The 271,618-nt window shown below is 35.0% G+C and overlaps 6 protein-coding genes across 8 annotated transcripts; 4 read left to right on the top strand and 2 right to left on the bottom strand.

Moving 5' to 3' along the window:
• Positions 1-1,624: 1,624 nt before the first annotated feature.
• LOC132551124 (E3 ubiquitin-protein ligase TRIM56-like) lies at positions 1,625-3,740 on the top strand. Its single transcript, XM_060215232.1, has 3 exons — positions 1,625-3,053; positions 3,325-3,473; positions 3,723-3,740. Exons 1-3 carry the CDS (start codon positions 1,625-1,627, stop codon positions 3,738-3,740), a joined length of 1,596 nt encoding a protein of 531 aa, XP_060071215.1.
• Positions 3,741-7,278: 3,538 nt separating this feature from the next.
• On the top strand, positions 7,279-8,187 carry LOC132551126 (L-xylulose reductase-like). The gene has a single exon (XM_060215234.1). It carries the CDS (start codon positions 7,279-7,281, stop codon positions 8,011-8,013), a length of 735 nt encoding a protein of 244 aa, XP_060071217.1. The 3' UTR covers positions 8,014-8,187.
• A 5,004-nt stretch (positions 8,188-13,191) lies between these two features.
• On the top strand, positions 13,192-30,850 carry LOC132551125 (solute carrier family 12 member 3-like). Its single transcript, XM_060215233.1, has 23 exons — positions 13,192-13,734; positions 16,715-16,864; positions 17,308-17,479; positions 18,482-18,621; positions 18,920-19,033; positions 19,770-19,881; positions 20,172-20,299; positions 20,479-20,736; positions 21,501-21,608; positions 21,703-21,826; positions 22,206-22,307; positions 22,522-22,677; positions 23,301-23,400; positions 24,302-24,413; positions 24,644-24,778; positions 24,951-25,057; positions 25,338-25,471; positions 26,732-27,094; positions 27,795-27,909; positions 28,222-28,308; positions 29,629-29,740; positions 30,399-30,466; positions 30,715-30,850. The coding sequence occupies exons 1-23, from the start codon at positions 13,192-13,194 to the stop codon at positions 30,848-30,850; spliced, it is 3,576 nt and encodes a 1,191-aa protein (XP_060071216.1).
• Positions 30,851-36,811: 5,961 nt separating this feature from the next.
• Positions 36,812-46,542, top strand: LOC132551122 (aquaporin-9-like). Its single transcript, XM_060215231.1, has 7 exons — positions 36,812-36,898; positions 42,973-43,099; positions 43,420-43,557; positions 44,065-44,183; positions 44,805-45,022; positions 45,898-46,103; positions 46,511-46,542. The coding sequence occupies exons 1-7, from the start codon at positions 36,812-36,814 to the stop codon at positions 46,540-46,542; spliced, it is 927 nt and encodes a 308-aa protein (XP_060071214.1).
• A 3,664-nt stretch (positions 46,543-50,206) lies between these two features.
• On the bottom strand, positions 50,207-162,608 carry LOC132551127 (limbic system-associated membrane protein-like). Of its 3 annotated transcripts, none has more exons than XM_060215236.1 (9): positions 161,782-162,608; positions 76,886-76,995; positions 73,944-74,148; positions 70,865-71,017; positions 65,347-65,400; positions 59,758-59,886; positions 57,209-57,496; positions 54,816-55,052; positions 50,207-53,946 (listed from the first exon to the last, which is right to left on the bottom strand). In XM_060215236.1, the coding sequence occupies exons 1-9, from the start codon at positions 161,861-161,863 to the stop codon at positions 53,825-53,827; spliced, it is 1,380 nt and encodes a 459-aa protein (XP_060071219.1). In that variant the 5' UTR covers positions 161,864-162,608; the 3' UTR covers positions 50,207-53,824. The 3 variants fall into 3 exon arrangements, with proteins under 3 accessions (XP_060071219.1, XP_060071221.1, XP_060071220.1); XM_060215238.1 differs by having other exon boundaries at positions 54,894-55,052; positions 161,782-162,606; XM_060215237.1 differs by lacking the exon at positions 65,347-65,400.
• Positions 162,609-252,246: 89,638 nt separating this feature from the next.
• LOC132551121 (uncharacterized) lies at positions 252,247-255,187 on the bottom strand. Its single transcript, XM_060215230.1, has 6 exons — positions 255,134-255,187; positions 254,279-254,439; positions 253,560-253,649; positions 252,893-253,002; positions 252,620-252,626; positions 252,247-252,556 (listed from the first exon to the last, which is right to left on the bottom strand). The coding sequence occupies exons 1-6, from the start codon at positions 255,185-255,187 to the stop codon at positions 252,247-252,249; spliced, it is 732 nt and encodes a 243-aa protein (XP_060071213.1).
• Between the last annotated feature and the right edge of the window lie 16,431 nt (positions 255,188-271,618).

Genomic DNA, 271,618 nt, shown 5'->3' with positions numbered 1-271,618 from the left:
TTAGATGAATCATTGCGAACTTTGGCGGACAAAAATTGAGACTTCAAGACGAGTTTCGACAACTTATAAATGAAACAAAACAAAATCCAAGGGACAATATTGATCACATAACTCAAATTAACATTTTGACAGGTCTTAAATCGAAAATACTGAAGACCGAATCAAACGGAGGCAGGTGTTTAGTCGTGCGATTTTCTAATCATGACGTAACATCATAGACTTGGCTAAGTAGCCGAGTTGGTAAGCGTTGATATGGAACACTTAGATATGATTTTACCATTACAACCCCTCCCCTCCTACGTCAAGTTAAAATGAAGAATACTATGCTAGCTAACAATATAATACAATCATATCTATTATTTGACAAATGAATTAAACCAGTTTAATTTTGATTTGTTTTTTTTTTAATTTAATTTTTAAATTTGATCTTAACAACTGACAACTAATAACTATTAAAGCGATAGCATGCCAACTCTGCTTTACACTATCACAGAGAGTTTCTTCATCGGGTCGAGAGTTGTTTCCCTGTTTGAGCTTTTTTGTCTTTATACTTTTCAAAATATCAAAATGTATACTCCTGAAAACTAATTGAAATGTCTATATAATCAGAATGAGATGTTGGCAACGTCACATTTTGCTGTATTACTGATATTCTGACGTTTTGTTGAATAATTAAACGTTTTTGTATTGTACACATATGTCAGTGGCGTTCGGCTAGCGAATATTGGCAAATATAAAACCAACATCTTCGTCATCGATATCTGATGATAGTATATAGTCAGGCTCTTTGAAACACCAGTTCAAAACCATAAGGAATAAAGTCAGATCTGAAATCATTGTTTTGTATTTGTAAAATGCCGTATCATTCCATAATATGATAAATGTACTATTCTTTGCACAAATCAGTTTAAATACACTTAGTAGTATGAACTTACACCACGCATGCAGAAAAAGGCCTTTCATGTGTTCAATGGCTCATTTAAAGTATCACATATACCGGTATACGCACTCACCCATTATATGCAGATTTTTTATTTATTTATTTATTTATTTATTTATTTATTTATTTATTTATTTTCGTTTTTTCTCTTGCGCATTAAAAGTAGTGTATTATCCATACATTGTATATGTATATACACTACCTCAGGCATGGAGAACGAATTTTCATGTTTTCTCTGGCACATCAAAATTAAGATAATATACATAAGATTTTTTCGTGTCTCCCCTGGCGCGTAAGCATGGGAACTGTTTATCTCAGCGACACCTGAAGTTCTGTGAAATCGTGGTCAATATCATATGGTACACCTACTATTACTTTTTTTCATTTCAGCAAATCCGGCCACATGTAGAAAGAAAATCCAGTCTTAATGATTTACCTCTGAAAGTAGAAGAGTTGCCTCCCCTCAACCATGTCAATAACTACTGAAGGTAAGTAGTTAAATATATGTAACTCACTGCCTTTCGAATTTATTTTTATTTTTTTTTAAATAGACTTGGGTTATGATTCATAATCTTATCAGCAATTTGTCTTAAATACGACGCATGGACCGGCATTTACAAGGTATAAATCTACACGTTACACCGGTTTCAATAATCAAACTTGTTCCTGGTCCAACGATAACAAATGGCCGCGTCAAGGACAAGTACACGTAAAAGTATTGAACCGTCCAGAGAAATACTGGACTGTTCGATTTGTCTGGAGCAATTCAGGACACCGCGATCGCTGCCGTGTTTACATACGTTTTGTGAGGAATGTCTCGGTCTATACATTTCGTCCCAAGAGAGCAAGACCGACTTCCCATGCCCTGTATGTCGATCGACTGTGCTACCCCCGAATCCCAAATCGTCGAAGAAATCTTGGGCTGGATCATTTCCGTTAAATCATCTGATTGTTACACTGATGGATGAAGGAAGTAAAGGCAAAGACTTTGTTAAATGTACAATGTGTTACGTTAGGGATGATTCATCTGTTACAGCAATATACTGGTGTAACGATTGTCGTGAGGGGCTTTGTGAAAAATGTTACTCGTATCATCAGAAGACTAAAGTTCGATCAAGACACAGCTCTAGTCTTATAGAAGAAACGGGAGTCCCGATCAATCCAGATGTAGAAATTGATGAAGATTGTCCACGTCATCGTGGCAAAGTTCTAGAGGTGTACTGTTCGGATCATTTGGAACTCTGCTGCGTTATCTGCTTTGCTACCAAACACAGGGAATGTAAACATATTACCTCCATCGATGACGTTTCTGAAGAGTTTGATGTGAAGGAGGTATGCTCGGCATTCTTCTCTGAGATGGCGGAAATCACACGTGAAACGAAGTCTATTGTTGCACTCAAAGAAAAAGACATCGAAAATGTTGGCACGAAAGTCAAAACCATCGCCATGGAAATCACGCAAATAGTTGACGTGAGTAAGGATAGATTGGATTATCTCCGAAAATCCTTGATTGATAACATGAAACACAAATATGAGACAGAAAAACAGAAAGTAGAGGAAAAGCATAAATATGTCCATGCCTTTGAAAATGATGTGAAAAATTGCTGCAAGGTCATAACGTCAGTAAGTTCCGGGACGCGTCGACAAGCTTTTGTCATGTTCGAGAAGATTAAGTCCGAACTTAGCAGTCACTTCCAACAACTCAGGTTGGAAATGGCCGGGGATGTTGATTTGAACTTAAAGTTCAACATGAATTCTTCACTGGTATCACTGGTCACTCTGGAATCCTTGGGGGAAGTGGATATGCAGAAGGCGCCATCTAGAAGAATACAAAAGATCCTGACACAGATGGCTAGACACCTTAGTCGATTCAAACATCCCTCATATTTGGTAGATCCCATGCACTCCAACATAAAGCTCGTTAAATCTGTCACTAAGGAAGACGTTGGCCTCGGGCAAGTTAATCTCGCTGGTGGAACGTTTTTACAGGATGGCAGGTTACTTATCGCAGACTTTTCCTCTAAAAGACTAATCGTATTTGGTGAAGAGTTTGATGATGTCACCACACTTTCCGTATCAGGACAACCGACTGATGTTGCTTTACATATTAATGGTTCAAATACACATGTTTACGTATGTGTAGATGGAAATAAAATTTTCCGATATGACCTACTTGAAGAAACTACATTTGTTAAGATGAAAACGATCGAAATATCCAAAAATGTTTGGTCTGTTACAGCTTTAGACGACGTTTTGATAACAGGGGGGGGAGTTTTGCATTGATACGATATGCATTGACGGAAATGTGATGGATAAATCTGTCTGCAGTGGTTTCCCTCATCTTGTTGGCAAGCATGAGTTGAATGGGACATATTATCACACAGACGGAACCGAGATAGTGTGTAAGAAACTTAGCGGAGATGAGGTGTTCCGGCACAACGTTGGGAAGCCTGTAGATGGCATAGCCGTGGATCAAGACGGAAATGCCTATGTCGTGTATGAAAACAAGGACAGAACCGGAAGTGTGTACCAGGTATCACAAAATGGTGAGCGATCCAGATATCTGATTTCAGCTCTTAACAGTATAAGAAAGCCATATGGGGTTATATATAACAGAACAAAATGTATGTTTGTAGTGGTGTCAAACGCCGAGGATACATTGATGGAGATTTACCAGTTTATTCCATAAATACGACATTCTTTGGCTATGTTCGTATGAAGATGATGTGAGATACATAATGTACTGTTAAATACTTTTATCAATTACTTTGTTCACTCGCAGACACCCTACGTCCCGTAGGGACTCTAATCAACTATTTTACTTCAAAGTGGTAATTAACACTGTTTATCAAACTAGACACCAAGAAATAACTTCCTACATCACATAACTTTTATTTTTTTTATTACACTACTTCAGCTCTAAACTGTATATCGTGATAAGAGTGAGGCATTTTTATACATGTAGTTAAAAATGAAAAAATAACTACAAAAATAAAACGCACGATCTGTAATACAATGTTTGATTAGTTGCGTCACAAGAAATCCCTACCCATTTTTTTTTTTTTTTTTTTTTTTACAAATTTAGAAGTTAGGTGTCTGAAAATTAATTCAACGCTGTTCTAGTTTTTAACTGTAGTTTGTCAACTGTGGAAGTTTGATAATATATTACATCATATTTGTGTAATATTCACATTTGCACGGCAATGCTGTTATAGAAATCAATTTGGAACATACATAGATTAAACTTTCGTACAATTTCGATGGGGAATTCAAATCTGAAACCTGCGGATCATCATACATTACTGTATGTGATACATTTTATTAATTAATTGATATCTGAACATGGAAACACAAGTGATGAAGGGAGACATTTTTGACATTTTCGAATTCACGATCTACAGCCCAAAACGACTTGCCAAGACATTCTGCCTAATCAACTACACCACTCCGATATACCCAAAAAAGGGTGTTTGGAAGTCTTCGACAGGTGGACATTCTTAACATGATCATTATGACAAGTTGTCTATATATATTGTGCCTAGAGTGCAAAACATGCATAGATTTGTGCAACACATTTTTGATATTTTAATCACCATCTGACATACAACAACTTGGGATTATTTTTTGTCCGCTATAGAGGGGCTTCGAAGGGATCATCGATCGAGACACCTAAATTTACACCACCGCTCTTGAGTTAGATTTAGAACTTTGTATTTGTTTTATGTTTAATGTGTGTGATGTAATTTATGTAATATTTGTGTCTTAATAAAGGGACAGGTTGCCTCGAAAAAAAGACAATTCGTTTGATTGATTTTATTCATATATATATATATATATAGTGATATAAATATATGGACTGGAGGCATTTCTAACGGGAAGGTATATCAGCTGTTGGTAAAGGATTGTATTTTATTTGTCAAGAGCTTATGTGTTGTATATACGTTGAGAGTATTTGCACAGATTTGAAGTTTTCTTGGTAAAAGTATTTGAGTTTTGAGTGGAAAGCGGATAGAAGTCCTTGACCGGTACATTGTGGGTTTCAACGATGTCGGCACGATGTGGGCGTGCTATCGTCCATCTGTGTGCATGTTGTGCTTTTCGATCGAGATTTAATATAACTTTAGGAAAGACTTCCAGAAGCGTGTGACAGAGTTTATTTATTTTGTAAATATATAGGAGCAGAACTAGATATATATAATCCATACATATGTTGGTCTGACACGTGTCAATCCATCAGATACAGACTAAATTGTTGTATACACTTGAAATATTAAATGTATTGTTTACAAAGTGACACACGTGACAAGCCTTAGTGTACGAACACTCATTACATGCAAACATTCAACGCACGTCTCTTTTTGTCTCGACAATAAATCAAGTCTACTGAAAGGAAATTTTATTTTCATTACTTCTGTATTACTCTCATATTTTCATCATTGAGTAAACAATGAATAACTTATCAGGTAAACCTGAAGTACTGTGTTTGTAACACGGCAAACCTAACCGACATGGATACGGACATGTCATATACATAAATAAATGTACACATACAGGTATTATTTGTTGCCTGAGGTACACCGCACGCCACTCTCTAATGTGTGAAACTATACAACAGAAAGACTAATTAATGCAGGTATTATTTCGAAAACTGTCGAATTAAAAATGACTTTTTTAATTGCCGATCAATTTTGTGATCGCTATTTCGTCATATCCACGCGAGTTGTGCGCGCGATATTGTTTATTGCATGTGTGCGCACGATGTGTGTTTTGAGTTACCTCATCTGTATTGCAGCTATTTTCGGAACATACTAACATGAGTGGGAGTGGTAAACATGAGCGGATTTCCGCACTTGTTCATGTACATGTACAATACATGTAGTCTGTGTCTACACGAATTTACTTCTAAATGTTAAGCTGCATTTGAGATAATGTACTAAAAAGAAATTCGTAATATCACGGGTTTGCAAGTTCGATCCCAAGTATTGTCATATTTCCCCGTTATTTTTTAATAGCCTACATGTAATTGTAGCAGAGAGTGTAGTTTAATTTAATTATTCAAGCCTCGCACCGGTTACTGGCCAAATCGCGACCTGTAATCTCAAGTGATAATGAAAGACAGTCGATTAGTCACGTGATAATATTAGTAACAAAGATTCCGACTTGAAAATGGATGTATGGTAAATGTCATCTCAATGCTAAATATCTATTTGTGATTAGTAAAAACCATATCCTAAATAGTTATTACGTAATTGAAATCATCTTTTGTTTAACCCATCCTTAAACATTTCCTTCATGGTGACGCTGAGCGCACTTTTTTTATATAGATGACGGCTTTGAACTGAAATAGGTTCCACGACGGTAAAGCACATTACCTCTAGGAACTATCGTACTAGTGAATACTGTTAAGGCATAATGAGACACAATATGTTACATAAATTCAGGATTATCATAACCTGATCACAATTGATACATTTTTTGATACAGTAATAATTCAACATATTATTGAACTGTTTAATCAAGACAGAAATTGGAGCAGGAGTCAGGACGGTCTCTATATTCTGTAGGTTTGCTGATGTTGTTTAAAATGCAAGAAAGACTCAAACACAAACATTCACGACACTGGTATAGACTACATGTGTTTGACCTCAAAATAAAGTGATTTTGTCATTACAAGGATAATTTGGCGTGTTGTAAGTACGAAAAACACGCGTTTACGTACTGTGTCACTAATACTTACGCTGCCATTTTGTGCACGTGATTGCATATTAAATGCCTTATCAAAAATGTCACATGCAATATTTGAGAGGAGGCGGGTTTTTAATTAAAAGGAGTGTCCCGAATAAACTGAGTGATCAAGCTGGACATTACAAATCGGTTGTGAATAAGGGATTAGCATAGCGTATAATCCACGTACAATCATTTAAAATGTTTTTATCGTGATGTCAATTTAGCTAATATGAGATTTTCAGCCAAAGCTAGGTTTAATCGGGTTTGAAGGATCACCCACCTGCTGACAAAAGACAAAAAAAAAAAAAAAAAAGATAAAAAAAAATGTACGACTTTTAGAATCAAAGGTTTTTACACTGGAATTCAAATTTGTGATGCATATTTTAGAAAGAGAATAGTTCGATATACCGATTTATATTTGTTTAGGTCAGGGAGATAACTCGACTCATGTCTATATCCAGACAAAGTTAGCCTTATCTTTTGTACAGTCATATAGTTTATCTCTAATTTTAAGGTCATCCTTCAACTGATAGCTGATGATATTGTAAACCCGACACATTAATACACTGAAAGGAGGCATATCGCCCCGTCGTCTCCATAACCATACAGAGATGGAGATCCGCCTTGACAATAAAAAGGCTCTGGTGACAGGAGCGGGCCGTGGAATAGGACGTGGAATCGTTAAGGGTCTTGTCGAGTGTGGGGCTGAAGTGTATGCCCTTAGTATCACGCAGGCTAACCTTGACGACCTTAAGTTGGAGTTTCCGTCCATCAACACAATTCAGGTCGACCTAAAGGACTGGGAGGCGACACGAGCCGCCGTGGAAGGCGTTGGGCCTCTGGATTTACTCGTCAACAACGCAGGCGTGTCGCCGCCACCGGTGCCTTTCGTAGACACGGATAAGAAAACATATGAAGATGTATTTAGTGTTAATCTTATGGCCGCCATTAATGTTAGCCAGGTAGCTGCACGAGGCATGCTGGCGAGTGGGAAGGGTGGAGCCATTGTCAACATCTCAAGTGTGAACTCTTGTATTGCCATCAACCAGACCTCGCCCTACAACATCGCCAAAGCCGGACTGGACATGATGACGAAGTGTATGGCCATGGAGTTGAGTCCAGCCATCAGGGTCAACTCTGTTAACCCCACTGTATGTATGACGGCCATGGGAAAACATCATTGGTCTGACCCCAAAAAAGCGGATCCATGGAAGGCAAGACATCCAATGGCCAGGTTTGGAGAGGTAGAGGAAGTTGTCAATACAGTGTTGTTTCTTCTCAGCGACAAAGCGTCCTACACCACTGGAACATGCATTCCTGTGGACGGGGGACTGCTTTGTAACTAGGACTATAGCTTCCGTAATAGGCGTCCCGCTGATAGGCTATTGCCCTGTAAGTAGGTCACAAACTTCCGAAATATTTTCCTGTAGCAGGGTACTGCTCCTCTACTGGGATGTAAACTTACGGAATATGCTCGTGCTTGTTGACACTGTACTGCTCTGTTACAGGGACACTCGTTTCCAATATATGTCTGTCTGTTCACGGACTGAGGTCTGCTATGTACTATGGTTCATGGTATACAGCACATTTGCTTCCATGGAAACGAAACCACTTTGCGACTATGCTATAGATTGTACTTTCGTGAAGTCGTACCTATCTTCCAATAAATGTTATGTAATGGTGACATCCTCTTACGTTATATATGTGACCAATAGAGGGAAAATGATTTCTATTTTTGGACATATTCTGATTCCCGATTTTCCTGTTGATGAAGGACATACCTCTAACTGTATGTTGCCTTTGATTATTAGGTACAAATGTGTTCTTGTTCAACTTGTACAGGAATTACATGTACTTCAGTTGAATATGAAACCGCGGCATACCGTTCAGATACATTGTAAATGTCAGGTTTCCATGCGCCAATATATACCACATTTACTCTTTAAAAAATCTTAATGGTATAATGAAATACAAATGTAAATATGTACTAGGCCATATTTTCATTTTCTTATTGCGTCCATACAACTGTTGACGCAATAAGATCTGTTTTGCTTATCATTAATCAACTTCCAAAATAATATCCATCTCTATAACTAAAATTAAATATCTCGATATATACATTTTTAGTTGCTAGCTGTACCAATATATATCCTTGAATACTTAACAGTGGTGCTCGTCTAAGTTTAATAGGACCGCTATTTCACGGGGAACATTGCTAGCATAGTCATTATATTGTGATGTCTGTTGTGGGCTACCTGTGGCTGTACAGTATTGGACAGGTCTACCACTAAGTTAGTAGATTTTAGGTTAAACCATATATAAACTATTTGAAGCCTAAATCATCATTAAATTAATCTTAACTACAAGTAGACAGAAGAAGAAAATCTAAATATCCAAGAATGCCATTTTATAAATATGTTTATAATATTCTCGTTGACTTACAAAATGTACACAATTTGTGGTGTCCTCAAGATCAGTTCACAGGGACATGAGAAATAGTTGTAGTCTGGAGATGTCATTGTGTTTATGTTACTGTTATCCTCACAAACCATAACATCCTACTCAAGTTCTACTGTGATCATGTGTATAGACATAAACACGTAGAACCCAACCCGAAAGTGAAATAAAATTTACGTAATTATAATATATTAACGATGTGGCTGATAACAAATGCTTGAAGTTCTGACAAACAACATAACTTGGCATATGATAAATGCCTCTAGCGGCAGCAATGATATGGCTAACCCTTTGTCAATAAACATGCATGTACATGCACCCATTATAAATCGATTCACAAATCCATCATTTAATCAATATATTCTATCAATATCTATCCCCAATAAAAAATATTCCTTCAGGTATACAGATATAGAACACGAGGGACCAGGTAAGGAGTACTATTATCTATACTCTTAATCACTTCTTACTTTGTCCGCGTGTTCTATATTTGTACATTCGTTTGATGTTTAAAAAAATTAACAACCAAGCAAAGACTAAAATAAAAACTGAAGCCATGTACTGAGATATTTGCTAAAGCAGTTTTGATGATGATAACACAGGTAAATATTGAACAATTTTAAAACTTCTCGCAAAACTTGACACCGCCACCGGATGTTATGGATCAGAATGTTAATTTACACTAATTTAAGTCTCGCTCTTTGACCCAAGGCAAACATAAACTTCTCAAACACTTTGTGTTACTCTTTGTCAAGACTGCAAACATATAAACACAACGGAGATGAATTATTGATCTAGTCGTCAAGTTAATTAGAAGACACAACATAATTTCTGCACGTGCTGACATTCCTTTCATGTTATATACCTGGGTGATATCCGGGACACCTGCGTTGTGTATCCTATGTATTCTGATCCCCTCTAAAAATCATCGCACAGTTCAATCCGTGCCAGCAAGTGTGATTAGGTACAATTTGTATAACTTGTTTCGCAACTTCGCAAATAAATAAAGTCTATTTTGAAAAGAAAATAGTTTCGTTTGCAATATTTCAAACTACCGTTGGAAATGAACTGCATTCCCATTATGTATGGAGAGATTATTTATGATCTATAACCTCAAATGACACATATATTTGTAACGTTATTTGATGGCTCATCTCAACGAAAAGTGAATACTTAGCCGAAATTCTTCAATATATATATATGTATGCGTCAATCACTCATATTTCGCGTGGTATTAATTTTCGCGTTAATTCGCGAGGGGAGACAATCACTATTTAAAATCTCTCGCGATCATTTGAACCTAAATAACCCCATGTTGATTTGGTACCCAACATCGCAGTCTTGAAAAGTTCAGCTCTCTTATAAGTAATCATTCGCGAGTTTAAAGACATTTTTAGATCAGCATTCGCTATTTCATATATTCGTGAAATATGTCTGAAAATACAAGTTCGCGAAATTAAATATAACGCCGATTTTCAACTGATACAGATGTTGTACTGCTCTTTATTCAATGTATGAATGTGAGTTGTACTATTGTATGTGTGATGTATGAGTGTGAGTTGTACTATTGTATTAACAATGTATGAGTGCGAGTTGTACTATTGTATGTGTGATGTATGAGTTTGAGTTGTACTATTGTATGTGTGATGTATGAGTGTTAGTTGTACTATTGTATGTGTGATGTATGAGTGTGAGTTGTACTATTGTATGTGTGATGTATGAGTGGGATTTGTACTATTGTATGTGTGATGTATGAGTGTGAGTTGTACTATTGTATGTGTGATGTATGAGTGTGATTTGTACTATTGTATGTGTGATGTATGAGTGTGAGTTGTACTATTGTATGTGTGATGTTTGAGAGTTGTACTATTGTATGTGTGATGTATGAGTGTGAGTTGTACTATTGTATGTGTGATGTTTGAGAGTTGTACTATTGTATGTGTGATGTTTGAGTGTGAGTTGTACTATTGTATGTTCAATGTATGAGTGTTAGTTGTGCTATTGTATGTGTGATGTATGAGTGTGAGTTGTACTATTGCATGTGTGATGTATGAGTGTGAGTTGTACTATTGCATGTGTGATGTAGGAGTGAGAGTTGTACTATTGTATGTGTGATGTATGAGTGTGAGTTGTACTATTGTATGTGTGATGTATGAGTGTGAGTTGTACTATTGTATGTGTGATGTATGAGTGTGAGTTGTTCTATTGTATGTGTGATGTATGAGTGTGAGTCGTACTATTGTATGTGTGATGTATGAGTGTGAGTTGTACTATTGTATGTGTGATGTATGAGTGTGAGTTGTACTATTGTATGTGTGATGTATGAGTGTGAGTTGTACTATTGTATGTGTGATGTATGTGAGTGTGTGATGTATGTGTGAGTTGTTCTATTGTATGTGTGATGTATGAGTGTGATGTATGAGTGTGAGTTGTACTATTGTATGTGTGATGTATGAGTGTGATTTGTACTATTGTATGTGTGATGTATGAGTGTGAGTTGTACTATTGTATGTGTGATGTATGAGTGTGAGTCGTACTATTGTATGTGTGATGTATGAGTATGAGTCGTACTATTGTATGTGTGATGTATGAGTGTGAGTTGTACTATTGTATGTGTGATGTATGAGTGTGATTTGTACTATTGTATGTGTGATGTATGAGTTTGAGTTGTACTATTGTATGTGTGATGTATGAGTGTGAGTTGTACTATTGTATGTGTGATGTATGAGTGTGAGTTGTTCTATTGTATGTGTGATGTATGAGTGTGAGTTGTACTATTGTATGTGTGATGTTTGAGTGTGAGTTGTACTATTGTATGTGTGATGTTTGTGTGCGCTTTTATTTAACTGCATTACCGTTTTCTGTCCTCACCTTACGAAGATATATATTTCACATTATCTATCATAATTTGCCCGTATACTTTGTATGACCCCTTATTTCCTAACTTACTCGGTTGTCACCTGATTAATCAAGGAATCAAAAAGAAAATAAATTCAAACATTTTCATTTTTCAATTTCAAGATTAATATTATTTCAAATGTAACATTTCAATACATATATTCACAACAATATGAATCAAAAGATAGTTATAATCAAAAAGGTAGAACATTTTGATATATATTTAATATATTCATGTTTTTACACAGGGAGGTATTCTCAATATCAACAGCGACCAAGACAAAAATGAAATCATCGAGAAAATGTCAGGACACACATGGTGCACATTTATCCTTTTATTGAATATAAAAAATAGCAAAAAAAAAAAAAAAAAAAATGAAAAAGGACAAAATCGTTACACGCCGGAATTTACTAACCTTTACATGAAGGTATGTTTTAACGGATATGTTCTTGTGATAATCAATGTTCTGAATCTTTGCAAGTATCAAACTGCAAGGATGGAAAAAAATACTGTAAAAAAACAGAACATTTTGATGCATTGACACGGACTATAAGAAAGACTGTTGTGTGTGACTGTGTGAAAATGACACATATTGATTTTTCCCCTTTCGGATCATGATTGAACACCTTTCTCACAATTCAAGAAGCCCATGAGCATTTTGAACTGCCTGTACGTGACGTCATTACTTTTACCTGAACATACTTGGAATTCATAATTACCTGTTTAAGTTGCAGCTTACATCTGAATCAATTAACCAATTATTTCACGGAGTATTTAATGGTCGTATTTTCACGCAATAACATTAATATTTAATATAATTGTTGTTTTAGTATGGCAGTGACGTCATAAAGCACGTGCTGTTTTGATTGATGGCGGAGAAATGTGTAGAACTTGACAGGTTGAGTTCAGGGATAGCCAGTGCTACAGTACTGGTGGTGATGTCCGCTACATATACCGCTTTGGGAGCTTACAAACGACAGGTACCAACACAAACCTCGTACCTGTGAACCACTGATGAGAGTAAAGAGCAGTAATATAATGTAACACTGCTGTCTGTCAGTACGGATAGGGAGCCAGGTAATCACATAACATTCTTTGTGGTTTGTTACAAACTTGAGAGATTCGTAGTTTACACGTTGCTATCTAAAGGATCAAAGACTTAATCGTCATGTTGTCTTTAAAAGATACAGACAAAAAAGAACCTCCGTTAACGCCGAAAGTGGACGTTCCAGAAATAAAGATAGAAAGTGAGGACATGGAAAATAAAGATGGATCAGAAGCGGATAGATTCAATGTGTCTCAAGTTAAAGACCGCAAAATTTCCGGAAAAGAACCCAGTTTAACAGGCATATCAGAGGATGGTTCCGAACGTGCTTTATCGGAGGATACTGGCAGGACACGGAAAGTATCCATCATGGTCGGGCCCGAGGGTATGCCGATTCGGCATTATATTCCTGCCCGTAAGATATCCTCCACGGAACATCATTTCCTTACCCCTTATTCCCGGGCCGTCCCGCCCTGCCGAAAGTCTTCCATGGATGCCTTCTTTGTTCAGCAGCACCAGCGTATGTCTGTGGTGTCCGTTATGAGTTCGAACCAGGACACATTCGAAGCACTTCCGCATGTTGATCATTACCGTGACCTTTTCTCAGTATTTCCGAATGACGAGGTGCGCCAAAGACCCACCCTTGACGAACTCAGGGACGAGGAGGTAGGTGCTCTCTGGTATTTTTCGCAGAATTTCGTAAATTGCTATTGAATGTTTTGCATCATTTTGACCGAGGTTCGAGTTTCCAAAATGACTGCCCTTATGGGCGTTATACAGGCACAGCTGTTTCCTTCTATGCATGTAGTTAAATCCAGCCTAACGATATTGAGTTATATTTCAAATGATATATGTATTAGATATAATCTATGAAGAAGAATACGCTGACTTTTCCGGAACACCTGGTCTTATTCTCCTATTTTCTCCAAGTCAATCTTCCTTTTATTCATAGTTCGCCATTGTTTCATCGAATTTGAATTCGAATCAAGATTATGTTATCTGTCAGAATTGCTTTGTCTTTTTCGTAGGTATCGCGTATCTATTTATAATGATATCCTATGATAATGAGGGTTGAAGATAAAATTTTAGGTACTTGTCATTAGAATGTTTAACCACACATTGTATAAACTCAGGTGACAACTGACTTTATCATAGCGAACATTTATTATTGTTTCCCTTTAGAATACAGACAGAGATTTAGGATGTCACTTAGATTCTTTATGATCTGCTGTCAAAAAAACACAATGTACTATATACAATATTCTGAGATTTTATATTAGTGACAGTGACTTACATAGGACGTCAGTACACATTGAAGGACAACTGACCAGTGTGACACTTACTACCATCACCCTCCCCTCAGGTGTAAAGGCGTACTGACCAATCTTAATGGTACCTGTGTACCTTACAGAATACTGTAATCAGAGGCTGCAATGAGCAAGCTGCTATTTTTTCTTATGTACAAGAATATAGACCTGTTTACGGCATGTCGTTATTCATCATCGCATCAGCGTATGTTTCTTAATGAAATACAACGCACGTGTTTCGTATCTCCTTCAAGTTACAGATGTGATTGGAAATGCGTTTGAAAACAGGCGAAAAAAATCGTTAATGTCCTATTTAAGAATAAACAGCATCTGTTTGCGGTTAAATATCGATGCTATACAATTTAGTAATTGCACATGGTAATGTTATTAGTGTAAGCATAGAAAGTTTTCAGTACAGACAAAATGTTCACTGGGAATTTTTCACTCTTAATACATTCACATCAAAATCATATAGCCTAATACTTAACTGCCAAATGAATATATGTTCATACACTGTATACTGTAAACATTTGATGTTTTTCTATATCATCATTTTAGCGACTTTTCAGGCAGTTTGTATTACAATTTCCTCATTACATTCTACTTTTTAAGTACTTCTGCAGTTTATATTTCATTTTTATTTTCCTTTCAAGACAAACATGATCAAAAGAAAAAAGGTTTATACCACAAGATGTACACGTGACTGTCACATTCATTGTACATGTATATATAAATAAGGACACATATCAAAACGTCTAGATATGATTTCTTAAAAAACAAACAAACAAAGTAGAAAACATTTAACAAAGTAATGATACATGTGATGTTTGACTTGTAGAGAGTTATTTCACTAGTACTGTACATATCACATATAAAAAAGAGACCTAAAAAGAGATATTTGCCGTACTAGCCTGTCATGAATTAGATTAATGTCTGAACCTATATAATATATATTGTTTATTGTTTGTTCACAGAATAATATGCTGTATTACGCAAGGAAATTATACCTGCGTCACCACGATTTTTATCACACATTTGGAGAAAAAAATGGTTATTCGGGCTGCATGAATTAATTAATAAATTATGATAATTTATACATAGAAGCCGCAACCCTTGTACAGTATGGAGATAAATTTCGCATATTATGCATGCATTAATCTTCATATAGACGGTCTACAATGGGTTTTCAGCTTACAAGATCCTACATATCTGGTTATGTTTTAAAGGTCGTGTTGGTATTCCCTTAAATAAATAAAAAAGGACATGTTGTATAGCTGCTCTGACAGATACTTAATAAATGGCATTCCTATCCACAACGCAGATGTGAGTTTAACACAAAATCGTTATATAACATTAATTGCGCATTTCCTTTCGATGCATTACAATTTCACATATGCCTTTGGCCATTCAGCGGACAAACATTGTTGAAACAGAACACCGACTCAAAGAGGAACCTTTATCAGCGGTAAAAAACGTAAAAAGACATTTCGAATTGTATTTTTTCTTATAAAAACATTTTTTTTGATGAACTAGACATACAGCATTCCAACGCACGTATTTTTTTTATTTCGTGAAATGTGCAGTGAGGTCAACTATCTTATTCTAGATAAAGCTGATGCAGTAAAAACGGGATTTAAAAGGAAGATGAGTTCATATAACGATATAATTAAATGAAATTTATTCATTTTCGTATTTCAATGTAGCAAAGTTATGCAACGTGTCACGCTGGGCGGAATTATCATTAAGGTCGGCGAGAAATGCCGGTCGAGAGAAGAAATCAACAATATACACATGACAGGTTTACGACATAAATATGTATTCAGTAGCCGACGAAGACTAAACAACGCTAAATTAGCGTTATAAATAGCACACACCACCTACGGGCCTTCCCGGGCCATGCATCATCCTAGGGCATCTAGAGCCCACAATAATTATATGACGCCATGGCCGTTCGTGGTGATACCTTTTGTACCAGAGCTAGGGGGCCCTGGGGCAGATCATTGCTTTAATCCAGAGTTTACAAATGTCTGCGTACGTGTACATTTTCTTTCTGTGAATAATGCTATGTATATAGCATACAAAAATTGGAATTAAAACCACTGTCTTACCCTTAAATGTTCAGTAATTAGTTTCGAAAATGTTTTAAGTTTGGTTGTTAGAAAAAATTATGTCAAGTCGTGTTTTAAATTTTCATATTCAATCTTAATGTCCCAGCTCACGTTTATCACTCAGAAGGCATTTGAAATAGACATGCAGTCACTTATTGACTTAGCATAAAGAGTTAATAACGCCTCCCACGATCCATTTTAAAACGGAAATGTCGCCTCTGGTTTCTGCAGCCATCCAGCCCTCGGTCTCCCGCCACCCCATCGATCAAGGAAGGGCTGTTTGCTGAGGAACTGAAGGATGAGGAGGAGGGTCCAAAACCCACATCTCGAGCGTCTGTGACGTCACAAGCGCTAAAGTTTGGCTGGATACAGGGTGTACTGGTAAGCTTTAGCAACACAACTGTCAGAGGCTTGGCACTGCAAATTTTCAAATGATACCGATGTTAACATTATCATTCCTTTGCCGAAAAAAAAAACCGTTTAATCAAAACGATATTCTTTATTTTGATGATTAGATTACTGTACAATACACAGGTGTTTGTATCAATGTAATTTGCAATAAAACTTTATCTTAATAATTTGTACACTAATGATGCCCTGTTGGTCCATGACGTGTCAAAATAGAATACTAGTAACAGTAAATCAAGTTGTAATGATGCCAAAGATAGCTGGATGGCTTTGTTGGAAATTTCAACGGAGAACGTCATGTATTTCAGATACCCGTGTGCCATTTATGCAATAAATAAAAAAAATTAAAGTATCTTAAGTTATTAAATCAAATTTAAACCAACCCTGAAATGATTATCTTAACTTTGTGATAACAGGTACGATGTCTGTTAAATATCTTTGGTGTGATGTTGTTTCTGAGGCTGACCTGGGTGACAGGTCAGGCAGGAATAGGACTGGCTTCTGTCGTGGTTCTACTGTCGGCGTTCGTCACAATCATCACCACAACGTCGATGTCCGCTATCTGCACAAACGGCGAAGTCAAGGGAGGTAAGTCAATAGTTTAATTAGAAAGATAACAAATTAGTAAGTCAGGGGTGTACATTTCATGATGTTTTATCTACAGCTATAAATAGAAACACCTACCTTTGAATTTAGTAGTTGCGCAGTCTATTGGATGGCCGATAATTACTCAAATCTCGTATTTAAATTTGCTATGAATTTGATTTAATAACTTAAGATACTTTAATTTTTTTTTATTTATTGCAAATTTTTGTTTTGCTTGAAATTATAGGTTATGACTTGTACTTGTTCTCGCTAGACAGCAGAAAAATGCCAAATGTATTTATCATTCTGAAATAACGGAATGTCAAGGGTCAATTGATTGCCGTGAGGAATCAAACCCTTTCATGACTTAGTTGCATCATTGTGTTTGAGGCTGTTATGCGATTTCAAACTGAAGATATGTAAAAAATTAAAACAAAGATTTTGTTTCCTCTGGAATAAAGCAAAGCGAAAGTAATTTTTCATTGTTGTATTATCTTAATAGCAAAGAAGTTTTATATTGAAAAAAAATCATATGACGTTTCTTCTTTTATGATATTGCGAACTTCCCTTGATGAAATTAAACACTTATTTGGAACTTACTGTCGCTATATTAATATGGTGTCTTGGTTTCGCATCGCCCTTATAAAGAAAAAAATAATTGTTTATATTCACATTTGTTTCAATGTTTCCACTGGTGGTTAGGTGGCAATATACTGCCTTTCACAAAGGCGTCCGGGATTCGATTCCCGGAACAGACGTGAAAAGGTATGAGGGTCCTTTGCCAAACCACCCGGGTTTTCCTCGGGTACTCCGCTTTCCTTCCACAGTCAGTCCTATCGCGCGCCTCCATCCGGAACGAGCGATTAGTATAAGTTGAAAAAAAAAAAACTTGTTTCAAAATTGTTGTAAAATGAAGAAAGTTTCATAAATCAATTGCCTATTGAATACCTATTCCTATTAAATACCTATTCCTATTAAATACCTATTCCATGTTATTCTTTACAGGCGGGGCGTACTATATGATATCCCGGAGTCTCGGTCCGGAGTTTGGGGGATCCATCGGAATCGTTTTCTCTCTTGCCAATGCCATTGCGGCCGCCATGTACATCGTGGGATTTGCGGAAACTGTCCAGGCACTCATGATGGTCGGTAATAGATACTAGCTGATAATAAAGGCACTCATGATGGTCGGTAATAGATACTAGCTGATAATAAAGTAACCAGGGAGAGAAATAACAGCAGAGAGTATGATATCTAAATGCGAAGAAGCCAACCTTTCCTTAACCAATTACATTTGTAGCCATTTTGATATAAGATATAAACATCCATACCAAATATAATTGTATATGTTTATGAAATCATTTTTAACGAGGCTTCATACATCGAAGTCTATATTCTGTAGAGAGTACAAAGCACAGTTTTGATACAATCGGTTGTCTACAGGAGTTCGATACGACAATAACTGGCGACCGGATGAATGATGTCAGAATTATTGGATGTGCTACGTCAGTTCTACTGGTGGCAATCGTGATCATCGGGATGGAGTGGGAGGCCAAGGTATAGGCATCACATTTCTACCATGTTTATGTAGAAGTCAATGATCGCTTAAACGAAATTTATTTGTCTTTTCTTCATTTCTAGAATTTCGAGAACATGTTTTGAAGATTGTACGCCGTTCAGTATAGACTTAAATGCTATGTGGCCAAATGATTATTCAAACTACATTATAAAGCTGTTGAAAGGGTAGGAGGCGACCGAGGAAACTCAAAATTAGTCAACATGAATGACAAGACGTTAGTTAGGAAATGCACAGCTCAAAAGTTTTATACAATTTTCTTATATGCGCATACGTATATACTGGACCTTATCACTATTCGAAAATATGAGATTTAGGAATTCAGGTTACGGCATACTTCGGAGATTACAGTCCACCGCCTGCAATCTTGTACAAAAGACACATTAATGAAATCAGTTATGAATTTTCCTGTACAGATGACTTTTCGTGTAGTAAAAATTGAAATCAGTTTGACAAAAAAGATAAACCACTGAATGATTTGATGAACGTTGGTTCTCGGTTGTAGCATACATATCTTATCAAATAACGTACCATATGATTCTGGAGACATTGATGCCACCCATCGTTATCAAAGTGTCGCGCTACTTCATTGATATTGTTAGAAAATACGTGAACCACATTCCCGTAAGGATATTTTCACAAATCAAGTTTAAGATACTTTTCTCATGATAAATATGAAACATGCACTTGTATTGCTATATATATTTACCTGTTTAGGCACAATTGGGCCTCCTAGTCATTCTGACCATTGCCATTGTCAACTTCATTGTGGGCACTTTCATCCCCCCGACTGAGGAGAAACAGTGGAAGGGTGTTACAGGCTACAGCGGTAATGTTAAACGCCTGTCTTTTGAATATAGCTTCCATATATCCAATGCTCCAAGTTCTTTTCTGGTGTTAGCCTGTATCATTGGATGATCGTTTATGAACAGATCACGGAAATTCCAATGCATACAACACGAGATTGATTAACTGTAATGATACATGATTAATGATCATCCAGGTCTACATCAATCACATCATTTGTGTGTTGTGTATATTATGTGGTGATGTTTTTTGACGCGCTTAAATGATCGCTTTGTAAAATGTTGTTATATATACCTTTTTTGGTTTGAACAGTTGATGTTTTTACCGAGAACTTTGGCCCCGCCTTCCGGGACGGCAATAGTTTCTTCACGGTCTTTTCCATTTTCTTCCCAGCTGCCACTGGTATATTGGCAGGTGCTAACATCTCCGGTGACCTAAAGGTGTGTTTTTTCTCTCACAAAGGTGACGTAAAATATTGACAATACCTCATGCACATTATATGATTCTTAGATATTACCAAAATGTGAATTTCTAAACATTGAAATATAAATTCATTAGTGGCAGGACTTCTGATGTCCTGATTTAGCCACAGAACTAATGCCTACATATTCGCTTACAGAATCCTCAAAGTGCTATACCAAAAGGCACATTCTTAGCTATTTTCCTGACCAGTCTAGTGTACCTTGCGATGCTGTGGTGTGCCGGGTCATGTATACTTCGGGACGCTGTTGGACCAATCGCAATGGAGATGATCGCTAATGTCACTAACAACGTCAGTGTCGTCACCAGTCCTATTTCCACACCTACCATCGAGGTCGTCCAACAGTGTGACATGTTCAACCAAACTTGCGAGTATGGACTGATGAATGACAACGGGGTAAATCATTACATTGTACATTACAAAAAGTACATTAACATTGGTGATATGTTTACGATTCATTGTAACAGTAGTAAATATACTAATCAAATTCCTAATTAGGTACAATGACATTTTAGCGTAATATGTTCATTATTATTATTGTTGAAATTAGTGCAATGATCATTAAGTGCATCGACCGGTTTTTGCCATACATTTGTAAATAAAATACAGAAACACAAGTTAGCTTTATTTGTTTATCACTGAAATCCGTACATTTACTGAATATATTGATTTATTAACAATATCAATGTTGTAACATTTTTGCTGATTCGTAGTCAGTACTAGTATTCGGTAAGGATACAATTCTACATGATGACGTCATTGACGAATCTTGTATTATGTCATCGATTTCTGATTGGCCCATACAATGAAAAACGCTGTAGGCTATATTACATAATTGTTATATTACAGTGCAATAAATTGGCTAATTATCTCCATAATAATATGATTATTCAATGACAATTTCACTTGTCCAACACTTATCTAGTACATTGTTAATTTTCATTGTCTTCATTTTATTAATGATATCGTATAGAGGACTGTTTTATTAATCTCGAAATGACAAAAAGACACGTTATGTTTACGTTATCTGATATTAGAATGTGGCATTGTACTGTAGTTGCTGCTTGGTACAATACCTTTGTCAGTTGTCATTCATTTCTTCATGGCTGAAATCTTACAGTGATGACCAGTTCTTGTTTAATTCGTATTTTCTTGGACAGGCTGTTGGCGTTGCCTCTGCATTTCGGCCTCTCATTCTCGCTGGTATATTTTCTGCCACGCTGTCGTCTGCTCTTGCAAGTTTAGTCGGTGCTCCCAAAGTATTTCAGGTAAGTGCCTTCATTTATAAGCTGTGCATTGTATTTCGAACAGAAAAACATGGGTACCTTGCCATTCATTCGTGAATCTTTACATATGTCTCAGGCCCTCGGAAAAGACAAGTTGTTTCCCTACATTGAATTCTTTGCCAAAGGGTACGGCCAGAGTGGTGAGCCAAGAAGGGGCTATCTACTTGCCTTTTTTATTTGTGTGGCAATGACCTGCATAGGTGAGTGGAAAAACGCTCAGTTTCAGAATTAAAAATAAAAAAATAAATCCTTGTTTGCGACCTGAGATAATCACAGGTGAAACTCTTTACGATTCAATTGCTAAGAACAAAAAACTCACTTCTTAAAATCATAGGTCAGTGATGAAATTACATTAAATCATAATTAAATATGCATGGGGTAAAATTAATATAATAAGAGGGAGGGGTATTTGATATAAGAACCTAACTTTTTTGAGCTTAAATATTAAGATACAAAACTATCGATAACAACAATATCTTATATACATTGATGTAAACCCCGCATATGTTGGTTATATTAAAGGGAATAGGGTTCATTTTTGTTTACTTTCAATTGGACATTTCACCGGTCTTGTTGCAGGTGCTCTGGATCTTATTGCGCCCATCATATCCAACTTCTTCCTGATGGCCTATGCTTTAATCAACTATTCTTGTTTTGATGCCTCCATCGCTGGCTCACCAGGTAATGACGTGGTGCTTACGTGAAATGAAAAGTTAATACCTAATCACAAAACACGCTACATAATGTAATTAGATAATTTTTCATCTCAAATGATGTTGTCGCTGTGTGGTTTCCATTTTCTGATGTTTTAAACAGGATATATGTTAGATTAAAGCTAGTTCAAAAATGATCATTACATCTTGATGGTAAACATCTGTAAATATCTGTTTTTCAGGATTTCGACCCGCATTTAGGTTCTATAATAAGTGGACAAGTCTACTAGGAGCGCTGATCTGTCTAGCCGTGATGTTCCTCATCAACTGGTGGTCAGCTCTGATAACATTTGTTTTTGTGTGTGCTCTGTACATGTACGTCAAGGTCACCAAACCAGGTAGGAGACATCCGCCATATCAACATGTTTACTTTATCAGGACTTGCTATGTCAAATGAAGTTTTTCTTCTTTATTTTTTTGTTTAAGTAACCAAATGTCTTATTTTCAAAAATGACATCCCTTGCAATAAATATATATTTTTGGCTTACTTTTTATGACCGATTTACTTGCGAAATGTAAGGGTCCGTTAGAAGCTTTTAACATTCACTATTCCATCGTTTTACGATAAGGTTTTAAATAAGTACAATTATTGATCCCCCTTCTTTCTTACCGATGAACTAACAGTATATGTTTATATGTTTGATGACGTACATAGTATACATGAATAAATTGTTTTATCACAATAAGCTGATCAATGTTAAATGATTCTATATCCTTTTAGGAAATTCAAATAGATTTACTATGCCATTTGGTATAACATTTTGTTTCATTGTCAAAATCCCGGGACACACTTTGAGGATGTTACATCAATGCGTTTGTCTAGATTTAATTGTCAAATTAACGATCAGTTACTTTTTATTTTGAATTACTTGTCACCTTTGTAAAAAATATAATCTGTTTTGCTTATCAAATTATTTTACCGTCACACTTATTATCCTGTTATTATTATGATTTCTTCCAGACGTTAACTGGGGATCCTCCACACAAGCTCACGTTTACAGAGAAGCACTAAAATCCAGTATGAAACTCATCAAAATTGACGAACATGTTAAAAACTTCAGGTAAGTTTAGTTATAAAAAGAAGAAAACCGACATGTCAATTGAATCTTAATTCAAATTCGAACCCTTGAAAAAGTATGTGGATAATAAAACCCGTTGTTCCTGAATAGTTAGCGTCTTCTGCTTTATCGAGAACAACCGCTGATAACATTTTAGTCTAATGTAAGAACAAGGTAAACACAAACAGAATAACTAGATATACTGGAAAACATCAAGTACGCCCTTCTTCAATATCACATCAGAAAATACGATTCCCCAGTATGATTATAATAATGACCGTAAACTTCCCTATAATCTTAATCAAACTGCATTTCTCGAAACCATGTGTTGTATTTTGTCCGCCAATTGCCGACTTCTTTCACGGAAATCGTGATATTGTATACAAGACTTGTGTACAAAATCGAATCAAATGCGACAGGTAACACCATACGTAGGGGATGCAGAGACCTAGAGAAATGTAGCGCCTAAAATTTAAAGTTATTTTCAATTATTTTTATTTCAAAGTTCAGGAAATAAAATATTTGTAAGTTTAATACATATTGCGTTAACGTACGATCGTGTGGAGTTTATCGACCTCGATATTAGTCAAATAAAACATCACTTTAATATTAAAAATCGTTAACAGATACAACGGTTTGAAGGAACTCAATTTTCTCTTGAAAAAGTATTCAAATGAGCATTTTGTTGATAATTATGATAATAATGAATAAAAAATCAACAAATGAAAACATCACGATACATTTGAATAAACATATTATTTTTAGCAAAAGTTTCTTTATTAGTTTATTTCTTGAATGATGTCATATAGAGCAGTGTTTCGTGGCAAAGTTGACATGCCAAATTGATAAAAGATATTTATTTTAATGAGTCATTGTTTTCGATTACATTTGTTTTTCATTACAGACCTCAAGTTTTAGTACTGTCGGGGTATCCTCGTAACCGACCTCAGTTGATTGACTTTGTAGCCTGTCTAACCAAGCGTCAGAGTCTCCTTATGTGCGGTCACATATTTAGAGTATGTAAAACTACATAAATGTATATACCTTTTTGTAACCGTCTAATTTTTTCGGACATCTGTCAGTGACTCGAATTTGTGTTTATTGTTTTCATAGTATTGAATTGTTCCTTCCATCAAACAAAATGTATGAATGATTTTTACAAGAAACTTGGGCGATGTTTTAAAAATCTGTCACTGTAGATTGGATTGTAGCTATACCTTACTCAATCTTATTTTGGTCTTTGCAGGGAGAGATGTCAGATCACGTGAAGAATCTAAGGTCCAATGGGGCCTACAAGTGGTTTGAGGGACGAGGCATTAAAGCTTTCTACAATAGTGTGGTAACGCCTACACTAAGGATAGGAGCACAGGTGCTAATGCAGGTAGGATTTATTCACATTGAAGTGTTAAAGAAATACTGGACGCCACGACGTCAACAGATCAAATAATAATTCAGAATTGATAACGTTTAATATTTCAAACATATTATTTCCTAGATATGAAATAGATATTTAGGACATTTCGTAATTAATTCTGTGCTTTTGATTTTGACAGGCTGTAGGAATAGGTAAACTTCGGCCCAACACTATCATCATGGGATATAAATCTGACTGGCAGAAGGCGGATGGATACGAAGTTGACGACTACTACAACATCATTCAGTGAGAACTCAATTTTAATACTGACCTTTTATAGGAAATCAAACAAAACCCATTTTTCGATTGTAAATAAAAGTAACAGTTGGTTAATTCTATGAGGTAAGGATGATAGCATCATTGCTCGGTATATCTGTTGGAGATGTAGGCATTCTTGTTTTCAATATGGTCACAATCTGTTTAAATATCATATCTCAGAAAAACTAGAGAGACCGAGACATATCAGTTGTACAGTACATGTATAACATATACATATATAATCAATATGGGGAATTGCTACCTTTAGGGATGCTTTTGATCTGAATTATGGCGTGGGGATCCTACGTGTGCCGGAAGGACTAGACATGAACAGGGTTCCGGACGAGTGTGTTGGATTAGATGACGACATCGAATCTGACCACGAACACGAAACTGAACAAGGTATTGACTACAAACGTGAAATATAAAATAAGTAGATAAATAAATAATTTAAAAAAAAAATGTTGCTGTATCAGCAACCATTTTGTTTATGCAAAGTTTCAACATGACTTTCACCTTTATCAGAGAAATTACACGTGTGTAGCGTATTAATACTGAGGTACACCGTGTACGAGATGGTAATTAATTTACAAGACATTTCGGTTGTAGTAAACGCTTATATACACAAAGGTGGAAAGTAATGTGAGATGATTACAGCATGACTGGTGATATATCATACGTGCGTTAGGTGGTCCTTTGCATATACGCTTCATACTGTCCTTTATCAGATGAAGGATCGGTGGCTTTCATCGAGACATCACGTATGATTTTCTAACCGGTTGTTATATAAGAACGTACATTCAAACAAAGCTACCAACCTGAAGTTAAACAACACCGTTGTTTTTAATTATCAAATAAAAGAACCCATAGACATGTTCTTTCAAGTGAATTCTAGGTTTTGGCCTTCACATCACTAAATGGTTCGAGAAAAGTGCATGCAGTTTATCCTCGTGTCAAATGTTTCCTACCGAACTGTAAACATATTTATACCTAATGCTCATACCTTAAACTGTTGAAGTATGCTTTGTTACTATGAAGTAAAGAAAGATAACTCTTACTGAACTCAGAGAGGAGGATGGTATATTGTGGATTTGGAAGAAAGTATATCCGTATATCATAGCAAATGTGGACACTTATTTTTAGCTTTATCGTCAACAGTGCATTATCCATTTTATCTTCATTGTTCAATATTTTTGTATCGTATAATTCTAACGGATATCCAGATAATTTATTTAACTAAATTTCTTGGGGTTTTCGTTGAAATTTCGGATTATGCTACAAACCTGTTGTGTAATGGTAGTTTACTCGGATAACATGTCATTATTTCTATATTTTTTGCATAAGAGAAAATGAAATCGGAAATTAAAAAAATGCAATTACGTCAATTCATACAAATGTTATTTCTGATAGTTTATACATATACAAAGATATTCCAGAAGGTTTGATAAAATATAAGAAGACATTAATGTGACATCACACCCAACATTATTAATCTAATTTCGTTCTCTGGCCATATCCATATTGTACTACACAACTCTTTCACAGAGAAAAGTATCACTTTCTTTTTGCATGATGTGGCATTTCTTCAAATTGTTCAGTGGTCCTTTCGATTTTAAGTGAACGATTAGAAGGTCAAATGCAATCTATCGGTTCCTATTGCAGATATTCAATATGAAGCTGATTCGCAGAAATCGCCTACCCTATCATCAGATAACAGTGACATTCCCGGGGAAAATAACAAAAATGAGAGTTCTTACAAGTTTTCAAATAGCAAGGCCAAGGTGACGCCGCCAACAAACCACGTAGTACTTCAGAGACTTAACACTGTTGATGAGGGCGCAGAAGATAATAAGGCGTATGAAAGGGACCAAGAGACACAATTAGGGGACGACGAGGAGGAGGAGGATGGGACAAGGCCTACCCATACCACCCTGTTATCTACCTTATCAAGTGACTCTAATGCAGGCCGATTCCGAGAGAAGCAGTACGGCACTATAGATGTATGGTGGTTGTATGATGATGGAGGTTAGTAAAAGTTCTAGATTTTATTCTAAAATCGAACGTTAATGATCACAGGAAGAACCGATCTACTTTTTTTCATATCCTACTTTGTTAATATATTTTTACTACTACTATAATGCGTTGCTTTAACATCTTCGAAAGAGTTTGACAAAGGGTCCACTTTGGATTAGTCCTACTTAATGCGAAGACGATAATACCAAGTTATAAGTTTTTGACATTCAAAAACAGGAGGATCGAATAATGATTACAAGAATCATTGAGAACATATATCAATATCGATAAATGATGTACATCGGTGAGAGCGAGGATAAGATATATAGGATATCGAAGGATAGAGGAGTTAGATAAACAATTCGATACTTTTAATCCATTTATGTATCAATAACACTTTCTCTCCTGCATGCTTGTATAGTGAATGTAGGACCTTTTCTATACTTAAACGTCCACTCAGAACTTGAGGACTTTTTCATGGTCAACTTTGTTGTGTTTGTTGTAATTTTCCAAAATCGCTTATTTGATCAACAATTCATGTTTCTAAACGTAATATTTAAGTAAATTCATAGAGCATTTCTGTCGAATTACCGCCCATAACAAAATAAAGCTGTTTTCCGTCACTGCCGAATACAGCAAACATATATATGGCTGGCGTATTCCGATTTTCAATATATAAGACCTTTAACAGGTGTCTATATCTATCTTTTAGGTTTAACATTATTGATACCATACATTCTTTCTACACGGAGAAAATGGAAAGACTGCAAGCTGAGAGTGTTTTGTGCTGGAAGTAAACGTTCCAATCCAAACGAGGACCAAATGAGGTACAGTAAGGCAGAACTATAATTGCTTTGAATCAATAATAGTACTACGTTCTGTATCTAATTACAGCAGTTGTGTATACTAATAATTAATATGAATAAAATGATAACATTCAAGGGCTTACTTTCAATATTTTCTACTATATACATATGATGTCTGCATGGTTCAGCAACTTGTTAAACGGTTACAAAATTAAATTAAAATAATTACGTTTAAAAAACATATCTTGAATTGACACAAGAGTAAGTCATGAAGAAGTTTCTCCAGGAATAGAGTGTAATGTATAATATAGTATTCTGTGATATCATTTTCAGAATGGCTTCTCTCCTTGCAAAGTTCCGGATAGAGTATTCCCAACTGACAGTCATTCCAGATTTGTGGAAGAAGCCGTCTCTCAACATGTATGTTTCTATATATTTGTGTTTGTGCTTTATGGTTTTGTTTATAACACTTTAGTGCCAAAATGGTAATTAGGCAGACTTTCAACAGCGCTAGCGTTTTGATCACACAAATACAATGTAGTTAGAAATTTCGCATATCGTGCGTTATCGTCCATTTACACGCTCACACGCATTATATACTATGTCTAAAGCACAACAGTGCGAAAAGGTAACAAATGTTGAGCGTAATGGTAAAAATGGTTGATTTATATTACGGATCGGAAATGAAGCGGACGCCATGTGCAGGTATTAATAAATAGTAACCAAAGTCATAAAAGTAGTTATCAGAGATAATTAATGTCAATTTCATTTTGATTAAGACCTTAATAGAAATGGATCCATCATTAATTAATATTGTGTTTTGAATGTACATCTCATCGAGTGGTAAGTAATGTGCACGGGCAGCGACAGCTACTTGTATATAAGTATAATATACGTTAAAGGTTTTGTACCTCGTAGTTCTCCGATAAAACACAACAAATAAACTTTATTTAAGTATATAATTTACACGGTAAATGATACAGAAGGAATGTAAAGAAAATTTACTTTCTGGTGGTATATAAGTCTAGATTTATAGCTTCTGTAGTCTTAGTCCTTACCCGGTCACCCGTATTTTATTTCTGTATACTTCTTACCTGGTCCAACGTGTTCTGTATCTATAATCTTACCTGGGTCACGTGTTCTGTATCTATAATCTTACCTGGGTCACGTGTTCTGTATCTATAATCTTACCTGGTCCCACGTGTTCTGTATTTATAATCTTACCTGGTCCCACGTGTTCTGTTTCTATAATCTTACCTGGGTCACGTGTTCTGTATCTATAATCTTACCTGGTCCCACGTGTTCTGTATCTGTAATCTTACCTGGTCCCACGTGTTCTGTGTATCTGTATACTTACTCCTGACATGATCCCAGGTGTTCTGTATCTGTAATCTTGCCTGGTAATCTTACTCCCAACCTGTTCCCCCGTGTTTTGTGTCTGTGTTCTTCTTACGTGATCCTAGATGTGCTGTATCTGTATACTTACTCCTGACATGATCCCAAATGTTCTGTATCTGTTATCTTACTCCTAACCTGTTCCCCCGTGTCTTGTGTCTGTGTTCTTCTTACGTGATCCTAGATGTTCTGTATCTGTTTACTTTCTTCTTACCTGTTCCCTCTTTTGCTGTGTATCTGTATACTAGCACGACCCCTCGTCTTCGATATATATATATATATATATATATATTGTGTGTGTCTTTTCATAATCGTACGAGAACCTTATGTTGTGTTTTCTTTCAGGTATAAAGAATTTGAGAGTGTTATCCGTCAATGGAGATTACGTGGTGGAGAATATCCGGATGAATTCCCTTGGAAAATCAGTGACAGTGATCTTATTTCCAACAAAGCCAAGGTATATTTTTCATGAAATGAAAATTAAATAAACGATATCAATTACAACATTTTAACAAATAGTGTATATCGAAAAATTATTTTTTTTGTCCACTTGAAAACTCCTGGAAACATTGAAATCGCTTCCTCCTCTTTCTATCTTACTGTTAAAACAAATCATTTCGATCTCTTAAGTGGCAGGAAAAGAAAAATTATTAGTATTAGACCAGGTGACAAAGAGAGGTTAGCGTCTTCTAGTTCATTGACGACATTAAGCATGAAAATTTAAATCGAATCTGGCGTATAAACGCTTTGTCTATGCTGCAATGGCTGATTTTGAGTAAAGTCAATCATTAATATTCGGATCTGTACGATGTAATTTTTGGTCATTTTACGTCATAATCAGTAATTGAATGACTTTGATAGATCCTTATTACATTTTTATATACGCTCTTTAATAAAACCTAAAATAAGGCAATATAAGAGAGAGTCACAGGTCATTCCAATGGCCATGCGACAGGTTGTTGGGAACGTCACCCAAACTCAACAAATTTAATTTCTACCAGAAATACTACAAAGAAGTAATCTTTGCTTTAGATGTGTGTGTTACAATACATATAGTCAAAAACCATATATTCCTATTCATTCTCATGAATTCATTTTGCTGTCACTATTTACAGATATACCGGAACATCCGCTTGAGAGAACAGCTACTCATTCATTCAACAGAGGCATCACTGATTGTCATGTACGTATCCCCCTCGTTGTTTTTGGTCATAATTTTTCAATATCGGTATACAAAAGGTTTTTTAACACCTTCTTAACAAATCATTTCACCGAAAGTATATATCATTTGTAAATATTTTTCCTTCATACAGAATACTCGTTTCATTATTATTAAATCATGTTTACCCTACGTATAGGAACATAGTCTTATCATTATATATCATTGGTAGGTTACAAATTAATAGTTAAGATATTTTTATCGATTTTCAGGACGTTACCGGTGCCTAGGAAAACTTACTGTCCTGCGGGACTTTACATGGGTTGGTTAGAAACACTAACACGTGACATGCCACCAATGTTGTTACTCCGCGGAAACCAACAAAGTGTGCTGACGTATTATTCGTGAAAACCTTTCCAGGTGGAGATGACGTTATACACAATATATGTTAAAGGGCTACCAAAGAAATTCTATGTAGAAACAATGAATCTGCTCAATGGATAGAAACAACACCCTACAGATGCTGACGGGGCACAACGCCGATAATACTAGCAACACTGTACGGATTAATATAAAACGAGCTTTGTCAGTGTTAACTGATGATGTACTATATATATTTTCTAATTCTTGATATATTTGATGCACCAAGCTTTAATGAATTACCAGCTGAATTGATGCAAAGATGATCACGTCAGTTATTACAAAGATGTCACTTAAGAACAAAGCTTTCCTAACGACTTTTGTAGAATGGATGAATCAGTCGTGAAAATAACAGTCATTTCTGATTGTTTCGATAGTATCTGGGCGGTATCCAACCTCCCCGTGTTGATATGTATATAGTGTATATTGTATATAAATGTATGAAGAACCATTGAGTATAGAAGACTGCTGACTTGATTGCATTTCTGTTCAAATGTTTTATAGTCTTAGATTTCTGTGAATTTATTTCACCATTTACTGCGACGGCTGTGTTAGACAATGAGTATTGTCGTGGATTCTGTGTTCCAGCATCCTTCGGTTTTAGAGTGCTGACCGAAGGTCCCGCGCCATGTTGTCGGAATATATTGTTCCGCGATATGCGCAAGCTACGATACAACACAAACACGGAAATGTCAGTCATGCTTTAACTATCATAATAACTTCATACCTCTGGACCTCTGTTAAACATGATGACTTATACAATGCAAATGTGTGCAATTGTTTTATACATTTGTGTTTCATATATACAAATCCTTAAGTTAATTAAACTTTTTCGAACCCATTAATTGTCAGCTTTAATATTTTCACATGAATTTTACTGCTTGTATGTGATGCATTGTTTATGCTTCCACACATTAAGGAATGTCCTACACGTAATCCTTACCTTTCGCCATTAAGTTAAACAACATACCCGAACCATCATGAAGTGAAACAACAGGTCACAATTTATGAATTGAAATCGAAACGTAATAACTTCAATTTCCATTAAATAAGAAGACAGTTCAATTTTGCTATCAAAATGTATTCTGTTTAAGTAGCATCACGTTACACAAATAAAGTGAAAACAAACCAATTGCCTTAAAAATGATACATATTTACATATTTGGACTCATTTATGAATACTTTTTGTCGTTGAAATATTTCAATCGCTCACATTAGACAATTGGTAAATAGGATTTCGAGGGAAAATATTTTTTTTTTGTGCAAATTTCCTGACGCTCGAAAGAAGTTATAATTACTTACTGAGATAAAAGGTCTTCGAACAAGCATTTGTGAAATTTGTTACATATTCTCTTATATTGTGAAAAAGATATTTTAAAGACTGTTTCGATGATAGCCTTTAGATGAAAACAGTAAAATATGTCTTCACACACAGCAATTTATTATCAATACAAATAGATTTTGATCCACCTCTCTCTCCTCCCCTCCTCACCTTCTGTCTTTCCATCTCGCTCTCTTTCTACTCTCTCCTTTCATCTCAGCAGAACTCATTTTCTATAATATATTTTAAAAAGCCACCTTGAATATGTATATTTTGTAAATATGTTGTTGGGAAAGGGCTTAATAAGTTGGATAACTTGTGCCCAATCCCTTGTATATAACTGATACAATAAAATATGTTTAAATCAAAATAGTCTTTATTAAAATTGCATAAACATGTATATACTAATAGAAATAATTATGACTTAAGTTATCTATTATTTGCATTAAAAAGGGAAAAAAATTTTGATTTTTTATGACTTGAGTAAAATGAGAATAAGATAAAAATTAAACATCTCTTTTTTTTTTGGTATTGTATCTGTTTATGATAAACGTCTATAATTTACATTATATATGTATTCTGTATAACTAGCAATGCATTAGAAAAATGTAAATAATTCACGAATTTGGTTAAATTTGTGAAACTAATCGACAGCCCTATAACAACAAAATTCAAAAGTACCCGAAAAATAGGTCAGAGTCATCTAACAAGAATCTCCATTGGATTTTATTTCCGTTTATAATCAATGGGGGACAAATACAGCAGATAGTGACAAAGCAGTGAAATCTTGGTGTATCCCCGAAGGTCGTCTATGTGGGGGTTTACCTGTTCATATCTAATACTATTTCCGTGATAACGGTATCAGTTTTAATCTCATTTATGTCCGGCATTGAACTACGCAATTTCCTTGGAAATTTCATAATTCAATTTAGACTAACAGCACTTGTGCGTTTTGCTTGAAGATTTTATGTTATTTATGACAAAAATGACTTCGAGACGCATTGTATCATATATTGTTACCACAGAACGCTTTTAATGATACCCGAACACTTTTAAACTTTCACAAAAAAAATGATATTCCATTTTTCTTTCATAGTCAGCAGAGCAAAACGTTTTCTTATATATGTAATATTACGTAACAATGTAAAACCAGCACCTTCATATACTTACATATATATAATCGTGGAGGAATTAAAATACTTCCATACCGGTGTCGCAAACCATGTACACATAACATACAGACATTGTATACCAGGACACGTGTACCAAGGCACAGTTATGTTATGAATTATAATATATTAGATATCGGTATTGTAGGACGTATGAACAAAAATTCAGTCAATGTCACACCAATGCTTATGTGTGTAACTCGGACCATCAGTACTCTACTACATGAAGACGAGAAAAATGAAATCTATACAAACAGATCTCACATTACAGAACATTTACATCAAATTATCCACTCATGAAATGTACACCATCAGACTCGCATTGCTTCACACAGTAAAATGCAAGGTAAATATTTACGAAATATCGGATGAAAATTGTTCGCTGCATACACGTTACGCTGACCTTCAGTAGATTCCGGTCTAAAATTCAAACCTTTTCGATAGAGTCACGTAAACAACATTTATCTGTTGATTCTCATCAAAGTTACTCTTTTATCATCACTTTTGGGGGGCCTTCCTAGATACCGAACTGACTGGGTAAAACTATTGTCTATACAATCTACCTATGAGTACTAAAAACGTTTTATCATGAAACCTCTGTTCTTTACACATGGTAACCCGTTACCTGGTATTATCTTGTAGTCATGTATTGTATTTGCGACTTGTATCAATCAGAATGACTAGTTTGATTGTAAATCTATGTATACGTGGATCTAGACAAATTTGCTTCTGTGTCGACATTTTGTTATCATTTTGTAAGAATCTGCGATGTACATTGTTTGTATGTATAAATCATACCCGGCATTATTTCTATTTCTTTAATAAGGGAAATCTCATTGAAACAACATGATTATCAAAGTTAATTATTTTTATTAAAACAAACTTTCTGAAAAAGTATAAGCTGTTTGATCGAATCAATTGTTTATTATCTTTTGTCATAATGGCTAAATTACAACAATGTAAATTACTACTTAAGCCTTTGTGACGGATTTATTAAAGATTAAAAGAGGTGTATCAATTTGTAAAACAATAAGAAATGTTTCTCCTGATCGTTGTTTATCTAACCTACATATGAACAAGTTATCCTTCATATTTACTCAACAATCAAATCAGTGGTGAGTGAATGCTTGATGAGGTAACTTCTGATATTAATATTGACATGAATTGCACTTTCCACGGTTAATCCACCATTTTATCTAGCACATTTCCAGATAACATACACTTCAGCATTATTGAGCAAATGTTGAACAGCGTTTACTTTACCTGAACTTGTCAGGTCAAAATATAGTCCCCTGCTGTTTACAGATCGTATCTTATGTGGCAAACTGTCTGATATAAATAAGATATCGAGTGACGAATGGAAGTAGAAATATATCAATTGCGGTGGTTGTAGCAATATTTCATTATGATTTATCGAGTGGTTGTACACAAGGATTATAGTTAAACCCGTTTTGAAAGCTACCTTTATGCAAAGGTCACCTGTCGGAAAACGCCCTTTTTTGGTTCCTTATGTTAAACAATTCAAAGTAACTGAACCTCTTTATAAAGGTCACCAGTGTGTAAAGACAATGTTTTCTCTGCTCCCGTTGGTGGCCTCTATAGATAGGTTTGGCAGTGCCCATAAATCGGCATATTGCACACTTGTTTACGCTTGTTCCACGTTTTTTGTTTAATAATTAACTTTCACACGGTTGCTAATTAGCTATGTATTTATTTCATCTGTATACATCAGATTAAATAAATTAAATCATATGTGTATTCTAGAGTGTGAAGTAAAACATGTATGTTTGTAACACATACACGTACCATAAATCAGTTGTTTTTTTTTTCTTCGATCTGATTATTATAATGATTCTGCAACAAGATAAGGAACTATTGTGTGATTAAATCTAACTAATTTGAGAACTTTCTTCTCCATTTCCAAATCTATAAGCACATTCCTTGACCGCGTTTCCACAAATATCATAAAGAATACTAAAATCGTATGTGTTCATGTCTGGGAAGTCAGCTCAAAAAGGAAGGTAGTGATATCACAATAAATCATTGCTTAAAGAAATCGGACGATTGAAAGGTTCATCATTATGGAGTATCCTGCAGTCACCACAATAAAATTGCCCTTTTGATAAGAAAAAGGTTCTTTTTCCTTAGTTGTCCTATAGGTGTTTACGTTTGTGCTAGAAATAATGTAAAGAAATCAAAGCGTCGACTTAGTAAAATAAAAATATCCAGATTTGATTTTAACAGAATCACGGCGGTCATGAACCTCATAATTGCGCAGCCTGCAACATTTGATAAGATTCAAGAAAAATTAACTTCATGTGCATATTTTGAACTATAGCAATATTCTTACTCAATATAAGGTGTTAAGTAAAGTCTCTAAATAAAGTACACGTACATGGACGTTTTACAAGTGCGTTAATTTAAATATAATAGGAAAAGTATGCATATAGTTAAATACATTAAAGCCATATAACGAACCAAACTTCGTCACACAACTGTTTCGTCGTTCTAGGACTCGTCAATGATGACAAGGGCCTAACCTTTGAGACCTAGGAGGCGAATGAGAAAAGTCTAAACTGATCGACAAAAGTCAAAATCGAGAGGGGAAGGTGTATCAGCCAGTAGATTTCGTATTGATCATATGTCTGATAATTTTTGAAGACCTTCAAATACAGGTCTTCTTTACTCCTAAACAAGATATAAAAACTACTCAGTTATTTATACAAAAGGTTAAATATGTATAATAATGTTGTTATGCTTCTGACGAGCAGCAAACCCTGCGGTTGTCCATCACTGTCCAGATTGCTTACGTACATGTCTAAAAATTACTTATTTGCCACATTTACTGTCAACTAAGCACCAGTGGACATTGTAACTGACAGAGCTTAACACAAACATGTTGTATCATCTTAGTTCAACAATAAATCTTGTAGGAAGACTGCATTGTCCAAGGGCACATCATCTTGTTACGCTGCCACTCAAACGCACAAGTGGCTGTACACCAGGTAAGTATAACAGGTAATTTGGTCTTGCGATACAAAGTCAGTTATAATATAATTCTAACGTTGCAAACTGGCAAATGAATGAGGAAATCCTATATACAAATTTTGAGGAAAATCTAAATAACACAATATCTGATTAACTGAAAACAGTATATCTAATAAGTAATCACATACTTATAATTATCTTTAATAAAGTAGTGTTATTTGATTGTACCACTTTACTTTGTAATCAAATAAGTATACCTCATAATTGACATCAACATTGACAGTTTTTTTTCTTGGCCTAGTTGGGTCACCCAAATTCTTATAAGAAGCGAGCAATACTCCCGTTTATCAGTCGAACTGATAGGGAATGATATACACCAACGGAAATAGAGCTTACTAGAAGTGTAGTAAGATTGATGTATACAGGCTGGACGAGTGACCTGGCGTGGAAGTACTTCAGTGAAATATAAACATGTCTTCTATAAAGAAATTCTTGAGACTGCAAAATCCGTTAGCCCGTGAGATAGTAGCTGAATATATTGGGACTTTCATACTTGTTGTGAGTATATTTTGATTTCTTTTTTCGTATTGCTTGACTTTCAATTTTCTTAACATGTAAATATACTTCTAATGCGTTCTTACATTGAAAATTTGAAGAAGAATGGAAGGTATGTCGTTATGCATTCTATCAAAAGTATTATGTTAAAACATGAATTTGAAATGATACATATCTAATTATTCCTTACATTGTTATATTAAAGAACATCTTTGTTAATGAATATTTAGACAATCCCTGTTTTAACTTTTGAATAATTTGGCCCTCAGTTATGTTAACATGTGATGATACTGAATCACTAATTCCACATGACACAACCTGAAGCATGGATAGAAGAGCCAATGGCCAAATCTGAAGCCCTCGCAGATATGTATAGGGCTACTGGATGAACCTTTTCTCCTTAAAAAAGAAATGTTTTCCATAATAAACCTTATCTATAGGCATGGATGCGTCAATTATAGACATTTATTTTAGATCATTGTTCTATAGGATTCCCAAGTTACACATTAGAAATACATATGTGTAAATGGCATTCATTAATAAAATCGAAGTCACAGGCTATTAAAAGCATAATAAAGCTTCTCATCAAAATAACTATTCATAACAATACCTGGATATGATATTGCCGAATTGGGACATTAATGTATGTAGTTACCAATTAAATATCCGTCAGCGCCAATTCATGGAAAGATGTTTTAGTGTATCATTATGACACCGCTTTAAAATTTTCATTTGTGAAAATGACACTTCAGCAGAATAAACTCAAAATCAAATGGAAATGGGATGAAAATCACCTGTCGAGATTATTTAATGAGACTGTACAAACGTATACATGTATTACACAAAACCAGTACTTAAATAAAAAACTACATAGTGTACTAAGGGGCAATGGATTCTATTATGCACATATGCATATTATTTTCACTTACATGGTCAGTTTCCATTTTCTTGACACTCGAGCAAACATTCTAACCCAAAATCGTTCGAAGCAGAAGGATTTCATACAAAATCACTTTTCACACATATCTTACATGTATGTCACAACTTCTTGTTCTACAGAAAACCGATACATTTTATTGTAATCCTTCCTCATATTTGCCATTGGAACTTCAAGATCTGAAAATTGTAACCCTGACTTATTTGTTTGTTTGTTATCGGTTTTATAGTGATTTATAAGAACTTACATAATTAATAACATAATTATGTTGTTTTGCATTTACTATCTATCCACAATATCTATTCACGAATTAGCACTTTTCGCTATTTGTAGGATTGTTTTTTTGCGATTCAGTTTTCTAAGCTTCATCAGCAAATATGGAGCGTAACTGCATATAGGTAATTATCATTAATTTCATAGACATTAATGTTGTCTCATTAAGTATAATATAATAGTCTAATTTATTTCACAAGTGCAGACAATATATGTTTCACATTTCGAGATATCAAAGTATCCAAACTTCTTGCAGACCTGAGAGGTACCACAGCATTAGCGACACCTTTAGCACACTAATTATGCAACGCTATTTGATATCGTATTTTGCTATATTTAGTCATTAAGTCATTATGTTCTTCATCATTTTCATTCATTTATAACATGTTGTTGTGTGGTTGGTTTTTGCAAAAATGAATGCGTGTATAAAAGGATCTGAAATGAGATTCAGACGAAATTTTGAAAACAAAATTATAACCTTGCCGATCAAAATCTAAATCTTCCAGACTAGTTATATAGCATCTTGTATGTAATAAAATCAAAGTTAAGCTACTTTTTATCATATAACTATAAAATGTACATTTTGACACTCCCTAATGTCAAACATTCGAATGACCAAATAAAAAGGTATGTGCCATTTGTTGTGCCTTTTTCAATTCACGAGGTAATGTTATTATCCTTATTATGACATCCTTGTCGATCTCAAACTGGCACAGCTAGTGAAAAGTTATTCAGGGTATATTACATTGGTGACATAGAATTCACTAGATAACAGGTGAGTTATGTAATTATATGCTGTACTTTGTGCGTCATCATCTGATGGAGCTATAAATTAAATAATAAATATATTTATCAAGGTATTGTATCCAATAAGCTACCTATTGCTGAACAGACATTTTATCAAATAAAATGACATTATCTAATGGTAAAATCAAGTATAGAAACATATTTTGAAATATGTTTAAACTACCAATCGAACCAGCCTCCAATATCCTGATATGCAAATACGATAGAAATGAAATCCAATTATTCCTCTTGGAAGCCTTTCTGATAACGTTTCGCTATTTCCAGTCTCGTTTAGGATTAAGATTCCTGTTCTTTATGACCAGCGTACTTGTGAGTTTTGGATAGCTGTCCTGACCTCTTTGTCACCGCTTTGTTAGATCGCCTCATATATTATCAAATTGGATTGAGCTGTCGTTTGTGATATCTGGCTTTTATTAGTCCAAGACACATATGACATTTACTTCCGTCGACAAGATAAATTTAAATACGGAAGATACAACAATCAAATGATTTGTAAGTCTTCAGGATTTACTGCTATGATCTTTGATAAGTTTGGCTGATAAATTACTACAGAATATCCTAATACAGATTGACAAACATGACGACCGTAAGATAATATTGCACATTAGGAACTCCATGAAGAAAAATTATTAAGTCGAAAAGATATTCATAAACAGAGAAATGATGTGCGTATATGTCGTCACTCTCGCTTAACTCCATATCTAGCTTTTTCATTCACCAAAACTCTATAATGCAACATCTCAGTCAGTTAACAAATTTGTTACATCCACACCATTTCAATATTCTCCGTATATATCTCTTTTTATTAAAAGTTTCAAGTAAAAGATAATAATTAATTGTCAAATTGATATTTGAACTTTCGTTAAATCACAGCATGCAAAATGGAGGGTTTCCAATAGTATCGTATGTTTCCTTTTAATTTTCGCTTTCGTTTAGTTATATTGTCTCCTCAGGTGTTCCAAATGCTTTCTTTCCAATTTTGTTTTGTTTTAATTTGTTTAGTTTCTTTGTTTGTTAGTTAGTTTGTTTTTGTTTATGTATTTTTTTTTGTTTTTGTTTTTGTTTTTTTTTTGTTTTGTTTTGTTATTGTTTTGTTTTGCTTTTTTTGTTATTCTGATTTTTTTTTATAACCTTCTTTTTTTCAATCTTGAAACACAAATTCATACAAAATCTAGTTAATATTATAGAACGAAAGATTTTGAAACCTCGTTATATGACATACATGCTGTAAACTTTAAGTCAATAACGACGACCTTGCAGCACATAAGCCATAAATGGCGAATGCGTGGTCATCGTTCTTCACTGACATTATAACCAGATGTCTCCATTGCTATTTCAGAACTTGACGTCAAGTCTTATCATAAATACTTCCACTTTGAGATAACTTCCAAGAGGAAAAAGCAAAGTTCCGGACGCCATAATAAAACTGCCTTAAAGATACCCACAATAACATATTGATGGGGATTTATTTACCCAATTTATTGTATATTAGTAAGTAATGTCAAGCGGAAATTTATTGTCCCATATAAGTATTTATAATATTAGATAATGGAATTTATATAAGGTGAAGTAGAATATCATTAAAATTTATGATATCAAAAATACGACATAATCTTATGACATATAAGTTAAAAATTAATTATATGTTTTAATATCATATTGAACAGAAACTAACTAGAAAAAATATAACTCTATGTGATATTTGTATGTCATCTTTGAAACGAAAACTCCATATCAACACGTTTTGACCTGGGGTTACCGTTTATGGTTTTAAAGCGTTATAAACAATCGATCTAAACTGCAGTCGGAGATCAGTTATCCCTCTGTATTACATGTATTCGTGGTAAGGACGAAAGGACACATCAATCGAGGGTTTCAAAATAGTATGGTTGTCAAGCACAGAAGCAGGTCATGGTAATCTGATAATGTAATCGGTAAAACGTAAAAGTAAGGACTATAATATGATACATATATCGTGTTAAGTGCTTTAAAATTTTGTTATTTAATCTATTAGATCGTGTGTAATGGCTCTTAAAAGGTAAAAAACTTTCACTGAAATAGTTATCATTTTGTCTTCAAGGATGTATGTGTCGATAAAGCAAAACATATAATTTCAGCTGACTGTGCGCCATGATGAACAATTCCTTATTAGATTCTGAAGGCATATACTTTCAACATTAAATCGTGATCTCAATTTTCCATGACAACTTATATGTGACACAAAGACCACAAAACTCAATGTACATAGTTGGGCACCTTTCCCTTATTTCACTTCTCGGCATTACATAAAAATGCACTTTTCCAATTGTAAAATATTTAATCTAAACGAATAATAAATATTTCTCGAAATGTAACAAGATAACGACAGTATATTGCAAACATAAAAAGAATTAAAAGACTTCCTTTATACCATTCCACCCCGAACCTTCCTTGTCACCACTTCCTTAATATTCTTCCTTGATTTCTACTATCTGGGTATTCTGTCAGGATGTTTAAAGGTTTATACTATTGGATTGTGAAATTTTTTATGTATTTTTGTCATCGAGTCAGCGTAGATTTCACAGGTGAAAACAGGAATGCGACAGGAACTTTTCGACAGGTGTTTGGAACAGCCTTATCGACTGAACAGGAAATGCTTATCCTTCTTTAATGCATCTATTTTCTGAATTTCAAATATGTAAAGTGAAGTCAAGACAAGTCAATTAACAACGTATAAACACTTTTAAAGGCGTCACGGAGTATTGCAATAGTCAAAGGCATGTTATCTAGATCTTGTGTTATTCAAATGAACGCATAAAACGTTCCACATTCATGGTACGCGTTCTCTAGATGCTAGCTAACTACTGAAAAAATATGTAGCATATATCGCTTTATCGATGTAAAAGATAAAAATTAATTTATATACAAATCCTGTAAATCATTTGTTTTTTAATATTCTAGTAACTTCGTCATTGAAAACATATAAGATAATTTTCTGAATGAAGAACGAAACAGCTACATGATGCAATTTAATTCATTGTTGGTCCGTAATCTATTTCACCAAATTTGTATTAAAGGTGTTATTCATTTGTGTGGATTATGTACAATCTAAGGACTGCAAATGATAGAAATATACACGTGTACTTGATGTTATTCTAAACTTGTCAGATATACGAAAATTACAACATGTATTGAACTATATGGCTAGTACACCTACCATCTAGATTTTGACTTTTCTTTCGATCACTTTGGATTTTCCACAGTCGCCTCCTAAGCTTCAATATCCATGCCCTTAGCATCACTGACGAATACCAGAGTGACGAAATAGTTGTATGATGCATTTTAATCAATGATTTTGCCCTTCTTTATCTAACTAAATTTTGTAAAAAAAAAAAAAGTCCTATTTACTGTTATGAAACTCCTATGTAAATTTGATTTGCGAGTTTCGGTATTGCGATATTTTCTTTGCATTATTTGTCGCCTCTGGATGTTTGTCATTTATCCATGTTCATCTTTGTTTTTGGCGAAGGCTGCTGGTAATGTGGTATGATTTATAATGAAGCCGAAAGGAAAGTCAAATAATGTTTACGATGTCAATAAGGATTAAGTTATATCTTACAGAAGTATTAAACTATATGCATGATACGTTCCTCTGCTTAATGAGATGTTTGACCTATCAAGAAACAAAATGGAAAAAGAAAAATATTGACGTAAGCTGAAATACGGTAAAAGTAAAAAGAAAACACAATAACAGATTGAATAAAATGTATCAATGTTACAGCAAAAACTGTTATCTTTGTAACGGTCAACCAACTTCTTCATATTACGAGATTGTTATTTAAAATATATATCGTGGTTTTAAGATCAACTCTCGTAGGTAGAGGAATTATTTTTTGTATCAACAAAACAAGAATTCATTATTTCGAAATAGAAATCATATTATTATACATAACAAGGTTCACACAGCTGACTGGTAAGTTAAGGCAAGTAACCATCGGAAATACCGTGTTTGGAGCATAGGGATAAACAATGCTTTAAAATACATAGATTGTCTTATTGATTCCTTTATATGTTTTCCCAGACGTTTGCTATCGGTTCTGGTGCCCAATATGTTCTTAGTCGTCAAGAGTTCAGCAGTTTTCTCACTGTTAATTTCGCCGGTGGGATGGGATTAACGCTAGGAATTTACTTCTCCGGGGGCGTTTCAGGTAAGGCGCATTGTCAGGTAAGATGACAAAGCACATCAAATCATGTATATCAACCATTAATCACTTTGACGATATATTTATCAACCTTGTGACGTAATGAAAACTTCATGAAACAAATCCATACTCCATTATACTTATTCATTTACTCAATTTTCTTTTTGTTTTTGTTTGGATGAAAAAAAGCAAATAAAAGTTTTCCTTTTTGGTAACACATAAATAATTATACATCTGAAATAGATGACGTGAAATGTATTGTTTGTTTACGTTTGATGTAAGTATCAAACTGATTTATTTCCATGACATTACGTTTCTTCGGGCAGGAGGGTCACTAAACCCCGCCGTGACGTTAGCTCTTTGCCTGCGTGGGATCGTGCCTTGGTTTAAATGGCCGTTCTATACCATAGCGGAACTAGCCGGGGCCTTTACAGCCGCCGCCGTCCAGTTTGGTATATATTACGGTCAGTATTGTCCTTTATCGTCAAACAATACAGGTATGACGTGTTTACAACAAAAATAACTATTATATTGCACATCGCAGTGATATTTTATATCACCGTCATAAACATTAGACAGATTTATAGGTCGTCCTGACCTGAACTCTGTTTAAGAAGTTGTGCTACTGCAATCTGAAAAATAAGAAATAATTAAATGGAACACAAAGATCAAACAGACAATGGGATGTACAATACGGTTTAAACACATCAATGTACATATGGATAGACGGGAACACAGCACAAACAAAACTTGATAAAATATATGTTTTATGTTGGTCCAATATTCCCTGTTTAGCTATTTGGTTGTTAGAATAACTAAGAAAAAAGTAAGTGAAGAAATAAAGAGTACCCAAAGTACATTAGTAGCTAAGTAATACGGAGTTTAGTCCTTGACAATAGAAAGACTAAGTTGAATAAGACATACATAGAAACATTTTGATAAATATCTATCCCTTTGTTAATGTATACTAGATGCCATCAACCATTACGATTCTGGATATAGACAAACCACAGGAGTGAACGCTACTGCCGGGATATTCGCCACGTATCCACAGGAATTTGTGTCTACTACCAGCACTTTCTTTGACCAGGTATCATAAAATTTTAGTTTTTTTGTTTTGTTTTTGTTTGTTTGTTTGTTTGTTTTTTTAATTGTATGTGTCTGTGTATTACTCACCTAAAAATATCCAGTTATTGTTGATTCATTGACGGGTTTGTACTCTTCAAATTTAGCTTATAACGGAGTACATTGTTCTGTATGAACATATGTGCTTTACTTATCCTCCTCGAATTGCGGTGATCGTCTTGACCATCGCGTCTCATGTGTTTTGATTGCCGTCCTCTTTTGTCTGTGTCTGTATCTCCATCGCTACCGCTTGATTCGTTTCATTCTGATGTTTAAAAAATATCCTTTTAGTATAATTTTCTGAACGGCAATAAAGATATCAGTGTTTTTCCCATTGTTTCATTTTTCATAAAAAGTGCTTATTTACTACTTTTTAAACAACTTTGTTTCTTCCAAACATCTCCCTTGGAATGCCTTTCGTTTTTGTTAGAGCATTCGCCCCAGTGAAGAAGGTCTCTTGGTTCCGTCCATTTGCCATGAAGTATCAAAATTTCCACTTTGTTGCCTTTTTTTATCTAGGTGATTAGTACATTTCTATCTTATTTTAAATTTCCTTGCCACTTTTCCTTGGTCTCCTTTTATTTAGGTGTTCGGAACGTTCCTGCTGATCAGTTGTATACTGGCTATAACAGATAAACGTAACATGCTGCCAAGTATAGGACTTCAACCAATTGCTCTAGGATCCATTGTCTTTGCCATTGGCACATCATTTGGTTTTAATTGTGGTTATGCTATCAATCCTGCGCGGGATCTCGGACCAAGGATTTTCACAGCCATGGCAGGGTGGGGTAAAGAACCATTCAGGTATGTGTATGTTTGCATTTAAAATATCGCTATGATTTAAGTCAATCAAAATTAACAATAAAAACTCAGAAAAGTCCAATTCACGTATATAGTGGTACAGTATGGAGATGCTCTGTTTGAATATCGATATTGCATATTGAAAAGTACAACCTTTTCGAATCCGATAATACATTCCTTGTTGATGTTTCTAGATTGGCTTCCAATTGTGTCCACGGCCAATATTTAAAGATTGTTATATGACTCTTTTTGTAGCACACTCCTTTTCAGTCCTCGAGTCCTGATAACAGCTTTCGGCCCTCTGACTGATTTCAGGACGTTCTTGCTAGTAAGGGGTGTGATATCAAAATTGTCTCTTTATCATATTTTTTTTTTCTTTAACTCATCCAACTCGACAATTCTTGCAACAAGTTTTTCTAACATTGCCTCACCATTCGCAGACTAAAAGCTGTAGTTGTATCATTAATAAGGGAAACCAATCCGGAATCGGCACCATACGGACATTTGAGCGGGGTTTTCAAATTCTTTTTCGAAGGAAAAACCGCATTTCTTCCAGGCCAACAATATTTATGTTCAAATCAGACAACGATAAGAAGAAGAGGCTTTTTTCAAATTAAGAGGGAATGTGACAACACTTTCTATGGTTTCAAGGGGTTGTGGTATCGCTTTCAAGGGGTTGTCATATCACTTCCGGGGATGTGATATCACTCGAGATCATATCAATTTGTGGAATATTCAGACTTATCACACATACAAAAAAACCGATGTTATCAGTAGTGAAAATATGTTAATAGGTTTTATATTACAGGTCTTGTTTGCCTTGGAAATGTTTTATATCTTTACTGACAGTGTTAACACTTTACGTGTTTACGTTTTAGCTATCGGGACTATAACTGGTTCTGGGTGCCAATTGTGGGCCCGATGGTGGGGTCGCTCTTAGGATGGCTTGTGTATGTCATCACAATAGAAAACCACTGGCCTTCAGAAGATGAAAATCTAAAGGAAGACGAAGTCATAAGCGACCTTGATAGGGCTGTTAGCGAGAAACACGTGGATGGATTCATCAACCATGGATACCAAAAAGGTTCGTTATAACAACGTTCCTTTTTTTGTTACAAGATGCAATTTGGTTAATAATCTGTCATTCAGTTTTGATTTTATTCATTCTTATCCAAACAAAGTCTTTTGCTTGATGAAGGTGACCGTGTAGTCATCGAAACGTCACACTGTAACCTTCTACTGGTTGTGTTATAAGAACGTCTATTCTACCGACATTATCTAAATGTCCCAAAATATTCGACACCATTTTGATATAAAATTTCACAAAGGCTACTTAGTAAAGTTCATTTGGATATAAGCATCAGAATTTAATATAATAATTTTACGATAAGAAATTCCTCTTAAGAAGTCTCTTTTGTCAAACCACTAAATCTTCAAACTCAATTTAAATACTGTAAACATTATCGAGATAGAGTATGTATGAACTTTCAGAATTAAAGGAAACGCCATACAACATACAATGACGTGAGTGACCATTTGTGCTGTACACCTATAGCTAGCCTGAGATTGGAATATGATGAGATATAGTGGAATTATATTTGTATGTTCGATCAGCTTGTTGATTTGTAATGTTAAAGCTATTTACAGGTATCTTAGTGTGAACAAGTGTGTGTGTATCCGGAGTGGGCAATGATGACCTTGTGATGACCTCATTTATATACTGGGACACTTAAGTGTTAGTGTTGGTTTTATCTGTGGTCAAGCGATACAGTTGTGTGCTGTTTACTAGCCTTGCTGACACAATGGTGGCTTATCAAATCAATAACTTTTATGAATAGTAACCTATGGACAACCAACGTTAAAGTGAAGCTTTATGCATGTAACACACACACACACACTCACGCACACAAATACATACATACATACATACATACATACATACATACATATTTGTATACATCGTTATTTGTTTATTTTTTCACTTGCTCAATTGTTAAACAAAAATAACCAGAATTTAATGATCACATTCATGTACATGCGAATTTTCGAGCAATAGACTTGTCCTATGAGGTTACTGCTAATTAACGTCATCTAAGCTAGATAGAGTATTTGATTAGTAAATGTGGTAGAATGATAGTATGTTCCAGGTCATATTACCCATACGAGTTATTTCCCGTGCAGTACAATGTACCTATCGTCGATTGAGCTTTTACGTGATATCAGATATTCAGTGTGATTTATAGGAGTTTTCTGTTCGTTCGTAATTCATAAAATGTAAAAATGAGAAGAAAATGAGGAATATTTTCCCATATAATATCAAGATCTAAGTTAAAGTACACCATCATAACAAACTTTGTACACCTGTTGTAGTATATCTAAATACTGTAACAATGCAGAATTTATCCATACATCGACCGCATTTCTTTGTAAAAAAAACTGATATTCTGGAGACAAAAACAAAAAAAAAAAAAAAAACAAAAAAAAAAAAAAAAAAAAAAAAAAAAAAAAAGCAAAATACAAAACAAAAACAAAAATCAGACAAACAAACAGACGGATTTTAAATAGAAATATTTTTGTCGTTTCAGATGGAGTAGCAAATGGTATATTTACGACAGCAGCTTCGACAAAGATGTAGTGCCAATAACTTGTGTAATCTCCAATTTAAGTTTGTGCCATGTATGTGCTCAGTATATTTTACATGTATCTTAAAGGGAACATATACGTTCTGAACTTTACCATATATTATGCTTACATAGTAGCTTGTGTCTATTTGATCTGCTTTCCTTCATACTCATACTTTATACAGCTTCCTGATAACATTCTACCATTTGTTCTACCAACATAGTATGCCAGTGAATGTTCTAATGTTTGTCGATACTCATTACCTTTACATTAAATTGTATCGTTAATGGTTCGATTTTTATTTGTGAACAAAACAACACATTTTCTTGAACTTGATGGCAGCGACTCGAGAAAAATATTTTATTTCATGTACATTATACAAATAAAGCAAAATTTTCAAACAAATTGGTTTGGAAGAAAATTCACGAATCTCTTTCTTTTTGGTCACAAATTTGATATAACATATATATGAAGAAACCATTCCGTTATTGAATAAATATATCATTTTCAAAAATGCAATGTTTATCTTAAATAGCTAATAGCAGTTTAAATATATCGTACATTTGGCTTTGTTAATTAGTGTTGTAGAGTGTAATAATTTGGGGATAATATGCTTTATCAATTATTGTATGAACAGTCAGTAATACTCTATAAGATTATTTGAATGGTTCCCTGATCATAAAGACCTTGAAAAATAATTATCTACCTGTGGTATGAAATCGCTGTATTTAGAGACATAACATTAATTCTCTTTTTTCCTCTTATCATTTTTGATGTGAATATTCATAGTCAGGTTTTATGATATTAATCATGACTACCAATATTGAAATAATTTGGCTTAATGACAAATAAGAAATAATTGTTAAATACCTCGTACGGAAAGAAAACGAAGTTCAATATTTATTCATAATGTCATAATTTGCATTTGTAAATGCTGCAAGAAACAACACAAAGTCAGATGAAAACTATTAGATGTGTTCACTGAACAACACGATACTCAGTGTTGAAGCAAAACCGAGAAATGCAAATACAGATATTATGTACCTATCACAAGCGGTATAACAATATTGAAATATGAGTTCGCCTGTCTTCATTTTTGTCTGTTTCTTAATTCATCTCCTTATAGGCCATTATTCATGTTTAGATATGTAATTGTGAACTTGTCCATTCTAACGTCATAGATAATGTTGTTCAATCTTCAAATGTATTTTATTTTTAGTATCAACTTATTAATATGTATCAATGTCGTTAACATATAAAATACTTAACATATATCAATTAATATTGTCGTTTTCTTATTTGTTCACATACCAGTCAACCTGCGGTCTTAATACACAGTATACACTGTTTATCATGGATGTATTTTTTTCGATAAAAATTCCTACACTATTTTTGATATCCTACATTAGTATGTTATTTAATATATATACTATTTTTGATATCCTAATTTTTTATCATGAACAACTGTACCTCCTGTTAATTTTCTACTACGTATGTTATTTAATATAAAAAGCACGTTTGTTGTATCCGATGGTATTTCTATACTGTATTGATATTGTATTTGTAATTCTGTAATTAGGCTTAAAAATGCAAGTTTAGCAACAAGTACAATAATTATTGTGTCGCACAAAATATGATAAATTTGTGGACATAGGTATCAAAAAGTGTTCTTTTTGTCAATGACTTACCATGTACTGTAAGTAAAGTTGTTGTGTAAAACGTATTATACAGCTAAGTTTGTAATTTCAAAATAAATAAGGGAAGAATAAAAACAGATATTAATATTATCTATAAATAGATATTAACACGAAAACTCCCAAACAAATAAAATGAGAATAAGATTAGATGTCGCGACAATTCAAGTGTCTTCTGCTTCAGCGGTGACACCGGTCATTTGATTTAGCAGAATCAGATTTCGGAAAAACAAAATCAGTATTCTGGTAAAGTGATCTATATCCTGTGTTGAATTGCTGTAGATCAGCTGGGATATTTTGAACGCGCTGGATGTTGCGTTTGGTTTTGCGGGAAAACAGACTCCATATTATCATGAAATAATAGTTCTAACTTGTATGAGCATATATTTACATAATCTCCTGAGTTATAGACAGTGTATAGGGGTTATCTCCCCTTGGACAAATAATTATAATTATTGATGTGCCTTTTGAAAATCGGTATCTCGATCAAATATCAATGTCCAAGCCCCGAAATGTGTCTTGATTATAGTTTTTTTTTTTTTTTTTAAAGATGTTCTTTTATTGCACACAAAGGTATTGCTATAAATTTGTGTTGTTATATTGCATCAAACCAGATTTCCTAGATCGATGAAACTAGGAACTGCCCGTCGCTTATCTGTCATAAATATGAGTATTTTGAATTTGCTGTCCTTTGCTTTAAAATGTTAAAAGTGTGATTTTACACATAAAACGTACAATTAGTGTCTTGAACCGTAATAGGTTGAATAATCCTTCCACATTTCATTGGCAATTCACACCAAAAAATGATGATCAAATAATAACCATCCTTATGCAACTGTCCCGGCTTAGAAAAAATACTCCAACGATACAATGAAATCAACTAATTGTTATTTTTATTATGAAATAGTAAAGATGTCTCAGTCAATGCTACATGCAAAGGAATGTACATGTACATATATAATCTTCACTCAACACAGCAAATGATTGACCACAAAATACAGTGTACTTACTGTGTATGACGTCATGCTTTACGTCATATAATAATCTACAGTGATTCTTTGGTGTTCGCTAATCTTAAGAAACAAAATATAGAGAACCCATAATTACGATATAGGCTTTTGAAATGAAGCATAATAATCTCGTATACAGTATAGCAAAGTACTCTTTTACGTTAACCTAAAATATCACGTTTTTGTGAATCTTGAATGTAAACATATTGATGTTGATTTAGATGAAAAATAACAGTTATTGGTTTTGAGGGGGAAAAAGAAATAAATTGTATGTTTTACTGAAGAATATTTGATACTCTGGCATAAATACTTTCATATACTTTAGACTTTGATATCGATGTAAGTCACGTTTCATTTGTAACATGATCATGCTTCATATTCGGGCCATGAAATGGAAACAGTATAATAGAACATTAGATTACACAATTAGAGAGACGTTTGATTTGATTATTTTCATGGAAATAAATTTCGCCATGAAGTGTACTTATGAATGACGTCACGAGCAATACCCTCAATCACTTTGATTATTACTATTAGATTTGAACAAAAATACGACAGCAAACAACAGTTTTCAATTATCATACTCCGGCTATGAATGATGCCGCTACCAATTGCCTTTATTCGCTATTGAATATTGGTATCATAATGCACAATTATGCAAATATATTTTTTCTGGCTTCGTTTTAGGTCACCTGATAAGCATAATTTTGCGATAGTTGATGGATGTACAGGCATAATACAGCACATTTTAAACTAGTAGAGATAATTTCAGTAAATGAATGTTTTAGTTTTCTTGGCCTAACGTTTTAGCTTAAATTCACCAGATTTATTCGTTCCTTAAGTTCCTAACACAATACCTTGTTTTCACATAAACCTTTAGCATGATCAATGTTATATGTCTGTTTTGCATTCACATAATTTTACATAGGGTATGCCTATTTGTGATACCTATTATCTGGAGAACATTGCTATTATTCCTTTGAAAGACAATACTTTTACGTTATCAACTTTTTCCAGGTATATGACTCATTTTTAATACGTTCACATAAAACATAATACTATCTCTTGACAAAACTACAATTTTGGTTTTAACAATTGCACATTAAACAATTCATGTTCATTTTAACAACTATCAGTATCGTTATCAATTATATTAATGTACCACATCAGTCTCCGTTTGACCACATCGGCATTAATAATTATAAATGAACGGATATAATGTCACACTGACTCACTTCTTGCACTCAGTTATTCTTCACATTCAACACTTAAAACGTTCGCCAGTGTGTTACAACAAACACACCCATATAACACATGCAAAGTGATGAAGGTGCAATGAGCAAATGTACACTGTTAATGAATATGATTAATAATTATGTACATAATTAAATGGCGCAGAATAATTCTCGTAGTTTACAAGCGTCTCTGGTAAACTTTTTTTTTTCTGCGATAAATATGTTCAAATGTTTACATACATATATGCAAATGTCTTAAATACTGATTATCAGGTGATCACTTAAATGTATATGATAAAACACTTCTCAGTACATTCATTTAACATGTTTTATTTGGAAGCAATAAGCCGAGAAATTTTCAGTGCGTGACATGGATGTAAAACAAAAATAACTCAAATACAAGCTATAATCATACCTAATAAAACACACTATAAAATATCGAGTTGATGGTTATGTTACAGAATGATTACAGATATCTACTTTCGATACACTGGAAGCGGTTGGACATTACTGTCTACACTGATGATATAAGTAACATTCACACGATCTACCACACTTCGCTACACTCAAGCATGCATACAACACATGGAATAGCTATAACATTCATGATTTTTTTCCAATTTTCAAAGTAAGAATGATACTGTTTATTTTGTCATCAAAACGCATACCTACATAAATGTATGTATATAGTGCTGTTATTCATACAGACTGTTATCGCGTTACACTGTCATACTTAATTATACATGATCACATTGTTATTTCACATGACTAAAACCCAATATTGACTCTATAATATATTTTAATACATCAATGTGGTCGACATTAGCGCTTTTAATTACTACCTCGTTCATAATTTAATCGACATGACAGTCTTCTAGAAAATATGATTCCTTGTTTTATCACTATCAAATATAAGCATACATATTTTCACATTGCATGTCGCGCAGGCCATCAGATACATATACACTTTATTCTATATCATTAATAACTCCATCGATTAAAAGAGTATTTCTTTCCGAAGATCAACCACTCTTCTAAATCTAAGCCTATACAATATCACCTGTTCATGAATTTATCCAATGACAGCTAATTAGTATTTTGCCGTTTTTAACCTTTTCTTGGCGTCATTTCGTTTCAGTTGACGCCAACAAACTAATCGAAACATGTTTATGACGTTGTTACCGAATTTGAAAAATATGAATTGAATTATGCTTCGGTTTTCTAGATTTGAAGCTTTTGACGTCATACTACTAATCTATCTCATTTTTCCACCAAGTGTTGCAGAGAGGACGGACGATTCAAAGGAATGAATACTAAAGAAATGGATCTGAACATAAACTATACAGATTTTAAATGTATATAATGATCTTTGAGTGAAATATAAAATCGGAAATTAATTGCATAACAATCATTTTCAAATCAAATTTAAACTTTACTTTTGATATCAGTTTCCGTCATTTGTTTTATCTCGATCAGATTCCTGTCAATATTGGACACATACATCATATCATGAAACACTACATCTACATGAAGTTAACCCGTTTCTGGCTGATCTAACAACGTCAATTTGTGTTCGTCGTTATTTAAAGCGCGTAATATGTCGTCATTACGCGTAGAGTAGAACAACTTCTGATTTTAAAAGCGAAATCGCTTGATCTAAATCCTTCAGCTTGTTGAATCTTTTGAATCGCTACATGCCAGTGAACATACGAATAGCAGAAACCCAGTGGTAAAGTCAAATATGCTGACTCTTTTTCATATATTTGTATATGCCAATACTAATGCTTAATACATTAAGGTATAAATATTTTTGGCGTTACAATGAAAAACAAAACAGAACGTGAAGGCATTAATTTTACCAAATATCCATGAACCGGAAGTAAATGATTAATTTATCCTCTGGCAATGATATCCATTTTCTAACATTATATCCATCTTCCGTGACCTTTCGGCAGGTGCAGATCCCAACCATTATCACATTTTGTTCATTTTGGAAGATGTAGCTGTTTTACGTATATGACTGTTTTTTCCTATTACAGAGACAGCCTGATATATGAACATACACTATATTTGTAGAACTACCGTCTGCTTCTTTAAGCCAGTCAGTATCTAAAGCGCCCTCTGTTGAAGAAATCACATCTTGATCAGTTTCCACGGTACATGTTACCATAGGTTAATTGCAAGTGGTGAGTGTCCTCTGGTACAAGTATGGGGTTTTATTATTTTTATTTTTATATCATTCTGCTAAGACGTTCTCACAATTCTGTTCAATATTATAGCACAGCACAGGACCACAGGTAAGGAGGCATAGTCGATTGACCTTATAGCGCGATTTCCCATCGATCTACCTTGCACCGGTCCTTCGCCTGAAACCAGAATAAAACAACAGATTACATGGAAAACGGAAAATGTAACAATGCAGTCGGCTTTCATGAACACATCAATCTTAAATGCAACTGTTTATAAACCGAATCGTTAGTGAGATTTCGTTTAATGGTAAAAGCCATATAATTTATTTTCTAGACAAAAATATACAGCGTGTTTTGATTGATCGCAAACTTCATCGGTTAAATTTAAACACATTTTGATTGTCAATTGACCAATATTATATCAATATTTGTCAGATGAAGAGTCCACTATCGTAAAACACTGCTAAATACGTACTTTTGTTGTCAAACTTTTAACGTAATGTTATGAAATAGTCGCAACAGTTGAACACTTATGTAAACAGAAATCGTGCATCATAAATAACAGGAAATATTTTGTTATATTGCTTGTCATTTCAGTTTAATAAGCATGATTGGGCAGCTCTTCAATATTGGAGGTAAGAGAAGACTTACATGTAACATGCAATCTATAAGTGAAATTCTGGTCGCCTTTGCTTTAGACGACTGTGTTTACCGCCACCCGATAACCAAAACCAACGACCATACTTTGTTTTCAACATAACATCAATCCATATCATCAAACAGGTAATGAATATATGTTCAGTATACACAAACAATACTATCTATTAGCAAATATCGAAGTTGAAGTTGAAGATGAATCATGCTGCTTAATGTCACGAAATGCCGATACAGACCATGGTATGTTCACCATGACCTTTAGATAGACAGGTAAATGAGAAGTTGTTACTTTAGATTTAATCTTTAAACCTTCACCCAAAGTAATGCAAACGGCCATGCTTTATCAATGCATATCTGTTAAGTTATTTAACGTTGGTTGTTTCACGTACAAATAACTATTAGACTGCCTTTACATGTTATTCCACTACTCCATGGGCTGTCGGCAAGTATAGTGTCTTTATCATTACCAGCTGCTCGGGATGGGTTAGGTCCCTTTGTTTCTATAACAGTGCCGCCATTGTTGTTGTTGTTGTGGCCGGTGTCAAAGTTGTAGGATCCCCCTGTCGTGACCCTTCTTGGTGTTGTAATAGGATAACGTGTAGTTGTCCTTAGACTTTTTTTGTGATCTGGAATATTAAGAGAAAAGATGAAATTGTTTTATCCTCAGACCTGTTCAAATAACAAACCGTGTAACAATGCGAAAAGTCTGGGATTTTTTTTCTTTTTTTATAAATTCGCTTTACATCCAATGGGCTTTTCTTCCGTAGGCTGATAACAGATGTGATAAAGACCATTAACTATTGCTCGAATCTATCCTTTATATAAAATATAGTTGCCTTGATGCTATAAAGTTTCAATGTTATATAATGAATTTATATGGCTACTTAGTGTGATGATAGCATCGCTGATGGATTTTAAGTCCCCGAGGATTGCAACATTTTAATTCATTCGAAAAGTGGCACGGTTCCGAATGTACACGTGTTTTTGATGCTGTTCTATAATTATTTGATATATTAAAATTACGAAATATATTTTATCATGAGGCCGCTGTATTTTTACTTTTCTTTCGATCATAAGGGATTTTCCTTAGTCGCTTCTAAGGCTTTAAACTTTAGGCCCTTTGCATCACTGACGAGTCTTATAAGGACGGAAAAGCTGTGTGATATAGTTTATTTCATTGTTTGGATATACTGTATCTTACTCTAGATTTTGAAAAGGTGCTATTCACTTGTGAGTCTTTTATACAATCTTTGATTACCCGAAACCTATTCTCGATCTTCTATCACCTTTTTCAAATACAAAACGGGAACCAATCCACATACGGATTTCCGCAATGCATCCGCGGATTATGCTTTGAAGATCAGAGACCACAACACCTAAACCGACGACGGCCAATTGGACGCCATCGTTTTTTCACTTATCGTTAACATTGATTATGTGCATAGGTGTGCATGTTTCTGCAGCAGATTTCGGACAAGTTGATCTGTATTAGCAACAAAGGTGTCAACTACAGAGCCTCCTCCTTTGATCATTACAAATTTCATGGTTCAAACATCAATGAACAATGAATTTGGAAGATAGATCAGCAGTTGTTTCAGAGTATATAACGAAATTGATCAACTTAGCGCAATATACAATGAAAACCGATTGTACTTGTTTATACGTTTGAGAAACGAAATATTCTTAGAATATTTTATCTATATCTTTAATAATCATTTAGATGAAGTAAATTTGGTTTTATGTTCATGCTGTCCACAACTGTTTATATAAGACATGTACGGTACCATTATCTTTACTATGTACTTTTACTACATACAGTAGATTAGTATTTATTAAGATAAAGAAGTGACGCTTTAGCAGCTAACTTGATAAGATTAGGAAGTTAGTCGAACAGGCTTGTTCAAAGCATAGTTGCTTTTTTTATTCAAATTACTACCTTCAATCTAATATGTATCATCAGAAATAATGTCCTAAACTAAACTCAAAGGAGAATAAGACCAGGTGTTAAGCAAAAGTAGGCATCTTCTGCTTCATCAACAATGCCCGGCATGTAAACCTTGGTCAATCCAAGTAATGATGTCATGTTCACAAATGAGAACAAGGTGTACAACGACGGAACCAACCGGTAGAATAACCAGCATCAAATAAGTCCAGCTTCATGTCGCAATAAGAAAAAGGATATTTCTTAATGCGATCACTATGGTGACCATAGAACTTCCCCATAATTAGAATCAACCTGCGTCTTTAAACCTTGTATTATGCGTTTGTCAGTCAGTTGACGACTGTTTGCACGAAGATCGTGATAATGGGAACAGGCCCTTGAATATCGAATCAATTGTGACATACAGGAGATGCAGGGATAATGGTATCAAGAAAAGCTCTCCATGTTGATTTCGTTATAAGAAAACATGATTTTTTAGTTAGTTTCTAGTTTTAAGCTGATGTAGAAAAGACTTGTTTGATTGATCATACAAATTAAACTTGATTACTCTGATAAGTATTGTTTAGTAATAAAGCATGTAAGTAAAAGTTTTCTTTTTAAATGTGTCCTGAAAATTTTCAACGTGATAAATGGTACACACCCAAATGTTAACACTCCGTCAAAATAAAAGTTCCTATGAAATACATTTTATTTTACATTAACACAAATTGATAATTTATGGGATCGTTTATGGTGAATCCGATCAGCCATACATATCCAAATGTCACAGGTGACTTATTATGCTCTGTAGCACATTTATACAAATGTCATATGTGATTTTATATGGCATTTCAGACCTACCATACATGTACATATTTTCCATGTCGTATCCTAATTTATTGGAGGCGTAACACGAATAGTTGCCATAATCAGAGGTTGCAATATCCATGATTCTAAGGCTGAGGGTTATTCGATGGTCCCCCTCGTTGTAGACTTCTAGTCTATGTTTGTTAGAGTCCTTTATTTCCTTTCCGTGTCTCTTCCACACACTTAGAGCTTGAGGAAAGGCTGTGATTATGCATTCCAACATGGTCTCGCGTCCTGGCTCCTGTCCTATCCGTTTGTTTGGAAGCTCTATCTCGGGGGCAACTACAGAAAGATAATTACAACATTGACTAAAAACATATATCTTAATGACAGACGGATTTGAAAACGACTCTTTCACAATTTGTTTCCAAAACATAAAATCACATATGCGTTCAGTAATATTATGTTTTGGAGAAAAAATGTATTCGAATTATTGATAGTATATCATATCTTAATACGTTACACATTTTATTATATGTATATATCCGTGTTATATGATAGTCTCTCAGTCTATACGATAGTCTGTATCCTTGTGATACAAGGATATATCAATACACACTGATAGTCTGGGTAATTTCCGTCATGAACAATTTATACCGAGTATTAACTATATTCGGTAGATTTAGACATCAATAACAATTTCGACCGTCTGTTTTCCACTTGCAGAATGCCAGTTAGTCATGTCTGACGATTCGTGGTGAGGAACGATCGACCTACAGCGAAATTAATCACCTTATAACACAACCAACATCCACAGGTTTCCTCAGAGAAAAGAGAAAGTCTCATTAGTTCTTCCAAATGAAGAAATGTATTATTTGGAATTTAAGAAATGACAGAATACTCGTTTGGGTTGTAAAAGGTGTCGAATTTCATTATGCCGGGCGCGAATAAGATCTATAGTAAGCCAGAGCCAATATTGCTAGCTTTCCGCCCGTTGTAACACTCTCGCGGTAACATGATTATAGGGCTGTTCTAGTCACGAGGTCATCTATGGTAATATTAGCAGAAAGACCTTGCAACTAACCATTATATAGGTAGTGCTGACAGGGAGCACACTTATGGACTACATATATGTATATATCTGGAATCGACTAGAAAAATATCCTTAAACTGTTTCAAAAGTAAAATGAAATAAATAAATGAACGTGGATGTTACTTATCATTTAAATCATAAATCGGCGATATTTATTTCATGTATTCTCAAACTTGAGAATTAGCGAAATATATCGATAGTTCAACTGAATTTCTCTTCAAACTCAAACTCCATGAAAAGAGTGCAAAATACCAGCAAAAATAATTTTGCACGGAGCTTATTGAAAGGTGAAAGGCGAAAAAGGTTTCTCGGTAGAATAAGCGTGTAGCTTCAACGCCGACACAGCCTGTACGCCGACACAGTATCAGCGCTGACACAGCCTGTACGCCGATAGAGTATCAGCGCCGACGCAACCTGTACGCCGACACAGTATCAGCGCCGACACAGCCTGTACGCCGACACAGTACCAACGCCGACACTGTATCAGCGCCGACACAGCCTGTACACCGACACAGTACCAACGCCGACACAGTATCAACGCCGACAAAGTATCAGCGCCGACACAGTCTGTACGCCGACACAGTATCAGCGCCGACACAGCCTGTACGCCAACACAGTATCAGCGCCGACACAGCCTGTACGCCGACACAGTATCCACGCCGACACAGCCTGTACGCCGACACAGTATCAGCGCTGACACAGCCTGTACGCCGATACAGTATCAGCGCCGACGCAACCTGTACGCCGACACAGTATCAGCGCCGACACAGCCTGTACGCCGACACAGTACCAACGCCGACACTGTATCAGCGCCGACACAGCCTGTACACCGACACAGTACCAACGCCGACACAGTATCAACGCCGACACAGTATCAGCGCCGACACAGTCTGTACGCCGACACAGTATCAGCGCCGACACAGCCTGTACGCCAACACAGTATCAGCGCCGACACAGCCTGTACGCCGACACAGCCTGTACGCCAGCACAGTATCAGCGCCGACACAGCCTGTACGCCGACACAGAATCAGCGCCGACACAACCTGTACGCCGACACAGTATCAGCGCCGACACAGCCTGTACGCCAACACAGTATCAGCGTCGACACAGCCTGTACGCCGACACAGCCTGTACGCCAACACAGTATCAGCGCCGACACAGCCTGTACGCCGACACAGAATCAGCGCCGACACAGCCTGCACGCCGACACAGTATCAATGCCGAAAACGTGTGAAATGTCGATATTAAATTGTTAGTAAAACCAACTTATATAAGGACAATGCCTATACTGTTAAATTTTCAATGCGTAGATTCCTCATTTTTTGTCGAATATCAACGGAAAGTAATGAATGTCTACAGAATGCTAGCGGATGTCAAATTACAATAGGCATATACACCAACGAACACACTGAAATACCGTACCCTACCATTATCAATAAATGTTTTTTCTAACGAAATTATAAGTGCTTCTGAAATCCGCTATATGTTTATAAGGTATATCAGTACTGACATTCAACTTCTACTGGGATCTCCCTGTTGACAGCTGGCGAGACATCATTGAAGGCCATACACTCGTAAATACCATCACAGTACCGCGAGACGTTGTAAATGATCAAGATCTCACCATTCATCCCCACTCCTGTAATAGAAAGATGGTTATTACTTTACGTAAACACATACGCTTTAGCTGGTTTTTTTTTTTTTTTTTCGTTTTATTTTGTTTTCACGAAAAAATTGATATACTGTTATTTCGAAAAGACATCACAAAACAAATGCATAAAAAATTAACAAACTCTAAGCAGTAAATGCATATGTAGAAAAATCGAATTTATATTTGCATTCAAGTACAAAAGTGTACCTTTTTGAGTATAAATATCAATGCAATGGTTACATTTAAACAAAAGCGGTTGAATAAATACATAGAAATAGATATGCGAATATACTGTAATAGTAATATATATATATAGTAAATATAAAGCATACGTTATATACAGAAATTGTTTATGATTACATATTGAACAATCGCAAGACAAATGTTAGACTGTACTTGGCAAACGCATGTTAGATAGGCGTTAGTACGTGTATAGTAGATTATCCCTTTTAAATGGCCCAGTAATGCGCCCAAACGCCCAACACAAATTTTATGTCTGACAAAAGTCAAACCCTTGTTAATTTGTTCATTTAGCTGTTTTTTTTTTCTGCCAAGTCGACATACAGCATTTCAATATGACTTTCACTATACAGGTTCGTTCCATGAGTGACTGACAGAAACACCACAATGTACAACAGATACACAAATGACACCTTTGCACATATAACTGCAGCTCCATCCATACACAAACCACTACTAATTACATACATACAACGTGTATATGCGCACTGACCAATTCTAGTTATCTCGAGCTGATGGAGGGCAGGTACACCCGCATCTCATTTCCCCTGCTGTAGCTATTGAACATGTCTGTTAGCTCGATTTCTTCAGAAACATTAACAAAAATATATTTAAAACTCAGTTTTAGCCTCCCGAAGAGGGTTTTCAACTTTTTAAATAATCTAAACATGTTCCGTCCATATAACTGTCATCATATTAATGTCACATGTTATATCATCGTGTGTGTAATATATTTCATCTTAAAATAGTTTTTGTCTTGAATTCCCACTCTGTTGAATCGATGACGTCATACTTACGCATCAACGATTTGTGTTTATCAGCAGACTTAAGGCTTCCTCTCAAAGAGATTGAAACATCTTTAAATGACACATATAAATCAAGATATGCATACCCATCTTGTCAAACACAATTATAATTATAAATTAAGTCAAACATATTACTTAGTCAAACAACAAAAGTATACTTGTTTATTTGTCACACGAAATATATTATTTTCAAAAAAGAAACTGAATCATTGGAAATGACGTTTGATGTAAACAAAACCGTTAACAGATGCAAATGATATTATCTTCTTTACTTTAAAACTGACAGTTTCAATACAAAAACTAACGGAAAATATTGACAATGAAAAACAGAATCTGGATATCACACACAAAGCAGGGATAGAAGGAACAGATTTAGTTTTGATTTGCAGGGAAGCTGTGTGCCAAAGGGTTGGAGAAAGATAAGATTTCGTCTTTATCTTCTGTAAATTTCTACCTTTAAAACATCCTGATGTTAACAGATCCCATAGTCATAAATGTACATGTCACAGCTGCTGCGAGTTTGTAGCAAAATGGAAAGCTTAACAGATAAGTAATGGAAGCTTCAATTTTCGATTTCTCTGAATAGTGAATGTGTTGACTGCAATTATATAGTTTAATCAAAAGACAAAGACATTATGTGTATTTGTGTAAACTACGAAATATAAACAAAATAAAATTCATTTCGTTTTTCTTTATATCTTTTTTCTTAATTTTGGGAATTAAACAACACCAATCATGCTCGAGAAAGGTAATCGTGTAAGGATGGTTCTCGTTATGGATAAAACTACAAAAGACATTTCCATTCAAATCGGGTGAGGTAGATTTGGTGCGAAACGATTTTTGCAAAGACAGCAGCCACCAGATCAGAAATGATGAGAATTGAAAACAGTGCACGTGAAAAACACAAACAAATATGAAGTCCAAGGTCTAGTGAAGGTCATTGATGAGGATAAGGGAATGTGTTGCCTCCGTGGGATATGATTAATCAAAATGGTAAGTTAGTATGATGGAACACACATAAAGATCATTAGTTTCTAGTATTGCAGCTGAGCTAAGAGAATGTGACAGTGTTAATCTCCCAGCTGCTAACTATCTGGGAAGAAGAAGCAAACCGGTGGAGCGGAGGAATCTCTGAAAATTAGAAATATAGTACCATCACGTCCTACCGACCAATTGTGGCCTATGACTGCTGGTGAGGGTGTTTGCATGGGTATCACTATGGCTGTAAACAAGACAGGTGAACACGAGTTAAATGGGAACACTTTTTACAATAACACTCATTCCACATTGCATTGCAAACACGACCAGCTATATGATAAATGCAAGATGTAATCCAATCAAAGTTAATCGTTATTTTAATGCTTTCAGTAGAATAAATTTTAACAATTATAAGCACACAACATATATGTAATCGAATCACGCATATCTCTGTACGTTTCATTTATTATATACACACAGTGATAAGATAAATCATTTTCATAACAGTTTCCTACAAAACATTAAATAATGACAATAAATATTTGAATTTTTGGGGGATTTTTCTGTTAATCTTGCATGATACTATGAATGCGTATTGGTGTAAGGGACAATATTTTAACCTTTAAACACTGAATGAATGTAATGTAATGTAACGTCTTAGCTGATTATGGGAATGACTTTAGAATAAGCAGTGCACAAGATGTATATGGTGATACATGCTCATTCTATGCCTTGAAATAAATATCGTTCGGATACAGTTTTAAGAACAATCGTTTCAGCGCAACAAATATTTTTTTTGATCACGATGTTATCAAAACCAAAATGCCAACGCAGTTATTAGTGTTATGTACACAAATCCTCGAATTTGTCGTCAGTAAATGTGACAGAAAGTGATAATTGGATTAAATAGATGTTGTTTTGGGTTTTTTGAAATGTCAGATATTTTGCCTTTTGATAATAATACAGTTGATAATCATGTTATCTGGTAAATAGTTATACATAGATAGGTATAACTATATCACAATGTTTGTTTGTAATCTTTACCATCGATATTAAATATTTAATTATGTACCGATGAATAATGTACTTGTATCTGTATTAGTGTTATTCGAGTGTTTATATTTTGGAAAATATAGTAATAGAAAACAAGTTAGAAATAAATTTATATTACAATCGAAAATTTGATGACTTTACAACAACTCACTTGAGTTTAAAAACCATTGAAAAAGAATAGCAACATGTGGAAATGTTTAAGAGAACAATGTATTCTTAATAATTTTCAAAGAAATTAAATCATTAAGTATCAATACCATTTTCATCTGTTTTTAATATTTGTGATTTTGGGCATAACGACACTAAGTTAATCATACAAAGTCATAAGGTCTGTAAAATAATGTATGCGCATACATTTATATATATGTATATAAGCTTACGTCATTTCATTATATCATGCAGCTACAAAAGTAAAACATGTAAAGAGACATTCTCAGGACCAGAAGGTTAATATCGTATAATACAAATTCGTGATAATTGACATCAAATCTCATGTTTATTAGATATACCCAAAATACATTATTCTTTATACATATATATATACTGTATATATATATATATATACATATATACAAAATATGGCCAATCATATGTAACCCTGACACACAGAGCTTTCAAAATTTAAATATGTTTAATTAGTCTTAAAACTGACAAATAAGAATGAAGACATTGTATATATTTGGTAAATAATGATAATTAGTCAGTAACAATGCTGTATCTGGTACCTGAAATATATTGATTTGATATCGCAAAGAGTGTTAATTAATGAAAAATAAAATATATTTCATCTACCGTTGCATCATCTAAAGTTGCAAATTAGAAACGATACTAACCCGACATCCGAACGAGACATGTAGAAAGCTCTGCGGTCAAATTGAGACTTAATTAATGTTTATTCTTGATGTATATAAAGAGTAAAAAAGTGTTAGTCAGTGTGTTAGTAGTTCAGTACACAAACAGTGAACATTGCGTCCTCCATACACACATGCACTTACAGCCAGACACCACCGAAATCCATCATAGACTTCAACCAATGGGAAGTCTACTTTAGACGTTCGAATGTATGAAAGATAGATAATCTTTCCATTTCTGTTTGTTATGATACGATGACCCCAAAGCTAGTCTATATCTACAATGCGGTTGCTCCTCATCCACATTGCTGTGAAAATGCACAAAATGCGTTTACATTATTCATATATGTGAAGTAAAGGACCTTATTATACTAAATATTTGTAAAATTTACGTTATGTTAAAACCGGTTGGCTATCTATAAACAAAATCTTCCTTCAAGAGATATTGTCAACCCACTCAATACATATCAGTCTAACTACACAGTATATTATTTTATGATGTTGTCCTAAATGAAACGATTTAAATTCCAAAATAAAAAAAATGAAAGAACTCAACAAAAACATCAACGTTTAAATCAAACCCCAAATAGTACATTACCATTGTTATTTACGTATTTTTACTACAGTCTAAACAGGTTGTTAATCATTGTTAGTAAGTGAAAACTCCAATGTGAGGATGAGCAACCGGAAGCCATGCACAATCTACTCACGTGACATGTTTCCGCTTCCGGAAATCAGCTGTCCACCAGTTTATACGATCTTCACTCTTAACTCGAGCTATATTTTCGTATTTGAACTCCGAGGGCAACACATAATTTCTTTTATTCAAGTATCAATTAAGTAAAATAACTTACCTTGTTAGTAAAAGGTGATGGTCCAAAAGTAATTTGACCTTTTCTTCGCTTCAATATTTAATCATACCGTAAGAAATATATCTCGAGAAAACAGTGTTTCCATGTTCTCATTCAGCATTTGTGAAAATACGTCTTTAAAAATCAAGGAGAAAATAAGACAGGATAACAGCGATATAGCAACGAAACAGCAAAGAAGACATATCTTTGAAGCTTTGCTACAATATGATAATTTCATAGGAAAAATAAGATTAACACAAAATAAGAAAGACAAACCTTCAATGTAGATAAAATGAGCATTTTCTCAGAACAGGTATGATACATATGTATATCCTACCTTCACGGATGAATATAGCCATTTTGAAAATTTATAATTTCTTATCAGTCAAAATCAACATAATCATGAAATACGTAATTGAATTTATCTAAAAAAAAAATGACAGGTAATAATTTTCGTTATGTTTGTCATTACAAGGAAATACTGATAAGTTTGAGCATTGATGATAAGGATGTACAGCAGATGAGTTACAAATACTGAAAGAGAATAACCCTGACCGCATAAACTGGTGAGTACAGCTGATGTCAGTCAACAAATGGCTGATAAGACAGTCACGTACATAAACTTTAAAAAGCATGACACACGGCTATATCACATAAGTCTTTCAATACCTGAACGATTGTAAGTGCATGGTCCTATGGAAGAGCGCCCTCGTCCTTCCAGTCCTGACAAAGCAAAATACACAATGAAGTAAAGCTATCGAGGAACAGATATACAACATTTAAAACTGTCTCCACTGCCTCAAACTATTCCATGCATTTAACTGTATTTATATTGGTATATATTCACACTGGATAAGTTTAGGTTGTTTTCTTCTAGCATGCATATAAATATGTATATACAAATATATATATATATATATGAATGGGTCATGATCTATCGAGGAGTGGCTCGGCATCAGTACTCTAGCATGCGATAGGTGGACAGTAGATCTGACGGACTCTGTCAGTCATGAGATGGGTTGTTTCAGTACATCTTAATTTAAGGCCGGAAGCGAATGATTGAACATAGGATGAAATCACAATACAAAATAAAAAAAGTATCAAATGAAAATCGTTTATGCTCATCAAAAGATTTAATTTTATAGACACAGACCTAGAAATTCGACAATTTTTATTCTAGGGGAAAGCTTTGGTGATATTTACACTTTCAAAGAAACTACACAAATGACACACAAACACACACACATAAAAAGGTATTTTTCTTTTACATATTCAGCACATTTGTATGTCAAACTATGGATTCGTGCGCTGGATAAAACTATATCCCTTCTCAACCTCAAAGTAATGTCATTGGCTAATTTAGATTTTGCAAATTTCAGTTTCTAAAATAAAGATAAAGGGAAAACAATATAACAGATTGTCCTTAGATATATGCTTGAATATTCATTAAAAATGATGGCCTATAAAGAATGTTTGGCCCTACAGCAATAGCTCTGCTCCTGTTTCTTTGTAGTGTTCAGCACTTTTCATATAAAATGTGTAACCTGCAGGCTGTTGATATGATTTTGTGAATTATGATTAGTAGCACGTACACATCCTGCAATACGCTTTATCAGACAAAAAATACATGTAGGATTTAAAATGATTGGTCAAACAAACTGGACAGTAAACACGACCATAAATGTTCCGATAGCTTACAACGGAACAAAACTGAAAGATATAGAAAATCTTAACTCAAGCTCAAAATCGATGAAACGAAGACAAAAAATTTCAACAGGTAATTTACACACAAGAATTTGGGAAACACTATAAGACCAGATATTCCAGAAGCGTCTTCAGATTCATCGACGACTAGCGTTATATCAATATATTACAGGACGTCAGTACAAATTCATACGTATGGCATACTTTCTTTTTTGAAACTGCAATGAATGTTCCTTAGTATCTTAAAATAATATTTCTGAATTCTTAAGCATTTCAAGTAGCTTCCCCTGTAATCTACTCAAATGCCAGTGATTCCGTGTGCTCGTAAGCGAAAATCGAAATCGTAGTGCATGTGTACATTTGTCTTTGACTGAGTATATGTTACATGTAAATGTATCTAATATAAGGGACGCAGGGATAGTCCTGCAGAAACGACAAGAAAAACAATTAACAAAATCGATGAGGGGAAAGTGAAAAAAAATAAAAAAAAAAAAGTATAGACACGAAAATCCTTGACAAAAGTACAAAAACATAACAACAGATGTTCCGCAAATGTAACTTTCTTCTGCGTCTGTTAATCTCAACCAATCAAAGTAAAAGATGTTACGTTTTAAAATGCAAACAAGGGAATGAATACTTTGTAATAGTATGTAACATACTTCAAGGGTAAATCGAAATCTTCAAGCTTTTCACACTGCTGCAAGGAGAACTGTCCTATTGGTTACGTTGTAAGTAATGATCAGGGTACAGGGTTATTTAAAATACATTTTCATGAAATTTCAAGCAATGAACAAGAATGACAAAACAACCAATCAAGTTAGTGAATACCCAAACTGAACCAAATATATAGAATGCTTAGAGATGAAGTGACAAACTAGAAAGTTTGTTAATATTGTTTCTTACCAATGAATTAATAATGTTTTCATTTTGTCATACATTTCTCCCTTTATCGAAAGAAAAGTATATTCCCTCATACCTTGAACAGTTATATAGGCGCTTTTACTGGTGTATAATTCCCTGTTATACGCTTGGGGGAAGTAAAGATATGTCCCTGACAGGACAAAAGTATGACGTCATAGTAACAATTCAATGACGTCACGGCAACCCTGTCAAACACTTAAATAACAACAGCAAAATAATGTCACACTTTGGTTAAGATTAATAGGCTATAACTTTTGGTGTAGGTAAGATACAGAATGTAAATTCCCATCCGATTAGGAAATCCTGGATTGCTTAAACTTGGGCTTTGTGAGGTTAGACAATCAGGTATTCCGTCCAATGTTAACGATTCTCTTTCCTACTATCAAAGTAAGGAACTGTCCTTTCTTTTTCTCCCAATTCCCTAAATAATCCGATGAAATAATACCAATACCTATCGCAGTTTTAATTAATGGTTAAAACTTGTATGGAAATGATCAATACCAAGCAAATATGATCGAATTCAAACATTTATGAGAAATTTGAAATAAATTCTGTCCGTATTACTACGATACGCCTTCGGTAAATTTATGAAATGGCGTCATCAGTACCAACAGACGATTACTTATAAAATTGACGACGTGAACATTAGTTTGATACTAGGTAAATGAGACTCCTGGAGTGACGAATATTAAGTTTTATGACACAAATCTTTGCCAACATAATAGAAAATAATCTCTTTGCAACTGAATTAGATAAGTGTCATTAATGCACAGTACATTTTTGCTTCTCCTGTGTGATAGCTTTTTCGACCTAATTACATGCAATGGTCCAGTAAGTCACAAAATTGATATACAACTGTGTTATCGTTAATTCGATATTCATTTATTATTTAGACTCAAATGAACGTGGTGTGACTTTTTTATAACTTGTTACGAGTGATCCGTGGCATAAAAAAGAATTAAAAAGAAAAAAAACACCATAATCTATAGATAATGTGTAACATTTGATGCGTATTTGATAGTTGATGACTAGACAGCATAATGTTATCATGGCTGACAGAGAGATGGTTTGAGTATACATTGCATGTAGTAGTTTTTTCGTTCTGAATCTAAAGTCAGTGATGTGAATAACGTATCAACTGACACACCAATGCAGTAACAACTCAGTAACTGATAGCTAGAATGACAAAACCCATAAGGTTGCATTGCCATATTTACCACATACCAGCAATGTAATCCGTTCTATTTCGGTTTTTGTTGAACGTTATCAAGACGACTATGACATATAAATTAGGTAAGTAAATGACACAGGGAGAATCTAATCAAATAAATTCGGCGATATATATAAAGAACAGATAGATATACCTGTATTTGCAAGGGTATCTCGTGAAAATTTCTTTTGCTGAATTTTGCTGAGAAGAAAGTCCCGTTGGCAAATTACAATGCCTAACAACTACCCGATTTAATCGTATGTTTAAATATGGAGAGGAAGCAATTCATCCTTGTCATGATTTCAATCATCGAAGAGAATATAACATAGTATTTGCTATACAATGAAACATTGTAAATTCTGAACAAAACAACATCAATCCAATTAAATGAAAAAAATAACATGACAACAATTAATAGATTTATGTTTAAAAGAATGCTTCAATCGAAATATATATGTAAATTACTATGTACATCAAACTATCCTGAAAATTGTTCATCAATTTCATCCTTAAGTGAGGCTCTTTGGATTTCGAAACAAGAGACAATTGTCGGAAATATTTTGCTTGTCCTTCAAAACGAGTTCAAAATTTACCATGTTATGGGCAAATATTTGAACAAAACGTCAACATACAGGCACACATAGACGACTCCAGAAATATCCCTATATTCAAAGCAAATAATCTTTTAGCTCAAACAAAATTTGAACTTTGTGTGCATAGATTAATTTCCAGTGAAAAATCACAATTGTGCTAATGAAATGAGATCCGTTGATCGTCCTGTATATATACCGTTGGGTAGTACTTGAATAAAAATAACAATGATGCCTACGGCAATAACTCATTAACATTCAATAGTCATATACATTGCATAGCAAAGAAGGTATTGGTCAATGCAGATGTGACCGTACACCATGCCAAACGCTCCGATTTTAATGACATATATCTGTAACTGTATTGTCAACAGCATATGAATATCTATACATATTTTGGACAAAAACATACAAATGAATATCAACTCTTAACATAAATTTAGGGTTAGAAACAATAGAGCCAACTAAAGAATTTACCTGCACCATACACCTGTTTCGTCCTTCTATGACTCCATACAGAAGGGCAATGACCTAAATTGTGCAGTTCAGGGGTTGACTGAAGTATATCCTTTGTGATCTTAAGAAATTTCATCACTCAATCAGTTTCGTATTTTTCATATAGCAGATATTTTACGAATAACGTGCATTAGACGCAGTTTATGATACGTGCTTGAGTCTGAAATTTTCTTTTCATCCACAAATTCCATGCTTCATCACATTTCATCACATTCGTCTTCCTGTTTTAATAACGCTGTCATCAAAATTAATTTTTCAGTACATGTGAATTACATAGACTACATGCATCATTTCAAGCATAACTGTCGAGAATGACGAAACAGTTGTATTGTGCGGTTTGATTTAATATTTGGCTACATTGTTTCTGAACGTTTATAGAACAGCATTATGCCCTTGCGCGACTTTTTTTACAACCATTTCATACTTGTACTCTTAAAACAGAATACACGTATGAATGGTCCATACATATCCCTCTCCTTAGCGACCATACTTTTAAATTGTCAATATGCATTTGTCTTCCATCTGTATGGTCCCAGGTCAGTCCAAGTAAAAGACAACAAATCCTGAAATACAACCAGCTGTAAAGGAATGTTTAGCTATCATCGACAAGAAAGTACGTTTCTTTTGCTTTGAGCAACACTAATGTAATGCCATGAAGAGTATGACTGTGTTTTTATTGATGACGTGTTTCTATGGCGATGATAAAATGTCTCGAGATACAAATGAAGATAGCGATATATCTATTCAATTATCAACTTCCACAATACCGAATTGTCGTTGTTGCTGGTTTTTTTCAGATCTTTTCTTTTTGATATGGTTTTTAAGAGTGTAAATTAAAAAGATGTATAATTTCTGACTTTTTCACACTCTGATTATAATTCAATTTTCAAGAATCGAAAATATCACTTATTTTATTATTTCAAATAAAATTTAAAACGCTAGCTTTGCTTTATCAATAGCAAAAGTTAGCAAAAGTTACACTTAAACAGGTATATTTGTAATGTAATATTCCAACGGTGATGAACTCCTCTCATCACCCCTCCTCCTACCCACACCTCCATACATCCATCGAAAAATAAACGTTATATTGTTTGTCGAATGCCCGTCCGTACTGTACACTTACCTACTATCGATTTTAAAGTGACCTTTTAATGTCACATTCAGTCATACTTACATATTGTACTTACGTCTACACATCAAACGGCGGCCAAGTGACTTCAACATAAAATCGTGACGTAGTACTCACGTTCTTTGACTCCGAGACTCTGACCCAGAGGTCGGCGGTACCAATGCACTGTAGGGGGAGGAACTCCTGTTACGTTACACACAAGAGTAACAGTATCGCCTTCACGAGCTACAACCTCACGTGTGGACGCCTCATCGACTATCCGCGGGGCAACTAAAAGCAATGATATCAACATTCTTGTCAGATCTTGATAACAACGCCGTCAACAAAAATAGACAAATGAAATTATTTTGAATTGATCTTTGATGTTTGTAGATTAACACCATTCTCTGATAGAAGACTTGCACCAAACAACAACCTGATGACAACACCCACAATTTGCCCTTAGTACATGTCCTACCTCATGAAGTTCAACAGTAACGTTCATATCCATGGAATAATTCAGTTCAGTATATGACAGCCCGTATTGATACACGGATTATAACATGCACGCATTCATTGACATTGTTTTTGACAAGTATGCCATAATGTTAGAGGGACATCACGGTAAAAACATTAATGTTGTTCTTGATTGTAGTGTATTTTCTATACTTCCAGATACGTTTCTATGTTATCCCGATGTTCACAGTCAAGCCAGCTTGACCACGTCCATAGTTCGGGAAACCTCTCTAAAATCTAGTGCTGATGACGTCACGTCATAGTTTTTAAAACGAGGATGTTCATTTTCCTAACACTGCCACATGAATGCGGAACGAAATGACAGTGACAGAAGTAAGACGTTAAGTAAAGTCCCGTTTTTCAGCATTGGATTTTGTTCTTGGTGTGGCAATCACTGTCTGATAGCTCTAAGTCAATTCAGAATTACGAATTAAGTCATATCTTTGACAACATTGTCGCGACCCATTCAGGCGAGTAACCATTTTGTTTATAGGTGACGATGCTCCCTTAGGTGATATACATATCTAGTAATCGAGAAAAAAATCAGTTTAAAAAGTCGTTTTACCGTAATATCACTTTAATCGTCATTTAATAGAATTACATCACTTGATATATTTCTTTCTTTCTTGGTCTTAAAGGGACTGAGTGTTTATTTTTTGTTATTTTTTTCATGCGTTTGGTTTCGAACAAGCATTCTAGTACTTAAAATTAGATTATTCACAAAATTACAACACTTTTTTTATTTTTAACATCAAACTAAGTGATTCATTTGAAAAGGAATGACTTGTAGGATTCACTCGCTCTCTTTCAACTGATGCCAACTGTTTGTCATATATCCCAAGCTAGTTCTTCCTATATTTCAAATCACGAATTCTTTTCTTTCCTAGTACTTTCAGTTAAGTGAGACTTAGGACCTCTCCGCTTTGATTTGGAATCCGCCATCATAGTTATGATTTCTACCTTTTTTCGCATCGCGCATGCGCAAATACATTGTTTACAATTTCCGAACTATTATGATTATGAATTAGTGTTGGGTCGCTCCTATTTCATTTTGATTTTTTGACGTTTTTATGCAAACTTTTAAATATTGTAATTAACTGAAAGTGCACAAATTCTGACAGATATTAAGATATCATAATGCCTTTTATCAGTTATCAAATTAAAATCTAACCATTTAGTCCCTTGTATAAATAACCCAAAAAATATTGCTCAAGTCATGACCTGATTATCTGGATGAATCTTATTCTTCTTTTTAATATAAGATTGTTTTGTATTACAATTTTATTATTTGTGATACAAGACTACAGTGAGCAATAGAATATTAAAATGTACATTTAAACGTCAAATGTTCACATTTCTACTGACAGTATCATTTACTAATGCGTTTATCGTATTAATGACGGAGAGACTGCTATAAATTACATTTTGACAACCAGAGAATCTCAGTGAGTGTTTCACGAATGAGCGAATTGTCTAACAGCTATCTGGTTATCATCTCTCTGTGAATGAAGCCCTGTTTGTTATCAGTATTATCACAGATTACCCATCACATACCGTCCTGGTTGCTGTGAAGGAGAATGTGATTTGTAATTCGTGTTCCAGCACAATACAAGGAAAATAAGGTAACACTGAATGCAAATAATAATAAAAATATTGCTCGTAAATCTTTCTTCAATTATTCTGATAAATTGGTTTAACAGGTTATGTATTTTTTTTAAAAAAGAAGTTTAAATCAAAAGCAACAGGAATGAGGGACATGTGGCGATTTGAGACTTTGTAGTGAAATAATACACCAGCTTGTAACGGACAAGCAGATCACCGAAATGGACCAACATCCTAACCTTTATTGTAAACTGGAAACCGTTGTCAAATCCACCTAATGATCATGATGTGTCATTTAAGCGCATAATGTATTGTATTGGACCAGCTATATATTCGGGTAATTATATTCTATTTTTGTATATCTAACGTTTTAACATGCGCTTTTTGAATAATTGTGTCCCTGACACCAACACTTATTTACAATAGCAACGTTTATGACTGTTAGCTTCTGTTCTGTTATTTGGGTTATTTAATTTGATACTTGTAATTTGTTACAGAGGATTCTCCCAAATATCAACCATCTAATCAATTATTCTGTGGCGATGGTTTTATATCAACTTGGGAAAACCGTTGCGAGTTTTCCGCGCTTGGAAAGACGACTTAGAAATGTCTGTGTCTCTCATTTTACAAATGAAATGTGATGTGTACGGTTTTTAGGTCTGCCTAGGTCGTAAACAGAAACTAACCGAAAAATACAGTCATTTTAAATCGAATATGAAAATACAGGCTGTGTTTGAACGGCAGTTATATAGTTCAGTCAGACTTAATTTGGTACCAAACATATTTAATGTATAAATGACGTCATACTCCATAAAACAAATCTTACATGAATGTAATTCTTTATGAAAAAACAACGTTATATCTAATACTGGCAATGTTTAGTGTATGTCAGTGTTTCTTGGTCAATCAACAAAATATTTCAATGAATATTTTAATGTTTTTTCTTTCAAGTTTTTTCTTTAATCTAATGCAACAGGTGATATGTGCTGTTTAAATTAATTTTTTTTTTTTTGGGGGGGGGGGGGGGGGGGGGGGGGGGAGGGGGGGGGCAAATGCTTTCCCTACAATATCCTGAACTAATTGCCATAGTAAGACTTACCTAAAACGTATAATACAACATTTTTGGTTTTGATAGGGTCAGTGTTGATTTGACAAGTATACCGGCCCCTATCAGAGTATCGCACTTCATGAATAAGAAGGTTCCAGTCTTTGGTATATGGCCGCTCCACGCTGATCCTGTCATCGTCAATTATTCTTTGGATTTCAAAAGTAAGCAGAGTTGACCACTGATCTGTCCACACCACCTACAAACATATGATACATTACAATGGTTAGTGTAATTATTGAAACACTTGTACAATCCGTCATGTAGTGGGCCACACAGAGATCAATGGTAATAAATGTCGAGTTTTTTTTTATCCTAAATATCATAAAAAAACAAACAAACAAAACATGTACAAAGCGTTTGCTTCTTTAAAGTTTCCATTCTACATCATGAAGACCAAACCATTACGATACCGCAAATACAACTTCATCTTGATATTAACTTCAATAGATATAGACACATGGTTTTAGTGAAAGTTAATGCTATACATTTTTTTGCGTAAAAATAAAAAAAAATTAAAAAACCACAAGTAGATGGCATTCCCAGTATAACTTTAGAATTAGCTACAGTAATGCCTAATTATAAAATGAACCTCATTATACCGTTTTGTTTTTGTTTTTGTTTTGTTTTGTTTTTTTTTTATTTTTTATTTTTGTCTTCAGTGACGCGGAGAGTAGAGTCTATATTGTTGAGATTTAAATTTCACAAAATATTGAATAATTTATGAAATTACAGTTTTGAATTTCCATATTTAAAATTTCTAACATTTGATTATAATAAAGATGTGATTTTTTAATTAGATTTCGTTACATTTTATCATTGAATACGACAGTATATTATGGTTTTCCGTTTATATATTGACTATCTGTTTGTCCTACGCGTTCCATGGGAAACCCAAGGAAAAACTAATAGAGGTCTAAGGAAACATAACACTTTATTCTTAATCACGTGCTTACAAGAATTTATTTTTGTGTGTATTCCACAAACAATAAATAAGTCTAACCGAAATTCACTTATCATTACTGATCCTAACACTGTATAGGAGCTTGCTGTTTTTATTACCTACCAATTTTATCTAGATAATTAGTTTTGAAAGAAAATGAAACAAAAAACCAATTTTTTTTTTAAACCGTGATATTTAACTAAAACAAACAAACACAAAATTACTTTTTTTTCTTCAAAGATAAGAAAGATTTTTTCCTGTTTTATCTCAAGATTAAAAGTTATGTAATTCCAATGGTTGATAAACCATATAATTCACTTGAAGTTTGCGTGTTTTACGTTATATTTTGTTACTATATCATTACTTAACATTGTAAGAGATAACTCACAAACATATCCTGTCACTGATATTTCCGTCTCTATATCCTCTAATATTTTACTGCCTTGTACTTAAGTCTTTTGAAATTACGTTTTTTTGTTAAACAAGAATTTACAGAAAGCTATAGACAATAAGGCATGTCCGTTGTGTATGATATGGAGCAACTTTGATTGCTAGACTGTATATCATCCGGATGATAAGGTTTTATTACTAATATTTGTTCTTCTCTATTCATTTCCATCGAGTCACCAAAATTGAATACACAAACAATTCATTGCGAGATTACTTTGTAATACCGAAAACTATCTGCTGTTAAAACACCGTCAAGGAATGTAAATGATCGAACGGGCTGGGCAGTCATCCATGAGTATTTTGATGAAATAAATAAGACATGTTCAATCGAACGCGCCCCGAGATTATAGTGTCGGAACTTATTCTTGGGTGCGTTCTATACAGTAATTGTTTGGTGGCTCCTTCAACCTTTCATTTGCATCGTCAAGTAACGGCAGAAAGGGTTAATCTGATTACGAGCGCGCGGAAATTCTTGTCTTATTATTTTTATGACTTTGGGCAGAGGTCATGTTTATGGACGTTAGCCATCTTGGACATGAAGCCTTAATGTAAATGTTATGGTAAGACTATCATACAGTAGGAACAAGAAAAACAGAAGAATCACCGAATCACCAAACCTATCAATTCCAGGTCTAGTTTGAAGAGCAGATGCCACTTGAAAGTCAATATTATCGAAAAGGCTCCGAACCTAAAGAGGACGGGGACAGGGAGACTGTTGTATATAGAAGACTGTTTTCATGATCCAGCATCATATTTGCTTTAATAGAAAAAGCTATTGTCTAGGCGTTGTACTATTTAAGAGGTCTGCATTACTGGTGAGTTGAAGTCTGCACACTATTTACGTTCCTTTCCCATGCGACATAACTATACTTGATAAAATAAGAGTCTTAATGAATGTGGATACAACTTGTTCTCCATAAGCGAAAACAGACGGCTCCTTGGTTCCTTCGCTTGAATCATGCCATTTCGAAGAGCAGACGACAAAAAGCAAATGATTTTCTTGCCGGATCCGGAATACAATTATTGAACAAAATTGACACTTATCGACTCTGTCGTCGAAAGGAAAACACTAAGACTATTAGATGATTAAATTATTATGTATGGAATTGAAGTGTAATGAAAAGAAAGCACAAGGGAATATCAAACTGGAAACCACACTTTTGATAACACGGTGGTACATTTTCATAGGAAAATCGCCGCTTGCTGTCTAATTCCTGGTCTATCTGTCCGTCAGCTATTGTCTGGAGTGTCTATCAATGTCGGAGAGTTTTTCTGCATAATACCAAATATCTATATCATGGCCAACGTAAAATCTTTATAATATACAAATACATACAAAATATGGCGTATATTAATACGTTCACAATATCTGCCCGATAAAGAACTCGTTTGTTTACATAAAACTCATTATTAACACATTTTTAGCCGATATTCATTTACTTAATGGGATATATCACGACGGTGTAATTTGGTATTCCTGGAAAATAAATTAATCGGACCTTTTTCCTGAAGTCCCCTACAATGGTTCCTTCTTTGAACTTACCTTATGATTGCCTAAATGTTCAACGGAGCATGGTAAAATTGCAGTCTTTCCTTCCACCACTGTGATATTGACTACCGGAACGTCGAAGCTAGGCTCCGTAGCAAAAATATCTGAACGAAAAAAGAGAAAGATACGTGTTAAATACTAGAGGTATATTCTTTAAAAGTGAAACTCGGAACGCAGTTCTTTCTTGTACGTCGGTTACCTTTGAGGATTTATATAAGCACTTAGCGTCTTTTGTCATCATATATGTCAGTGTATTATTGCTTGATAATGAATAAGATATTGTTTAAACCAGGACCAATGCTATGTCATGTCCTTTACTCTAAGTCGTATTAAATATACCTGTTTCAATAATTTCATCTTTAAATCTTACAAATGACTAAAGGCAAGACATTCATATCGACAATGAATGATATAAGAAAATAGCCTATCAGTTACATACGTGTAGGTACGTTCCCCAGATATTCGGTACATTGAAGCTCAAGCTTGACAGGGAAACGGTCCCTATCCATTTGTTTAAACATTGAGAGCATTTTCGTGGATTTGAAAAAAAAATCTAGAGATTTGCTTGATCATATACATGTATTAAGACAATGAAGAAATGTTAAGATGTACAGATGAAAGCCCTTTCACATTTTTTATTCTCACACCATTTGCAACTCAATTGTCCTTTCGTTTTGTAGAGGCACATATTTTATCGCCTTAATTCCCTGGCATATAATATATGAACGTGTTGTCTCTCGAGGCAAGCATAACAAACTGACAAAAATACCAATAATTCTTAAAGGACGTTGATATGATTTACCCGTATACCAGAAGGATGACTAACACAACATCTTGGCGATTGATGACCTCACATCAGATAAAATGTCCCTTGGTAATTTCTAAGAGTGTTTTGTGATGTTTCTGTTCTGTCCCATAGCAGCAAAAAAAAAATCATCAAACTGGATGACTTTGTCTTGTGATCGGATGATAGTCAAATTAGTGATTCTTAACGGCAAACCCCATTACAGCCGTTTAATTATGAACAATTACCTATAGAAATGTCGCTTCTAACGTTCTGATGGGATTCGTCTACTCTTAATTTTCACCTCTACAGTACCGCATATTGAGTTTAGATTATTGAATGAAATTGCACCCTAAATTAGACAAACAATCAATAACACTGTGAGTTGGAAAGTATTTCTTTATTTTAGAGAATAGATATTAGGATGAAAGCCTTGTCCATAGGGACAAGTGGTCGACATCTTTCTTCCTTCTTCCATCTGAATGTGTTGTTCATTTGACTGTTCAATTCAATTTCAAGAACCACGCTAGGAATAATTCAATTTCTCCCTATGGGACCCATGCGAACAAAACGCACACGAGATTAAGACGTATCATCCATTCGGAATAAAATACATTTCGGAGACCATCTGTCTTCTTCTTGTTTTTCTAGATACTATGCGGCCGTGACAGGAAGATGAAGTGGCTGTGAACAATGCCTATTTTAACACGGGGCATGTATCACCATGTAAAACATCGGAACGGAGCCGTATTTCGTGGTCATTTTTCACTGTCTAACCTCCACACGATATATAGAATTGTCAACTTAATAAAATGGAGCGACTATGAAATATGATCCATAATCAGAAATGTCGAGTCAGAAAGGACTGTTATTCGTTATTCTGCCGCAAAGATCTGGCGCTTTATCAATGTAGCCAATCGCTGTAAAAACAAGCCATGATGAATTTCTCAGCTAATAAAACAGGCCAGCCCCCCCATGTAAAGGATATCAAAATACTATGTTTTGAGTTCCTGCTAGTCTTTTTCTATTAGTTGTGGTTTCCGTATATTACCAGGCGTTGATTGATTGGGGACCTTTTTTAATACTTTTGCTGATTTGTCAATTAAGGAACCAAAGGGAGAAATGCTTGGACATATTTTGCAAAACTCCTTACGGGGACTCCACTAGACATTTGAAGCTCAATTACGTACCTTTTCCTTATATTGTAAGCAGTTATATTACCACTTATAGTAATAAATGTATCAATTTTATTGACTATTGTTCTCATAGACTGTTGTTATCACTTGCCGATTTTTCTTTTGGTGAAATGAAAAATAAAAATAAATATTAGTCTTAGATCAAAAGAAGGCGAGATTGCACGATAGAGTATTGAAATTCTCGAATTACATATACATCTTGGTTGTCTCGTTATCAATCAAGCGTACCAACAAAGATAAAAGTTTTTGTAATGAAAAAAAAAATAAATAAACGAACGAACGAAAGGACGAAAATTGACTGATCCAAAGCTTAAATAGTCAGAAACATTTCAGTCACTTGTATTCACTCATAAAAAGGGATCAATGTTTTACACAAGTTTTCTATATGGATATACTTAGATGCAAAATATATATTCTTGCAGGCAAGAGATGTTTCTAAAGAGTCAACATTTGATCAATTGTGAACCCACTCTCACACTAAGTAGACATTCCTCTTGTGAGAGACAGACTATGATTCGGTTACTTTAGATGAAATATATCCTGACTATGTAGCATAAATTCATACATATTTATGGACGTAGGTTTCAGTCAATTCATATCGCCCCTTAGCCTGACTCCGTGTATTAGTACGATGATGAAGTATTTTTGAAAACCTTTCACTCACGCGAGAACATTCTGTAGATCAATATCTCGTTGGGTTCTCGCGATAGCTCGAGAAATCCCGAGGAGACCAAGGGATTAGTTTTTACGCCGCGGCAGGTATAATTCTTTGAGTTGTAGTCCCTTTGGGAATCATAGCGGCAAATAAGCTGAACATGACATGGCCCTACAAGTAGCGAGACTGCTCGACTGATGGCGAACAGTTGCTTCCATCCCCATAATTCACCACGTCGTTGTGTTATTAGCCTAATGTGTATTCTCCATGGCATCAACAGAATTCGATATCTGCCCCCTTAACTCCTCTGATAGCCATTGCAGAATAACTACATGTGTCTTAAAATCTATGACAAGGTTGTTACGTCTCTTTCGCATAATTCATCAGTTACCTTATGCATATTAAGTAAAATATTTTCTATAAACAATTATTTAGTTAATTATTAAGAGTGGGTTGTTGTTGAACGCTGTGCTGTGCAACATGAAGCCTGTTTGATTATAGGTATTCTATGTCCGAACGTTTGTTTTTTATTGTCATTATTTTAGTTGTTACTTTTTTTACCAAAATGAAATTTAGAAAAAAAACCCTGTTTATTGATTATTTTGTAATTATTGAATTGATTATAAACTCTTGAAGACATCATCGTGGAATAAAGTTAGAAACAATGGCGACATTTAAAGAAAAACAGACAACAGAGGATAAAAAGACGATATTGATATTTGTAGAATGTACGGAGCACAAGACAAACAAATACAGAAATGATTAGAAACCACAGAAAATAGAGGCACACTGAAATAAAGGAACATACCGCCACAAAAATGTATGAAGAAAAATACTGGAATTGGGAGACACAAAAAGAAAAGGATAGGAAAACACTTTCACTTTTTGAAACACAAGCTGATTACAAGCAAAAACAAAACACAAACTCAAGAACAAAAGTTATGCCAAACGAACAGTCAAACTACCACAGAAAAGGAGGATATACAAAAGCCGGAACAGACTCAATATACATTAGGAAATAACTAGTCATCAAAGGAAAAAGAAATGTGACAATACTAATCGGGAAGGGTTGCTCACAATTTAACAGACACCATCTTCTGTGAAGACATTCGATTAAGAAGAAATGAGAAGCCTAAACAAAAAGTCGTCATTAATTTGTAGACGCTAAAATCACACCATCCCTAGTTTACTTATATTTCAACTATTTTTTCCGAAATGTCCTAACAATTTTAAAGCATATTATTGGTGTGTTATTGTTGATTGTCTCATGACAACTTCAGACTCAATATTACAAAAGTGTTATATGAAGAATGGTTTTTATTTCCTGTTTTCTCATTTGGCTATGTATTTTCCGCTTCGTCTCAGGACAGCTATGAAATTAGTCATGACCCCCTAAAAAGCATTTCAGACAAAGAAAAATGTTGGCAAACCATGGATAATCTAATGTAGAACTTGAATTAGCTTTCTCGGTTCCATTTGTATGGAAATTTGCTGATTACGTGAAGGAAATTGAACCTCGAAACGACAGACATATGGGAATATATCGCATGTCATACGAAATTTAACCCGTTGTCAATTTGAAAGTGATATCCACTTGGAAACGAATTGCATGAAATTTGGGTTATTTTGTCTCATAATTCCTCTCCATATTCGAAAAATAATAATGCATTTGTTTGCCAAATAAACGGCCGCTTCATAGTTTGACATGATGTTGATATTTTCTGGTGCGTTGGTATTTGTTGTTTATATCCGATATGACAGGAATAGCATTGCTTTTTTCAAAATGCGGAAAAAATGAGCCAATTTTCTAAACGGTTGTCTGCAGTGTATATAAAGTTGATATGTATTCTAGACGAATTTTCGATACGTTTAAAAGTGTAGGTATTTGATTTTGATCTTCAGCATTATGTTAAGATATACATTTTTGCAGTTGTGATGGTTATTCTTTTGAAGTTTAATGCAATAACGTTTCAACACAAATTTTGATGTAGTGCACGCTGCGTTAAGATTTTCTCATATTTAACGTATCGATTTGTTCTCAATAGTATAACAATGTACAATTACCAACCTTAATCTTCTTGATAGGTCTTTGACTGATACGTAAATGTACTAAACAATAGTGTTTTATTCTGTATACATTAATCTATGTGTATAACACAATATATCATGCGATTTTCTTTTTTATTTTGTTTGATTTTTTTATTTTGCTCAAAGACAAATGAAGATGGCATCAGTTGAAACAAAAAGAAAATGAAACAAAAGGTTTACAGATCAAAATTTGAAATGTTTATCAAATAATAATAAAATGTAAATCTTCTATGTATGATATTTTCTATCCAACCATATGATTATTGTTTATTAGACACATTTACCAGGAATACGTATAATAATTTTCTCAATGCAATACTACAGTAAAAGTCACATTCTTATGAAAAATTCCATATTTTTATTTTTATCCTATACATTATCTTCTATAATGAAAGGAATATAGTTTTTGTGGCCCTGCGTTGTGTCACGAGAAAGGAAAAATGAGATTCTAATCATGGTTCAAATACGTTTATTTTATTAGTGACCGACAAACAACCTAATCCTGTTTTCTGTCATATGATATCAGCGGACTAGAGGTAAAATGACAGAAGCCGCTTACTCTTTCGGAACACTTGGTATTCTTTCACTTTTTCACTAGTATCTGAGTAAATCTTTCTTTTGTTAATATTTTGCCCTAGTATTATTCTAAATAACTTTGGATTGTAGTTATGTTCACAAGTCGGTATTCTCTTGTTATTGTCGTTTCGCATCCATTTTATACCAAAAAGACATTTTTGTTCTAAAAACATTGATGAATTTTTCTAAATAACCATTGGATTTGACACTGTTTTATTGTCTAATTCCCCAACACAAGAAAACACTTAATAAGGTGTAACACTATCGTCTGAATCAAGTCAATTATTTTATCAAATTCTCATGAGGGCTTGGTACCAATTTTATGTTTACGTCATACTGTACAGAATATACAGATATAAATACTCGTGCGAACTTGACTGCCTCAGATATCATATATCCTAATCAAACCTATACGTTGCATATCCCCTGGTCATGCGCGGAGTTACTATTTAGTCAAAACGATATATAAATATTTGATTTCGGTTATGAATGCTTTTGTGTAGTTTTGATCCTTTATTAAACAATGTAACATCATACTTCTCTTACATAAATAATCAAGTTCGTCAATTTTGTAAATCTTGGAACATTTTGCGAAAACAGTGTCTAAAAATTGTGTCATTTCGATCGCCACTAACTAGAGTCCATACACGTGATATCCGTAGAAACCTGAATTTGAAACTGTTAGTTCTGTATGACTCCTTCAGCATTATATAAGAGGATGCTTAAAACAAAACAAAAAGCGATAAGCAGTTTAATTTGTGGAAGGAGGGCTCTCAATATTCTTATAACAAACATCTCAAATACGTCAATACAGGTAGAAAGTCGTTGCTTCCCATGAAATTGATTTAATTAACACATTGACTGAATACTCTAGGTAACAGAATCGCGACACCTGTTGTACCGCCGTGTCCAGACAGCTTTGCTCTCTATCAATAGGTAAGAGCAGAATGTAATTTTGATTATGTAAAACACGGGTCATGTTTGTTCTGCTACGAATTGGCTATTATACTGTCTATCTATTAAGCAAACGGAAACATGTTTAAGAGTATAACCGAGTAACGGTCATCATAGAAGTAGCATACTGCTCAACATAAATCATGAAATCGGTTGAGTAGACTTCTGCGTGACGTCAGTTTCCCATGGGAACTTCCAGACTGCGACTGCAAAACAAATTTATCTGACGTTTATAGCCACCCCCAATGTCACGTGGAGGGTGAAAACGTGTCCTAGCTGATATATAAAGCGAGTAATTATCAAGTTAATCGATCAAAGAAACACCAAGATTAACAACCATTTATTGATCAATGATGTCAGCACCACAGCCGTGTGAAGACATCGGCTTTCATTCGATCAGATACTACAAATTATCATTATTTTCAAACCGTATCTTAACTAGATGGTTTATAAATAAATTTTATTCGTTTATATGAGAACGATATTTACGACAGATTGATAAAAGTAAGGTGTTTTAAGTGGGCTCGATTAGGACAAAAAAAGGGAAACTCTCAGTAATGTTTGTGAAGATATCTTTTGGTCTTCTCTTGAGTTTGCAATGTTGTATTCATCTCTGTTTACGAAAATTTACAACATGGTGTTTAATTGTGTCTGCTATAGCGTATGTGTTTATCGGTTACTCTTCTGGAACATCTGGGCTTATTCTCTATGTCCTTTTTCCTTAGGTCTCCTTGTAATTTTTTTTGCATTGTTTATATTTATCATCTGTTTTTTATTATGTTTGATTTTATTGACATTTCTATATTTTTCTTGTAGTTTTTTCTCTTCGTTTATTATGTTTTCTAAGCCATGTCTGCTATACATTTACAATTATCTTGTAAATTACTCCTTCGACGATAAGTTGCATGGTAGGTAACCTGTACTGCTCCTAATTGAAAACCGTATTCTAAAATCATTTATACAGTCGTATCGTCATTATTACATTTCAATATCGGTAAATCGGCTATCGTTGTATTTGACATAAATCCGTGGTCTTTCTTAATCGCTTCACTAAAATGTTTTGGCCCCGCGTTGTTGATCTATGCTTCCTCATCCTAACATCGATGCTTGTTATAAACTAGATTGAGAACATCAAAACTCCTTTTGCCCTTGTTTACTCCTGAATTTTATTGTCTTCTGTAGTTGTCTGGCATAACACGTATGTGATAATTATGCATGAAAGAATTTGGTATTTGTTTAAAGGAATAGATAAACCGAATGCGATTACTTTAAAAAACAATTATTCAAATGTACGCCAGTATTACTGAATTGGTATAGAATAACACTAATATAACACAAACACATGTACATCAATACACGTTACACGGCTGTCTATCCGTTTAAGATTACGTGATGACACATCATTACGTCTTGCAAGAAAACCCTAATCGTTAACAAACTGACAAATTAGCATCCGTTATGACTTTCTATGAATATCATTCAATGCCATAAATTGTTTCATGTGTCTATAGAAGAAGCCTTGACTTGCCTTACAGGATATTAAACCACGGCCAGAGCAATAACACAACGTCATGTTAACATGGTGACCGTGTCATGTCAAATATACAGAAAATCAGATTTCAAAAAGTAAACAATTAGATTTCGTGAATTTACTGACTGTGTGATTAAGTGCAAGCTATTCTGAAATCATATCGTATGTTAGGTTTCCTATTTTATATTGCTGCTGGTAGTTTTTCTTTTTAGTGTTTCCATTTGTTTCCGTCATATCCTTGTTTTCTTCCAGTGTTTTGTAGCATATCGTTTTTCATATATGTTTTTAACTGCTTTCCTCTTGTATGGTTGATAAAACTGGTCCCGGACCGGATATCATAATTCCTGTGGAACTCGCGATTTGAAAAACAATCTGTTCTCTGATCAATGTTCTATTTAAAGGGAAATTTTCCCCGATGGTCTTCTTTCTAGATGTTATGAAGTCCTTTGATATTTCTCTTGATAGCTTCTCTTGATATACACTGCTCCCTATATGTCTTATGAACTTAGTATCGTTTCCATAATGCACTTTGCTGTATCATTCTGTCGCAATCTGTTCCTGCTTGTTAAACACATGTTGCATTGCCCTCTGTATTATTCCCGTCGTTTTTTTTCTGTTCCGAACGTTATGTGTTTGGATGTTCTTAATTGACATTAATCCAAACGTGATGATCAATTGTTACTAAAGACAAATAGGCGCGTAAATTTGCATCGGTGCTCTGTTACAGTTGTTTAATCATTTGCATGATTCTGGTGGGTGAAAAAAGTGACGTTTTCAGATGTAATTGTACATGTCTATCAGAACCAACATAGCTAGAATTACCATTTTCACGATTGCTAGATTCAGTAATTGTGTAGGTGTAGTGAAAAACTAAATCTGAGTCATCTATCACAAATCAATCTTCTTGTCCAAATCAGAAATGCCATCCTCTCTTCTGTACCTATCTTGTTGGCTGGTTTTCATCTGTGACCCTTTTGACCCATTGTATATTTTATTGCTACCGAATGTCTTCATAGTACAACAAGAACATTTGCACTGATTATGTCTGAATGTGGCATCAGTAATTAAACGTATATACTTTATATAAATGACAATGATAATATCTTCATTAGATGAATCGATATTGAGTGTACTGTGAACGATGAAGTCTGAGTAAACGGAAAACGCACAGTAATATAAAATATGTACGATCCCATCACTCCCTTGTGGATTGTTGCTTTTGATCTGCTATATAACACATTAACTCAATTATAGTTAATAAAGGGATGTTGGTCACGAACATTTTTATGATTAATACCTGTTAAATGTTTGACATGATATGTTTTTCTGTTGGTTACAAAGATCAATTGTAATAATGTTTCTTCGCCTTATTCATTGGCTCTGGACCTAGGTTGTTCTGCCAGCAAACAGCCCTTTTTATGTACAAGATTACTTGCATTTTTGAATGACTGTAGCATGACGCAAAGAAAATTATCAGTTGCCAAACCCGACACACGTGATCGATTTGACTCCGTTCTTCACTCTTATCATACCAGCTTTCCGTTTTCAGAATAAAAAATCTTATCATGAATTTTGAAACTACCCGTCATAGAAATTAGCCGTTTTCTTCTACGGATATCTAAAAAATACTATTATACGAAGACGCTGGAACGGCATAGCATGTCTAGATAAGCCTGAGAGTCGAGACGCGTGGCTTTCCCTTGTCATGAAACATAACGGATAGAGTCCAATCAGGGCCAAAGTGTCCATTACCACATCAGACTACACGATAAAACGGTCAAGCGTCTCGAATTTGAAGTTGAATATACTTCCTGAATACCGCGGCCACTGTCTGGAACTTCAAGAGTGTTTATTATATCAGTCAGTGCCTTTGTACAGCGGTCATTGTCGTTTTGATTACAAAACTTTGCAACATACACGTTTTCTTTTCAGGATGACTTTGCTGAGAAGTCAGATATTTTCAACATTGCATAGGCAGTAGACATTTATAATGATATATATAGAATACATATTCAGTTGTGATCTGAATAGATATTATATATAATGTATCAAAGTATAAGCCATGAATAAAGTTAATCTTGCAATAGAATTTCTTTCTTCCGTTTTTTTACCGGAAAAAGATGTAATAGGGAACCTGAAACGGAATACTTACGTGAGTGAAATATGAACAACAAAGATGCGCGAACGCGTTGTCAATAAAACTGACCATTTCTGGGCCATATTACAACAGCCGTCATTTTATCAACCCGTCACATGTTACGATAAATTTCCAAATGACATGATAAAAATTGGCCTTGAAAAAGTACGAGCGGAACGCAAAATTGGTTGAATATGTCAAAGATGAATCACCTGAAAAGCAAGCGCTGTCACCGATAAACTGCATGCAATATTTGTTTGATCTGACATAAAGCTTAGATCACACACGTACATGTATAGACAGTCATGAAAGCATGCATTTTTATCATACATATTATCGCTCAGCACATATCTGTTCTGTAGAATATTACACAACAAATATAGTTACAATGATAGGTTGATATCATCGAATATATAAGAAAAAGACAAAATTTCTTTCACCCCAGCTCATGCAACATTAACACGCACAATCCGAACGAATGTGTGCATTTGTTGTTTTCAATAATTTCGTCGTGAACGCATGCGCATTGTAGCATTCATTTTCGCCAAAAAAAATCGCAGCTTTTGTTTTCAAATATTCCATTTCTGATGATATGACGATTGATAAGTCCTCAAGATCAAAATACTTTTTAAACAGTCATATTTTATTTAAATTTGATATTGAGGAAAGCATTTGTATCATCAAAAATGGAAAATTCTACAAAGCATGCGCGCACTGCGCAATACATAGCAATGCATTCAATGATGTCACGTGCCGATATGTACAATATTACCTCTGCATTCACTAATATGTAAACATTATCCCCATGTCAGTACGCAGTTATGGCATGTGTGTTAAAAGGCATATCAGTTAATGTCAAATAACGTTTTATTATATTAAATTAGCCCTGTTCTCTGTTCTCGTCTTTAGCCATCGTGTCAATATACGTGACCCGTCATACAGTCAGAGCAGCCAGACTGTGTGACACTTTCATATTGTATATAGTGTGTAATATATCTTTCCACTATACATATCACATATCTCTCTCTCTCTCGTTCTCCCTCTCCCCCCCCCTCTCTCTCTCTCGTTCTCCCTCTTCCCCCCCCCTCTCTCCCCCCTCTCTCTCCCTCTCTCTCTCTCCCTCCATCCCTCTCCCTCTCTCTCTCGTTCTTCTCTATCTCTCTCTTTCTCCCCCTCTCTCTCTCTCTCTCCCTCCCTCCCTCTCTCTCCCCCCCCCCCCTCTCTCTCTCTCTCTCTCTCTCTCTCTCTCTCTCTCTCTCTCTCTCTCTCTCTCTCTCTCTCTCTCTCTCTCTCCCTCTCTCTCTCCCTCTCTCTCTCCCCTCTCTCTCTCCATTGGCGGCTTTTCGGTGTTGTCATTTCATTAATTCTCAACACATTTCCTATTCTGTACTTTCTGTGTCGAACCGTCCCCTTGTCCTCTTTCCATGCTCCCTCATCCCTTCAGTCAAGTAACAAGAACATTACTGTCTTGGAAATTAATTTCACTGTTGGGTTCATGTGGCATGTTCCACTCTCTAAGACTTCACAAACTCTATCTTCCTTAACCAATACTTCACGCTATTGTTTGGACGTTTGCTCTGAACCACCTCCTACTTCCTTTTCTGTTTCCTTTTCGTCAAAATGTCCTGCCCTCCCGGATAATTCTATAGCTCTGTACCGGTGTCTTTTCAAAGCTATGTAAACCTGCACACCCCGCTTTCTTTGTGTCAAAATGCCTTATAACCAAAACTAACCTAAAACATGCCTCACTCTTTACTATCAGTCTAAACAACTCACAAATACATGTAAGATGTGCTGGAAATTAATGAGAAAATTGTGATTAAGAAAAAAAATCGCATCGCAGTGCAATGATCAGATTCCAGCGCTGCTGGTCAAATCGTGCGCATATGTGACTTAATGCGTGTCACCTTTCAACGTCACTTGCATGTCACAAAGCGGCCTTCGAATCAAATTGACTAAGTTAAGACTTGATTTTGTTTCACTGATTTGATAGGAAAGCTTTTATTTATCTCATGTTTCAATATTTTTTCCCATATTGCCTTTCTTTCTTTTTTAGGAGGGGAGAGGGTGGGGGGATCGAGTAAATGTTACAATTATATTTGAATGACGTCATATATGGAATACAATGATCTTCATTAGTGACATGCACGTGACGAAGTCTCGCTTGCTGAAAGTCTCCTTTGCTCGATATTATACCTTTCTGATCGGGAATGGGCTGCGCGGCGCTGCATTCTGTAATGGAGAACATCGCATGGTGTTATTTTAGATAAATAACTTGTGTACTTAGAACCAATGAGTATACCTATATCAGTGGGCACGTTCTAAGAAAACATGAACACTCTGGAAGTAAGGAAAATATTTATGAGAGCAATTTAATCATGTTTGGACGGAATTACTTGGTCTACAGAAAAGACCCTTCGCGTGCAAGGCCAAAATAACTGATTAAACACTGTCTTGGAACGACGCTTTTTAAAATAGGATTTCTCTACAAAAGTCCAGAAAATAGATTGATTCTGTAAGAAAATTATCTGGAAAGATCACCTAGAAGCAGAAAGAGGTTCATAAGTTTAAGCAGAGCTTCGAGTCTATGTAAGCACTAGAGCCTTAGATGGACGTATATATTGTAAGATCGCCAATAATAAAGAGTTGTTTGGACACAGGACGACGCCCAGTTGGCCTATTTAACTGGCAAACATAAACTAAGGTCAACGAAGGGATAGTTATAAGCATCGATGTATTTATCAACATTTTCCAAGCCCCTACGGAGCATATTGAATATGAAATTAAGCATGTAAAAGACCTTCAATGACAAATACACGTATTTTAAGCTAGACAATTATAACTCGTTATTTCTTCCATCCATTCCGCAACTAACTGAAATACAAAAGATAAAAGTTCATGTTATCTAAATACACGCAGCGCTTATTGGTTCACATGCTATATTAGAATCATATTCGCTTCGCATTAAGTTTTTTCATGCAACAGCTTAAGATTGTAGTCGGTTATAATTGCGACACAAACAATAAATGCAGTTTCATCTATGCTTGAAGAATGCATATCATATAATATCATATATCATAATCATATATCATAATCATAGACATTTCCATGATGCATAAGTAAATGTTGCTCGCTGAAAGCATCTTCTTATAAAGGATATCTTTATAAGTTGTCAGAGAATAGGGTAAATATTATTAGATGCTATTTGAAGTAAATGACGTGGCTGCTTGCAAATTACTTACATCCTTCGCACCTTCAATGAATTTTTAAAATAAAAACATGCAAAAGGTGAAAAGAAAAAAAAGCTTTCTTTAAAATACATTTGCTGTACTTATCACTGTTTATATAATATAAATCACAGTATTTATCAGTAATTAGGATTACAACAGACTGGCAATATGTCAACTTTTTATTCTATTTAATTTGTAAATTAAACATCTTTCCCAATATTCATCAGATTTCCGACAAATGTTGAATATTTGCCGTACATACGAACTAGACCAATAGATATTGGCAAAAAGAAGGTTAAAAGCTTAGTTCTGGGTACAAAACTATAACAAAGCTGTAACTAATCTTACCTAATCTTACACGTGTACTTTGGGACCTGGGAAGGACTGTTCTTTTTTTGGTATATTAGTGTTAACTGAATAACATACATGTACATATCTAGCCAGGAAACAATTGGAACTATGCAAATCCTGCTAAATTAAACCCCCAAAGTATGTTAGTAGATTTGTACCTACAGGTTATTGAATGGAGGAGAGGTTGTAGGGTGGATCGTTTTTGCGACAGGAGTTCCATGTGTGAGACTGTGGGTATAAATAATAGATGAGACAGACAATGCTCCCGAAATTGTCTCGATCCTTCTTTGGGCACGGTGCGCTTCTTGTCTACTGAAGGTACAACATTTTAGAAGATTAAATTTCAAATTTCAACACTCCGCTGTTCAGCAAACAACATGCGCATTAGGGAAATGACGCTGAAAATGAGAGAAAATCTATACGTTATGTAGCCTTGAAACAGTTTCAGAATTCTCAATCATAGACCTGTCATATGTAGACACATTACGCAGTGCTCAGTGTTGACATTTGCTAAATACAGGCGAGTGTGAGTAAATGTATTGGGAGAGGCACTACCTTGACAACTTTGAAAACGTCTTCACAGGGCGACGCATGTTCCTTTGATGAAGTAAGGTTTAAAAAAAATCGCTGCATGTCAATATAACGTTTGAAACAAAAACAGAATAAAACAGAAACGCTGTATGGATTTTGGACAATAAGTCCATATCACTTAACATCTTTATAACAATTGAAACACTTTTAATGGTGTTGTTGTGAGATAAATATGTTGAACACTGCCTAATTCATACGCTATGTAATTTATCAAAATTGTAGTACTAGGAAAACACTTTGATTGAAAATGGCTATTTGGTTCTAAAATTTACAATGATTGTCCAAGTACAGTTTGTACCTGTATATCCATACCGTGTGGTTTGTCTGTAGAACTAACACAAAATTTCACACACACATATATATATATATATAACATCTAGAAACAGCTTTCTGTTTCGTGTAAATATATGTATCTCATTTAGGCTACTAAGTATAAGCGTCAGATTCAGTAACTTTTGAAGGAGTAGTTTGCGTCAAGTATGTGACAAGTCTTCAGGAATGACATTTCAATTGTTTTCCCTTTGTATCTGGTAAACTCTATAATTTTTTTTATATATATTTGCTTTTATGTGAGTTTTAGGACGCGATATTTAGATATCTCAGTTGCAGCCATATCATTTCAATTACCTTTCGCAGATCTCGAAACAATTAGCCTGGAATCGTGTCTACAGAGAGATGCATTGTGAAATCGGGTCCTCCAAGCACCAAAGGATCAAATAGACACTGTTAGAAATTCAAACGAATTAACCATAAGATGTAATTTTAATAACATGCCTTTTCACAGTAATAGTGATACAATTCGATTAACTACACCTATCGTATGTCGAGACACCTGCGAACCTCATCACTTGTATCAGCGAATGCACTAAAGAGATGAAGATGGAGTCATAAATATCTTCTCTCTCGTTAAATAAATTGTAAAGGGATCCAGAGGAAGCAATGAGAAATACTTTGATTTTAGAATAAACTTCAGTGACATCAGCACATCACGCCGTTCTATTTCAGTGCAGCAGCCACGGAATACTTTTTTTAACAACAGCATACGTATATTACACATAGATCTTACATCGACCCACACTGGGATATAAAATTGAGTTTACAGAGGGTGATGAGGTGCACATGTATTTATCAAAGTGTTGTGATTAAAACGTATACATACCGCCATTCGTAATTATGATACTATTTTCTCTAGCATCCTATTTTGATTGCTTCTCATTGCATTTCACATCATACCGGTATTTATGATTACTGTATACGCTAATATTTTGAAAACAAAACATCGAAATGTTTGAAAATAGTGAATCGCTTCAGCGGCCATGTTTGAAAGATATTCTATAATGAAATAAGATTCCTGTGAACAAACCGTTTTATGTTTTAATTGTCTATTCCATTGTTTATTCTTAAAAAATCTTGTGGGATTTTCAGGTATATGAAAATCATGAAATTAATTTAAATTCTGTTCTCATCCCCTCTTCATCTAGATTTTGCTATTTCCTTCGATCAATATTGATTCTCCTCATTCACCTCCCGAGTTTCAATATTTAGGCCCCTAGCATCACTAACGAATCCCTAAAGGACGAAGCAGCTGTATGATGACGTTTCCCTTATTGTTGAGCTCTACCGTATCTAACTCTGAAACTGTGTTTAAAATGTAACGCATCTTTCTTTTGTACGGTCTTCACAGGTTTGCTTTTTGTTGTTGTTTTGTTTGTTTGTTTTTTTTTTTTTTTTGTTTTTTTTTTGTTTGTTTGTTTTTGTTTTTTTTTGTTTTTGTTTTTTGTTTGTTTGTTTTTTTTTTTTTTTTTTTTTTTTTTTTTGTTTTTTTTTTTTTTTTTTTTTTTTTTTTTTTTTTTTTTTTTTTTTTTTTTTTTTTTTTTTTTGTTTTTTTTTTTTTTTTTTTTTTTTGTTTGTTTGTTTTTTTTTTTTTGTTTTTTTTTTGTAGTTCTTCACGATTACAATGTGACAATGTTCGCTACCTTTGTTATTGATTGTATGAAGATAAAATACAACAGATTTCTAAGATATTCAACACAATCATTCACAGATAAATTTAATCATAAAAAAATAACTGAAAAAAAGCCAACATGTCAACATAATCCTAATCCTAATTCAATTTCAATAAAATTTTGGCAAATTTTGAAGAAAGATTTAAACGGAGACTCATGACCATGTTCAAGAAGAATAAGACCACTGAACCAATAAATGATGGTTATCTAAAGTGCAAACAGAGACAAAAATAAAAACAAAAAACAAAACAAAACAAAATCAAAAACAAAATTTTGACTTCAAGCATACGTCATCAAGACATTTTACATTAGATGTTGTGGTGTTATTTTATCTGTTGAAACCTGGCGGCGTCCGTTACAGGAAGCCTGCTTTAAACTTGACGACACAATATGATTTGCCTAGATAATTGATCTGGATGTAACAACATTGCCATATACAAGAAGGACAAAAGCCTACAACAGAACTGCCAGGATACAACTGAAGACCACAATAGATTAAACGTAATCATGACGCCACATTCAAAGGTACGAACAATGTTATCTTTTAGAACAGGTGTGTACAGGTAGTAAATGGACACCACTTAAAACACTACACTGTGATTTGTCGCGTAAATCTAACTTGCTTTACCTAATAGAAACACTGGACAGGTACAAATAGCTGAGAAGGACACGTGGTTTTCTTAGGCATAGAAATACACACATGTTCAAATCTTTCAAAAATGCCTGAATCTTGAGCTATCAAACGAATCAAGGCGAAATGCAAGTTTCTCTGCATTATGTAGAAGGAAACATGTTCCAGTTTCGGACCACTTTAAAAAATGGAATTTTATGATGTAGAACATCTTTCTTCGGTTTCTATCTTAACTTTTAAGACATGAAAAACGAAGAAATTATAGTTTTAGAAATGTTTGCAGTTTTGATTATTTCTTAAATTACATTCTTCGAAAGTTCAGTATTGATTAAAAAGACAGTTGTATTATTATTATTATTATTATTTTTTGTATTATCAATTACATTAATATTATTAATATTATACAGTACATTTCGAAGTACATTACATGCATTTCTGGATTATTCGTACAAGGCATAATTGATGCTTTGGCACCATAGTCTTTCATTGCTTCAACGCATTTTTAGAATAATTTGCGTTTGGGTAAAATCTAAATATAAGATCAACAAAAAAACTTAATTCAGAAATGACGGGCTATATACGAATAAACCTTTGATACATCACTCACCTACAGAAAGGGAAAGCTTATCCTCGATCTACACGTGTTCAATTGTAAAGTATATATGGAATTGGCATGGCATAGATCAAATCTATTAATATCAAGTTATATTATCAAGCATTTAATATGCAGAAGGAAATGTACTTTAAAACCACCCTTTATTTTGTTACCAATAACTACAGTCAAACCTCGTTATTTCGAACTCGGTAGGACAATATGGAAACCTCGAGATAAAAGAGTATTCGATTTAAGTGAGTTCGAATGCTTTGGATGAAGGTAGTCAGGGACCGACGAAAGGCTTCGAATCAAACAGGCACTTCTAGTCATTGGAGTTTGAGATTGAAGTTCAATTTGCAACTCAGGTACCATCTCGAATACATATTTAGATATATGTATCTGTATTAGAGTTATTCCAGGCAGCAAAGAAAACATTTTCTTTCTTTTTCTTTTTCTCTCAATTTTAGTATCTAAATTTTCAATAAAGTATTAATCCGGAAACATGATTTGTGATTCTTCGTAAAGACATTGCATAAAGAAATAGAACAAAAGTAATAGATAAGTTCCCTAACAAAACCTTTTGAAAAACATTAATACATATTCATTATTTGAAATTTCGATTTTCATGACATAATGAACTTGGTTTGTATGCCTTATTTTTTTGAAGCAGATGTGGGCAAACGAGTTATAGAACACTCGCCTGTCTATATACATGCTTGCGAGGTTGGCCATAAAGCAGTCTTCGGTGTCGTAAACCTGCCACCGTCTGATGCGGGGGCTTTTCTGTAATGTAATATGTAGCTCGTTCCGTAGAATCACGCCGATAACAGTAGCGGATTCAACCAGACTTTCTCCATCCGTATTTATGATGTGTGAATGAAACCTCGCTCGCAGATTCCCGCTGTCATACTTGTGTTGGTTTACGAAGCCCACTGATCAGTTTTACGACATAACTTTCCAGAAATCCAGCAAATATAATAAATAATACAGAGAACTATGATGTATTCAGAGAAGGGTGTTTGACATCCCTTACATATTTTACTTATCCTAGTATATATGGCAACGTATGGTGCTAGACTGGCAACCGTGTTAGCTCTACTGCTGCGTCCGGCATCTTAAACACATCCATTTAAATAAACATAATAACTGGTTGACGAGCTGAGTTTTATGCACTGTGTTAGGAGTCACGAACTGGGACTAAATGACCTTTGATTGTCTGCCAATAACGTTTTCCGTTCTTTCGATCAAACCAAGCCGAGAAAGTATTGTATTCCGAACTACTACATAAACAACAATGAAACCTTTAAATTGATTTTCAAAATACTAATTATAAATGCTATTTTGTATACGCTGTTTTCGATATAGTTTTTTTTTCAAACATAGAATTTTTTTATAGTAGACGCCTCAATCACATGTTGAAAGAAAAATGAAAAGGCGAAACTTACATCGAGATTTTGAGATTCTTATCGAAATCAACTTTTTTAATTACTTTCTTTGACATCTGTTGGATTTTGTTCAGAAGGAGGACAGCCATCGACTGTTGAAACTTGAATGTAGACGGTATAATAATGAATACAAATATGTCAGCTTTTTGTTACAACATTTTTGTATAAACCTGGAGTAAAAGACAGAAAAAATTATCGAATAAATTAGATCTGCTGTAACATCACTGGAGGAGCTAAACCCGAGGGTAAAGTCTATTGTTATCACTAGGTCACTAAAGGGGCTAAACCCGAGGGTAAAGTCTATGGTTATTACTAGGTCACTGCCGGGGCTAAACCCGAGGGTAAAGTCTATGGTTATCACTAGGTCACTGACGGGGCTAAACCCGAGGGTAAAGTCTATGGTTATCACTAGGGTAAAGTCTATGGTTATCGCTAGGTCACTGACGGGGCTAAACCCGAGGGTAAACTCTATGGTTATTACTAGGTCACTGACGGGGCTAAACCCGAGGGTAAAGTCTATGGTTATCACTAGGTCACTGACAGGGCTAAACCCGAGGGTAAAGTCTATGGTTTTCACTAGGGTAAAGTCTATGGTTATCACTAGGTCACTGACGGGGCTAAACCCGTGGGTAAATTCTATGGTTATTACTAGGTCACTGACGGGGCTAAACCAGAGGGTAAAGTCTATGGTTATCACTAGGTCACTGACGGGGCTAAACCCGAGGGTAAAGTCTATGGTTATCACTAGGTCACTGACGGGGCTAAACCCGAGGGTAAAGTCTATGGTGTTCACTAGATCACTGACGGGGCTAAACCCGAGGGTAAAGTCTATGGTTATTACTAGGTCACTGAAGGGGCTAAACCCGAGGGTAAAGTCTATGGTTACCACTAGATCACTGGAGGGGCTAAACCCGAGGGTGAAACTTATTGTCACCACTAGATCACTGGAGGGGCTAAACCAGAGGGTAAAGTCTATGGTTACCACTAGGTCACTGACGGGGCTAAACCAGAGGGTAAAGTCTATGGTTACCACTAGATCACTGGAGGGGCTAAACCCGAGGGTGAAACTTATTGTCACCACTAGATCACTGGAGGGGCTAAACCCGAGGGTAAAGTCTATGGTTATCACTAGGTCACTGGAGGGGCTATACCTGAGGGTAAAGCCTATGGTTATCACTAGGTCACTGGAGGGGCTAAGCTCTATTGTGAAGCTTATGTTTACTCGATTATCAATAAACGTGATGAATCATATAGCAGTTAAACTTGACGACATCAGCATAACAGTTCGGTATAACACTATATCTTTTGACTACTGTCGGTTTCTAAATCGGCCCTATTTACGTCATCCTTAATATTTGAAAATCTTATAGTTGATAACTTAGAAAATCTCAGGAACAAATGTAAACAAAATGAAGCGTTTTCTAGACAGTGAAATTTTAAAACTCACTTGTTTCCAAATACATTTGCCTCATTATGATAAATATTGATATGAATTAAGATGCAACATTTTTATCACATCATTTCATTATTCTATGAGATAGGTAATGTTTTAGTATGTGATGTACATATTCTTGTCGTTGCGTAATATTGCCACCAAAATGATAAATAATGTAATATCGGCATTGGTGTATATCATAATGATAGCCGCTATCAAGAACAGACTACCTATCAGTATATGATAGACACGGGATATGTCTGAAAACCTTACTCGGTTATGTAAATTGCTGTCGATCTTTAAGTACATTTAGGTACTTTATTTAGCCAGAAACGAGACAGTCACGAGATGACCCCTACTGATAAATCAATATACACTTATAAGCTTTGAATTCAGTAGTTATGTGGTATACTTATAGTAGCTTGCATGGTTTTTGCAGCAATAAAGTGTATTTCCATATATAGTGTGTCTTGCGACACGCGACATTGCCTTGGACGAAAAATATGATCTTGTGACTTACCTAAAAGGGAAGAAATCTATGTGTGTATATATTACCATTGTTATGTAAGCTATTGTGATATGCAATGATGTTTTCAGGGAGATAACTCTAATTATACAGAATATATATTTGACTTTCTCATATGTAACTCGCATTTCACAATCCAAATCTGACCTGCCATGGCGAATACTTCATGTTAAATTGAACACACGTCTATTCTAATGTTACAGTAATGGTGGATTCGGCAAACTAAACACAATCTATAATAGTCACGTGAAACAATTCCTCTTAATTATACTGTAAGAAGGTTTGTAGGAAAACAATTATTCATTTATGAAGATCAAGAACACTCCGTATCATGTTTGGTGATAGCAGAACGACCAGATCATGATGCAAGACGTGTGCCCAGTGATATATAATTAAAGTGGAGTGATGAATAGCATTTCCGCCTAATAACCTAGCTCAAATCACTAGCACCGACGATTCCGCCGTGAAAGTAGCTCCTAATAATGGGGTAATATTACTCATAGAAATAAAGCCAGAAAAAAGCTGTTACATTAGTTCACACAACAATTACCCGTGTAATCAGTTACACGTGCGTTGTATCTGAATTATTTCAATCAATTTGACATCTTAAAACTAGTTAATATAAATAATCATTTATTCAAATTTTTAGGTCATATCACATGTTTTGAGGCCAGCTTCAATATGTGCTGCAATTCATTTCCTTAATCACAAGAACGTCTGGTTTAACATATTTGGGTTTTTTTTTCAATCAATATAAAATTAGCTAAAACGTTTCACTTTTTTAAAAACAGCCTTATCATGTACACGTAACTTCAGAGGAAATGGCGTACAATAGGTTACCCTCATATTCGATATTTTGATAGTCTTTTTATGGTGTTCTTTATATTTCGAATTAGCATTGATGGATTTTATAAATAATCTAAAATCTCAAAAATAACACGCGGCTTAATTTCTTTGATAGTGAACAAGAACATGTTGTAAGAAACAGTTTTTTTTCGGGATATACTCATTTTTGAGGTCGACTCGTTTTCGAGTTTTTTGGGTAGGTTCTTTCCTATTTGTTCCGTGTATAGAGCATACATCTACTGAAAGTGTCCCTGTGTTGTGGGATCATTAGGGAAGAAAACTGAAGCAAAAAACAAGAAACAACAACAATTAGCAATTAAGGAAAAATAAAAACAAAAATCCCTAAAAAGCAAAAACATTTTTAAGACAGTTTCAACGTAATCAGGAAGTATACGTGTGTTTGTACTTTTGATACTGTGTTTTCGCGTCAAACCTCTTCAAAATTCATCTCTCTTTTCTCTCGGAAATGGAACAAAAACAGTCACAGCAGTTATTCATAGGAGATTGTTGCATTCTTCATAACAATGACCTTTACACGTCCCAGAAGACTTTCATTAGAGTGAAAAACATGTATACATATTATTCGAATAGAGCAGATAAGTCGACGTTGCTGTGCGGGTTATGCCAGTGATAAAGCGCGTATTTGGGACATTGATGCTTCTGGTGTCTCCTGTGGTTACGATTAAAAGAGTTTGCCTGAATCAGGCATTTAAAATACGAATAAAACTAGCGAATAAATGTTACATTCGTTTGTAGATAAGATAGAGGGAATCATATAAATACTGTAGAATTGTGCCACTAATGTCCTTGTGTATTATCGGGGCAGATCTTCATCGTTTAACCTTAAGCCTGACATATACGATATGATTATTTGATTTGAGAATAAAAAGGCAAATTATAGTTATTACTAGGAGATAATCATACCATTCTCTGTGTTTAGTCTGTATTACACAGACTCTGTTTCCACAGAACATCATCAGAATACCTCCGACATGTGCAGCACTATACCAAAAAAAAAAAGAGAAAAAAATCATGGTAATTTCATGACTTACGACAAGGACCAGTCGTAGCGTTCCTCAAAACAGCAACCTGATTGAGTTCGTAGTACAGGTCCCAGTGAGCACCCTTACGACGTTCTAGAAGGTACAAGATACTACGAGTGCAAGAATGTCAGGACCAAGCCTTCTAATATAATCAATGGATTAAAATAGAGTTTGCTTCCTACAATGGGTGTATCGTTTACTTTCACAATTACTCTATACAGGAATTTGAAAAATCGATTCATTTACGTAGAGTTTCACTGTATTATTATTAGAGGAAACAAATTGTAATTTATGTAAATAAACAATTTTATCGAAACTATGTATTTTATTTCATCTAAATTGTTTAATTTCGATCAGTTTACTCGTCAGTGTGACTTGGACCTGCACAAGTACAGCTGACAAATACTATCTATTACAAAGGTGATATATGTTTCACTTAAGTAATGCATCAACGTATCGTTAAGGAGAGATTGGTTGTGTATGTGTTTCAATAGAATGAATATGAAAAGAAAATGTGATGAAGGCTAGACACATACGAACGCTCTCTTATTGCGAACGGCTGAACGAACTGGAAACTAGGTTGTCAGGATAGTTGGAGGTGGCAATTTGCATAAACATAAGATTGTAATCGGTAGTGCAATTCAATATACATAATTACATCTTAAATCCTCCCTATCTACCATCGAAACATATACTCATATTCTTCCTCGTTAAATTTCTAATAAGCATCTTTGCTCCTTGTAAGTATCTGCAGGTGTGAAATAGCAGTTCATTTCCTTAGGAGCTTAGAGCGACACATCTGGGTTGATATTTAATCCAAACAAAGACCAATAACAACACTTTAATTTCTGGAATTAGGTATTGCACTTTATTAAGAGCCAGTATCAAACGCTGAGACAGTACAGCAGGACCGTCCTAATCCACGGCCTAAGAAGCTTAGCAGCTTTGAAGTGGTCCGAGAAGAGCGAGCAATCCTGAGAAGGCGGCTCATGGAGAAATCGATGGCCTGCTCCCTACTAGGAAAATCCTGGGAAATGTTGCAGAAAGCATACAGCTAAAACACCTCAAACATTCAACGCTGTCAATAAAATCATATCCAAGTTATTAAAACGACAAGATAGGGTGATTGTTCATTGCATTTACATTATTTACACACATGGCATTTTCATTAATTGTCTCGAAACGAGAATTCCTTACAGTATTTTGTAGGTTATAATTGGCAGACCGGATCTGACAGCACCGGTATTTGATCTTTGGTAATTAGTTCAGTACAATTTGCTCGTAACATATTGCCATCTGTGTGGACAACTTTCCTCACGGTTAAGGTTTATGAGGACAACACTGGGCGTTGACACACACAAATGTTTCAGAAATAAATGCTAGAGTACCTTTTCATTACCAGCTTGCCACATGCATTTAAAAAGGATGCCATAAATAGACCCAATGCATGAATGAAGTATGCAGTCTATAAAGCTAAGGACTCATAGTTCACGCTTCGTGAAAAGTTTACACAGACTGCTTCAGAGTAAGGAAAGAAGACTGATCTATTTTGATGTCGAAAAAGGTTTTCGTTCCAAATGTAATTTATCTATGAAATCAAATTATTTATGTGATATTTGTAGATATAAAAATTCAATTGCCTGCTTTTAAGTATATGATATTGCGTTATTTGCCAAACTATATCTTACCAGCCAGACACAAATATTCAAATTAGTTTTCCTACACTGGATAGTATATCAAATTTGATCTGGTCGATTTGTTTTTGACCTTTGATAAAATAACATGGCACTTAGCCTTTTTTTATTTCCCTATCGTCATGTTGGGAGCCGCGTCAAGTTTTAGAAGACTACCCAAAACATTTTTCCGAATAGTATCGCATTTCTCTCTCAGTTATAAGTGATTGATAATGGCTAAATGTCATGATGATCCCAGCGGACATACATTTGTTTTAAACAGTGGTGTCATTTCGTCGATGATGATATGTATCCTTGGAGGATAATTATTAATTAAGGATTATAGAAATTTTGACAGAAAGCAATATGCTTATGTCTGGAAATTAAAAATCTGTTAAATGCTGATTGAATCATATGTTGTGAAAAAGACAGCCACTGATGGATCAACAGAAATCCTGCCAAACACCAAGCACACAGCCATCCATTAATCTCCCCATAACTCAGATTATATAGTCCTGCCACCACTGCGAGCATGAACACCACGAAGGATAAGATGATAAGACTTTCTATAGATTATAATCCAATATACAAGTATTATTGACGTAATGCACAGGTGCACGAGCAGACTAACTCTTCCTCCTTAGAGATTTAAGTGATAGCATCTCCGTTTCCCCTTCAATCTAATGATAGTTTATGTATATACCGATATTAAAGCAATAGACTGTGTGATTTCCGCTTTACATTACCATTGTAAGTTTTCTTTATAATTTTTTTCTTATAAAAATAGAAAAATAAATATGATGGACAGATGTTTTCATGGCTTCCAGATATAAAATTTGTTACAACACTCCCTAGAGGAATAAAGTTGTTTGGTAAAAAGCATAAAGATCGATATCGAAATGTTAGCTATATTCTCCTTATTGATTAAGTACCTTTACGTTATAAACTGTTTCTTAAACTGGTATAGAATTGAAGCAAGAGTTTACACAACGATTACACACAAGAAAGAAGACTGCGACTGTAGAATCAAATCTAATCGTCAATTATTATTTACAAGAACTATATTTTATACGCTATTTACATACATTACAAAATATCACATTTTGTAAACTAATCGTGTAAATGAATTATTGATAGGGCAATTAATAATTATCAAATTCCCATATGATGACTGTATTTACGAAAAACATTTGATAAACTAAATTATTCCATATCAGGTAACGTTTGGTAAAGCTCAATGACATCAAAACACTGTTTATTTTTTTCTGACTCAGTTGAACCAGCTTTATATGTTGAATGCCTATGACAGGGTATTCCTTTTGCAACAGACAGGAGGAATATCCTAAAGCACCCAGCTGTCATGATCAATTGTGATGTACACTTGTGATATCAAGATATTGTAGTTTTACAATTTAGAAAATCATGGTTGTTAGAGTAGACCAATGCTATCATGTTATCAGTATTAACATATTCTAATCTAATTATGTTTATTATTGCAGGTATCTTATCAATGACGTTATCTCATTCTGACACGATAAATTCTTTGGTGCCATTTCAATCTTAAGGGAGTTTTCCAAAATGTTGACAGCAAAGTTTTGTGCAGCACAAATATCCCTTATTTCATTATCAAATAGACATCTTATATCTCTTAACACGGTAAAAGTGCCTTCCGGCCTTTTATAAAATGCAGACAAAATCCCTGCAGCAAATTCGAAATTTGCATGAACAATTTATCCTGTTTTCTGCCTCTGACACGCTACAAAAACCATCATTTTCAAATGGCTTTTTTCATATATTCGAAGGATGCAACACAGACTTTAAAAAACGCATTTAAAAAGTTGGGGCATTATTCTCAGTTATTTATCAATCTTTTGGCTCATTTGAACATCCGTTTTCCACGTTATTTTAATAGTTTTTGATGATATGATAAACATATAAAATAGAAATATATTTCAAACGTGTATACTACATAATTAGTCAAAGGCAATTTCTTAACAGGGAGTGATCCCTGGTTTAGTGTCTTACAAAAGGGAGAGAAGATTGTTCAAAAGACAAGTCAATACCACCCTTTCATACATATTTAGAGTTAGATACAGTAGAGCTAAAAAATGAATAAAAATGCATCATACAGCTGTTTCATCCTTCATAGACTCCCCAGTGAGGATCTAAATTGCGAAACTTGGGCTAGGAAATATATCACAATGTTCCTGGTGTCAAACACGAAAGACATGACCTATAGGTGACTCCCAAAATAACATAAGTATGTAAGCATATCGTATTAATGATTTTTTGAGAATATTTTCATTACGTGCTAAGCTATTAATGAGATTTATCAAAAGATAATATAGAGTAAAGAATTTCAACGTGTGCACATACATGCCAACTATTTTGAAACGCCATGTTAAATCATGCGTGTTTACTGTAGTAGAGAGGCTTTGACAACACCAGATCTGCTATTGTTAATAAATGTCCCCTACAACTTGCCTATTCATTGTAATACATTAGATTTACATTTGAGTTGTACCTGTCCATGAGTATCACATGAACTTTATAAAGTCAACGTATTGCGTATCTTCCTTAATATATTTTCATTTCCTAAACGTATCATATCTGTCAAAATGTAATGCTTCAATACGTCATTGTTAGTTAAAATGCATACACCTTACGTTTGATATAATAGATAAATAATTAGAGTCACCAACTTGCAGAAGGTATATTGAATATAATAATACATTCATTTATCAAAGAGTCTAATTGTGTACATACTCTTGATACATAGAGGATATTCTTTGTTTTTGGATAAATAACAGTTCTGTTTCATCGAGTCGAATTCACCGTTTCCATCCCAGCAGATAAAATAGAAGTGTTATCACGGTTGTTTGAAGCTTTGTTGGATACGTATTATGTACTTTAAAACTAATCTTAATCCGGTCTTGATATGAAAAACAAACGCAACTGTACTTCGACGAATTCTACATAGGGTGTTTTGAATTCAAAGCAACAATCTCAAAATTGACGGCATTTTACTGGTTCAAATTACGAATAATTTGTTATGTGATGCAACCACAGAATATAAGACGTATTACATGATCACAATATTTAATCTCAACATTAAAAGAATACAGCATCTTTGTTTTTCGACATGTCATGAATGTCTTACGTATACTATACGTAATTCACATTACATATATATCTCTGCACTTAAAGTCGACATTTAGGGAATGCACTGCGCTTATAGCAAACGCGTTTCAAAACGCACAAAATAAACAACCTAATAACTGAGCTGTTAGGAAAACTTTAGGCTTGATGTATTGCCGTCTGGATGTTTCTTTAAGAACTCCTGGTGGTGCTGTATTTCGCATCTACCCACGATTCAGTATTATCTCTATTGATTTTAGTGTCAGTCTGCCTTTGTTGTATAGCTGCAACTAAAGTCTTAAATAATCTATTAGATATATGCACCTAATCACAGCTAATAATACGAATATATTCGCCTCGTTGTTACTGAAAAGTTGATAAAATAGAGCATTACTGTATCATTAGGTATGTCTACGCGTTTAAGTATAGTGTACATACACATGTGTGGTCCTCCCCAGTAGGACCAGTCATTCGGAAATGTCATTTTAATAAGAATCTAGGTGTGGCGGTTTGGTAAATATGTCCGTATTTCATCAAAATTCAATTCAATATACTGAGCTACAAAATAGAAAGAGTAATACGTTTCACTTTGTATCGAGCTATCTTATATAAATTACCAAACGAGATTCACGTAATCATAAATAAATAATAAATAAGAAACATTACAGTTACACTTTTATTGATACTCTTTCTTAAAAAAATTGTCATGGCTGGATGAGCAAGCTTCCAAGTAGAACTCGCCCATGACCTACTTAAATGATCTCTATTGTTATCAATTTTGCATGAACAATACAATACAAACCTAAAGAGTTTATTTACCATTAATTTAGATCGTAGTTTAACAGATCCTTTGATTTATGTAACATTGTATCGACATTTTACTACAGAGATTAATGGGAAATGAATGAAAGCTATGTAAAATTATGCACGGTTTATATCTTAGCTATTAACAACAGGCAAACGCAAACGATAAAACCAATTCCTAAGTAAGTGTTATGTTCCCTTTCATTGATCTCAGGTTCAATGTGTTTTAAGTCATATACATACTTATTTCCAAAGCGAAACAAATGAAAATAAAAGAAGGTAGTTAAAAAAATAAAATAAGTAATTCCCAGTTTTTATTTTGTCAACAGAAAGTAATAAAGCGTCACTTTCTTCTTGATGACGCACTCGATAACCCACAATCGCCAGCCTATCGATATTTGCCGCCGATGTATCGTTACGACTGCTATAGGTAGTATCTTATACGAATTTAATCAAGGTAAAACGTCCCTGTCTGCATTACCCGAGGTAACCATGAAATTGGTTTTATGGCACAAACAAAAAGGCATTTGGTCTATGTTATACCATCCATGTAAGGTCGATGTTCTGAAGGCTTCAGTTACACATATCTCGAAATTGTTACGCCGTATGTTTTTCTGGGTGCGGTATAATTGCAAATCTACAATTAAAAACATACATATCAGGGCACGTTTTTAACCAGCATTACCCTATGCAGTTATGCCGGTCTTGTTCTATGCACTCGGGGTAGGTATTATATAATAATGTTTTACTTTACTCATGCAGTAGGCTTGTATTATATATATCTTACTGAGATCAGGATTAGAAAGACAACAACTAAATACAACTGTCGTCCTCATTCAAAACTAAAGCATAGAGATCAGAATAACAACTATCAAATAATAAAATTTTCGAATATTAATGCTTAAAACATCATGGTTCCATTGCATCAAGGCGGGTAGTGTCACGTTTTAGTATCAGCCAGAAAGCTGGTTCTCGGTAAATGCAGTGTCTGAACCAAACTGGATATGTTGACAAACATCCAAGGTCTGGCAGACCTCGAAAGGCTAAATATAGTATAGATAGACTTTTGTGTAGACATGCAAAGCGAACTTACTTCACCACTGCCAACGGTATAGAGGCAAGTGGATCGTCAGTGTTCGCATCAGTCTGCGTACCGTCAACAGATGTTTGACAATTTATGTAATTTCACTCTCGATGACCAGTATAACGTCCTCTTTTGACTGGAGGGCACAACGAAGCAAGACTGCCATGGGCGCGTGATCACCAGACATGGGATATTAGGTCTTGACGAAGAGTCGACTGGTATAATGAAAGCCGCTATTTGGAAACCAGAAAATACGGCATACCATCAGACTCACATTAACAACAGCAGTTCGTGGTGAAGGTAGTGCTGTTTGGAATATTTTCTCTAAGCTGTAAGATTCACTTGCATGTCCTTGACTGCACTTTAAATGGGCAAATATACCGTTATAAGACTCTTTAACCTGTGGTTATTCTGCGTTTCAATGCCCATCTATTGACAAATTGGCCTATCCGATGGATGGCAATACCAAACACACAGAGCCAGCTTAGTGCCAGACTATCTTGATCAAAAAGTGATACAAATATTTCCATAATCTGTAATGTCACGAGACATTAACCCTAATGAGCATGTGTGAAACTATCTCGGACAACAAGTCAATGAACGTGATCCAAAACAATTGAAGTATTACTGACTGCATTGTTTCAGTAATGGAGGAGGTTTCTTCAGAACAGCCTTCTGCGTCTTGTCGATGGTAGGAGACGACAGGCTCAAGAATTATACCAGGCAATGACTATACCCGATATGGACATTTTCATACTCAAATCTTCTTGATAAAGTAATATGTTTTGGTGATTCGATAGCATATCTGTTAATATAGAGACACTTTAAGTACAGTTTTTGTTCATACCTCTAACTACCTTTCTTATCAAATCTTATTTCAAATATCATTGTGATACTGTTACTGAAGACACAGAATTAGATTTTTTCAATGCTGTACATCCCCATATCCCATTCTAAACTGGAAAAATGCCATTTGTGTCTCGTTATGGTAGTGTTTTCCCCCAATAAAGGTATATGATGGCACAAATATATGGTTGTGAAATATGTTTAAGCTTATTTCATGAAATATGCGTCCAAATCGGAGACGAAATACACAAGGGACGAAATCAGAAAAATGATCGAGTGTCTGATTGACAGCTGAGATCGCTGGTAAAATCTGCCAAAAGAGTATTGGCATACCTAAAGGAAGTAATTGTTGAGTGACTTGTGTTTGTTTTCATACGAGGCTGAATTTAGCGAAGAACGTATCAAAACAGGTCATAAATACCTTGCAAAGTCTTTTAGTTGTACTCTCAGTTACACGTTTTGATTTTAAATAACAAGTGATTTGTTAATCACGTCCATCAAATATCGCTTTCTCGATCTTTTTTCTTCAAGGAACCCTACATAGACAGCTAAGCTGTAGGATAAGTGTAATGATTTGAAATTTCCTTCCGTGAATGTTCTATTCCTGGATAGCAACACCATACATCTCCAACCTAGTGTGTTTACATGTCGAAGTTGATTTGATATTTAAGGACCTGCTCCGATAATCGTGGTATTGTGCAAAATGTCGACATCTGACAGGCACATTTTTTTTTAATTTGAAGGAAGTTAAGGTGGCCACTGTGATATTTTTTACTTTGTGCGATATGAAGCTGGACGTGTACAATGCTTGTTAGTATACCTGTTGGTTCCACTGTTGTATACCTTGTTCTCATTTGAGAACGTGACATCACACACTTATGACTAAGATTTACAATGGAGCGGAAGACGCTTAACCTTCCGAAATGCCTGACCTTCTTCCCCATGTACTTTCTCATTAATATCAGTGTATAACTTTCTTTTTTGCACTAGTTTTATGGAATTTGAGTTTGGATTATAATTATTATATATTTCTGGACTTCTGGAGTTCCTATTTTAAAAAGTCTTTTTTAAGTGATACAACACCTTGGTTCTGTAAATTTCTCTTCCTATCGACTGTCTATAGTTTTGTTAGATGCCTTAAAACATTCCTATATATCTTGTTCAGTAGTCATCAAACATTTTTCTAATATACAACGAACAAAGTTAAGCACAATTCAGGATATGAATTGTCCTTGACTTATGGATAAGCGTATATATGGCTGAACCTTGAATGGAAGACTTCTCTGTATTAACCCAATGGACTTTATTGTCAGAAACTCTTTGGATGATTAAGCACTTGCCTCTCATCGACAATGGTATCAAGCACTAAAATCAAACCGAAATTCTAAGCCGTTATAATATTGAATGGTTTCATTGAAAGTTTTCTTTGTACATGTGCAGTATATGTGTTTGTACCATACAATTTTTTATTCGATTGTACTGTAAGTCGGATTTTATTTGTATAAGTGGATTTTGTTATGGAGAAAACTTTTACAGACAAGTAGGCTTAAGGCTGGTGTTCAGTCTATTCGTTTATGATGTTAAAAACGAACGTTTACTGCGGTTTCAATCACTTACTACTTACATGATGATGATGGTGATGAAGATGATGATTCAACAAGGTATTGCAACTGTATTCATCAAAGTTGATAACAAATTTTATGTTGGGAGAAAAAGAAATATCTTGACAGATTATACAGATGTTACGATTGATACGTTTAAAAATGACTTAAAAAGTTGTAAGAATATTAAAAGAAAAAATGAAATATACATTATTCATAAGTGCGAAAATGGCGAAGTAGGCTACCCAATGTTAGATTGCGTATCTAATCACAAAATCAACTAGTAAGTTGGAATATGACTATGCATGTGCATATCTGCACACAGGGAATAAAAAAACACCCAGTTGGTTCGTGTTCTCACTTGTGTAAAAGCATGCTAATATCTAATTGATTTAGACCGTAACACAGTTTAGTGTGACTGCAGTAGACGACAGCAACAAATTATTACTAGCGACGAAGTGTTATTTCCGTACTGAACTTTAAAAGGTTAGGGAAACTTGTCATGCCTTATTACCTAATAGAGTTTGGAAAATGTCAGTAAGCTTCCAGATAATTTGACGCATAAAATTCAGGGACAATTAAAAATGATGCGCAGCTAGAACGTTGAGATTATTTAAACGTTTATTTATGCATCTTCCAAAATATTTTATTGAATGTTTCTGCATGTTCCAGAACTGACTTATGTCGGGATGCCGACTTGATCTCTACAGGTTTTTTTTCGGTCTATCCCCTTGTTGCTCTAACTATGGTGCTGAGTACTGATTCAGGTCTAGCTACCGCTGCCTCTCTGTCATAGCAGAGCAGGATCCATGCTGCCCGATGGGATATGTCATTCCTCTAGCCTGATCTCATAATGGAGACAGATAGGCTCCTTGGACCGAATGGCAAAGAGCACCTCTTTGATTGGAATGATAGACACGACTTCATTATTTGCAAACCAAATAACAACTTTGTTATTACAGGGCTCCGCATAAACAGCGCGGCTAGTGCTCGGAATCAGGTTTTAAATTCTTGTCATTACAGAAAGGCAAACGTGTCTTTGATGTATGACGATTGCACCCTTCAAAAGAAACGCAGGCCGTATAATTCAATATTGGCTCCGCTGTCCGAGAGTGTACGTATTAAGGAACTATGTTTGTTCAATAACACGCCGTGACATTTTAGAACGTTGCTGTATAAAACAACATTTGATTACAAACCTTGTACTACTTTCAACAAATGCGGAACCATCCTTCAATTTTTTACAGATCTACATTTTCATCACTCAAGCAAACGACAACGAGACATTTTATCATTTGCACTATCAGTAGCGCAGTGTACTTAATAAGTAGTTTCATTTACAAAGTCAACTTATCCAGTTTTACATTTGGTCATTTCTTCGTTTTCATACAAATGCAATGAAACTCGTTAAATTTGTATTCAGTAGAACCTGGTCATTGTTTGATATAAGTAGGAACACAGTATCATTAGTTTGAAAGCGGCATAAAAAGCTGATGTATTTCTAAACTAACTATACAGGCGAATTTCTTTTATATATATGTGACATCATTCGATAAAGAAATTATACTTATGCGTCGTCAATTATGAACAAAAACATATTCATCAGGTTTGTATTGATCATATTTGTGTTAAAATAGCAGAACCTGACCGAACTATTCCAAGTAACTACAAAGATTTTCTAGTGGCAGAACCAATTTACGCTAATGCACCTGTTGTTTGTGTCGGAGACTAATTTGAATTAGAATACATGTACAGATATACCCCGACTTCCTTCAGCCCGACATACAGGCAACACCACAAAAGGCGAAATTGAATTCAGCATTTAGTCTTTAATGCTATCAGCTTCAATGAGACATATTTTTGTAAATCGAATGAGGAATTTAAATTGACTCTACTAAGGTTAAATGTAACCTTCGCAATCAATCGTAAAGGCTCAATATAAATCGAGCTAGTGGGAACGGGAAGAGCTACGTAACTCTTCAAAGTGGATAACCGCTCGTGAGATGTAAACCCTCTATACGTTCTGACAGAAGCTCTCGCACGTGCATTAGAGTATCTGAAATATATTAGATCAAGTTTAATGACTGAAAAGTGGAGCATAACTAGATACTAATTCCTCTTCTTGTCTCTTCCAAAAATCGATTCACGTTCTTGAAAAAAAAATTGAATTCAAGCCTTACACCATTGGCGCTATTTGACGTAGAATTTTATGATCCGACCAGTACAAAAATGGATGGTTGTCGAGTGGAAAAGAAACTCTCATTAAGAAAGAGTACATGTTTTGTTGATACGGCGCGTTTGCCAGTCCATAAAACGCATCTCTTGTCTCCTGCAGGTGGTGCGTTCGGTGAAACGTCGTCATTAATCTGAAGAGAAACAGCAGGCACTAGGTGTTAAGTGGAATCGTGAGAAATGTCATCTATACGGAGGTGTTGTTTTTAATAGTGATATGTTGTATAAAACAGATCTTTCGAAAACATGTCAGAACATCACGCTGTCCACTTGTTCGGGTTTAATGGAATATCCCCTGGTCAGACAAGATCTTACATACTAAGTTAAAACCCCATATATCGTTTCTGGATGATTGGTATTTTATTTCAGTGCAGAATAATGCTTTATATCGTGCATGTTTAATGAGTACCGTCTTTTTACACGTTAATTATCAGTTTTAGCTATCCATGTGTACTGTAATTACATGTCCAAGTGTCGTCAACCTCTGAAAAATACCAGAATCTCGCAGATCTAGCGGAGAAACCATAAAACGGTTTCATATGTACTAGAAGAGGAAATAGCGTTCCATTCTCACTTATATATAACAGTGATACAGTCAATGGACGCGAAGTCCATTTATTCTTCATTACACTGGCTATAAACTTGGAATTTCTTCGGAAATCACATGAAAAACGCAAACCATAATTATCTGAAAGATTTCAATCGATTGTATAACTTTAATCCCTAATATCGATACTACGTACTCTTACAGTATATTTTGATAATTAGCACTTCATGACAAGACAGTCTCTTCTTAGGTTAGGTCGACAACGCTTCATAAATTGTAACAGTAATCCAACGATAAGAAATGTTTTATTATTAACGCTAAATTGAACGGCACTTGACATTTTTATGACTAAGTGCTATCAGATTTACTTTAAAACAAATTTGATATTGGACAATAATGTTACATTAAGTTTCTCCAGTGATTCTCAAATCAAATTGCATCTCATGAAGGAAGCACTTTTGTTGACATCCACGAAAGTCTCGCTGGTACTAAATTATCCGTTCCTTTTCATGCTTTTTAAAACTGCTGGTGGGTGACAGGACCTTTAAGTAGGGCTTAAAAAGAAAATCATCATTACGCTAATTTCTTCTTCACGTGCATATCGTAAAGATTTGAAAAAAAAACTTAGTTATTTATAATAGCATATACACAATCCGCGCCAATTAGGAGTAATATGGTCTCATTCAATTTATTTACAATGAAACCCATCGCAGTACGCCGCATCGCAACGTCGCGCTTCGCAAAGCAAGGCCACGCAATGCAACTTAGCAAATCGATTATTAAAAACAACAATTCTGATGGCAACAGCCCAAAAAACTATATTGTCAACAAAACACTGACAGCCATTCCTACCTCATCCCCAGCCCATCCCCACCCTTTGTATTGTGTGCTACTTTAATCATTTCTTATATGAACGAAATATTGATAATAACCATTTATCGCCAATTACAAAGATGATTACAACAACTACTACAAAACAAATGGATATCACCATCGATGTGAGGTCGAACTAATATGGGGAGAGTCAAAATTATGTCACATACGAGAAATTTTAACATTTACTTCTATATTCGAAGTACAAGGTATAAATTACTAAACTTGCATGTAATTGTAAAGTAATGCAAATTAATTCATTAGTAAATTGTAGGCGTTATCCAAAGGCCAATCATAATATCTGGAACTAAAGCACTAGAACTCCCACCTCTGTTTCCATCAGTCATGCGACGACAGAAGAAACCGTCCTCAATTCAAGGTACACAATAGACAGGGTGCTTGTACTGATCTACACGTGTCCTATTCACATGGTGTCAGTTTATGTCCCGTGACATCGAACCTTCAGGCATGCGCAGTAATCCCTAACGGAGGTCGCACGGTGTCATTAAATCTCGTGTTATCACGGCATTACGTAATGTATGAGTGGGCATGTCCGGAGAGACCGACAATGTACAGCAGTTTCGTCTCTGAAACAAGATAGTGGACGGACAGAAATTGAAAACATCATATCGTTTCACGAGGCAAATGCGATAAGTTGTCATAAATGCTTTGTTTAATGGTAGTTGACACCAGTCTTCTACAGGTCGATCTGCGATGGCGGGCGGGTCCATATGGACGAATGGTGATGTATAGGACTAACTTAATCGCTAATCCCTTAGCACTGTATACCACGTCCGGGTCTTGGTGACCGTAGAGGAAGATCACGAATCACTTTGTCATACTTTGTTCAAATAATTGGCATTTCGCTAAGGAAAGTTTTCAAAGTCTGCTATTTGTATTCTGCTTCATCTATCACGTTGTCAAAAACCGCTGAATACACTATATTTGAACAGCGCAACCGGTAAAATGAAGCCAGGAGACAAACACATTATGTCACTATGGCAAATTTCCACTTTTCATATGTAGCTATTTCCAGAAACTGTTTTTTGTTTGTTTGTTTGTTTGTTTGTTTGTTTGTTATGAATAGATATCCCAGTAGTTTTTCGTCAATTTCATTACCTAAAAACGATGTTAATGAAAACATGTCATCTGGCATAAACATATATGTTTATGCATTTGTGTGTAGTTAACATGCATGGATATTAATCTTTAAAAGTTCCCATTTAAACAGAAATCAAGCTAAAACACAATGTACACTGTATACACATGTATCATATATTCTATTCGATTATCTCCCTTCCGCTAGAATTCAGACTGGGTGTGGTATTTTAGCATCATCATCATACAGAGTTAGTGTTACCTGTGTTACGGGCGATTTGACCTTACAATTGTCCTTTACCCCGGACGATTCGGTCTCGTGTACAATATGGTATAAAAGTTTGGATGATGGGGCATTACTGTGGTGAATACATCCCGGACGATTCGGCCTTGCTTTTAATTGATTATTTCTTGGTGAAAATCGATATTTATCTAACACAAGCCGGATTGACGCTATTCATTTGTTCATTATAGAGAATTTCAATAAATTTAACATTATTCATTACTGTAGCTATTCAGTTAAACTGTCGGTTAAAATATGAATCGTTTACAACTAGGTCCTGAATACTGATACGTTAGCAAGTGGTAGTCAGTGGTTAGTGAAAAATTTAAATGTTACCACTGAAAAAAACACTCGTTAAAGGTCAAAAGATATATCAATCTGACCTGTCTCAACAATACTAATATCCTCATATTTTTCTTATTTTTTTTTTCTGTCACGTTGCATTTACATAATGGTTAACCACGAAATGATAGGCCAAAGATTCTTGTCAAAACCTTCACCACGAAATGCGTCTATTGGGTTCAAATATCACCACAAGAACATGGACAGGGTTTGTTGCTAAGATTACTTTGTGGTAAATTAACAAGATATGACGGGTTTGAAATGAAGTGCGAAATCATATTATCACAATGAAAGTGGATATCAGTTTGACTGTACTAGGCTTTACCACAAACAAATCGGTGTGTGGTTAGTGCCAGAAGCAAGCATTTACATTACCCTTAGTTATATGTAAAACAATTATCTGTCCGATAAAACCTTATATAATTGGGAAAAGATGGACAGTGAATGCAAAGCTATGAAGAGAGTGGAGACAGGCGTATTTAAATTCCCTCTATCGCACGATGCGTGGTCGGAGGTTCCATATAAATTTTACCACGATAAGGAACTTGTACAGATTAGGTTTACTGACGACTAGTAACCTCCCCTGATATTTAGAAGTCACGGAAAGTTATAACGTCCCCTAAGCAAGGGTGATTTGCCGTGGATTTAATTATAAATATTTGATAAGTCTTTTTCACGGAAAGTCTAAATAAAATTGGTTATTTACCTAAACAAAGTTTTTAAAACGTTTGTTTCGTACTCGGATAAAGCAAAGAGACTGTTTTGTATGTAGATCAAACAGAAATTAAATTTTAATAATTAAATCTGCGTTTGTTTGAAATTCCATCAAATTTTTAATGTCTTGTTGGAATTGAAAAATGAAAAAGTAAAATTCAATTCGGTATCTAATCAAAATATATCCGGGTTTTGACCTTGAAGGAAGACCTTACAGATTTCAATCCATCTGGTTTTATGAAGTCATTCCTTACGTCCAAAGATGGAAATAAAACAGAATTATCGGAAAAAAATTCGATTAACTTTAAAAATTAATTCATTCAGAACCTTGACCATTTTTACGATTACCCAGTCAGTCTGGAAAGTCTACAGAGATTACACAGGGAGTTTATAGCGAGGTTATATATATTTTATCATTTAGGAGAAGAAAAAAAGATTCAAGGACATTGCGCTGAATCATTTGCATCAAGATGCTTGAAAGACTCTTGACGGCTATAGCACAAATGAAATAAATAAACCATTCACGTAGCAGAATGAAGCTACAAAAGTAATAACTCTTTGTGAAAAGAGAAGCAAGTTGAATGTAGTGAGAGAAAAAAAACAGCTTTTAAACGTTTTCACGGAACAAAAAATACAAATTCTAATGAATAAAAACACCAATAATGCCACTTGCAGGTTATGTAAATGTTTATCTTTATGCTGTACAAAAATAAAATGACCTTGTTTCAAATAAACGTCTTCGTGTTTTCTTTCAGAACTATATGTGCGTGTGTATGTATTTGAGGTAGAAAGAGAATAAAGTAATACATTTGTTATACTGTATATGTTACAAATATGATTATGCAATATAATCATATCTGCCGTATAGATCGTCATTTAACGGATATTACATTACTCTATATATTTACTTCTTTGTTGTTCTTGATATTTACAACAATTGCGAAATGAGCGTTCAGCTTTGGATCGCTATCATTCACCGGTTGATTGCCCTTAAGACCTTTTATGTGTGGACGGGCCGTTAAGATTGACCTAATAATAGTTACATTAATTACACTTCTTAATCCAGATGGAAGTGCGCGGGGTAGGGGTGTGGATGGGGGAGGGCGGGGTGGTGGTGTGGATGGGGGAGGGTGGGGTGGGGGTGGGGGTTTACTATGGGAGGAAACCGGAGCACCTTGAGAAAACCAACGTGGATGGGCAGGTGACCCAATACCTTTACATATCCTAATCGAACCCTGAACGGCTATATGAAAAGCGAGTGCGTTGCCACTGCGTCACCAGACCACCCAGAAATATAGGTCCAGTCCTGACATGATTTACATCTATGGCAATAACATGTTTTTACAAAGATATATTTATATACCCGGGCACGGTCGTTTACCACGGATACTCCGTTTCACAGTAAGACACCAGCTCACTGAGTGGGCTTCATTTCAACCAAACAAAGGTGATTGACATAACCAGCGGACAATAGTTGCTGTAGATTAAATAAAATTTATAGTTTTATTTCAAAGTGATTTGAATTGATCCGAAAAAAAGATTAAATAAAAAGATACTTTATTTTCTAACATTTATTCGCCTTGTTTAGAATTCGGTAGCATGCCTCCTCGCCTAACTAGAGCCGTTGTATAGAAATTCGAGAAAACATCTAGTACTAAATGTATATAGAAAGATGTGTTACACTACTGCATCATACTGTACAATCCCGAACACATATCCATTTAATAGTTTCAATTAAAGAAACTTTACTTTAATAGCTTCACATAAAACCGTTACACGACATCACAAGCCTAGAAGATGTAGTGTGTTTGACGCTGGTAACTATATACAGCTTCACCTGTATTTGTACACAGAAGTAGACGTATAGTATAGAAATTTGATCGAAATTATATCACATAAGTGAAAGTTACACAATGCCAGAATTAGTTTGTGTAATCATATCAGTTTACTCCAACAACCCATTTCATTGTAACCAGGCTTTTATTAAGCTTAAGTGAAACCCTTGGAGCTTTTCGATCACACAATGTCACACAATATCGACTAAACTAGCAAACAAAAACACCCGCTGGCATCAAACTAACTATTTGTAGCATTTCACAAATATCCTATTTTCGTTTTTTCTGCTCTTGAGCAAACATTTGTTATTTACAAATGGGTCCAACTGGGTAAAAATCAACAGCTGTACATCCGGAAATTTCTACCGGACTCCTGCTCTCTAATTATTATCTTGATCAATTAACTATTCAATTAGAACATTAATGAAATTACTAATGACAATATAAACACGCTGGTGGTGATTCCTGGGGTTCTCAGTGTGTTGGGATATCGATCACAGTCCTGATCACAGTTGGAAAACCAACTGAAACAAGCCTTTAGTCTCTACACAAGATAGAATTTTTTTAATTGTAATTATGGTGATTTTCGTCGTAATGACATAATCTTCTAATGTTTGTTTGGATGATTGCATAACTGTCCAGCCGGAAGTTACATATTTTGTATCGACTTCACGCTGTTATGCTCTCTGTGCATTGAGTGTTTGTGTCGAGCTGACAATCATTGACTAGCCATTTTAGATGCCATCAGCCACACATTTTATTTTCATACTTTCACAAAGTCATACCAGGGGCAATGTTTACAGAATCTATATATACAGTATCACTGCAACGGGCATAGGTGCTTGGTTGTGAACCCGCTCAGAAATCAGAATTTAAAATAACGAGAGTTTTCTTTCTTTCGGAAATGTCCTTAAAGGGTTTCCCCCTTTTTTTCTCGCATTCAACGGTAGCAGTACATATACATGCTGTCACATCATACTTCAGTATCGGTCTGCACCGAGTGCTATCAGCCCAATGACAAAGCTTACTGTCCTTGTTAAACTTTGTGACGTACCAGGTGATGGTCGTCAGCTCCAGATAACTACAAGAGGATTTATATGCGAGGTGAGATAACAGCGAATAATTGGAATAGAATTAAAAAACATAGCTAATACAAAAACATTTTCCAGCACCGGATGGTATCAAGCAGGCCTGCGTTACACATCTTCATCCCCACCAAGTACATATCTTGAATAACACTTACATATCAATGAACACATTACAGTTTCGAGAAAAAAACATGGATTTCTTTTGATCTTAAAATTATTTCTGTAGTTTATGGTTGGAAGAGTTGTCCAATGATTCGATTTAAGATCTCTCTTGGGGGTATGTTTGTATTAAGTAGGAGATGAAACTCTAACGGTCGTGCAGAATGTGGCGATATAACACATTTCCTGTATTTGTTTATATTGTCAAATGCGACGGAAAGCTCTTTATTGCCCTTTCTCTCGTTTTAAGTTTTTAATTCTAATAGAATACATAAGCACATTTCTGGTCTTCCACGTGCAGCATATGTATATACTAGTCGATATTTCATAAATCCTGTGATTAGCTTTGCCAAGATTTTACAGTGTATGTTTGGTTTTACTCAACGCCGAAGACAAAGCAGCATTGTGTACATCTGGTGTCTTTGTGTTAATGTATAAGTTGCTGCAATATTTGATGAATAATTGTTAATCATCTTTTATTTAAAATCCCATCAATTTTCTAAGAAGGTCATAGAAAGCAGTTAGATCCAGGAAATAAAACAATTCTCCAATGACATTTGTGTTAACGAGTAAATATCTTCACGTGATAGAAAAAAAGTAAACAAGTCATATTGACATAACAAAATAACGGTATTTGTTTTCAAAGTCGAAGACAACAACCATAAATATGTGTTATCAGGTAACTACACATCAGTCTACCTGATAATCAAATGCATGATTCACCGTTAAGTTTGTCTTATTAAGAACATTTCGTTATAATGCGTGTTTATATATATCTACGGCGTATAACCTTTATCGGTACCAACGACTGGTATTAGCAGAACCCTACATTATTGATGGTGTTAAACATTACGGAGGCGGATGTTAGGTAGAGAAATAGATTACACTAGAGACGGAAGGCCACGGGAAAACGTCTGTCTCAGCACCAGTTTACCGTATAAGGTCAAAAGTGATGTAGATTTAAAGGTGCACGTGATTTGTTTTGGTAAGAAATGTCCACAGTTAGTTATTTCTGTACGTTTTGTATGTTAAACTCGAAATTTTTTTTTTTCAAACTATACACACAATTCCAAAATCGACTCGCTGATTATTGTATTAGTCAGAGATAACTTCTTTTCTCTACTATTTAAGGAACATAAGCTTCAATATAATAGCTTTTAAAACTGATTTACCTTTGTTTAAGATATATTCAGGTAGGTATGATCAAAAATGACGACGGAATCACAATTCTTTATCTCAACTATGGGTGTTCTTAGTGATGAGCGCCCCAAACTTAAGGAATGTTATGTATTATGTTCCTTGCCCGAGACAAACCGAGATCTTTAAATTAATATTTGATGCTTTCTGGATAACTTTCGGCAGTTAAAACTGAAAAGTCTGTTTTACGACGTGAGCGGATGGGTTAGCATACTACTATGTCCAATTTGAAACATTTTGATGTACTTTGAAAGCGTTCTCAAGCAGATATATCGCCCACGTCGTCTTAATTTGCATGGTAATTACTATAATCTAGGTTCAGGCCAGAAACTGTTCCCTAGTTGACATTGAACTATTTAAATTTTATTTCCTTGAATAAAAAATGGTAACGTCAACAGAATATGTAAAAATTGTAGACAAATTAACGCAAAAAATGACATGTGCATTTCAGCACGAAGAAAGGGCGACATTGCCAAAATGTGTCCATGTGCGTTATATATAGATTATCATGCATACTTGGAGATCGTATGGAATAAATATCCTGTTATACCCTTGGACAAATTTACAACTTTTTAGATTTACATTTGTGGGAGCGCACAACGCTACATGACGTTCGATGTGCATACGGTATCTGCACAATGGGTACACGACAGGAAAACTACGACATAGGCTATCGCACACCGTTCGTTGTGCTGTTCTTCCGCACAAATGTGCGGTTCTGTCGTTGTTGATATGAATTTAGAAATGACTTATATATAAGTGTGGTATAGGGTTAATTCATTTTACAGCTTAGTATGTCTGCTGATTAATTATCTCCTAATTAAGCCAAAAATCTATAGATTTGACAGTGGCTAATTCATCAAATACAGACTGAATATACACAGACATGTATACACTCGTAGTGTAGATAGTTTTATCTACAGTGTCGTATTTGTCCAGCCCTGGTGTATGGACACTCAATATATATATACATTATATATGTTAACATTAAATGGACGTCTCTTTATATCACAGCAACAAATCATTCAAAATCTCATGCCGTCAGAAAGGAAATTTTATTTTCATTACTTCAGTATTATTCTCATTGTTCTTCCATTTTGTAAGCAAAAAATATACCTAGATAAATTTTAAGTGTTGCGTTTGTTATACGGGAGATCAATACCGAATATAGGTAATCTTTGTTGCCCGAGGCGCGCAGCGCGACACTTCCTGAGGTGTTAAAGTAGAATATATACGATAAAAAAGACTAATTAAAGCAGTGTTCAGTGTTATTCCGTAAACTGTCAAGTCAAATATGACTTTTTATAAGCACAGATCAATACACATACGCCTATGATTGCTATCAAATCAAAACTACACGAGTATTCCGTCCGATCTACAATCTGTTATACATGTGTACTAGCAAAACATTTTTACCATACCGCACAAGGTGTGTGGGATCATATCGCTAGATACTGTAACTGTATACTGTGCGGACGATGTATGCACGATATGCGCAAGACGTTTTTGGTTATTTCAACTTAACGTCACCACAGTTGTTAAAAAAAATATACCTCAGAATTTACCACCATTACCTAACACAAGAAAAAAATTATAAAAAAGAAAGAAAAAATAATAATAAAAGAGGACAAAAAAAAAATAATTAGAAAAAAAATCGAAACAAATTGAAGAAAAAAATAATTCAACATTATTGAGGTACTTGGGTGTTTTAGAAAGAGTTATTTTTCTATTTTACTGCATTATCTCACTGATTGCAGGGGGAAACTAGTATAATAATGATGTTACATGTTTATGACCGCCATCTTGGGTTTTGCATGACGTGTTCAATTAAGTAAAAAACCTAATTTTATAACTTAATTGTACCAAGCAGTTACCATAGAAAATCTTTATTGGCAATGTTCGCTGTTTGACTAGAACGATGGACCAATCAGGGAAGAGTAATGAGAAATGATCTCTTAAAATGCTTACTGAGCAACGAGGTCGCGAATAGTTGTACTGTTATATCAAAATTGTACTGTTATATCAGTTTTGTATATTACCACTACAGGTCTGTAGTCGAGTACAACACTAGGCTATGCCAGTAGAAGGTCGCGTAACACTGAAGTGCAACTGACATCAACACGAAAAAGTCAATCACGTGCGACCTACCTTTTTACTAACGTGACTGGTAGATACATATCATTACAAACAAGCACAGACGATAAATCTTCATCCTCAGCCGATTAAGGTTTTTACCCGAAAAATTTGCTTGTATCAACTCTCACAGGTCTGAAATTTATCGCACGTACAAGCTAGACAATGACAGTATTGGCAGTTTATGCCTTGAGTATCACGGGTGGGTGTAGACATCTCAGGTGACTCCTGATGTACATTCACTCTTGTTTACATTTTACATCAGGAAGCAAACTCGCATGTCTTCGTGCAATTTACTAAAACATCTTTAAAAGTGATATCTCACGAATGTCAAGCGTAAAAGGGCATCAGCACTGGCTACAATAAAGGAAAGATGAACAGCTTAGTCTGTATATAAATTATTGTATACCAATGAAAACAATCTGTCGAAATTCAAGGATGCGCTCTGCTATATCGTTGATTTTATTTCACTACCTTTTCCAAAATATTTTGTCCACTTAAATTTTAAAATGTGATACTGTCTGAAAAAAAAAACCATCAGAAAACAAATATATACCGAAAAGTCATTTGAACGTTAATTCAATCAAAATCCAACGAAACTATCACACAATCAGAACAACGCAAAAATTTACAAGGGGACTCCTGAAAAGTAGAAAGATAATAAGACCATATGTTCCGGAGGGGTTAGCGTTATGCAGATCTTGATCAATCGTAGTATGTAAAGTGAAGTTCCTTAATGAGAACAATGTATACAAAAACCGAAAAACTAATGATGCTAATGATCAGCGAACGCGTCATATCACACAAAGAAATGGAGTGTTTCTCAATGCCTTCACTTGGAGGACAGTAAATCGTCTCCATAATCTGCATCAAGCTCGATCTCACGAAATACTGTGTTTGTAACTTGTTAGTTCCCGAAATCTTGCTACATGTATTTGGGGCATAGCATAAGATATCGAATCTATTGCAAATATATTATATATTAATAGATTTATTGTACAATCACTGACATCGAGGTCATCGGCAGCCGAATCTTTACAATTTTTATTTATGTAAAATTTACAAAGACACCAGGATGTAAATGACTTCCATAGGGTAAGCTTATTCACAATGTTGGTACAACATTTTCAATATCAATATAATCAAGGCAAATTTTACTGCGTCAATGCATATAAACATTATAGTAAAGGAGCTGTGGAGGCATATACAACAAAGGGGAAAACACAGTCATCATCAATTGTCGTAACAAATCAAAGCGTACTGGAATGGTTCATATTTTCTGCATCAAATCTGAAAACCGCTGTGATGTCTCCGGTCCACAAGTGTTACATCTATCACCGGCCTAGCACACCAGACGAAGCCTCACCTTCATAAATCCAACCGAAAGAATTCAGGTAAACATGACTGCCAAATGGATCTTGGAATTACTTATGTGTGGTAGCAAATCCTAGCTAGCCAGTTAATTACTGCTACGAAAGCACCACAAATTCTTAATGCATTTCAACTCACACATTTTACAAGGGCTGTAATTTAAAACGAGTTTGGTTCCTTCTAGGCGTTGATATCTACGATATGTTAAAGTTTCCCCGCGTGTTTGAAGTTAGACTTTAGAAGTGTAATTAAGTGTTAATTATCTGTATCTACTTAGGTTAGACTGTTTTAACACTTGATACATGTGGCCGATTGAAGTATTCGGGTTAGCATTACGACTTCAATTCTGATAATTATATCTTGTTACGTAAACTCATAATTTGTTTCCCTGCCCGGGTGCTTCTAATGTATTTCAATTTGAATTGGAAAGGCATCATCCTATGATTCTATAAATATCACCACGTGCTGTCAACGATAGATATAGCTGTCATGGCAACAATCGAAGAGTGAAATATACTGGTTTATAAAATGTTTATTCCAATGGAATAACACATGGTAATCAACAAAATATATGGGCTGTTGAAGTGCGTTTGACTCATTCCCTACGCCATTCCAGACACTTGTTTCTGAGGCAGGAATAATCTAATTAGGGGCTTCCATATCTCACGGAGCATTTGCACTTCATTACTTAGAGTTATCGTACAATTGCTTGCTTCTTTCTCTCGGTTACCTAACGCCAAGGATTTTTAGCGTTAATGTTGTTCTTTCTATAATGAAATTAAGAGATACGGGAAACCACACGTACACTGAAAGATTTCTATAATAAGATATTCCAAATCTTTAAATATATCTTGAACTATCTAACTAAGGATAATTTTAAACCCTTTTGTCTTTTTTGTGCTTTCGACACAACACGTGTTTATGTACGACTTAACATGGCAGGATAGCCATGTGGTGTTTCCGGTCAAAGAACATCAGACAATGATAACGAATATGATTTTAATAGTTGCATGTCGACATCGGTAGCAGCGCATGTTGTTTAACCCTTAAGAGCACCAGAGGAGCCTAAAGAATTTCGCTAGTGTATAATAGATCAGATTAAAATACTGTTCCAACAAACGTGCGGAGCTTCGCAGTCTTATCTTACAGACTGTTTCTGTGTTTCCTTTGTTTTTGGCACATGTGGATCGTTCATCAAATCAATCCCTAAACTTTCCTTTGGTATCTGTAATCTATGGATGATGTGTGGTATTCGCCATCTTTGTACCTCCATTGCTTTGACTTTGTTAACCTTTTTCGCCGGATTTCTAGCGTTCATGCCATTTTTGTAGCTTCCGCAAGCGCATATTAACCCAGTGTTAGGAAACACCTGTCTTATACGACAGAACATATTTGACCAGCCAGTATATTTTGATTGACTTCCGCGAGAAACAGACACGAGGAAATGTTATCGTGACCCGTTTTTGTGTATTCTTAAGGGACCTGAAACAGATTGGGATATTTTTAGGAGAATAGTTGAACGCAAGACGTTTTAGTGTCTAGATAAAATTGAAAGATATGACATCAGCAATTCTATCAAGTTTGGTTTCGCCTGTCTCTCGACTCTTGATCACCTCAAAATCAAACCCACATGTGAGCAAAAGAGTTAAATAACAACTCTCTTAATTCATTTTGGCGTCTACCCCTAGGTCTGCCGCGTTCATCACGCCATGTCAGTATAGAGGTTTGATCAAATTTATTTTTTTACAATTTAGTTATTTCCACCTAGCATACGGATGAGAAGAGATGTTTCTGAAAATATACACAATATTTGGATCTTGTTTATTTAAATCGTGATAATTGGAAAGTACAGATTATTTGCATTTGTCTGCCGACATCCAGATGGATTACGTGAATTTTTTTTTTTTTTTTTTGCCCCTTGCGCGTTCATTTCGATCGTATATTCCTTATTCGTGGCATTTAAAAATCAAAGTACTGGAGTACTGATTTGCCCTTGGGTAGTACATGTATTACGGAAACATTCGTAATGCTCGACAATTGTTTCACGTGCAGTTTGGTTGCTGTATTGTGCGAAATTGTTTTCTGAGAATAAACTTACATGATACTTTGATACACATGTATATTGACCCTAAGGAGATAAACATTGATAAAAGTGTATGATATTTTATGAGTGAAACGTCTTGTGAACAATATAAGACTACTCAATCTGAAAGATAATTGCAGAGAATGTTCGACAATCTTAAGAGAAATAACAACGATGAGAACGGTTCATGATCTTTTATCGATGGGAACGCCAGACAAAAAGCCGAGCAATGGAAGAACTGGCACCATTGTAAATTCCTGATGACTAATATCAGGAACGTTATATGTCTTATCAATAAGTTTATCGTAACTTGATGTAACACGACGGAAGAATAATAAAATGGTATTTTCTCTAAAGGGAACGCCAGAAAACCAGAATGCAGTCAAGTACTTTTAGAATTATAAGTGAAAAACAGATTGATGCTGACTAAAGTGTCATATGATTCGCGCAATATTTTAGTGTTATTCGGAAGTTACCAATAAAGGATACCATCAAATTTCAAGAGCGACAGCATGAGATAGCCGGCAATGGTAACGCCTTGTGTTACAAAACGAATACCTACCATCTACAATAGTTTACCTCATCTATTAATTAAGAATGCCTGCACTGTTTATCAAGTTCCGCTACAACCGACCACGTTGATAAAATCGTAGTGTTACCAAGCTTATGTAGAAAATGTAACAAAAAAACAAAAAAATCAATTTTGGGTCGATAAACCAGACGAGTAAAACAAATAAAAACATTGTTTAAATAAATTAATACAAAAAATGAATGGTTTATGTGTACATAAGCTATCGATGCTTTTTTTAATCGATAAATAGAAATTTAGTTCGGTGTTACAGGTTCCGTGAACGTATACGAAAATGTACCGGGCACCGGTGGTTGTGATTACGAACCGGTTCCGATTTCGTTCGTCCTCACATGACATAGTCCAACTTGCTATAACTGTCACCCCTAACACACATGTCAGCATGTGCAGTTCTTCCCATTTATCACCGCCAGCATCATCAGCAGCTTCGTCCTTCCTTCACGTACTACAAGTCCCAATGCAAGGTGTTGTCTAATCGCGTGCACTCCATCGAAAGCTGTCAGTGGCTCTCGCAACAATAAATCTTTGACCCGAGTCGTAAAACGCTTCGTCTTTCACTGCTACATTTACAACACGTGGTTCTTCTTGATGTCAGAGAAATTCGATGTTTGTAAAATTGGACTAGAAAATTGGGTAGAACGGTATGAGCGTTCCAATGTCATAATTCTAAGTTGTTACCCATTGAATGGTGCGTCATAGGATTTAGGGAAAAAAACCTGCAGTTGAGCGAACTGAACAAAACTTTAGAATTGTTGTAATGTTTAAAAGTGCAAGGAAAGGATTGAAATACAATGTGTATTGCTGCTGGAAACATTGACAGAAATATACCCTATCGCTACAAAGATTGTAGAACACACTTAGAATATATGGTTGATTCCAAAGGTATGTTTAACAATAAACAGTAACAAAAATAGGAGAAAACCATTCGATTCGAAACAAAGGGAAAACGAGCTATTGAAATCACACGTTGAGGAAAGAGTACAAGTTTATTAGTTGATCCAACTTAACGAAGTGGAGTACATATGTACAAAATGTTCTCCATTATGCGGTTTACAGGGGTGTAAATGAAAAAGGTGTTTTGATTGCGGTGATACATCATTACCAAAATAAACAAACCGCCTTATCTCTGTTTTATCATACTTTAAGATGACTGTTATCACTCGATATACACGGCGTCATTAGTATTCACAAAAGATAATGACATACAAATACAAAGAAACATTGTTTTTAAATGCGTGCTATGAGCACATTATATCATCTGTAAAAATTGTTAAACGAGGGTTTGGAATTCATAAACGATCTTGGTAAATTAAGGAAATGGGAAGAAAAAGAAAACGATGTTTTAAATATTTGTGTAAATTGTTTAGGGTAATAAATGAATACCCACTCGGTTTTTAAACCTGATACAGAATGCCAACAATAGAAAATGTGTGGAGCTATGTCAGTCAAACTTAGGGTCCTATTTAACAAAGGAAGTGTGAGTCTGACGAAATCAAATATTCCTTTCTTCTGTCGTTCGAGTAGGGATCATTTTTTCTCCTTTGATTAATTATGTTCGTAATGCCACTTGCATCTTGGTAGATTTCTGCACATGAGGTCTATAGAACAATTACATGTGTTTATACAAATATACGTACATCACCAATTTGTTTTTACAATTAATTAACGTCTGTATAAAATTTGAGTTTATGAGAATAGGTTGTGGTGATCTCCGGCTCATGAGTAATAGGAATACTAATAAAAACGCATTGTTAAACAAACAGAAAATTTCTACTTTATAACATAAATAAAGAAAGCTACATGCTGGTGATATCCATCGTGTGAGCGAATCGAGAAATATTACGATACGCTAATGATAGAAAACGTCTAGAGGTTCCAAATACGATTTTATTGAGAGAGTTAATGTTGAATACGTCAATCTATTTTACGATCCATTTAAAACAAATTGGTACTTTTTACCTACTCGTAAATGTACTTGTAAACGATGCGGTCATTTGAATGTAGCAAATTACACCTGTTATGTTTACTATCATTTATTCTTCCAAAGGTAAAATCCTATGAATTTGTGTAATTATCGGACGAACTTGTGGATCTTCTAAATGTGGGGTACTTCGATCAGCACTTTTATGAGAGCATTGCCTGGAAGAATGAAATATTAGGTTTCAGCTCTCTACCGGCTTGTAAATAAACGGAATAAAAACTTTGAAGAACTTTTTTTCCGTTTGAAAATGCACTTGCGTACATTTCGAATCATTTGTCCTCATACTTTCTTCAAAAACAACATAGCATTGTTTGGAAGGAGTGCACATATAAGTGCTTAGCTGTTACGTAACACAGGACAGAGCTCACAGAACTTTCAGCAGATAAAACATAAAAAAATAATTAAATGATGACTCAGAGAAGAAAACGAGCATAGACATTAGGACAAAACATAACAAATAAACTATATGCGAATACGTATGTGTAGACAAAATCATGATTCAAACTTAAGATAAATTAAATTTTATCAAAATATGAACAAAATTTGTATGGGGACCTTTAGAAAACCAAACAAACTTCAAGACAACGGTTTCTGGAACGGAACTACCCCTGGAGGAGACTCCAGAACAAAGCACAAAGTGACGTTGGTGTAAAGACATCAAAATCAAATGGAAGGAGAACATGAGGCGAGAGGACCACACAACAAAATGGATTGTTATTAGAGCAGGAACTCTTCGCTAAAAGAAGGATATTGTTTACTTGGTTACAACTAAAATACCAGAAAGATAAGTACAAACTAGAATAGTAAAATGAAAATTGAAAAAAATGGAATAAAATTTGGAGACACCATTACAAATCGGAGGTAAAACTTTCGGGCAAAAAAAAAACAAGAAAGTTATTCTTATGTCTTGTCATGCGTGCCCCTATTTAGCTTACAGAATATATGATAGTAATCTGTGGATAAGAATATTATCTTTATGCCATATAATAAAAATTAAAAAATTAATTGAATCATTGGGGTAGTGCATTTCCCCGTTTAGAGTTTTAGCCTTTCTCTCGATCACTTTTGATATTTTTAGTCGCCTACCGGACTTCAGAATTTAGGACATCCACATCACTGACTATCCTAGAAGGACGGAATCGCTGTACGATGCAGTTTAATTCACTGTTTGGCTCTACCGTATCTAAATCTAAATTTGTTTTAAAATGTGCAATTCACTCGTGTGTCTTTTGTACAAGCTTTGAAATGTTCTAGCTAAAAACAGTCCGGTGTTAACAATGCTTTCAAAATGAGTACAGATCAATAAGCTTTTATTAAATGGAAGCAACTGTTCATGTATGTAATGATAGATAAAACGCTACATTACTGATCATATCATAGTCAAGTAACCCGCATAATTAAATGCATTGCCGTTCGTTGAACAACTCTTGGCGGGATATGGATCGATATCGATCAAATCAGGACCCTTAAGATTAAATTGGTATCTATGTAAAACAAATAATCTTTGTTGTAGTCAGTTTTATATTAAATTTATTTGTGTGCGGTATGGATGTTACACAGCACCGCGAGCGCCACAGACCGGCTTGTTCGCAGTATTGTTAGACTACAGTTATAGGCAGAAACGTACGTAACACCACACAATTAAAATACATATATACATACTGACAGCATCTGTTTTACATGAGTAAGTTATTTAGACATTAGAATGCTACTAAATGTTGGATCATTTTTAACCATTTATAAATGTGTGTGTTGGGAAGGGTTGCACATTCGTACACTTTGGATAGTTGATTTTTCCATGGTATCAACTATTTTTTGTAAAGTTACATAATGCAGATATAGCGGACGGGTTCAGGATCCAGGTATATGATGGTGTTATTTGCTACACATATTATGTACGTTTCCATCGTAGAGATAAAGAGTAGAGGCATTAGTGTATAGGCTGCAGTTTTAGTTAACAGTAACACTTACAAATACCAAGTTGTAAGTAATTGGTACAGATACACCGTATAAACACAGGGTTCAGGACAAGGCACAATAAAAGGGTGTTGAAAAAGGATATTAAGTGAATATTTTTTCCAGTAAAGTGTAGTGCTCTCTGTGTATTTTCTTTCAGTTAAAACGGTGTCAAACACATTGTCGGATTGGTAGACGGGAAGACAATAACTCGATAAGCATGCCGATAGCACTGTCACTTAGAGAGCTATATAAATTTGAAGGTTATAGTTCAAAAATGATGAAGACATATGTTGTGTGAAAGCGACATGAACATCAGTCAAAACCAAGGGTATCGTTCTTCATCGGAAGCAACATGCAGCACAACCGTCCAATTACTGCGGCTGATCGTGCTGGAGTGTTCCTGCGTCGGCAGTACCGTGCGAGAGCGGTCTAATCTCACATAAAATGTCGAGGAACGTACAACGGGGCAATTTAAAACAATTATGTCAAAGTTGGGCTGTCTAACAGAATACGATATTCGGTAGTCAATACATGGCAGCCATGTAATCATTGGTGGATTACAATGTGGATAATTTTACACAACTCCATATAGTGTGTGTGCAAGCTTCCCATATCGGTGGCATGTGTCTAGTTCTGCTACTAACAGAGACTTCGGGATGAGTCAAATCTCCCGAGTGTACCATCCTCGATTCATATCTCTCGGAGACCATTTTATTTGTCCTAGGTTAGTCTCAAGTTATAACGAGTTTAAGTATCAGACGATCAATAGGTCACGAGAAGGTTCGCAACCACGACCACGCTACCGTGTCACTATTACCCTTCTGCTCGGCCTATGCCGAGCCTGTCGGCATCCTGGTAAAAGCGATAAATAATTACCAATTTATGGATAAAAGAGATCCTAAATACTCACCTACTATATTTGAGACAAATCTATATTGGAACCAGAAGCTCCGCTCAGGGAATCCAAACCACATTCCTCTTGAAACCGAAATCATTTGTAACGACAATTATCATTGGTTCGTACTGTAAACGGTTTACGTCTGCAGGTGAAAATGTAATTGTCGTCTGATCGAAGCTAAATGTGATCTCTCAAGAGTCATTGAATAGAAATATTTTGCCTGGAATCTGAATGAGATCTTAACCGTGCACTAACAGAGAGATTCTGTCAGTTCCGTCTTCAAATGTCTGTGATTAGCTGTTGATAGTGAGTTTTCTATCGAGTTTTCAGCTGCCCCAGCAATCTTGTCTTCATCGACCCCGGAGTAAATGATGTCTGAACAATTCAACTCTAAAAGCTTAAGTCCAATTCCCAATTTCTGGGATAAAATAAAAGTGGCAAATAGTTTTTCACGTAACTGATTTCGCGCTGATTGGCAACCTCTTCTTCAGATTGAATGTTGACTATAAATTTCTTTGTGAGTCGATAATTACAGTTCTATAAAATGGAAACTGGCAGTAATTAATGTGTAAATGAACATCGTTAAGCATAATGTATAGGAAATAGACATTTTGCGTGAAAGTCAGTACATATATTCAAGTATACATTAGTACCTAATCTTCGTCAGGAGAGAAATCAATAGGTCGACAGTGTAAAAGGCAACTGTACGTGTACAATACAGTAGACTGATATTAAAACTAGCTGAAGCAACGGTTTGATTAATTTTAAGACTACAATTAAACTTTTAAAAAAGAAAATACCCACTTATGAACATAATCATAACGCAAACTCTAATTCAATAAACTATGTTAACAAAGGAAAGATTTAACCGGAGACTCCCGTGAAGGAGAGTAACACCAGATGTTTCAGAAGAGAAAGCGTCTTCTGCTTCATTGCTTCATATACCATACCCGCAATGTCAATCCAAGTAATGGATGGCATGTTCTCTAATGAGAGCAAGGTGTAAAACAACGGAACCTACAGGCAGACCAACTCGCACCAAACACATCCAGCTTCATATCACATAAAGAAGACTATTTCTCTGTAATATTACTAACCTGTATCTTTTGAAACCCTGGGTCATCAGCGTGTTCATCAGATGACGACTTCTTGAACGAAAATGGTTTTAATGGGAATAGGACCTTGAATGAAAGTTAATTGTTTGGGCAATGTATACATATCTATATTATAAAAATGAAGGGGAATTCAGTAGGTTCCACTCAGAATTAACCTACCTCAATGGCGATTAACTTGATAAGTCTTAAGAAAAATACATGATCGGATTTATTGTACAAGAAACAATGTCTGCAACCTGTCGTGTAGAAACTTTTACTTAAACAAGACAACTTCAATGGCGAGAATTCTTAATATAAGATTCTGGTGCCAGCATTGCAATAACATTTAGTAATTAGCATTTTTATTAATCGTTTCTTAAATATTATTACACTAAATACAGACAGATAAAGATGTTTGTGAAACTACTGTGTATTCAGCTAAAACCAGTTGGTTCACAATCCCATCCTTCAAACTCAAGTATTTTTCAATGCTTTGCTTTCACTCCAATCTGATCTGAACTCAGCTTCTGAGAAATATAAACAAGGATAATTACAGGCACCACGCCGCAGACTAATTGTTATTTCTTACAATAAAGACTATCTATCGATTTTTGATGACCATCAGACATTTCTCATCCGATTTGTGATGTGTCAGTAAGAGTATTTAATCTCGGCTTTACCTTGAAGAATATAACGGCGCGGACCACGGTGTAGGTGATTTATATACATAGATCATTCGGATGGAACTGTAACGCAAAATTAGAGCCGACTCACCAAGAAAAGGCAAAATGTGGTTACAACATATCCTACAATTTCTTAATCAAAGAAGATAAACATAGGTTTTTGCAACAAATACCGAACACTAAACAATAACGTGTCAAAGATCAGGCGGACATTAAACAAACTTTCCATACTTCCATTCTTTAAAATAAAACTATTGAAGAAAATATATTACTGACAACAAAATATTCAATATATAATGTTTCATTTAGAAGAAGTTAATAGCACATTTTTATACAAATCTAGAATTATGTTCGGACTCGAATTCGTCTGGGACTCATTTCGGCCTCTGAACACAGCCGTATAAAAAAAACACAATAATTGTTAGGACATATTTTTGGTGGCATGACATTCGGCTATACTCTGACTTTATCCCAACCTTACACGTGAATTTAATGTCAATATGATGTTAGATGCATGATGTAACCTGACATCTCCTCGCAACAATGGAATCACTGACAGGGATCACAACAGCACAAAATATGACCGGCGAAGAGCATTTTTTTTTTATTTAGATATTCATTTGGGGAAAATGTAATCTTCGAATATTGTTCACATGTGTACTTTTTACATACTTTACACTGATATTACATTATATTCCGTATATAATGTTTTATTTAGAGGACAACAAGTGAATAACACATCTTTTAACAAAGTTTGTATCATTTTTAGTACTGTAAATGCCAAATATAATTGTATATAGTGTAATCTATAGGATGAGCACATATTAGCATGTCTAAACTTTGATAATGGTGCTATTATGAATACATTATAACTTTATAGTGGATACAATCATCAGGACCGCGAAGTTCATCCCTCAATCACATGATACCTCATCTCATGCATTCCTGACAAATCGACAAATTAAAGCACAATAACGAGAGTTGGTTACGGAGACGATGGATGGCCAATAACAATATTGATAGCCTGAAGAATAAAACGTAATCCTAATGCCAAGCTATCACGACAATAGCCAGTTGACTTTTTGTTCGCTATTATTTGAATTGCAATATTACTACTACATTTGAGAAAGTAGGATCCAGTTCGAACTTAATAATATTGAAATATACAAATCATAACAAAGGACTGACACGTAAGTAATATTAATATTTCGTTTTAACAGAAATGAATTGCTCACCCTGGAAGACAGAAACGAACTATACATCCAAAACACTAAATTCATGTGTTTTAAAGTTCAATCTTAGAAACCAAAAGTTGAACCTTAAAAATGTACAACCTATTAAGACTAAACGACGATTTTCCTTCCTGATTTTTTAGACGCATGTATGTCATGGATAGATATATGTACATGTACCAAAAGAAATGCAAAAAAGGCAAATACGACCTCCTGCCAACTTAGGATTGTCTTTAGGGGTGTTATCATTCCCTGAATCACATGAGACACCCGTCGTTTTGGCCAGCAAAAAAAATGAATAAGCAGCTGCGGGTACATGCTATCAAATTCAAACATCAGATACCTACTCGTAAAATCTGCGCTTTTAAAACCTACCCTACTTGTCTCCCTTTCAAATATGTTACCAATCATATAAAGAATTTCATTTAGAAAATTGAACAGTTCTGGATTGAAAATGTGGTTTGTCTGTGACACGTTGTAGCGGTTTAGCAGATCACATGATCCAGTCTATGATATGTGAATAGTTATTTGGTCTTGTTCCTGTCGTTGAATGTAGCCGCGGCTGTCGTCTGCTCATGTTGGCGCCAAAATATAGACAACGTGATCACTTAGGCTGTCCAGTCTGGTAGGTTCGATCTAAGCGGTATTGGCTATATCTGACAGCTCGATTGTAGGAAAAACGGAACCGACAGAATCCAACTATCAATGTTAGTGGCCTTGGTCAATAATAAAGAGTAATATATTAACGATATTGTATCATTGGTGTTGTGCTGTTGATTTGCCGCGAAGAAAGGAGGATTACATGTGCCTACCTGTATATCGACAAGCGTGGTGTCAGACACCGACTATCTATGTACCGTCAGTCCAGTCGGCTATCTATAGCAAGCAGACGGTCGACTTCACCGTCCTGGATTGTCTGTTTCTGTGATAATGACATGAATGTCACGTTTGTGTTTGATTTCGACATCTCAATAAGGAAACTACATGTACGTTTTACGTAATCTAAATTTCTAAGTTTCTGCTTTTGATATTTAAACTTCTATTCATCTTAGGCAAATATTGTTTTTTCTACGACTCACCAAAATCTTACTTTCTAACAGAATATTTTTAATTGGATAAAACAAAAAAGAAAAAAAAAAAAGAAAAAAAAAACCCTTTTTTGGAAAATGATATCACATCTTCACATTTTCATTAGTCTCGCGAGCCCCCGCAAGTGCTATGACAGAGACCAGAACAAGACATGTCTTGAAAATAAACATACATCATGCAAGAACAAGAATTGTTTTCGTCAGATTTCTTCCCTGGAGAACAAGAATTCGCCTGAGACACATTTCGGCCTCTGAATACAGCCATATCGTAAACACCACAATGATCGTTAGGACATATCATTGGTGGCATGATATTCGGCTATACTCTGACTTTATCCCAACCTTACACGTAAATTTAATGTCAATATGATGTTGGATGCATGATGTAACCTGACATCTCCTCGGACAGTGGAATCACTGACGGGGATCACAACAGCACAAAGTACGACCCGCTGAGAACATTGTATTTATTTTAGATATTCATTTGAGAATTAATTAAATAGTGTTGGGGTGTTTTTTTCTACGTATCTCACACTTAAATTAAAGTATATTATAGTTTCCTTCCTAATTTCCTTTCTGTTTCTTTGCTACTTTCGAACGCATGTAATGTTCTAATTACGTTGATGATATACATTATATATATTCATATACATGCTTCTAAATAAATCATAGTAAATGTATTCGATGATATCACATGTAGGTTGGAAAGCATTCTCCGTGATGCCAAGCAAGGTACACAACGCCATATCTAGTCTAGACCTGACTTTAATCATCCTTACTTCCTTATTAGTGTACTTTCAATTATTTGCTGTGTTTTCAACACTGCGAAGAGACAAGAGAACATTAATTCTGTACCAATGGAGTTATAGCCGTATCAATGACACGGTAAGGGCGCGTGTAAAACCAGCGCCGCACGTACTCATTTGTCTACATGCTGGGCTTATTTAAGAAAGCATGACGAAAGAAAGTCATGTCATTGCCTGGACGAAACGTCCTTTTTACCACCGCCAGAACAAAACTAGGGTAACTGTCGTCATAAATAGAACAAATTAGACGAAATATCTTTCTTAGTGGTAGGACAGATTATAGAGGAAATCATCCTCACAGCTGATAAAAATATCGTTAGTCTTACCACTGCCTGAACAAGATGAAGCGTCATACTAAATACTGATAGGACTAACGCCATCCTAAACCTGGCGGAGCAGCGTTAGTAGAACGAATATACAAGAGACACTCTAAGGAATAGCACCCTCCAGTAGGTGGTTATAGAATTAAAACGTTTTCTTCTGTCTAGACAAACCTTAGAAAACATGTCTTATGATGCACTTTAACAAACTAGACAAATCGCTGTCCTAATACTGTCTTCATAAATCATAACGCCGTTTTAGCATTTCATAAATATTTATTTCGTCCTACTTTTGCTGGTCAAAGCCAGTATCAACCATCTTCATTACTTTGTCTAGGCAAACATCACAAAATATCGCCTTTTACATACTACATGGCTGAATAAAGTAGATAGACCACCAGCTTCTTTTCCAGTCTACTTAAACATTGCCCATAACATGAAGTAACTATGTCAATGCCGTGCAGATTTATGCTTACCAATTCCTAAACTTTACATTGGTATTACTAATCCTGAATATACCCATGGCTCCCACATTTATAGATAACAGATCTTATATTAAAGATATTACAGAATTCAAATGAAATGATATACAATATGATTAATCAAAAGGCTGTCAGTTTCACAAGTACAGTGTTTTTTTTTTCCATTCCAGACACGATTCATGATACGCAGATCACTAGTCGGAAGATTGGGCTAGCGATCTCTGTGAAAAGGAAGAGAGATTACATTGTTTATAAGTGATGTTGGATACACTGTCGTTGTGTTAAGTGTTTATTTATTTTATCTAAATTAAATATCATATAGACTGTAACTTGGATTGGAACCTTATCATCTTTCATCATATTTCCACAGAGGATTTCTAACACATTGGTGTGTACTATTCCAATACGTAATATGTGCTGGAATAGTCTGGGTCGATCTTAATTGCATAGATCAGTGTTCCCTTGGTTGTGATGACGAAATAAGTCTTTATCATAAAGTCTTCAGTTTAAAGTATGTTATAACATAGGTATTCCGTGTAAATACTTTTCTAAAGATTTGTAATAAAACTTATCAAATTTCCATTACGTGACTTTTGCCAAAGAAAACGTTCCCTGTGGTGTTGCACAAACATAATAAATTTGTAATAAACAGTTATCATCAATTTTCTTCCTGTTATACCTATTTAAAATTCAACTCAAAATCTTTCAAAGTCATGTGTACAGAGGTTCATAAGAAAATACTTATCAAGGATACATCAAAAATACTTAAATGACGTGCAAATGCAACAAGAATGTCTGCTTGATGAAAAGGATACACTTGCGTGTTTGTAGGTTCATATCATGTGTAGACGCTCAGTATCATACGCATGGGGGTACGTACAATGTATCACCATCCTGTCATTAAAACCGATATGTCTGCTAAACAAGGAAAATAAAATCGGACCTAGGTATATACAGCAATTTATTCTCGTCCATATGGCATCTACAGTGTTCTTAGATGACTTCTGAAACAACATGGTTTGTATCTTTTACGCATGAACCTTATATTGAGACTTGTATCTGTCGTGTCCCCATCCTACCAGATATTGCGTGCGAACTTAAATACCATGCAAAGCCATTTTATCGAAGACAGACGGGCTACCGTGAATTTTGCCTCTAGAGGATAATGTATTAAGGCAAGCTGCACATGTTTGGTCCGAAGGTTAGTAAACTGGGCAGATATTATACAAATTTTCTTTGGAACTCAGTAGATCGCGTTTAGGATATTTAGATATGTAAGTGACAACAACACGAACATAGCTAGACTTGGCATGATAAATAGAAGTTAGTCCGAGACATTTCCATTACTGACGAATACGTATTGTACACTCTTTTATGTATACTGATACTGACAGTATTGAATACAAACCATACACCAAAATTCTGACTGTAACGAACGCCTATCATAAACATAAAAACACTAAAAAAATATCAATAGTAACAAATACTTCTGTGAAAACTGACAATGACGAATATTGTCATTATACCAAACACTAATAAGACAAACGAATACTTTTCTAGTTTTAGAAGTTATCAGTTACAAATGCCTATAGTACATTAAATACTGATGATACATAATACCTATTTGACATTGAATAATTATCAAAAAAATGCTAGTTTATGCAATGGACCCAAAGTTGTGAACCCTCGGGTTTGTTCATGCTGTATAATGCATATATCTTACAAAGTACTGTTTGTGGGCAAATAAGACTTTCTCAGTATACATGCAAGATGAGTGCTTAAGTTGTGTGCGTGTATTCGGGAGGCTGCGATTTGTTTGTGTCGACCTTCTAGTCTAGTGCTGTCATGCTGAAGTGTAATAACATAGACACCATGAAAGACACGCTTCTGGTCACATAATACAGCAAGAAGAGTAATGTCATGGGTGACATAAGGAATTAATACCAGTAGATGTTTAGCAACTAAATAATCAGAATTAGTAGCCTGTAGTTTGGCAGGTGAATAACGTCCCTTTTGTTTAACATGCAGTTGTGCCTAACAATGAGTTAAACTACATTATACAGCTGTTCGTCCATATGTTCTCGTTAGTGATGCTACGGGCCTAAACTTTACATTCTTAGAAATGCCCAGTTCCTACCTTATGACTCAACGCTTTGTTGTGGTAAGAGGGACATGCTTTGTTTCGATTTTCGTTTATGGTGAATTGAAAACGGAAGAAAGCGCTGTCTTTCTTGCTTAGTGGTAGGTTGGTCAAATCCCTTGATGGGTTTCCGTAGACAAGGAAAGAAATATAGAATTTATGGCATATTCACCAATAAAAAGGAACGGAGAAGGGCCTGAAAGTGACATATTCTGCTGCTAGCGGACGTCTGCGAACGTATATTTCTTATTCGTAATTGAAAGTGAAGTGCGTTCGACACATGCCACTAATCGATGTGAAAACGTATTACCTTTCGACAGTGTTCAGGGAGTACCCAAACCCCACGACCGTTGTCCAGAGACGACTCTGTATTCGGGTCCAAACAATTTTAGTTCAAATCAATTATCGTCTTAGACGTAAAGAAATCCTTGGCTTGCCTGTCTATGTATTTCTAGAGTTCAATATGTAAAATAGAGCAGGACGTCTGGGAGTCGCCTAAGAGATTGTCAAAAGTCATTACATTGAATTTATTTTCAGAAGAGCATAAAAGGATGAAAAAATGCTACCGCCATCATCCCGCAAAAGTCTCTCGTGATCTGACGCTGCTAAACACGAAAAAGGTCACGTGCCAACACAGATGGTACAATTTATCCTAGCAACTCATATAACTCTGAATAGATATGTGGTGGATGATAATGAATATGAAAACAATTATCAAAACAAATCATGATGAAATGATTATATCTAAAATCATCAAAGGAAGGATTTTCCTTTCAAACGCTTGGAGAGTTCGACAATGAATCCTGAAAAGCAATCGCTCAAAAATGAAAAAAATATATATCCAGTTTATCTTAATTTCTTTTCTATCGGTTGATTTTGAATGTCACATTTCTAAAAGTTCACGCGGCTTTTGATATGCGACTCATTGGCATTGTCAGTTATCGCTGTAACTTATACATTTATTTGTATTGTGATCTGAGAATACAATAATATCATTTTTTATTGTAGCATGTCTCAATAACACAAACCATATATTAAAGATAGCAATTATCTTTTGTCGCACCACTGCACCGGTAATGCCGTATATTCCTTTAACAGTGCTCTAAACATCTATTTCTGGCCGAAACGACGTTTGGAATACATTCGTTTGTGCGTGCGTGTTTTGCGAACGCCATATCAAATTATTTCATAAACTCTTTTCTTTAAGAACTACACGATGCCCCGTTTAAGACAAGCATAAGCCGTATGAAGACAAGATAGCGAAGAGTTCCATCGATTCGCCAAAAAGTTTCAACTATGAGGGCCAACTTGACTAGAGATAAGCTTTGAAAACACCACGATTCGCTGTGATCTCGGCCAAGATTAGGGCATCTTGAAGCAGCATGCCGGCGACGTCCTGTACAGAAAGACCCTGATTACACCACATCTTGGGTAAACAAGCCACCATTTTGCATCACATGGTGGTTTGGGGGGTAGTGATTCGTGAATTATTGATCAACTAATTATTGTCGATTGTCTACTAGTTCCCACGGGACTTCCGGTTTACACTCTTGTTCATATAATAGAGAGGCCCGTGAAAGGGGGATAACAAGTATCAATATAACAATAGATGATAATAAGGAACATTTCGTGCTTTCAAACTCACTGTTTAGTACACATAATTATAATCATAATATTGTAAAAAAATACACATAAAATATTAGTCGTCACCAAGATACAACAGAGAGGGTCTTTAAATATAGCCCAGAAAAACCCATACCTTTTTATAAGATCCCGCCGAGAACACGACTGACGTCACCCATGACAATATCATTGCAGGGTTATTGTATGATATGATCAACGGCGAAGTACGTGAACCCTTGTGGTATCACGGGAGCCTTACGAGGAAGTTGGAGATGTGATTAACAACGGAAATCTTATAATAAATCGAAGACCGTCTCGCCATGGTATAAAACATCCCTGAGCCATTGTCTGAAAATCCCTGACAGACAAATGACTTCATTTACATTAACTGGATATATGAGGTCAAATAGGATGAATTTAATGAAATGATTACTATGCTTTTATTCAATAGGTCAATCTGTATTATTGTAGTGAAACAATTAATAATGGGTTGTTTATTTCAATATGTAATTAACAATGTGTTGATGTACATAAATCGTGCATGCTAAATGATTTTATATTAGCACATTGTTATATATGAATAAGCTTATAACGACCACGAGTTAATATTAGTCGTTTAAGTAAATAGTGCTGTACCACAGGTTTTTCATTGTGTGATGTCATGTTTCCATGGGGAGCTTGGCATCTTTTAACCGCATCTTACTGGAGTCATTGTATATCGAGAATGATTAAAATATCAGCATTAGAGATATTGGCGTTAAACTGCTTGCTGTATCTGAGAAAGCGTTACGTCTAGTGTTGTGAGTAAAGGCAGCTACGACCATAGTCAAATTATTGAAACACGGTGAGGTGAGAAATCAACAAAAATATTCAACAAATTCAAAATACCAACATGTCAACATGTTTTATTATTAAAACAAATTTTGATGTAACATACCCCATGAAGCAAAAATTTCAAGTTATCTATTTTGAGTCCTAAAACGACAACAACTGGAGGATTCAGGTTAATTCATGATTTGTTTATACTGAATATATGTTGGAAGGTGTTTTTCTTTTTGTACAACACTGAAAGAAATAGAGTCATTGTTATTCATGTCAAGGAAAATTTAACCAACATCCGAACACTAACAGGATTTATAACTATAAACTATGCACTGTAAATTAATATGAAAACAATATACCTGATGAAATGGTATTATCAAAACAACACCCTGTGTAAAGTGGGCTGCTACAGAGGAGACTTCTACCTACTATTTTATCTTCATTAACTGGTTCAGTAAATGATAAACAATCGATTGAATCAACGTGGGTGTGATTGGTAGCATTATTACGTTTATACCACAACCAACGTGCTTGTAACCAGGTGAAATAAACATGTGTGTCCATTACACCGTTAGCTAAGTATTGATGTTTTGTAGTCATCTAATGACAGTTTGTTGTAAATATTTCCCCAATCACACTGTAATATAATGCACAATTAAGAACTAATCAATCACGGTATGATATCGCTTAAGACACACCGTAACGAACGATAACAACGTGACTGTGTACTTGTATGCTTGGCGCTCGCTGTTTTCTCTATTGCTCTGGTTATTTCACAAGGATTAGATTGCAATCAATATGAAAACTGTCTTTTACACTCATATTGTTTTTATTAAAATCAAAATCGTTATCTAAAACAATTATTAAAACTTCATCCCCGTTTATAATTATGGAATAATTTGATTTTTCCTGATGACACTATAAATTTTGTGACAATTTTAGGTTTTTATAACCCTTAATGGAACAAACCAAGAGCTTGCCATATATGGTATTCCTGTTTATACGTCTTTTTCTTGGCAGAAAAAAATTGACAGCACAATATGGCATAAAAATAGTAACTGTCCTACTATTACTCTCAAGAATACTAAGAAGGCCTTTTGATTGAGTGACGAATGGCTTTATAAATGAAATATTTCTGTGAGCTTATAACACCTTAAATATTATAGCGTAAAACACGGATAAACCAAATGCAGTTGAATTATGAAAATAAGCACTATGATGAATCGTTTTTTTAACAAAACCAACCAATAAATAATGTTTCCTTGTACCTTTTTCATAAAACCTGGTCTAAATTTCTTTCATAGAAAATATAAATACAGATAGAAATATCCATGCTTTTATGATCAGTGCAGTATATTCGTTTCTCTTTGAGTTTCATGGTTGTATCGGCTGAAGTTTACTAGGATATAAACATATATAAACATGTTCAAAACATATAAGTTTATGTGAATACTTTCCGCTGCTGACGGAAAAAAGTAAGTAAAGATGTCAAAAATCCTGCATTTTATGTGTAATATCTCTATAAAAAGTCAACCTTGTTTGTGCGAAATGAAAGAGGTAAAAAGTTTAATATTATTTCAGTTTTGAAAGAGTGTTTCTTGTTACAAATAGTCTTTTGATTGTAGATATAAGGAAACGTATTCCATTCGTGTTTCGAAAATGTCCCCCATTTTACCCATGTGAAAGTATTATTATTACTTAACGTTGCTTTATGGTAGTGAAGTCCTACCAAAAATATGACAAAAGTGACGAAAATGTTGAAGAAGTTTATCAAGATGTAACGTGACTTCACGTACTTTGATTGACCCAGATTTACATGGCGGGTGTCATAGATGAAGAAGATGATTACTCTTCACATGAAACAACATGAAAACGTTTATCTGAGCAGTCGATTTAACGAATTCTTTTCTATAATATAAAAGGTGAATTTGAAAAACTTATAACAGTTTGTAATTTCTTTTATGAAGTAAAATTAGCAGATGTTGCATGTGTGTAAATCATTATAAGCGAACATCTGCATAAACTGAATAGATATTAATGTCAGAGAGTTGTCGTCATTTATGACTTTTATATGCATATAATTGTATTTCATCTTTCCGAAAAGTTTTTTTCATTTTACTATTCTCAATTGTTTGTTAAAATAACGTATTATTTTCATCCCCTATCATAAGAATAAATGTCAAACCTGATTTGTGTTCATGACATTTAGATTCGACACATGATTGCACAGACGGCCCTTTAGAACTTCTATTCAACCCATACTATAGGCTATACATTGTGTGGTGTAAACGATTGACACGTCTATGAGTCACTTACATGAATGGTCAGTCTGTCTAAGAATCACGTGATCTTTGTGTAAGACTTACATTTCTTGGTACGGTACCTCATAGCATACTGGCCGTATCTCCTCTTTTTTGTCTGACAGCTATTGTCATATTACTAAGGCAATGCTGTCAAAACATAAATGAGATTTTTTGTTCCACATGGTTTAATAACAGTCAGGTTCCGTACGAATTTCCCAGTATGTCACTTGCAATAATTATTTCATATTAGAAGGAAATTGTTTTTTCAGATAAAGGAGATAGGTGTTTAATGTCAATTTCAATAAACAACTTCCCTGCATATATTAACATTGTCGTGAGAAAAACTTGAACGTCAGATTCTAAAGAACTGAAGCTAGTCATCGATTCTGCTTGTAAAAACTGGTTTTTACAGATAGACTCAGTTTTATTGTGGAAGGAAACGATTGTGCTTATTCCGGTTAAGTGAATCTTGATATTTGAATGGATTGAGGATTTGGTTTCTATGTTATTTCTATATTTATTTACATGTGCTATTATCTTCCATTAAAAATCAATGAGGGTGTTGTAGCTGGCACGTAAAAGAATGTAATTAGATAAATAAAATATTTAAATTTTGTGTGCGTCAATAAATTTTCTTCCACCTGGTGAAAGCAAGGAATGCACATTTTATTTGTGTGTCGGTATAATCTTACAATGTAATCTTGTTTATACGTACAATTCCTGGTTAATTATGTCACCTGTAGAATTATAGCGCTTATTTTCAAAAGAAACTAGTGTAATAGTGACATATATATATATATATGGAACACCTGCACAATGTAACACGGCCGTCTACCAATTGTTGTCCTCCTACCTAAACCACTCACTAACAGCATAATTATTATGGTCATTCATCGAATAGACATCATCATTATCATCAATTTAGAAGTCGGCTTTAAACGAAATAAAAAAGAATCCCTTTCTACCCGGGAAATCATTCTAGTAAAAGGCAATGAATACGTCACGTTCATTTGAGGAATCCAAAATATGTAAGACCTGAAAAGAGATTAATATATGCATTTTCTTACTTTATGTTAAAACATCACATGCTATATGCTTAAAAGTATACAGAAATGAGCACGGAAAACTTGTGTATATGCAAACATACATGCATGTACAAGTTTTAGTAGTAAATTAATGCTGCAGCACTATCACTTAGAACACATACAGCATCAGTACGCGTTAAGTTACAGATATAATTGGGCAAAGAGGGTTGTTTTAAATATCATACTTCATAGAGATCTGGAAGTATAGACTTTATCTCTGCATCACACATCTCTTATCGCCCAATACTATTTCCTCTCGACTCATTTCCCCATCCTTACTTTGTCTGTTGAAATGCCGAAAGGCAGTAATAGTAGACGTAAAACCCGTTAAATTAATAAATGAATAATAGCAACGAAGAACTTGAAGAACTTAGCTACATATACGCGAAAAAAGATGTACTTTGTCAACACTACATGAGTTACAGCCACTAAAGCATAAGTGTTCCTAGCGCATGAAAAAGCCAAGTGTTACTAATAGGCATACAGTATAGCATGCGTCTGTTGCGACTTGCAAGTGTATTTATTCGATGAGAGCAAGTACAAAAAATATCATTAAAATAAAGTGACAATTGCAGCGAGAAGAACTAATTCAATGGTCGACATCAATACAGGAACAGATTTCTTCAATTATATCCCCTCTGGATCCCTGGAAAATCGCCACTGCCTTATGAACAAATTGACCCGTCATCAATCACCATCACTGCTGATTTTCCTACGCGCGAGTGGACTAAACCATGAAATAGGAAATAATTCAAAACGACTTGTTGGGACGCAGCGGAACCGCAATTGGAGCTATTGCTTCCGGCGTTAAGTATCGGAGTTTCTCTTGGTCTAAGGGAACGTTTATGATGATATTAGATAACACGTCCTAAAGCATGTATGCATTATATTGAGTACATAGAATGAAAAAAAATAAAACCATACAGTTTACAATAAATATTCAAAATCAAGCGTTATAACACGTTATTTTATACTCTCTCCATTACAGAAAACATCAAAAAATAAGTAAAACAAAACAAACACCATTAGATTCACACTTTTACGATGGTGCTACCCGACGTTCATAACGAAAGTTGTTTAATGTAAGAAGAACGCCAGTAAAACATGAAAATATGGCATATGGGGGCCTTGGAAATGTCGATATTAGACAGGTTTCCTAACTTTAAAATCTTTGTATCATGTCAAAACGGCGTGTTTTATTGCAATCTTCGAGCCTTATGATTTAATTTTTCAGATGCCTTTCACTGATGATAAAATGAAAATTTTAAGAATGTTTGATTTCTATCAGCAATAATTAAATAAATGAGCAAAAACCAAATTTTAGAAATGCATCATTAATGCTAAAAATGTTGTTTGTGCTTTTCTTTGTACATATCAAGTTTTCAAATGAAGACCCCATTTGTTTGCTATAATTGCTACTCATCAAAGATATAGAACCGAAGAGAAGAAATCGATAAAGATTAGTAGTATTTGCAGATGCCAAACTGTCGATAAGCTCAATAACATTCAAACCTCAGTCAACAATACACTGTACTTAACAATCACTTTTCGGAGGGGACACCAATAACACACAGCTGAATAAAGACGTGTAGCGAATATAGATAAAATACATAAACTACGATGAAAAATGACCACATGAAAGTCATTATTCTGTCAAGTAATTATCTTTGAAATTTTGGTGTTGAAGTTGACATGGCTTTATGAGTTTGGTTATCTATAGATCTCGTGTATAAACTAAACAAATGCTCTGGCGCTTTCAACCTTCTACGCTCATATAGCAATTCCGGGGAGAATTATCTGCCCTTGCCACCTCTTCATGAGGTTTACACGTCCAAGCAAATTAATGTCAGATACGATAAATATTTCTTCCGTCATTTGTTGCCATAATTCAATTTCTGCTACTCCTAAGCGAGTCATTTCTCTTCCTTGAAACAGTTGTAACAGCATCGAGACCGCCCAGGATCTACAAAGTGATGAACTCAACCGGAAGACATCAGCATCTCAATTTCGGTTTACATTTTCAGTGCCGATGTTTTTCATACTAAACTGTTTCACTTAGACTTCATTAAGTGTAAATATTCTATCCAATACAGACGTTATCCTTCCTAAGTTAAGAATACTGGAGATGGAATCCATATGAACCTGTGCATGCTGGGACCACTACAAATGGCAGCTGGAGTTGTCTGCTATCATCAATTTCCCGCCAGGTGTCATTGGTTGTTTGGGTAATGACGTGATATCCTCTTGCGGAGAAAATAACTAAAGCAGCCTGATATAAAACATAAAACACCATGAATTTTGAAACAATCGGAACAGGATAGAAGTGGGTTAACACAGAAGTCTTGATACCTAAGAAACTACAGTGTAAGGATCAAAATAACTAGCTATTAAATCAATTTATTGGATGATATTCGTTTAGTTTTCACATGTATGGAGATTTCTGTACAAATCAAAGAAAATCTGTGTCTGAAAATCCTTTTTCTTATTTGCTGATTCAAACAGCATAAAAATATTGCAACTTAAATGCGTTAGAAGCTATACTATATTTCCCTTGTTTTGCATACATTTCTTCAAAACGGGTTTTTTTCCGCCTTTAGTGAAGGATCCATATTCTAGTGTTATTGAATTCGTAAACGTAATAGTAGTGTTGACGGCTAATGAAATCAGGGTGTACTCTTACGCGGTCGTGATCAATGACACCGTCTCAGATCTCTTACATATTTTCGACAAATGAATGTATTTTGATAACGAAAAATGTCACGAATCTTTTTCCAAATGTAATTTGTGCGCTAATGCAAACACACGGTTTTGTTTTCATTGATGCATTATGCAAAACACAAGTCGGAATGACTGTCGGATTGGTAACTCCGTGTTAAATGCTTGTTTCAAATGTGACGATATTTACTTGTCCGTTCTATTATAGCTTATATAGCTAATATCATAGCAGGGTTCATGATAACGTGATATTGAAGTGTACATTGAGACGGTATCATAACCCGCCGTAATTATCAAATTAGTAAGAACGCCATGCAGAGTAATGAAAGCAACAATTTTCTATATTATGATCAGTCAATATTGGCAGAGCTCCCTTTGGATAAATTGTCCTTGACAGTAAGACCAATCGAGGAACTTCTTAGTTAAGTATTTAAACCTAAGATTTAGTTAGGAAGTAGCAACGTAATTCTATTCTGAAATGTGTTCAGGAAATTATCCATATTATGAACACATTGGCAAATTTACACTTCTGCAAGGAAATCCCGCTTTAGGTGTCTTTGTCATCCGAAGCATATTTCTCAGTTACGATATTCATTCCTTATTTACCACTGTGTTGTGTTGTATGACACATTTGTCTTTCGGTCTTAAGAATTACCAAATACACGTACATAGGCAAACCATTAGGATCTTACACCAAAGTAACCAGTCTATAGGTCTAACTCTGTAAAAGGTGTCGTATTCAATATTGCAGGATCATGAAACTAGTATGTAGCCAGTAATAGCATATCTAGTTATCATATGGCCAACTTATCGGTGTAATTACACCCATGACGTAAGTGTTATAAGGACTGTACGTGTAAAAACACTTAGAGTAGCTGTAATGATCTGAAGGTTCCTATTAATTAAAAAACGACATCATAAAACTTTACAGCGTCCAGTGCATTGTGACGTCGCCACGGGAAGTTATATGGTGTAAAATAAACAATAAATTGTTTATAATAATAGATAAAATGACACATTTTCTATGTATCAAATATTATGTAAAATCCACCTTTATATATGTACATACAGATCATTCAAAGATCACAGGAGCAAACAAAAGTTATTTATAGAAAATGTTATACGTCCAAAAGGGCGCCATGACCTTACACGACTTAGTCTCTATCACATGTACATTAAAACCGATTTTATTACAGTAATTTTCTCTGTACAAGAACTCTGTAACAATAACCGGACGACACATGACCTTTACTTTAAACATTTGAAATGCCCAAGTTTTTACTAGTTATATGGTCTCCTCGTGTACATAAATGATTGGAACCAACCGCTTGAAAAAAGGTATTCACCAAAAAGAGACAGACGTTTATCCAAGCATTCACGGTTGCATTATAAGTCCATCTGATCACCTTTCTATTTCTCATTTCATAAAGAAACTAAATATACGAAAAAATCTTAAATAGCTAAGCTAATTTTCATAATGTTATTTGGTGTTTAACAGAGTGTTAAAACCTTAAAAATCCATTTTAAATTGTTAAAAAAGCACTGGCAAATATCACATATAAACAAATATATAGAACAAAATACAATGATTTGTATTTGTAGAGCCAAACACAGGCACTCGAGGCCAGGATATTATTTTTTAAACATTGATTTTTGTTTTAGCACTCATGACTGACGTTATTTAAACGAAATATCAGCAGAATTCAAGTTTATGTGCCGGTTGACAAATCCGAGGTCCACGGTCATTAAAAATACACAAGGCAAGCAACTCCAGATTTTAAAAAATCGACCCCTCGCTTGGAAACTGGCTCAAAAAAGTAGTTATGATAAGTTCCTTGTAAAACAATATGTATCCGTAGGTAGTGTGTATATTTACCTTTTATTTGGTGCATAACATTACAGGCAACGAGAAATTCACAATACGTACATGAGATTAACATCTCAATAACCGGAGATTTTATCGTCCATGTAATTATCTTTGACGGAAGTAACATGCCATTTCAAGGGCGGTCACTCCGACTTTTTGGGAGAGGAGTTCCGGATAGCACTATACCAGTGAACAGGTAAGAAAGGTTCCGATGTCATTACGCGCGTAACTTCAAAATAGATATTTTTATTTCTACAAATACATTTGCGGGGATGGAAAAATAATGGCTGGGCAAAGAAAGTCCACATTTGCCAACTCGGATACAATATCATGGTAAGGGATTATACAGAATGCATCAACTTTCAATCAAGCTGGCGGTAATGAGAATTTTTTTTCAAAAAAAAATAGAAAAAAAATCATGCAGATAATGAAAAAAGGGCGCAATTTATGAAAAATATCGTGGGGGAAATATATTAACTTAGAAATTGGAAATTAAATGATTTTTTCCATAGTGATTTTTGTCAAGTTATTGAGAATATTTGAAAAGAAATACATATTACTTATTAACCAAGAGGCCGTTTAAAAAATCAACACATTGGACCAAAGTGACCTTGAATAAAAGTCAATGTATTTTTTTTTTGCTGCAAACGGTGTAGGGCTTTATCTAAGGAACGATATTTTTCATAAATTGCGCCTCTTTTCAAATATTCTCAATAACTTGACAAAAATCACTATGGAAAAAATCATTTAATTTCCAATTTCTAAGTTAATATATTTCCCCCACGATATTTTTCATAAATTGCGCCCTTTTTTCATTATCTGCATGATTTTTTTTCTATTTTTTTTTGAAAAAAAATTCTCATTACCGCCAGCTTGATTGAAAGTTGATGCATTCTGTGTAATCCCTTACCATGATATTGTATCCGAGTTGGCAAATGTGGACTTTCTTTGCCCAGCCATTATTTTTCCATCCCCGCAAATGTATTTGTAGAAATAAAAATATCTATTTTGAAGTTACGCGCGTAATGACATCGGAACCTTTCTTATCTGTTCACTGGTATAGTGCTATCCGGAACTCCTCTCCCAAAAAGTCGGAGTGACCGCCCTTGAAATGGCATGTTACTTCCGTCAAAGATAATTACATGGACGATAAAATCTCCGGTTATTGAGATGTTAATCTCATGTACGTATTGTGAATTTCTCGTTGCCTGTAATGTTATGCACCAAATAAAAGGTAAATATACACACTACCTACGGATACATATTGTTTTACAAGGAACTTATCATAACTACTTTTTTGAGCCAGTTTCCAAGCGAGGGGTCGATTTTTTAAAATCTGGAGTTGCTTGCCTTGTGTATTTTTAATGACCGTGGACCTCGGATTTGTCAACCGGCACATAAACTTGAATTCTGCTGATATTTCGTTTAAATAACGTCAGTTATGAGTGCTAAAACAAAAATCAATGTTTAAAAAATAATATCCTGGCCTCGAGTGCCTGTGGAGCCAAATAGAGATTTGAACTTTATTAAGCAGCTGTTTAATTGTATGTGGATCCGTCCGTAATTCTTATGTTCATCATTGTTGAAACCTGGGACTAAGGGAAACTGCAATTGATCATTAAAAACGTCAAAATCTAGATAGGAAGGTGCACTAATTCCAAAATTCAATATAGTTCACAACGATTCCAACTAATCTCAAAGACAATAGGGCATATTTTGATTTATCTCCCGATTGATTGCATAGACATTGTTGCAAGGAATGAATTTTCGATTAAAGCAGATGAAATATAATCAGAACAGAAAGTAAAACGACGTAGCAATTATTACTGTCCATGGAGCAGAACAATAAAATCTTACTGGATTAAATCGTCCTTCGGCTTAAACTGTCTTAACGTAGTATTATATTTCTAGGTTTGCCTTGATCAGAGGTAGCTCTAATATCTCTCAGGGTGTAATAAATACCATGCATTACAGGAGCCTGTCAGAGTTAGGGTATGGTCAATAACTATGAAATAAAAGAGCCATTCGTTTAATACTTCAAGTGGTAATTTTCCGTTAATTTCAATAATGTCTGTCATAAACTTGGATTAAATTGATGCGGAAATGACCATATCTTGACCCGTCTCTCCAAACCACAATGAGAATGCTTGGTCAACCGGGTCACATAAATATGACTTATTATCCTTAGAGAAATCGAAATGGTCACGTGTCAGTTCTACGACTTCCGGTGCAGCATGGCCTCGGATTAATCCAGCAGTTATAATTCCATGGAGTCGTCCGTTGCTCGAGGAAAATGTACAAGGACTACAGCTCTTTTGGGATTTAGACACTAACACTAGGCTCGCATCCTCATATTAAATAAGGATATTTGGTAGCATATGTATTCACAATATTATTTGTCTATAGAGATACATAACGTTGTTATCATGAAAGTCTTGTGTATCGCTGTATATATAATATGTATATAAAAACTACATGACTATCTCCTAGCTGGTGTAGCAACAAATTGAAAAATTAGTTACATAACGAGGATAAAGGGCTTTCCATTTTTTTCAAGTGAAAATTGTATAATGCGAATGGAGGAGAGAGTCGCTGATATGTCCCTTTGAATCTTCTCAATTCGAGTGCATCACACGTCATTTAATCTCATTCATACATTTAACTCATTTTTTTAAAAAATGGAGATTTATGAAAATAGATTGTGATACATTACTAAATCATACATAATGTAATACAGAAATGAAACAATTGCGTGCGTACTTCCTGTTATCGAGGGAAAAACTCCCTCATTTGTTTTAATTATAAGGCACGGCGAAGGTCAACACTGGCGTTAGAAATAAGTTTGAGATAAGATAATTGGCCAAAGGGTGACCAAACAGTAATCATAAACCGTTGGTTCTGGTTGACCTCCTTTAGTACATGAAGTTTTAACATATCGTTCCTTGAGATCTTAAAATATCTATGTTACATTTTACCTGTGTCTGTGATCTGTTTTCATTTGACTGTATATACGACCTTCACAAAAGTTGATGACAAGTATTTGTATACATCTGACAATTTCTCACTGTCCTGTGCATAACATTCCATACCACGATTATTTCTTTAGAGAGTAAATTCTTCGGAACAGATAAAATCTCTGTCACCAGACTTAGGAAGAATGTTTCACATATCTGTCCCTTGCTATAGATCGATAATAGATATGTTCTTTCATTTTTATCTTTTGAATAGGGTTCGGTTTTATCTTGATAGAACATTAGCCTGTCAGAATGTAATTATTTTAATTTATTTAGCAAGAAATGATGCTTTGCAGTTAAAGTCTTCCTTTAGCAAGCACGGTCTTCTAACTAAAATTCTAAATTCTATCTTGAATCATGTCTGATAATAACGTAATATTACAACACTCCCTAATGTGATGTTTTCCATATCCCAGACGCTAGTTGTTTTCTTGTATTTACGATAACGTTCCTAAATCAGCTGACATATCAAAATTATTTGGATAAAGTAAATTCCAGTATGACTGATGATATTCATTGACAAACTATACTCGTGCCCGTTAAATTTCTTTGATGCTTGTATGGGAGACAGTTTCAGTTCGACTCGAATTATTCAAGCGTTGCAAACACAATCCGCTTAAAGAGATATAACACAGCACTGCAATTCCCTATAATTATCTCGCAATTCTGCCATAGAAAACTTAAGTTAAATGGTATATATCCGTATAATAATCGGACCTATTACAGTAAAGCTCCTTAAACCCGAGACAATCGTATGTTGTTATTACATAGAAGATAAAACTGTCCATCAAAATCTAAGTTGGCAATTTAAAAAAAAACTGGGAACAGCTTTGCTTCATTTGTATCTTTGTGTTTATCGAGCACTGCAGTAATTAATATACTAATACAGAGCAAAGATGTGCATCGCATCAATTTTGATTTGTAAGTTATTAACTTGATTACTGTAAAATAACTTAATTTAGCTAAATCTATTTTTACAATTTGATCAATTACAGCAATGATGAATTCACCCATCCGTTAATTAATTAAAAACAAAGCAAACGTAGATAAATCGGGCCTGTTTCAAAAATGATGCACAAATTGACATTTGCAAACAATTGTCTGAATTCAGAAAATATAATGAGTTGGCATTGAAGCTGCCATATTCTGAAATATAGAGTATTTTTAGCTTTTCTTCTTGTGTAAAAAGGTGCAAAGTGAAGGTCAACTTTAGAATGTGTCCTTGGAGCATTTCACAAGATACAAACATTTAACGTATTGTTTCTCAATCGACTTAAACTAAACTCTTAAAGAAAAGCACAATTTTCGTGTATCTTTAAAACATCTATAGGAATAATATGAAATTACAAGAAACATTTATACACGATGATAAATCAAAACATGATGTGTGCTATTTCAATGAAAGGAAGGATACGCATGTCTGTGTGATTTGACTTTATCTCATACATCAATATTGGAGACAATAATCCTTATGTATTAACATTTAGACATTACTGATAAAGCATTGACAGTATGATAGGGTAGCAATCATGAACGTTCGAACATTGTCATAGTTAACATACCTATTAAAACGATGTGAAACAGATATGTATGTTATTCTAACCCAACGTCGATAAAGGAAGACATGCCAGTAGTAAATGGATCTAACATTTTTATTCTGTCTTATACAGAATATGCATTTTAGTTTGGAATATCATTAACGTCTCAAGTATGCTAATTTAACTGGTCAACATCTAAAATTAATTCGGATTTGAAAGGTAACAATGTAAAAACTCCAAAACAAAAGGGGAAGGAAATTAATAACAAAAATGCGAGAACATGGTGGGCGTTGGCTAGTACTGTCTCCAGCATACATGGCATAGTATTGAGTTGTCCAGCATTTCGTTGGTCGTTGTTATTCAACATCACAAATATCCTTTTTTTAACATTCCTTTTCAAATACAACACAACAAGAGACAGTTGTAGTATTCCTTTGAAATTGAAACTGAAATTGTTTTGATGTGAAACCTTATTTGCTTCCATGGACTTGTGATGCAATAGCTTTTACCTTAATCTTTATTTATCAAGTAAGTAGACTTAAAGTCAACAGAATAATCGAAGTTGCAATTGAGTCTATGGTAGTCCAAGAACAGACAACAGAATTCGAGTTCAAATATACATGTCAGCGATTCATAATGACACAATGAACCTAGTGTTTTTAATTGTGGTTTGGACTCGGATGTGTGCGTATCACTACCAGTATAAATGACGATAGTTTACCACTATAATGACGCTACAGACTGGCCGAGCACGCCGCCTTGCTAGCAGTGTATGCTCAAGCATTATCATGGCACCGAGGGAATTTTAGTGAAACATTTAAACAAGACTGTAATGGTGAACTAATACAGGTTAGTCAATTATGGAAGAGCATTAGGAGGAATTAAACGATACCGAATAGGGGAGATAGAGAAACATTGTATTATTTATAGAGCGCTAAATAAATAATTAATCAATAGAGCCGGTTTTGTGTTCATCAATATCACAGGCAGATATGAATGGTCTTCTGTCTTATCTCAAAAACCTGTCTGTAGAACGTGCTCACCATCACAATGCTGCATAATAAAGAATAATAGGGGAATTTCCGGTATACGGATGTACAAAAAATATGTAATACAGATAGTAACAGAATAAGAACGCTTTAATTAGACTAGTTAATGTATTCAGACTTTCGTTTACAATCAGGCCGTGTGATTTAAACGCCTGAAAATTGCATATTCATATGAACAATACATGCATATAATATGTATTACGACAATTTGCATAATTATCAATTAAAAGAAGTACATATCAGCAACCAGCCTGCAACTTCTTGAATAGAGACATAATATGTGCCTGACAGTATCACGGAGTTGAGGCGATTAACAAATAAATAATAGAATGTACGTATTACGAACAATAGTTCATTAAGAAAATACAGTGTACATATGTGTACGTGTACGATGTGCTTATATTAGTTAAGATAGCGATATCACAGTTCAATTAGCAGATTGCATTTGAATTACGATGTTGGTTTTAAATTGTTTGTTCATGCATTTCTAAGAAATAATTCAGGCTTTACACATACAAAAAAAAATTGAAGTAAAAGTACAAAGTATAACAAATGTAACAAGCAATGACATCCACCTATCATTACTTCTTTCTCAAAACGCCACAAGTGTCCACTACAATACCATTTCAATTTCGTTAAACTGGATCTGTTCTTATGGTGTCAGAATAATTGTCTAGGCAGTATATATTGTCTGTGGAGTCATTTGAACGTTAAGCCAATTTTGTTTACCTCCAGAGTCAAATGTCATTTGAAGAGGCAGGAATTGTAATTAAATTTAGTAGCTAATGTGCAATTTTGTTCCAGAAATACCCGTCAAGTGTTAAACAACTCCGAAACTATAGCTAAAATGTAAGGTAACTAAGATATAATGTAAAAGAGGTAGTGTCCTCGTGAAAAAAATACAACAATTCACGAGGTTTTCTACCTGCTACCGTATTTGGAAAATCTAGTCCAGCGGTCGCCCTAGTATATGATACAACTGAAACACTTACTCAAGGCATAAAGGTGAGATTATTGTTTGAAAAATGAAAGCACACATTTCACATAGTTATACTCAAAGATACAGTTAATTACTTCTAACAGAAACGTTAATGCACTGCCTCACCTCCGAAGAACTCTTCCAGAGCTAATAACTCTGCATTATACCATTAAAAAACATCCATAGAGTAATTTCAATGCCACGCGTATAAGCAGTATATCTCTGACACGTAGAGCGGGAAAACAATAGGTAGACATTAATTCAGTACGGACGGTAAATGCAATAAAATATTGAAGGTTAGAAATATGTGTTCCCTACACTCAACAACATAACTCCTTGTTATTATTTGTTTATCTAAGAAAATTTCAGAATCAAAAATAAAACCTTTTGAAAATACAAAAACCGTTTGCTTTAAATGTATCGTTTGTTCCAACAGCATTTTCTTACCTTTCATTTCTAAAAGAATAAATGATATTTACGTATCTCTCTAAAATTATTCTCTAAATGAATATGGATATATATGTATATATATTTCTAAGTCATAAAAAAGGAATAAAAACAATCATTTATAGACGAATATCAAATCAGCTGCAACGTTATCCCTCAGCGTGCATTAGTCCCTATAACGCTTAACGACAATACATCTAACCAGACAGATGCAAGAGCCTGTTTTGTCCTCGTGGAGTTCTCGTGTTTCGAAAATAAAATAGTAATTAATTATATGTCGAGCCTGTAATGGTGCTACTACCGGAAATGAAAACAGAAGCTAGAGTAAACCGGAAATGGCTCTCACACTGAGAGAGAATTGCGTCGCGCAGGTTGCGAGACAACACGCAGCTCTATGACCGTTAGTCTCTGTAAGATTCAAATTTGTTGTTTCATACAAACGGATGAAAGTAGATTGAATGCGAATCACCAATGCACTGTACTTGAAACAACCGTGAAATGGTTATATAAATACACCGGAAGTTTTCTCGTGTCGGCTTCCGTCATGTTATATTCGATTGCTTTTCAATCCTTGAATTTGACCGTTATATATATAACTTTTTATCTAACTTAAATTCATGTTAAAATAGATTGTGTTAAGTAAATTATCATTAATTTTGGAACAGTTATAACGACTCAAAATACTTTTGAATAGTTGAGTGTCATTAACGATATAAATATCAATTTCGAAATGTCAAAACGTAAGGATAATTTCGCAGTATTTCTACAGTTTTTCTAAGACAAACAAATTAAACACCGTTCGATTCCAGAATCTTAAATTTTCATTTCTTCCTCCGAGTTTAGATATGCCACAACCATTGCAACATAAAAATCGAAAAGGCGTGTAAATTATCCGTAAAGGTTAATCATCCAAAACACAAATCCAAGATCCGGTTATATTTTATTTGCTGCACAGTCGGTTATCGAGTGTTGTTTAGTAGAGAAGGGGGATTTCATCGAAGCTACTTTATTATGAATTAATTGTTCTCGTTGCAACCGACTGTGGATCCATGTCGATAATTACAGCATCGTCTTCCTGACATTTTATGAAACTAAGCAACAGATAGAAGTTGTTTAAACTCCATTTCAAATAAGGATTACATTACATTTTTGTTATAATGATTTTAATCTATATAAGGCTATCTCCATAATGCATTTAGCAATCTGTTTAAATTCTTCTTCGTTCTTATCACCTAAAATCTCCTGTGTAGAAAATCTACAGCATTGGATTTACAAGTAATCACAGTGGGTAATACTATCATAATTTTCCGATGTTCACAACATTTTTCAAGTTGACAATTTTTGGAATTTATACTATCAAAACATATCAAATCATTACTAAATTTCGTTTCTGATATCGAAAATTGATGTAGACACGAAACACTATATCCCCACTATTTTACCCAGGAGATATCAAATTCAAATTATATAAACTGCACAGAATGCATGCACGGTATGTATGCTTAGTGGTGGAGTTATACGATGTTGTTCCATTCACACATACGAAAATTCATGTTTTTGACATAGATATTTTAATGGATGTTTTGAACACAGGAATGAGACACCCCACTTCATAATTTTGAAACGTTATATTCGAGGGAGATAAGGCAAATAAAAAAGACAAGGAGATTGTTGTCATTGTGGTTCGGTCCTTGCTATTATGTGAAATCACGTGACCGTATATTACATCTATCTCTGCTATTAGTCTATCACAGAGGGACTTTCACACGCTCGAAAAGTAAAGTGATATTAAGTAGATATTACTCCCGTTAGAAATGAAATTTACATTTATGTTCATTTTTATTCTAAATATTTGAGACCAGGCAAGCCAATGATAATGATGTTTTTTTCTTTGCCTACTTTTCCTGAAATATACAAATCATATCCGCGGTTAAGTAGTGAAAGATGATTCCATAGAAATGATTAAATCAACATATGTGTGACAAAAATAAACCATTTTACATCATATGTAGTACCAGAAATGACAGATAAGACAGGCTGTAAAACATGAGTAGCATATCACCGAATAACACTCTGTTTGTTAGATGATACACATTTTCATTAAAGGAGATCATCCTCGGATCATCTCACAATCTCATATTTATCTCAACAGAATTGTTTGAAATGCTGATTAAATTACAATCAAACCGCTTTGTCTATTGCATATGACAATGTAATCAATTTTATCCATAAATATTTGTAATACCTCGTAGTGTTAAATAAACAATGCGTTCATTATAACACCTACATAAAAACAGTTATTTAACCAAACTTTTCAAACTCTGTTAGTAACATGAAGATGGAACCGATATATTTACATTAAAATAATCAAACAAATAAATCTATATCTATATTCGGTGTGTTTTAATGATCAAATTAGTCATAGTTTGACAGATAATACATATAAAATTATGTAATTATTGTATATGGTAGGTTACTATCAGAATGAAAAACCTGCATATAACACTCTGATATCAGCTAGACCTATGCATTTTGCAATAAAATATTTTGCCACAATCACCCGAAAATGATCAATGATCGAATGTATGTAATACACTGTTTTATGTTTGACTTGAAATTATATTTGAATTGATTAGCAATCTGCTGTAAATCAGATTAAACATAACAGGACTACCACTTTACTTAATAATGGTTATAAATGCATTACCGTTATTGTTTTGGAAAAATACCTAAATCGGATATGGAGTTCAAACAGGCGAGATTGTGCAGCTTGACTCCAGACAGATGACAAATGAACGGGGAAATACCACTTCTACCTCACCCACACATATCCCTTAATTATGTTCCGTGCAAGTGCTCAGTTCTATATATAAACGAAATGCAATAAGGTTATTTGAGCTGCACTGAGTACCGATAGAGAGCGGGATACTTGACATATGAAAGTGGACGAATTTCTCACCAAATTACGAAGTTATTAACCTTTGATATTGATCAAAATTATTAATATCATTGCCAAGCTTTCTGATCAGTATTTTCACTTTAACCTGTTGTAATGTATCGGCGTAGCATAATTGTTCATAACTATAATAGACCTCAATCTTGAAAACAACACCTGTGTATCTACATATAAGTGTGTATAATATAAATGCTGTTTTTTGTAAGTTATTTACATTTGTGATATATAAGATTGTTCACCTCTAATCTCACAATATCAATACATCTTGGCTTAATTGTTGTTGATACTAAACTCTTCGATTTAAGCTGTATGCTTTCGTGAATAAATCAATGTTTATTGAAAATGTTCTGTTCTATTTTTGATTACATATTTTCGCGTTTTGTAGATAGTTTATGTTACACTAAAATAGATATTTTCCAAACATCGCGATCAAAACAGTCGGTCATAACATAAAGCGACAGGCTATCACACCAATGTAGGTTTCTTATCTGTGCTTGTGAATGGAGCTCTCAACAAACGATTGTAGGACGTGTCAGATTCTTAATATTGTACATAAACCTGTGTTTTATATTCCTGTCTGTAGGTATATTCACATAAAAATAGATTAAAAAAGAGCCTACCGTCCATACTACGAACGGTTTTCTTAAAATTATCGACTGTAAAATTAAAAAAAAAAATATCTGTAATATTCAAAAACACTCCCTGTTGTTTGTAGATTAAAACAATAAATACAGTAGGCAAAAACATTCCTAATAGATATTTATATAATTAATCTTTCTATATAATACATTTCAACGACTACTTTAATAGGAAACATATATATATATATGTATATATCTTCACCTATAAAGTGGCAGTTCCAATAAATAGAATCATTATTTCTATTTTTGTTATTTGGATTTTTTTTCTATTATTATTATTTATTTAATTGATTTGCAATTCAATGCGGAAAAAAATCATCTTATTTCCAGAAGCAACCATATGTTGATTAAATGGGAAAAAAACATAGCTGTCATATTCCTATAGAATTATGCATTATTTTAAATTCTATTCGATGATCAAATATTGGACAAAAACTTTTTTTCTGTTCCGTCCAAGTAGTATGTTGTGTATTACAGAGAAACAAATTATTTTTTTCCAACATTCATCACAATATATATAAAATAATTATAAAGCATCTTACTTGGAATTGTTTAGGACTGTATACTCACTAAAACTCTGTGACAACTTTTCAATGATTGACAATATGCTAATTATGCATTGTTTGTTACAAGCTTTAATAGCAAAATATGATGTAATCAGATGTAGATTGAACACAAGTGAATAAAAATTTCCAATTAGATACGGTAGAGCCCAATAAAGAATTAAACCGCATCATACAGTTATTTCTCTCTTCTATTTTATCAAACCAACTATGTTAGCGTTTATTTGATTTTGACACTTAATACGATTGCTGTCAAATTGACTTATTGACTTATCATATTTTATATCATTATTTTCATTCCTGTGATGTATAATGAAACGCTGTAAACGAACGCCGTGTCTATGATACTTTTACAGCAATGCAGTAAAATCACCTTACCTCTGATCAGAAAATGAGGGCAGCGAGGTGTTGTAATAAACAAATTCAATGTTAAACAAAACCTTATATGTTTTCTCATATCTTATTGCCAATTTAAATTTATAAATCCTCGGAAACATAAAAATGTGAAAAATTATCGTGTCAGCTGCAGGCATTTAGAGACAGAGAAAGGCATGTTAACGAGGTCATGTCCACTATAATATACATTTGAGTACACTTACAATGAGATATAGCACTATGCGGGTCTTCAGTTGTATCAATTCCATGAACTCAATTATCTTTTCAAGAGGACAATGGCCAAATTTTCTAATCAACTGGGTCATAAATACTCTTGGCATGCGTACCTAAGATGTATGGGGGTGATCAACATAGATTGTTGGAACTCTTCAACATGAAGTGGTACCTCAGGCTGACGTCACTTTACTTTCAGGGGTAAAAGTCTGCACTATTAGCACGAAAAGATAGCGGTACATATGTAACACATCTAATGCCTGTCGGATATCATTATATTACATAGAACATAATACAAACATATATGTGCTAACATGGTATACTAAAACAGCATCTCCGTGTTGTCTTTATATCTTTTTCTGCACTTTTAGAAAATAAAACTCACGTACAAAATTTAATGACATATAGTGAATGTAATTTATTCGAGAATATAGGTTTACTACGGAAATCTAAAACCTTCTTCCCGTTCTTATCATACATGTGCATGTACTTCAGTTAGTTTTGTTACAATGAAGACGTCACCATACTTCAACTCCAGTGCGTTTAACAAATCTAATGTTCTGTAATTGAACGGCATACAAAACACATAGATCCCGTATATTTTTCATGGGTAACGACGTTTCCCATATAGTCCAGTGTGCCATGGATGTCTATATATCGTATCAATATATCAGGGATCATTAGCCAGGAAGGCATGGCTGTTTGGACCAGTCCCGTATGTTAGTGTTGTATGTACCAGCGGTGAGAATGCTGAAAACAATGTTGATTGTATTTATATTGCTAAGCTGCAAGTCTTAAACCAAATAAGAATTGAATTGAGTATTATTAAAGAAGACATATTGCCAGTTTGTTCCCTATAATTTACACGTCCAGGCATACTGATATAAAAAAGTATTGTTAGATTTCTACAACATAACATGTGAAAGTCACATCTGTTTTTCTATAACTGCCTGTGATACTTGAACATTCAAGAAATCAATATTTTCTTTAATTCAACTTTTTTAATCTGAAAAAGAAAATGCGCTTTTCAAATTAAATGTTTTGGGAACAAATTATACAAGTTCACTTACCGCGTAAGTTATACATTTAGGCCCGGCACATACCGCCGAGTCTCTACATACATACATACATGTATTTTATTGATACAAGTAAAGGTGAGCAGCATGCTGTATACATCACAAAGATAAGTGTCATGTTATACAGATAATATACGTTAATATTGTCATCATAAACAACAATGCATTTACCATAACATATGGCCAATTTTACATCTGCAGTCTATCATACAAGTATATAGTTTTGACACGTACGCGAACACTTAAGCGTCACTGAGTAAAAAAGCGCTTCATCTTCGGGACTAGCTGACTTACGCGCACGAAATGTAAACAGCAAGATGTTAACATTCTTATTGTTTCTAAAACTATACGACTTAGACCTACCAGTGAAGATTAATGAAAATCACTGTTTTTTTCCTGCCTGAGCTCATCTAACTAATCGTGATGAGGGGAGTTATATACCACCCTGAATCGCGTAGTAAAATTTACAGCTTTACTGTGTATCGATCCTACAGAATCGAAACACGCATGTACACCAGTATTAAAACAATTTCAAAATTGAACTCTCAGGTTTTAAAAGCACGTTGTTGATAAGTGAATGCCAAGCGTCTATCTGGCAAAAACCACTTACCTGAACACAAAAATCCAAGAAAGAAGACTACGATTTCAAGCATCTTGGTGACGATGATTATCATTCCTGATGCAGACACCATTTATGATCCATTCATCCACTTAAAGTTAAGATTTATTGAAACTGGCTTTTTTTCTGTTGACGATGGACAATAGCAAGTTGGAACGGTGAAGATTAGATTCAAAAATGAACTTATAAAAACACTTTCCTTATGTTTCACGTTCAAAGTGGAAACTTGTTGAAGAGATGAGCAGTTATGTTGCTATTCCCACTCGTAATCCGTGAGTGTAATCTAAGATCTCGTAAATTCCATAAAGCCCCCGTAGCCTTAAGGGTCGAATGTTACCAGTAGCACAGACCGCGCAGCGTCGATAGGTATTCAAGATGACAGCAAATGATAAAAACAAATAAGTTTTCAAACCATACACCATCACACGGCAAATTTACATAAGAGATGACATAGTATAAGAAGACTTTTTTGAAGGCTTACACACATATGTAATATAGTCACACGGTCACAGAGCTATCAACGAAAATGTTGGAAGAGCCATACGTAACTTGTCAGGCGCTACAGTACTGGTATAGCGTTATTCATTACGAGCCTGGCGAGCCACTGAGTATTGATAATAACTTTTCCACTAACAATTTACATATTCGCTTTGAGTAGCCCGCCCTCGTGAAACGCTATCGTTGTAGGATTTAGACTTTCCGGGAGGACGACAGCCAATAGCGAGTGACGGGCGGTTGGATATGTAAGTTCGGAGTGAGTGAGCGTCGGTATTGACTTTAGGCCAAACTCTGCTTTGAGTCGGAAAGCCCGCGACAGTAAAAGGGATAGCAGCACAACAAGCAGTGGTTGACTAGTCAGGGTAAAGTGTAGTAGTAGTAGCCGTTTGCAGGCACGTAAACTGGCCGACGGTATACATCGTAAAAGCCGATAGCTGATACTACTAGTCTATCCGTATGAGAACTAGGTGCATCTATGACATTTAAATGTAACTGTCATTCCTGTCTGTTCTACATACCACATACCAGTCCTGACCATGTGAGGTATACGTGCATGATTGACACGTTTTACAAATGGTTTAGATTACACACAACTGCTGGATACAATTTCCTACCTGCTGTAGTGCTAAAAACTCCACCTGAATAGATTTTTCCATTCAAATAAGTGGCACGGTTTTCATTTACCTTTGCACTCCAGAGATATTTGAGGCAATTTGAAGGTAAATAAGTTATCTCGAAGTTGGGGTTTTTCATTAACATTCATTTTCACATCACACTTCAAGAAAAACATTTTCATCTTAAACCTATGGTAATTCCATGTAACAGTTGATTTAGTATTCAATGGTCTGTTCTCAGTATCACAATTTTCTTTCAGGATGCTGAAAACAGACGGACAATCTCATAACACAAGGATTTAACAGATGTAGGTTGATGAAATTATGGTGAAGTTTCACGATCATCATAGAGAAATATTTGTTTTTTGTCTGATATAAAGCTTGGCGTGTTTGATGCACGTAAGTTTGCCTGATGATTCTGTTTGTTGCTGTATACCTTGTTCTCATCAGGAAACGTGATATCATTTACTTGGATTAATTAAGGTTTAAGGTGTCGTCGATGGAGCATAGGACGCTTTGCAGGATCACATTATCTTATTTTCCTTGTGCATTTGCAGGAGTATCCGTACAGTAATATAATTGTCTACAGAAATAAACGCAACATCGACATGGATGTTATTTTGATCTCATATTCGATAACACTATGACAAAATATTAACAAAGGAAAGTTTCACAAGGCGACACTGCAAACGGTACAACAAAATCACCAGGTGTTTCGGAAAAGTAAGCGTATTCTGCTTCATCGACTAACCCGCCTTATATAGCTTGGCGTATCAACAAAATCAGTTGGTATTGACAAGATATTGAACGAAAGGAAAATGTAGAATACAATGAACGAGCAGTCTACTCGCTTCAAACACAAATCCCGCAAGGAAATAAAACATCTCCGAATGAAATCATTGTAACGACCATCAGGCTTCACCATCATCAACATAAACATCTTGAACCTCTATGTAGTGTGTAGGAAAAAGTCGAGGTAAACAGCAAATGTAGAAGAGTGTTGATTTCCAATTCTGGCAGGTATAAATCGTTGATCCCATGTTAAAAGAAAAAATTACAATCAAATAGATAAAAAAAATGAGTGATTTGTTACCAGGCTTGATAAGATCTTCGATACAGCCTTGTTTGAAAACATAAAGATATTGGCTAAGAGAGGGCGTGGTTTGTTCTCATAGGTTTCCAAATTAGTCTGTTGAAATATATTACCACCAAACTGGAGAACTTGGTCAACTAGATATTCATTCACTTTCACAATTTCATTCTCAAAATATTTCTTTTTGTCCTTAGACGTACTTTTCACGAAACAATCACCAGTATAGTTCACAATCCTATGTTATTGTACCGACATTCAGGTTTATCGGAAAAATAACTTTTAATGGGATATGGTAGAGTACATAGTGGAAAAAGCAAACGAATACCCTTATTAAAGAAATTTTTCTGGGGAGAATGTTAAAGATTGGTGAAAAGCTGTTTCGAGTTCTATAAAACCTTCATACCATTTTTATCTCAATGTGGAAGCTATGAAACGGTACTGATAATTCTGATCGTCAGCAGAAAGGCAAAACGATTGAAATACAAGTGCATTGACATGGTTAATTTGTTTACATTTACTTTGATTTACCTAGAGTTGTTTCCTAATTCAGGTTGCTGTCGCTAGTTCCGACTTTGTGTTTTTATATCATTGATATACATGTGCTACAAGATCCTGTGTTATTGTGCCATGGAAATTTTGTCCTTGTATGTATGCCAGGACAAAGATATGCTAAATTTTTGTGAGTTGACGATTTATGTGGGGTTTTTTTTCAACACTATTTCATTTGATTCTGTTTTTCCTGAGACTCTACCAGATTTCAACACTTAGATCCCTAGCATCAACGGTGTGGTGATAGGTAATTTTCGTTAGACTATAGTGTAGTACAAAACATAAATTGTGCTTTAAATGTTTGTCTTTTACAGAATATATAGTATGTTTTGCTGGTAACTTTAATCGTGAGTGTTGTGATAGTGTAGATGTATGATCTGTATCATAATGTATTGATAATATTAGTTTTTGGAAAAAAAAGATTAAGATAAGTTGCGATGCGTTGACGACGCTGTCAGCCCGGTTTTAGGTGTAAGTGTTTGCTTGTAACTATATAGTAATTGTGGTCACTTCAGTTTCCTATTGTGCCTAGGTCACGTCTGTAAACTCGATGTGGGGTGGTAAATAACTCTTTCTGCAATCTATCTCGTGTTATGTGTTAATTTAGCAATAATATCAACATATGAACATAAGGGTTTTACTAATATGATGATATAGATGTTTATTTTTTTTAAAAATGTCTTTACCTTTTGTTTACTCCTCCGCTATTTCAAAATTCGAATTATGTTTTCTTTATTTTGTGATTCCCGTGTTTGTAGAAACAACATTGGTTCCCAAGTGAGAGAAGAACACTCTGACACCGAAACCCATACCGACAACAACGTATCTAGTTACCAGCTAATGTTGACACAGAGATGATATTGTTCAGAGGCTAACGAAATTGTGTTACGGTAGCTGTTATAAATGTTTACATTTTTACTTTAAGCGGTGATATGATGGATGGGACGAAATCGATTAAAACCCGACACTCTTGGGGTTTGTTGAAGGCTCAGGTGATTTATCCACCGTCTGTAGACAGTCCGCTGACCAAGTCCTGGATAATTAGAACAACGTTCTGGATTCGTCGGGCAGCAGCGGAAGTACATTTTTATTGCTTTACTTAGTTGGGTCATAATGTATGAAACGTGTTTATGTATCTCGTTTGATGGCTGTATATATCTGAGTGTGAAGTGACGGGATTTTACCTAATAATGAATCAAAATCCTCGCCTTACAAACATTTGTACAACAGTCTTTTCAGACAGCACAACAAATAAAAATATAAAGGTAATGATTCTTTCTCACACTTCCGGAATAAATAGATTTACTCCCAACTGTTACAAGCATCACAATAGTTTCATCATATCACATGTTAGGGACAATGTTTGGAACAAAGGTGATGTAGATTTCATGGAAATTTAATACCACCTCAGTGATGATTACTTGATACTAAATTATCTCAATATTTCAGATATATCGTCAAGACAGAACGTCAGAAAATCTAATTAAAAGAAAATGTCATCAAATTTTACGATGAAAAAAAGTATCGACAAAATTTCACTAACAGGTAATCGCACAAAGCTAAAAATCTAACAAAAAAAATGACACTGTCAGGTTTTCACTAGAACGAAAAGTGCCCTTATGAAAACGAAGATAATAAATAAGGAATGAGGGATATTTAGAGAATAAGCTAAAAACGCCAGAACTAAATCAATATAGCCCCGTTTATCTTAAACCTGTTAGCAATGCATACATAATGACAGTACTTCTCTCTATTCCAGTTAATATATTCCTTGTCTTAACATTTGGACGGTAAGTCTTCAGGAAACGTATTAGTTTTGATTGGGCTAGAAACTGATACCGTCCGACATAGGAATGGACGTAAACAAAGCATGTTACAGTATGTACCCGCTTCGACTGCACTCCGACAAGCTCCCTTTACAATATCAATTGAGAAGCTAGCAGGCGTGAGTGTGAACGCGTACGCCTAATGTAGCGCAAGACCTAGTCGTCTTTTAATTTCTTCAGTGAGGGCAAAATAATGAAAGACGTCTTTAAGCATGATTATAAGATATACGTGATTCTTAAGAAAGTCACAAGACCTGTCGTTCTTATCAGTTGAAGCTAATTAGTACAAACAGCATATCGAGTTAATGTCATATTATCATATATACTTATCTGTGATTATTTGAAATGAAGTCAAGCTCTATAGATGATCGTTTATGTTGAAAAACACTTTAAATGAAATTGCCTTTTAAATGGGAATAAGATTCACAACAGGATATTTATTGCACATCGCGTCAATTTTCATGTTTACATTTCAAAGCGTCTGTTTAGTTCCCATGGAATATTCACGTCCACAATCACGGCACAGCTATTCAGTTCACTAGTACAAGATTTTGACAGGGGTCCGGCATTTGATGGCGGAAGATTATCAACTAACAAAGTTGCCATTCAGAGAAATACACTTCGTGTTTTTTATTTTTTATAAGACTCCTCTCTGCGTTTGCTCTGATAACAAATATCACGAGGTTTGAATTAAATCGGATTTTTATGTACCACTCCAGTAGAAGCTAAGCATGCGCGTTATTACACCACCAACCGCAAAATGAGTTCATGGTTTTAAACAAACTAGTGTTCATCTGACAATTTTGGAAACCAAAAGTGATTATGATGCAGTCTGTGAAGGACATTTTGCATCTGATCATGTGATATATGGGCAATGCAAAAAAATTTCAGGCATAAGGATGAATCCTATATTTCATGCCGGATGTGTTAGCACGGATATTCAAACACACTCATAATCTTTTGTATACCATGATATAACACTGTAATCAATATTCGTGTCTATATTTACGTGATTTCATTTTCTATTTACTTACATGCACCCAGCATCTGTAACATTGGAATTGCACATGTCTGCGTTTCCTGTACAATGTACCTATATACTCCACTATTACTGAAACCTTCGAAAAGCTGTGGGGATTTCTATTTGAATGAAATTGTACTTGTGGTATTACGATATGCCGTCTGCCACAGATCAAGGCTTGAGATAGCGATTCTGATCACGATCGCTATCACGGGTTTTGTTTGTTTTTGTAGTCAGGAACATTTCCACAAGTATTTTAACAATATCAGCAAAGCTGGTTTTTCTTACCTTACCTGTTGAACTCCCTATCGCAATTTACCTGTCAAATGTATATGCTTGTTTCACGCAAGTTCACATCTGTTCTATTGGTAATAGGTATTCACTTTTGTTTACAAAGTGTATTTACGTGATGCTTTACAGATGAATCACCCATTCGAGTAATTTCATTACATTTATCATATAACCATCGATGTTATCTTAAACCATACAAAACGCTTGCTGCAAAATTTCTTTGTCCACAGTTTTGCTAAACAATGACGCTTGTAAACAAAATATGAACATTTCTCCATCCACTCCTCCTATCTCCTGTCAAGGCACTAGACTTGTTTATTCACAATCTGTTATCTGATTTGAATTAGTCGTATTCCACGTAACGATATAAACATAAACTTAATTGCTTTTCAACTATTGTTAAACAAGCTATCAGCTTGTATTAAGCACTCTTGATGAACAGGATGGAAGCGCGCCAGGCGTCTTACTGTGTAAGGAAACCGGCATACTCAGTGAAAATCCATGTCGTTGGGCAAGTGACTCATACCTTTTCACGTCCATTCCGGAAATCAAACCTCTACCGCTGCGCTACCCGACCACCCGTTTTACACCTAACAAGATCGAGTTATGGCCAAAAAAACAGAAAATGTATGATATCATATTGAACTTTTACACCTATTTTTTTAAACAGTCGATCGGTATAATTAAGAGATATTAACAAAACAAAACACCGATATATCAATAGAATCTTAATTCATTCTCAAATTCAATGACAGAAGAGAGAAATCAAAAATGTATAAGATAGACAGGACCAAGTGCTCCAGGAAGGTAAGCGTGTTATGCTTCGTCGACTACACAGACCATGTAAATCTTGGTCAACGCAGGTATTATATATATATATATTAAGAAAATCTCAGAAAAAAATCGACACAACTGAATATCTAAATATCATTATGTTGAGCTTAAAACTTCCAAATACTGACCATGAAACAGTATCTCCAGGTCCTGTTTGTTATGTATCAGCTATCATGTTTCGAGATATCACGATATTGGAAACAAAATTTTTAAAATCAAATCAACTGCCCTATGTAAACAAAATATAATGGGGCAGCAAGCAGGTTGCTTATTAGAATTTACGAAATAAGAAACGGTATTGTCTTTCAAACTTACTGTATCGACCAACGATAAACGAATGTTTTTGTACATCAAATGTTTTTTCAGATAAGAATTTTTTAGATGTAGTTCTTTTGTGTTCTTAAATTTATAAATTTATTGTCAATTATGCTTTAAGGTGTGTAATGTTATATACCCGTAGTGTCGTCAATGTCGGTCACAAATCATTTAGTGTCATCGATGTCAGTCGTTACATAAGTAGATACAAACCAAATGTGACATCCGCGGTGATTTGAATACGATGTGGAACATAAACCGAAAGAGTCGGATGACTTCTGATGAGGTGAACACGTGATGTATGTACCTGACTGAGAAATATTTACCTCGCCTTTCTGTCGCTTTGAACATTTCTCTAAATTGTACGCCTTTAAAAAACTAAAAAAAACTCTGGTATATACCTTACCAGAGATCCAATTGATTTATATAAACAACGGAGTTGAAATGTTTGTGTTTTCTACCGCTTTCTAAGAAGAAAATGACAGACAATGGGAGTAATCCTCATCCGATATCTATATAAAGACACATAAATAATTCAAAGAAAAGCATACAAAGGAAAGAAACATTATGGATGTACAATATCATACAAAGTCTGTGTAAGGAAAGGTCCCCAGGATATGCAGTCCTTGTCATCGACCACGATCACTATGTAAAGCTAGATAAAAAAAAAGAACCGGACTTATACCAACGAAACCCATAGAAATGTCACGGAGCACTGGACACTTGTCAATATTTAAAGGTAAAAAAAGTGTACAATTTATTAAACACTTGTTTCAACACGTTTTCGTTTTTTTTATATATATATTTTATATAGTGTACAGTGTATACCTGTTATTTTTTAGCTTGTCTTTCTAAATGACACATCGATTATCATATGTTAATTCTACTACGCCATGTGTTATGACTAAGACTGTACTTAGCATAAAGTCGATGAATATGTGTCATGATGTTGGTAGACTTATTATTCCTGCCGAAATGCGATGCATACTTGTGACCTATGAGTTGAAAACAGCACTGAATCAGTCATAGGACTTATCATATCAATGACTGCACCCATGATGACAACAAAATAGCGTTCTGGTGTCAGTTTTTGTAAACCAGTAAAACTGCATACATGTTAATACTTACATTTCGTATGTGATTTATTTTGTCATTAATACGCAAAGACAGTCAATCGCGAATCCTAATCACGATTATTTATACAAAAGTATGACATCCATGTTGATTCGGTTAGCAATATGATTTCCTATATCTCATAACTCACCATTTTCCGAATTTAAAGTTATTTGTAGACCACCGTTCGCGAAATAATGTATTCGTAAATACATCTCAAGAGTAATGGTCGCGTAATAAAGTATTTGCAAAATCTTTGTGATTTACAGTAGCGAAATATCCGGAGAGATACTGAATCGACTGCAGCGATGAAGAATTTTATCGTATATTTGATTTACAAGAAAAGAATGTTGGATTATTGCCAATTTTATGGACATCCTAAAAAATGTTAAATATCCAGACATATTTTATTGCTGAAGTAGTTGAAAAACCACTGCATTGACAGAATTCCATATAACACATACTCCACTTCCATTCCAACACAAGCTGATAGCAAGTTAACTACGAAACTGCCAGTGAAACCTTTTTACGACATACCGAGAAAATGAGACAATTTGATAAAAACGTTACTGTAGTTTCATTACGAATATTCTAAACGACTATTATGAAGTGTAGAATGGTTCCGTATGCCACAACAGAATAGTCAAGTCGTGATAACATGAAGATATATTCGGTATCATGCTTCAGTATGTCAACCTTTCAGATTTATTTTTAATGAAATGATACAGACACCCCTCGTTTGTATTGGAATATTTAACTTCACCAGAATCCATGAAAACGACATTTTCTTGCTGGCTCGTCTAGTTGTTCTTCCAAACCTTTATCTTAGCAACTGACTACCATTCTTAGTTCTATCAAATCCAAACATTTATCACAGCTCTGTAATACCACATCAGGGTATTCAAGCATTGGAATTTTACAACCTTTTCTATGAGAGCAACACAGTGTTTCAGATACAGGATATTCAGGGTTTATAGAAGTGTTAGGCTCGTCATAGTGATCTCAATGGGAAATATACTTTTTGTAATGTAATATGAAGTTGGGCGTGTTTGAAACTTGTTAGTTTGCCTGGTGGTTCCGTTGTTGAATACCTTGATCTGATTCAAGAATTAGACATTTCTTAATTATTCACGATCACGATTGACATGGCGGATGTCGTTGTTGAAGAAAAAGGCCATTGAAACAAAAAGTGGATCGTGGTACACAGAAACTAATGACGTCATGCTTTTTGAATACAAAGTGTTATGTAAAGTGTCTTGTTTACATGAAACGAATCCATACTTAAAACGATGTTGCAACTACTGAAATATACGGTTGACGTGTTAATTTAGAACTAGCATGTGTCTGTGTGAATATATCTTACTTTTCTCAGTATGACATTACGATAACATTATGATACTTGAGAGGAATGTTTTGTTTCTGGTCAGTGAAATTAATTGGGATTGTCGGGTTGTAACGCACTCGCCTTTGCTCTGGCCGTCCGGATTTCGACCACGTGGCGAGCCAACTAGAGTGATTGATATAAGCTTAAACCTTATTTCGCAATTGTTGTAAATGAAGTTTCAGAACGAACCGATCTTTACAAATCGCATGTTTTGAACTGTCTTTTCCGTCGCCTCATCAGATGATACATTCTTGAAGATTAGTAGAGTTTCGGGTGTATGTTTTGTTTTCTAAGATGTTAGACGCTGGATTTCCTATGCAAACAGAATAAACTGTAAATGATCTATTTGGAGTCATTTATATGTTCTGAAGTCTCCTGGCCACGACAGACCGGTATCGAGAATTCAAAATATTGAAATGTAAAATTTAACCATAACAGTAGGCAGGGTAAATTAAGAAATGAATTATTTATCTCATCTCCTATGACTGTTCCTTCCTGGAATAATGTAATAATTTCAATAACCAAATCTAATTTTCAATCATTATGAACTCATTTAAATGGTTCATATTTAGAATTCACATATTAAGCACATCCGAAAATTACTACATTTTTTTTCTCCTTTATTTATTTTTCTTTATTTGGAGGGTTTGGGATTTTTCGTGAACACAACAACATATGTCATATCCATTGTTCTTTGTGTCAGCGAAAAAAGAGACCAGTCCCTTCTAAGCAATTTGATACCGAGACTCTCACGGTCTAGTGTGAACTTCCTTTGTTTGATATATGTATGTATGCTTTTGTACGTAATAAAATATATTTCAAACACAATATACCAACCAGCATGTTGACCTGAATATCATTATATACCCAGTGTATCTATGTTTTGTCTGATGTAATTGTGAAATATTGGTCTACATTTAAAACATGACATCTGCCAATGCGAGATATTAGAGAGAAATATATTGTTTATCATTGCTTTGCCTAGTTTGGGTAGTGGAGGAAAGCCGGAGTTCCAAGAGAAAAATCATCGACCTGGGCCAGTACCTGGCGACTGCCCCATGTAGGTGCACGTTGGCTTTCATCATGATAAACACATGCAGATAAGGATTATAGTATCACAAACATATGCGCGGCTCAGGCTAATAGACTGATTACTAAAACCTTATTTTCTCCCCGTGCTTGTGCCAAAGAATATTTTAAGAAGTTTTAAATGAAAGAGAAACCACATTTCGCTTTGCGGTTAATTCCCAGTCTTAGTGATAATCAGTTTTTTTTTTTTTTTTTTTTATGAGAATTTCATTATTTCTGGTTTTGATTTATATAACGCTAACGTGATATGCACATGTTTGTTAACTGTAAACAAAACGGCATCGTTAAGTATCAAAACGGAAGTCGGTTATTATTATTTCCTATCTAATTTTAAGGACTCACGCAACTAAATCAATCACTATATACTATCACTTAGTATTTAAGCTAATAGAATTAATATTTGAATTCAACACCAGTATCAACTGTTTATAGAAACATACCTGTCAAAGACAACAAATAGCGTCATTTTGTTGGTTAAATGGCATCCCGGACTATTCTTGCCTTCAAACATCAACAATCGGAAGTTTAGAAGTGAAACTAACTACTCAACCGACATTTTATATCCGTCTTAATCCACCCAGATACATTGAAATGATTTTAAAAAATACAATTTCAGGAAGTCAAATGAAAATATGAATTATAAACATAAACCTCCGGAGGGCACATTTTTTTAGCAGATATCAATTTCGGTAGGGGCTCGTTCATTCGCTGATTTAGTTACGTGATACCTTAAAGTTATCCGGAAATGAACGTTCATGTACTTGTGCAATATGTTCTTGAATACGAAGAAGACGGAAAATCACTAGAACAAAAATAAGAAGAATACTGGTGACTGAAAATCGACATTGATGCTGTGATCTGAATCGGGGTCATTCCGGTTGTATACCAAGCGGTCAAGAGATCTGAAATTCTCTCGTGCATTACAAGCATGAAATTCAACCTATTGGGCATAAAAAGAAAAGATCCTTTTTGGAAGTTAACCACGTGACAAAGTGATCAGGACAAACGTTCTTATACATTTATCAGATACAACCTTGTGATCACAACAAAGGGAGGCAAATGACGGTGATGCGTGCCAGAGTCCGATATCTTGAGTTCCTTCTCCAGCACAAGTGTTAAGACGTCGACACGCCAGAACAGATCACAGACGATAGTTTGTTGGTTAACATATTTGTACCTTTGGATGTGGCTATATTCTGTTAAATGTAATACCATACATATTTAATGACAAGGTCAGGTCCGATCGTTGAAACAGGACCCGTATCGTTACACGTTCCGAGGTATACAACACGTGCGAATTATGAGATGCACGCACGGATTTTGTAGTGTTTAGGATGTTGAATTGACCTTGTGTGTACATGTATGGTTTGCCAGTAGTAAGATCCATCGTTGTATTGATTTATTTCGATGACATATTAATTACATTTTTATCTTCACTGTTCATATACAACAACAACCTTATCACTTAGCACATGATCAAAACATCCGTGTCGCTCATATCATTGTAAGTCACCTAAATCACGCCGCTTGAGTTCTCTATAAAAAAATTCTCGCATAGCTTGGGGTACGGTCTATCTCTGCGCGCCACATTGGAAGAAGTTAATCTGCTTTTTTCAGTTTTAACTTTCTGATTAAATACATTTTCTATTCTATTTGTGAATGACTAAACAAGGCAGGAATTGATTGCCTTGTAGTTTTCCTTGTTAGATAGTCCATTATATAAAAGTCCATTTTATGAAAAAAAAAATCGACGCGAGATGAATGAAGTGTAAGAACATTATTGACTAAATAGTTGAAAAACAATTTATGCACTGATAGAAAAGGAATAAATCGATTTTTTTATCATGAAAGGCTGTAACTGTGGGATTGTCAATTCTTTAGAGATAAAACATGTCTCTAGGGTCTCTTCGTTTTCCGACATATAGGTCTTTTCAAGGATACAGGTGAAGATTTAAGTGTTGAAATCTACACCTCATTAACGTTATCATGTCATTGTTTTAATTCACCAGAACCATAAATAACTACACATGAGGTAAATTGGATTTCTTTTATTAAATAAGTTGGCAAGTTTGTAGGAAAAATGAAGATATATTCCCGATTGTCTCAAAATAATTTGAGTACTCTGAATAATTGATCACTATATTCACGTGATAGATATAATGCAGAGGTTTTACGGATACTATATAAACGAAATATCGAAGTCTTTATTTAATTAGACGGTGACTCGATTTACGAGCGCAGAAGGCAAGCATAAAGAATATTGTCTTTGCATTTGGCGTCAGAAATGTATGTTAAAATCAAGTGAAAGATATGTGTATATTACTCCTTTCATATGTGATTTTTATCGTGTATCGCGATGCACGCATTGTTGTGTCGCGATGCACGCGTTATTGTGTCGCGTGTCGCGATGTACGCGTTATTGTTTAAATAAGATTATATAGAGAAGTTTCTATCTAATGATAAAGTCATGTTTCTTGTATAATAACGTGGTAAGCCTGTATTTATAATAGGGGACTTTAAGATACGGGGCTACGATTCTCAGACTGATACGTGTACAATATAGAATCAGGTAACTATCCGACGTGTGCCACCCTATATACTGTCCGACTGCTGTTGATCAGTAAGATAAAGGGGCCGCGATTCCCTCGGTGGATGGTTATTAGTGTACGATATCCGGAGACTATCCGACGTGTGCCACCCTATATACTGTCCGACTGCTGTTGATCAGAAAGATAAAGGGGCCGCGATTCCCTCGGTGGATGATTATTAGTGTACGATATCCGGAGACTATCCGACGTGTGCCACCCTATATACTGTCCGACTGCTGTTGATCAGAAAGATAAAGGGGCCGCGATTCCCTCGGTGGATGATTATTAGTGTACGATATCCGGAGACTATCCGACGTGTACGACATCCTATACACTGTCCGACTGATGTTGATCAGTTTGCTTAGACAAAGTACATTCAACTGCTGCAGTGACTGTCTCCATGGACAAGACTCTTTACCGTGATCCACTGATATGGACGGGCCACCCGGAGTGATATTTTCTATGATAGCCATCATCCATACCATCGGCCAAAACAAATCGGCAAAGGTAGGTGCCTGCTTCCAATGTCCGGTTCTTCTTATTTTTCAACTAGAGTTGGTGTTATTTTACAGTGGAAAATTCTTGAAATTACTCCGTAATACATCCGTGTTGAGTGTCGTTGCATCAATAATTGATTAGTTATTGACAAAATAACAAACGACATGGCGGCGGACATATTAAGGTATTCGATTGGCTATGTAGTTCCCTGTTCACCTTCTTATGCCATCTTCCTATCCAAATAAGACTTCTCTTTACCGATAATTTCAGGTCAACCCCGCCGATTTACTTTCTCAGAACCCAAAAATCTCTCCGCCGCCATATTGTGTTGTTATTTTGTAAATAGTTATGCAATTAATCACGCAACCAAAATAGCGGATATTTGACAGTAATCTTTATCATAGCTTATTATCAACATGTGTAACGATATTGTACAGACAAGTTTGAAAACGATTACAAAAAAGCATATATGCTTCGAAAACGAAAGTGCGATGAACTTTAACTTGAATTCACGAGAATTTCTCGCAATTTTGGCTCCGAATCCGACACTAATGTACCCTAAAACAATTATCCACTGTTGAATATAACTAAATAAAACTTGTAAATTAGGAACAGTGGAAGCAAGCTCCAACCTTTGTGGAACTCGTTATTAAAAGGCAGAAATTTCAAATGTGCTGTGAGTATTCATTTTGACAGCATAGAGGTATTTGTTGGAAGAGAATAAGATACATATATTTATGTTGGAAGCTGTAACAGAAAACAGTTTATATGTAACAAGTACGAAGTTGAATGGAGTAAAACAACCCCTCATATTGTGGAAAGAGTCATGTGTAAAACGTACTATTATATGTGGTAAGTAGAGGGCGTGTCAATAGGGCCACTGAGTTAATGGTACCTTGTAATCGATGACACAGGTATCCGGCCGTACGGATATCCAAACTTGATATATTTTGTAAAATAAAAAGAATAATAAAAAATAAAGTATCAATATTAAGGATGTCCAAAGCTTACCTAACCGAAAATGGTAATTTAATCCAGAGAAATTATGAAACAATATCAATCACTTTTAAAAATGTATGATACATTGTGGCTATTGCAATGTCGAAGCAATATTTCGGTCATTCGTTGGTCATGCGAGCTAGATTTTGAATAATATTTACATGTTAAAAATCGGTAGAAGACATGGAGATTAAATTGATGATTTATTTGACAAGCACCTGAACAAAATGCAGTACAGACGATTTTAAAACTTCAGATCAAGAGAGATGTTTACATATAAAAAACATGAAACGGATTATTTTTTCTCTTTTATATTAATTTCCAAGGTACCATTTTTCGTGACTTTATCCCATCCTCGAAAAAATGGAATCCCTCGATAGTATAGCCCTTTACTGTACGTCATGACTCCACACGAATACCACAAATTTAAAAAAATATTTTTTTTTACGAAAATTGACCATGAATGAGGGTTATATACTCCACCAATGTATTACTGTCACTTATTATTTATGAATCGAAAACACAGGTGATTCCCTCAAGTATAGTTACTAATTTCCAACTGTAGAACTGACCTTCAAATTGTCGAAAATATGCTGATGAGTATAGTGTGTTGGTATTCCTGTTAACGCATGTACGATCACTTAAATCATGTTAAGACTTTAATCTCGCCAACGAAATTATTCATAAACAAACAAACAAAAATTCTATGTGATTGGTATCTGTATCACCTCCTTTAAATTTCTGTCATTTTTCTACTTTTCAATATTGAGATAATTATCAATTGTGACACTATCAAGTAGATCACTCTGTTGTTAAACCGGAAATGGTTATATGAACAGGAAGCAGTATTTTATTGTATATAATGTTGGTTGGAAATTTAAAATATGAAAATAATAATTTTCATGAATTTATTGTTGTTTAATTTAGCTTATAACAGGAATTGAGTGTTAAATATGTACATAGTATATTGCACCAAATATGACCTTTACCTGTCCAGCACTGCATAGCCAAGTAGGGACTTATGTAAACAATGGTAGCCAGAATTCATATAAACAAATGTGATGTGTATATATAAACAGTGCAGTACAGTTAGAGTAACGATGATTGTATCATTATAACGTAAAATATTTCAAGGTCATGAGAAAATAATAGTTTAGATAGTGAATTGTATATAGTTGCTTAGTACAGCATTATGAGTATGTAAGATAAACATGACCGATTTAGCAGATGTTAGGTTCTGCGTAATTGTTAAGTATTTGATTATTATATATGTAAATAGTGACCAATATGCGGTGGGTCTGAAGACTGGTAGTACCAATTGTCATTCCAGACAATAGCTTCCTGGGATTGGGGAATGGACCAATCAACGGTCGTTGCACTAAATGTGCATCCCCAATCCATCAGCACTTATCCCATACACAATAACAAATGGCGCCAAGATTCTGCATTTTGTGTCCAAATCGGTATAATTTTGACAGAATCTTGATATGGTTGGGTCGCCAGGATCAACCATTGTTCTTGAGGAATTTCCACCTGCGGAGTTGTCCGACTTTTGGCTTCCCCTATAAATACTGGGCAGTTTTCGCTGCTCATTGCACTTGGATCTAGGGATGCCAAAGGGACAACTTCCGGTTGTAGGACTGACTCTACGGAAGCGTGATAGGGAGCGAGCCTTCTTGTGGACTTCACTGTGCTATATAAACAACAAGTAGAAAGGAATTTGGACTTGGCTTTTTCTTCGGGAAACACAACGCGAGCGGGGGCACAGTGGGGTAACATCAATATCACATTCCATTTCAGTATTTGTAATATTTCTTTGAGGTTACTCAGTATTTCAACTGCTCTCGTCCCGTGCTAAACTTACTGTAATCTCCTGGTTACCTTGAAAGCCATACAAAAAAAGACAGTTTTCCTCTCTTCCGACAAGTTTTAAAAGCTTCGCTCTTCACGTCAGTAAGAAGCCAAATCCCATTGTTGTCTCATGGCCGATTAAAACGAAAATTGTCTCTGACCTGAATGTTGTACTTATTTAGATGTTTATGTCTTTGAACTAACGTTACATAACAAGTAAACGTAATTTGTTGTCGCCACGAATGTACTTTTGAGCGATAAGGTGTTACTATTGGTAGCAGGATTTTCCACCATGCTTTGGGGGAAGTACGTATATTGTAGCTGCCATTATACTAGACACAGTGTTCAGGATCCAAATTCAACGATTTCAGGGACTAGGCTTACGTTGAACATAAGAATGTTGGTGTGATACCATGGGAAATATGACATTACCGTATTAAATATGATTAGCTACCAGTTTGGAAACAGGGACGGTAATTAAATTGCAAATAACCCAATATTTAGTACAGACATGTCAAAACTCTATCAGACAAATATTGGCAGTGTTCGCATCATACAAACGTTCATGACCACTGGAGAATGCGCAATAACCAAAAAAGATACGATTACTTGAATGAAAACCAAAAATGCAAAACAAATCTCTTACTCTAATAACACCATTGAGCTGTATAAGCGCTGTCACCGATGCCTACATAATGCTAGAACGACAATCAATGGCTTCCAAATATATCCAGTGTAAAGATTGTGTCAGAACTTTGGTGTGTTCTTGTCAACATTTATAAAGTCAAACAGGACCGTCTCAAAGAACTAGTGCAGCAACAACACAATTTAATCAAAATTAAATACTATGTAGAGAGTGTAAACAACTGATTCAAGCAAAAATTATTTGATATTATGTAATAATGCAAATATACGTGTACATATATTTGGCTTCTAGAATGCTGAGTAATGCACCAATTTACAAGTATTGCATATTGTATCAAGACGTTTTAATTAATAAAATAACGCAGTAAAAGACATGGTTGTCACTTTTTTCACTTCGAGAAAAGTTTGCTGTGATATTTAACTACTGTAACAGCCCTGGCCTTGGTCTTCGTTGGGCATCAACAGGTTAGGGAAATACGTCACAGACACTATAAAAACAGTTCAATTTGTTTTTAATCATGTGGTGTATTATGTACCGGGATGGTGCCATTCGTCATACATCACTCATACTATCAGAAGTCAGTGTGGTGGGAGACAATCCCGTGCTGTATAGATATCATTATTTATTGAGTATATAGATCCCGAGTAGATTAAGATAGCATAGAATTGATTTTATGTCTGGAACAGTAAGTTAACCTTGGGCTGTACTTGTTACATACATATATTGTCTTATTATACTAAGTACCATTGACCTCCTAATGATAGTAAATCAACCTTAATAAACAGCTATAAAAAGTTATTAAGCTATTTAAACGCAACTAATTCTTAGAGTTATCTCCCTTTTGAAAAGTGAAGAAGGGAAATTAAGGTGCTTCAGCGATCTAGCTTTCAAGATAGTCGGATTTCACTCATCCTATCTCTAGGCGTTGTCTCACCGCCGAATTTCAGTGTTCTGGCGACAACAGTGTGAGAAATCCATGTTTTTTCTTTTTCTTTTTTTATCTTGTTCTCCCTTTTATATCTTTCTCATAAGATCATATGATCTCTCTCAACCAATCAAATATCTTCTCACATTTATTCTTAGAAAAAGTTCCTTTCCCGAGTACAATACAAATCTAGTATTATAATAGGCAAAGTTGAAATAATGTCCTCTTCTTGTCCTTGGTCATATTTTTATTTTCAAAAGTTATCTGGCAAATGGGGACAATTTAAAATATAATATGCATTAAGCGGACAAGAATTCGCTTGTACTCAGCGTATCGGAGGAATGGCAGACGACATGCGTAACGCTACATAAAATGGTTTGATATGTTAAGAACACTTTAGTTCCTATGATACTTATTTTCGCAGTAAATTGATAAAACTTATTGTATAACTAGATTTACAGATGATAATCTGTCACCAATAACGTATTTGTAACGTGTATATGTTTTTTTTTTTTTTTTCAGGGACCAGCCACGCATGCCAATATTCTTGCTTTTGCATATGCAACGAATACAGATATCAACGTAATCTGTACCTCAGCGATCAACACGCAAAGTCTCTGTCAGCACCATAAAATTCGCAAGGATTTTAGGAGATATCAAACCGCCACCAAAAACTCATAAAAAAATCTGAGTACAAGGCCAGTAACTCTGGAGGGAAACATTTTGATATCTGTTGTAAAATCCGAACTAAATCTAGGTCATCAACAAAATACTACGATTTAGACATTATGCTTGCCTTTAAAGATTGCTCCTGACGACAACAAACTTTCTCGTGACCATAGTAACTCCCACATTCACAAAATGTTGGTTGTAATAATTGCCTGTTATTAACACACGGATTTACGCCACCGCTACAGTGTTCGTCATATCCGTACGTTTACGATCGTGATCCATATCCTTATGTAAATTTGTGTCGTACAACAAGGAAGTTATGTGAATAAATATGGTTTCTGATCATGTGACCAATATTTTTCAAATTACTTTGCATAGCTTTATGTCATTTTATACAGCTGAAAGTTAATTTCTCGTTGTACTTACATCCAATAAACAGCAATGGCAATGCAGACTATAATGTCATACTGACATTGTATATGATTGTATAGGTGACAGAATGTACTCTCTATACGCTACATTGTAACATACGATGTCAACAGATCATACGGTCATAATACAATGTACTATGCCCATGGCAATATCAAAATGTGATAAGTAAGTGTGCTGTCTAAGGGACACAGAATTTTTTTTAAATACGTGGCCTCGGTTTAATATTCCGAGGCCATGACATGTTAAATCGAGTCCTTGGATTACCTTACTGAACCGAGGCGACGGATTGCTGAACCGAAGCCACGGATGAGTAAACCGAGGTCATGAATAACTAAACCGAGGCCACGGATTGCTGAACCGAGGCCATGGATTACTAAACCGAGGCCAGAGATTAAAAAAAAAGAAATCTTAGGTCCCTCCTCGGTCTCCTTACACAAGTGAAAATCATTTATCGATGCAACTTTAGAATTAGATACAGTATAGTCAACATAGGGAATAAGCTGTATTATACTAATAACGATCAATAATGTTACCTATTTTGTTTAATTCAGGTTGAAAATTTTCATTTGCCATTGGTTATCTCTAATTAACCTTTGATTGACCTTATCAAGAAAGTCAAAACTCCTGGCCAAATTCAAGGAGAATGTCAAAAATCATCTTCTTAATTCTATACTCTCGTACGGACGACCTATATATGAGACCTACTCATTAAGGTCCATGACATACATACTTAATAACAGGTAGTGTTTTATTAATATACATTATTCCTTTTTCACATCATACACTTTCGTAGGATTGGCTATGTAGCGCAAATAGTGACCTATATTCTTTCTATGAATAGGTATTTTTCTATATAAATGATGTATATAATAGAATTGCCATCATATTGTACAATATTGTATGTAATATTGCAATTTGTTGGCGATTCGTATCACTTGCTAGACTGCTTTGAATCTTCTCTGTTTCAAAGGGTAATTGGTACGTTGTTCGCTACACAACTTTTTGTATTGCAGTGATAATTGACTGTCACAATAGCTTATTGACAATTGTCAAAGTGTGATTCTGTATATCCCAATTATAACACTTTTGGGATACTTAGGAATTTCAACACTTCGTAATATACTTAAAATGGCTTACCGTAAATTGGGAATTTTTTATCAAAGTTTTAGTTTTGTCGATTTGGTAGGAAGTATTGATCGGCAAAGAGTATATGAACAAAAACCAACAAACGAAAAAGGAGAAAGGAATGTTGTAGAGTTATACCTCTTTATTCTTACACAATGACTCAACAAGCCTACCAGATACTAAACCTCGGCACTTATACCTCCGATACGTACAAGTGCGTCACACTAATGAAATTAATATTTGTTACATCCATTCCGAACATTTCTGTAGGAATGAATATAAGCCGAAATAAACATTTTAGATTAGCAATATAAGCAGTTTATTCGTGTCCAGCAAACACATTCAAAATGTCGATGATTTCGGATACAAAAAAGAACTCAAAGACCACACAGAAAGTGACATTGGTTGAAATACTGATTTCTTGTTATGAATCTCTTTGTTTTAACATTTTACCAATGAATGGATGTAATAAAATCAACAGAACAAATACATATCAACATAATCATTATATCACATTAGACGAGACTAAACATAGATTTTTCAATGCTAATTTCTTTATGGTGAGATCAATACATGAAAATGAAAATTAAGCAGCTGACAATGTATGAAAATTAACTTGGTTCCTACAAATATCACAAAATAAAGCTGAGTGATTTACAAAACCGGAAAAAATAGATGCAAAAAATGATTTTGCAATAACCGCATAAAATAAACTCAACAAAATATCTACAGGCTTATTTCGCCATAATACCCAATGAGCCAACAGACTTATTCTCCACAATGTTCTATCAGCCAACAGGCTTATTCTACACAATGTGCTAAGAGCCAACTGACCTATTCTCCACAATGTTCTATCAGTCAACAGGCTTATTTCTTCAAAATGTTCTATTAGACAACTGGCTTATTTCTTCATAATGTTCTATGAGCTAATATGCTTATTTTGCCATAATGTTATATGAGCCAACAGTCTTTTTCTCAACATTGTTATATGAGCCAACTGGCTTACTGCTCCATAATACCCTATGGACCAACATACTTACTTCTTCATAACGCTCTATGAGCCAACCGGCTTATTTCACCACAATGCCTTACGAGCCAACAGGCTTATTTCTCAGCAATGTCATGTGAGTCAACATGCTTATTTCTCATCAATGGCATATGAGCCAAAAGACTTATTTCTCCACAATGCCTTATGAGCCAACAGGCTTTTTCTTCACAATGTTATATGAGTCAACATGCTTATTTCTCCACAATGCTCTAAGAGCCAACAGGCTTATTTCTCAGCAATGTCACATGAGACAACATGCTTATTTCTCAACAATGTCATATGAGTCAAAAGACTTATCTCCCAATAATGCCCTTTGGGCCAACAGGTTTACCTCTCCATAATGCTCTATGAATCAACTGCAGAGAGAATTTTGTTAGTCACATCAGATTAATTTTTTTCAGTGAGCGCTGACTTCATCATTGGCATATAGTGTACGTTATGCTCTGTGACTCTTTTGCAACGATATGCTACTATTTGCAATAACATCAGAAAAAGGTTGTGTTTTAAAGAGACACTATCAAATCAGGCTATCCAATAAATGACATATACTATTATACTCTTGGGTCTATAGAGCTGAAATGAAAAAGAAAATCCGAAAATATATAACGTATCGTTTGAAATATTTTTGGGTCTATTTTAATTCTGGAATTAAATGATCACGTTTGTACGGGGGCGAAGTGTCCCCGGTGTATTGGCAATTAAACATCGAATATTGCAACATAACGCATTTACTATAAAAATTGTATGGAAGTAATCTATTTTCATTCCAGTTTGATGGTTTTCTCTTTCTTTTTATTATTTTTTTTCATTTTTTCAAGCACGTGTAACATTTACTATACACAATTAACAAGATTTACCGCATCTTTTTTCTTGTCTTTTTTTCGGTGACGAGCAGCACCTTATTCTGCATAACGAAGACGAAAACACACACAGAACACCATTCATTGGCCTAACTGTAAATTCTGTTCCATTTGAGATACTCAAATAACAACACACCAACATCTTTTTAAGGAATAATTCCAATCTCGTCATAACTGATTGACATTTATCAAACTTTTCTTGATTGCAGTACTGCATGTACCTATAGAGTTTGTCCTTGGAACGGAAATGTTTTGTATCGTTCCAGCTGTAGATTGTTAATCAAATGTATCAGTAGAAATCTATTCAGGTCTTACAGTTACCACTATAAGACGTCTTGTTGTATATAATCATCCTCTCCAAATGTATGCGAATACCCTAGAGGGCATTTGATTGATTTTATTGGTCATCTAGGTTAATACTCGTCAATTTACAGAAACTAGATCCATAGTGACTGTCTTTGTCATAGCTTGAATTTGGACAATAATTAAGTAACGACCCAGAACTTGGTCATCATTGCCTTTTATTAAAGCAATTCTTGTTTGCTCACCAGCTAACCATTGTTAATACATGCCCCTGAGGGGTGTAATGAAGATTTACGTGTGTTGCCACTGATTGCACCACCAGGGTTAAGCCACGTTTAATTGCCATCATGGTTAATTGTTAAAGTGCTACTGTCGAAATTCCAACTAGGAATTCGAGAATGTTTTTTTTTTTTTCTAATCTAGAGCCCTGCTAAAAGTCAGTAATGGTTCCTCACATAACACTTGTTAGAAATTTGTTAATGTTTAGTGATGATTCCACATGTCCCGCTAGAAAACATTCAGTATTACATATCCAGAAATCACTTTCCGTTAATTAGATATGTAAGAAATGTAGTGTTAACTTTACAAATAACGGATGTAAAAACTAATTTGAACAATGGTGTCTGCACAATACGTTTATAAACTGCTCCACACAGCTGTTTCTTTTCCTTCTGCGGCAAAACAAATTGAATAAGTTTTACATCCTCAGACTCAACTTGCATATCGGTATCAAAGTCCAACAATGGTAATGGTATCATGTCGAGGCACACTGAAAACATTACGCTGAAATCATCAAGAGTTTACACTGATACACAACCCGACATCGGTTGGAAACACTGAAAGAGACAGACTACAATCACAATTCAATGATATACGTGAGGCATCAAAAGACACCTTGAAAGCAAGGAGATGTGAACCGGAAGTAAAACATTCTATGATTCTCCAAAAACTAACAAGAAAAGGGATAATTACATTTATAACACCTTGTTGTATACCTCAAATAAGAATGCGACATTACTTTCTTTAAGTAACCACGGTTATCTTAACATGGCGGGTGTCGTCGATAAAGCGGGAGACAATTACTCATCCGGAACACCTGATCTTATTCTCCTTGTATACGAGTCTACGTGTAAATCTTTCTTTTGTTCATATTTTGTGTTATTGAATTAGTGTTTGGATTATGTTGGTATTATGTTGTTGATATTAAGCATTAATACAGAGATGTGAACACGAAGAAAAAAACCAGTTCGTTTACTAAAATTCACCAATGGTGGTAGACACTGCTGGGTGACTTTTAGTACTCGAGGACAGCTGAGATCTGCATGACACGTTTTCATTCAATCGAATAGTGCACGGTTCCAAATAAATATATATATATATAATTTATTTAACGTTCTTTTGAAATTACTAGATAAACGAAAAATATGAAATTTATTGAATTATTAGGGTGTGCATCTCCCCATCTTAATTTTGACATTTCCTTCGATCAATTAGGGCTTTCCTCAGTTGCCTCATAGGCACTTGGCATCACTGGCGAGTTCTAGGACGAATCATTTGCATGATGTAATTTAATTTGTTATTTAGGTCACCAGCATCACGGATGGGACCTAGAAGGATGAAACAGCTGTATGATGTAATTTATCTAGCTCTGCTATATCTAACAGTGAATTTTTTAGGTGTTCACTTATGACTTTTATACAATCTATACAATAGGTTTTATACGAAATCCGAAAGCGACACAATTGATGCATGCATCTATTTTAAAATCCAAAACATATATATCAATGTCAAAACTTAGCAAAGGATCACGGAAACGTTGTCATTTAAATGCTCTCAAAGCCAAATACATTTGAGAAAATTAACATTTCCTTCATTCTGTCCTTATATATTTTCTGCAGATATCATTTTTTCTAACTATAAAATACTCGACATTAAATTGTTATATAACACCTTCACTGTTAATTTGGTGCGATGCTGATATGAAAATAGCGAGATACCATTGGAACGCTGACGAGTCCTACAAGGACGAAACTTTTTTATGATGCAATTTAGCACATCTTTGCTTTGCTGTATCTAATTCAGCACTTGTATTAAAATATACTTTTTATGTTTCTTTTGTACAAATTTTCTAACCGTCAGGCAATATGTCATCCCTTAACATAACGAAATTTTATCAGAGCAATCTATCTCTAGAGAGATAAACAGGACGATTTGTCAGAACTCTCGGTGTGCTGACGTTTTGATGGATTTCAGTGTATATATATATTTGCTATAGATTCCATAGACCTCGTAATGATGACTTAACTGATGACAGAGACCTTGGAATTATGGTGGTTTTATGAACCTGCTCCCTAAACCATTCACAACTTTGTTTCTGGTTAAAATCATACGCAGAAAAGTGTGCGTTTAAGCTCTTACCGCCAATTCCTAGATGTAGCTCTTTCCATGGTGTGCTGAACATTTAAGGTTGAGGAATCAAGTAGACCCTTAAACGTATAGAAATCCCTCGTAAATGTCAAGACGTTTCAAACATATCTCTATTTCTCAATAAAACAGTACAGCTTTAGCGTCTGTTTCTGTTACAACAATATCACGTTTTTTTGTCGGATCCAAATGTGTGTGTGCTATCAAATATCAATTATCATGCATTTCAAGTGACTTTCTCAGGTAATATGACATAATGGTTCAAGATGACTTATCGTCTTCCTGCTTCGTCAGTCGTCGTAAGTCATCAACTGTCCATAAAAGTTTTCGTATTTCGAACTTCTTTTCAAGTAGCGCCAGTAAGATTCAGCTTTAACCTGCCCGAAATAATCTAATCTCACCCTTGAATATAGAATAAGCTGCGACAGGTATTTTTTTTTCTGCAGGATCTGTATATTTGGGTACACTTGAGTCTTCTAAAAGGGAAATGGTAAGTTTTATTAAATAACCGGTTCAGGTATGAAACTAATCGGATCTTTATATTTGTCTTCTTTTCCGTTCTATGCTTTTATGATTGTACCAAAGACACGCATGCGCACAGTACCTTCCGATACAAATAATTTGACCACATCAAGCCACTGTTTTGCCCCTCCAAGACTCGTAAGCAATGCTAAAGGGTGAAACTGTTTATACCTCGGAGGCGACGGCAAAAAGGACGAAACTGGTCGAATTCAATGTCAAAAACAGATAAGAAGGCGCATTGACCCCAAAATTCAGTAAATTAATACTTTCTTATATCAAATGATATCAAAAGTACGTCCATTATTAAGATTGCTACTATTGTCATGCAGGTTAAGATATCTCGCGGGTATTTAAAATCTACCACAGATCATTCCAAATATCGTATACACAATTTCTGTTGGTGTACCCTTGGATACATGTTTGATATTGTAGGTAGAAACTTTATAATTATTTTCGATTTATCTTCATTATATGAAGAGCATCAAAACCTACATCTCATTTAATTTGTCCTTTCTTCATACGAAATCTGTATTGGTGGTTGTATGGTTTATTTTATTTTCACCTGGATGTGATATTACTTACCTGGATTTACATATCGTCAATTATCGTCTGGCCTTATTTTATTTTTACTTTTTCAAGGATCTCTATGTTCACATTTTGCCGTCATTTCACCGAATTTGAATAAATATTCTTTTAAATGTCGGCATGCATTAATGTTTATGACGTCACCAATCAAATAACAAATAACATGCTCATGTTAGTATAGAGTACAGTAGTTGTAAGATGGTTATGAACAGTTGAAGCCTACATCCATGTCATCAATTGATCATAACTAAGCCGAAGTCAGGGTGAATTGTTCCTCAATACTTTTTCACATAGTAGGAGAAAAATGCAAGTTAGCAAAAAGAAGACCTATACAAACTAACCACGTTTATCATACATCTTTTTAAACTTCAAAAACACTTCCTTAGATATATGTATATTTGTGACAGTCGAGAAATTGTGTAGAATTATCTAATCTCCCGACGGAGTAAAACAATGGACAACTTAAAATACATTAAGATTCGCACTTTTACTATTTTCCTTTGCATTTATTTCAATACTGGTAATGACGGAGTCTCATGAAACACAGCGAGATGTTCATTTCTGAGTGTAAACTTTATATGTACCTGGACAGGACATTTCATTTATTTATCACATTTAAGTCTGTCTAATGGTATTCGGAGACAGCACCACATTGCCTCAAAATTAGATTTGTTAACCGAAAAGAGCGAACACGCACTGTCTTCTCCGTATACCAGCTAAGACATGCCAAATTCAGAATTTAGCCATTGGCATTTACGAGCACAGCTTTCCAAAATGACTGGTTAGCTGAAATCCTGGTTTGCCTTTTGTGATCTGTCTTAACACCTTTCCTGTCGATTTCTAATCTTTTGTCCTTGAGAACTTTTTTTAACATTGTAGACTAGATTAATCCTTGACCTTGGCATGTACTGAATTATATATCCGCAAATGATTGGAAATTACCTAGAGTCAGTGTTGTGTTCCACAGTCACTGTGACACTGTATTGAAATTACGGTCAACAGACATTAGAGTAGAATTCCGTAGATGACATTAGTTCGCCTTGTGATTCATCAATTTATGAACAGATCAGTTATCCCTGTGAACTGTAACGAGCTGTGGACCGTGCTCGAATTAACAGTATAGAACACAACAAAGGAAATTCGAAAGTGTCATGAAAATCTCTATCAAAACTCAAATTGAATCAAACTAAAGCAAAATATGAACAAAGGTAAGATTCACAAGGCGACCACTGAAAAAGACTAAGAAGAGTGATATCAGGTGTCCCGCAGTTAACATCTTGTGTTTTATCAACGACACATGCTACGTGCATGTTCGTCAATTTAAGTAACTTCATTAATTAGGACACGGTAAGCAACAACGGTGTTTTCTGGATTTTAACGATCATTAAACAGTTCCAACTACGAATCGCATTAGAAAATAGAATACTTCCCAGTGTGGTCATTATGACTACCATAAAACCTCTCTATCGCTTTCATCAACATTCATCTCTCGAAACCCTATGTTTTGAGTTTGTCTGTCGGTTGCCAACTTCTTGCACGGAAATCGTGATATTGGGAACAAGACATTGAATATCGAAACAACTGTGACATGGAAACACCATAGGTTTAGTATTCCTCAGTATATATGAGTACATTTCCCATGACACCTGCCCATTAGCTAAGCTCGAGATCATTGTTACTCACTCAGATCTTTATGATATACACTGGCATTATTCAATTTCGTCCTTTCGTGAGGAAACATGTTTAAGTATCGAGATCGAGGTCATCCTCCGAGAATTTTTTTCTGAATATCATGGAAACAATGGTGACTAGAATGTATCGTCTGCCTACAGCAAACGAAATCTGAAAATGTGTTTTAAGTTGAACGCTAGCATCAAAAAGGAATTAGGAAGGACACATTTAAAAAATGTCATCATTTTATTAAATATTGATTCCAACAGCACATTAATGAGAAAAAGGATTAAACACGGTGAAAAGTTATCACATTTGAAATGAAAACAAACCAACTTGTTGAGAAATTGAAGAAGTCAGTCGACGTCACATAGCTGACACAATACAGATGGAGAATGTTCGGTATCCTTATTTACACTGAGATAAACCCGTCAATATCGTGTTTAAGTATGTATCTGAGTTCTTAAGTAGCTCATTATTAAACTGTTATTTCTCCAATTTAACGAATATCTGGATGGAGACATGCCCAAGGAAACGTCGTTACTCAATTTTCAAATTTAGAAGACATGCCCTGCAAAGTGACGTATAATAAACGCAAATATTATTTATAATATATATTAATAACGACTTTCACCACTCTGGTGTTACTCTAGCTTAAAATAATGTCAATACATATGATAACATTTTTTTTTTTTTTTTTTTTTTTTTGTAATATTTCTGGATAAACAGCTTTCAATGATAGCTATTTGCCATTAACTTTACTTAAAAGTCGATTGTCAAGGAAATACTTAACATCACTGGAAACAGAGAGCACGCCATGGGCTGTTTGGACATTCCAAAATTATTTCTTTCGGTTACTGTTTTTCAATTCAAGGTAAAAAAAAACAATAGTTACGTTGGTCAAATGCATTACAGAAAAAAAAACAAAAGTGTATTAATTCTTAAGTATAAACCAAATCACATGTTCTCTTAGACAATAGTACTACGGCTGTATATCGCACGGTCTTTCAAAATTTTATCACATCAAATATAAAAAAAATGCAAGATGTATTGTTCCTATTTCATTTCGAACCTTGACATGCTTAGGATAGGATACTCTAATTACATGCAACTGTATCAAATAATCCTCAATTTCGTATTGAAACACAATTGCTACTCCCAAACTCAATTACAACACAGATGTAAGGAACGCAATTTGTTTTATCGGAACATAAATAACTGCTTACTTTTGGTCTCTCTGCACTAAATTAATATTGTTTATTTATCAATATTTGCAATGTTTCGCTATATTCGCTTATACAAAATATGTTTTGAAGAAAATTAAATGCCGAAGATATATTAATGTAAAATATACTTTTATGCTTGAGTAGACAAACGTGCGATGTAACCTTGTTAGCCAGTCAAAGCCGACGCAACCGTGGAAATATATCCGTGCAATGTAACCCTGTTAGCCAGTCAAAGCCGACGCAACCGTGAAAATATATCCTCGGAATGTAACCCTGTTAACCAGTTAAAGCCGAGGCAACCGTGAAAATATATCCGTACAATGTAACCCTGTTAGCCAGTCAAAGCCGAGGCAACCGTGAAAATATATCCGTACAATGTAACCCTGTTAGCCAGTCAAAGCCGACGCAACCGTGAAAATATATCCTCGGAATGTAACCCTGTTAGCCAGTTAAAGCCGAGGCAACCGTGAAAATATATCCGTGCAATGTTACCCTGTTAGCCAGTCAAAGCCGACGAAACCGTGAAAATATATCCTCGGAATGTAATCCTGTTAGCCAGTTAAAGCCGAGGCAACCGTGAAAATATATCCGTACAATGTAACCCTGTTAGCCAGTTAAAGCCGAGGTAACCGTGAAAATATATCCGTGCAATGTAACCCTGTTAGCTAGTTAAAGCCGAGGCAACCGTGAAAATATATCCTCGAAATGTAACCCTGTTAGCTAGTCAAAGCCGAGACAACCGTGAAAATATTTCATCGGAATGTAACCCTCTTAGGTAGTTAAAGCCGAGGTAACCGTGAAAATATCTCCACGGAATGAAACGTAACCCTGTAAGTCAGTCAAAGTCGAGGCAACCGTGAAAATATATCCGTGCATTGTGACCCTTTTAGCTGGTTAAAGCCGAGACAACCGTGAAAATATATCCATGGAATGAAACGTAACCCTGTAAGTCAGTCAAAGCCGAGACAACCGTGAAAATATATCCGTGCAATGCAACCCTGTAAGTCAGTCAAAGCCGAGGCAACCGCGAAAATATATACGTGCAATGTAACCCTGTTAGCCAGTCAAAGCGGAGGTAACCGTGAAAATATATCCGTGCAATGTAACTCTGTTAGCCAGTCAAAGCCGAGACAACCGTGGAAATATATCCGTGGAATGTAACCCTGTTAGCCAGTTAAAGCCGAGGCAACCGTGAAAATATATCCGTACAATATAACTCTGTAAGTCAGTCAAAACCGAGGCAACCGTGAAAATATATCCGAGGAATGTAACCCTGTTAGCCAGTTAAAGCCGAGGCAACCGTGAAAATATATCCGTACAATGTAACCCTTTAAGTGAGTCAAAGCCGTGGCAACCGCGAAAATATATCCGCGCAATGTAACCCTGTTAGGTAGTTAAAGCCGAGGCAATGTAACCCTTTTAGCTGGTTAAAGTCGAGGAAACCGTGAAAATATATCCGTGCAATGTAACCCTGTAAGTCAGTCAAAGCCGAGGCAACCGTGAAAATATATCCGAAGAATGTAACCCTGTTAGGTAGTCAAAGCCGAGGCAACCGTGAAAATATATCCGAAGAATGTAACCCTGTTAGCCAGTCAAAGCCGAGGCAACCGTGGAAATATATCCGTGCAATGTAACCCTGTTAGCCAGTTAAAGCCGAGGTAACCGTGAAAATATATCCTCGGAATGTAACCCAGTTAGCAAGTCAAAGCCGAGGCAACCGTGGAAATATATCCGTGCAATGTAACCCTGTTAGCTAGTTAAAGCCGAGGCAACCGTGAAAATATATCCGTACAATGTAACCCTTTAAGTGAGTCAAAGCCGTGGCAACCGCGAAAATATATCCGCGCAATGTAACCCTGTTAGGTAGTTAAAGTCGAGGCAATGTAACCCTTTTAGCTGGTTAAAGTCGAGGAAACCGTGAAAATATATCCGTGCAATGTAACCCTGTAAGTCAGTCAAAGCCGAGGCAACCGTGAAAATATATCCGAAGAATGTAACCCTGTTAGCCAGTCAAAGCCGAGGCAACCGTGGAAATATATCCGTGCAATGTAACCCTGTTAGCCAGTTAAAGCCGAGGTAACCGTGAAAATATATCCTCGGAATGTAACCCAGTTAGCAAGTCAAAGCCGAGGCAACCGTGGAAATATATCCGTACAATGTAACCCTGTTAGCCAGTTAATGCCGAGGCAACCGTGAAAATATATCCGTGCAATGTAACCCTGTTAGCTAGTTAAAGCCGAGGCAACCGTGAAAATATATCCTCGAAATGTAACCCTGTTAGCTACTCAAAGCCGAGAAAACCGTGAAAATATTTCATCGGAATGTAACCCTCTTAGGTAGTTAAAGCCGAGGTAACCGTGAAAATATCTCCACGGAATGAAACGTAACCCTGTAAGTCAGTCAAAGTCGAGGCAACCGTGAAAATATATCCGTGCATTGTGACCCTTTTAGCTGGTTAAAGCCGAGACAACCGTGAAAATATATCCATGGAATGAAACGTAACCCTGTAAGTCAGTCAAAGCCGAGACAACCGTGAAAATATATCCGTGCAATGCAACCCTGTAAGTCAGTCAAAGCCGAGGCAACCGCGAAAATATATACGTGCAATGTAACCCTGTTAGCCAGTCAAAGCGGAGGTAACCGTGAAAATATATCCGTGCAATGTAACTCTGTTAGCCAGTCAAAGCCGAGACAACCGTGGAAATATATCCGTGGAATGTAACCCTGTTAGCCAGTTAAAGCCGAGGCAACCGTGAAAATATATCCGTACAATATAACTCTGTAAGTCAGTCAAAACCGAGGCAACCGTGAAAATATATCCGAGGAATGTAACCCTGTTAGCCAGTTAAAGCCGAGGCAACCGTGAAAATATATCCGTACAATGTAACCCTTTAAGTGAGTCAAAGCCGTGGCAACCGCGAAAATATATCCGCGCAATGTAACCCTGTTAGGTAGTTAAAGCCGAGGCAATGTAACCCTTTTAACTGGTTAAAGTCGAGGAAACCGTGAAAATATATCCGTGCAATGTAACCCTGTAAGTCAGTCAAAGCCGAGGCAACCGTGAAAATATATCCGAAGAATGTAACCCTGTTAGGTAGTTAAAGCCGAGGCAACCGTGAAAATATATCCGAAGAATGTAACCCTGTTAGCCAGTCAAAGCCGAGGCAACCGTGGAAATATATCCGTGCAATGTAACCCTGTTAGCCAGTTAAAGCCGAGGTAACCGTGAAAATATATCCTCGGAATGTAACCCAGTTAGCAAGTCAAAGCCGAGGCAACCGTGGAAATATATCCGTGCAATGTAACCCTGTTAGCTAGTTAAAGCCGAGGCAACCGTGAAAATATATCCGTACAATGTAACCCTTTAAGTGAGTCAAAGCCGTGGCAACCGCGAAAATATATCCGCGCAATGTAACCCTGTTAGGTAGTTAAAGTCGAGGCAATGTAACCCTTTTAGCTGGTTAAAGTCGAGGAAACCGTGAAAATATATCCGTGCAATGTAACCCTGTAAGTCAGTCAAAGCCGAGGCAACCGTGAAAATATATCCGTGCAATGTAACCCTGTAAGTCAGTCAAAGCCGAGGCAACCGTGAAAATATATCCGAAGAATGTAACCCTGTTAGGTAGTTAAAGCCGAGGCAACCGTGAAAATATATCCGAAGAATGTAACCCTGTTAGCCAGTCAAAGCCGAGGCAACCGTGGAAATATATCCGTGCAATGTAACCCTGTTAGCCAGTTAAAGCCGAGGTAACCGTGAAAATATATCCTCGGAATGTAACCCAGTTAGCAAGTCAAAGCCGAGGCAACCGTGGAAATATATCCGTGCAATGTAACCCTGTTAGCTAGTTAAAGCCGAGGTAACCGTGAAAATATATCCTCGGAATGTAACCCTGTTAGCTAGTCAAAGCCGAGACAACCGTGAAAATATTTTCGTGGGAAATAACACAACTACACGGTATTGCTTTGTTTTCTTTGCGCAGTTAAGAGACGTGGTTACGTCGATACCGTATATAATGTCTTTATCTTTGTATTTAAGCAGTGAACTGTCGCCATATGGCATTTATGGTCCGAACACGGCGGGCACTTTGCAGCAAATTTCATATTTGTCAGCCAATACCTGTAATTCATAACAAGCAATTGTTTTTATTTATATGTTGTATACTTGATAAATAAAAATTGTTTTTTTTCTCTTTTGTGTTACCCGTCGAATGGAGCGTCATTTTGACGAATGGCCTACTAGTCGATTCAAAAACCGCAATAAATATTTTGCATAGGTAACACTCTGAATGTCACTTACCGTGCCTTTAAATTACGCTTTAAGTTGGTATGTTTGCACCGTGATGTTATGAAGTAAATATTTAACTTTGTAAATACGAAGTAAATATCAACGATCACTAAAAGTAAATACAATAATCAATGCCTTGTACCTTTCTCTACATTTTAACCTTGAACTGACTGGCTTAGCTTTTAAGACAAATTACTTTAAATGATGTCGCCTTCGTTTTCAACAGCGTCAATAACGACTACATGTAGAAGGCATTAATCTGTAATCGGGTTATCGCCTTCCTCATTCCAACCATTGCCTGGTGTTAGAATCGAACCAGTTTTAATACTGTCGACCTTCAACTGTACAATTGATTTAATTACAAGCCGGGTAACAGCCTCACCAGAATTTGTTAATTGTCGTTCCAAGAAGTTTATATTCTTTGTAATTTTTTCCCTCAAAACTCATCATTTGTGGTTTTTTTATTTTTGTTTTGTTTTGTATTTTTTTTTTAAAGTTTTGTTCTAAAACGTCTTAACTCACTACTCAACAAAACTCCATTTTGATTCTTTAATATTTGTGCATCTCAGTTTTAATAATACCAGCAAAACATCAGTAACGGTTATATCGCTACATGGTGTATAAAAATCCCCAACTGACATCAGTATTATCACATCATTTTTGATGTCCATGTTCCAAGCTCGCTTTACGATTGGTATTGTTTGAAGAAATTGGTAATCATCTTATAGCGTGAATTATTAGAAAAAGAGTATCAAGCAGAAATCGTGTTTATCTTGTTTTTAGTGTCTATTTTTTAAACCCACGCATAGTATTAAAGTGACATCACAATAAAAAAAAATTATTATTATTATTATTGCATATATATATATATATCAAGTGTATCACCTTGTGAACAATGAAATTTGGTCTTTGCTGAATTATCCACATAAAGAGGTAAATGTATGACTATATAAAGGAAATCCTCCTTTATAGATGAACGGTCTGAATATTTAAATTTTTACGTCATATTTTGAAACGCATGCGCCTTTAAACAAACATGTCTTCCCGCCTGAATCGGTCGCGACAATGGTGGCAATTAATGTCACTTAATTCGTAATTCTGAATTTAGTTAGAGCTATCAAATAACATTTGCCACGCCCATAGCATAATTCGGTGCTGAAAAATGGAAAAAATATTTTCTATGTCACTACTGTTACTGTCATTTTTGCCCACCATTATGTGTTCGTGTTTACAAAATGAACTGTCTCGTTTTCAAAACTGATACGTAACGTTATCTGCGCTAAACTTGAGAGAGATTTCCGGAATCAAAATAGTGGTCAAGCTGGACATTGGGAATCGACTGTAAATATCAGGATAGCATAGAAACGTATCTGGAGATGTATAGACCACGTGTAATCAATAACAAAATTCATTATTTTTACCGAGATGTCTCTTTAACTGATTGCCTCACTTGGGTGTTATTTATTCTCAAGTCGCCGTTTTCCCTCGTTCCATTGATTATTTTGAGCTTGGTTGAATTTTTCTTGACAGGTCGCAATTCTTTGTTGTTGTTCCAAAACTTCAGTTACTTTCAGAGGATGCCCGGTCAAACATCGATCTCAGGTTTCACAAAACCAGAAACAAGGTTCTTAAAAAGCTAAAGTTCGTGTTTATTTTTTTAAAATTTTTATTTTAGTTTTGACAAACGCGTAATCATATTACATGTTGTTCCCGCGGTGTAGTTTAAATAGGATATTTAATGGTTTATCGGTCTTTATCATAGATATTATACTAATATGACATTATGTGTTTATTTTTCCATGTGTGTTGCACTGCCGTGAAATATAAAGATATATGCTGTCATACAAGTGAACTATGGAAACCATTGGATTCTTATAACATTTTTAAAGGGACACGACTGGTGGGGAGGGGAGAGAAAACCAACAATACAAACATAAAGGCTTGTTCAGGACGTCGGTTGCCGCTGCGCTTGGCAACAAGACGATACAATTTTAAATGGGCTGTTCTACATTACCTTTTAAGTAAATTTTACCTGGTTACTAATATAATCCAACAGTGTCCTGGTTACGATATTTCAATGTGATGACACTATACAAACATCATTGTGTAACTGTTTATATGACCTGAAGTATTCTGATAACATTAATACCAGAACCAAACGTTGAAGTATTGACTTAGTGCAAACGTCTTGTTTGACTGTATGAATGCACGCACTGCATGGCATGTATTAAAACAATTTCTGAGCGTATATTATATAGCCACAACTACGCGTTACATAATGTCAATGTTTTATACATTGCAACATACTTCAAACAGTCAGTATATGGCTCTCCCCTTTCCTTGTTTTTTGTTTTTGTTTTTGTTTTTTGTTTTTTTTATAGCGCGTCCTCATAGCAGCTAAGATCCTTTTAAAACGATGCTGTCTGATGATTGGGTAACTGGCGGGCTGTGGTTTACAGGGAAATGTCACAATCTGGACAATAAAGCATGTCAATTCACCCGGTCACGTGCAGACAACGGGCTAACCAGACTCTGTACTTCTCCTGCTCTCCTGAACTCGGAGCACTAAACAACTAGCGACAACAGTAAATCTCATATAAGAAGTTGGAGAAATGTTCATCAGCTACCTCTCTAGAAATAACAAGCAGCTTTTATTGCCAAGATCCAAGCTGTTTTCTTGCTTAGTCTTGCTAAGAACCTAAGAAACATTATGTATGAAATTTAAGATATAATCCAAGATGGGCGCATGTCAAGCCCCCTCCCACCCCACTCTCTCTCTCTCTCTCTCTCTCTCTCTCTCTCTCTCTCTCTCTCTCTCTCTCTCTCTCTCTCTCTCTCTCTCTCTCTCATCAATATTATTTTCAAAAGGGCACAACTATGAGCGGAGGCAAGGGAACCTATGGAGACATCATAATTTTATCCGGAGCATATCACACATGAAACTTCATAGGTAGATAGATCTTTATAAGGAGAAATGCAGTATACATAACCATATCTCTCTTTTGTATAATTTAGGAGTTATTGCCCTTTGTTTTCATACTTTAATTTTGTTCGGAGCATAGCAAGAACACTGTAAGAGATTTGAGGAGCATTCATTAGTTTCACTGATACTCTTGTATGAATACAGCAAGAACCGTAGCCAAAGTTTAGTTCTTCTGATTGTTTATAAAGATACAGAAATTAATGGACATTGCTATTTAAAAGAGTATGTGAAGCCTACTGGGGCGTTATCCGTCAAATTACGATACGCTGTAGGAGGAGTACAAACTAACACTCGTCTGTTAGTGTTCAAGATAAGCTTTGTGTATCGGCATGGTAAAACATTCAACATGCTTCTTACGTTCCCGATAACCAACCCATCAACCTAAAGAGATTGTCCGAGTATTGAGTGAATTCTCAGATTAAGGAATCATAGTATGGATTACTGTTGTTACACGGTATTTTGTATATAGATAAGAAGGGGATGGCCGAGATGGAACCCAGGGAGTTCTACTGACACAAAATAGCTCGCAGTTCGCCTATCTTTTTATGTGGACTCAGTTGTCAATATTTCAGTAAAGGAATTATGGAAAAGATAGGGCTGCTAATCGTAACGCTAGAACAAATCTACATTAAAATTTCTCTGATCTATTGTTGTACAATCTGTACTACTTTATAATACAAATTGACAACGGGATACATTATCACCTTCTAACGACAGACAGGGAAAACATTGATTTTTTTTCTGAAACTGTTAAATCTAATTATGCTTATAGAAATGATAAAGAAAGATGTTCCGCGGTTTTTAATCAATAACGAAACTTAAGCAAAATGATGGATTTTTGGAAGAGGGTCTGAAGGTAATTAACCGAATTCATATTTTAAAGTTTGTGAAGAACCTCATAAAGGTTATGCAAGAGTCATTATGCTTGTAGAGTAGAAGGAAACCTCGATATAAAAGGGAAATTATCTGGATGTTTGTTGTATCGAATATCTGCGTTTTAAACATGGCTGTGTTATCATCAATAAAAGGATGTACGATTATACAAAATACACACTGGTCTCATAACGCAAACATAATGTATTTATAAAACAGTTATGTACCGACGCGTATTAAATGTTGTTATGTAGCAGTGATAATACGTACCAAGCGATAAATCGGGACTTAATTAACCTTTTCTGTTATAAGTATCTACCTGGGAATAACACACTGGAGTTCTATCGTGGTTGTTAAATATACATCACAGATAAATTTGGTACCAGTGTAAAATTTCATTCCTCATACCTCAATAAGAGAAAGCAAGAACATTTAGCTTTGTATCCGTCACTTGTCTGTCAGCACTAAATTTTTCTTATCGCAAATTCTATTTAAATTAGGATTTTATAATAGTTTTCCTTTCGTGTGGTATTTCTGAAAGGTGTCCTTTTCCTTTTCACAAAATTTTAGTAACGCGTGAAAGAGCTGTGTATCGCTGATCTGAGATTCTTTCATTTGCATTCGTGAACATAAAACTATGTCGGACCGCTGGATAAACCAAATTTGCGATAATCTTGATAAACATGTACATCGCTTTCTTTGTTGACATTACAGCACATATGACACCATAAGGTTAAAGGCTCCTAGTTTACCGGTGCGGTCCTTCAACCAATCAGATATGCGTAAATTTCTATTACACGTGTGTTATACCATTATCATTGTATGAGGCGTTATAGTACTGATAACACGCTAGTCAGACAGTAAGACGGGATTATTCACTTGCAATCGTTTTTGGTAACTTTTGAAGTTAAATGATATAACATAACCCGTTTTGTATTTTAAGCTATTACGAATACCATGTTTGCTTAATTTGCGTCATAATGTAACTAAAATACAATTTCGTTAAATTTTATTGAATTATCTTCTGTTTTGTTGATAGTCCTTTTTAGAGTACATGTCATTTTAACCATGATATATCATGTTAATACCCAAACAAATATTGCTAAACATTGCAGGTAGAATATCTTTTTTATTTATAACATGCTATTAACAGAGAGTATGTAATGGATGTTATCAGAGTGAAAACAGCGAAGCTATTTGTCAATGGATGAGGTGATAGTCCGGCAGACCTAAATTGATTTTAGACATTATAAATTGCGAACCAAATAAATTAGGCACTTACATTATTGAACTGTGATATCACATTTTCAGTTTTGCGAAATGTAAGATCTTCTTTTGCGCAGACCTTAAATTGGATAGCCCCATAGTTCAAAGGATTACTTATAAACTTAAATGTAACGTTGTCAATTCAGGATTTAGCATATACAAATGTTCTTTCGAATTTAATTTACAACTTTTTTTTTTTTTTTTTTTTTTGTTGAGATTTAGGTTTTTGATTTTTAGCAGTGCTTCACGTTTTGTGTCTTGACATAATCTTACTGTTTTCCTTGGTTTTTCTAAATGGTGTATTATAAGTGTATCTTGTAACTGGAATATGTGTTTCCTTGTCCGTCCTGTCAATATCATTTCTATATATTGGACAAAGGCGTCCTTATTTAGCTAATATAAGTTTGGAGAGCAGTATGCGTGGAAATGTAGCAGCAGCGGATCAATGTATCGGGAAGAAATTATGTCATTTGAAGATAAATACAATTTAAAATATTGTCAGCACTTAACCCGATCCAAGAAGTACAATTTTATTGTATACTTTGAAAAATAGCCAACTCAAAAATCCATCTGGCCGACACGCGATTAAGATTTTCAATATATGTTTGAACAACAGAAATTTACACAACCGTATTATCAGATACGAAATTTTGCTTGAAATTTACAACTTCTAACAAGAACCTTTTCACAGATTGTACAAAAAACACACAAGTAAATTACACCTTTTAATAAAAAGAAAGAATAAGATACTGTAGCGTAAAATGATAAATTAAACTGCATCATACAGCAGATTTGTTGTTCTAGAACTCGTCATTTCACAGTTTAATTTGAATTTCGTTTTGTTATTGTCGGGTGACCTATATCTTGCTTTCACCGTTACACTTTAACTCGACATAAATTTCCTGTTAAACAACGCGGTCGGTGAGGTCTAAACCAACGCTGTTACTGACTACTTTTTGTATTGATTTCGATCTCAGTATCGTTGAGAAAAAGGTGCAAGATTCGCCAATTAAAACGACGTGGAAAAAGTAATTTCTTTCAATTAAGTGAATTCAGTGGCCCGTACAACAACTTGTATCTGCTTTCACATTGGTTTTCCGAAATGTGATTAGAGAAAAGATGCCTTAAGGAGAGTACAGCCCAAGTAAATACAATGGACATTTCTTATACGACAACTATAATTGAATTTTATGCTTCATTCCGTTGGCTAATATTTCCATTATAATTCACACCAAACCAACCGTACATATTAAAATAAAATCACGTGAAAGTCGGTTTATAAGTTAATATGTAAATAGACTGATAATGTCCTGTTGACGCCGTATGATATTGTTCAAGCTTTTGGGGTACAATATATAAACAAATGTCAGTCAGACAAGAATCAGATATGGATTCCTTCCAGTTCTTTTGACGTGTTCCATGGCACATTAAACGGATAATAATTACTGATACTTTTTTCATATACTGGCCTTAGAAGGGGTGTTGTATCAAATTATTAAAAGAGTTTAAACATATTCATTATTGCCAAGAAATGACCTACGCTTATAAGAATATATCACTTTGTTGTTCTGAAAGATATTAGTTTTTTTATCATTTCATCATTTTTTTTTTTTTTTCGCAACATTGTAGACAACTTGATCAATCTGTAGTGACGTCGTGTTTGTTTCCTGGATTGTGCCATGGACCCATTCCATCACTACTTCAAGGCTTTATTTACAAATGTACAAATGCATTTTGGCGGTCGAAGAAAGACAGCTGAAACTGGAATATTCTTAATAGGCATTAATTTGCATATCAAAGACCTCACACTCAACGTCCTAAAATATAATGTAATTTAACATACATTGTTTATCTTGATGTAGGACTTAAGACTACTATTTAGCTAGAAATGACAAAACATAACATATATATCAAAATACCACCATAATGTATAACTTGCTCATAGAGGAATACAACACCAGAAGATGACAAATGAGTGGGTTTACAGCAAAATAGGAGCCGATTAAACAGTTTAAAATAAGCAATTGGAGAGACAATAGAAACGTGGTAATACCACACTAAATAGTATAGAATATATAATATTAAGAAACACGTGTTCTGTAACGAATTTGCAACAGTTCTAGTCTGTGCTTATTCTGAGAAGGGCGTAAATTTGCAGAGGATCTCAATCTATTCGCTGTTTTTTTCCTAATATATACATTTACACATCCTTTTTCGTCAAAAGTCTTATAACCAAACGCAAAAGTTTAAACCTGTTAACAGGAAAAGTATATTTAATAAATGACAGTTGTAGGAGATAGCAGCGAGAAAGCTTTAAAATTCAAAGGAGAGAAATAACTATACAGTATGATACGAAGAGAAAAATCAGCATAGATGAATAACCAGCATTCAAGAAACCTAGACACAGGGGTTTATAATCACTTTTATGGTAATTACTGGACATTATTCGAGATGCCGGAAGTAGCGATATGTTCATAGAAGATTCTTTACGATAGTGCATACCTGATACCGACTTAATCTATTGACCTCACTGCCGTTGGTAAATGTCCCCAACAGAGTTCCCATTCCGATCATATTTACCCGACAACAGGCAACTTAGATCTTATACTACCACACTACTGAGTGTAAACAAAACGTAGAAAATCCCAGTTTCACAGAACAGTGTGCTTCGGTCTGGAAACATAACTCTCAGTCTTATTAACAGGTGCTAACGAACAACTTAAGCCGAAAAATGCGTTGGTGTCAATGGAGACATTATGAAGTTTTTTTTAAACATTGCTTAGAAAGTATAGATCACATCCCAAATAGCAGGTACAGTTGTTACGCTCTACCTGTATTACAGCGAGTTGAATTTCAACGCAAGGACTGCTGATATAGTCGTACACATGAGACATATCATATGATAATGTACAGAGAAATTGGTATGACCCAGCAATAGTCAAAGCTCGAGAGATAATCAACATGAATTTGATATAACATTAGAACAACTGATACATCGGTGTCACAACAAGGACTTTGGAGTCTGTGATACTACAGGGATCTTAATGGCAATGATACAGCATGGAGTCTGGAGACAGAAATACATCAGAGATCATGGAAACAGCGGTAGAACATGGACCATACAGACAGGAACATTGGTGACAGCAGAACTTGTTATTTGCACTTATAAGAGTGCATCATCTGTAATCAAGAAATGAATATTTGAAATAAAACTTATGCATACCTATTATTTTCATCTAATACCGTTATATTTTCGATTTAACGTAACTTACACAAAAAAGTAATTGTTACTCCGTCAAGTTCCTAAACGAAATTATTGCTCGGTTTTGGGAGTCACGATCTGGAGTAACTAAATGATGTGTTTGTAAGTCCGTTTAGAGCAAACTTGTCATTTTGCAACCCCCAACACAATTTTGACACCATAAATTTCATGCATTGCGTTATGTTTGGTCCTTTTCATTCACATGAATAAATATAGTAGTACTGTACAGAAATGAAGTGTGTGGTGTACAAGTATTAGCGTGTTTTACAATAAATCATCTTATAAAACTGGCTTAAGACGCGATGTGTTTTGGTAACAAAGAAAGTTTTTGCTGATCATTGAAGTTATTGATGCAGAAATAAAGAATTATGAATACCCTTCACTAGGCACAATTCTACGGCTACAATAGCGCCACAACAGACAAATTACATCGACAAATATCATAGATATCAAATGGATTTTGTATAGGTATACGTCTCATCTGAATTAGTTAAAATATATTTGCCTTCTCTATCTGGCTATAAAATATATTGGATATTTTCCTTTGAAAGTCAACTTGTGGTATTCTTTGTAGTTGTCATACTTTGATATATCTTTTTTATCTAAAATTTCTAGATATATTTCTCTTTCGATTCGCATGATGAATATTTTCAATTTTCCTTGTTGCCTTAATATGTTAGTTCCGCCTAAACAAATTTGACACAAGATGTATATATTGTGTTAATTATTATTCGTCTCATTAATTTTCTCATTGTTTCTATTGTAATTTGGTGCTCTAAAGTTCAGGTACATGCATAAAGAACATGTGTTTTTCATTTTATAGGCAGAAAATATGAGAATCAATATGGTATAAATTGTCTTGTAGATAGTATGATAGATATAAAGAGTTCCTTGTTAAAATGGATTTCAAATACGCCAAACACTGAAGCGCTGTTATGCTTTAATGACTAATTCTGATGACGTTTGACCTTCAAATTGACGTTGTTTAAAGCGCATACTAATAGAGTAAATTGGTCTTTAAAATAAAATTCCTGGCCAGAGAGTATAAAAAAAGCTTCTCGTTTCGTGTGGAGTCTATGCTCTGTAATTTATAAACATCTTCAGGATATTGGACGCCACAACGCGTTTGCGGGCCCAAAGGATATCTTCGTCAATAGCGAAATACATGGCGGTCTTGCAATTGTTAACCTTCCGCGATATCAGTATTGAATATTATTCTATTAAATGCAAAATTTCGTGATGATATTTGTAGACGTAAATGAAAACTCGCACCAAATGAATTGATGTGTGCTCCACTACCACAAAGAGTTGTCATGACTAGCAAGAGTCACATAAAAGGACCAATTCGACCGCCAACTTGCAGAATCAATTTAGAAAAATAGTTTTGCCGACATTCGACTAAGATCATTCTTGACTTCTATTGTCAAAAGGTCTTAGTGTATCGATTCCGTTAAGGGGCATGGCTATGACAACGATGAGAAGAGCGCAATGCGACCGAAGACTATTTCCTAACAGTAGAATGAGACATATACGTTTATGAACATACCAGAATAAATGTACTTCTTCCCATTTATTGAAAATCCATCATGTGATCGTATACGTATGAAATCGTGATCCCTTGACACCGACCCTGGTCATAATACCGTTTTATATCCATGAATATATATAAGTGCACTTGGTAATTTGATTTATATATTCACTACTGAAATTTGCAAGGGGACACCAGACTTCAATACTACATGTGCCAAATGCTTCTCTACACGGCTGTAACGTAGTTTGTTTTAAACTTATGTGTATATATTGAACATAGAATGCTGAAACTGAATAATTTCTGTGAAATTGATTCTCCGACCCACGCACATAAGGAATCGAATTTGCATATATAAGCATGTTGAATTCATCTACATGTTTTGGTCACAAACTGTGCCAAATTGGGTTATGCATGAAAAATTGATAGGTATATATAAAAACACTTACTTGTTGAATATGACACGCCATAAGAAGTGAAAATATTCATAAATTATTCACTGCTGTCACATAAGGGAATACGTTCACGAAGAGATTAAAGCTAAAGGAAACAACAGCTGGTGTGTGTAAATTGCACAGGAAATTCAAACCCATGAACTCTTAATTAGATTCCAAGTGTTTTGTAAGTGAATTCATTTGAAAAGAGGCGTTTCGCATGGCTTTTTACAAATTCTGGGATGACTTTTGTCTATAAAATTGCCCTAGATTAAGCAATGTATCATTATACTTTGTGTGGTCTGTATGTCGAAAACCCCTCTCTCTCCCTTCATAAAACATATCATGTAGTATTTCATTTTATGACAAGAGATTGTAAATGTATATCGTAATCTTTCTTATTCATTTACTCATTTATGCAAATGTTGATTGCTAGCATGCATATACACTTTCTTATGATGCATAGAACAAAGTTGGACCAGATGAGCATATCGTGTTGAAAACGATAAACAATTTCCCGGAGTGTTGGGTCCAAGTCAGCTTTGTCTGCTAGTCCAGTCACATGAGGATTCGTTTCCAAATATTTTGAAATAGTCATAAATTGGATCGCATTTGTACGGAAATTTCTTGTGGTTATAAATGGCTTGAGGTTTGGACTTGGACAAGCGGCGTGTTGTCGCCTAGGAACTAATCTTCTAAAATGGAAAATATGCCGTATAGGATTTCCACACAGCGTCATCAAGTTCAAAATCTCATATAACACGGAATGTTTGCTACTCTGTTCGTTACCGTAGGATTTTACGATGTGAGGGCTGAACTATACAAAACTCGAGACAAGGGAGTGACAAGGTAATGTCGTTTACAGCGGCAGACACCACATTCTCAATGGTTGAACACATACTATCATGGTATCTAGATGCATAATTTAACTTCACGTAACCCGATATCGAAATTGCTTTTCTTTTTTGCTAATTTTGTCATGGCTCATCCGAAATTTTCTATGTGTTGGGCTAAATAACATAATGGAATGATTTTCACAATGAAAGATATTAAAATAAATACATAAATAATGTATATGATTTCATAAGATGAAGCATGACCGCAGGAATGTTCATTGTACATAAAGAAATAAGTTGGCAAGGAAATAACAGTAAAATTTGTCACAATAGAAAAGGGAATACGGCTTTAAAATTTCCAGAAGTAATTTTGATGTCCACATCCTCAGCCGTTGCATGTTCGTCAGTCAAAGGTCAATCATGAAAATAATTCCCAGGCATAGAGGGCAATATGGATGCAATATTAGCATATGCCAAATCGTGAACAGACAATATTCCGAGATTTCCATTCATGACTGCGTTTGATATATACTTCATCTTTAATCACAAACATTATGCTACCTCCACATTCTCCGCATGTAAGTAACTCGGTACCCGGTCGGACTGATCACATTTTTACAGTAGTATCTGTATCTTGATTATAAGAACAACAAGCGAATACTGACATGCTGACAAATGCAAAATTGGGGGAGCGACAGATCATGTCACGTTCCGAACCTTTCTCGTGAGAACCACCAAAAATAGTTCATGAAAACCATATCCAAAAACAATTTACCCCAATTCGATGAAACCATGACAATATATTATAGGTTAACTCACCGGGAAAATAACGTCAGGCGTTCCGGAGGGGTAAACGTCCCCTTCATTATCGACGGCACTATCTTGATCTGTTTATTGAATGCTAAATGAACGCCATCTAAGGAAGTGAGTAAAATGTCTATATGTTTTCTTTACAATGAGTTCACCAATTTATTCCACTTTCAAATTTTCTTCATCGACAATTTTCTATCCCAGACTAGATCTCCAAAGATGTTATATACATATATATATATAGTAAAATGTTTTTCCGCATGTGAAGTAGAGTGTACGATGACGATAGCCTTTGTGACATATTCCGGTTCACTTGTCCCCATTTTAATTGAGTTTGTCGGTAATGTCAGTATGTCGATAAAGACAAACCGATACACTAGGTGATATTCTCAATGCAGGTATCAACATCAGTCATAACATCACGATTAAAAAAAATCAGATGGTATTGTCTCCTACCGTTATTTGATAATTTTAGAAAAAAAAGGCTTCATATCTCTTAATCCCCATTACAAAAGAACGTATTCACAACTTGAATGAGTATCCCGTCATGATCTCCTGTAGATGCCTTTCATCCATTTTAATACTCATGTACTTGAGGCTGTTCTAAAATTATCAATAATTCTAATATGTACAAAATCATTAAATTGATTTAATTAGAGGGTAGTGCATCTCCTTGTCTAGATTTTGACTTTTCTGTTGATCACTGGATTTTCCGAAGTCTCCTCCTCTTCAAAAGTTAGGCCCATCACTGACGAAACCTAGAATGACAAAAGTTCTGTACGATGTAGTTGATTTTATTGTTAGGCTCTACTGTATCTACTTCTAAATTTTAGTGAACAAATGTCTTTACCACTCAGAGACATATATGCTGAAATTCAGGTATGTACACTAGGAATCAATAATTACAGCAATTTAGACTGATAATCCAAGTAGGGAGACTTTTCAAGCCTTTTCAAATCATTCGACCTACATCCTGACCCGAATATATCGATACCGAAAAGTCCTAAAAGACACCTCTTAGGTGTTCGTCCATAACCTCAGTGATTGTCTGACACGCGGTTCTCTGATATTGACACACGTGTGAACTATAGTTGTCCGAAAGAGATATAAGTCAACCAAAGTTAAGTATTCACACGAGTGTAATTCGGGTAACTTATGTACTTTGAGTAGCTACGTTGACCTTTGTCACTATAATTTATCACCCTTTCCCACATGTTTCACTGTTCGAAGAATAAAAAGTGAGAAAATACCAATATGTCAACATAATTATAATCCAAACTCAAATCCAATAGAACACGGGCACTATATGAACAAAAGAAATATTCACATGATACTCCTGAAAAGTACAAAAAGAATAAGACCAGGAAGAGAAAGCGTTTTCTGCATCATCGACGATACTCGCCATTTAAACATTGGGCAATCCAAGAAAATATTGTTATGTTCCCAAATGAGAACAAAGTATACAACAAGAGAACCAACAGTATTTTTGAACATTTTCTGTAGGTTGGAAATGTCAATAGAATAGAGGTTCTTGTAACACAGCCAGAAGAGGTTTAGAGTGTGACGTTTCGATGACTGCACGGTCACCTTCATCAGACAAATGACCAGTGTGGAGCGTACTAGCATTGACATACGTAGTGTACGAGATAGTACGGAATCTACCAACTTTTTTCGCCTGCAATATAATCCTATGTACACTAAGGTCGAATAAATCATTCCGAGGATTTTCCGTGGTCATGGCATTGCAGTTGCCATGAAGCCTCACAATACACTCCGAAATATCCTAGTCCACACTAAGGATAAAATCACCCAAAGAAAACGTTGCAGAATGCGTGTACAAAATCGGATGCAAGAGCTGCGACGCATCATATATCGGAGAAACAGGCAGGAGATTCGGGTTCCGACTCAACTCAATGAACATAAAAAAGACGCGAAATCCCAAGAGGGCAAAAAAAAAGGCTAGATAAGAGCGAAAACATTCACAGTCCAAGATAAGTAAATCGCCACTTACAGATCATTACACACAGCAAAATAATATCATTGACAGGGAAAATTCCAAAATAGTCGACAGGGAAAACAACCAGACGGTTGGTTAAGGAAGCCATCTGGATACGCTGCAACGGGCCAGTACTTAACAAGGACGAGGGGGGCCACAGACTCTCGCACTTAATGACAAAGTGTTAAACAAAGCACAGCAAAGTTGACTTCAGTACTTTATTACCATCTGGTGTATTTTTTGGTCTATAATCTGTTTACTATCTCGTAACAGTTTTTCCGACCTTAGTGTACAAAGAATTATGTTATGTTAAAAGAACTTCTATTCTAATGGAACCAACAGGCAATCTACCAAGCATCAGACACGTCCAGTATTATATCGCACAAAGAATATTTCTCAATGAGATCACTATGATGACCGTAAAACTTCTCCTTAATGTTCATCGGCCTGCATTTTTTGAAACCCTGTGTTACGAGTTTGTCCGTCAGTTGAGAATTTTTTGCACAGAAATCGTGATAATAGGAACAGGCCCTTGAATAGATAGTAGATACAGTGTACACATTACACATTATATTTCGGGTAATTGCAATCAATGCTTACTGATCTACAGTAGAGTTACCTAAAGTCTTTATCCTATCTGAAGGGTTACTGTACATGTTGAAACATTTGACAAGGTTTGATTATTAATAATTTAAGTGGAATTTGTCATAAAAAACCTCAAAAAAACGAAATGGAGGTCCCAGCCCATATCACTTCTAAAAAGTTCCGTTCATGGAGAGCAGGTTAAATTTCGTCTTATTTTGATGTCTTTGGTTTAGACATTTTTATTGTTTTTTGCTTTTATCGTTAAGAATCATGAAACCAAAGCCTGGTGTAAGCCCACTGAGGAGTTTTTGGTATTTGCGTCATCTGTCTAAAGTTTGATTTGATGTTTCGAAAACTTGTAATAACGAAAATAATACATAGGGGTTATGAACATTCTGCATCCGCTAAAAATAAAATCAAAATCAAACAGAAATGATAAATGATTTTATCGATTACCTAATACTTTACTCCGAATTTTTTTTACGAAGATAACAAGCTTTACGGCAATTTTTATTGTTTACTTTTCTATGCAAAGTCAAATTATAGAAATTTAACGATGGCTATTGTTCTTCCGCAATTAAAAACGGCAGTGTGTTACAGGTAACACCGAGTTTACGAAACGTCATTTAACATTTTTTCTTGATAAAGATTAAAGTGCCACAGCATCACTGACGGATACATGTGGAATCGATTTTTACATTGGTGTCACCCATACGAGAATTTTTTGGTTCCCAAGAATTTGTGATATGACGAACATATTATACTGCAGCAAATACAGAAGGGTGATATTCCTGCTCAATATGTGATTATAACGGGTCTTTTAATATTTGTTATTAAAGATAAAATTGCCTCAGAATTAAACGTTTTTGTTTATATGATACAATGACAAATCAGATTACGTAAATGATGTTTGTACTACAAAGCTAGTTCCCATCTGTATTACGCTGTATATTGACAGATGGTGTATGCATAAATAATGCAAAGACATTGTGCATTATGTCAATTACAACACGAGATAGAATTTCTGTTTCAACATGCTGTATCCAAACATTACCAATTTAACTGATTTATCTTAACATATTTTTTGAATTATATATCATGCAATGTTGGTAATGAAAAACAATTAATGGGTTCAATATGTGTTAACTAAGGACTCAACTATAGAATGCATTGTAAACACACAGTAACATCACTATTGACTTAACACTTTACCGAGATCCTACAGCTAGGATCTGAGTAGAGAGATTTTTTTAGGAATTATTTCCAATTTCTTCTATTTTTTGTTTTAATCATTTCACAGTGTACCAGTAAATTGTCCAAGCTGTAATACTTTAGAGAGGCAAACACATCGAATGTTGTTTAAGTAATATCATCATGAAAATTCAAATGAAATCTTCAGTTTAAATACAATCACGGACACATTTCTGCGTCTTTACCACTTATTCCATACAAACTTTGCATGCCAGTAACGTTTGATGTGGTACCATTTAATCATAATACATTTTAAATCTAAATATGCGCAATGGAATTGACTACCTGTTTGAGTTGTCATTTTTAAGCATGCTTCAAAAAGCATCATATTATTTAGACATGAAATTTGATACGGAAATAATGGGCTTTACAAAACATGTAAGTGCATTAGGACGTCAAAATCAGACATGCAGATCTCAAAATTTGATTATAGCATGTCCAATGTCATGTTCATGTATTAAACAATCTGAATATTTTACTTACCATTTACTTGCGGTTGGCAGACATGTTTCTGGACTTCCCGGGGACAGACTTAATCAACAGCTTTAGTACCCATATGCATGTACATGTCCAAAAATCACGAACTTTATTTCTTTTTTTTTTTTTTTTAGTAACTACTGAACGTGAAGGCTGTCAATTTATCTTCCCAATGCATATCTTAGGCGACTATCAATCATTTAGCATTGACTCGGTGCCTACAATGTCTAGAAGGTGGACAGTTGAGGAAGCAAAGGTTTGCCCGTTATGTGTCTCAGACCGAACATAATCCAGTGGGAATGATCCACTTATCACCAAGCGCATATTACAGATTTAGTCAAATACAATGCAAAATTCATAAAGAAGAAGGGAATCGCGATACTAAAAAAGAACAACTGATTTTGTACATATCTAAGAATTAAGGGCACTTACAAAATAAGTAAATATTCATAATCCGGTAGAGTATTGATGACTTTTTTTGTTAAATAAGTTTTAAATAATGAAGAGATAAAGCTGATGAATTCATCACTTTACTGACTGAAACTGAGATTCTAAGCATTCCAAAAAATTATCTAGGTCAATGACAGCGGTGAAAGTTGCAGAAGCATATTTCAAGAAATCTTTTGGCAACATTGGGGTCATTGTTTCAAAACTGGATCTTCATTTGAGGTTTAGAAACGTTGCGTCTACAACAGGAACGGAACGAATGCAAGAAACATGCCATTTGCATGGAACACATGAAATACCATTTCACATTTCTGGCTAGAAGCGTAGATTTAGAACCAGATAGTGTAAAATCTTATCTAAGATATCTTGGTGCAAGAAGGCTATATCAAACATTAGTTCAAGTGCAGTTGAATTAAATATTTCTTTTAATTTCAACGTTGCAAGCTTACATTTATACAGAAAATTAAGCATTACATTAGGTTTCAATATTTAGTTCCTTATCATCACTGATGAGTCCTAAAAGAACGCCAGAGCTGTATGATGCATTTTACGTAATTTTTTTGCATTACTATATCTAATTCTAGTTTGTGACTACCTCATCGAACATATTCCGGGAGGACCGCTGCTTACTATCTAGACAACCGAGGTACAGTGAAGAATATGGCAGCAAATGACGATCCGTAATTCTAGCAATAACGAATAAGTTATCACAGCCCAGTGTATGTAGGAGTCCTAGCATTATTTAAATGTATAATGAACTTGGGTTAGTGAGAATATTTTGTCCATTTTAGCATCTAATTGAATATATCACGAGCAACAACCTTGAGCGGTGTGGATGAAATGTTTTATCAAAACGACGTATTGGCCTTGCGATGTGTGAATCATAAAGAGAATAGGTATCAGTTGATAAACAATTTGTCATATATTGGAATAATATAGAATCATTGTCGCGTTGTGCTAAAGCTATGTCCAACATAATATGAGTAATATACCGATGAATCAACGGTTAACTTCAGGACCACTTCCGCCCTTGACGTATTAACGTGTCACTTGTTGATAGTGTAATTGAATCTGTATACAGGGCATACTTCTAATACGGCGACGGTGACGGTAATGAAATATAATCGCCATGATGACAATCCAAACTCAAATTCAATAGAACTAGGGCAAAATCAGAACAGAAGATAAAGTACACGAAGAAAAGACTAAAAAAATACACGTCTTCTGCTTCATCGACGACACCTGCCATGCAAAACCTTGGTCAATAAAAGTAAGTAATGTCACGTTCTCAATTTAGAACAAGGTATACAGTAATGGAATCAACACGTCCAACTTCATATCTGTCAAAAACTAGAATATTTCTCAATGACATCACTATGACGACAATAAAACTTCAACATAATTTTCATCAACTTGCATCTATGGAAACCCTGTATTGCAAGCTAGTCAGTTAGTTGACAACTTTTTTATTTTATCCTCCTTGTATTAATCTTATTTTATATGACTTAATTACCCTAATTGAAAGAATGAAGAGATGCCAGTATTATAAGTTATACTTGTTATCTAATTTTTAAACTATAATATGAAATTGACAATTGTATGGCTTTATAAACGTCATTTGGAATTCATTTTAAACGCATTTTTATATTGCGCTTTAAGCATGTTGGATTACAAGAATGTTGTAGATAATGTGAAGTCTAGAGTGATGACCGTGGCTGTATTTAAAATCGATTCATAACTATTTAGCTGTCTGGATAACCAATTAAGCTCTAGTATACGTCATATTAGTATCAAACTAAATTCACTACGATTGTAAAGTTTGGATCAGTTTACAAAGCAGTTATCAAAAACAAACATAGTTGCATGTAACACATAGCTTGATCTTTTCGGCAATGGAGATAAATGTCTCTTTTGCATGCGGCCTTTTGCCTCTTTAAAAAGACATTATGAAGGATTTCGATGGATAATATGTGCCTTGTCTTTCTGAAATTTATATCCCGGCACGTCAGTGTCAACCTCCTGCCTGATCAAACCGCTCTAGCATTAATCTAGTAAACACAAATTTCCCTCAAAATGGTCCTGGAGAATCAAAACATATGATTAATGTAACATTTCGTTCGGAAAGCGAAAACTCTCGACGCCACATCTTTATAGGCCAACGTTGGCGTGATGGATGTGTACGTCACCTTTAAATACACCTACTCCTGCCTTTTGAAACATCAGCCTGCGCCATTCAAATGGCATTAAATTTGCTATGTTAGACAACAAAATCGAACTTTGCTTTACAGGTTTTCGATTTCTTAAGCTGTAGAACTGATATGAATAGATCAGAATATTTTTACAATATTGAAGTTCTAAGAGTGATTGCAGTCGGATATTTGCAACACTTCTAAATCATTAGCTGAATATTAATGGTTCAAATAATTTGAAGACTTCTCCAAACGAATTGCCTCTTTCCAAATATTGTGCAGACTGCAAATCTTCATTAACATTAGCACATTACCCAACATAGCTTCTCCGTTGTCTTCGCTTATTATGCAAGTACATTTATAAATGCATGATCATCATTACCATCCAGTAGTGAAAATAATTACTCCCCAATCGATTTCTCCGGTCTATATTCGGTAACACAAACTAACCATATGTTGTTATAAATTACATAAAGAAACTACAATCATAATTCAAAAGAAGTGTCTGCGGAAACCAGTGATGCCCACTGTAGGTCTACACAGAATTTAGTAATATTAATGGTTGGTCAAGGCCACTGAATAACGAATATTTCTCTGACATTTACTGAATCGATACCTTAAGCAGTAAACCTCGGATGGTCAATTCTAGGAATTACGGACGTGTTAGTGACAAGTCAAGGGTGTCAACATAGGAACTAAATTGTTTCCAGAAGCATAATGTCATTGTTACTAATGGGATTTACGGCCAAAATATTTATACATTTTTCACGACGGGGAAAGAAACAATTTCACAACTATCACGGAAATATGTCAATACCACAGCCTATAACTGACAATCAAGTAGCTTTTATAGTTCCGAGAAGCTGAAATCTCCGATTTACGACTCAATTCGCGAGGATCCTCGGCAGCAAATAACTACTGTGTCTTCCCACTTTAGATTTCTTTACAAAATCCGACAGAAAAGAAAAAACACTAAATCAGCCGGAATTTGTACTACCTCTTTGTGACATTAAAAATTGATGTACGTGTACATTGGAATAATCGATTGGAACATTGGCTTGTTGAATTCTGAACGTCTAACGTGATTCAGAAAATAAAAACTTACTACTTATGTATATATTACCAGAAGAACAGTATAACAGCTCATAGATAACATGACAATAAAACAAATATTACGCTGCATTGTATGATTTGTTCTTTATTTGATTTCGTTAGAATCACCTCATTCGAGAACTTATATTTTTATTTTTTCTCTATTGGGTTTTAAATTCTTATAACAACACAACGTTTAATGGCGGGCACCCGATGTTATCTGCCCATTTTTCTTGACATTTTAGTTATCATTATATTCAACATTGTATTGATATATCCTAAGGTTTAGAATGTTCAAAATGGGTGAATAATTCTCTCAATATCAATGTATAGTATAGCCATATAATGAATTAAAACGGCATCATATATCTGTGTCCTCTTTCTACGAATCCTTAACGGCTAAATTGTCGAACCAAGGAAGACCGCTAATTGATTTTTTTCCCAAAAATTCATTGCTCGGTTTTTCGATAATTTACATTCATTATTACATATATGCTTCTTAAACGGGTATCTTTAATGTTGCTCAATAATTTCGTATTTCATTTCTAAACTCTTTTCACATATATTCACTTAATCTTTGTTTGAAAATCCATAAAGCCATAATTATGGTGTACTTGGTAGAAACAGCTAGTGCAACAACTTCAAACAAACGGTGAGAAGAACGACCCCATTGTGTAGGAAGTTTTACTACAATCGATCTTGGAGCTAACACAACGCCTACAAATATTAGCTCGGCGACTATCATTAAAAGATATAATTATTTACAACAGTTCCGAAGAAGAACTCTTCTCTTCGTGGTTACAAACGCAGCAGTCACACATGTACCCTTAACCCCAGCCCACCCCTCCTCCTAAAAACAATTAAGACCGATGTTTTTGATAGCAGTCGACTGTCTGTCCTTGAGTACATTCCCGTTATACATATAAAAGCGTTTGACCCGATCTGATTAGCGGAAATTTGAATCCCTTAAGTACACGTTACGTACAGACGCCTGCCCCCGATGTTCCCGGGACATGATATTGTAATTTAGAAAGTCGAGCCAAGCTGTACATGCCATGCGGGAAATCTCATTTTGTTTATGAAAGTGTACGGGTAATAACATGTTTAGAAGTAAACACTTTACATGCACCAGCAGAGGTGGGAGCTGATTATATGGCCTGTTTAATTCAAGAGCTTGCTTTCTGACAGAAGTGTGGTTTCCAAAAAAAACAACCATATAAACATGTATGTGTTACTACAAGCAAAATAAAAACTTCAAAAACACTATTCAGACTGCAATATTGTAAGGAAGCAACATTGTTTATGTTAACCACAGGTTGCTGTTGCCTTCTAGTAAATAATACAAAGGATTTTAGGTAAATTTCTTTTCAAATGAGACATTATTTCTACGAGTATTGTCTATCAAAATTCAAAACTAGTTTCGTAAAATGTAATGTGACATTGAAATAAATTTAAGAGACTTTATATTATATAACTCTAAACTCTAAAATTGCATCTTGATAGGATTTCAATCAAAAATGTACAGAACAAAATCAAACAAGGTCACAATCATTTTGTTGCATCACGTTACGTTCAGGACATAACGTATAGTCCATATTATGACGTCACAATTGATTTCTGAGTTTACTGGATAACAGGCTTATCATGTCGTAAACATAGATACAAACTAAGACACAGAAGAATGCATGAAAGCCAGTGTATACTATTTCGTCCTACTATAAAACATCTTATAACCTTTCATATGATAGATTTCATCATATTCTGTTAAAGAATTATATAATTGTAATGGTGTTAAAGATATAACCATTATTATTATGTCAATGAAATTTCATGATATTTTATAGACTATAAACGAGTTCAACCAAGAAATGAATTGTACTTTATGATATAATGTTCATGAATTATTAATACAACAAAATCTTCTGTTTTCCAAATACAAAACGAAATCTGCTTTTTTAAAGCGATAATGATGATATAAACAAAGATTAATTTTCATTGATATGCATAGTTTTGCTACAAATTTATTTGATGTCATTGGTATACTATATGTATAAAACATTTTGCGTTCTGTAAACTTATACATTACATACATGTAGCGTCAAAGTATTCTCTAAATGATACACGTGCGACAAGCTGTATTTTCTAAAAATAACTATATAGCGGAAAAACAATAAAAAGCAAAAGAATCTTTTCAGGAATTTCGTTAAGTGGTAGAACACATCTGGATTGGAATCCTCGGACACCAAAGGCAGGTGCAAAAAGGAATATTGGCGCCTTGTCCCAGACATGTGCTTCTTTATGTACTTGTGATACTGTCTCTTTCCTATTACAAGTACGTTTAGCTTATAGATTTGGTCTTTACAATACATAGAGGCCTTAGAGGCGGAATCAGACACATGAAAAATGCTATAACTTAGGAAAATCACATTAGTTCCTTGACCATAATATAGTGGGAAAGATCTTAAGACTATGTAAGTGAAAAAATACTGGAAACATTTATGAGTCGGGACTGCTCTGTTATATATGTTTAACTACACGCAAATGAAGTGTATAATTATATTAGAAATCATATGTATTTGGTATTGTTGTTCTATGTACTTTTATGTCTACGTACATACAAGATCAGCATATGAAAGTGAATATTGCAAGTGTAGCATATCTCGGACTAAGTAATACCAATATCAGGACACATATGAATTGACAAATATCCATAGTCTTAGTTTAAGTATATCGGATATTTAATTTGTGCTAAATTTACTGATACACATCTACAGAAATATGTTATATAGAGAATAATCGGAGATTTAATATATTCAACACAAATAGCGTGCTCTGTTTTTTCGTCGTATTTTCAACACTTCAAGTGAATATATATGATAATGTGGTCGAGACGACCAACTCTGGTCAAATAGCGCTATCTTCCAAACGACAAAGACAAAACCCCGTTTCCTTCACGTTTTTCTGTATACCACAATTGTAGAATGAGTAATACTAGTATACAAATAACCCATATCAATCTCTTTAAAGCGAGCCATGACATCTATACGAATCAATACAAGTGTGTTTATTTCGTGCCACGATGAACGTACAATAGCGCATATTGTCATTTAACCTTTAAGATATCCAACAAACCCAAAGCAATTCAATACTATTAGTGAATGATCAATTACAGTATTCTGATACCCAGCACATTTAAGAAGTATCACCTAGGCAAAGCTATCGCAGGTTTAGAGGATGGAAGCCACAACATTTCGGCTCCCAAGGGATACCAAAGTGTCAGGCAGCACATTAGTCAAGATGGGAAAACTCTTCGATCTATCACAGGTCATAATTAGCATGATTATAGTCATTTAATGTCGGCTGTTTGTCGTGTAAAAAGGCAGAAAGGTGGCCGAGTCCATGTGGAATTCAACTGTCATATTGGCTGGTCTGCTTCCAAATAAATGACCAACATGGCTTTATCATATTTGTTTCTTCCCAGACAAACATGGTATACGTCTACTGTTCATTGTCCTCTGCCCTTACGATGTTGAGTCATATATGCCATCTTATATGGATAAGAGGAAAAAAGTACTTGTAGTACGTATCAGTACAGCATATGACATGAACATTTCCATTGCAGATTAATACATATTAAATTCTTGTAAACAAAAATTATTTTTTTCTCCCCTCAGATGACTTATTTCTCTCCTCGGCTAACATAATTTACATTTATAGTTTGCTGTTTGCTCATCTGTTCTGTATCATAACTCTCCAGCTAGATGGGGTGCAGTTGCATGTGTTCTAAACTTACCTGCCGCCTTCTGTAGTTTGTCTTCTTATAAAACTTAGGAGTATATTTAAGGATAATTCTTTTCAATGTTAAGGTAATACATGCAGTATGAGAAGTGGAATATTATTTTTTGTAAATATTTCTTCTAGCAATTATCATCATTTCAGATACAAGCCCGCAAGAAAAATAGTTCTAGAGATTACAAAATACAGTCAAATGGTACTAGAATAAACAAAACAGGTGTTTAAAAAGAGTAAGCGTCATCTACTGTGTCAGTTGCACCGCCATGTACCTTTTTGTCAGTGCCAGTTAGTAATGTCACGAACTGAAATGAGAACAAGCTATACAAGGAACCACCTGGCAAACTAACGAACATCACCTATGTCCAGATTGATATCGCGGAAAGAAACAAAACATTTCTCAGCGAGATATCTATGTCGACCGTAAATTTTTCCCCATAAGTTTCATTAAGCTACCTCTTTAGATACCATATGTTATAGTTGGTCTGTCAGTTGAGGACACCTAACTTAAAAAACGAGATATTGGTAACAGGTTCTTAAATATCGAATAAACTGCTACAAGTAAACATCATACGTTGGGGATAATTGGTGTTGCTGTACAGAAATGGAGAATTGAATTCCTCCAGATTATCATACAATCTGTTGGAGAGCTATCCGTGTTGGTTTCGCTGAAGGAAAAGATATAGATAAACGCATGATAAAGAAAAACCTGTCGTATCTTGGATTTTCAATTCTAATGAGTTTATAAGCTGGTTAATAAATACTTGTTATTTAAAGACAATATCTCATCAATATATCTGAACGACATTTAAAGGTGTTTGTGAACTGGTTGAATAAACAGAAAATTCAGTTTCATTAGAAAACGAAAACAAGTCAACCAATATAGGGGTATAGTTAGTTCACATAATTTACTTAGTCGACAAAATATTATTTACTAGAAATTCGATAATTATTTCATCCTCAATAAATTTCTTGTTTGATCACGACTGTTTTTCTCGAAATACTTTCCAGTAGATTGTGTACCGCCATTCACTGTTTAGAAATAGTCGTAAAATAGAATTAGATACGATAGCCTAATGATGAATTTAACCACATTCTTCAGTCTATATGAGTATGAGATGTTGCGTTTCACCACAGCACGTCAGCTCAATGTCGAAACAAAGGATCTTATTGTGTAGCAACAGGATAGAGTTCTGCCGATAAATATCACAACATGAACAATTCATAAGTGACAATACAAAAACGATAATGATCGTATTCATTATCAGCATATTAACTTTTCAAATTGTCAATTAGTGGCCTGGAACCAAATGACATCTCAGCATATGAAAAAAAAAATGCATTTTTATTACATCGAAGGCGAAAAGCACTGTCGTTGGTTAAGTGATTTTTCGACCTATGAGAATGAAATTGTATCATTAATCATGGCAATTTGTAAATAAATAAACATGCAATCAAAACAATTTCAGCATATAAGCTAGTATCATTATTTTAATTATTTGTGTTTATAAGCAACAAGAACCATACCACAATTCTTGAAAGAACAATGAAGATGTGGCCAATTTTACATTGTATTTGCACAATTAAAAGAATTTAGACAAAAGCAAAAAAATAAAATAAAATAAAAAACGAAAAGCGCACAGAACATAGAATTAGGAATAATTGTGAATAGTTCACCACAGTGTTGTACCTTCAAATTTATTCTAAAATCATACTGTTTGCAGTATAGATATGACACGTATCATACATTTCACGTGTTATATGAGAAAAAAAATCCTCTTCATTAAGACATGAACATTTAGTCTTAAATCAACTTTACAATGCCATACGATCATGATTATTATTACCATAAATCTACATTGCAAGTATAAGCAATTTTTAGGCTTCGTTTTTAAACTCTCGAATTAGCAAATAATATTTCGAAACCGAAACAAGTATTCCAATTCAGGAAACGACGTGCTGAAACACGAACACCTATTTATGGTCTATAAAATGTACTTCATTGATGCATTATCAAATGTAAAAACTAACAATGGTTTATAAATCATAATCACAATTAAGAATGTATTGTTTCTGTTTCCAATGACAATATTCCCAAGGTTCATTCTGAGCGCAAACCAATCTTGCTGATCCGATTGCTTCACAACACCAAATAACAAATACAGATATAATCACCAACCTTCCCAGCGATAAGTACATCTGGGTATAGAGCAAAATCAGTTATAGAAGAGAAGACTAGCGATTGACGTCTGTTGTCACTAGATGAAACGTGATTATATTCAGTGACAATATTAAGTCTATCCAAATGTGAATAACTTGATTATATGTGTATATTTTAATATCAGAGCCATTCCTTCCTCCTGAACATATGGTTTCATGCAATGTGGGACAAAAGAAACGTCATCATAAATGCTATTCATATGTATAAGGCGTTATTTTGAATTTTTTTTTTTTTTTTTATTATTATCTAAAATTATTAATAAATTTTATCTGCCGGGAAGTTTATCTAATCATTTTGAAGTGAACACTTTTTTGATATTTTAGATTTGCCTCTGTTGCCTCTTAGGTTTCAACACTTTTGTCCTTTAGGTATATAATCCTAGAAGGTCTGGAAGGACGAAACGGTAACCTTCAACATTTTGCCTTACACATTGTCATCTCTGTCTTTTATACAATCCTTTTTGTATCTGTCAATAATTCCATATGATTTCCATCTTGATTATATTTTGGCAAATGTTGTCTATGCCTCTCATTTAGTTCTATCAATTATAATTATATGATATACTGGATTATCAAACACTTGACTAAAATGGTGGAAGAGACGGAAGATCTGCGCCAACAGAAAATATGTACATGTAACATTTCCGTTAATCATGGTCTTCACCTGTCTGCAGGATACTGTATACTCTTAGACATAGAAACATGCTTTGTTGAGCGTAGTGAGCATCCACCACATATATATGTCGATGGTTGGTGGTTGGCCTCAAGGACTCAAAGACCACTTTTAGCCATCGGCATGGTTGTAGTTGGACTTATCGTTTACACATACTGGGGAGAATCCTCGGAGCCAACATGTCGCTGGCTTACAAAGAAGTCGCGTGGATAATTCTCACCTCCCACAAACCATTAACCTGATAAAGACACCGATTTATCACCTCAGTGTGCAGAAATTGCGCTCTTGTCAGATAAGACCACAACTAGATGCTATCACATTAAGGTTCACACTGTCTAACCTTGGATAACATGGTCTGCCTCTTCGAGGCGTGTGTTCTCCGAATTACCTCATAGTAATCAGAAAAAATAAGAGGATAAAAAACTCGTTATATTCATGTTATGTTTATTATTATATTAGTGTATATGAATGTTATTGCTTCGTAATTCCACTTGTAAATAAACTTGAATAAGCAAATATTTTCGAAATCTGTAAGTTATTCTTTATTTTGAAATATCCTTTCACCAATAAGAGGTCGCGTATCTCTATCCTGCTCGTCGAGCTGATAATAGCAGTCAGTGACAATGCATTTGTGAATAGAAAGTCGTATGAGAAATTTATGACTATAGAGAATAATAATGATATCAATCGAAATGACAAAAGTAATATGACGTTACCGTAAGCAAATTATAACATCGGCACGAGGTTATGGGGGAAATCAGACACTGTTTGCTTATTTCATATGGAAGGTCTCGTGATAAAAGTCCATCAGGCCATCCTCTTCTTAACATACCTAGTACTTACATGCAGCGGTACCATTTGAGCGCACACTAACGTTGTCTTTCGCTGCTTCCTTGTAGCTCGCGAGTGGGCGCTGGTCTACAGCGATTCGCGACTCACATATGCAGCAGAGCTAGAACATGATAATATCGTCCAGCTTGATAAGGTAGTTACACAGAGGAATATACTATTATATTTAGAAGAAGCGTTGTATGAAAGTCAGTTAGGAACCCCTTCTTCCTTTGTAGCCTGGCTCCTAACAAATACTGGTAGACAGTCCACTTTATGACAGATCATAAATTTTGGGCCAGTTTCCTGGCTGTTGCTTTAAACATCTAAAGGCCGATGCGCACCCAGTGTGACTGACGTTTTCCTTTGTTATCACGTGAAATCAGCTCCATGTCTGTTGCACACGGGGAGACTAAATTTACTGTCCAGTCCGTTAATGTGTTGTCTGCTTACTTTCGAAATAAACTGAGATAGCTGTCAAATTTGCAGACGTCTTTACCTAAAGCCTTTATATTGTGCCAATGCCAAATCAAACAATGTTTCAAAGGGTTTCGTATTGTCTGACTGATAAATGCCACGAGAAAGTTTTTAAAAACATGCCATATGTATAATTTAAATACAAGGAAAATGACTATAACAAAGTTACCTTGATCATCATAATACGTTTTGCTATGTTTTCATTCAAAAAGTAGTAAACATATGTTTAATTGTTTAGTAAATGCATCATCTCATATGTTCAGTGTAGTTACGTTACGTGTTTTTGAACTGAAAATACAGCTAATAAAAAGAATTGTCTTGAATGACAGATGGAGATGGACACTACAGATTTTAAGGCAAAATTGTCTTTAATTTACAGTTTGTTATGTTAATATATTATATGTAATTATTGTTGGAACCTTGGAGCATGACTACATCATTTCGTTTTCTTTGTGAAGACTGGTTTTGAAGCAGACGTAATGTTAATCTTAATCTTAACATATGACTGTCACAACAACAGTTTCCAGCCTTGATGACCATAGGAACTTGTGCAGAAATATCGATGAACTACCAAATACAGACTTTGGTACAGACGGAGAGTAAGGGTCAATGATGTCGGAACTAATTTTAAACACAGAAGGTTAGACCATGTGTCCGACTTCATGAGTGCCAAGTATTCATCAAACAAGACACACAGATCACTCTAGAGATGGAGCATCAAATTCTAGTAATTTACCCACTTTAGGAATGAAACTGACTGGCTACGACTGTAGTTAAGAACAATCTCTTTATCCCTGGTCAGTACATACAGGTTTTTAGAGAGCGATATTGTCGGGCGGATCATGTAGCCAGTGACTTTTTCATCATCGATTATCCGAGCACTTTTTACAGCAGGAAGGTCAAGAAGGAACGTCTGAAAGATGACGCAAATTACAGAGGAAAGATCAGCAATTACCTGAAATAGGCAGACTAGCCAAAGTAAATATTGTTTAAACACATTTCCTAGGACATGTTTAAGAAGTATATAACCGTTCGCTCCAACTTTTATGATTTGTTGCATATTCAGACCACACATATTCTGACATACAGGTGTTCTGTCTGTTCCAACAGAAGGAGTGTCATAATGTCTCTAAACATAGAGGAAAACAGCTATACAAATTGCATGATTTAGTGAGGCAAATTAATTTTGGAGTCTTTATATTTTATGGATGTATGGAATTCCGAAGCCAACAATTTCGTAATGACTTTTAAAAGGTTCGCTGTCAGAAGGTAATTAAGCATTGGGGAAAAACAATATGTTCCCGCCCTCTTTTTACCACTACAAGCATAAGAATATTCATTTTTGCTTATATTTCCGATCTACTTGTGAATAAATATGATTTCAGGCTTTTTTCGATGTGGACAATGTATCCAACATTATTATTGCAAAAGAAAGATACTGAGATTGAGTTTGAAAATTGCTTAAATCGTTTATTTTACAATGTTTTGAAATTTAACATTACATGGCTATTTGCTTTCATAGAAATGTGTTTGGGGATAGTTTTCATGATAAAAAGGAACGGGTTGTGTTTAATGTTTAGTAGTTTTCATCCAAATGTCATTTCCATTAAAAATCAAGAAACAGACAGAAAAATCTACATTTGTATTGTTGACGCGAAAAATCGAATCATAACGTCCACTTTGCCGTCACAGGAAGCCAAAAGGAATAAATTCCGCAAAACGTCATATCAAGCACTCCACTTTTGACACAAAATGTACAACTATTGGCGATAAAGGATATAGGAAAGCCAAAATTTATGATATTACGTTGTAATATTTGATATTGTATTGTCCTACTTCCGGAAAGACATTAATTTCATACATCATTAAAATTGTTTCATTTTGGCCTTGGGTTGAGCGAGCATCACTCACTGTAATATTAGCAATTAAAATGACATTGATTTGATGTTCCTTGCTGGACTAGCACAGCACTAAATGGAATGTTCATTTAGGTGTCAATAATAAGGATCCGCTGGGATATCATGCTACAATGCGACATGATATTTCATTAACACCACCCTATTTTTGGTTCCTTGCTGAAAAGAACAGTTCTTTGATGACCTAGGAATGTTTTTGGACGTTCTGACGTCATTGACGCTTTTTACTTGTTCCATATAAAAGAGCATTTCGTACTCAAAATATTTGCAGTGATATTATGCCTGTATTCTCATAATCAAGGATATTTCATACAATTAACACACATAAATTTACATAAGGAATAAATTGATTTGAAGGAATTGTATTTATATAGTGTACATATTTAAATGCCATTTTGTCTTAGAGATAACAAGACAATACCGTCATCAAAACTCAAAGGCGATGATACGAAAGCAAACTTTTAAAAAATAACAAGTAGAACAAAACCATGTATTCATGGAATGTTCTGCTTTACGGACAACACAGGATAAATCCATTAAGTCATAATTATAACCGTACTGAAAATATTATGTTACAACGTAAAGAGATTTAAAAATAAAAATAAATTTTGCCTCACACTGATTAAGATCTGCAAGCAAAATATAAAAACTGAATATTGTTGCTTAAATCATTTTACAGTCTTAACATGCTACTTGTAGTCGTTACTAATGAAACACTTACCTGGATAAGTACTACTCATTTTCTACAGTTACAAGCAAACGCTGTTCCGATGAATGACCTGACTTTTGTGTTCTTGTTCTAACTCTTAACTCTGAGGACTGAGAATAGAGCTCAATACAGACATTTGAAATTATCCGCTTACCTAGATGTTTTCCTATAATGAAACAACCAACATGGCCAGCTATCAACCAAGCTGTTTGATAAGCGTAATTTAGGTTTTGCTATTTTCTACTTCTATTGTATACTTGTCGCAATTAATGGGACAGGCAATGGCTTAATCTCAAGATCACAATTGCCATAGCGGATGTTGACGGCTGACAGATAAGGTCAAAAGGTGTTGGTTCATGATAATCATTGTAGAGCGTTTAACGTCGTCGCAATAACCTCCTTACAAAACATTGTTTTTACTTATGCCATATCAATATGACACTATTCGATGCTCGTAAGAACGCCTGTTGACTCACCTATGTTAAATCATGTTCTTATTTGGAAACGTGAAATTACTTACATGAAATGACCAAGATTGGCAGTCGCTAACCCTTTGGGAACACCTATACCCGTTTCAATCTTTCGTTTTATTTATTTTGTGTTTGAATTTATGTTAAGTCGACTATTGGTCAGTGTAGAGTGACAAATACTACAACCACTGCAAGCAAACATAATGTTCATTTACTTAAATAAAGTCCAATAGTTGTTATGCAATATCTCAATTAATTCGTTAATTAAGTACACCACGAAAAAAACGTTGGTTACGCGTCAAAAGTTTTATTGAAAAATTCCATATGAAAGATTTATCATGTTGAAGGTGAGTTGGGTACAAAACGTTACCCATTACAGAAAGTGTTAGACGTTTGTAAACTATGTTGAAATAAATAATATAGTTATCAGTTCTTAAAATGAGAAATGACAAAGACGTTTTAATGATGACGCTTGATTGCCTCACATTGTATGAGTCATTACCGTCTTTCTAGAGATGTAATGGAAACAAAATTTTAAAAGATTCACAAGTTCCAACCCCATATTTAGCCGGAGCTCTAAACTACCTGCTGGCTGGCGTGATCAGTCAAAGCCAGTAGTTATATCCATGATAAGGAATCACAATCGATGCAACACTGCTTTTTTATTTTCAATATTCTAATATTGAAGAAAAGATTCACGTTAAAACCAAGGTCCCTGTCGTCTATTAAAACGTTATGTAAGATGATTAAATCAATTTTGTCTGCTTTTGAAGGCAGAATATAAAAAAGCCGTTCGAAAGAAAACTATCTGTCTCCTTTATCGGAAATGATTACGAAATGTTAGTTCTTTTTAAAACACACACATTCCATCAACAACGCGTGTGTTGTGTATAGCGATCTGTTATTCAAATGTAAAGTGACGTTTTAGTTAAGATTTTGAATGCTTTTTGTTTAAAATCTGGGTTTATATAAATATGTTTACGTGAAGAAGAAAACCATCAACAGAAACTTCTGATAATGCTTGTAAATTTGTTCTTTTGTCAAAACAGAACACTTTTGAAAGGAATGAAAGTGTCCTTCAATCTAGTTAGTATTGAATTTAAATGGTGATGTTTAAGCCGTTCACCATGACCTATAAAGACGTAGTTACATGTTGTTTGTACTTGATACATTGATATAAACACATTTCAATGTAGATTTTGTTGGTGATAAAATCGTTATGGAAGTCATTGTCAAACTACAGGGTCAAAAATGATATGTAGTAAACTTATACAGGTCAATGTGTATTTTGTTTGGAAGGTCGATAAAATCCTTCAGAAAACACGTATATTAGTTTAAAACCATAACACTCCTTAGTCTCTCGTACATCCCGGAAACCACGTCTAGTCCAAATTAAGCAAGCTATAATGATCAAACATTCAGGAATGGGATAGGATGTAATGTGAAAGACGCTACCAATGTGTACTAACGGAATTGTAGTTGTTGGTCACATGAAATTTGGCAATGATCATTGGAAAAATCTATTTTCTGCCTTAGGTAACTCAACATATCAAAAACGTAATAAAATCTAAAATGTCATAACTTTGTTACCAGGCAATGGTCAGTTTTGTTATTTTGCCATCGAGCTAGCCAGTTTATGATGATGAGGAGGAGGAGGAGGATAAGGATGAAGGAGGAGGAGGAGAACGAAGGTATCTTGCGGGCTTAATTATTATTGAATCTAATTTAAAGGAAGTTCATTGGAAAGCATAACATTCCTTCCTATATTGGAACTCTTATTTTCTTATGGTGAGAAAACCGAAAGCATTACCTCAGTGAAGTTTGGTGATCTGATTAGATGTGATATTTTTTTATAAAGATTTTGATAAAGTCATATTGTTGTTCTTACCTCAAAATGAATGGGAGGGACACAATGTAAATTTTGTTACCTGAATAAATGTCAATAAATGTTGCTTTCCTGATACATGTAACGTATTTTCAGTTTGGTTATTGATATCGAATTTTGACAACATTTAAAGATCCAAAAATACATCTTAATTCACATCATTAAAATTTTTAAGGAGGAGCTGAGTTAGATTTTTGATATGTAAGCATTAATTTGTTGCTTTGCACTTGTCATATTAGAATCAGGAAGGCTCATAACTCTGGGTATAAGTAGTATTTAGGTCGCTCTCGCACCAATGACCGCAAGAAAATATAATTGAAATCCCCAAGCGGTATTAGAATACACGCATGCATCGATCATTGGTTCATTAAAATATCAGCGGCCTTTGGATTTGGTAGGCATTTTCGATTTTTCGCTTACACATTTTGGTCGAGGGCAAGTGATTTCACGAGTGATTTATTCGTTCTGTGATACCCCACGACACAAAAATAGTTTTTTTTTTTTACTTCGATTCTGTCCTAGTAAACGATTAACATTTAACTTGTTAACTTATTTAACATCTTCAATACAAAAACGCAGTCGATAAAACCATTAATAAAAAGTATCAATATTTAACTGTAACTTCTGATGAAATTTTCGTCTTTTTTTAATTGCTTAATGTCCCATTACAAGGTCACTTAAGGATGGCGTTTATAGGTATATAAAGTGAGTGCCTTTGTTACGACGGTTGACAAAGAGACTGACTAGATGAAATTCATTTTCTTATCATTCTGTATCATGGTTCACTTTTGCATGGCACACAAATATGTGAAAATTAACATCTTTGTGTATCATTGTTGGTACAAAATGATTTGAAAGTAAGAAAACAATCATCTCATTGCTTTTGTATGTTTTGTACTAGAAAAGCGGTTGAAAACAGCCATGGTACAGAAACGTGAAACCACCAGAATGAAAAGTATGTCAAATTACACCCTGATAAGGCTGTCATCACATATAGCGACATTTTATAGTATGTAAAGTCTGTTATTTTGATCACCAATCTACTTTTTCATACTTTCAGCTGATGTGTAATTATGGGAAATACGGTAAGATAATTGTCTTAAATTATATAAATAGGGTGGGAATATCGAAAATATACCAATATACATTTAATTCATTTAGGGATCCCACCAGAATCCCAATGCTCAAACAATTCTAACTCAGACAAGATTAATGAAATTCACGTCTTGTTTTGACACCATTATCATGGATTTACTATTCAGTGTCATTCTGGACATAGTGTCTTATTACAACATTCCGATGCTCTTCTACATCGTGCACTTTTTCATATCTTATTGTACATTTTTACCATTTTTCGGTGCAGATAGAAATGAAAAAAAAAGAGTGTAACAAAGTGTTACAAATATATATGAAAAACGTGTAGAGCCGTTAGAGACGTTCACTTTTTTCATATCGTTTTGTAACATGAATGGTACAAATCGATATTAAAAGTGTATCACGGTACAAAAAGGAGATTAGCATTTTCATATGTTTTTGTTCCATAGAAAAGTGTGCCAAGGTTCAGAAAGATGTTAATGCAAACCATTATGCCGACTGATATCGGCTGTAGATTCATATGTATGTGAAAGTAATGACTTTTTGTACAGATCGACATATAATCTTTATGTACAACATATGGAACACTATTCAGATTTAAATTTTCATATCTTTTTGTACCATGATACTCTATTCTATGGTACACAGATTTTAATTTTCATGTCTTTTTGTACCGTGGTACACTATTCTATGGTTCGAAAAAAATATGAAAATTCATATAATTTCGTCGGCTTTTGTCGGCTATCGTAATTTGTTAATGGATGGCTGTGAATTGGTTGTGTGTTAGTTTTCTTCTAACATGTTCGAAATGATGCCAATTTTATAGAGCTACCGCAGTAAAGTAACATCATGAGGACAAACCAGTCGTTACAATACCTTTCCACAATACTGAGCCTTGTATAAGGAGGAGGGATGATTAACATTTCTAAATATTCTTATGTCAGGGAAAGAGAAAAGCCTTCCCTGACATGGACATGGAAGAACGCAAACAAAGGTTAAAACTGAGGCAATGTCATGTCAGCCAAAAGGAAAAAAATCGCAGTTTAGAAGGATGAGAAAAGACCATATCCCAAATGCACTGCCCTTTTCCAAATACAAGCTCGTGCAGGTGATGGAATGAATAAGCTTGCTGTGTCTCACGGTGACTAATTAGAAAGTACCCATTGTAGACCAGGTGTTGTTTCCTCGTTTGTCAAGGCATGTTTAACAATGAAATAACGGTTGTTTTTGGACACTGAGCTCTACTAAATCGTGAAATGTTTTATGACTTTAAAAGGACATGTTCTAGTTTTTTTTTACATCAAACATTAACTTCGTTGTGAAGTTTTTGATGATTTTCCCAATTTCCAAATGCATAATGACAATTTATATCTTATCGCACCGAAGTCAAACAATTGTTCATTTTCGAAATGGAAGACTTATATTCTGTTCATCTCACCAAAAACTGAATACCATCAAACATTTGAAAAACTACGCCTTATCTTGTATTTGTTGACTGGTTGTGCTGTAGGCAAAATAGTCTACATTTGACACCATTGTATGCAGTACATGATAGTAACCTAGTTTGTGGATATCAGATTCTCGCCAGTATAATCAGCTCAAGTTGTAGATTTGTACAGTAGTCGACAGGTATTAAGCCGAGCAAATATCTGTTCAGAAAGGTAATATTGCGCGGCCGAGCCTCATCAGGCTCGTTGGTTTTACCCATTGATAACCCTTCTACAAATTCAATAAAGACTGCCTGCCACAAGATGGCGCTCCATCAACTACAACGCTACCTTCTAAATCCATTAATATCCATTAGACTAAGTGTTCAAATTCGATTAAGTTTCTTGAATTTTTTTCTTTTTGTTGATTTTGTCGTCAATAGGACCATGCTGTAAGAGTTCTAAAATACTGATACATAGGCACAACCTACAGATGATGCGGTGTAGATCTTTATTTCCTAATTTTGATTACGGTTAAAGACTCTTCACGGTAATCGTTGCATGACCGTGTACAGACCGACAGTTTTTTCGACTACTTTGTTAAAACATATGGCATTTGCCCTTAACAACAGACGGAAAGGTTCTTGTTATAGTATGGATTGGGATAACATTCTGTTTTTGCCTTTTCTCTTTGAAAAATACAAAAATTTAATCCGAAGATGCGCATGTTTTGTTTGTAGTAAAGAACACTATTGATATATTCCATCCCTTATCTTCTATCACTAACAGTTTAATCCATGCTTTATTAATTTGAAATTACTTTGTCTTGTTACCGGATTTCTTAACTTTCAGTGGTATCAGAAAAAAAGGAATAAAAGTAAATGAATTAATTTTCAAACGTAGCATAAAAGATTCAAGCGCTTCACTAGGTTGCAAATGGCGTTAGGTTCTAATGATATTATGTCGCATTTCTGTATCATTTGATCCACCGTTGAGCTCGTTATTTTCCATTGTTCAGATGGATCCAATAAATGCAGCCATGACGGTTTGTGTTTCTATGTTTTAATCATACTGATTTTTTTCATGGTGCGTTATACATCATACAAATAAAACATTTCCAAATCTTCAGAAGATGTTACTGCATGCTTACATACATATGCAAAATAGTCAGTATCGCAAGCATGTATTAGACCTGTCACTATACTAACACCCATATAGTAAACATGACAAATAACGTTATACTAGACATGCTGATGTTTCGTGAAATTAAGAAAATAGCATTTTAACTTGCATTGTACTTGTGGTTGATGAGATGAGGCCTTGTTAGTTGTTCAGACTACCGTTATAAGTAACAAATGCATTCTCAAAAACCTTAAACGAGGTCAACACATTCACGAAATAAATGTAGACTGACTGACTCCACGCCCAAAGCATCATTGGCGATACCAAGTCCTTACATAAACAACAAAAAGACACCGGAACACCTGGTCTTATTCTCCTTGTACTTTTACATGAGTCTCCATATAAGTCTTTCTTTGGTTCATATTTTACAATAATTTGAGTTTGGATTATACATTTATTCACATGTTGGTATTTTTGTATTGTTTTAACCTATTACAAAACACACGAACACCAGATATAACAGTGTACGTAAACCTTTGATTTTGATTTAGAATTGTCGTCAAGAATAGAAGTGTCTGTCTCGTTTCTGTAAGCAATTATGTTGTATAGTATTACGGCAAAAACGCCGAAGGGCCAACACGCCGAGAGAGGGTTTAAGACAAGAAAGCGTGCTTTTTTTTATTTCCGGTGCATGACATCATAAACAATCCATTTCCTGTGTCTCTTTTCCTCGCCGTAATCTCGTTTACCGCCAAACTACGATTGAAGCCGATTACTCCAGCAATAGGAGCAGTTGATGTGGAAACTAAGTCTAATTTCTTGCTCGGAATATATTTGTTTTCTAGGCTAAGAAATAAACGCAATTTTTCAATGAAATTAACCGTGAAGTTTCGCTCGCCTCTAATCAAATACAGTGCGAGACGGCAATATTGCAGTCTAATAAGAAAAAGAAATGTTTTAACACACACTATACTTTCGCCATGTTGTAGTCGTTTGGATCGCCAAATCACACCCTTTGGGTTAACAATTTACATGAATAAAAACTTACAAATTTGAATCAATCAGCTCAATGCAGCGACTTTTGTCTTGTCACGCCATTAAAGTCGTCTTGTTTTGTCACATAATTTTGATGTTGTGTTAGTCAGACAATTCGTCTACCTCGATATTATCAGCATTGGACGAACACATGAACATAAGATAGTCTCGAATTTATTTAGTACATTTATGTGTTTCAATCTTATGTACAATGACAGTTGGATTTCGCTGAAATATGCACATGAGGAGATAAATGGTACTGTTTTCTGTGAGAAAACACAAACTCTCAGCTAGCCAACAGTACCAGACACGGCTACAAGCAGGTACAGATAGCTATGGTTGGTGTATGCAGGTGCTATGGTATGTATACTCTGGATATAGGCAATATCAATAGACTGCAATAGCGAGTTTTAAAACATGTTTGTTGCACTTTATAATCATAATATGTTTATCAACAATCAATTTGAACATACCTAACCTGCTAAGGATTAAGTTGGAACAACAAATAAATGATTATCACCATTTTAGGATTTAAATGCTATATCAACTGGGTTTTGGCTCGTAAGTTCAGCTGATTTTTGTATTTTTTATTCATTCATCAAACATGTTACAGAAATGATGAGATTTCCAAACTGCCTACGACAAACCCATTGAAATCTCAAATAAAATATTTGTTCATCCACTACATGAAGCATTAATATATCTTCTTCTTCATGAGCAAATTAATCTATAAAAGTCTGTGATCCATCCAGTTCCATCTCAATAAAATGTCTACCAGGAAATTTTAAAAAATGATTTTGTTTTAATGTAGTCAGCCATACTGAACCTCCTCAAGAGAGTGCAGAGCATAACCCTGTGACATCTCGCTGAATTAAGTAAGATGCGATTAAATGCATGACTATCCTGCAAGAGTGGAGGTTTAATAGGTCATCAGAGAACAAAAGAAGCGATAAACATAATATTTTACAATGGTAGGTTCTACCAATCCCCATAGAACGAGGAGGGCAATATTTCTCCTAAGGAAACCAAACGGTTTTAAGGATCTGTTCTGATGTGTTCCTCCTTTTCTACTTCTTTTTCTCTTTTTAACGAATCATTGGCCCAAAATACATCGATCGCTGAAATGGTTCGCATGACTACAATCCTAGCGATGATTCTGTCCCATTTAACCTTACACAGAGATGAAGAGTTTACGCTTGTGGTCTTTATTCCTATTCTCGTTCGTTTGTGTGTGAGATTTTCACTCCTCGCAACAGTCAATGCCATGTAAGGATGATGTCTATGGGTAGTTGGGCTACTGAGGAACGTAATGTCCCAGTGTCACGATTAGGACACAATAGCATGACACTGCACCCGACCACATTATAATGTGCTAACAAGTACTTTATTTTGCAATCTATTCACTTATGATATCATATAATCTCTATTTATTTCACAACAATTATGAAACCAGATTATATTCATCACTACTGATTTCCTTTGGATGGAAGTGATGTTAATGTGGTAAGAAAACGGAGTGGTCGGTCAGTGACCCCATGCCTTTTCACGTCTATGCCGGGAATCGAACCCCGGATGGCAAGGTGAAAGGATAGTGTGCACTTTTCCCTCTCATTTCTGGGCATATATGTAACTGAAAAAGGAAAGTATTGCAAAGAGGATAACTGGAAAGAAAAACGGGTCTTAAGAACGACATTGAGATCTAAACATAAGTCACCTCATGCGATCATGCAATGAGGGTAGTACAATTCTTCTACCCTTCCTGTAGCATAACGCCCTCTTTCTGCTTTTAGAACGATATCCATTTCGTCAAAATATTTCAGCTATATGCATGTGGTGGATCCTTTATACTACTGAACACCTTAAATGTGTCTTTACTTTACAACCTTTGGCAATATTGTGATGTTTTGGCGTACCTGATGGTCATTCATCTTTTGTAATCACTGTCAGTTTTCTTTTGGCGATTGTAACTCATTCATTACAAACCGTTTCACGTTTTCTTCAGAATGCGTTTATGACTGCTGTCCTTGTTGCAAAACCGCATATAAAACTAAATTCGTGATGTTTTCCCTATGAACAACTTTCCTGCGTCTCTTTGTCGCTTTGTCTTTTTCAACAGGCTATGGTATGAAAATACTGGTGTCATTACCTTGGAACAGACTGATTCCTACTAAATGTTTAGTACCAAATGCGATGCTCCTGGGAACTGAAGTTGTCCATTCCATCGTCAGAATGATGAGTCTGGAAAGGTGTCATGTCAATGTGCCTGTTTATAATGCAAGTGAGTAAAGAACACTGAAAAGGCCACTTAAGTTGTCTCCATACAATTATAAACCTCTTTTCATTTAGCGTTAAGGTGTTGACATGAAGCTGAACCAATCAGACGAGTCCTTCGTCAGCGCAATGTGAATGACCGATATTCCCCTTTTGATACATCCTTTTTTGAGTTCCAATATCATGCAAATGATGAACAAGTCAGATTTTACTACAGTTGTGGGATCGCACAACGTTACACGATGTAACTGAAGGGAATTAAAAGAGAACTCTGTAATCTAAAATCGAAATGGACTAATTGTGGGAGCTTGCTTGTCAATACCGGGTTTGTTCCCCATTCGCTCTCTCCAGAGCCCTGATTCTCCCAGGCATCGAGTTCATGAGTGAGTTCATCCTCCTCAATGGGATGTTGGCAGCCAGTCCGGTGGTTGGATATTGTTAGTGACAGATCCTCGCTACATGGGGCTGAACATTATGCTGCTGGAATATGAGGTTGTTTCCAGCAATAATGGGAAAACATGGAATCGGAGGATCTCATCTTTATACCTAGCGGCAGTTTGATAACCCGCTTTCACAACCAGTGGTGATTGAACTCCATGTGAGATTCCTCTCCACACCATAACCGATCCACCCCCAAACGTATCCATCTCTATTACGCAGCAGTCGGCAAAACGTTATCCACGACGTCGGTATACACGACGTCGAGCGTCTGCTCGAAACATGGTGAACCGGGACTCATTAGTAAACAAGACTCACCTCAACTGCCTCGATTGGAATATTCTGGGGGCATGTGCCGCCAGCCAAGTCATACGACACTGGCGATGAGCAGCGGCAAGGGGCAGACCTACAAACGAGTGACGTGCCCGCAGACCAACTTCCTGCAATCGTTTCCTTACCGTTTTTTCCATGGATAGGACGGTTATGAGTACCTATCGTATGAAGGACAGATTCAGTGGCAGTATGGTGCCGATTGCGCAAATGCGCGAGACGAGTTTCCCTTAGACGTCTAACAAGACGTTCTTTAATACAAACATGGACACCGAAATGTCTAGCAACCTATCTTTGCCTTTGACTTTGCACAATCATCGTAATGGCCTGACACCTCTGAACTTCCGTCGGTCGTGTCATTGTTTAATGTTATTAGAAATTAATCAAAATATCGAAAAATGACGTGTCTCTATGAAGACTACATAATGGTATGACGAACAGTGTACCTCAATGGCACAACACTGCAGTGCACGAGATTTTGCCGTTTCGTGCTTTTCACGCAAAACAATAATGCAACATTCGATACATGACCACGTGCATTGTAAGCTAGAAAATTGTTTGACCGATTTTCGTTTTTTGGAAGTGTCATACGTGATCAGCCTTCATGTACGGACACGATTTACATATACATTATAATTGTAAACATTGAATGGACGTATCCTTTAGGCTTGGCGATGATCCAAAATTTCATTACGACAGAAAGGAAGTTTTACTTTCATTACTTCTTGCTATCATTTTGTAAACAAAAAACATATACTCTTAAGGGTTGTGTTTGTTACACGGGCGATTCAGCTGACACGGATCCGGGCTTGTCACGTATGTAGCCGAATACAGATAAATTTTGTTGCCCGAGGCACACCACTCACCACTCTGAGGTGTGAAACTATATACGGTTTAACTACTTAATGCAGGGTCCAGTGTTATTTCGAAAACTGTCGAATTAAAAATGATTTTTGTAACTACACGAGTTTTCCGTTTAATTTTCTATCCCACAGTTGCGAAGCGATACTATATAGTGCGCACTATATATACATGTTGTGCTCACGATCTGTGCACAAGGTACAAGAATATACATTGTATGATGAATGTAATATACAGTCAAACTTCGTTATTTCGAAGTCGGAGAGACCGTTGGAAAAAACGATTACGGAAAGCAAAATTCAGTCATCTGTTTCGCTTATGACATTACTATAATCTTTACCCATTTCCGCTTTAAATAGCTTTCAATTTTATAAGCATCATAAGAATATTAGAAGGAAATATATTAACCCTAACGTTTACCGAATTAACGCTTAGAGAACCTATCAAAAAGATAAAAGTATTATCATTATGCTTATCAGCATACTAGAAATGATATTTACTAGCCGTGGCCCGATAATTGCTGAAGACAAAAAATAAAGCTTAAATGACAAAGACGATAATAGAAACACAACAGATAAGCGGATCCACTTTCGTTCCAGCCTCAATCTAAATAAGTACCAAAACGAGGTTGCCGTGTGACGGAGCACGCGCAAGGACTAGTGATAACTGACGGAAAGCAGTTAAATAATCGTCAGGAATCATCTGCCTGTGATTAGGTCTGTTGCTAAGTCCATTGCGGGCTGACAGTGATGGACGTCGACACAGGGTTTACACAGATTACAGAGAATAAACGCCTTTTACAAAAAAGGTCAACGACAGTCATTGCTTTCTGCCCAAGCAATCGAGACATGCACGAAAGTATTGTTTTAACAATTACAGGCTAAATCGAAAAAGGGAAAGGGGTTCCGCTTAGACAGAGAAAAACATGTTGCTTGATAAAAAAAAAATACATCTACGATAGATCCCTGTATCTTCAAATAAAATCGAAAGCATTGCTGTATTAGATGCAAAGGAAAAAGCAAATGATGTGATTTTTTTCGTTTATATATTGTTTATAAATTGTATACGTTAATCCAAGCAGTTGAAGTTTTTTTTATATTTAGAGAAAAAAGTGCGGGCAGCATAACGAAAATTGTCACAGTAGAATGACAAAAGAATTTCGAAGTGGAAAGCAAGATGGGTTTAATTACATATTGCAGTAAGTATTGGACTTCATTAAGTTTATGTTATTTAAGAAAGGATCAACAAGATATCAACAGGCTATCTAAATACATAGTGCCTTCCTATATCTATGGGTATATTGATATTTTCTAATGTATCATGTACCATCCACTTTTCGCTTTGGTTTCAATTATTTTATTCAAAATGAGAAAAATCATGAAATTGAACCAAGCTTTGAAATTGAAAAGCATAATTAAATTACAGGAGTGATGCGCCTGTGATTCAGACATCGGCAAATTACTCTTTCGCAACAGTTTCTCTGTTATTGAGTTAATATTCCCTCAAGTATTTGAGCACTCGTAAATCTGAATTTGTAGGATCGTATGGGATTTTATTGGGAAATGTCTAGACGCTTTGTACCAAGTTTACTTAATTACAAGAGTGCAAACTAATACTAACTATGACTAAAATTTTAATTCCTAAAGTTATCATAAGAATTATGAATTTAGGGACAAATTTTCACGACAACAGAAAACAAACAATACCTAAAACATGCCAAAATGACAATGCAAAAACCGGAAGTGGAAACAGACGCGTGCTGTGTTAACTATCTGTTAGTTTGAAATTTTTAATGTCTATAGTCCCAAAGGACACTTTTCGTTTTATGTAGAATTTTTTTAGTTTGAACGTCTTGGTACTCGTTGCTTACCACGATTTTTTTGTATTTGTTAAAATTAGATGTTCTGAAAGGGATGTGGAATTCCTGCCAATTGCGCATAACAACATGACGCAGATAGAAAAAAATAATCTTGTTCATCAAAATGCTTCTTCACATACGCAGACAACAAGTGTTTGGCTGAGCGAGACCATGCTATCAGTACCTTACTCTGCAAAATTAGAAGAAAAAGGACAACACCGTGAACTAGTTAGGAACACAATCAATACACTATTCAAGGAAAGAAGAGTTCCTAAAACGGTTTTGCTATTGGTCATGCCACATAATGTTTACCTGATGCTACAATATACGTGTACATTTTGATGGTGAAATGTCGTTATCGTTATTGTGTTAATTTCTACTTAGATTAAGTTAGCAATCACATCTTGTTAAAGTTTAAAATAAAACACTACCATTCATGATATCCATACTGCCGTGTAAATAGTCATACTTGTTATAATGGTGTGCCATACTCTAAGATAATATTTGTGACTTCTCCATTGTAAAGCATGACCATATGTTTGACGGCATTGTGACAACAATATACTCTACACCACGGCTGTGCATTGGGACATATCCGTTTTTATCTTAAACCGGTTATTTTACAAGAGACTACTGAACTTGTAATAATACAGTTAAATGAAAAAATCTTATTTTAATTGGCTTTACATGTGAAACATACAGGTATTTAACATGTATAACTGTAATTGGAAAGCCATTTTCAGTGTACACGATTAAATGATTGTCAAACCTTAGAATACAATACAAGGCTTTAGATATCCTCTATACTCTAGGGGTTACAATCACTTTCGCTCTCCGCAGCCCTGGAACATGCCCTGGCTTGTTAAGCCAATAGATAACTTTGTACGTTAATGTGATACACTAAAAAATAAACGTCCTCTTTGAGAGTGCTCTTTTCGAGTTTAAGGAGTACGGTTATAGGATGTGTCACAAGGCCAAAATAAAGTTCTTTTTTAATTGTAGCTTAATTTTATTTTTTGGTAAATTGTAAAAAAATTGGATTCCTTTAATGATCTTAATTAGAATGTCATCATACTTTTATTGCACTCCCAAATCTAGGTTAATCACATGAAGCACGGCAAAGAAAAGGATCGCCTGTTCAAAACAATACCAAGACTTGTGATAAAAATATAGAGAGTTTGTCAGTTATACAGATAAAAAAAAAATGTGAAACAAAAGTGAATCCATTTCTATATTTTTCCTAGATGTACGAAAACCAATGACCAGTAACGTCCTAGCCCCACCCCGCGCCCCTTTTCATCACTGAAATCATATAGCAAGATTCGAGACTGATCGGCTTCACTTGATAGATATATAAGAAAGACAGCTGTGAACATTTAATGCACGGCATGTGACTGAAAAGTCAAAGTATCAAGCCGGACACGACCAAGTCGCGCAATGAGCAAGCTACTTGTAGAGTTATTTCACATAGAAATTAAAATCTTAAAAACATTATTTTAAATTCCGATACTCCATGTAAGCAATTTCTGTCAAACTGTTGCCAGTAAAGAGTAATTTTACTGCGTACTTTATTCTTAAAAACGAGTTCAAGGAAGTTCTAAACTGTCAGCCAACAATATAACAGAAATTTTCATTTGCGTCACTGTTCAGAATTAGTTATTGTAAAAACTGTGTTGTCTTGTGGGAAGCGAAGAGTTAAAACCTTCAGATAATTTGAATAGGAATTCAACATGACAGATAGAAAGATTTTTTAAAATGAAACAGTTGCTATAGCAACGAAGGAACGAGTGCACAAACATAAGGACTGCCACGTCTTGAAATTTGTGATTATTTAAATACATCATCATTGTTATATTAAGAGAGATTTTCGGACATTTTAAGAGATTAAGATATCTACTATATATACATATATATTATATACATACTTATTATCGGTGATGTCCATTTAAAACAACATCACGGTAAAACAATTTCTGTACTGTTTTATAAATATATATATATATATATATATATATACAATCACCTTATGAACAATGAAAGATGGTTTTTGCTGAAATATGTACATAAAGAGATTAATTAACAATACATATACATCCTTATCTGTTGATCAACAGTCCGGATGTGTAAATATTTGCGTCATACGTGACAAAGCATGCGCACTAAACGCTGACGTCTGTAAACAGAGAAATGGCTTCACGCCTGAATCGGTCGCACCAATAACAAAAGACGGTGCTGAAAAACGATTTTTTTAACTGGCTGTGTTAATACTGTCGCTGTCATTTCTGCCCGCCATCATGTGTTCGTGCTTACAAAATAAACTGCCTCGTTTTCAAAACTATTACGTAACGATATTAGAGCTAGATTTGAAAGTGGTGTCCCAAAGCAAAGAAGTGGTGAAGTTAGGAATCGACAGTAAATATTGGGATAGATTGGAAACGTAAATGGAAATATATAGAACACGTACAATCAGTAACGAAATCAATGTCTTTTACTGTGAAGTAACAACAAATATAGAGCTGGACGTTTAGGTTTGTTTACAAGCAGTAGTTTCACGGTATGACCCATTGATCCCGGAGTTCAACAAGTACATTTTTTTCTACTTCATGGCGATTTTTTCATTCTAAATAAAACCAACGTAAACGAGTAAGATATTTGGCCTTTTACTATACATGTACTGATAGAATGAATTTTTTCCACGAACTACATAGTAAGACGCAGATATTATTATTCCTGATGTCCCGAAATTGGGTTTAGACAACTGCCTGTTAAACCATCGGTGCACAATATTAACGTTTACGCAATAAATGATGAAATGTTTGAGATTCTATTGACTATACTTATGATGTAAAAACCATGTTCCAATTAATCCATTGGATGTAGTTCTTATAACACAACCAGTAAGATATTTGAGTGTGGCGTTTCTATGACTACACTGTCACCTACATCAGACAAATGGCACTAGCAATCTCGTACGTAGTGTACGAGATGGTAAGGAATCGACCAATTTTTTCGGCTGTACTGTAATCCTATGTACCCTAAGATCGAAAATTGTGTGGCGAGATGGTAAACAGATTATAGAAAAAAGGGTACACAAGGTGGTAGACAGTGCCAATCCGCTTTACACTGGTCATTTGCCTGATGAATGTCATCGTGTAGTCATCGAAACGTCACATTCAAATCTTCAACTGGTTGTCTATAAGAACTTCTATTCTACTGACATGACCAACCCGAAGAAATTATTCCGAAATATGTCCTAACCTGACTTTCAAGAAAACTGAACAATGTTTTGAATCTGAATTGCATAGCATTTCTGTAATTTTTGTAGATAAGCGTACCTATTTTTCACAATACGTTTAGACTGAAACATGCTGGTAACATTTGTATACCCCTTAACACTTGTATGCTTGCTTATATGGCTGTTAATGTGAAATAACGAAATCAAATTATCGATATTATGTGTTCAAAGAGAGATAACCCCATGTTGCTACAAGTATTTGTATCGGCAATTGAACAAATTGCGAACTGAATGAATATGTGGAGCGCATTCATGATAAGTTTGCAATAAACTACAAAATATTCATATGAAAGCTTACAATTTATTTTTAAAAAGAAAATAACACATTGAATTTGTTAACTTAATTAAAAAATATTTTTTCAAACGAAAATGTTTTTAATTATTGAATGAAAGCGATCCGCCAGGGGAATGAAAACAAATATTCCATTCCTAAAGCAGAAGTTCCAACAGACCCGCCGCAAAGGTGTCGTGATGCCATCGACTATTCCTATTAAGTAGTCAGAAATTAATAATTCATTTATATACGTATATATTATTGGAGAGAGAGAGAGAGAGAGAGAGCTACTTTGTCATTAGTGAACTCTTAGCCCCTGACGTTGGCGGTTATTTTGTCATTAGTGAACACTCAGCCCCAGACGTTGGCCGTTACCTTGTCATTAGTGAACACTCAGCCCCTGATGTAGCCGTTACCTTGTCATTAGTGAACACTCAGCCCCTGACGTTGGCGGTTATTTTGTCATTAGTGAACACTCAGCCCCAGACGTTGGCCGTTACCTTGTCATTAGTGAACACTCAGCCCCTGATGTAGCCGTTACCTTGTCATTAGTGAACACTCAGCCCCTGACGTTGGCCGTTACCTTGTCGTTAGTGAACTCTCAGTCCCTGACGTTGGTCGTTACCTTGTCATTAGTGAACACTCAGTCCTTGACGTTGGCCGTTACCTTGTCATTAGTGAACAATCAGCCCCAGACGTTGGCCGTTACCTTGTCATTAGTGGACTCTCAGCCCCAGACGTTGGCCGTTACCTTGTCATTAGTGGACTCTCAGCCCCTGATGTTGGCCGTTACCTTGTCATTAGTGAACACTCAGCCCCAGACGTTGGCCGTTACCTTGTCATTAGTGAACTCTCAGCCCCAGACGTTGGCCGTTCCCTTGTCATTAGTGAACACTCAGCCCCAGATGTAGCCGTTACCTTGTCATTAGTGGACTCTCAGCCCCTGATGTTGGCCGTTACCTTGTCATTAGTGAACACTCAGCCCCTGACGTTGGCCGTTACCTTGTCATTAGTGAACTCTCAGCCCCAGGCGTTGGCCGTTCCCTTGTCATTAGTGGACACTCAGCCCCTGATGTAGCCGTTACCTTGTCATTAGTGGACTCTCAGCCCCTGACGTTGGCCGTTACCTTGTCATTAGTGAACTCTCAGCCCCAGGCGTTGGCCGTTCCCTTGTCATTAGTGGACACTCAGCCCCTGATGTAGCCGTTACCTTGTCATTAGTGAACACTCAGCCCCTGACGTTGGCCGTTACCTTGTCATTAGTGAACACTCAGCCCCTGATGTAGCCGTTACCTTGTCATTAGTGAACACTCAGCCCCTGACGTTGGCCGTTACCTTGTCATTAGTGAACACTCAGCCCCTGATGTAGCCGTTACCTTGTCATTAGTGAACTCTCAGCCCCAGGCGTTGGCCGTTACCTTGTCATTAGTGAACACTCAGCCCCTGATGTAGCCGTTACCTTGTCATTAGTGAACACTCAGCCCCTGACGTTGGCCGTTACTTTGTCATTAATGAGATCCGAGTCTCTGACGTCGGCCGTCGAGACATTCAAGAATGTATTGAAATTCAGTTTTAGTTTTAGATGCATTTTGTATACGGATAATGTGTTGTCTTTGACAAGATATTTATGGACTGTGTATATCATTTGTATCTATTCAAGGACTACAAACCCTTCTACATCAGCCGCTTTTCCCAGTTGTCCCCTACAAAGAAACCAACGGGGACAGTTTTCTACCAACCTGTTATTATATATGTATAATTATCATTATAAGTATCATCATTTTGGTTTCTCTATTGCGAAATTTTAATTTCTAGATATCAGCATATCCATAAAAGATATTGATAATTGACAAACATATAACACAGATTCTCTTCTCTTACTCTAAAGTAAAAGTGTATGCATACATGGATATTTCAAGGCAAAATATTTGGGAAACATAACATTTCATTTAAATAACCACTATCTGTCTAAAAGAAGACATCGTCACAAAATAGCCGAAATTATTCATGAGAATATAAGTATAGCGAATTGACGTTCATGTAATGGCTGTAAGCAAGCTATATCAGTACATTAAGATAAGAATGGTGACTTATATATATAACTACTTCATTTCTGTACAACTACTCTAAAATACGAAGTCCGTGATTTGCATGCATTTCTGTTCACATAAGTATGCTCATTTTTTGCCCTAAGTTGAGCTTTGTTTTAGTTTGGTCCCCACCAGGACATACCAGAGTCTTTAATGATAGTTGGAAAGATGGCATACTCTCTACCTACACTCAGCGATTTAACAAAAGGGCGATGTTGACATGTTGGTATTATCGTGTTGTTGTTTCTGTTTTGTAGTTTTTTTTATAGTAATCCCGTCCTTGAATAATTGACAAGAAACATATAAACATGCTCGTTTATTTGCATTTAAAGAAATATGCACACAGTGATTTTAAAGCAAACTTTTTTCTTGTTTTCCACTATTTGTTTTGACAAAGTACCTACTTGCATTTAATCAAAGCAAATATAAAAAGTTTACATTATCATCACATTAGCCACAATTACATGTTCTAATGTTACACGTGGTTGGGATGATATCATCCCGGAAAGCAAAGTATGCCGGTGGAGTAGGACAACCCTCTTGTATTTGTCTTTCTGGTATACTAGTAGTCGTGTTAGCATGCGTTTCATCTGTGTCACGCTTACGTCGTTTAATGCCATCGAATTTGCTTTCATCAAAGGGCGATGGTAAAGTGTCACTTAATACATCCGCCCCTATAAGACACCCATTGTCATCCGTATAGATGGCATCACAGTAGACAAGGTATCTTCTGTGTTCTAAACCACTAGGAACACATCGCGTGTTCTCGCCGCAAGGAGGCACCTCACTAAAAAAAAGTTATTTGTCAGTACGATACTTATAGTGTAGCGGAACAGTTTATTTTTTAACAATAGATATGTTGTTAGTCTTACACGATATCAGCAATTTATTTTACACGTCCTTGAAACACATTTTGCATCACAATAAATAACAATTTTAGGACGTTTTGCAACATGCTCCTCGTTAGCAACATCAAGTTTTCTGAAATGTTCAGTAAACATCATCATTATCATGGGTTTACTTGTACATAATCCCCAATACTACTTCAGCCACCACAAATGATGCTAAATAATAAGTTTAAACATAGGAAGGGCTGGCCTGAAGTACACCTTTAAGAATTTCGAATTGAAAAAGTGAAGAATTGCAACGAATAGTAAAATCAATGTCAGCATAATGTGAACGGGATATGGTGTCCTTCTGTGTGCCTTTTGGAGTTATGTAATTCAATATGGTATCAGTATGATGTTGGCTTCATTGCGGCGCTATCAGAAGAAGGCTGCATCGACAATATTTCGGACTCCCAATATCACATGCACCTACTACATGCATTTATTTCGGTAAATCATCCTCAATGACAATAGCTATCGATAAAAAGTTTGAAAATACAAACTAAACATAATGCTTTCTCTTGGTAGTGATTGGTAATAGATTAGCAACAGGTGCTATCTTATTTTTTATGTTACTCTTGCAGTCGTTCTTTTCGATTTTAATGTTTAACAAAACGTTTAGATCAATAGATGTATTCTAACAGAAGATTTATTATAAACAATGGTTTTGACCTCATCCTCGAAATTAGCAAAACACAAATCGTATATATCGATGAAGCAAAAGGTGCTTACCCTCCCTGAACACATGGTCTTATTTTTTTTTTTTTTTTACTTTTCCAGGCGTCCCCGTAGAAATCTTTCTTCAGTCATATTTTGCCCTACTTCTATTGAATTTGAGTTAAAAGTATAATTATGTTCAAATGTTGATATTTTTTTGTTTTTATCAACTTTTATATCGATGTTGACCCCGAGATATTCTGAAATGTGTTATCAATAGCGTTATTAGCTTTGCCACGACTCTAAAAAGTTCAAATCATGACGGCGTTACCGATGTATTTGAAGTTTTTTTTTACAACAAATCTAAAAGGTGTTTGGTTCATTTGTATCTACCGAATCGCACTGAACACTGAACACTAGTTAGCTATCTGTTACATGCAATTTTAAAATCAGCTTATAAGTACGGGCAACATACCTGTCACATTCAGCCTTCTTTACACGTTGAAATTCTGGTTTGACAACCAGACACAACGTCAATCCGAGGTTTTTGAAGTATCCAAGGATATGCTTTCGTTGGGTAGGACATATTGCTGTTCCCCTATATTAAGAAAGATTTGCAGTGAATACATATAATCAATAGTTAATGATTAGAATATATTTAGCCTACATACCACGTCTTAATTCATCCGCATAGTGGCAAGGTTCAGAATATACATATGTACTTGACGCTGTTCTGAAATGTCTGATACATGAAAATTACGAAATTTGTTTAATTATGGGTCTTTTTGCACCACCGACTAGATTTTTACTTTTTCTTTCGATTTTCCACAATCGCTAACTAGGCTTCAAAATTTAGGACCGTGGCATAACTGATGAGTCCTATCATTATTATTATATATTATTATATTATTATCATTATATATATATATTATATTATTATATATTATTATATTATTATTATTATATATTATATTATTATATATATACATTATATTATTGTGACGGACGAAACAGTTGTATGACGCGGTTTAATTGATTGCTTGGCTTTATTGTATCTAACTCTAGATCTTTAAAAAGTGCTATTCTTTTGTGTGTGCTTTGTGCAATCTTTATGATAAAGATATATAGACTTACATTGATTCAGGTGGATCAACGTCAAATGGAGTGGTAAAAATATATGTAAATGCCAGCCAATTACTTTTTAAGGCATTCATCATTCGCCCTCTACAACACGAAAATATTATGTCGCATTAATGTATTTCATGATAATACTCACTGATATACGTACCCATACTAATGAAAGTACAAAATGTAACATTTGAAAAGCAAATTCGGTTTGATTTGTCAAGATGATTCTAATATATGCTTTACTTATATAAATGACCCAGGAATCAATTTTACTTATAAATAACTCCTATATCAATTCGTTTGACAAATATAACTGGGCAGGAATAGTGGTGGTTCATTTTGGTAGATAACTAGCGTTACTCCGTTCTCAAATCATAATAAAACTGAAAACAAAGTAAATTTCAAATACGTTTATATTGCTTTGATTGCAAGTATCTTTAAATCTACCATCACATGAATCATCCCTTTCACATAAATGATAATTACCGTTCTTAGTTACATCTGTTTCCTACAGTCAGCAAAACATTATTTTTGTTTCATTGTAATGCTAATCATGCCTTACACAGATGTAGCTCATAGGTTTGTTTTTCCTTGTTTATTTTCCACTTCGATTAATTATTCGGTTACCTTCTCTATTGCTGAAGATGTGTAGGAAACTATTGCTTACATAAATGATAGGTAATCGTATGTGCGCAACTCGTAAAACACATAATCATCCTTGCCGATTTCAGTGGTATCACTGAAAATGCAGTCACAAATGTCGCTACATCCTTGAGAGCCAGTCAAAGCCAAAAGCATCAAAACGAATCCAACCTGTATATAGCACATAGTGAAATTAGTCATCGACTAACGTGCCCAGTGTATTTGCAATTGAAATCATTGTATGCTGACACTTTCATAGATCACGGTTTTGTATGATATGGTGATTATTATTCTTTGAAACCAAAAAGAAATTAATGTTATCACATATCTTGTGACACGATGCGTCTTAGTGATTCCTGAACCTATAAAAGTAATATCAATTGTGACAAATATCATGACTAGCAAATCTAAATAGTGTATCAGAATTATTGTATCTTTACGTTCATCATCTTTGGAATTAATTATTGTATTGATAAAGAAAAGTATAATCATTATTATGTAAAGATACGACATACGTGCAGGAAATCCATTCTCCACTGTTGACTGTTGCACTTACGCCGGGATCATTTGCAAGAATATAAATTTTAGTATATATCATACTTTCCACCAATGACAGACTGACACATACCTGTAATTATGAATGCTGCTATCTTTTTTTTAACCCAAGCCTTGAAAAATAGCATACATCACTTTCTCTCCAGGCCTTTGTAACAAACGAAAGTGACTTATCTTGATAAAATCAAGCTGGAAATTATTGCCACAAGTTAAAATTTACAAAATGAAGCTTTCATGTTGCATTTTGTTTATTTCTCTCAATTCTAAAAACGTTTGTTAACAAATAATACGCTCTCACTCGATTTTCCTTTTTTACTACATGGCTCGATTGAGTAAGTAACAGTTTTACTTAATCAGACATGAAAATAAGATATGTTTGTGTGGAATTGTGAGAATAGGTGAAACTACAAATTGAAAAATACATCAATTATTCCATTAATGTCAAAGAAACATTGTTCCTGTAGTGATTCTAAAGTTATTGAAACACGTTTCTCTCTAGAATGTGATTTAATAAGCGGTATTTATAAAGATAGATGTATGCATACTTACATGAAAATCAACCTCACGATTTCAGATCATATCTTAATAATATTTTTCATTATCCAATATCATTTAAAAGTCGAGCGTTAAGAAATGGAAGGTTACGTGTCGCACAAACAATACATATATATTTATCATAATTAAGAATCAAAGATCACAAACGCATTCTAATTAAGACCCTTCTAAAACTTACATGACACTCCTTAGATGCCATAAAAGCACTGCATGCAATAAAACACATATCATAATTACTTATATAATCGTATATCCAATATCCCCTATATTATTGTTTGGATACTAAAAAAAACATTACTATCCAATCAGAACACATAATATCATAATGCATACAATACCATATAAAGAGAAAATAAGATAATTTGTCGGATGTTGTGATATTGTTGACTTGATTAAAATTATTGGTAATGGACAAATTATGATTTTGTTTTTCAAAAGAAATCAACAGCTTCAAACAGTTTTACATAGACGTTATCCACTACATCAGTCTGATTCAAAAAGTAGCAAAAATCAGTTTACATCTTAATGTACTCTGAGTAGTGATGTGCAGTTATGTTTGGCTTTTAGCTAAACATTAAGACGCATTATCATACAAGTTCTAAGTGATATTTTTTATCAATCGATAAAGAACTGCAGGCAATTTCTCATTCCTGTTTTAAAAGCGAGTCGAATCTATTTTTATATTTAACGCGGTGAATCGCCTGTCATTGGTTACTCTTACTGATTGGTTTTTACTTTTTTCCAATCTGCACTGTTGATGAATATGCATATCGTAGCTACAGAAGTAGTTTGTGACCTGCTACATACAATATAACGATTTGGAAGTAAGTCCGGGTATGTAAAATATATAATCAATTATTCTGTTGATTAAATTACTTAACTGATTTATGTTATTGTTATATATTAAGTCTTTGCATTTTGTTTGAGCCCAGATGTAGTGACTCTATATAAGTATACAGATATTAGAAAAATTACATACATATATCTTATGCTGAAGTGAACATTTAGAATAGCCATTGAGTTGGTGAAAAGAATTATCAAGTGTCATTTATTAACTAATCTTTTTCTTCAAACTAAGTATGAAAAATATCAAAAGTAAATCTTAATCACTAATGTTTGTTTCACAAAAAAAAGCAAGTGGTAGAGATAGTAGCCAGTCTAAGGAAACTTGTCTATTAGCCTGTATATCATATGATTAGAGAATATTTCTCAGTAAAACATATATGATCGGACACCCTGTTATTTTGTCTAAAAAGTCAAGTCTATTAATCAATCTTAAATCATATTTTTGTGTTGTCTGTACCGTACGTATGTGCAAATTTCCTTATTGTGCTGTCAGCGGTGGTATATCATATACGTTATCATAAGAAAAATTTATATGAAATATGTCTAGTAAAGATCAAAGGCGCCTTGATCGCCGAATTTTACTCATGGTAGTTTGGGACTCTCGGAAAGCTAAGGAAAGGACCGGTCTGTGCAAACGTGGTTGTGCAATTTGGCAAAACGACACTACCTTAATTGATTTGTATTTCAAGCACTGTTTGTTGTTCAATGAGGTAGCCATCAACTACCAAAACATAAAACAAACACTGCCCCTTAATGACCTAGTTTGTTCACTGGGCGATTAATCCAATCAACTGACAATTATCACAAAGCGAATTAATATCTTCGTTGAAATATTGAAATATCGTTGAAAGTTGAAATATGTCACTTTTTCTTCATTTTTCACGAGTGAAAATTATGGTCGACCATTCTTACGCACGATGTGCGAACGATGTGGACGAATTAAGCAATCGCAAACCTGCACACACGTTGTACTGTTCTATCATGGTTGATATAAATTTCGAATTTGACTTCTAGACAAGCGTGAGATAGGGTTTGTATATTTTCTAAATTTATAAGAGTACAACTATGTAGCTTTCTTAATCAATCCATAAATCTATAGGTCGGACACATCTCTCAGATGCATACTGAAGAGTTATATATACTCGTAATTTTAAATATTTGTTTACAAAGTGCCTCATGTGACCAGTCTTGGTGTACAGATATTCACCCTATATAATTATCTATCGATATATAAACATTAAATGGACGTCTCTGTTTGTCTTAAGAATGAATCATCTAAAATTTCATACCGTCAGAAAGGACATTTTATTTTCATTAGTTCTGTATTCACAAAATTTGTTCTCATGTCATGTATATACCCGTGTACAGGTATTTTTTGTTACCCGAGGCACTCCACTCGCCAATCTCTGACGTGTGAAATAATACAATGGAAAGGCTGATAATGCAAGGTTCAGTGTTATTTTGAAAACTGACATATCAATAATTAATCTTTTCTAACGACCTTTTCGTCATCCTTACATACAATATTAGCCGTTAGGTGGACAAAATGTCAAACAGGTTGCAATTGTGCATTGCATACATTGATAACCACATGTACTACCTAAAAATGATATTGATTTTAATCTAAAAAAAAAGAGCGACTTTTTTCGATGGAAATTGAAACTTCTCAACAAAATACCTATCACACCTATTACCATATATATATAGTTTGAATGTTATTTTAGAATGTGGCATCCAGGATTTATTGAGTATGTTTTCTTTACTTTTTTTATGTCTATTATATGCATTTTGATTTTTTTAATACAACAGAAATTTATTTGATCTTCTATATTTCGGTGATATTTGAAGAAATTGCCAACACCTACACCTCTCTGGGAACGTTAAATATCAATTACTACGAGTCGCTGAAATAGATTCACAACACAAAACGCTTGTAGTACTTAGGATATATACATTTCTGAAAGAGCACAATTAAAATGTACATTTGTATTTCAGAATGACAATGTGAGATTTATTTTTCTTCAAGAAGGACAACAGTTTTATTTTTTCAGTAGATAGATCTTAAGGAATGTACGGTTACCACCAATTATGAGACCGCTAAACGAACAGTCAAACGCCATATCCATGTCATCAATTTCTACAGATTTATATATAGGATTGGCTAAGCTTAGTCTTCCCACACCATTCATTTATTTATCAGTTTTTCTTGTTCTGATTGCGAAATCATTAAGAATCGGAAATGGATGACTGATGTTGCAAGAAATTATAGGACCTAATCATTTTAGATCAAGTGTCTTACGGTTCCAAATGTAGAGCTTTCAGGGAAATATTTCTTTCAAAATATGATAAATGTGATGAAGCATAATTGTCATCATTTCTTTTAACTGCAAAGCCTTTGACTAATAAAATATCCGAAATCACGTCAATGCTAAAAAAATTTAATCATGTCAAATATCAGCAACTTCTTTCGTGCGATTAAGACTCTATTTTCACCTATCTATTCCAAAATATTACAACATAATTTTTTTTCTTTACTCTGATGGAAGAATATAGTAATATTTTTACTTTTCCCCACCCTCAAAAGTGTTACAAGCTCGAGAAATATATATGATATTCAACAAGAAAGGTAAAAATTATTAATAAATCTAAATATGCTGGTGACAAAGAAGGCCATCGACAGGTTGGCCGATATCGTTTATATACGTCGATGAAACAAAGTCATAGAGTGTATCTTTATTTGCATAAACTGCTGATGATAATTTATTTTCACAATGAATATACTTCCTCGTTAGATAGCATATCTGTTAGCCACAATTACATTTTCTTGCAGAACAAGTTGTCGGAAGGAAATCGTGTCGATATGCAAAATACGATTTATTTTCTGGACATTTGTTCCAGCTACGTTTTTTCCTATTTCCGGGTTGTAGATCTGGTTGAGAAGTGTCTATGAAACCATCTTCATCGAGGCTGTCCGGTTTTGTGTCACTAAGTTCCTTTGTTCCAATAAGACAACCGTCTTCGTCAGTATAGAGTGCGTCACAATAGACAAGGTACTTCCTGTTAACTAAGCCACTGGGAACACATCGAGTGTGCATGCCACAGACAGGCTCCTCACTACAAATACAACAAAAAAACAAGAACACTGAATGATATACAAAACATATGTTGTTATTTTACAACAGAACTAAAACATACCAAGAGCACATCAACTTTATACTTTATCTGATTTGGATCAACATTACAATGCTCAACAACAAACTAGCATTTCTGTGTTCATAATACAAATGAAATCGAATCGTGCCTGATACAGTATGGTAATATATATATATAACGCCCTGCCAATGCCAGCACTGAAGATGGAAACAATGGATTTGCCGCTCTCTAGATGGCGATATGGTGTGATTTTAACAACAATCGGACGTAAGAGGACACATAACTACAACATTCAGCTTTTTTTTATATTTTGTATGTGCGGTTTGACAACCAAGCACAATGTCAGCCCGTCGTTTTTGAAGTATCCAAAAATATGTTTTTGTTCGGTGGGACATACTGGATTGCCACTGGAATAAAGAAAACAATGGTATTGACGCCGTACTACTAAAAACAATAACCATTACATGCTTGAAAATTATAACATTGAATGTTTTATTTAATGTCATTTTATTAAACATACTAAATAGCAATGATAAATATTTTTTCGTGTATCAACACTTCAGTAATTATCAATCATATCTAGATGAATAGGTAGTTGGAATTCAGAGACAGGTCTAAAATCAATGATCAAATTGGGGCCGATATGTCAAGTCAAGTTCCTATGAAACAAAATTAAAAAATAAAGTTGATTTTGTAATATCAATACAAAATATGAGACGCGAAAAGGGAAAAATGTTGGAGGTTGTGTCACGTTAGTGATATGATATGGTGATACTTGGATCCTCCGCGATTGAGTAAAACGTTATCTGCTGAGCTATATGGGTTCAAGACGGCTACAAGGGTATCCTCCCATATTAAAACAAACTGGCGTTGAAAGTTCAAAGCAAAAAAGAAAAAAACGCTTCAAATAAAGTTTGAAAGTCATTTTAAAAATTCTAACTCATTTTCTAATATAACAACTTACGTTTCTGCTAGCGGTTCGATGTTCTCTGGGAAGGTGTATATGAATGTGTTTGCCACCCAATATTCATGTAGTGCTTCCTTCATTCTTTGTCTGTAAAATCATAACACATTTTATCATTTCAGTGCTTTATTCTGGCCAGCTGATAAGGTTCAAAAATTCATATCATTCGCAAATGCAAAATAACAAACAAACATAAAATTGTTCATTGTAGTAAAAAAAAAAGCGACATTTTATGAACAGTGTGATTCCAGTTGAAAATAATGAAGGACATACTGATAAAGTAGCAGAATTCATCATTCAAACTTTACACAAAGACCTCTGAAAAAGTACAAGAAGTTTAAGACCAGAGGTTTCGGAACGGTAGGCGTCTTCTGGTTCATAGACGACACCGGCTACGAAAGTCTTTGTTGATGCAAGTAAATAGTACCATGGTCCAAAGCGAAAACAAGATAAACAACAATGAAACCACCAGACCAACTAACGGGCTTGAAAGACGTCCAGCTTCAGAACGCAAAAGGAAATAGAATATTTCTTGAAAAAATCTTCATCAACCTGCATCTCTCAAAACCCTGTGCTGTCAATTGCCGACAGCTTCCACAAAAATCATTATATTGGAAACAAGATATATAATATCTAAGAAATTGCGACGTGTAAACACCATAGGTTGAATTTTGAATTTTTTAAGTGCCGTTCTACACAAATAAATAAAGAATACATACAAGAAATTTTGATAATCTACGGTGTGTAGATTCTCAAATATGTAGTCATCAGGGTCTATTGAAGTCATATCTGACACAATACAGCCACAGTTTTCGTCCTGTGGGCTTAAGCATGCCTGTGTCCCAAGCAGCACCGCAAAGGCACATGCAAATTGCAGAATCTGTTAAATAATAAAAAACGAAAATTGCTAAGACAGACTGGAGTGCAGATCTGTAATGACTAATGAAAACTGATTTACAGATATAGATATCTGGATACATCTCCAATGTATACACATTTATAAGTAGATTTAAGATGACTTAGAATTAATAGCGGGCATTTTAAAAAATAATTTATTGAAATCAGAGTTAGAATCATTATGGTGCCTCATATCATACGATGCAAATAAAACGAGTTCATTATTGGTTGAAATTTAAATATGGCAATCATGTTAAAAATTCGTAACAAAAATAAAAGAAAATAGATTAAACAATACATACGTGAAGCGAACCCATTACTGGAAAAAAAAGATGAAATCAAGACTTATCGCAAACTTTTTTTTTCGCAAACTAAAGTAACTTTTATTTAGCTTATTCTCCAATGAAGAAATGACACGTGTACTTGGTTACTGATGTGTTTCTCCTTAGGACAACTTACAGCGTGGCTATTTAACTATTTACATATAGCTTCTATATAGCATACCATACCGCCGGCAAGGAACCCTTATATCTCATCACCAGAAACAAAATGACCTTGCCTTAACATGTAAGATATCTGTAAAAAAATAACTGTATCGTTGTACTCGCCCCTGGTGGTTTGCATGGTTATTGATAACTAAAGTGAGTCTCGCGATGGTATTAGACTTATCCTATTACCGTTTCGTCTTCTCTATATTTTCTTTGATCGCTGTCTCTTTCATATCCCGGCATACTACGAACCAGACTTAATATAGTAAACGAGAACCATCTATGTGGTCGTTTATATCCCTGTACCTGAGGGGCCAAATGTATTTTAAGACGTTTAAAAACTATATTTGCTTATTGTTATTTCCAGTACACTTGTCCTTATACCAATTTCAGCAGTTTTTGACTATCGGTGAAATACCAGAAAATTGAACAAAGGATCATGTACAAACATATTGTCAAATACATTAAGCATTCAACTATCTTTTTGTTATTATTATTATTGTTTACATCGTATCAGTATTTTCTGATAACGGACATGAACGTGTAAACAATTGAAAATATAGATCAAAAGAATATATACCTGTATAAAAAATCAAAGTCATTATATGCAATTAATCTATAATCCATTAAACTGGACCATTTTTGTTTGAAAGGTGTTAATGGTCATTATGATTAACCAATCGGTTTTCTTGCGTGATATCGGTAATGTAATACAAGAGCGAATAACACCTTTTAAAGCATAATTATAACATTATATGCTGATTCCGTATTATAAACAGAACAGTCTTTAAACACTGTAATAAAACGGTGGTTGAAAACCGTAAATGTAAACAGTATGGTTTGTTCAAGCCTAAGGCACACGCGTTTTACAACATGATGTCTCAATGATGAAGATACGTTTCAAAATATATAATGTTTAAAATTTTACACAAATATTATTTTTCAAATAAAAAACACATTCTCATTTTTGTTGACGCACTTTAGCAGCGCTGACAATTATGTCCCTTCTAATTTTTTTTCAGATTGTATCTGAATTTGATTAACCAATACCAACAACAACAAAATTACTGATGAAAATAATACAACTTCATAAAATCGTTGATATTCCTATCCATCCCTACAAAAATAAGATATTGTCGAGGCCATTTCATAAGAGGAGCGTAAACGTTGCCAAGGACAACCAAATACAATTCTGAATGTCATTTCATGACAAATGCATGAAAGTGCTAGGGACAGACAAGAGCAGCACATAATGTCGAGGCCATTTCATGATGAGAATAAAAATCTCGAAGGACAAGAAAATTAAACACTTAATGTCAGCACCTTTTCATGGTGGGAGAGTAAAAAATCGCTAAGGACAGCCAAGGCTACTTGATATCGGGACCATGCCTGATCATGAGGTCAGCTTAATGCAACACTTAATGTCGATGTTGGTGCAATATGTGGTAAGACATTCGAAGTGAATTGATATTGGTTCAAAGTGTATTTAGACAGTTGTGTATCTATGTTTATTAAAAGTGTATTTAAACTGCCAATGTGTATTGATGATAGTTCAAAGTGTCTTAAGACTGTCGATGTCTGTTGAGGTTGGTTCAAAGTTTGTTTAGACTGTCGATGTGTATTGATGATTGTTAAAACTGTGTTTAGACTATCGATGTGTGTTGAGGCTGGTTCAAAGTTTGTTTAGACAGTCGATGTGTATTGATGATTGTTAAAACTGTGTTTAGACAACCAATGTGTGCTGAGTTGCTTCAAAGAGTGTATTTGTAATATGACCCGACGAGTTTAGATTTAGTAGTGATATATAGTTTGAACTTTGCTGTACTCACTGTCGGACCCACCAGTTTAAAGCTCTATTGTATTCAGTGCCCGAAACTGTCATTTGTGTTTGGGATTTGTCACAATGAGTTTATTCCACCATTGTATATTGATATTGTTAGTTTTATCGAAGATAAGGGGGTAGTGTATGCCTTGTGTGTCATCGATGTACAGTGAGTTTATACGAGACCTGGCTGTAATTGTGTGACGAGATTAGCACAACATATAAACGATGAGATACAGTTAGTTTAGACCAGAATTGTTTGTAATTGTGTGTAGAAGTTAATTTAAAACTAGCATTGTGTAGTAGAAAATGTGAGGTACTGTGAGTATAAAAAACAGTTTACATAAAATGATGAGGCACAGATTGTATAGAGACATACTCTGAAGAATCAGAGAAGTACAGTTTATACTGACAATGTGTGTAAGAGATGAAGAGCGGTTAGCTTAGACAAGGTGAGTTAAGATGAACACTATTTGAAAAAAACGTTTCGTTACATTAGTCGCAAACTGTGATAGTTGATTAGTTTCAGTGAGTTAAGATATGTACTGAGTAGAACCTGTGTGATACAATGAGGTTAGACTGGCACTATGTATAAACGATGGAGTACATAGATTTCGGACTAGCACTTCATATAATCGATTGGGTACAGCTACTGCGGACTAGAACTGTATATAAACGATGAGGTACAGAGAGTCTGAACTAGCACTGTATATAAACGATGAGGTACAGAGAGTCTGGACTAGCACTGTATATAAACGATGAGGTACAGAGAGTCTGGACTAGCACTGTATATAAACGATGAGGTACAGAGAGTCTGGACTAGCACTGTATATAAACGATGAGGTACAGAGAGTATGGACTAGCACTGTATATAAACGATGAGGTACAGAGAGTCTGGACTAGCACTGTATATAAACGATGAGGTACACAGATTCTCGACTTGCACTATGTATAAACGATGAGGTACAGAGAGTCTGGACTAGCACTGTATATAAACGATGAGGTACAGAGAGTCTGGACTAGCACTGTATATAAACGATGAGGTACACAGATTCTCGACTTGCACTATGTATAAACGATGAGGTACAGAGAGTCTGGACTAGCACTGTATATAAACGATGAGGTACAGAGAGTCTGGACTAGCACTGTATATAAACGATGAGGTACACAGATTCTCGACTTGCACTATGTATAAACGATGAGGTACAGAGAGTCTGGACTAGCACTGTATATAAACGATGAGGTACAGAGAGTCTGGACTAGCACTGTATATAAACGATGAGGTACAGAGAGTCTGGACTAGCACTGTGTATAAACGATGAGGTACAGAGAGTCTGGACTAGTACTGTGTATAAACGATGAGGTACAGAGAGTCTGGACTAGCACTGTATATAAACGATGAGGTACAGAGAGTCTACTGTATATAAACGATGAGGTACAGAGAGTCTGGACTAGCACTGTATATAAACAGATGAGGTATAAACAGAGATACAGAGAGTCTGGACTAGCACTGTATATAAACGATGAGGTACAGAGAGTCTGGACTAGCACTGTATATAAACGATGAGGTACAGAGAGTCTGGACTAGCACTGTATATAAACGATGAGGTACAGAGATTCTGGACTAGCACTGTATATAACCGATGAGGTACAGAGAGTCTGGACTAGCACTGTATATAACCGATGAGGTACAGAGAGTCTGGACTAGCACTGTGTATAAACGATGAGGTACAGAGATTCTGGACTAGCACTGTATATAAACGATGAGGTACAGAGAGTCTGAACTAGCACTGTATATAAACGATGAGGTACAGAGAGTCTGGACTAGCACTGTATATAAACGATGAGGTACAGAGATTCTGGACTAGCACTGTATATAAACGATGAGGTACAGAGAGTCTGGACTAGCACTGTATATAAACGATGAGGTACAGAGATTCTGGACTAGCACTGTATATAAACGATGAGGTACAGAGAGTCTGGACTAGCACTGTATATAAACGATGAGGTACAGAGATTCTCGACTTGCACTATGTATAAACGATGAGGTACTGAGAGTCTGGACTAGCACTGTATATAAACGATGAGGTACAGAGATTCTCGACTTGCACTATGTATAAACACTGTAGCACTGTATATAAACGATGAGACAGAGATTCTGACTAGCACTGTATATAAACGATGAGGTACAGAGAGTCTGGACTAGCACTGTATATAAACGATGAGGTACAGAGAGTTGGACTAGCACTGTATATAAACTTGCACTTGCATGTATAAACGATGCGGTACTGAGAGTCTGGACTAGCACTGTATATAAACGATGAGGTACAGAGATTCTCGACTTGCACTATGTATAAACGATGAGGTACAGAGATTCTGGACTAGCACTGTATATAAACGATGAGGTACAGAGATTCTCGACTTGCACTATGTATAAACGATGAGGTACTGAGAGTCTGGACTAGCACTGTATATAACCGATGAGGTACAGAGAGTCTGGACTAGTACTGTATATAAACGATGAGGTACAGAGAGTCTGGACTAGCACTGTATATAAACGATGAGGTACAGAGATTCTCGACTTGCACTATGTATAAACGATGAGGTACTGAGAGTCTGGACTAGCACTGTAAATAAACGATGAGGTACAGAGATTCTGGACTAGCACTGTAAATAAACGATGAGGTACAGAGATTCTGGACTAGCACTGTATATAAACGATGAGGTACAGAGATTCTGGACTAGCACTGTATATAAACGATGAGGTACAGAGAGTCTGGACTAGCACTGTATATAAACGATGAGGTACAGAGATTCTGGACTAGCACTGTATATAAACGATGAGGTACAGAGATTCTCGACTTGCACTATGTATGGGGTACAGAGAGTCTGAACTAGCACTGTAAATAAACGATGAGGTACAAATAGTTTGGACTAGCACTGTATATAACCGATGAGGTACAGAGAGTCTGGACTAGCACTGTATATAACCGATGAGGTACAAATAGTTTGGACTAGCACTGTGTATAAACGATGAGGTACAGAGAGTCTGGACTAGCACTATGTATGGGGTACAGAGAGTCTGGACTAGCACTGTATATAACCGATGAGGTACAGAGAGTCTGGACTAGCACTGTATATAAACGATGAAGTTCAGAGATTCTGGACTAGCACTGTATATAAACGATGAGGTACAGAGAGTCTGAACTAGCACTGTATATAACCGATGAGGTACAGAGAGTCTGGACTAGCACTGTATATAAACGACGAGGTACAGAGAGTCTGGACTAGCACTATGTATGGGGTACAGAGAGTCTGGACTAGCACTGTATATAACCGATGAGGTACAGAGAGTCTGGACTAGCACTGTATATAACCGATGAGGTACAGAGAGTCTGAACTAGCACTGTATATAAACGATGAGGTACAGAGAGTCTGGACTAGCACTGTATATAAACGATGAGGTACAGAGAGTCTGGACTAGCACTGTATATAAACGATGAGGTACAGAGAGTCTGGACTAGCACTGTATATAAACGATGAGGTACAGAGAGTCTGGACTAGCACTGTATATAAACGATGAGGTACAGAGAGTCTGGACTAGCACTGTGTATAAACGATGAGGTACAGAGAGTCTGGACTAGTACTGTGTATAAACGATGAGGTACAGAGAGTCTGGACTAGTACTGTGTATAAACGATGAGGTACAGAGAGTCTGGACTAGTACTGTATATAAACGATGAGGTACAGAGAGTCTGGACTAGCACTGTATATAAACGATGAGGTACAGAGAGTCTGGACTAGCACTGTATATAAACGATGAGGTACAGAGAGTCTGGACTAGCACTGTATATAAACGATGAGGTACAGAGAGTCTGGACTAGCACTGTGTATAAACGATGAGGTACAGAGAGTCTGGACTAGTACTGTGTATAAACGATGAGGTACAGAGAGTCTGGACTAGTACTGTGTATAAACGATGAGGTACAGAGAGTCTGGACTAGTACTGTGTATAAACGATGAGGTACAGAGAGTCTGGACTAGTACTGTGTATAAACGATGAAGTTCAGAGATTCTGGACTAGCACTGTGTATAAACGATGAAGTTCAGAGATTCTGGACTAGCACTGTGTATAAACGATGAGGTACAGAGAGTCTGGACTAGTACTGTGTATAAACGATGAGGTACAGAGAGTCTTGACTAGCACTGTATATAAACGATGAGGTACAGAGAGTCTGGACTAGCACTGTATATAAACGATGAGGTACAGAGAGTCTGAACTAGCACTGTGTATAAACGATGAGGTACAGAGAGTCTGGACTAGTACTGTGTATAAACGATGAAGTTCAGAGATTCTGGACTAGCACTGTATATAACCGATGAGGTACAGAGAGTCTGGACTAGCACTGTATATAAACGACGAGGTACAGAGAGTCTGGACTAGCACTATGTATGGGGTACAGAGAGTCTGGACTAGCACTGTATATAACCGATGAGGTAAAGAGAGTCTGGACTAGCACTGTATATAAACGATGAGGTACAAATAGTTTGGACTAGCACTGTATATAACCGATGAGGTACAGAGAGTCTGGACTAGCACTGTATATAACCGATGAGGTACAAATAGTTTGGACTAGCACTGTGTATAAACGATGAGGTACAGAGAGTCTGGACTAGCACTATGTATGGGGTACAGAGAGTCTGGACTAGCACTGTATATAACCGATGAGGTACAGAGAGTCTGGACTAGCACTGTATATAAACGATGAAGTTCAGAGATTCTGGACTAGCACTGTATATAAACGATGAGGTACAGAGAGTCTGAACTAGCACTGTATATAAACGATGAAGTTCAGAGATTCTGGACTAGCACTGTATATAACCGATGAGGTACAGAGAGTCTGGACTAGCACTGTATATAAACGACGAGGTACAGAGAGTCTGGACTAGCACTATGTATGGGGTACAGAGAGTCTGGACTAGCACTGTATATAACCGATGAGGTACAGAGAGTCTGGACTAGCACTGTATATAACCGATGAGGTACAGAGAGTCTGAACTAGCACTGTATATAAACGATGAGGTACAGAGAGTCTGGACTAGCACTGTATATAAACGATGAGGTACAGAGAGTCTGGACTAGCACTGTATATAAACGATGAGGTACAGAGAGTCTGGACTAGCACTGTGTATAAACGATGAGGTACAGAGAGTCTGGACTAGTACTGTGTATAAACGATGAGGTACAGAGAGTCTGGACTAGTACTGTGTATAAACGATGAGGTACAGAGAGTCTGGACTAGTACTGTGTATAAACGATGAGGTACAGAGAGTCTGGACTAGTACTGTGTATAAACGATGAAGTTCAGAGATTCTGGACTAGCACTGTGTATAAACGATGAAGTTCAGAGATTCTGGACTAGCACTGTGTATAAACGATGAGGTACAGAGAGTCTGGACTAGTACTGTGTATAAACGATGAGGTACAGAGAGTCTTGACTAGCACTGTATATAAACGATGAGGTACAGAGAGTCTGGACTAGCACTGTATATAAACGATGAGGTACAGAGAGTCTGGACTAGCACTGTGTATAAACGATGAGGTACAGAGAGTCTGGACTAGTACTGTGTATAAACGATGAAGTTCAGAGATTCTGGACTAGCACTGTGTATAAACGATGAGGTACAGAGAGTCTGGACTAGTACTGTGTATAAACGATGAGGTACAGAGAGTCTTGACTAGCACTGTATATAAACGATGAGGTACAGAGAGTCTGGACTAGCACTGTATATAAACGATGAGGCACAGAGAGTCTGGACTAGCACTGTATATAAACGATGAGGTACAGAGAGTCTGGACTAGCACTGTAAATAAACGATGAGGTACAGAGAGTCTGGACTAGCACTGTATATAAACGATGAGGCACAGAGAGTCTGGACTAGCACTGTATATAAACGATGAGGTACAGAGAGTCTGGACTAGCACTGTATATAAACGATGAGGCACAGAGAGTCTGGACTAGCACTGTATATAAACGATGAGGTACAGAGAGTCTGGACTAGCACTGTATATAAACGATGAGGTACAGAGAGTCTTGACTAACACTGTGGATAAACACTTTAATGACTTTAGACTAGTGTATATATGACGTGGTACAACGGACGAAAATGGTATATTTCTGTATATTCGGTAATAAACAATACCATTAAAATGTCTGGCCTTGTATTCTCATTATATTCTGTTTTCTAGACGTTCCTACACGTCTGTTGTCTGACAATTATATCCTGAATGTTACGTTCTAATTCATTCTGATAGTGGCACAGCTCAGAACTTACATGACGCTGTTCTTAAATGATCAGACAAATGAAAATTACGACCTCCATTGAATTATGGACTAAGGCACCTCGCCATCTAGATTTTGACTTTTCTTTCGATTGCTTTGTATTTTCCCGAGTCACCTCTCACGCATCAAGTTTTAAGCATTACTGAGGAAACAGCAGTATGGTACAGTTTAATTCATTATCGGTCTCTACTGTGTCTGACTCCAAAGTTGTATTTAAGAGTTATTCACTTGTGTGTCTTTTGTATAATATTTGAAAATATTTTTACATTTCTTATATGACAAATATAGCTGTGATACGAAATGAGTTAACAACATTAAAACAACTTCGTTACGGAATTTTATTTGAAGTGGTTGACATCAACATCTATTCAACACCTTTACACATACATTGACGTGCGTTGTGACGCTAACCGCACATGCACAAACAACTGCTGGGCAAGAAGTCGTGCCTGAATGCAAAATACCACTCGTTATTGGGACACCCAGATGTTTTAGTGCTGTTGGTCTCAGAAATGCTGAATGATGATGCGAAATCGTTATCGAAATCGCTAACATCTATATCGACTGGTCTTGTTTCACTCAGTTCATCTGTACCGAGAAGACATCCTCCTTCATTAGTATAAATAGCATCACAGTAAACAAGGTATCTCGATTGTACAAATCCACTTGGTTGACACGTGTAATGACCACAACAGTTTTCCCTGTGAAAACAATTGATTATCTTTTTTATGTGAATTACAACAATCCTTATAAAGTAAGCAGATCAGAACACGAATCCAAAATAACTGATCCCTAATTTAGAAATGCACACGCCTCCATTGATTCTTTTAAAACTCTACGTTAGGATGTGAGCATGCACAATGGCTATTGTGACCGATCTGAATTTATTAACGAAAGTAAAATATAAGCAGCAAATGGCATTCATGTTCCTATAACCCTCAGATACTAAAGCCCACAATTAGTTTCTACCACCTGCAATCTTGAAGATAATACTAGATGTCCAAATTGTAACGTCTTGGAAGCGATAAAGGCAAAATCAAAATTTCTTGAAGGAAATGTCAAAAAGCGATGGTCTGTTCTCACCCCAACATTCAATAAATGCCATCAGTTTCAATCCTGCATAGTTTCAGTATTACGTAATGCTCTTCATAATTTGCCCTTTTTAACTTTATATTTCCAGAAGAAAAAATCCATCTTCGGCATTTGTGTTAATACTTTAATACAGCGAAAAGGACTAATAATAATATATTAAACCTATACATAATTGACTTGATGACAATATTATCTGGGTTTTTATAATTTATATGTGATACGCATATGCAACAGCACATGCCCATTGAAAATATCTTACTGAAATATGATGATTTGACAAACGTGCTCGTTTATCACATATTCCCATGTGGCATTCTGTTTTATAGCGGTTTGCAACTTTAACGTATAATTAAGTATTATATTATATATTTAATTATTTATATAACATTCTAAATATTCACTTTTAATTTTCTCTATTGTATACAAATTCTTCATACCTGCAGCACTGAGCTTTTTCAACAACTTGAAGATGCGGCTTTACAACCAAGCACAAGGTCAGCCCATTATTTTTGTAGTATCCAAGAATCTGTTTTTTGTCCGTCGTACAAAGTGGACTTCCCCTAGTATCAAAACATGAAACAGTTCACAAACTTATCAGTGATTATGAATTTTTTACTTAACACATGACTCATTGGTAAACAAAACAGTATGTGACATCTATTTCATAAGACTATAATGGAATTCCATATTCTCTGAAGATAAGTCATTAAAGAAATTATTCATTAAAAGCTATAACATCATTATTTTCTTGGTTTGCTAATGGATATTTGTGACTCGTCGTAACCTTTACTTTTAATAATGCCATCGATGTGTCCTAATTCTCAGAAAGTCATCTCTCTTAAAATTATTCTGATATTATGCCAGAGAACAATTCTCACTCGAATGAAAAGTAGGAAAATTTAGAAAGTGAAACAGGCATTTTTTCAAATTACGAGTCGTGCCAATATCATTTAACAACATTTTAATAAACATATTTTGAATCACTTTTTTTATATATCTTTTCGTGAATAAAACTTTTGTCGAACTGGTAAGTATTGCTTGTAATGATTTCCAATCGCTGTTTTGATACAAATCAAGATTTCAAAATTATGTAAATTTAAATATGAAAAATAAGAGCATTGTTTGCTATTGTTTGCTCGAATTGCTGAAGTTTTAAACGAGTAACATAGGTTTAATGGTGAAAGGTATCAACCTCAAGTTAAGTGTAATATACTTACATTTCTACAGGCGGTTCGGAGTTTTCTGGTAAGTTATATATGAATGTGTACGCATTCCAATGGCTCGTTAAAGCCTGACTCATTCGTTCTCTGTAATATTTCATTATATTCAGAGATCAACCCAACATAAAATTACATTTAACATATATTGAGATTATAAATGTTTGTCAACAGATTACAGCACGATATCATTAACTCCTTAACTGCATCTACTGGAGACTGTAATGTCGAAAATTCAAATGATAATCAAAGTACTTGTTGGTGGTACATTAAAATATAGGCCACACCAAATTGCAAGCGTGTTGTAAAGCAACATTAACCGAACATACCCTAAATATTATCTCCCAAGTAAATACCACAGTTGTCGTTACTAGCAATCATTGAATGACGACTTTTATCATTGCGTTGACACGAACAAACAGTTTTATTATTTAACGTTGTTTGTGAATTCAATAGACCTTTTAATGTAAAATGTCGGCGCAAAGAGAGACGTGTTCTTTCGGATACTCCAGGAAAGTGGAGCAAGCCATTAACCCAGCATCGTTCTACATGCCTTAGTAAGTGTTATAGAAAAATTACCAATTAAACTCACAAAAATCTCAGATAATCTGTTGTCCGCATCGGTTCCGTGACATAGTTATGCTTTTCAATTTCCGTAGTATCAGACACTATGTAGCCACAAAAAAACCCTGGTGAGTTGGAGCCCGTTGCTTGAGCGTCTTTCGCCAAGATCAAGAGAACTCCGACGTATACCTAACAATCAGAAGCAGGTTTTTCACATATGAAATAAAGCTCTTTCTCAACGTTCCGTTTGTTGAATATGATCGTACACCATACATCACGGATAGCTGCAATGATTTAATATTTCAAATCGTATGCAAAGGATTTTCTAATTTCGGGATCTCTAGAGGACAAGCCTGATATAGTATGTATCATATATACCTATTTCCGGGGACACTGTTAATGAATATTTTGAGAGCTACTTGTTACTTCCATTAAGATATACTAATCAAATCTGGTGAAAATTACTTCAAATGATAATATTCCGATAATAATGGCTGTAGTTTAATTCATCAATGCTCTCAAACAAAATCAAACGAACCTCGACATTATGGCAGATGTAATTCCGTTATTCTAAGAAAATATCGAAGGTAATAAATAGTAACGATTGTTTGGTAGCTATAGATAGCAATGGGGATCAGATGGTATCACACCATGTAAATTCGCCAGAGTTTTAAAGTTAGGCACCTAGTAGGATGTTAAATGAAGGAACCCCGTATTAACATTTTACTCTTTTACCCAAATTGAATAAGGATTACTATATAACTGAACATCTACTTTTTTCTTCTGCAGATAGATATCGACACAATTTCTCTCTTTTTATGCATTCACTTAACCAATGAGGTGATATGCCGTTTTCTAAGCAAAACACATAGAGCAAATAAAATTTGGTCTGTATTTATTCACATATGGTTGAATCAAATAAAATTTCAGGCAAAAAAGTAAAAATTGTGAATAATATCCAATTTATGTATAACACTACTTTTTTACCTGACCTCATTATGTATACAAAGAAAGAAAAAAGGCTGAATATTTTTAATATTTGAAAGAATAACAACAGATATTATATAAATGATATATGAATAAAACGACAGATAGTTTACACCAAATACTAATAAAATTAAATGCTTACCAGATGATTATGCAGCTACTATATATCATCAGTTGCCACCCCTAGGTATAAATGCCTACATGCCTGTTTTAACTCATTCGAATAGTGGCATGGTTCACAACATATACGTGTACTTGATATTCATTTAAAATAATCAGTTACATTAAGATTACGCAATTTATCAAAATATGGGGCAAGTGGAGCTCATCTTGATATGAATATTTCTCGATCGCTTTGGATTTCCCTCTAATTTGAATCCTAGTTTTGAAATTAAGGCCCTTAGCATCACTAACGAGTCCTTGGAGGACGAAACTGTTGTATGATGCAGTTTGCTTCATTAAATGGCACTACTGTATCTAATTCTAAATCTATATTGAAAGGTGCTATTAAGCTGTGTAGTTTTTGAACAAATTTCCGAAATTCGTGGTATATAAAGGATATATATTAAAATCCCAATTTCTATTACATGAAAGTGTCTTTTGTATAACCTGTATCACAAGCTGTGTAAAATTTACATCGAGACATTACGTTCGAAATGAACTATATCATATGAATCTCACAATACATCATAATATTTTGTATTACAAATGGAAACTCGTTCAATATACTTCATTGATTAGAAATACCCACTGGAGTTCATTATGTTGATTGCTACGAACGTATACGTAAAGGATGCCGTGAATGTATGACATTATTGAAAAATAAATTCTAAATTAAATAACTTACATGCAAGAGGCCCATACTTCACAGACAAGACTTTTATGGCACAATTACTTTTAACATGAGTATATTATAGGAATCAGAAATGCCTTCCATCTAATGGTAAAACGACACGTTTGCATTACTATAAATAGATACTGTGTTTGAAAAAACAATTTCACAGTAAATTGAATAGATAACCATGGGCTTTTTAAACCAATGAATGTATTTTACTTTCCGAAAATCAAACAAAGTCTATTAACATAAGGTCATTAGTATACCTGCTCACCTGTTCGTTTATATCTATTTGAATACAAAAGCGGGCTTTCACTTATCGTTTGATGATTTTGTTATACTCAATTATTAAGGTAGCTTTCTCCCATCTTCTGAAAAAGATTATACTTTGTACTGACTAATTAAGGCATCTTTCCCTATCTTCTGAAAAAGATGATAATTTATACTGACTGATTAAGGCAGATTTCTCCCATCTTCTGAAAAAGATTATACTTTATACTGACTGATTAAGGCAGCTGTCCACTATCTTCTGAAAAAGATGATAATTTATACCGACTGATTAAGGCAGATTTCTCCCTACTTCTGAAAAAGATGATACTTTATACTGACTGATTAAGGCAGCTGTCCACTATCTTCTGAAAAATATTATACTTGATACTAACTGGTTAAGGCAGATTTCACCTATCTTCTGAAAAAGATTATACTTGAAACTGACTGATTAAGAGACAGCTTTCTCTTACCTTCTGAAAAAGATTATACTTTATACTGACTGATTAAGGCAACTTTATCCTATCTTCTGAAAAAGATTATACTTTATACTGACTAATTAATGCAGCTTTCACCTATCTTCTGAAACAGATGATACTTTATACTGACTGATTAAGGCAGCTTTCACCTATCTTCTGAAACAGATGACACTTACATATACTGACTGATTAAGGCAGCTTTCACCTATCTTCTGAAACAGATGATACTTTATACTGACTGATTAAGGCAGCTTTCACCTATCTTCTGAAACAGATGACACTTACATATACTGACTGATTAAGGCAGCTTTCACCTATCTTCTGAAAAAGATTATACTTTATATTGACTGATTAAGGCAGCCTCAACCTATCTTCTGAAAAAGATTTATCGTCTGATGATACTTTTTGTTTTTTTTCTTGAAACAGATGATGCTTTGTACTTGCTTATTTATGATGGCAACATCTAACGTTCTTCTTACACCGATGATATACTTTTAGTCAAAATTAGCCTTATCTCCTTAAACAATTACAGCTACCGTTGTAAGTTCTGACCGACAATTGCATGTTATGTTATGACATTAAAACACAGAGCTGTTATCTTATGTAATACCTGTTCAAATATACTGTACATTATTTGTTGACATCGACAGTTGCTATACAGAACACGGAATCGTCAGTTTTTAAACATACTTTTGAACATTGAGGTAATTGTGAGTGATAACATTCAACAATTAAAAAGCTGGTCATTATATATCACATAAAGACTTATATTTGATTTTCCAGAAGGGCAAATATCTTCGTTTTCATAGACCGCACACACAATGTAAATATATTCATATAAGAGAAATGTCACGTTGCATAGAATGAAAATTGTCAGTAAATAATTAATACGTTATGGCGTGTCAGGTTTTTGTCTGTTTGTTTTCTTTATGGACTCCACAAAGCGTTTGTTTGGCAATTGGTCTTTATTGCACTCCAGTCAATGTGGCTTTCAGACTAATAATTCTCGCAACCGTTAAATGATACAAACGTTTGTAAAACACCGGAACAATTTCTAAATGTATATTCTATATCATAATCAACACAAACGAACATAATGTAAAGAGGAAAGCATTCTACTTTATTATAAGTGTCTAGACAGCATGGTTGAAATAAATACATGTATATATTGTACCATGTCGCCGATACACTGGACAATGAAGAATCACACAGAACTTTCTATTTACGTACATGATACATCATAGAATAGTTTTCTAGATTGAATTTAACAATGCCATCGGCTGAGGTCATGGTGGCATTGATAAAAGTCTACATCATCAAATATCTTAATCCATATCAATATCAGTGTCCGGATTTTAGTCAAAAGAAAAGGCCGAAATCAATTCTGATCATAGTACGTTTCCTAAAATAAACTTTTAGCTCAAGAAGCTTTGTCATGAACATAATTTACAACAGGTCTTAAGATTTCGTAGATTGTAATCATTTGTTGTCTCCCTTTCCTAAAATTCTTCCTTTATAAAGAAAATCATGACTAATTTCTTAGAGATTCCATGCTCTATACAGTTTTTGTAATTGGAACGTTCTTTTGCTTAAAAGTCAATAACATAAGCCCACATAAGATATAAATTTTTTTTCACTTCATGAGGATAAGTTATTGTCCTGATTTAATAGGTAAAAGGAATTAGGCATCAGGCATAACGTATGAAAGCCTTCTCCTATTATTGTGTTCCGAATGTTTTTAAAACTTTAGAATTTAGAATTGCTTCTTTTCGATGTCCTACAAATACGGATTAAGCAATTGGACTGACTGGTAAAGAAAATAGTGAACCTTTGTGCGGTTTATTTACATTATTATTCATTTGTCTTTATAAAAGTAATGGCTGCACTATCACAAATGTAACAGAGGAAATAAGAAATGAATGTGTTGCTTGACATACCGATAGTTAACATAATTCAGGAGGTTACAATTGTTTTATATATAAAATTCCAGAAATTGAAATAATGGAATGTGGATTTTTAAGAATATTGAAGTATTTACCCATCTTGAGCATCCTCCGCTGCATTTTTTATACAAAACAATTTTATTTTTCAACATTGCATGCTTCCTTTCCAAAAAAGACAATTCTAAACTAACAGAATGTGCTTTCATTTCTAAATCGGTATATTTGTATGGTTGTGTTGTAACCAGGCAAAAGTTACGTTTGATATCTAGTTAACATCACATGATATCGAGATGTATGACGATAAATGCTACGGAGAAATTTTATGATCACAATCGTCGGGTAATTGTAGAATTTAGTTTTGAACAGGGATATCAGACACTGATACCTGCATATTGAATTGTAAAAAGCAAATCATTTGACACAATACTTTAAGTACTTGTTTGGATAATAACATGTTACAATCAACATATGACAATCATTGAGAGAAAAAAACCTATACTGTTCTGTATATGCATGTCCGGCCAGGTGACTGGTCTGTCTTTGTGTTGTCCACTTACGTATGCATTGTCCAGGTTTCATGCACATGATGTATACATATGTTGTAATGTCCAGTGCTAACGTGACCTTGACATCACCTTTAATGTTATCATTTGTTTTATTGATTGATATATTTTGTAGGAAAATTCTTTGTTAATGTAAAAAAAAACCTGGACGTGAGGGGGGCTGTGGCGAGAAGTAGCTGTGTTTGTGTCGCTTCAGCAATAACTAGAAATGCTAGATACATGATAATAGTAAGTTTCTTGGTGTTTATAACTTATATCATTTAGTTGTCTAATTGGTAGTAATGATGTAATTCTAAAATGTAAAATATATCATATGTTATTAAATCTTGTGTTTTGCTAGCAAATGATTGATTGTGAACTTGAGATACACAAAGTAACTCTCACATTAATGCAAAATAAGTACTTTTTTCTTTAAAAATAACTTTTTATGGTTGTTAGATTGTTAAGGGGTTAAAAATTGTTCTCCCTCGATGAGATAAAATGTGATATGAAATTACTTTCAGGAAATTTCTTTATTCTTCCACTAATTAAGATAACCGCTGTGTTATTTTAAGGCTGATC

Source organism: Ylistrum balloti, unplaced genomic scaffold (genome assembly GCF_031769215.1).
Source record: "Ylistrum balloti isolate Yb309-2 unplaced genomic scaffold, AGI_CSIRO_Ybal_v1 Utg370178, whole genome shotgun sequence".
NCBI lineage: Eukaryota > Metazoa > Mollusca > Bivalvia > Pectinida > Pectinidae > Ylistrum > Ylistrum balloti.
Note: the sequence above shows the minus strand (reverse complement) of the source record. Positions and strands in the feature narration are given on the sequence as shown.

Excerpts from the sequence above, each read along its gene's own strand:
- LOC132551124 (XM_060215232.1), top strand. The coding sequence starts at position 1,625 with ATGGCCGCGTCAAGGACAAGTACACGTAAAAGTATTGAACCGTCCAGA. Across the intron at positions 3,054-3,324 it reads TGTTGCTTTACATATTAATG|ACGGAACCGAGATAGTGTGT; the intron begins GTTCAAATACAC and ends ATTATCACACAG.
- LOC132551122 (XM_060215231.1), top strand. The coding sequence starts at position 36,812 with ATGTCTTCTATAAAGAAATTCTTGAGACTGCAAAATCCGTTAGCCCGT. Across the intron at positions 43,100-43,419 it reads CTTCTCCGGGGGCGTTTCAG|GAGGGTCACTAAACCCCGCC; the intron begins GTAAGGCGCATT and ends TTCTTCGGGCAG. Across the intron at positions 46,104-46,510 it reads CAACCATGGATACCAAAAAG|AATTAAAGGAAACGCCATAC; the intron begins GTTCGTTATAAC and ends ATGAACTTTCAG.
- LOC132551126 (XM_060215234.1), top strand. The coding sequence starts at position 7,279 with ATGGAGATCCGCCTTGACAATAAAAAGGCTCTGGTGACAGGAGCGGGC.
- LOC132551125 (XM_060215233.1), top strand. The coding sequence starts at position 13,192 with ATGTTGTCTTTAAAAGATACAGACAAAAAAGAACCTCCGTTAACGCCG. Across the intron at positions 20,737-21,500 it reads GACTGATGAATGACAACGGG|GCTGTTGGCGTTGCCTCTGC; the intron begins GTAAATCATTAC and ends TTTCTTGGACAG. Across the intron at positions 22,308-22,521 it reads CTCCATCGCTGGCTCACCAG|GATTTCGACCCGCATTTAGG; the intron begins GTAATGACGTGG and ends TCTGTTTTTCAG.
- LOC132551127 (XM_060215236.1), bottom strand. The coding sequence starts at position 161,863 with ATGGTGTCTGCATCAGGAATGATAATCATCGTCACCAAGATGCTTGAA. Across the intron at positions 65,401-70,864 it reads GAGTCTCGGAGTCAAAGAAC|GACTGGAAGGACGAGGGCGC; the intron begins GTGAGTACTACG and ends TTGCTTTGTCAG. Across the intron at positions 59,887-65,346 it reads ATGCACTTACAATCGTTCAG|GAGTGGGGATGAATGGTGAG; the intron begins GTATTGAAAGAC and ends TTTCTATTACAG.
- LOC132551121 (XM_060215230.1), bottom strand. The coding sequence starts at position 255,187 with ATGCCGGGATATGAAAGAGACAGCGATCAAAGAAAATATAGAGAAGAC. Across the intron at positions 253,650-254,278 it reads GTAGATTATCAAAATTTCTT|ACAAAGAATGAAGGAAGCAC; the intron begins GTATGTATTCTT and ends ATGATTTTACAG. Across the intron at positions 253,003-253,559 it reads ATCGAACCGCTAGCAGAAAC|TGGCAATCCAGTATGTCCCA; the intron begins GTAAGTTGTTAT and ends TCTTTATTCCAG.